At 49.4% G+C, this 287080-nt stretch overlaps 2 protein-coding genes across 7 annotated transcripts; both read right to left on the reverse strand.

Annotated features, from left to right (window-relative positions):
* Positions 1-16808: 16808 nt before the first annotated feature.
* On the reverse strand, positions 16809-166671 carry KSR1 (kinase suppressor of ras 1). Of its 5 annotated transcripts, XM_044248342.1 has the most exons (21): positions 166251-166671; positions 86492-86632; positions 61937-62084; positions 57633-58092; positions 54957-54961; positions 52192-52252; positions 48788-48871; positions 47162-47223; positions 46956-47062; positions 43773-43941; positions 41794-41835; positions 39499-39553; positions 38620-38668; positions 37499-37878; positions 35415-35511; positions 32486-32619; positions 31721-31852; positions 30544-30679; positions 24331-24464; positions 21544-21624; positions 16809-19705 (listed from the first exon to the last, which is right to left on the reverse strand). In XM_044248342.1, the coding sequence occupies exons 1-21, from the start codon at positions 166479-166481 to the stop codon at positions 19627-19629; spliced, it is 2787 nt and encodes a 928-aa protein (XP_044104277.1). In that variant the 5' UTR covers positions 166482-166671; the 3' UTR covers positions 16809-19626. The 5 variants fall into 5 exon arrangements, with proteins under 5 accessions (XP_044104277.1, XP_044104273.1, XP_044104276.1 ...); XM_044248338.1 differs by lacking the exon at positions 21544-21624 and having other exon boundaries at positions 166251-166669; XM_044248341.1 differs by lacking the exons at positions 21544-21624; positions 166251-166671 and adding an exon at positions 134192-134280.
* An 82124-nt stretch (positions 166672-248795) lies between these two features.
* Positions 248796-267294, reverse strand: WSB1 (WD repeat and SOCS box containing 1). 2 transcript variants are annotated; one of them, XM_044248343.1, is made up of 9 exons: positions 266973-267294; positions 260002-260170; positions 258896-259164; positions 257405-257536; positions 255078-255178; positions 252633-252805; positions 251994-252107; positions 250474-250581; positions 248796-249993 (listed from the first exon to the last, which is right to left on the reverse strand). In XM_044248343.1, the coding sequence occupies exons 1-9, from the start codon at positions 267010-267012 to the stop codon at positions 249834-249836; spliced, it is 1266 nt and encodes a 421-aa protein (XP_044104278.1). In that variant the 5' UTR covers positions 267013-267294; the 3' UTR covers positions 248796-249833. The 2 variants fall into 2 exon arrangements, with proteins under 2 accessions (XP_044104278.1, XP_044104279.1); XM_044248344.1 differs by lacking the exons at positions 248796-249993; positions 250474-250581; positions 251994-252107; positions 252633-252805 and adding an exon at positions 253587-254205.
* Positions 267295-287080: the final 19786 nt, after the last annotated feature.

Genomic DNA, 287080 nt, shown 5'->3' on the forward strand with positions numbered 1-287080 from the left:
CCTCTGCCCTGCTCGTTGCTCTCTCTCTCTCTCCCTCTCTCAAATAAATAAATTTAAAAATCAAAAAAAAAAAAAAAAAGAAAAAGAATACTTACTTAACTAAAACAGATGACCAAATAAACACACTGTAGGGCCCCGCCCACAAGCCTGCATGAGCAAGGGGCCCTGTGGTCAGAGCCTCTTACGCTAATAATGGTGGGTCCACCACTGAACCCAGAGTTTGTCAGGGGAAGGTGGAACTCCGTTGAAGAAGCACAGACGGGCACTTCCTTTACAAGCATTTACTGAGCTCCCGCGGCACGTCCAGCAGCGCCCTTGGCTCTGGGGGCCATAAACCAAGAGGACATCGTGCCTTCCCTCCAGTGGCTCGCAAGTCATCAGGGTTGGTGGGGATGCAAGTTATGAAATGCACTAACGGGCTATAAAGGAAGTGAATTCAGTGTTCAGTGGGGGCCCAGCAGCTGAGCGAGTCTGGGCAGGTTACTGGAACTTCGTGAGCCTCGGTTTCCTCGTCTGTAAGATGGAGCTTATCACAGGCCTTATTTCAGTAGTTTGTTGTGAGGGCTAAGGGATCTAGAGCTTGGAAGGCACTGAGGTCCACGCCGGGCCGGGCACGGAGCAGCCATGCCCCGGATTAGATCTGTTTGTTTGCAATTCCTACTTGCGGGTCGGAGGCCATGTGGCTCCTGGGCTGAGTCTTGAAGGAGTGGTGATGTCCCTTCCCTGGACGGCGGGGATAAGGAGTGAAAAAAAGCCTGCCTCAAGCCTGGCCTGCCACAACCTTGGAGTCAAGCACATTCAAAGTCACTCAGTGGGGAACCCATGTGAGCAGCCATGTAGCCCCAGATGTACAAAAGGTAGTGTCCTATCTGTTAGCCAGACACACCGTTGTCTCTGCCTTTAGTCCTTGGGTGACTAGCCTGGGACTAGTCTTCCCAATTTCCTCTAAATGAACTTATATGCATTTATTTTAAAAGCAAGCTTCGGGGCACCTGGGTGGCTCAGTGGGTTAAGCCTCTGCTTTCAGCTCAAGTTGTGATCCAAGGGTCCAGGGATCGAACCCTGCGGCGGGCTCTCTGCTCAGCCAGGAGCCTGCTTCCTCCTCCCTCTCTGCCTGCTTCTCTGCCTACTTGTGATCTCTCTCTCCCTCTGTCAAATAATTTAAAAAATTTAAAAAAAAAAAAGCAAACTTCAGGGGCGCCTGGGTGGCTCAAACAGTTAAGCGTCTGCCTTCAGCTCAGGTCATCATCCCGGGGTCCTGGGATTGAGCCCCACATTGGGCTCCCTGCTCAACGGGGAGTCTGCTTCCCCCTCTCTCTCTGCCCTTCACCCCTGCCACGCTTTCTCTCTCCCAAATAAATAAAATATTTTTAAAAAATTAATTTAAAAAATAAATAAAAGCAAACTTCATGTCATCACCATAAATGAAAACCAGCACCATCTCTACAAATAAAAACTCTTGGTGGGCAAAATGGGTGAAGGTGGTCATGCAAATTTGGGGGTGGGGGGACGGACACGTTCAAATTCAAACCACTGCAGTTAACAAATACCCCAAACATCGTAAGTTCTATAAAAATAACTTTTTTTTTTCATTAATTCCTGGCACTATAATACTTTCCTACTTTTTTTGGCTATACACTCTGCTTCTTTGTGTGAAGATTTGACGCATTTTCCATAAAAGAAGTAGAAAGGTCATTCTCTCTTTCCAATAACCTGCTTCTTGAACTCAACTGTGTATGCACCCTGGGGACCAGGCAACGTGGGACACATTCCTTTGGGATGTACTTCTGGCCCTGAATCTTTGTATCTGGACCCAGGTGAATTGGTACAATGGGTGGAAAGAGGGTTTCAGAAGCCATTCCTAAACTGGGACGGCTGGGAATAACTGAATTATCCATGGAAATGGCTGTGAACCACATAAATATATCCCACTAAACCTAGAAGAAACATATGCCCAGCTCAACAACTCTCTTAGTCGGATCCCCAAAGCACATACGGCCTTAATACTACCTAACTCAAGAAGCCATATGACAGAGAGGACGTCTGGGGGAAGGAGACAGTAGTGTTCATCAGTTCATTCATGGGGCACTTGGCTGGCCCAGTCGGTTGGGCCAAAGGTGTCTGCCTTCAGCCAAGGTCATGATCTCAGGGGTCCTGGGATCGAACCCCCTGTCAGGTTCTCTGCTCAGTGGGAAGTCTGCTTCTCCCTTCGCCTTTCCCTCTGCCCCTTTCCTCCTCCCCCTCCCCTTGCTTGTATTCTTTTACTCTCTCAAATAAATAAAATCCTAAGAAATACAAAAACCAGTTCATTTAATACATCTTAGCTCTTCCAGATATTATGAACACCTGTGGAAAGTCATTCCCTTATGCAGTGAAGCATCCTGAAGTTCAAGCTTCTTGGTGACCCCTGGGTTCTGTTCCTAAACCTGCAGGGAAGACAGATGATAGCCAGGCTGGTAGCCTTGCCACAAGGGGATGAAACCAGCATTGGCTATAGCTCCTGGCCCCAGCCAGCCCTTTCCCTTCCCGGCTCCCTCTGCCTCCTTCCTTCCCTGCTCTGCTTTTAGGAGCTAAGCCCCTCTTCACAGACCAGGAACACTCCCCAGGAAAGGGAGCAGTGTCTATGGGCACCAGCATGCTGTCTGCCTGGCAGGGGGCCGAGGAGTTTACATGGTCGCTTCTGCTCCAGCTGGCAGGCCTGGCCCTGCTGAATCATCGAGGAATCTACGAATCGAAGAAGTGCCTCACTCCACACATGTCACAAGCAGCCAAACCCGGATAGAAACCAGGTCAGCCTGGCTCATAGGTCTGGGTGCCGCCCCCATGTGCCCCCGCAACCCCTCCCTCCATTTTGGGGCCGGGTGAGGAGATGGCCTGAGCAGCCAGCCCCCAGCTGCTGACCCACTGAACCTTGATGTCCCTCCCCCTCGGGGCTGCTTCATCTAGTGGGTGACCTACGGCTGCAGGACATGACACAGAAACTTAGTAGCTACAGACAATGACAACATTTATCTGGCCCATAAAGCTGAACTCCAGCAGGGCTGGGTGGGGAGAGCTCAGCTCTGCCCAAGAGTGGGAGTGAAGTTGTGTCTGTCAATAACCTAGCCCCAGAGCGCCATTTCCACCACATTCTACAGGTCGGGGCAACAACCCTTGAGTCCCACCCAGGTTCAGGGAGTGGGGAGATGGCAAGCAGCAAGATTCTGGAAAAGCTTGGGGGCCAGAAATGTTTAGAAGATATAATAACAGCCACAGTCCATAAATGAGGGCTGGGCCCCTCCTGGGCCCTGGGGTACAGGGAGGACTAGAGAGGCACAGAGGAGGGAGCGTTCAGATGATTTTTAAGGAAACACTTGTATAGTGTTGATTATGTGCTAAGCATTATGTTGGATACCTCACATTTAATCCTCCATCAGCTTTATGAAGTAGGCGCAATTAGTGAGGTCTGTTCTATGTGGGAAGAAATGAAGGCATAGAGAGGTGAAGCAACTTGCCCAAGGTCACACAGCTAAAAAGTATCACAGCTGGGATTCAGCCTGGGCAGTGCAGCAATGAAGCCTGGGCCGCTAACCGCTTTCCACCCTGCCTCACTTTTCAGATGCCTTTTCCTAGGATGGGCTTTCCTTCATGGGATCCAGCATCTGTTGTAGGGACACGGGCCCATGTGGCTCTGCATTTTATGCCCCCAAAGGTGAGGGAGCTCTAGAACCTATCTACTGGTTTCATTTTTTAAGATTTGAGAGAGAGAGAGCAAGCAAGTGTAGGAGTGGGGAGAGGGAGAGAATCTCAAACAGACCCCCTGCTGAGCATGAAGCCCAACACAGGGCTAAACCCAGGACCCCGAGATCATGAGCCACGCCAAAATTGAGTTGTCCCACCCAATGGACTGAGCCACTCGGGTGCCTCTCCTGGTTTCATTTTTGATCAGGATTTTTTGCACCCGGGCAGTAAGAAGCCCAGAGCATGAGCTGCCGCCGCTTTGGGTCCTGTTGGCACCCTCTCTCCCCGGGCTTATTCCAGAGGGGCGGCAGGGAATGGGGGTGTGGAGACTGCTCTGCTGAACAGGAAGGAACAATGGATCCATTCTCTTTTGTATCTGGGGACACAGAACGTAATGTGGAATGAAGTGGTATTTCCCATGCACTGGAACATCATTTATAGGGGGACCCCAGGTGTCGAAGCAAGAGCCAGACACTTTTGAGAATCAGTCAGACTTGCCTTCAAATATGAGCTTCCTCCTTTGCTGGTTGGGTGACCCTGAGCAGGAGTGTGCCTCCTCAGTGGCCCTCAGTTACTCCTGTGGATGGGGGTAATGCTTGATTCGTAAACTTTGCCTGCTATGGAAGGAGAGGACACGTGCCACATGACAGGAACCCAGTGATGTTCTCTAGCTTTGCCCCAGCCTCCTGATGTGTGTCCAGACCTGCACCCCGCACCGCAAATCTCTGACCCCAAATCTTTACCTCTCTTGTTCCTCGATACTCTATTTCTAGTAATATGGCCCCACGTGATTTTATTTTTGGCAGCCCTGTCACTCAAGGGTTCTCACCAACTAAAATCCTACAGTTCTTTCCAGATGTAACAGCCCTCAGCCTCCCCCAGCAACCATTGTATTGCACCGAGGTGCAGACAGTGATGCTGGTATAGGGCAAATAGGGCAGACTCCAGAAATAGGGCAAACTCCAGGCTCCTTCCTTCATGACTCAGGCTTTTCTTCTACAGTCATGGAAGGCTCATCCAATCCACCCAACAAAGGAGGGACGCGGTAAGATTCAGAAGCCAGGCCCCTTACACTGACCAACCTCCTCCCTGTGCCCAGGGGGTGTTGGCCCAGCCACATACTCGAGGGGGAAGGATAGCAGACATTCAGTTCTTACTTTGGTGAGAAGGGGAACGAGTTTATGTGGGTATACTCCTCCAACGCTGCTCTGCCTCCCGGCCTCGAAATTTAGTGAAACGACTGACAATCTTTTTATTTTTTATTTAAAGATGGGATGGCGGTGGGAGAAGGAAACCCGAGCGCGCCCTGGGCCAGCCCCGTACACAAACGTCGAAGCCATCTGACCTGCTGCTGGTGTCCACTTGGACTAGAGAGGAGCCCTGTCTGGGGTGGATGCGGGAGGCTCCCCTGCTGATGGACAGGCCTGGTGTTCTGGGAAGTGGGGGTGCAGAACCGACAGATGAGGGGCAGCCACTGCACTGAGCATTCACTGGGAGCCAAGAACCTCAAGGGCTTCATTTACTGGGTCTTCCCAGTAAGTACGACAGGTGGCAATGATGAGGGAGTAGGAGGCTGGCTGAGAACGGAGCAGGGGCTGGCGCCTTGCACCCCCTCTCCACCCATTCCCCTTGGTATATGTGTGGCATTCCACAGGCATCCCTGACTGCCCTAAAAGAAGAGCAAATGGTTATCTTGCAGAGATCACAGTCCTGCAAGGCAGGAGTCTCTCTTGGTTTACAAATGTCCTTGAGATTTACAACAAAGAAGTTACCTTATCAATAGCCCAATTTCCAAAGACACATAACTCAGTTCCTCAAGCCCTAACGTCACCCTCCCCTCCATAAAAAAACGAAGGAGACGGAGGTAGAAGGAAAAGTAAATAAAGTTAAATTTCTTTCAAAACCTAAATCTCACTAACAAGGACGCTTGATAGCAGGAATGTCACATTCCACCAGGAGACTCCCAATTGTCTTTATGTTAGTGCCTCATTAGAGGGAAAGTGGCCTTGGCTTGATAGTAACCAGGCCTTCAATATCCTGACAGTCTTCTTTGCCCCAATAGCCTTTTCTGAACACCCCTTTGTCCTCACCTACCCAACTCCTGTGTATATAACCAGACACTGCTCACAGGCCCGGGGCAGCCGCATCTCTGCCTGCCCACGGGTCCTGTCCCCGTGCTCTAATGAACCACCTTTTTGCACCAGAGACGTCTTAAGAATTCTTTCTTTAGCCGTCGGCTCCAAACCTCACCCCACTGAACCTCACCTAGGTTCGAGAACTTCATCATTTTGGCAAGCCAGCCAGGAGATTTGTGAGTCTTTACATTTGGACTCTGAGCTTCGGTGCAAAATTGGTGAGTACTTTCTCTCCTTTTCCTTTACTCTCATTTCAGGGCTTTTCAAGGAGTATGGTCTTATTGGAACACTTGCATGTCAATTGCTCAGGCTGTAATCCTCTAGCCCGTGGCTACTCTACGGGGAGGAGAGCGTCTGCCTTTTGGCTGTAAGTTAGTACCCTGGCCGGAATGGCAATAAGACCCAGAAACCTGATGGCCTCTCTTTATTCCTGTTCTTGTATAAAGTTGTCTCTCTTGGGCACGGGACAGCCATTTAAGTCACCAGGACGGCTGCCAATCTTAAGACTCCCGTGTGAGGTTTCCTCCTGATTGATCTAATGTGATCCCCTCCACATCCCTGGTCTAGCCACTTCTGGCCACGAGACCTCCACTGGGAGCCGGCCGAAACCAGTACCCGATTGAATTAAAACGCAACCGGGGACCGTTTCCTAGGGAAGTTGGCTGCAGGGACCACATGTGTTGGAATGTCGCATAGACCATGATGGATTTCAGTCTTTACTGCTTCTTGTCAGTGTCTTCTACAGACTGCCTAAAGCTACGAAATTGGGTAATTTCCCCTTGCCAAACTTTTCTAGTATTTCCGTGGGTTAAAATGGCAAAACAGTATGCAGTCTTCAGGACAGACGATGGCATGGCATGGCACAGCGTTTTGGTCCATTCACCAGGCACCCATCAGCAGCCTAGGATGCGATGGGGAAGTGGAGGGACGCCGGCAACCCCTCCAGGGCCTTTAATAGCAGGAATGCCTTCTCAGGGAAGGCAAAACAGTGATCAATAGCGATTTTGTTGAGGGACGCCTCCGGTCGCTTTTGACACACAGGAACCTCTGACATATCCTGCGTGGGACGCTACCCAGGAGTCAGAGGGGATTGGTAATGGACCTTCTTTACATTTCCGGGAGCATGGCCTCAGTAGGCTTCTTTAGTTCCCAAGGACTCTACCTTGGGGTGCCTTTTAACCCACTGGAAATAATTTGGATTGCAAAACTTAGGAAAGGACTGAGCTCCTGTAACACTGCATGGCCTCAGTGGATCTATCAGTTATATCTCCTCTGCAGGAAACAGGGCAAATGGACCTAGGATACCTTCACCGCTCATACCTAGGCCTTCATTGCTCTGCACCAGGACCCCAGACTAAGGGGCTTTTGCGGAATGTGTTTGTCCAAATGAGTCAGTTAGTAAACCCAGGTTGTTGGGCATCCTTAGCAAAAGGGGACTCTGACTGTCTCTCTGTTTCTCCTAATAGATTGGGGGCTTCTCCCTCACTCACTTCCCATGTTAATGGCTATAACTGGAGCCAACTGGGGTTGGTCTAACTCGAGACAGAGACCGTAAGGAATATTCCCAAGCAGCTGCCGAAACTCTCTTTGTTTCGGGGAAGTTTCCCTGTGTTCTCTGGCCTGACTTGGACTGCTTAACCCCTCCCCCCCTTGCTGGTGGGCAAGCTTGGCGTCTGCTCCTTTGTTGGGGTTTATGAGCTCTAAAACCGGGAATCTTTTCTCTGCCTCCTGGCAGCACTTTGTTTCCTCTGTTTCCCCCTTATCGTGTTTCTGTACCAATGTGTGTGCAGCCTGCATGACTAGCCTCTAGATCATGCACCACGGCTCCTTCTCTCTTCACTGTCAAGGAGCAAGAAGAGCAGCCCCTGGACCTAACGCACCCCCACTCCAGATCTTCCCACGCATGTCTCAGGTAAACATTCAAAGTGGAGTGGGCCCAGGTGGAACATGAATCACTATTGGAACTAAGTTAAGTTTGTTGGTTTAATTAAGATAAGATGTGTCTTTGAAGTTACAGCAGTAAATGTGAAGCTTTTATTCTATCAAAGTTTATTGAAGGTCAAATAAGCTTGTGTTATTTATTAAAATTTGTTAGCAAAGAAATGACTAAACTAAGTTCTAATGGGTAATTGCTGAAGTAGCTTTCAAAGTCTTTGGTAACCTGAAAGTTTAAAGTTTTGGTTGGATGACAAATGGAACTAAATTGTGGACATCTAGGTCTTAAAGAATAAAATGCTAAGTCATTAATTACTGGATGTAGGTTTGTGCTTTTGACTTCTTAACTGCAAAGAAACTAAGAGTATTTAAACCTGTTGGTAAACGTGTTTTGCACTTAACTGTTTCATAAATTTGACATCTGAAGATTTCTGTTCTAACAGTTCACAATTGGTTAATACTTAGTCTTCACTAGAGATTAAGGGGTTTCTAAGAGTACAAAATTCTGCTTAGTGTAACTAAGACTGATGGAAATAAAGGAAACTCTGTAGGAAAGTAGATGATATGTAAAAAAGATTTAAAGAAGGGACATCTTCAGAAAAGGAATTTTAGCTATGGTCAGGATGGACTAAGATTGAAATGAATGGGTTTTAAAGGTACATTGGTACCAGACTGAAATTGTCTCTGTTCAAAAGGACAAAGTTTTCTTAGATTAATTGATCTGTTAAGAGAATGTAAATGGCTCTTTGCCAGCCCAGAAAACCCAGTTTCTATGTTTTGTTTTATCACGTGTTTAATATCCCTAATTATATTTAGGCATGTGCTTTAAAACTTTATAAGATTTTAGCAAATGTTGACAAGATTTAAGTTGTAAATCTCTTTAACTCAGGCTTTTCCTTGGTATGCGAAGTTGCTCATGAAGTACTATTGAACCAATGATAAACCTTGGGATACATTTGGGAAAATGCTCTAATTATTCTAGAGATTCTATGCATTTCCTAAAGTTTTAATGTTGTAAGAGATCATCGCTTGATATTGTAATTATGGAAGTGTTATGTGTCACAGAAGTAACCTGATTTCCTTGCCAGCTAAATTGTAAACTCTTGTCTCATCAGCTCTAACCATATCCATTCCGAGTTTTGTCATTTGTAATTGTTTTAATTCTCTTGTAAAATGAGTTTTATCTTCAAGGAGATTCATATAAAGGACTTTCAAGACAAATAGATATTTGATATACTTGAAAACCCTAAAACTGAAATGGGTAAGAATTTCCAAAACTAACTAAAGGTGCATTCACCAGATTTAGTAACATGGGACTAAATGAACTACAAGATTATAGTGTTGTGTCTCTTAATGTTTTGTCTTGTTTTAGACATTGCTGGTTCTCTAATGTTTGCTCTTCCAGACTAGGGATACTTTTTCTTAAGTTATCTGTAACTCACAGAGATGTAAAAGTGCTCAAGGCATTCAACTTTTCTCTCTATCTGAACCCTCTGAAACCAAAAGATCTCAGTAAGTATTCTTTCTTCCATGGCAATCAGTCATTTGCATAAGTTCAATAAGAATCTGTTCTCTTTGTAACAGGACAGCATTGGAAACTGGTTATTTTACCAAGGCTTTGACTGGAATGTCATAGTTGAGAAAGACATGCATAGACTCAGATATGACCAGACAGCTTTAAGGAACTAAGGTTGACTTTCTGAAACCTGGAGCCATAAAGCCCCTTGGGACTGTTGACCTGATACCTTGCTTACAGAGTTCCCAGCAGCCTCACCAGGTGAGTAAAGAATGTCACTCCTTGGTAGGTGCAGAGTCTCATGAAGAGGCATATGCCCAAATCGACAGGTATTGCAGGCATGCCTGATGGCAAGTACGTGGCTTGGCTTCTGGCCTGGAGAGGCTACTAGAAGTTCAACCTAGAGATTCCTTATAAGAAGTTCCAGCAAAGCAGATTCTAAAAGATCTATATGATCACACTCAACTGTTCTTGCTGAGCTTATGTAAATAATGGGCCAAGTTTGTTAAAACTGGACTTGTTTCACAAGTGATTTAGTCCTGATTTGGCTATCTCTGTGAATGAGGTTTTTATTTTAGAGAGAAAAATTCTGTTTTAGTAACACACCTTTATGGATGTTAAATTCTAGATTTGATTGTCTTTAAATGTTTACCTAAGCTAAACAATTTGAGGTAAACTTCAGAGAAGTTACACAATAGCTTCTTTAGTCGATCTTATTATTTTGTGGGTGTATTAGCAAGACCCCACGGCACATGATTAAACAACTGGAAATGGGATTGATTCCCCTATAATTGTATAACTTAACTAACACCTTGTTTGTGGCTGGGATAATGAAATTGCCTAAAAGCCAGCCTATCGCACTCCATAGGATTAACTATGGACTTGTGGAGATAATGGATGACCCCACTTTCTTTATGAGTGGATTGGTTGATGCATGGGGAACTCCCCTTATCTCTTGACAAGTTTTCTCACTTGCCAGTGATCCTCTGTAATCAGGATATTGTTAAGGCTGGACCACTCAAAGGTTTTCTTATTGGTTTCATCCCTTAGTCATATTTATCCTAGAGGCCACCTCTGTTGAGGTGCAATTGTAAACAGATGCTTTAGCGAAACCTAGAACAGCCCTCATGAAAGAGCCTCAAAGCTCACTATGGGACAATCCCTGACTGTAATGAGTTCACATCAGGTCCAGATTTGTCTTAGAAGCCAAAGGCCACCAATGGATGATGGAGGCCGACTTATTAAATACTGGGCTATACTATCTGATATGCCAGAAATAATACTTAAAACTTGTCAAAGTTTAAACCTAGTTACCTGTATGCCTGAACCTGACCACTGTACTTTTTCTCTATAGAGCAAAAATGTTCAGAGGTTATTGATCTTGCTTACTCTATCTGGCCAGATTTAAGATGTCCCTGTTAAAAATATGAATGACAGTTTACTGATGACAATAGTTTTCATAGAAAAAAAAATAAGAAAAGCTAGGTATACTGTAGTGTTCACTAGCACTTTTCAATTGCCAAAGCCTAAGAATAAACATTAACATTGACTCCAAATATGCCTTCCTGGTACTACATGCCCATGGAGCAATTTGGAAGGAAAGGGGATTGCTATCAAGCCATAACTCCCCAATCAAATATGAGCCTAAGTTACAGAACCCTCCTTATCGCTATACTAAGGATGGTATATATCAAATCTGGGATACATATCTGTGGCTTACACCCACGATTGGACGGCTCAGTCAGAAGGCAGTTTTATGCTGGGAACAAAGAAATCATACGAGTGATACTTGGGCAAAGAACGTACGATATCTGGGATGGCTATCACTAGAAATGTGTTCCCAAGTAATAGTGCTCCAGGCTACTGACTGGTTTGCTACCGACTGGGCAAGGCGACCTGGCATTAGATGGCCAGCTCCAAATGGAACCCAGTGGATATGTGGAACCAACCTGTGGCCCTGGCTTCCTCCAGGGTGGATAGGTCGCTGTACTTTAGGATTTGCCTGGATTCATGGGCGCATTACTAAAACCATTACAACCCTAGCTAATCTCCCCAACTTGAAACAAAGATGGATGCGATCTGTTTTTAAATGGTATGATCACTTAGCATCCATTTTTGTTCCATCTGTGGGACTAGAGGATGTCATGTGGCATGTAGAAGCCCTTAATAAATATACTACAAAGGCACTCAATGATTCACTAAACAGCATCTCCCTACTTAATACCGAAGTTTCACAAATACGCAAGGCAGTCCTACAGAACAGGATGGCCTTAGATGTCCTGACAGCAGCACAGGGTGCCACATGTGCAATTATCAAGACAGAATGTTGTGTGTACATCCCAGACTATCACAAAAATGTCACAGGACTAATAAAAGATATGAATACTCAAATTAAGGCCCTACAAGATCCTCCTCTCTCTCTCAGTGAATGGTTAAGTTCCTGGTTTGAAGGAGGACTATGGCCAACAATTAGGAATCTCCTTTTCGGGCTTCTCATTCTTATCGCCTTATTAACCTTAATATGTTGCTTTGTTCAGTGTTTCTCTACTTGGTGCCGAGACTCCATTGCTGCAATGACTTCACCACGGCAGATGATCCTTACCACGCGCAAAGACACTCCTTCACTGTCAGGGCTGGATTCAGCTGCCTCCGCCTTTCGTAACTCCCCTATACATTCCTCCACTGATCAATGTTGACCCGAGTAGGTAGGGACAGCTCTACGCCCCTATTCAGCAGGAAGAAGTTACAGAAGATGAGACTTTCCACCTTCAACCACCTTAAAGATTTAAGGGTCAAAATTGTTCAGGGGGGAATGATGAGGGAGTAGGAGGCTGGCTGAGAACGGAGCAGGGGCTGGCGCCTTGCACCCCCTCTCCACCCATTCCCCTTGGTAATATGTGTGGCATTCCACAGGCATCCCTGACTGCCCTAAAAGAAGAGCAAATGGTTATCTTGCAGAGATCACAGTCCTGCAAGGCAGGAGTCTCTCTTGGTTTACAATGTCCTTGAGATTTACAATAAAGAAGTTACCTTATCAATAGCCCAATTTCCAAAGACACATAACTCAGTTCCTCAAGCCCTAACGTCACCCTCCCCTCCATAAAAAAACGAAGGAGACGGAGGTAGAAGGAAAAGTAAATAAAGTTAAATTTCTTTCAAAACCTAAATCTCACTAACAAGGACGCTTGATAGCAGGAATGTCACATTCCACCAGGAGACTCCCAATTGTCTTTATGTTAGTGCCTCATTAGAGGGAAAGTGGCCTTGGCTTGATAGTAACCAGGCCTTCAATATCCTGACAGTCTTCTTTGCCCCAATAGCCTTTTCTGAACACCCCTTTGTCCTCACCTACCCAACTCCTGTGTATATAACCAGACACTCCTCACAGGCCCAGGGCAGCCGCATCTCTGCCTGCCCACGGGTCCTGTCCCCGTGCTCTAATGAACCACCTTTTTGCACCAGAGACGTCTTAAGAATTCTTTCTTTAGCCGTCGGCTCCAAACCTCACCCCACTGAACCTCACCTAGGTTCGAGAACTTCATCAGCAAGATCCTATGTTCTCTACCCTCAAGGGTACCGACGTTCCAGGAGGTGCGGATACGCGTGCTGGGTCCCACAGCCAACAGTGGGGTGGGGGGAGTGGAGTCCTGCGCAGCGTCCCCAGATGTCCAGTCTCCCTTTCCCAGAGCGCTAGAAGCCCGAGTTCTAGCTGGGCACGGGGCCCCAATGAAAGACTGCAACCTGCCACCTAAATGCCCTTTGCCCCGCAAATTACCCTTCACTATCTGTCTCTGGCCTCATCTGTAAGCCTGAGATGCTACTAGTTACCTTCCAGGTAGAGCAGGAGGAAGATTAAAGGAGTTAGTCATGTGCGGTGGTCAGAACAGAGCCTGGTGCCTAACACCTGCTCAGGGACAGCTGTGGACGGGCACCATGGACTTTTGGACCAGAGGGACAATAGAGGCTTTGTGTGTGGTCACGGGACTACCTTCACCAAGCCCCTCCCATTCCTGTTTCTCCAGGAGAAACAGAGAGGGCCTGGCTTTTCCTTCCCAGAATTAATCCACACAGGAGACCTTGTTCCCACTGAAAGCTTCCATTCTAAGGGCCAGAACACAAAGGATCTTTCAAGATTACTCCTCTTCTGATGGCCGGTGATAATAATGGCCCCCAAAACTCACACTTCCTGGTATCCATGTGGCTCCCAATGTGACTCTGCTCTTCCTCCCATCAAGAGATGGAGTCACGGGGTGCCTGGGTGGCTCCGTCCGTGGGGCGTCTGCCTTCAACCCAGGTCATGGTCCCAGAGTCCTGGGATCGAGTCCCGCATCGGGCACCCTGCTCAGCGGGGAGTCTGCTTCTCCCTCTGCCCCTACCCCTTGCTGTGCTCTCACTCTCTCTTTCAAAATAAGGAAGTAAAATCTTAAAAAAAAAAAAAAAAAGCGATGGAGTCTCCCTTCCTGCTCCTTGCTGTAGCTAGAAGAACGCAGAAATGACATTGGGCAATTTCTAGGGTTGGGCCTTAAGGTACCATACAGTTAAACAGCTAAAATGATAATGTCAGGCTCCCACCAACGACCCTGGGGTCTTGGGGAGGGGGGCTGTGGTTTACGGTGAGTCAGAGCACGTCCCCAGAGCCCACTGTGTGTAGCAGCAGGGAAAAGGCTGAGCGTGTGGCATTTCCCCACGCTGGGCATTGTGGCGTTCCCCGGTCCTCTGCCCCACCTGCCTCCTGCCAGCAGCCAGAGCTGGGCCAGACCATGCAAATGTGTGTCTGCAAACTGGTTTCATCTGTCCTATGTACAGAATTTAAAAAAAAAAAAAAAAAAGAAAAAGAAAAAAAGCAAGCCAACTTTTGGCTTTTTCACATAAAAGTCTGACTTCTAGCTCCTCTTAAAGATAAACACATGAGAAGAATGACAAGCAGAAAGGAAGGTCTGGCAACACTGGGCTCTCTCGTTCCCAGGAGGCAACAAGTCCGCAGAGCTGGGAAGCCACTGTCGCAAAAAGCACACTCTCTGGTTCCCCACAACCCTCACCACCCTCCCGAGAGCAAGCATGAACAAGCATAATTCCAGGTGGGCCTCGGCCCCAGGCCACATTCTCCTCCTCAGGCAGGCTGCTCTCCTCTGTCATAGGCTGCCTGCCATGCCCTCTTTTCTCCTGTAAACCCCTACTTGGCCCTTAGAGCACGTTTTAGCTACTCTCCTCAACCACTGCTTTCAACTGGCCCCTTGGGACTTCTGGCACAGGACAGGATTCCCTTTTGGGGTCACGCACGCTTTCTGAGAGTCTCGCTGAAGACACAAATCTCCTGTCCAAATTTTGAGATAGGCACTCCGAAAGACTGGATTATACTTGCATTCTTTTCCGGGTAGCAGTAGGGAGTGGGAAAGAGAGCTCATTCTTCCAATTACAAAGTCTCCTCCAAGGATACAACTTAAAACTCAATTCCCAAGGACCCGGAGGCACTGTCACCTTCTGTCATTCTGGCAGCTGGCGGAACCCTTCTGCCCTCCTCCATACACGAGCCTCTAGTGCCAGCCAGCGCTGCCCCTAACCCCCACTATGTCCCAGGGAAGTCCTCGCTCTCCTGTGCCCAAACCCAGAACCCCTCGAGGCCTGCTTGACTGGAATAGCATCCAAAAATCCGCTTTCAGGGTACAAAGGTAAATAATGTTAAATACTGAACGATGTGCCAAAGAGCCCGTGTGCAAATGCTCCCTCCCCCTTTCTCAGTCAACTAGGGCTCTTAAAGGGACTCCCACCAGAGCCTCACTGCCCTGGCTAACCTCTACCCTCACCCCTCCGAGGCCCTGGGGAAACAGATTTCCGTTGCTTTTATTTTGCACTTCATCAAAAAATAAAAACGGCCTATCAAGAAAGAAAAAAGAAACCTAGCAGCTGGACGTCTTCTCAAAAATCACTAAGGAAAGCATGCTGGGTATGGCAGTTATAAAAAAAGCACCCTCCCCAAGTCTCCGTAACTGGGGATCCTCCCTCAGTTTTACCACTAAGTCCTCAAGAATGAGGTCACATTTTTAATGTTCCTAGTCTGCACCCTTACATTCATTTCCTCAGCAAGGTGTGTTGCTGGGCAACGTCCCTCTGCCTATGCAAAGCTCACCCCGGATGCTCCTGAGCTTGACCCTCCCCTGATCTTCAGCCACAGACTCACCTTTTCGGTGACTGACTCCACCAGCAGGAAAGCAGACATTTGGGGAGTTAACCGAGACGCTCACCTCTCCCTCACATCCAATCAAAGCTCAGGTCACCAACCCTTTGCTTCTAGTTGGGCCCCGCTCCAGTCCCTCCTAGGTATCTAAGACATAAATGTAATTAGGACCCTCTCCTGCTCAAGAATCTTCCATGGCTCCCCAGGGCTGCTGTGTTTAAGCCTTAACTCCTTGGCTTAGCACCTGCAGGATCCTCTCCGGCCCCAACCTAACTGCCCCCTCCGCCACCAGTTCCATTGTACAACAGCTTGAATACTCATGATTTCCCCAAGCACACCATGTGTTCCCAGACCTCTGAGCCTTTGCATAAGCTGTTCCTCCAGGGGACAATGCCTTGCTCTTGTTTCTTTGCACCAGGTGTATTACTCACCATCCAAGTCAGCTCCAAGGCCACCTCCTCCACAAAGCCTGCCAGGCAGACAGCGAGACCCCTTTGTTGGGCCACTCAGGGGCTCAGAGCTGAAGGCAAGGGCACCACCACCTTTTTACATGTTCCAGTGCTTAGCGCCACCTTCGGAGCACAGATGCTCAGTTCATGTCCAACTGGTCAGTTCCTCAACTTTTGCTGAGGAAGTTCTAGAGTCAAAGCCTTGGGCTGCGTCCTGGACTAACCACCTTCCAGCTGTGTCCTCTTGGGTATTTGAACCTCGCATGCCCCAGTTTCCTTGGCGGAAACACCACAATTCCTGCCTCATGGTGTGCTTGTGACGGATACACTGAGGTGGGGGGACGGTGGATAGAAAGCCCTCCCTGGCTGAGGAGGGCCTTGCGAGTGTCAGCCCCCCTTCTCCTCCATCTGTACCGCCTACTTCAACCTTCAAAGCCCCTCTACAGGACTGGCAAGGAGAAACTCCGAGAAGTAAGAATCAGATAAATGAGCACTCCACTCCCTACCCCGACAGCTTCCACGAGGCGAAGACAACTCTAGCCCAGGTCTGGGTCTGCTCGTGAGCTGTTAGTGCTGGAGCTGGGTGACCGTTCTCTTGTCCAGCTGATGCCATTCTGTCTCCACTCCTCTGTCTGACTTCCAGGTCCACGGACGCCTTCTCTGGAAGGAGCTCCTAGAGGGGGTCCGATTCCCTAGCCCCATTCCTGTTCTCTCAGGCCATCCATCCAAGCAGCTCCCCAGGCACATCTGGAACTGACCCAAGGAGACACAAGCCCCAGACACCTTGGTACAATTTTATTCACCAACTCCAGACACCCAGGCTAGGCCTGGCACAAAGGATATGTTCTTGCCAGTGGCAAAAAAACGGATACAGCGCGTTCATTAATACTAACCATTTTAATTTAAATTAATAGCATTTCTGGAAGACAAATGCAGTTGATAGAAAATATAAAAAACTTTTACTGTACAAATTTTACATCACATTCAAAAAAGCCAGTGTGTGCCTGTGGCCACGGAAGACGCTGGTTTTACACACACACACACACGAATGAAATCCGGGCTAACACTGTAGCATCACACGAGCTCCCGAAACGGCTTCACATTTATGTCTCCACCCGACCCCCCTCATCAACACGGAACAATAGCAATGCAGGCTTACAGGGCACATGGCTGCTCCCTGTGATGACAAGGAGAATGCCATTAGAGGACAGGATTCCAGCGCTCTGCACTGATCTGGTGACACAGAGAGGTCAACGTTGCTACACTGCCCACAACCAACGGGGAACTTGCTAGGACTGAAGACCTCGAGTTGGATGGAGAGCCAGCGGCTGTGGCTCTGGGGGTTAAAGGCAGCAGGGACACCAAAACCTAGGAGGGTTTTGGAGGGTGTGCCTGGGACTGGAGGTGTGCTGCGAAGGACCAAAGCTTGGGCTCCGTTCTCAGACCCCAGTGGGGACCTCTACAGCCCCCAGAGCGCTCGCTGGGGAGGCTGTCCCAGCTTCTGCCATCCCCTTCACAGTCGGCTGTGAGCACTGAATTCACAGTATCTGGCCGTCCTTCATGTGTTTCCATGGCAGATAGGAGAGCACACAGAAGGGCAAGCATGTCTTCCCAACCTCAATTCACAGTCACTTTGAGAGGGAGTAGGGGACCAAGTTTCTCTTAAATGGCAGGCAGCACAGAGGCTAAGCCAAGAGCTGGCCAGCTGTCCAGGGTCCTGAAGATGAAGGGGCTGTCCTCCACACCTTCAGCTCCCCTTCAGGGTTCTTGGCAGTGTTAGTTCCTTAAGGGCAGGGACTGTCCCTGCTCCCATCACAGCGTCCCCTGCACTTGGGCAAGACACCGTCGGTGTTCGATGAAAGCTTCTTGAACTGACCTGCAGGTGTGACACTCATCGGGGAGGCCAAGGGATGAGGGTTGCAAGCAGCCCCAAGGATGGAAGACCCATCAGGAGCTGAATCCACCTGGCTCACAGCTTGCCCATACCCTCACTGGGAAGGGTTAAGGAGCTCAGGTCTGGGGTAATGGGCAGTGGGAGCCTGGATACCTCGCCCTGGATACCTCGCCCTGCTGCACAGCTGTGCTCTCCAGGCGTGGGTCAGCCGAGGGGTGTTGGACCTGGAGTCAGGAAGGCAGCCCCACCACTTCTTGTCAGAGGCCTGCTTCGTATGACCTTCTGGCCAGACTCCAGGGAAGGCTCTGAAGACTGGGAGCTCTGCTAGGTGGATCTAAATGAAAGGGATAGGAGGGCCACCTCCTCCCCCTTCCCCATCTTGGCTCAGAGCATGGACACAGGGTCTGGGTCTGAATCCAACTACATCTCCACCCTCATCACCCTTGGTCAGTTCTGGTTTGAGGCCTACCAGGGCGTAACACCCACTGAAGGCTTCTTTGTCATCTGGAACTGTTCTCTTTAGGTGACAGCTTCTAATGAAGATAGGCAGAATATGTTCATTTCACGGACTTTCCCCAGTCAAGCCCCTCCTTCTGGTGCAAAATACACAGGCAGATGTCCTGACTCGGTTCAGGGGAGGCTCTGAGGACTGGTGGACTGGGTAGGTCTGCATGAACAGTGTGGAGGGGCACAGGCCTCCCGTCTTAGCTAAGGCCTCAGAATAAGGACAGTAGAAGAGTCAGGAGTGGCTCCAGGCCTTCAACAGGACTGGAGGAGAAGGGGTGGGCAATTCCAGAACCTTGGCATGACTAATGGGGCTTCTGAAGAGCCAGGTCCCCCTGTGGCTGGGAGGGTGAGCTCAGGAACCCGCTGCCTGCCACTTCTCCCTCCGGCTCCCCTTTTTGTTCTCCTGGGTGCAAGCCCTCATGGTACACGCAGCTGTGGGGCTGGGTCGTAGCTCTGGGGTCAAATCTCAGCCAGGACTGGGATGTGTCTAAAAATCTGAAGCCCTGAGTACCATCTCCTTGGGGTCTTCCTAGAAGCTGTGTGAGAGAAAGTTGTCTACAGGTGCTGGAAATCCTGGCCAGCAGCCCCTGGATCAATCCAGACATTATTTGGGTTTAATCTGTCTTGACTTCTCCAGCAGGGACAGGCTGGATAATTGGGGTCAAAAGGGAACCCAAGCCCTCTGGGAACTCCTGACCCTCAAAATCCCACTTGGTTCCTAGCCAGGGTTTCCTCTGCCAGAAGAAAAAGGGACAGTGTCCCTTTGTTAGGATAGGGGGAGAACCCTACAGAGGGACATTCTGGGGTTTGAGGCCAAAGCAGAGTCCAGGTCAAACCTTGTGGTCCCCATCCGATCCCAAGAACAGCCACAAGAATGGTGCTTTTCTTCCTTTTTCCTCACCGCCGCCATGGTCCTCCAGAGGGGAAGGCCATTCCCACCATCCCGGCCAGAGGTGCCAGTGTGCCTCTGCGGCCACCGTTTATTATTACCTATTGTGAAGCATCGAGTTCACGCCCCAGAAACATCCATGTAAACTTTTGCTGCCTGTCGGGGCAAGTCTGGTTGGCGGTGATATATCACTTGAAGAAGAAACAGCAGGTATGGCTCTAACGCTGGCCGGATGTTTCCCTGGATGGACGGGTCAGAGTCAAGGACTCACACTCCTGGTCTGCACCACTCAGGAGGGTGGACTGATGTTTCGAAGAGTGTTTTCGTTTGTGGCATGGTGGTTGTTTGGATGCTTTAGAAACACATTTAAGAAGAAAAGAAATCGGCAGAAAAACCGCACGGCTGGCTACATCTTTGGATTACTGGACTCCAGGACACCCAAGCCAAACCTTTCAAACCGGGGTACAACTTTGCTGCTGTTAATGCTGCAAAGAGGAACAAAAACATGGGTTACGGCCCCACTGGCCTTGATCGGAAGTAGGATAATGTTAGCCAAGGAGCGGGCCTGTTTCACAAGCTCCACAGAGGAACTGCCCCCAGCGAGAAGCAAGGCTTAGCAGAGCTGCTCCTGGTCAGGCGCGGTCTTGGGGCTGACTTGGTCACATACCCTCCCGGGGGGCAGGGGCTTCTCAGTCTCGGAGTGCCTGGCACCCGGCCTGCTGTCACTGCCATGGCCTCGACTGAGCTACTGTCTCACATGTGGCCCAGGAGAGCTCTGCTCCGAGAGCAACTGGGGGAAAAAAAGAAACCGGACCCCAAGTACCAAGAGAGCGGCCTCACACAATCCTTTCAGAAATGGTCCCCAAACATTGGGGGGCAATGTAGAAATGCAGACTCCTAGAGCCTACCTCCAGGGACCTGGACTCAGTTTGGGGAACCCCAGGAACCCGCAACTGGGAAGCAGCCCAGTGCCGCGTGTAGCCTCTCAGCCACCCTCTGGATGAACGCTCACTTGGGGTCTGGTACTTTCTGTCTGTGGGGATCGGCAGCAGAAACTTTGCTCTCATCAGTGCAACTGTTTGGCGACAGGCCCCCTTTGTTTTTAGGACCACTTTCCGGAGGGCACTGCTGGGGACAAAGCCCTTCCCAGCCAGTGACTTTCACAGCAATGGGACCCAAAGCCCCCAGATGGGACTGGCCTTGGGCAGCTCTGAAATCATCCCACTCCTTGCTGGACAAGACCTTGCAGGTTAACAGCCAAGCATAAGCCCTCCCCTGCATTGTGGACCCAGTCAGGCCCCGGGGTCGGGGGCAGCGGTCAGGGGCAGTCGACCTCACGGAGGTGTTAGTGGGGAGACAGGACCGCCCAAACACACCGGCGCCACCCCACAGAGGCAGAGTTAGAGGATGAAGTCCCAGACAGGGGAGGCAGCTCTGCTGGGCGGGGTGCAGGGGCTGTTAGGGGGTCTTCGTGGATGGCAGTTATTCTGACACATGGGCCATGGAGAGGGGGAGGAGGCTGGTTTTAAAAAACAAACAAAGCAAAAGAAGAAGTCTCGGGAGAGAGGCCTGGAGCGGCAGAGATCGCATCCCCTGGGTTAGTGTGCGCACGTCAGTTGGCGCTTGAGCGGAAGTCACGGTGCCGAGTGTCGATTAGGAGAAGGAAAGCCCCAGGTGCATGCAAGGCAGCCAGGCCTACAACCTACGGGGAGAGAGAGAAGAGAGGAGAACAGAGTCAGAACCCGAGCCCACGGAGCAGCAGAGGCCTGGCCAGGGCAGAGGGCAGGGAGCCCACTTTCCCTGCAGAGAGGGAGAGAAAGGCGTCCCCACTCCATCCCAGGCTTGGCAGCGCAGAGGGCTCAGAAGGGACCCGGCGCAGAGCGCCTGTCCCATGCTCCCCAGGACAGTCAGAGGATGTTTAGACAGAGGTTGGCCAATGGACCCATGGCCCCTCAGCCTTTGACTATCAAACCAGACTTCCTGAAAGTTCATTCCTTCTGCTTACTGTGTTCCCCTCTTTAAGCTCTGGCTGAAGGGTGCCCTGGCCTTGGACCAAGTCTCCCGAGTTCTCTTCCACCCTGGGATAAGCCGACATCCGCCACAGTGGGTGGACAGAGGTCCTGCCATGTGCGGTGGGCCTCCTCTCAGCCCTGTGAGACACACACAAACCTGTAGGACCCTTATGGGCGGCCATTTTGCCTACAGGAAGATCACTTTGGCTTAGGGGAACAGAACAGAGGAAACTGGGGAAGCCGGATGCAGACAGAGAACAGGAAGCGGGGTGCACACAGGCAGAGAATGAGCGGAATAACGGAAGACACACTATTCCTCCAGAGCAGGACAGGAGTTCTGAAAGTCCAGGCGACCGTCACGCCCTTTCCCGTAGTAGCGGCTCCGCCAGCGACTGGGGGTGCCCGGCGACCGTGTGGCCAAGTGCGGGCAGAGCGCCGTCCCGCGGGTGACGGAGTTGGGCGCCGGAAGCAGACAGGTGGAGGGAGACGATGGAGTGGGGAGAGGACAGCACAGGCCGGCATGTCCACCCCCCCCCCAAAATAAAAAAGCAACAAGACAGATGGGAAAGAAAAGAGAAAATGAGAATTCGAGGCGGGACGTGTTGAAGTAGAAATCATGAACAGGAAGGAAGCGGTGAGAGGCTCATTCAGGAAGGCTGGCATTTTCCCCTTTAGCAGCTAACACAGATGGCTGTGGGCAGGGGACACCACCCAGCTGTGGCTTTGTCTCCCACCTGTGAAATGAGAAGCTGGGGCTCTCCAGTCTTTAGGGAATCTGGAATCATCTCCTGAATGCCAGACCCACCCAGTGCAGCCTTCTCTTCTGTGGATGACCAAACTCAGGCCCAGGATGTTAAACAAGCTTCCCTGAGTCCAGGGGAACCCCACTCTCCTCGTCTCTACCAGGATAGCTCCTGCTGGAAAGCCAGTTCCAATGCCCCTTCTTCTGGAGAACCCTTCCTCAAGCTCCCTAGGTGGGCAGAGAGGGCACTGAGTGTGGCTGAGCGTCCCACTAGGGCTGTTCTTTGGCAAAACACTTAGCATGTTGGCGTCATTCCCTCATCTATTCACTGATTATACTGCAAGCTCCCGGCTGGCCGAGGCCTGGCCTGGGCCTTCTGTCTCCCCCAGGGGTGTGGCAGGTACTCAGCAATGGCTGGGTAGTACCCACACCTCCAGTGGCAACATTCTGTTGCCCCCCATTTGCACTAGACTCTGACCCATCTTCAGAGCAAAATATGGACACTAACGTGGCATTCTAAGAGAAAGGGTTCCCAACCTCAAACTGTCATTGCTCTAGGCCGTCCCTGCACATGGCCTACATCAGCGGTTTACCACATTTCTTCAGTGAGTTCTCTTACCGGCATCCCCTGGTCGGGTGACTCATGCTGGGCTCCCCCCCTTGCCTATAGCTTCAAACCCAGTTTCATTTGTTTTCAAGATGGGCCAGCCAACCATACCTAAGCCAAATCCAGCCACAAAAAGATGGATCGTTTTAAAGGTTAAAAACAAAACAAAACAGAAAAAACCAAGAACATATGATGGAGATCATATGAGCCACAAGCTAAAATATTTACTAACTGGCCCTTTCTAGACTAGGATGGATGCTGTTGCCACCACACACCTGGGCAGCAGGTAGGAAATCCAGGAGCAGCTTCTCCAGGGGTCAGTGATGGGATGGCAGGTGCTCCAGCAGCCACCTTGGGGGTGTGGACAGGCTCCTGCCCCTGCAACTAGCAAGAGCAGCTCCACTTTTTCTGGTTTATATACTGGGAGTCTGGGGCAGATCGCACTTTTAGAAAGTGCCCTTTGCCTTAAAAAAGCTTAAAACCATTCCTATCGTTCAGGGGTCCTTTCACATATGGACTGCTCAACAGGTTTCTGCACAATACACAAACTAAGAATGGTTTTTGCCTTTCTAAATGGATTGGGGGGATCAAAAGAAGATTTCATAATATGTGTAAGCTGCATGAGAGACCCCTGGGTGGCTCAGTCGGTTAAGCGCCTGCCTTCAGCTCAGGTCATGACCACAGGGCTCCGGAACTGAGTGCCAGTGGGGAGTCTGCTCAGTGGGGTATCTGCTTCTCCCTCTCCCTCTGCTGCTCCCCCTGCTTGTGTGCTCCCTCTCTCAGGCAAATGAAATAAAAATCTTTAAAAAAGAAAGTTGCATGAAATTCCAGTTGCTGCATCCATAAATAAAGCTTTCTTAGCACCCAGCCAGCCCCCTGGTTTATGCACTGTCCCTGGTTACTCCTGCATTAAATGGCAGAGCTGAGTCCTTGCCATAGAGACCATGCTCAGGACTGTGGCGGTGCTGCTGGGCACACTACAAATCCTAGGGATGGGAGCTATGGCTCCAATTTCCCTTCATGCCTGCAAAGTTTAACACACTCTCCACGCTACGAGGTCACCCCCCGATCTGGCCCCAGACTACTTTTTAAAGCTGTGGAGACTGAGGCCTAGAACAACGGACTTCCTCGGATTCCCACAAAGGGTCTGCGGCAGGGTAGAGGCCCACTTCTGAGGGTCAGGCAGAGCCAGAGCCAGAGGGACAGAGAGAAAGGGGAATGAGGCGAATGGTCAGGAGGAGCACATGCCACCTGGTACCAAGGGGTACCAAGGACTGTGTGATTAAACAGAAGGAGGGTGGCCTTCCCTCCTCAAAGTGGCACAGAAACGCGGGCCACATGGTCCCCAACCCAGGTGGCTGGTCTGGGGGGTTCCAAAGCCATCTCGAGTCTACACCCTTTTAAGTCAGAGCAGCTCTGCTGATGTTGGTGTTGCTCTAATACCCACACTGCTCTGGCCTCCAACAGGGGCTGTGTCTGGCCCCTTCTGAGGCAGATTCCTCTCGTCCAGGCCTGTCTGGGCCCAGCATCAGCACTGCTCTGGTAACAGGGATATGCAGGTTTTCACAGAAAAGGACTAGAGACGTTTGTGTCTCAAAAGGAGTCTCTGAAATAAACAAGATCCTAGTATCACTTGGGCAAGGGGGCGATCTGGTTTGTGTATTCCCCAGATCTAAGTCTTAGACAGAGTGGACGGTGCCCTTTAAGATACCAGGAGAGGCTGCGAAGGCCCACCGAGGGGCTACTTACTCAGCAGACTTCCAGAAGTGGCCGGGGTGGGAGAGCCGCCGGTTCAACTTGGGCAGCTTCTCCAGCATGTCCATGAGCAGGGGGAAGCTGGGCCTCTCCTGTAGGTCGAAAGCCCAGCAGGCAGACAGGATCTCCTGTGAACATAGCCGGCAGGGGTGGGGGGTGAGAGCTGGCGGGGAGGGAGGGAGGAGGGCGCAGCTCGGGCACTCTGCAGAGGGTCCCTTCGATGCTCTTAAGCCCCCCGCCTCCATGTGGTGGTCCCCCAACATCCTGCCCATGTTAAGAAGATTGGCCATGAATCTCAGAAGAGCTCTCAAGCTTTCCAGTGGAAAACAAAGTGCACGAGCTTGTCTCCCCTCTTTCCTTCTTACACCGCCCTGGAATAACAGGATCAAAGCTGAACAAACAGCTAATAGGAAAAGAGATCAGAAATGGGGTTATAGGGGTGCCTAGGTGGCTAGTTGGTCAAGCATCTGACTTCAGCTTAGGTCATGATCCTGGGATCAAGCCCTGCATTGGGCTCTCTGCTCAGCAAGAGCCTGTTTCTCCTTCTCCCTCTGCCTCTCTCCCTCTCTCTCTCTTAAATAAATAAAATCTTAAAAAAAAAAAAAAGAAAAGAAAAGAAAGAAAGAAATGGGGTTGCAGAATTTTCAAACAGAAGGCAGAAGAGGGCGCCTGGGTGGCTCAGTGGGTTAAGCCTCTGCCTTCGGCTCAGGTCATGATCTCAGGGTCCTGGGATCGAGCCCCGCATCGGGCTCTCTGCTCAGCAGGGAGCCTTCTTCCCTCTCTCTCTCTCTCTGCCTGCCTCTCTGCCTACTTGTGATCTCTGTCTGTCAAATAAACAAAATCTTTAAAAAAAAAAAAAAAAAGCAGAAGAAATGCAAGATGCTCAGAATATATGTGGGGTAGAGCTGTGACAGGGGTGGGAGCCTCCGCGATACAGCAATGGAGGCTGGGAGTGGCCAGAAGGATGAGAGCCAGCAGAACACCTGTCCTGACTGCCCCTCAAGGGGCACCAGGGTGGCTCAGGTGGTTAAGTGTCCAATTCTTGATCTCAGCTCAGGTCTTGATCTCAGGGTCATGAGTTCAAGCCCTATGCTAGGTGTGGAGCCTACTTAGGGAAAAAAGAAAAGAGAGAGAGAGTAAAGCTTCTCTCACTTGGGCAGTTTGCTGCCTGCTCTCCGGATCTGAGTGTTTACTGCACACTTTTCAGCCTTTCGGTTCAGGAGAGCCTCGGCAAGAAGACAGGCCTGCCTACACAGCCAGGCAGAAAGTGCTCACCCACGTATGCTCAGGTTTTTGTTCTTGAGGGCAACTACACCCCGTGGGGTTGCCCACCAGGTTAGGAAAACAAGAAAGACCAAAGTACCCTGACCAAAACACCAACTCTGGAGTAAAGTAAGTGTGTGTGTGTGTGTGTGTGTGTGTGTGTGTGTGTAGAAGCATAAAACAAGATCAATAAAAACATACCAACAAACAAGGAAGAGCTTGAGATTAATTATAGAACTCCTGCAATCCAATGCTATACCCCTCAGCTATACCCCCTAATCACAGAGCCTCTGAAACAAAACATTAGGTAGGAATACTGGCAGATAAAATCCAGGAAGCTCCCCAGATTGTGCCCCCGATTTTAGGTAGGAAGAAAAAAACATCAAAGAAGGTAAAAGACACAGAAGCTCACTAAGGACTGAATTCTGTCCAATGGGAGTTTCCACAAGAGAAAACAAAGGAACTATAGGGCAGGAAACTAGGTAATACAGACATAATGAAAGAAAATTTCCCAGAAACTTTTAAGGGAAGCTGGAATCTTCCCTTAAGTGAAGGGACCTCACTGAAAAAAAGACTATCAAACCAGGAAAAATAAACTTATTCTAAGGCATATTTTAATGACATTTCAATGCAACAAGGATAAAGAGAAGATCCTAGATGTTTCCAGAGAGAATAAAATAGGGCATCTACAAAAGATATTTAAGAGAATTTTAAGATTAATATCTGATTTTTCAGCAATGCCCTGGACATGTGCTGTATACTGACAGCACAGCTAAAATTTCATGTTCTTAGGGAAGATTATTGTGAACCTCTTGGTGTGAGAACAAAATCAGGACTTGCTCAGGCGCATATAAGGATTCCAAGACTATCTCCTATGCAACCACTGGGAGGGAGTTCTTTTAGGGTTCTCTCGCATTTTACTGGAAAACAAATAAAGATATGGGGAGACCTGCGATCCATGAAATTCTAGTACTGAGCCAGGGATGGACAAAAAGAAATGGAAGGATGACAGCACTGCAGCAGGCCTAAAATTCCATTATCCAGATCATGAGAAACCAATGGGCCCTAAGAAGAATGGAACAAATTCCATTCCATAAGCAGTACGTAGGAGCCGCAAAACCTCAGGAATACGGCAAAGGTGGTGCTTGTGACCATTCTCAGCAAGAAAAAAAGAAGACAATCAGAAACTACAGGAAAAACCTAAAACTGCACAAGAAAACCATGGTCCATGTGTGAAGCCAACAACATTGTGGTGAGCCTCTGAGTAACGGACAGAATGGAAGAAGAGAGAGAGAGATGCACAAAGAGGAAAATGTCGTGAGCTGCTTAATCAGCGGCTCATGGCAACGAGAATCTATTACAATGGCGCACCCGTATTTCTTTTCTTTTTACTTTCGGCCTCCATCTGCAGACATAGCATGGACAATTCAATGAAACTGACACAGAACCAGTCTTAATAAAAGGACAGAGGGAAAGCCGATGGGAGGCTGAGCAGAGAAGGGGCAGAGGAACAGGGAATGGAAAGCTGCTAGAACAAGCATTGGTCTTTTGGAGCATGACCTGAGGTGGGGGACTGCTGGTTTTCGTTAAGAAGCGTTCTGGGTGCCTGGGTGGCTCAGTGGGTTGAGCCTCTGCCTTTAGCTTGGGTCATGATCCTAGGGTCCTGGGATCGAGCCCCGCATCGGGCTCTTTGCTCAGCGGGGAGCCTGCTCCCCTCCTCTCTCTCTGCCTGCCTCTCTGCCTACTTGTGATTTCTGTCAAGTAAATAAATAAAATCTTAAAAAAAAAAAAAAAAAAGGGCACCTGGATGGCTCAGTGGGTTAAAGCCTCTGCCTTGAGCTCGGGTCATGATCCCAGGGTCCTGGGATCGAGCCCCACATCGGGCTCTCTGCCTGCCTCTCTGCCTACTTGTGATCTCTGTCTGTCAAATGAATAAATAAAATCTTTTTTTTTTTAAGATTTTATTTATTTATTTGACAGAGAGAGATCACAACTAGGCAGAGAGGCAGGCAGAGAGAGAGAGGAGAAAGCAGGCTCCCTGCCAAGCAGAGAGCCCAATGCGGGACTCGATCCCAGGACCCTGAGATCATGACCTGAGCCGAAGGCAGCGGCTTAACCCACTGAGCCACCCAGGCGCCCTGAATAAATAAAATCTTAAAAAAAAAAAAGAAAAAAAGAAGTGTTCTGACCTTTTGACGTCAGCCTAGGCGCACAACTCACTGTGGCTGCCGTGGCCAGAAACTTGGTGGTGAACTTACAGCACTGGCTGGAGGGGCAGAGAAAGGTGCTCTGCAGAGGGCACTCCCTGCTTCTGATTATGATTCAAAAATCACTTTTTATTGCCCCTGACTTATGCCCCCTCTACCCACCAATGGTAACGTGTTTAAAAAAACAAAAAACAAAAAAACCCAGAAAACAAACAAACAAACAAACAAACAAAAAAAAACCCCAAAAAACCAAACAGGAAAGTCAACTTTCATGAACCAGGAGCTGACTGCTGGACCATTTTCTCTTTTCCCCACTTCCCTGCTCCCTAATCTATTCTTAAGGGGCTTCAAAGGACCCGCAACCCCACACTGTAAGAAAACCTTCCAGAACGGAACATGAAAGATAAAATTAATTATGATCTTAGCCCCAACCCAGGCCAATTAAATCCTTCTCTCTGGTCGAGGCCCTGGGGTCCTGATATTTTCAAAAGCTCCCAGGTGGGGGCGCCTGGGTGGCTCAGTGGGTTAAGCCGCTGCCTTCGGCTCAGGTCATGATCTCAGGGTCCTGGGATCGAGTCCCGTATCGGGCTCTCTGCTCAGCGGGGAGCCTGCTTCCTCCTCTCTCTCTGCCTGCCTCTCTGCCTACTTGTGATCTCTCTCTGTCAAATAAATAAATAAAATCTTAAAAAAAAAAGCTCCCAGGTGATGCTGACTTGTGGTCAGTGTTGCACTCTGACTCACTTGCCTCTGATGGGCTCTACGCCTTCCCCATTCTGAAGACCGCACCCACCACTCTGTGCACCAAGACTGCAAGTACGCAGAGAGAGAACGGAGATTGCTACCAGGAAAGCAACTCGCTATTTTTTTCTTTCACATAAAACATACAGGCACATTCTGGTTTATACAAAGGTGTCCTGCATGACTTTATTGTAACAGGTAAAAACTGGAAATAACCTAAATGTCCAACAACAGAGAAGTAGCCATATTAGGGTGTACGCCAGGGCAGACAGGTGTAAAAACAAGACTCTGTTCATGATTTCAGTTAATAAGCACATCAAAACACCACGAGGAAAAAAGGTCATGATTTTTAAAAAATGAGCTACATGTTATGATCCTGATTTTGTCAGATACTTATTTAAAAAAATTAAGGCACTCCTGGGCGGCTCAGCCAGTTAAGCATCCGGCTCTTGATTTTGGCTCTGGTCGTGATCTAGGGGTCCTGGGATTGAGCCCCCGTGTTGGGCTCTGCACTGAGTGGGGAATCTGTTTGGGATTCTCTCTCCCTCTGAATCCCCACCCCACACCTCCAACCCCTTGCCCCATTCACAGTCTTTTCTCTCAAATAAAAATCTTAAAAAAAAAAAAAAAAAAAGACGGGGTACACCTGGGTGGCTCAGTGAGTTAAGCCTCTGCCTTCGGGGATTAAGCCCCGCATTAGGCTCTCTGCTCAGCAGGGAACCTGCTTCCCTCCTCTCTCTGCCTACTTGTAATCTCCCTCTCTCTGTCAAATACATAAACAAAATTCTTTGAAAAAAAGAAAAAGAAGAAGATTAGAAGGTACCAGCTGCTTAAGTTGCAGTCTGAATGACTCAGTAGCCAGGAGCCTGAACCTCTCCTACCTCTAGTCCCCAGGGGTCTGGGGCTATGCCAGGGAAAGGTGGGTCTGCCCGGGAAGGAGTCCAAGAGCATCGGGGAGGCACTCATGACGCACCTGCCCTGTTCAACAGCCCAGAAGAGGTGCTATCAAGTGGCCAAAGAGCCTGATGTTGGTGCTACAGATTAGCCTTTTGGTGTCCCTCTTGGAGAAGCACACTGTACAGAGAGAGTCTGCTTTTCAACCAGACGGCAGGTCCCCCCTTGGAATAAAGCACCCCGGGCACCATGTCCTAAATGAACGTTCCAAAGATTCCCTAACAGCTAGCCACCAGTCAAAGGAGGAAAATATGAAGATCTGGTCAGATCCCGAAGGAAAATCAGGAGCCTTTCTCCCAGGGCCTGTCTCTACTTGCAGACGGTGACTCTGCCAGCACCGTCCCTGGCGTCAGCCTAGTTAGAGCTCAATTGGACCCGCACTGAGGATCCCTCCAGGCAGGCACCCCCAGTGCTAGGCCCCCCAGATACCTCCTGGAGCGTGTTCACATCCGGGCTAGCACCTGATTACCATAGGGATGCTGCCCGTACCGGAAACATCCAGCCCTGGCTTCCTTACACCACTGTGCCGGGGCTGGGACACTTAGAAACTGCCATGCAGAGAAACCATCGGCGGTGTCCAGAAGCAGGAGGTCCGCACCTGTGTTATGATCTGGCTTTTTGACAAATACGCTGCGGAAACTTCGACTGGTTCTTGGGTGTTTGAGAAGAACATTCGGGGCGAGATTCATGTGATGCCACAGGAAACCCCTGTCTGTGTTCCGTGTGGGGAGGATTTGATCATTTTCCTCCATGTAAGGAACATACAGGGCTCTACTATCTTTTCCAACTCAAGAGTCCATTAAAACCAGGACCTTTCTTTCCAGTCCTTTTTTTCCTTTTTTTAAGACAATGGTTTTTCTAAAGAAACATAGTTGGGTAATAAAGGGCACAGGTGTTTTGGCAGGCAAGCAAAGAGGCCCACTTAGGACACTTTTGCCTCCGTGCCCCATTTCTCAGGTGAGTGAATGCAGAAGGGCGCACCTGTCGTGTGCCCCACCCCCCGCCCCAGCCCTTCCTCCCTTTCTGAGAACAGGTGGCTACTCACAGTGACTTCCTTCCCCAGGCTGACGGAGGCCAGGACACGCTTCATACCCTCTCCACTTCCAATCTGCCAGATCAAGGCCTCTGCAGCTTGGTTCTTAAAGGGCCAGTCTCTTGCTTGCAGTTCATACCAAACAGTCCTGCGGGGACCGCCCGGGCAGCGTGAGCAGCTGAACCGCCCAGCCCAGCTCCCGCGCCCAGGACCTCCTGCTGCCACAGTGCCAGGAACCCAGCCAGCACACCCAGGATCCTCCTCCTGCTTTCCCCACCCACCACACTTCCAGAAATACTGCGATGGCAGCCTGGTGGCCTTCCTGTGGCCCAAAGGCCTTGCGGTGGGAAGTGTGAGGCTGGATAGGCTTGGAACAGAGTTCCTGATACAGAGATCTTCAGCAGGGCTCATGCCTACATCCCAGGTCGGGACAGGAAGAGACTACCTCCCACAGGAAGGTACCCTGAGATTCCAGAGTGAGGAAGACAGCCTCTCCAAGCTGCCTTGCCTTTCTTGACTCATCTTGGCCTTCTCCCTCAGCTGCCTACAATCCAAGGCAGGGGCCACTAGCCACATGGGACTACTGAGCAATGGACACGTGGAGAGTGAACCTGAGGGGTGCCGTAGGGGTAACATACTCATCCAAGCCCTAGAAAACTGTGTGGGGGTAAAATAACTGCTTAATCTTTTGTTTTGATGACATGTTGCAATGACATTTTGGATCTAGAGTTAGATGCATGATTTCAACGGAATTCATCCGTTTTTCTTTTTTTAGAGTAGCTGGGAGCAACTTTGAATTCTGTATCTGGCTCACATTGTATTCCTATTCTGTTTTTCTTTTGGTCACCTTTGTGGGGCACTAGAGATGGGCTGGCAGGACCCCCTGGTTCTCCCAGAGGGACAGTGTTGAGCTCTGGTCAGCATCCTCATGGGGCACTGGGTGAGACGGACGCCCAGAAATAACCTTAGTCCTCCCGAAGCAACCTCATAGGAGGCAGCATAATTCTCTGCATTTTACAGCAGAGGAAGAGGTCAAGGATGTGGTCCCTTAGCCAACAAGCAGCAGAACCAGAACTCAGCACACCACCGCCCTGCCTCCTTGCCGCCCCCTTGCCAGCCAGCAGGGCCCCTTCTTTTGGCCACACTTGGCCTCAGAGCCCCAGGATGGGGAAATCAGGGGCCTCCTCACCCAAAGGCATAGACGTCAGCAGCTTTGGAGAACGGTAGTTGGTCCTCGTCCTTCCCGGGGGTCATCTCGCGCACAATCTCCGGGGCCAGGTAGCATAGCCAGTCATGGGACAGCTTCAGCTGGTTCTCACGCCTGGAGGCCAAGAAGCCAGGGCAAGGGCATGGGGCCTTTCAGCCAGCAGCGAAGAGGCTGCACATACCTATGCCCCAGGAGGAGCACCACCCCCCCATGCACATCCCAGAAAACAGTTCACTGATTTGCACCTGCAGAGGCACCTAGAGAAGGGTGATAACCAGCTTCTTCCAGGAAAGCCGGCCAGTAACCAGTATCGGCAGGGAGCAGATTCTCCACCCCAGGAGATAATCAGTCTGCCTGTGTATCTTACAACCTGGCCCAGGGCTCAGTCTCCAGCCAGACTGCCACCCTCCTTCCCAGAGGTCCCCCAGATTCTTGGAGAGAGCTTTTCAACCACCACCCTTCAAGATTTGGAGGACATAAACCCCGATGCTCTTCCTCATCGTGTCTCCCTCCTTGGGGTCGTGAACCCTGGGGACACAGCCTCCTATGGGTGTCAGCCTGAGAATGAAGTACTATGTACAAGGGACCCAAATGTCACCCAAGCCTGATTCTGGACCAGAACTACAGAACAGGACCGCAGTAGAACTCTGCCCCTCTCACCAACAGACAGCAAGAACTGCATGTCGAGGCCTGGCTGGTACAGCCCAGGTCCTCCCTGTCCTGTACGGACACCCGAAGTCAACTCACCGGCCCTCTCGGACCACGCCCGAGATCCCAAACAGCCCAAAGTCTGTGATGACCACTTTGCCGTTGTCATAGAAGACGTTCTTGGATTTGAGATCTTTGTGCACGATGCCCTTGGCGTGGAGATAGCCCATACCCTGGGAGACAGAGAGCTTCAGGTCAGCGGGGCAGGACCCAGGCTGGGCTGGCAGCTGGAGGCCCTTCCCAAGTCAGCTCAAGCCATCTTCAGAACCCTACACGGCAGAATGGTCTCCATGGTACCAATGAGGAAACCAAGCCTCAGAGAGGGGAAGTCACTGGCCCCAGGCCACACAGCAGTTAAGGAGCATGGCTGAGGTTTGGTCCCAGGCTGGCCCACGTCACCATGGTGTCAAACAGACACCGTATACTTGGCTCAGGTGTGAAGTGTAGAGAGGGTGATGGGTGGGGAGCTGGGGGGGATGGCCAGGAAGTGTATAAAATTAGTGACGATAACTGCCCCCCTCGCCCCGTGTTAGGTCATATGGGAATCGAGTGATCTACAGGGTCTCTATCAGGCTTTGTACAACATGCCTCCCCCTCAGGCTAGGCAAGGGCTCAGGGTGGGGAGCAGAGAGGAACTCCCACAAAGGGAGCCCCTGAATACAGGTGGTCCCAGTAACTGTGCTGGGGTAGAGGGAGACCTTGACTACCACCCGTGTCCCCATGTTCCATCTCGGCTCAGGTTCTAGGTCACCGTGTAGCCTTGGACACTGCACTTCTGAACCTGTTTTCTCGTCTACCTAGGGAAAGGACAGGGCTGGGGGACTTGTCTCGATCTGGAGGTGAACACCAGCCAGGTATATGGGATACAGGTGACCTAACACAGGCACCATCTCATTCAAGGTCTAGCTGTCGTCTGACATGAAACCCAAGACTCTCATGTACCCTGATGCCCTTGGGATTGGGGGCGAGAGGCTACTGTGAGAACGGCCATCCCCACCCGCTCAGAAAGAGGCCCATGTAAGGCCACCTCCCAGCCTCCTGACCTCCCACACTGAGGTCACTTCCCACATTACGAAGAGTCCTTTGGTGGCTTTCAAACTCTCTCGGGGTGAGAAGTAAAACAGTAAACAAGAAACCACATTGAAGAAATAAAAAGAATGAACCGTGAGGCGGAATCAGACAGAAATCAGCTGAGGCCAGAGCTCGGTTCGAGGGGGTCTGAAGAGTGTTGGAGATGAATTAACACAAGGCACACGATGGGGACAGTGTGGGGGTCCGCTGTCCCCATGCAGGGGAAGCAGAGAGTTCTAGGAGAGAATGGCTTACTCCTTGCCAATATTCCATCCTGAACGTAAAAAGGTCATTCCTAGAATATCTACCATTTCCCAAACCAAACCAAGGCAAAAGCCTTCCTCAGTGGCCTAAGACCAGCCCCACCCCCCAAACATGGGCTGAACAGGGACCAGCTGTATGATGGAGGACAAGTTGCTGTCCCCCTCTGAGCCTTGTTTGGAAGGGAGCTGCCTCAAAAAGCCAGCTTCAACAGACAAGATGTCAAATGCCCAGGTGTGGATCATGGGCTCCCTGCCCTTCCCACAATTTCCCAGTGTTCCCAGAGTGGCCCCCAAATCACAAGCCCAGCGCAAGTTCAGGACCCTGCTATTGTATTTTGAACCTCAAAACCACGGATGAGTACAAAAGGAAGTGGCTTAGAAGGTTCCAGCGGAAGGGGACAGGTGACCACTTTTCAGCAAGAGGAAAACCAAGTAAGCCAACGAGCCAGCTTCAGGCTCTGCATCTCTAAAGTCTCTGAGTAGCTTTTCTTATCTGCCCCTAGAATCTTCCAGAGAGCTCATCCATCTGACCTCAGCAACAGATACAGACTCCCCAGTGTTCTGACCATAAAGATAGAAGACAGTTTAGGGGAGGAGAACAGAGCAGGGGAGACGGAGGGGAGCAGGGCCCAGCAAGTTTGAGGGAACAGGTGTGACACCCAGCAGCTCCCTCCAACTCCTCTGAAATGTGACTTACTGCACATGAAGGCGTAAATGTGCTATTTTAATTTTGAGGCTTTCAAAGTTTAATTTTTTAATTCAGCCACATGGTTACGTGTCACGTGGAAATCTTGGTTTGCTCATGAAGGTCACTATGACTTTGGGATTTCTTTGGTAAAGACACACACAGGCGCATGCATGCACCAGAAAGAGGGAGGGAGGAAAAGGACAGGACACACACACACACACACACACACACGCCAGGAAGAGAGAGAGAGAAAAAGGAAAGGCAGGGGTGGAGGCAGGGGACAGGGAGTTGGGGGGAGCTGGTCAGAGCAAGCTTTTCAACAGAAAGCAAGCAAGGAGGAGCTCTGACCCAGCAGTAGTCTGGCTTTTATCTAGGCCGGCTTGGTGCTAAAGCCAGCAACTTACAAAGAAGCTTTTCTTTCATTTGTGTTTTGTTTCTTTTAAAAAAAGATGAAAGAAAGAAAAAAGGCTGCCTGAGGGCCAGTCCTCATGCAGCTTGGATCTGGACACTTGAAGGCAGAAAGCCGGGGCCCACCCTTAATCCAGTTCTGGCAGATTCTCCCTGTGTGCCAGGGCCTGGGCCCATTGTGCTCTCAGCAGATGACCCTATTCTCCTCTTGTGCCAATCCAATGGGGGAGGTTACACTGGAATTCCCATCTTACGGGGGGAGGAAGCCAAGGCTCAGGGAGGCTAAATGACCTGTCCAAAGTCACATAACTGGAGGGACCAGGATTCGAACTTAGGCCACGTGTCTTTAAACCCTACTGTGTTCCTCCCTGACCAATCCACCCATCATCACAGACTGGGCGTCCAGCTCCTGGCTTTAAGTGGGTGAGACACGGACCGAGGGAAGGCGCTGGGGTCCCACCTTGAGGCAGCCCAGCTCAGAGTGGAGACAGAGCAGGGGGTGGCCAGGAACCCTGGAGCCAGCTGGATAGTCCTTTACCTTGATGATCTCCTGAGCAATCTGTCTGGTCTTGTTGATGTCCAGAGACGTCTTGGGGTCCCTCACAAATGAGTGCAACGTCCGCCCTTTGCAGAAGCTGTCAAGAGTGGTGGGGTCAGGCTGAGGGGTGGGGCCGGTGCAGCCGAACCCCAGCCTTCGGGGAGCCTGAGAGTAGCCGTGGAGAGAGCTGTGACCCCAGCCACCGGAGGGCTCTCTCTGTCCCCTCGCCCGTGGGCACTGGAATCCTTGTTCTCCACCAAGCCCCCGACACCCATTCCTTCTTGGGCCTGGCCTGAGTGTGCAAAATCACACACACACACACGTGTACCCCGTTCCCTGTGGCTCTGGGCCTGTGCACCCCAGAACGGGAAACCCAGCTCAGCAAGGCTCCTGGCAACCCAGAGCAACCCAGCCTTGGAGGATTTGAGGCAGAAACATGTCCCTCAAACTCGGGGAAGAACCTGGTCTTTTAGGACTATAAGCAGGCAACATTGGGGGCTCTCCATAATGATTCTCATGATCATTTTTACTGTTCTCTGATCACAGAGATTTCATTACAGTAAAGCCCTTGTAGGAGGGGGGTGGGTGGCATCACGGGGGTCAGAGTGATTCCTGGACAATGGGTTCAAGTTTTCGGGCCACTTCTTGCACGGACTCCTAAAGCCCGGGGTGGGCAAGGACCCAGAGAGAACGCATGGCTCACTCCCCTGCTCCCAGAAGAAGTTCATGAAGGCATCTCATGAAGGGGCTAGTTTTAGGCAACCTCTCCAAAGAGACAGGATCCTTGGAGCCTCAGCAACTTTGAGAACCGGCTGAGGGGGTCTGGGATATTGGCTGATGGTTCCTTGTCTGCACTTGAATCCCCTCAGCATATCCTAAAATGTGAATTTTGGGGGCAATGAACGTTTTGCTATTTATTCCCTTTAAGCAGACTCGGGTTCTCACAGCCCCAGGTGGGTGAAGAGAAAACGGACGGATGCATGGACGGACAGAGCTGGGGGCTGGGACCCTGGGTGCTGCCGAGATGATGTAAGCTAAAGCATCACGTTGTTGTGCTTTGGGCTGGCATTCTGTCCCCTGGGTTACGTGGGCGGTACCACCCTGCTCAGGAATCCTAGTGGGTCTGCTTTATGTCTCTGATAAACAGGCAAATGGGAAATTAATTTTTACTTAGTAAATATAGTCTGTTTGAGAGGAGAAAAAAGGTTCTTACAAACCATAGGGTCCAGCCACTGCGAATGTCGTCAGAATATCAACAAGGGGGTTCTTGGCAGATAGAGTCAAGTGATTTCTATTGTCTTCTTGAAACCTCCATGTATATTCCAAAATACCTTCACTAACCTCTTACTTCTGTTCCTGACTGTAAAAGTAAACACCCAGCAACAACTTTTTGAAGGCCACAGGCCAAAATGTTTCAGCCTCACACTCTGGGTGCTGGTGGGGGGGGATGAACAGTCACGCACCCAAGTTGCAGGGTGGGGGAGGGAGGACGGGTGGGCACTTTCTGCAGTAAAACAGCTTAGGTCAGAACATCACATATGTATACTCTCGCCTAGCATGTGCCCTCCCAGAAGGTCACGGACACAGGGAACCAAATACATTCATTACGGCAAAGCGCCCAGCCCAAGGGGATGGGCTAAATAAACTGGGGGTGACCAGGGAATCAGCCAGAGAGAGAACCCAGACCCAGGCCACTCTCAGCGATTCGTGCTGATAGCCTGAAATCAGCCACAGGGAGGGTATTTACACCACAGGAACGGAGAGATACCACAACTAGGGCTGAAACCCTGCTGGCTCCACAGTTACCAGAACACCGCTGGGGTGGCGACGTGCCAGGAAGGCTGGGTGAGCGGAAAAGACCGAGACTGGCCTCAGACCCGCGCTCAGCCTGGGAAAAGCAGCTGCGAGCCCAGGAGACCCCTGCCGTTCTTAGAAAGGAATGGTTTAAAAAATGGGAGTATACACAAACCCTTTTAGTTTAACAACAGGCATGATAATGGGGCTGACAATGCCGCCTGTGCGGGGCGGGCGGGGGAGGGGGGCAGGGGGCGGGGAGGGGGGCGGGGGGGGGGGGGCTCGGTTACCTGGTGATGATGGCCAGGTGGGGCGGGTTCATGCAGGCTCCCATGAAGAGCACGACGTTCTCGTGCCGCGTCTGCCGGTAGTTCATCACCTCCTTCTTGAACAGCTTCAGGTGGTCCTGGTTGTGGCCGTCCATCTCCAGCAGGCGGATGGCCACCTCGCCATGCCAGCGGCCGCGGTGTACCCGGCCCCAGCGGCCCTGCCCGATGGGCTCGCCCAGCTCCACCTGCTCAAAGGGGATGTCCCACTCCTGCAGGTACACGCTGGTCTGGCTGGCCTTGCGTGAGATCGGGCCCCGCCAGGGCCGGCGGGAGCTGGGCAAGTCGTCCACCTCATCCTCGTCATCCTCTGCCTCTGACTTGCCGGCCTCTGGCTCCTCAGCCTAGAAGGAGGGGGAAGGCACAGAGATGGGTGGCGGACCTGGGCTCGGACGACTCGCCCTACCCACGGGCCCGGGAGAGACTCATGGCCGCTGGAGGCCCAGGGTCTGCACTGGCCTGCTGTGGACAGTGGCTGGGTCACTTGGCACCACAGGGTGTTGATGTCGTCACTCACAAAATATGGTGTCTGGCTCAGGTGGGCCCTGAGGCCCTTCTTTCTGAGAGGGCTCCAAGGCCTACGGAGGATACCATCTAATCTCTAGGAAGGAACTTTAATAACCCCCAGGACAGACGAATTTAACCTAGTTATCCTTTGTTTAAACTGAGTGTCTGACTGTCCCCCAGGCAGGAGTAAGTCAGTCAGTCTAAGCCACGCTGCGTGGCTGGGTTAAGACAGCGGTTCTTGGGCCCGGCTAAGCTTTGGGGGCTCTGACATCATACAGATGCCTGGCCGCACCCCAGACAGATGGAACCAGAGCCTCCCACACTAGGCCCCGGGCCTCAGGCTAGGGTTGGGAACCCTGAGACCTGAGAGCTTACTTTAGCTTCAAAGATTAAAAAAAAAGAAGAAGAAGAAGCAGCCTGCTTCATTGTTCCTCATCATTCTTCCCCACTATGCACCTGCCTCAGTGGGTTCCTGAGGTGGTGGCACCCATGGACTCCCTACACCCCTGGGAGTGCTGAGACGCGGCGGAGAGGAGAGAGAAGGCAGGGTCTCCGGGCTGCATGTCACCCTCACTCACCTCCGCTTCGTGATCCTCCAACACGTCTGCTTTGGGCTGGTTGTCAAGCCTAAGAGTCAAACAGTTCGTCAGGGAGAACCCTGAGGGCAGGCCACTCTGCTCTCGGCCGGGCAGGGGGCTCCCGTGGGAGGTCTGACAGAGGGCTCCTGGGCCCGCGTCCTTACTGTGACCCACCTGCCTGTGGGAAAGGCAGTCTGGATGCCGCAGAAATAGACAGGAGGCCAAAGACCAAACCCCGTTTCCCTTCTTTGGCCTCGGCCTTCTTCAGATTAACTGGAGGGTGGTGGGGGATGAGGGGAGGCAGGAACCACCAAGGCCCTTTCAAATCTGATGCCTGGTGCATGGGGTTCTAAACACACAAACACACGGGATCTGAACTTCGCCTTGAGAACCGTCTGTCACCTCCTAGCTGTGTGACTTCATATAATTTCTTAACTTCTCTGTGGGGGCTTTCGCCTTTAAGGACGCCACCTACTTCGATACCTGCCTTCACCAGACAGGACTGGGTGAGGAGATGGGAGTCAAGGGCTCAGCAGAGCTGGACATTGGGATTGGGGCTCCCTAAACAGGAGCTGTTTGTGGTAGGCATCTCTAACTCTGAGTGGCCTTTGCCCACCTCTCCTGGGCCATGAGACTGCCCCAGATTCGAAAATAGCCCTCCCCACACAGACTCCATACGCTGGAGGCTAATAAAACCCTCTGGCCGAGTTCACTGGTCCAGGGAGTGAATAAGCCCACGGAGAACCCCGGCCAGCCGGCTCAACATCCAGAGCAGGCAGTCAGACACACAAAGGCAGGGTGGGAGGTGGCCAGGGGTGCGGGTCTAGCTTTAACAAACCCCCACAGAAGAGAAAGAGGACACAGCATTGCAAGGCCTACCGGGTGCTGTCCGCCGCATCAGGGGATGGGACTGCCTGTGGAAACGCCGAAATGTCTGGAGGAAACAAAAAGCCGATGCAAGGCCTGAGACCCCATTCCCCCGCCCCTTCCCCAGAAGGACACAGCGCAGACGAAGCTGGCCCACCCAGAGGAGTGGCTCCTCCCCGAGCGGCCAGCCCCTCGTGAGGCCACATCCGTGCTCTCCAGGCCATTGCCACTCCTCAAACGGGACACGGAGGCCACCTTCAGAGCACTTGGTTTTGCCCACAGGACTCGGTGCTGGGAAGGGACTCCAAGTAAGTGAAGAGACTGAGATTCTCCAGTGAACCCCATCCCCCTGTGGCCAAACTGACCCCTAGGAGCCAGTGGTAAGACCAAACTCGGTATTATGAACCGGACGTGGGGGGTCTGTTTAGAGGGGGCAACTGGTTGCAAGGGCCCTTGAGAGCAGCATAGCCCAGGGCCGGGCTTGCGGGGGAGCTCAGTAGCGACACCTGGTGCCTGGCTCAGAGACTGGCACTGCTGGTGGGAGCCAGAGGCCACGCCCCCTTGGCTTCTGGGTTTGGGTGGCTGGTGGAGCAGCTCTCAGGGCAGAGGAAGAAATGCACAGTCCACACCTCCTGGGGCCCAAAAATTGGGCAGGTGGGTCTGACCCCAAGTCGCAGGCTTTCCTAGTTTTAGCACTGAAAGGCCCACATCCGGGGAACACCAAACAGAAGGGGAACCAAACCCCTCCCCCAAACCCCTCCCTCCCTTCTCTTTTGTAGGTGCTAGGGGCTCAAGCTATCAGCGGCCTCTCCCTGCCTTCTAGGACAAAGACACCCCTAACTCAGCCACCAACCCCCCACCTCAAGCTCTAAGGCTTTATCTAAGGACACCCCTGAAGATCACTGAATCTCAACATCTTGGGACCTCACAAGACTTAGAGAATCTGATAGAGGCTGTGGGCTTTTCATCTAGGAAATGTACACACAGACTTTTCCTGTGGAGATCCTGGGCCCTGCAGCCTCTGCCAAGACCCTGGCCCCATCCCCAGATACCACTTCATTGTGTCCACAGACACTGGTGGGCATCCTGACCTTTCTACCTTTCCAACACAGCTCAAATATTTCTGCAGAAGAGAAATGGGGGTGGCAGCGGGGAGAACCAACACCCAAGTCTCTGAGGCCTTGTGTGCTTTTGCTTAAACATTAGGAACGTATTTTGCGTTCTGCTCCAAAATATGTCCATGTTTAACGGAGTTAAATTCCCTCTCCTCCCCGCTGACGTATCTTCAGAGGAAGATGGACCCTCCTGGAAGGAAAGCCATGTTTTTTGAGGACTCCCCTGTATGCTGTCCTAGAGCTAGTAACCAGAGAGGCTCTTAGAGGGGCACCAAAACAAAAATGGGTATGACACCAAAGAAGCAGCTCAGAGAGCCTCCTTGGAGCCCCAGGCCCTTGACCCTGCCAGCCTGGCCACATGCCTGGCCAAAGCCATTCAGATAGTCCTATAAGAGCTCCAAATCACTCCCCTAAGAGAGCTGCATTGGGGAACAGAAAATCCTGGACTGACCTAAATACTGTGACTTCAAGACAGGTCTGTTTAACCCAGGAGAAAAACAATTAGCTACAGACTTTGTCTAAACACACCGAGACTTCATTTGGCTAAATTAAGAATTAAGGTTGCTGATTAAGTACACGAACGCTTGTCATCCTCGGCTGGAGAAATAAGTACTAAGCACATAAACTCCTTGGGGGCAGGAAAGGCAGTGCACATAGTGGATGTGCAAAACAATTTTTGTGGAAGAGAATCAAAGAGATTGAAAGTTAAAGTTGCATTTCATCTCATCGCCAGCAGATGGCGCCAGGCAGCAACACTCAGGAAAGTGAGACCTGCAGACTATTCTAAACTGGCTTCCCCTTCTATGATAGCTTCCTTGTCAGGATGTAAGGGGAAACATCCTAACAGATGCTCATAAGGCATCGGCAGAAAGGTCTCTCTCTTCACGCTGCAAACTGGATTTCTGCCACCTCCCCAGCTGTGTGACCCTGGGTAAGTTGCCTGTAGTCTCTGGGCAAGAGGTTGAACAGGACGGATGTCATGGTCCCTCCCAGTAGATCACTACCCCTGTGAAGGGCCCACTCTCAAGGTGACCCATCCTGCTCCCTTTCCCAGCTGTTATATACAGTCAGCTCTCAAATAGGTGTATGTGAGACTCAGGCACTTAGAGGTGCCCTGGGAGAGGGTACCCAGGTGGGCAGGACAGAGGGCTCACAGCATGGGGCAGTTAGTGGGACCATGCAGAGGACTCACCTGGAAAGATAAACTGCTGTCTATGATGAATGAAGTAGGCAGCTTTAAACAGAAGAGGAGGTGAGTCACACACACAGAACAGCAAATGCAGGGGCTTGGCGAGGGGGGCTGGTTATAGGGTAGGGCTGAGCAAGGTGATCCATGCAGGAAGGGGAAAGGGAGCTGGAAGGAAACAGGTGCTGGCGGAGCCTCCAGGAGGGAAGGGGCTGGCCCTGGAGGACTTGCCCATTCCCTTCGCCTCCCAGTCTCATTTCTCTGTAAAGTGTGCGTGAGCCCAGGAGGGCAAGACACAAAGGTGAGGAAATAGTGCTTGTGAAAGCTGGCCAGGCCATGTGCAGAGAAGCGGCCCCCCCTTCGGCCCCACATTCACCTCCAGAGGCGCTGAGCCTTCAGCGACCCGACCTCACCATCCAAAACAGAACAAAAAACCACCTCTCTTCAGGGGGACCGAAGGGGACATGCTGGGGAGTCTGGATTCGGACACAGTTGTCATAGGGTAAAACCAGGGGTAAAGATAGCCTTTCCCCAGGTTTATTCTTCATGATAAACAGAAATGCTCCCCCATGGTACAGGGTAGGTGCACAGTAGGCATCATTCCTTCCCCAGGTTCACCAGGCTGGGCCCCAGGCACAGCCATGACCAGCGAGATCACAGATCCTAGCCAGAGTGAGGGCTCTGGGCACAGGACAATGAGGGCCCAGCCCACGGATGTCAGAGAAAGCTGAGAGGCTCTGGCTGACATCACAAAATGGACCATTTCTGGGGCTGCTGTTTTTCATACAAGGCCTTTCTTTTAGAAAAACCCAAATGAGAAGTTCGGCAAAAGACCCAGTTTCAGAAATTAATGACAGAGCAGAATGCGAAGAGGGAGGTTACTCCAATGGGCTCCAGCTCTGCTGTGGGAAGGGGACGGGTGTGCAGGAGAGTCCCAGCCAGGTGCACGTTAAGGCGAAGGAACAGGTGAAAGAAAAGATTCCTACAAAATCTCAGTCTCCCAGCATCCCCGAAAGAAATCCCTGGAACCCTGGTAAAACGGGTCCAGAGAGGCTGCCTGGCCTCCTGCTAGCCACATGTGGCCCCAGCTGAGGGTTGCCCAGCACAGGAAAAGCTGTGGCTCTGTCCTCTGAGGCCTGGAGCCCCAAGGCCTGACCTGTCCAGGCCCAGAGTAAACTGGAGGGTCCCAGTGGCTGTGCCTGTCTCCTGGCCACCAACCGAAATACCTGGAGGGCTGAGACCAGCTACAAGGAGCTGCCAGGGAAGTCAAGGCCTGGGCTCATCCTGAAATAGGCAAGGGGGCCTTGTTCTGCACTTTGGAGAGGTGGGACACCCCCGGCCTGGCTGAGAGACAGGGGACCCTGGTCCTACAGAGCATGCTGAGACTCTGTGTCCTCATCTGCCCAGTGGGAATAACCTAACCCCAACTTCACTGCGTCTCCTGTTTTATGGGAACAAAAGCTCCCCCTTAAGCAGCTTATTCAGATCAACTGAGCAGGTAAGCAACTGAGCAGGTAAGCAGCCGAGCCCCAGAGTCCCTCTCCCAGGCCTTCTGGGCCTGCCCCAGCTCCCTCTGCTACTACTGGCCATGCTTCCCAAGTGCTCAGAAGCCCTGAGTGAATGATGCCCTGACAAGCCACCCCATACACAGGACGGCAGTACGGGGATTGTGTCAAGAATCAAGGCTTTATGTCAGACAGAGTTGGCTTTGATCCTGGCTCTGTCCCTTCCATGTTATACAGCTCAGGACAAGGCACTCCCCTTGAACCTCAGTGCCCCCATCTATAAAATGGGTGTGATAATGTCATCTACCGCAGAGCTCTCATCAGGTATAAACACGGTACTGTATTTGGGCTTGGCACAGCACTTGGCCACCAGCAAAGGCTCTTACTGGCCGCAGGGTTTCACCTTGAGCCTGCTGGAGCGTGCTGAGAAGGGGCATCCCACCCTATCCTGAAGGCACACAGAAGACCCGGGGGTGGTACCTGGGAAGTTGAACCTGCTGTCCCGTTGGCCCGGAGAGGGGTTGGGGGGCGTGGTGGCACTGGACGGATTGGATGATGTTGGGAAGGGTGCCGGCGAGGAGGGCGTGGAGGACGTGGTGGAGGACGGGTTGCTGCTGGAGTCCAGGTGGTTCATGGCCGGGGGGTGCTCCTGTGGGACCGGAGATGCCAGAAGTGGGCAGGGACCATCACGGCCCCGCCCAGCCTGCCCCTTCCATACCCCAGTGCTTAGACCCCTCCCCTCCCTGCTTGAAAACAGGGAAGTCCGCCCCGGGGCATGTTGACCATTTTATCATCTAATATTCAAGGGGAGGATGGCACAGAAAGGCCCTCACCTCATTGCCCATCCCCAAAGGACTCCTGCTCAGCTTTCTTTAGCTCAAACATACTTTCCTCCCAGAAGCCCTTCTCAAGCCCAGCAGCGACCAAGCTCTTCCTCCGTCTCCCCCTATAGCTAGCACTTTTCCTCAGGGCACTTGAACCTCAGTTGGTCAAGTGCAGCTAGCTTGGGCAGTTTTCTGAAGAACGTCCCCCACCTCCAACTGTGTGTCCTGCAAGGGAAGGGACCACACGTGCTCATCACACCCATGCCTGGCTCTTGGCTGAGCACACAGCAGGGTTTTTTAACAAATTCAGGCTCTGACAAATGTTTAGTGTGTGGTATACAGTGGTATCTAATAAATGCTCCCTCCACTCTTTTGCAGACCTACTGGTTAGGACTGCTCAGGGGTTAGAGCCCTGAGAGAGGGCTATGGGGGGAAACTCTGTGTTAGGTGAGCCTCCGGCCCTGACCCATTTCCCAGACTCAAACTCCCATCCCTCAGGGCAGGGCTGGACTTCCTTGGTCAAGAAAGTTGGGGCCAGGGGCACCTGGCTGGCTTAGCAGAGCCTGTGACTCCTGATCTTAGGGTTGTGAGTTCAAGCCCCAAACTGGGTATAGAGATTACTTAAAAATAAAATCTTTAAAACAAAAAGTTGGGCCCAAATTAGGTTAAATGCTGAGTTCTATAGGCTTCTTTTCTGCAGGCCCTAAAGGCTCTGAGCCTTTAGGAGGGGACCCTGGAACCCACCAAAGCTACACAGTGGGCCTCAGGGTCCAGGGACAGCCCCTGCCACTTGGGGCCACAGGCCGGTGGGGAGGGAGCTGGGTCCCCTGAGCCCTTCCTCTCCCTGCTCACCCTGCAGTGACCCCGCATCCCATCCCTGCTCCTGGGGCTCAGGCCAGCCTGGGCAGGGGGAGTAGCTACGAGGCAGGTTGAATCCTCCCTCCACTCAGCCTCCATGTGAATTGGTTCAAATCAGCCCACCTTTCTGAGCCACAGTGGTTCTGGATAAAATGGGAGGATTGGCAGCTGCCTCACGCTCTATGCTCAATACCATGTCTAATACCAACACGTCCTCGCTGTCCACTGTGTGCTGGACTCCAACACAGACACCAGGGACTGGCAGGACCAGTGGTGAGCAAGAGAGTGAGGCCGCACCTTCCAGAGCCACCCCCCCACTGGGGAGACAGGCCCCCAGCATCATGCAGCTGGGCCTCCAGAAACACCGGGAACAGCGTGGTGCAGCCAGAGACCCTGGTCCTCAACCTGCCTCCTGGCAAGGCCCCCCAGAGGAGTAAGCATGTGAATGCTGAGAAGGGTATTTCAGGCAGAGGGAATGGTAGGCACCAAGGCCCTGAGGTAGGAGTGGGCAGAGGCGCTATGAGCAAGGGCAGCTAGAGTAGAGGCTGGAGAGACAGGCCAGCCCTTGAGATGACTGGGCCAAACACGTAGCCCTCGGCGCGGCGCCTGGAACCTGGTGAGAACTCTATGACCGTTCGCTCGTGCTGTGAGCATGACCATAAATCAGGGTGAGGGAAGGACAACAGCTAGTCAGTGCCCTCGGGGAGGTAAGAGAAGGCACCATCCAGAACTATGTCTGGTCAGGGCTGGCCACGTGCGTGTAGGACGGGCCTCCTGGAGGAGGAGGGGCCCCGAGTGGATTCTGAAGAACTGACCAGGGCTGAGCAAGAGGGTACATGGGGGGGGGATGGTGAAAATGGGGGTACATCTGTGGTTGCCCGGTAGAACACAATGCTGGCTGGGTGGGAGTGGGGGATGGGGGTGCCCCTAGCATACCTGCTGAGGAAGTGTATCTCTATCTGTGACAGGCTGGACAACAATGCTAGTCCTGACAAGCAAGTTCAAGAACGTCCCTCCATTAGCCCTCCGACACCCTGTCAACAAAAGCCTGATTATCCCCACTTTACACACCAGGAGCTGAGGCTCAGAGAGGTGAAGGAACTCACCCAAGGTCCCAGAGGCAAGAAAGGGGACTAGTTGGGATGGGAGCTCAGCTGTGGTCCTACACCTCTCCACCCCACCTTTTTTCCTGGTGGGAATGCCACCATCCGGGGCAATGCAATGACAGGTGGAGAGAGGCTGAGAGAGGACACGGGCAGGCCCATAAGCGCAGACAGCTCTGGAAGGCCTCCCCTGTCGGGCAGTAAGACGTGCAGCAGCCCTCCAGGTTGCACCTTCTGGGTCCCTGGTGGTAATGAGCTGGGCCACTTGCCTCTCTCTTCTCCCTGCCCCAACCTCTACCCAGCCTGGCCCATGCCACAGAGAAGCCAGCAGCATGCCCCTCCGTAGTGAGGCAAGGGCGTGCTAAGCCCTGGTCTGGGCCTGGGGGGAGGCCACTGGCTGCGCGGTCACCAGAGGCTGTGATCCGAGGCCACCACAAGCACAGGCACCCTGCACACCTGTGCCTGGGGGCTGCAACAGGCCTCTTAGACTCTCCTTTCAAAAATCTGTGCGGTGGCAGAGGACCCCTGGTGAGTTCTTGCTTAGGTCCTCACCTAAAACGAAGCTAACAGCAATATGTGATTTTTAGAACTATAGTGAGGATCAAAAGGATCAATGGGAAAAGTTTCCGACTCAGAGTAAGTGCTCAGGAAACATCCGGCTGCACTGGGGAAGGAGGCCACAGGCACGTTAACTATGATTTGGACAAAATGTAACGTCTACAAAAATGACAGGACCCCCAAAGGGCCACCCTCTCTGGCCTTGGGCTGCACGTCCCACTTCTCCGCTGACTGCCGCATTGCAGGAGGAGCCCCAGGGCAGGGGTGGTGGGGGCTTCTCCTGGCACAAGCAGCAGACGGGCAGGTGGCCGCCTGTGTACCTTCTTTGTCAGTGCTTTGGGGAGGGTTCCGAAGTGGGGCTCAGCTGCTCTGTCCACCGGGTTGTTGATGTCCGAGGGGACAGATTCCGTCCTCCGAAGCCTAGGTTCTGTTTCAAAAAGAAAAGGGGTACCCCATCAGCAGGGAGCAGATCACGCTATAGAGAGGTCCACCCGGCCCCAGAGAGCAGAGAAGAGCGAACACTCACGTGGGAGGAAGGATATTCTACAGGCAGGGGCTTCCTTTGTACACTTGTTATGACACTTCAATCTGGAAAAGAAGGCGGCAGGGTCAGTGCACGGAGGGCCACTGGGGTCTCCTGAGGCACACGGGGGAGGCTCCAGGCACTCTGGGCAGCACTCACTCGCGACTGCCTCGATCTCCACGCATTCCTCAACAAACATTAGCCCCAAAGTCTGGAATATTCCACACCGATCGTCCTAGCAGCTGCCGTCTGTTGAGCGGGACATGTTTCCGTGGCTGTCTGCCTAACTTCACAGCAAAGCAGTTTTAATTGTACCTGTTTTATCTTGCTGGGGGTCACACGTCTATTTTCTCTTCTCTAAAGAAAAGGACACCCTCCACTCACATTCAGAAAACTGGAGACAAAACCCTGAACTTACAAGAAAGATGAATCAGAAGTAGAGTGTCTATGACCGAGGGATCCCAGGGGTACAAGGAGCGGCCCTTCCCGCTGTATTCCAACACGGGACACATGGTCTGAGGGTCAGCACGAGCCCAAATGGAAAGACCTGGGCCCTCCCTTTGGTCCTATCTTCTGCACCCTGTCTTGGGGTCCTTGACAATCAAATGGGTTGACACGGGGGCCTTACAACTCTCATACCATGATCGTCGGAGAGCATGGGGCTCAGGGGTCATTCTATGCTCTCCATGTGAAATGCATTGCTCGAAAGGGAGCGGGAGGTTCCCCAATTTAAATACCAGGAGCCACAACAGATCTAGACTGCTGGAAAGCTCTGGCATCTCCCTGGTGGTCTGGGGAACTGTCAGGAAAACACAATTTATCCAAAAACATGCACAAGACTGTCACCTCTGGTCTGGTGGGAGCCTAAAAGCTTTTCCTACACACACTAGCTCAGAATCTGGCAGCCTCATAGAGAAAGGACCTGGAATCACCTCCCCAGTTGTGAAAATGAGGCCCAGGAAAGAGCAAGCAGCTTGCCCCAGGTCACAAAACAATGGAGGGGCAGCGATCTGGGAGCAGAAACTCCAGGTCCACCCTCTGTGAGCAACAGAGGATGCTCTGCCCCCACACTGTTCCCTTTCTCGTCCTTCTGCCCCACCAGAAAGCACCATGGCACAAAACAACAAAGCTGCATTTGTAGAGAAGCAACATTCTCCCTGAACTCTCCTCTTCTGTGAATACCAAGAGCCATCTCTGTTCTCACCTCTGCCTGGCCCTTCTCCCCATCTCTGTGCTAACATATGAGGCTGAACTTCAGAACTCTGTATAATTTCCAGAACGGTCCTCCCATTCCTCTCGGACTCTGTACAAGGCACAACACCTAGAACACTCTTTCTTCCTTGGTCTCCCTGGTAAACTTCTACCCATCCCTCAAAGCCCACCTCTAATTTCCTCTTTTTCAGGGAGTGCCTGACTCGATGATGCTTCCTTCATCTCCCTAGAGAGGGCTGTGCAGACCATGGCATGCCAAATGGGATGATAAATAGTAGCCTCAAGAACTCTCAAAAGGGTTCCCATGAACTCTGACTTAACCTAAGGCCAAGGTGAATCACAGAGTAGGACTCCTACTAAAGTACACATTTGGTATTCACTCGCCTCTCCCGTCCCTTCCACCCCTCCATGCATCACCTGCAGTGCTTGCATTTCACTCCAAACATCATGCTCTTCTGGCACACGTGGCAGACCTGGGACAGCCAAGATTTGGTGGAGAACCTGTGGGAGGTGGACACAGGAAAACGCTCGTGTGGCTGGGAGACCAGAGCCTGGACAGGGGAGGGCCTCTGGGAAACCGGGCAACTAGGTCCCATCCTAGAGCCACTGGTGCCCTCTCCCAGGGCAGGGGAGGGACACCCAGGCCCACTGCCTGCCTCCGGGCATTCCGAGTTCCCAGCCACAATGTCATCCTTGCCAAAATCCCCAAGTCAGTGTGGTCACGGATGCCAGCCCTCTGGCAGCCGCCATCGAGATTACAAGTGCGCATACCGAGCGATTCCTGTCATAGGAATCGATCCAACGGACACTCCCACGGGTGGCAAATGAGGTACAGACACGGTTACCCCCTGCTGTGTGTCTGCAGCAGCAAAAGACTGCGAGCAGCCCGTGGTATTGAGATGTGCCGGTGGCTGACGATGCAAAGTACCGTTCAACTACACCACTGGACACCGTGAGGCCAGAGAATAAAATAAGATGGCTCATTCTGTGCAAATACGGGACAATCTCCAAGTTACATTATCAGGGGGAAAAGTACAACAAGACTCCTTTTATATGAAGTTCAAATACAGGACAAAGTAACCAATGAGGACAGAAGTGAACAGGATCCCCTGGGTGGTAGTGCTATGCTCCCAGAGGGCCCGAAGATCAATTTTTTGGAGGGCTGGAATGTTCTGGAGCTTCATCTGGGTGGAACACATGGGTGTATCCACATGTGAAAATGCCCTTGTGCCCTCAGCTCTAAGTAACGATGCCTCCCTCTTTACAAGAAAAGAAGCAAAGGATAGAACAGTGTGTATAATACATCCCCGTATTTGCTTGGATAGAAATAACTCAAGAAACTGCCAAGACCTGCCTACAGGGGGACCCAGAGGGCTGGGGCAGCAGCCGGAAGGGACCACACAGACACCCTCTATACCTCCTGAATTCTGAACATCTTTCAATCCAAACTAAATCAAAATTTTTTAAAAATTAAAAAAAAAAACAAAACCACAAAAGATAGATTGGAAGGAAGGACAGGGGTTGAGTGGGTGGTGTCCGGCAGAGAGAGTCTAAGGCAGTCCACAGGGTGGGGAGGCCAAAGGGCAGAAAGAACTCCCATTTTTTGGAAGGAACAGATCTTGGAAAGCAGAATCTATCATAGTAACAACAGAACAAATAGCAACAGTGTTTGGGGGAGGGTTTGTAATGTGTCCATCAGCATGAGCTCACTCGATGCTTACAAGCCCCAGAGATTTAGGCAGGTCTGAGATTCCTAGTCCAGAGGCAAGGGAACCAGAGAGGTTAGGTGACTCTCCTGAGGTCACACAGCTGGGATGCTGCATAGGGGGTCCGGACCCCGGATCCCTGAACTCAGAGCTGCACAGCTTCTTGCAGAGACCACTGGGGCAAAGCACAGGGAAAGAGCATGGGCTTTGGGGTCAGACTGCTCTGCTGTGAACCCGACCAGCTCCTCCTGGCTGTTGGATGCCTCAGAGCCTCTACAAACAAGGCCCACACGCTCCCCTCGCAGAGACCTGGGGAGCTCATGTGTGCGAATGTGTAGTGCACACGAGCGCGGTCTGTACCCATCCAACACAGGTGTCCAGGGACGAGGACACCAGCACCGATGTTGCCAGCGTGCCTTGCAAGGAGCCCTAATCCTGTCTCTCTGGGATCCATAGCACTCTCTGGGCTTTCATCTCCTCGTGCAAATGGTGGGGATAAGGGGAGCAGTGCTGAGGTGTCTGACACAACCCCCCCTTGGAAATCTTGAAAACCGGGCAAAACAGAAGTCAGATCTGGGCCTGAGAAGGGCCAGCCAGGGGTGCGGGGTGTGGAATAAAAGCATTCCCAGACCAGGGAAGGACCATGATTAGACGAAAACGCTAGGCCTTCCTATTGAGAGAGAGAGAGAAGCCTGGAACCTGGCTTTAAAAAACCCAGCAGGTGTAGCCCAGGACCTGGGTGGGGCAAGGCAGGGAAGCCTGGCCAACACTGGACAAGAGGGGTGCTGCTACCCTGCTTGGGGGCAGCCTCTGGACCTCGCTGCTGCAGGGGAAGGGAGCAATGGTCTGGGGAGCGCACGGGGACGAGCGGCCACGGCCCCCCAGCCTCTGTGAAACCAGATGCACCCGAGACCGAACAAACAGTGGCCGGCCCATCCTGGTGTCCCTCACACACTGGATCTGGGGCTGGAGTCTGTGCTCACACACCAGCACGCCCCAGGGCCCGAGCAGCAGGTGAAGCTCGGCTGTGCCGCACTCCTTTTCATCCTCAGCACTGGACTGCGAGGAAGTCTCATTTGCAGAGGGGAAAATGGGAGTCTCCCGAGACTAGGATTCCTGTCTGCAGCCGGGCAAGCCCGGGCTTCCCGTCCTGTGCCCAGCAGCCCTCTTGTGCCCTAGGACGATCCCACTGGGGGTGCTGCATACGGAGGGAGGCCCCTGGACCTTCCTGTGAAGGGCCGGTCCCCACAGTGGTGTCACAGCCTCTCTTTCAGGAGACTCCAGGGGATGGGGATCAGCCCTGACCAGGCTGCTGAAGGGCCTGGGTGCTGGCCAGAGGACTCAACCACGATCTTCCCAGCAGCGTGACCTCAGGCAAATTCCTCAAGTCCTCAGAGCCCCAGCTGGGTCTCCACCTCTGGGCGAGAATTCCAGGCCAGCCTCCCAGGCTCCCTGCTGCTGCAGCTCACCGCTCAGGGCGGGAGACCAAAGGCCACGGCAAGTCGGCAAGTCGCAAAGGCTCCAGACATTGGTGCCCTGTTGTGTTCCCAGTGGCCTCTAGCAGGGATGGCCAGGACACAGGACATTCTGCCGGCTGTCTAGCGTGACAGACCTGCTGTTTGGTTCATACCAGCCTCACAGGTGCTGAGGCCCAGCCTTGGGGTTGGTCCATGTCACGGGCCCATGTCAGCCTATGTCAACACGCACCAGCCACCAGAGTCCCCAGAAGCTGCTGGAAATACAGACTGCCAAGCTGAGAACTTTAGGGATGGGCCATGAGAGTCATGGGCCCAGGTGGTCTCCCGCGGGACCTGCAGGAAGCTCCTAGCTCCTTTTCCCTTAGACTTCCATGGTGTTTCTCCCAAGACCCGTGTTTTCCCTCAGCAGGGAGGGGCAAGGAGGGTCCAGCAAGCCCACACAGCCACTGGTGATGGGCGGGGGCTCCAGGTGGCTGCAGGACTGTGCTCACAGAGGTGATGGACAGATCAGAGACAAAGAGCTCTGAGAACAGGGATCAGGACAGACGCCCCCCCCACCCCGCAATGAAGAGCGACCCCTCAGTGCGGGCCCCGGCCCATGCAGGCCCCCTTCCCACCCCAGCCTCGCTGGACCTACCTGTGAGTCACCGACAGCCCGATATCCCTTCGTACCATCTGTGGGGATCCGTGTGGGAGATCTGCAGGGAAAGAGGCCAGTTCAGGCAGGCTGAGGAGGCCTGTGTCTGTGGCCTTCTAGGTCCCAGATCACAGGCTGTGTGGGGGACAAGACCTACTGATCAGTAGATAAAGGTGTCCCTGAATAGGGACAGGCCAGGAGGACCAACGGGGCGGCCCAGTTACCCTCATGCCTCGCCCTGCTTCTCCTGGTAACGTCACTGTCTGGTCTCCGCACATGGTACGGAGACCATCCCTGTGTGGCTTCTAGCTGTTGGGGGGAGGCAGCCTTGAGAGGCAGGAGGCAAAGCAATGGTGAGGACCATTGTCCTCACCAATGTCCACCTCCTGTACTCCTGCACGGATGCATCCACAGGTCACAGGCTTGTGAGGCGTTAATGTGGGTCTCTTATTTAGTGGTTCAGATTTCTCTGGCCCTTGGCAGCAGGGGGTTTGAGGCTGGTTAGCCCACCCCATACCTTTACAGCTGCAAGCACCTTGAGAACTTTGCTCTGAGCACCTCCAGTGCCAGGTCTCACCAGGCAGAGATCAAGGTCAAGGTAAAGTTTTCCCACACCCCTACCTGGGCCTGTCCCACTGGCTTCTGGAGGGGTCACACTCACGCCACGAGCTTTGGGGTAAGCATCCTGTCTGTCTTCCTGGAGGGCACCCTAGGCTCTCCCTGCCCTAATCCTGGGTTCCCCATAAAAACAGCACCCTCCAGGGTGCCTGGATGGCTCAGTGGGTTAAGCCTCTGCCTTCAGCTTGGGTTGTGATCTCGGGGTCCTGGGATCGAGCCCCGCATCGGTTCTCTGCTCAGCAGTGAGCCTGCTTCCCCCTCTCTCTCTGCCTGCTGCTCTGCCTACTTGTGATCTCTCTCCCGAATAAATAAATAAAATCTTTTTAAAAAAGACAAAACAGCACCCTCAGTGCTTGGGCCTTACAGGTCAGTTAGGGGAAGAGTGGCTGGGGGCAACCCCTCCATCTACCAGCAGCCCCCATGTCCCACTACCTCCTGCCTGGCCTCCCCACCCTCCTCCATCCTGCTTCTGCCCTGACTCAGCACTGCCTAGCTCCCCCTGGAGGAGGAGGGGTTCTCAAGGGAGTTCTGATGGGCTTCAGGGATTCTGAGAAATCCTCTGGATTGCTAAGTTTCATGGGCTTTTCCCTGGAAGGAAGGTTTAAACTTTTATCCAGTTATCGAAAGGAACATAACCCAGAAAAATCAGGAACTTGGTGCCTGAGGGATCTGTGGCTGTCTCGGCTCCTTGGAGTCAGCAACAACCCCGTCCCCCACTCTGTACCTGTCCCCATATTCTGGCCAGGCATACACTTGGAGCTCATTAAGTGCTGGGTCCCTTAATGCCAAGGACCCTATACCTGAGCACATAGAGAAGGGCCAGCTGGAGGTGCTGACTCCTCCCCTACCAAGGGAGTCTGATCAGGACCAAAGTGCCCCCTGCTACCCGGTGAGGACTCAGAAACCCACCAGCACACCACCCTAGCTCTCTCTGGCACATCTGACCTGGGGCTGACCTGTCCCAGTTCCCTCCTGGGACTCACGTCACTGTGAGCAGCCAAGGTCAGCAAAGCACATGGTCCAGAAGGGCACAGGCCGCCGGTCTAAGAGAACTGGACTATGGAAGAATAAGATTTCAACCATATATACCACCTGCAGTTGACCTGTAATGTCTGCAGTGACCGTAGGATTGGGGGAGGGAAATAACACATGGGCCAGACACCAAGTATCCTGGATCTAGAGGAAATCCTCACCCTGAAGACCTCATCTTGCCACTAAGAAAGTAGTCCCACTGCTGTGGTCCCTGCTATTACAGGGAGGTGGCCAGGACGGGCTGTCCTAGGGATGCGGGCGCTGGATTCTCCCCCGAGGCTCTAAGGAGGGCCCTGAGGTTTGTGCCTGTGTCCCAGGGAAGGGGCCGTGCAGCCTCCCTCCTTGCTCACCCTATGCCCCTGTGGGGGGCCGGCAGCCAACTTCATTTCGGCAGAGCTCCGGACTCCTATCCTGTCCCCACCGCCCCCCACCCGCCACCAACAGCTCGGTCACTGCGCTTAGCCAGCTCAGGATCGGGCAAAAATAAATGGCTCTTTCACCCAGGCCCAAACCAGACATCTCTGTATTTGCACAGAGACGATCCAAAGCAGACCCCAGAGCCATGGTCTTTGCCCTCTGCTCTGACTCAAGAGAGAGAAGGCCCACAGTGCAGCCCAGTGCAAGACCTGCGTCCAGCCTGGAGGTGGTCGGGTGGAGAAAGGCACCCCCCCCATCTCTTGGGGCCTCGTGTAGAGTCAAGCCACATTCCTGTCTCCAGGTTGCCTCTCCCCTGAGACGAGGGGTCCCAAGACATCAGCTAATATACACCTACACCAGACCGATGGCCACGTGCCTCTGTGTGACCACAAAAGCCCAGCACACAAGGCTCCCTGCCAGAGGTCACCTGTGGGGATGGCCAGGGACAGAGAGAGCCTGAGTGGGAACTGTCCACGGCCCATGACGCTCTCCAGGCCCCTGGTTCATAGACAGAGGCTCCTGGCTGGGCGGAGGCCACCTGTCCTAGAGCTATTTCCTGAGGCGATCCCAGCACTTCCGCTTCTAGACGGTGGAAAGGCTGGAGTGGGCTGAGGGTCAAGGAAATCCACCCATGACGGGGACGGCGACATAAACACGATTTCTGGGTGGCAGAAGGGATGAAAATGAATCACTCTTACCAAACCTGCAGGAGACAAAAAAGAGAGAAAGTGGCATGACATCACTGTGCTGTCTCAGCGTGTTCCCCAGAACCGTCCCCCCTGGGAGGGAGCAGGCAACATGCTCAGGTAAGGGCTTCAAGCCCCTGGTGCATGGGGCCAGGCCGGCTGAGTGACTGTAAGAACGGTTCCTCAATGGAAAGGGCTAGATGTTCCTGCCAGGGGCACTGGAACTACCCCTGTGCTGCGTGCATCCTATGTCAGCTTGTCCAAGCCTCACCAGCCATGCCGACTGGTAGGGTTCACTCTGCTTCGCCACTGAGCAAACAGCCTCACAGTCTCCCGAGGTCACATGCCCACAAGCGGGGACACCCTGCCCAGAGACCTGCGGGGAGGGGGTGAGGTGCTCAGGGTCCAGGCAGGAGAAGGGGATGTGGCTGGAGAAGGAGGATGAGGAGAACAGTTCTGAGAACAGTGAGGGGTTCCTCAAGAAGGGCCAGGTGGGGACATGCCCCAAGCAAGCCTCCCCAGGGGGTGCTGCTATCCCAGCGACAAAGAAAACGAGGGGAGCCCCAGACCACTTGGTCTGCCCTCTGGGCTCACAGAGAACAGCAAGGTAGACCAAGTGTCCGTGTCTAAGTGGCTAGCCTAAGTGGCTCTGTGTGGACCCGACTCGGAATCCCAGGGTGAGGCCCAGCTCACCAGATGTGGGGTCACTTGCCTGAGTCTCTGTTCTCTGCCCAGAGCCCAGAATGAGACCACAGCCCTTCTGACGCTCTTCTCAGGGGAACACGAGAAACAGACACACTGGCTTTACTCACTGAGATGCCCTCTGATGACCTATGTCCATGTGTCCTCATAGTAGTTACACTGTGCTCTCTGGGACAGGAGGACCCAGAAGGGGAGGAAGCCTGCAGCCCCTTCTGGAGGGTCGGCGGAGACGACCAGGCCCCAGCAGGACAGGCTGATGAGGAGGGGCACGGCACGTCACAGCACAGATTTCTCTCCTTGGGTGACGTATACTTAAAAACACAGAGATGTCCAGCGCCCATCCCACAGGGGACCCAGGACAGCCTGTACTGGGACATGGGGAGCAAGCCTACTCAAGACCAGAAAAGGAGAGCCCATGTCAGGAGAAAAGCCAAGTCCCCGACCCTCAGAGGTACAAGAAGGTAGGAGGCACCCAGAGAGGACTCCCTGCTTCTCCTCTGCCCTGTCCACGAAAGTACACTGGTGAGTGCAATTCTTATAAAAGCAAAACCAACAGTGACCTGAAGGTCTGTCAGGAGGGGAGGAGATAGTTAAACTACAGATGCAATGAGATGAAGAAGTTAAAAAAATGAGGTAGTTTGAATAATTATAGGTATATATAAAATTGATAATCCGGTTGGCTCTGCAAGGGGAATGGGGTGACTGAGGAAAAGCGGTGGGGAAACTGCACACTGTCGGCCCCTCCAAGCTACAAGGGCTGTGAAGCTTCTGCCATCTTGGACCATGTCACCATTAGTACCAGTTTAAGTACCTAGGTTAAGAATGTTTTTTATGGGAGCACCTGAGTGACTCAGTGGGTTAAAGCCTCTGCCTTTAGCTCGGGTCATGATTCTGGGGTCCTGGGATCGAGCCCCACATTAGGCTCTTTGCTTAGTGGGGAGCCTGCTCTCTCTCTCTCTCTCTCTGCCTGCCTCTTTGCCTACTTGTGATCTCTGTCTGTCAAATAAATAAAATCTTAAAAAAAAAAAAAAAGAATTTTTTTAATGTAAAAGAGTAAGATATTTTAAGATGTAAAGTCATGAAGTTCTTAGATATCAAGGTAAGTGGAAAAAAAGCCACCCAGGTTGGGGCACCTGGGTGGCTCAGTTGGTTGGGCGTCCAACTCTTGGTTTCAGCTCAGGTTGTGATTTCAGGGTCGTGAGATCGAGCCCCGCGTCAGACTGTGCTCAGTGGGGAGTCTGCTGGGGATTTCTCTCTCCCACTCCCTTTGGCCGTTCCCTAGCTTGTGTTTGTGTGCCATCTCTCTCTCTCAAATAAATGAATAAATCTTCAGAGGAAAAGAGACAGGTTCCAGAACAGAGTACACGATATCTGATAATCATCCGATGTTCCAGCCAGATATTCTAGTTCTCCCTATCTGGGTACACGGGAGAAGGACATTTCTTGGTTCCTTTGTTTGGGTGGAGCCGTGCATGGTGAATGGAACTTGCAGGAAAGAGCATGTGATTACCAGCGTGTAACATCTGAAATTCTTTTTTCCTCTGCGGAATGTTCCAGACAATGTTCCATAAAGTGGCTGTTCTGTCAGCCTGGGACCTGGAGTGAGGCCCACCCACAGTGGATAAGTTGCATGAGCAAGAAATCAATCTTTGTTGTTTTAAGACCCAGAGAGCGAGGGGTATTTGCTGCAGCCTAACCCAGTCTATCCTGACTGATGCATGGTACCATTCCGTGTGTGGGTGTGCGAGCGCGTGCACAGAAAGAACCTAGCTGGCAGGATTCAGCCCAAACTGCTAAAGAAGCCTGGAGTGTGGTCTGAGACACCAAGGCACTATTCACTTCGCACCCTTCTAGGCTGACTGATTTTTTTTGTTTTTTGTTTTCGTCCTTTGAAAATAAAGCCCGCACTCCCTTTATGATGAGAAAACCGTGGACAGAACTTCCGTGGAGCAGCACACTGAGCACCAACCTGGCGGGAACACTCACCTCATCGGGGAGACCTCGTCGATGCGGTTCCCCAGCTGAGACTCGTGGGACTTGCTCCGGGTGAGTGTGGGGAAGCTGGGCAGCAGCTGAAAGACCTTGCGGCTGGGCGGCGGCGGCGTCCGCGGCGGCTTCAGTTTGGTGTGCCTTCGCAGCTGGGGTGTGGTCGGGGGCGTGATGAAGCTGTGCAGGGCCCGGGGGGTCAGCCGGCCGCTGGTGTGCAGGAGGACACAGGTGTCCAAGAGGCCCTCGCAGGAGCCCGGGACTGGGGAGTCCGAGGTGGGCAAAGCGGACACAGACACGGAGCGTGGGCCCTGGGCGCTGCCGCCCATTCTGCCCGGCGGGGCGCCCCCTGGCGGCCAGGGCAGGCCGGCTGGTAAGACGGTGTCCGCAGAAGGCCCTGAGCCGCTTTCCCGCCGCGCATCCAATGAACTCCAGCCTGAGTCCTCTTTGTGCTCCCCTCCTGTGGGCCAAGAAGTCGAGTCACGGAGGGTCAGAGCTAGAGGGACTTACTAGCTAGCGGTGAGGTGGCCAGGGCCCCAAGACGGTAACACCTTGCCCAGGGCTGCCACGGCCTGATCACGGCAGGCTTCCACTCCCAGCCTTTATACGGGCCTCTCGTGCACACACATCACCTCCCATGTCATCTGTGGCTCTGAGGCCACGGGCTCAGATACTACTGTCTCCATTTTATAGGAGACAGAATGGCTCATCCAGAGTTCTCACTGGCAGGTCTGCGGGGAGGAAGCCGGGGAACCCAACCCCAACACGGGTGACCTCAGAGAGGGAAGTAGTAACTGATCTTGAAGAGGCAGGAAGGGGAAGCTGGGGTGCTCAAAGGGGATAACTCCGTATCAAGAAAATTCAAACACCGGGAAAGGGGGCGTAGTAACCTTTCCCGTAGCCCCAGGAATTTGCTAGGAAACAGATCCAGTTCGAAGACAATCAACGGCCAATTCCTTCAGAGAGGAGCCCGGGACTTTTGGCTGCCCACACAGTGGACCCCTGAGACCTTGAGGCTCTGGGCAGTTCCAACTCAACAGCTTAGTCTGTCCATTCATTCGAGCTTATGCTGGAGGCCGGGTGTCAGGCCATGAAAAAAGACATCCACTGTGCTCAAAAGTGCAAAGAAGGGGACAGCAGTGTGCTGAGACAGAGATGCCCAGGTCCTGAGGGAGCACAGAGGAGGGGGACTCTAACTAGCCTGGAGGTCGGGGGCTTCCTAGAGGAGGCAGCACTTGGCCTGCACTGCCTGGAGAAGGTGAAGCAGGGACACGAGGCAGAGGGAATAGCACGTGCAAAGGCACGGAGCACACGGCGGCTTCTGGTGACTACGATGAGTTCCTCGTGCCTGGAGAGGTCAGGACGAGCCAGAGGGATGCAAGAGGCCGCCTCAGGAGGTCTTGGAGGCCTCACAAAGGACTTTAGGTTGAAGCTTATAAAGGATGGGGAGATACCAAAGGTCAGGGGGCAGGGAGAAAGCAGCCCATCTATAGGGACCCCTTGGTGCGAAAGGAAAAGACACCTTCTTCCTTATTTCACCAGTGAGGGGAAAGTACGCGAAGGTAGGTGTTGACTCAAGACAAAATGGACTTCTGCAGTGGAGTTATTCCACGTCATGCTTTCTCCCGTCTCACTCAGTCTTCCCAGCACATCAGGGAGGCCAGGAACGCTGACAAGGTCAGGCGGCTAAGCACGAGTGGGACGGGAACAGCGCCCTTGGTCCCGACCGCGGCACTAGGCCTCCTTCCTCAAGGCTGTCCATCCTGAACAGCCCACAAATACAGCCCAGCCTGCCGACCTACAGAGCTCTCTGTCATCAGAGAGCCCAGCCCAGACAGCCAATTATCAGGGACGGTGGAGAGACAATGGCCTTCACAATGCTCAGGGGCTCTGCACTTGTCCTCCCTCCTCGAGGACCCTTCTCCCTTTCTCACTGCCTCAGACTTTCTCCTCAGGAATCAGCTCCACGGAGGGAGTGACTCAGTCCATGTGTTCCTTGTGTTTGCTCTTGTAGAATCTGCAGCCACAACTGTGACTTAGAGACTGGCCTCCCGGAGGCTCTGGCCTGGCTCTCGCGGAGGGCACGAAAGAGCGAGTTCCACCTTCTCTGTGCAAGTGTGCCCCCCAAGGAAACGAGTCCCAGGCTCTTCCCATTGCCCATTGGATCTCTGCTGCTCTGAGCTGCCCAGGGACGGCACATGGGTCTTGACGCACATGCTAACACCAGTTGACCGGCAGTGGCTCTCGAGAAAGACGGAGTTCCTCAGGAGGAAGGGCTGGGTCGTGACGAGAGACGCGTGCTATGGACGAGGGACATGGAACATCAGCAGAGATCATCATCTTTGTTCACCAGCCATCGGTGAACCATTCCTCACTTGCCTTTCTGAAGGCCAGGGGCCACAAAAGGCAAACGTGTTCAACATTTTCCATGACCCCGCAAGCCCAATTCTGAAAAGAGCTCTAATGTATGTCAGGTTCTGGTCGAAGCACCTGACCTTCGTTCCTTTCATCCTCACAACAACACGATGAGAGAATGCTGTTATGACCTCCACTGTACAGATGAGGAAACTGAGGCACAGTGGGGGTTAAGTCACAGACCAAGGTCCCGTGAGAGTGGTGGGCCCAGGCACATGGATTCCGTGGTCCATCTTTAACCACCACTAGACTGCCCTCACCAAGGCCTGTTAGTTGCAATAAAGACTTTGACCACGTGATCTAAGAGGCAAGGCGATGGCAGTACCCAGCTGGTCCCCAGAAGGCCCCCGCTGGGCAGACTCATTTGGGTGGAGTGTAGCCAGGACCCTCTTGTGGACACAGGGTCCACAAGCTAAGACCAGATGAGAGGGATGTGGAAAAGACCCTGTCTTCCCCCCAGAGGCCTCCTCCAGGGCAGAGCAGAAAAGCTCCCTCTGAGGAAGAAACCCAGCTCTGGGGACGCGCCCGGTGTGGGACCCCACGCCTCTGATGCTTTAGCCACAAGAGGCGCTCCTCAACACCACTGAGAACGGTGTTGCCATACACGGGCCAAGTGCTTGGCTTCATAAATTAGTGCTTAGTGAGTTGGTGATCCCCCTAGCATGGCACCCAGAGTGGGCCGTCACCTTCCCAACACAAACAGGTCACCACCCTTCCGAGTGCTGGCTCCTTCACCGTTCTTTTACCGCTCAGGCTTAAGGAGGGAAGGCCGACAAGTTGCCCACCCTGGTCCCAGCTTGGGTGGCAAGTACTTCTGAATTTCCCCAATGTAAAAACAAGCTAGTCGCCCACAGAGACTGGGGCTGGAACCCCAGCTCTGTCACCCAGTGCTGTGTGTCCTCGGTGAAGCCCTTTCCCGAATCTGCGCTCAGTCCCCTCTGTAAAATGTGGGCATGAGATTGCGGACTAGGTCCCTCAAATGTTTATTCTTGGGCCCCGGCTGGGAGGCCTGGCTTGTCAAGGTCTTCGGAACCGAGTGGAGCTCTCCACACTGGGTTCTGCATTCAGAGGAGAACTTGGGCCAATGGGGTCCAGGAAAAAAAAAGAAAAATCAAGCCCAATCCTCTCTGGGGGGAAAAAAAATCAAACAGAATATAAAGTTTAATAGCTTCCTTAAGCCTCAGGCAGCCAGAAATAAGACAGGTGGCTCAGATCATTAAAAAATGGGACTAATTCCTTTCATCAGGCTCACTGTAAAGTCTTCTCCGTGTGGTGGGAACCTGAAATCATGACATTTAAAGTTTCCAAGGCAAGATTTAAAAAGCCTGGAAATAATTCCCAAGGAACTCCTTGTAAAGCCAGGATGACATACTTTGCCTGGGGCAGCCATGTACACACTCACAGCTGAAACATCACACAATTTCTCTCATGGTACTTCTGCCTTCTGAGCACACAACCAGCAGCCAGTGGAGACAGGAGAAGGCAGAGAGCAGGTTGGGGGTGAGGTGAGCCCAAGTGGGGAGGGGGCTAGAATGCAGGGAGCCGAGGGAGGGTTCAGAGCGCCACATATGTGCTCAAAAGAGGGGAAATCACACAGGACCCACCCAGTGGAATGGGCTAAGGTCTCTGATGATAGTAAACGCTTCCCTGGGTCCTTCCTAGCCAGAGCAGTCGAGAGGCAATGCCTCTATCTCAGATCAGACCAATCACACACACTCTGGCCTTTCCAAGCTGCCCCAGAAACCTGGGGTCACACTCGCCCCTCCCCCGTCAGTGGCCCCAGGGAATCAGGACAGGCCTGGAAAGGGCAGGCTGGTGTTCCAAACCGGGTGGAGGGACAGGGAGCTGACGGGGCTGGTCTCCACACTGGGGAGGCCGGTCCTACCTACCCAGACCTGTCACTTTCCGCAGGCAGGCAAGGGCGTACTGCAGACGGCCACACTCCTCGGCACTGGCCCCGTAGCGCCGAAGCGTCTCCTTCACCTTGACCTCGTTCATGTCCAGCAGGGCATCCAGCGTGAGCTCGCTGAGGATCTCCTGAGGGAGCACAGAAGAGACAGACGGAGAGCTGGTGAGCACTCAGGCCGGCCCTGGGGCCCTCCTCAGCCTCTCTGTGGCCTGGGCTGGGCTCCCCCGCTGAGTGGCAGGGACCAGGTGCTGGCAGGCCGGCCTGCAGACCAGAAGCCACCACTTGCGAGGACATAGGCAGCCAGCTCTCGCCCCCACCCCCAGCACTCCAAGAGACAGCAGCTGAGCTTGGACGCTGGAGCTCCAGGGCTGGGGTGGGGGAAGGACAGAAAAAACAGCCAAGTTACCATGAGGGCACGTTGCCTGCTTGTTTCTTTTTATGCCTCCGCACAGAAAAATGACGGATCATGACAACTTTTGAGAATGACAAACTTCAGATAAAGACGGCCCTTTGAAATTCTGCTGTATCTGAATTAGACAAGACAGATTCCAAATAAAACTGGCTTAAGGAGAGAAGGATTAAAAAGAATGAACCTGGGACGCCTGGGTGGCTCAGTTGGTTAAGCAGCTCCCTTCGGCTCAGGTCATGATCCCAGCGTCCTGGGATCGAGTCCCACATCGGGCTCCTTGCTCGGCAGGGAGCCTGCTTCTCCCTCTGCCTCTGCCTGCCATTCTGTCTGCCTGTGTTCGCTCTCTCCCTCTCTCTCTCTGATAAATAAAATCTTTAAAAAGAAAAAAAAGAATGAACCTTCACCAAGCACCGTCCAGGACCTTGCAACCTCGCCTTATTTAATACCCAGTCAAAACCTTTCCAGGGTTCAAAGCAGCAGAGAGGAAGGGAGAGACGGACGTGTGACAAGGACTCTATGTGACTCCAAGGATGGAGGCGCCACATGAGAAAGGACGCAGGGGGCCTCCAGGACAGAGTGGCCCCTGGCTGACCTGTAAGGGAAAGGGAGCCTCAGACCTACAGGCAGAAGGGACTGGCTTCTGCCAACAACCTGAACGCACCTAGATGCAGCTTCTTTTCCAAAGCTTCCAGATAAAAGGCCAGCCTTGCTGATACCTTAAATTCTTGGGCCCGATGAGACCCTATGCTGGGAAGCTAGCTGAGCCAGCCTGAGTCCCTCTATCCCCTTCTCCTCCTACAGAACTATGAGCTAAGAAATGGGGATGTTTTAAGCTACTGTGTTTGTGGTTATTAGTTATACAGCAACAGAAAACTAATACAGAGAGAGAATATTTGAATCAAGGCCTGACTTCAAAGCTTGTGCTCTTTCTTCTCTCATCAAGGAGGAAGGAAACCCTTCCAGCTCTGACCACTCTGACACATGTGAGATACCCAGGCTGGAGCAGACACACGGAAAGATGGCATGCGTCTCTGTCCTCCAGTGACTGACATTAAAACAAACAAACAAACAAACAAAAAAACCCAAGTCATTGCAAAGCAATAAAATATGGCTTAGTGCCATAAAGAAAGTTCCAAGAGCTACCTGATAGTTGGCAGGGAAGGGAGGGTGGGATTGGGGATTAGGATCTTTCTTCTTTTTCAGCCCCTTTCTAGATTTTCTAGATATTCTAGGTCAGGGAAGGCCACACATCCCACCTCAAATGATTCACATAAAGCTTCTAGTTTTTCAGAATCTAAGCTCATTTTCACTGATGTCAGCAAGCAGTGTGATTTTCTTCTACAAGAGGTATTGTCCATTCATGCTGCTATAAATCATAAACTCGGGCATCGACACTGAAGCTGACGGAAGATACTGGCTGTCCTTAAGAGCAATAGTCTGGGGGGGTTTGCAATGCTGGTGGTGGGGGCCCCCCACTGGGGCCTGGGGTCTGGCCATATTTCACACCCCTGCCCCGCGTCTTGTCTGTATATTCTTCAATCTCCAGGACCGTGGACAAGAATCTCCTAGCTGTTTAGAGCATTCACATATAAATTTGGAAAAACAGATATGAAATATGCACCAAACAGCTTATCATTGACTGGACAAGCCCTTGGTTGTCAGAAATTCTTCCAGATGATAAAACAAGAACATTACAGGAAACCGCTGGTAACAGCACAGACAGGAGGCTGGTCAGATAAACGTCCCCAGCAAGCAGCTTTGTTTAATCCATGTGGTTCCCTTTATTGGCCTCTGAGGCACTCTTCATCAAAATGCAGTTTTCACATCTTTTCCCTTCCCTCTACTGTGAAAACCAATTTGGTGATATTGTCCCGAACCAATGGCAGTGATGTTGACCTTTACACACCTGCAGAAAACGACCCACCATTCCACCCTGGAGTGTCCTCTATGCTCACCAAAAGGTGTATCCCCCCACCCCCACCCCTGTGATGACTCAGCAGTTCTCCAGAACAGAGATTCAGAAACAAGCCTAGAAACCCAATCCCCAATCTAATTATCATGCAAATAGGGATTTTCTTCCTTCCAGTCGGTCTTTCTATTCCTCTCCTCCCCACCCACACCAAGTTTCCATTTCTCAAACATAATAAGTTAGTTTATTATGACAAACCACCTGCCAAGACAACATGCCCAGTGCCCCGCATGCTCTCTCAGGTCAACACAATTCAGCCAAGGATGGGTGGTGAGGCGCACCTGCCGGGGTCCCAGAGACCTCAGGCAGGACAATCTAAAGGAACTCCAATCCCACCTGTGTGGGATCCCAAGCTCCTTCAATTATCCACCCCCACCCCCACCCACCACCGCCACTGCCATTCCTCAACCTGTCAAAGGCTTGGGAAGCCAACAGCTACCCTGAGGGGAAACAATTTTTTTCAAAGTAAGTTAAAGGAATTAATTTCTATCTGCTTTCTGGAAAAAAAGTAAAACCCCAACTACACTATGAAATGGAAATTCTTTGTTCTTTATTGAAGTAAAGTAACCCCCTAGGAAAGAGAAAGAATACGTTCAAATCCATTCCCTTAAAAAAAAAAGGTGGGGGGGAAGAAAAAAGGTACTACCTTCAAGCTTCGAATTAGTGAAAAGTTTCTCCCACTGCCGGGAGGCTTCACGGATCAGCCCACGGCACAGGAAGGAGGCAGCAGAGGCCACCTTCCTTCTCCTCTGCTCTCCTTATGCTCCATTTTCAAACCAGGGGTCAGCAAAGACAAAACTGGGGGGCAGGTAGGGGGACTGGGACAGAAGAGCCAATCCAGGGTCCCACTTACAATTGAAGCTGCTCCTCCCTCTCCCAGGACAGGCCTAGCTCTCGAGGTGTGAACAGCACATGTCCATCTATGAAATGAGAGTGCTAGCACACAGTCATGGTCATCATTTCTGACTGCTCCTTCCACCCCCCAAACCCTCCCCCCACCACTACAGGGTTGGATCACTGCAGTGGGGAGAAGGACCACTCCACTCTACCTAAAAGCTGCAGCCAAAAAAGCTGTATCTACAGGTCAGCCCATTACCCGGAGGAGTAGGGTTTCAAATACATAAGCCTCAAGGTGGGGCCCTGGGAAGCCGTGAGACCAGTGAGGATGGGGCCCTCCCATCTGTCTTTTATTAGAGACAAAAGTAGTAAAGACACTTCTTTACTGGACAAGAAAGCCAACAGCAGCCAGGACAATGCTAATCAGAAAACCACCCTCTGCCTTCCCTCAGTGTTGGGATCTGAGGGGAGGCAATGGGAGGGTTGCCAGATCTCACCAGAAGGAAATCTGGGGGCGCCTGGGTGGCTCAGTGGATTAGGTGTCTGGCTCTTGATTTTGGCTCAGGTCTTGATCTCAGGGGTTGTGAGTCCAAGCCCTGCGTTGGGCTCAGGGCTGGGTGTGGAGCTGGTTTAAGACTCTCCCTCCCTCGCCCCTCCCCGTCACTGCTCTCTCCCCATCTTGAGAGAAAAGAAATTGAAAATAATGGGGAAAAAAAAATCTGGATCTTTACCTTAAAATAGCTAATTTGGGGCACCCGGGTGGCTCAGTCAGTTAAACATCAGACTTTAGCTCAGGTCATGATCTTGGGGTCCTAGGATCGAGCCCCACATTGGGCTCTCTGCTCAGCGGTGAGTCTCCCTCTCCCTCTCCCCTTGCTCACGTTCAATCTCTCTCAAATAAATAAGTAAATCAAATCTTAAAATAAATAAACAAAATAGCTGATTTTCAAATGGTAGCAACCAATGCAAAGCTGTGCAGACGAACGACCACACCCCTAAGTCCCATGGAGCCCCGAGCCAGGAGACCCTATGAGAAGAACGGGCACCTTCCCAGGTTCTGTCTGATTAGCAACTTCTAAAGCTTCATTTCTGGAGGCAAATGGAGAAGGAAGGCAGCCCTGTGGCAGATGCCCTGGGCACCACAGCTGGGGTGGCCTGGCCTTCTCAGTGAGGTGTAGCATGCCAGCCCTGGGACCCCACCATGAAAACAAACTGTCTGGGCTTTTCAATGCCTACAAGTGATCTCGGACCTGAAGCTAGTTCAGTCAAGGTGGGGAAGTGTCTGCGAGGTAGAGTTTGCAAGCATGCTGGAACCAGGGGAACCCGTATACAAAGAAAAGGCAGTTCCCCTCTCCCCCCAGCTCTTAGCAGGACCTCCAGCTAGATGACGGTCCGGCTAGGTGAGTGGCTGGGCAGGCCTGCTATTTCCTCCAGCCTTGGCCCTATGCAGCTCAGCACCCCCGACCTCACACACGGATGTCATCTGCCACCCACAGTGACAGGCCCGGCTGAGGTCAAGTTAGAAAGTTCTTTCAGACCACGTGCAACTTCTCCGGAGCATCTTCCACATGGAAAGCACATTAGGGAATGAGCCCCACCAGCTGCTGTGGGTAACCTCACACGCCCGCCGACGAGCAGGCAGGCGAAGCTGCTCTGAAGTCCCCCCTCAAGCCCAAGAAGCCCCATGGTCCCAGGAGGGCCTCCCGAGAGGGGGTGAAGACTGAGAGTCCATATTGCTTCGAGGAGAATTCCTACCCCGCCCATCCCAGCTTCTGTCAAAAAAGAAACCGTGAACTAGAAACCAAGAAGGGGAGACAGGGCTGCCCAGGCAGTGCAGGGGACCCCAAGCGCCGGTTCCAGCAAGGTTCTGGTTCACACGTGAACACAGTAGTGGGGTGGCAAGAACCAGGGACAGAGCCAAGAACACTGGCTCCCGGCCAGTTCCTTCAGGTCCTAGTTTATGTCCTCCAGTAGGTGACAGGCGGCTATTCTTCCTGATGACCTTTAGACGGGAGGGTTGGTGGAGGGCTGAGGTCACTCCCGGTCTATGGTGATTCACCTGCCGGTTCTGTTCTCTAGAGCAGGAATCCAGGATGGGTCGGGCCAAACACAACTATACCCTCCCCTCAGCAACTGGCTGCAGGTCACGTCAGGGGCCAGGCTAAGGATCAGATGGCATCCTGGGACTTACCAGCAGCCACGGGGCTGCCTGGCATCTATACTTAGAAACCTGTGCCGGTGGACACGGAGAGCCATCCACACTCGCCATGGTCAGTCAGGAAGGGGGATGCCAGGGGCTCCAACACCTGTGTGTGGGCCATGTACAAAAACCCGGGCAGCTCCAGGCAGAATTCCAGTGAAGGCTGGGGTTAAAGGAAGGCCAAGAGGCAAACCCACACCTTGTGTTTCTAGTTAGCCTTCTGGTCCCAGAGCGTGGGATGGATCCGTGCTTCCAGCTCTCCAGGTCCGTTTGCAGAATCCAGATTTCTTGGGTGCAGGCTGTCCCCTGACCCCCAACTTCCATGGCTGCGGGTTAATGAGAGGGCCGGAATCATTTACCATAGATGCTCCCCTGGGACTGGTCACACCAGAGAGGCCAGAGGTGGACCCCCAGAGCCCTATGGATGGGGACACAGACCGCTACACTCCTCTGAGGCCAGTGGGGGCAGCTGGGGAAAGAGGGGAAGAGCAAGGTTGCTGTTCTGGCAGCACAGGTGGGGAGCCTACATGCCTACAGCTGGGAAGGCAACACCTGCCAGATGTTCCTCCCTGCCCTCTGTCCATGGCTGGGGCTGAGGGGGAGGAACAGTGAGACTTGGGAGACAAAGTTGGAAATTCTGGGAAGCACAGGGGGGGTTGAAGCAGCGAGGGCCTGGATTGGGCAGCCTTCCAGGGTTTCCATGGCAATCAACAGACAACTTTGTCCACAGGGTACTGGCTCGGTCTATAACCAGTCCTGGGCCCAGTCTCCTCCTATCTCGGTGCTGGGAAATGAGACATACCCACTCCCCGGAGAAGCCAGCCACATTGTGGAAGGCTTCTCTCCACTACCTCCAGCCGGACAACATAGTAAAGGAAGGGCCAGACCTGCTCACTGGAACCCCCATGACCTTGGGCCAGTCCCTACCCCTCTCTTGGGGTCTGGTCTCATCATTTGTAAAATGAGTGGGTTTGGCTGAATTAGACTGGTGGGGGTCGACCCTGGCTACACTCTGGTATCACTGGCGGGGTTGGGGGACGGGGGGTTGGGGAAGGGATGCTTTTCAAAAGGATCCTGATGCTTACATTTCACCTCAGACCAATCAAATCAGGATTGCTCAGGTGGGGACCATGAGAAGAGACAGGCTGCAGGGCCTTAAGTCTGGCTAAAGTAGCCCACGGCAGAAGGTATCTGAGAATGCCCAGAAGGCAGGTCTGGCCGGGGGGGGGGGGAGGACTGGGCCCTGGGGTGGACAGCTGCCTGTCTCCTCATGAGGCCCACACTCCTTCAACCCAACCCCAGCCTAGCCCAAGCTCCCAGATGTCCCAGGAGAGGTCTGTGCCTGCCTGCCTGCCTCCCCCCATAAGACCGGGTGGGGGCTTGGAGAATGGGGAGCCAGGCTGGAATCCTCAGGGAATGGCTATCTCTGGCCTATGCATTTATACGTCTGGGCTTAAAGGCCTCAGAAAGCTGGGGCAGCGATGGGGTAAGGTGTGGAAGAGGAGGGATGCAAGTCAAAGGAGAGGAGCCAAGGAGGACGGGGAAAAGGGCAAGTGATGAGCATTTACTATGCATCTCCTAGGGGCCAGGTGCTCTACTAGATGAGTTACAGAAGGCAACACTCACAGTCCTCCTAACATCCTGAGGTGGGTGATAAGGTTCAGAGAGGGCAGGTAACTTGCCCGAGACCACACAGCCTGACTGGGAAGACTGAGGCCTGGCCACCTCTTCCTATTCCCAGCCAACTGGCCCTGTCTGAGCTGATGCCCTCTGATTCACTCTATCAAGTGAGCTCTTTTGCCCAGGGCAGAGTGCACTCGGCATCACAGGTCACGGCCGGTTTGCCCGGCTCCATACCCACCCCTACCCCTGTGCAGAGCTTAGTCGACCTCTGGCTGTGGGGTTAAAAGGACCTGCTGGTGGCCTCCCAGGGTCTTCTCTCCCCTCCCCCACTCCCTTCCAAGGCCCTACGTTTTCCTCGTGCCCTCTGGAGGACACCCGTGCTTCCTAACGCCACCTGGGACAGGATTTCCAGTTTCTGGGGGCGTAGGCTATCACCCCAGGGGCCAGCCCCACCTTCCCGGAGAGCCTGTCTTATGTCTCCCGTGAGCCCCAACGTACCTAGAACGGGGATTGGCAAGCTTTTCCTGAACAGAGAGGGAAAGATCTTCAGCCTTGCAGGCCATATGGTCTCTGTCAGAACCATCCAACCTTGCCGTTAGATCCCCAAACAGCCAGGGACAAGATGTCAACAAATGGGTGAGGCCACATTCCAGTAAAACTATGGACGCTGAAACTTGAACGTCTTATCATTCTCAGGTGTCGCCCAACAGTCCTCTTCGCTTTTTTCCTAGCACTTTAAAATATGAAAACTGTACAAAAACCAGTGGTGGGCCGGACTTGGCCCATGGGGTACAGTGTGGCAACCCCAGATCCCAGGGGGTCATCCAGCCACTCAACACACACACATCAACTCTGCGGGGTCCCATCAACTCGTGGCCCTGTGCCTCAATGCTCCTTCCTTCCTGCCGCGCTCTGTGCCAACAGGTCTTCTCCCCGTCCGGGCCCCCAACACACAGTGTGCAGAAGGGGACACAGAGGAGAGGCCCCCAGGGAGGTCCCCACCTGCCATTCAGGCCACCTGCATTTTGTCACCTTCCTCTGTGTCACTGACACACATTCCCAAAACTGCTCCTCCTGGTTGTGGTTTGAAAACAGCCAGACGCATCCCACATTAAAAAAAAACCATCCCTTCCCCAACACACACACACACGCACACGCACACGCACCCGCTTCGGGGCTGCATGCTTACCCCTCCGCACGCGCTACTCCCAAAACGGAGACAGGAGACCCGTGGGCTTCTCCAAGGCCAGGTCTCTACACCCAGGATGTTTGCTGATTATGAGGGAAAAAAAGCCCTATTGTCCACTAGACTCCAGAGTAAACCTCAAGTCAGAAATGGAATACTCTAAAACAAATAAACAAAAATAAGCACATTCAAAGGTAAGATTGGGGTCAGAGTGGGGCAGGGGGACAGCTTGCCAGCAGCCAGAGGGCTCCACGAACGCTGGGGTGACGCTTGACTTCTGGGGAACTGGCAAACAGGAAAGTCCCTTCCTGCACAAGTAGGGCAGGAGGCGGGGTGGGGGGTACAACTTCCCCAGAGCAGCAGGCCCTCCCTGCCATCCCCAGTTGACACAGCTGGTGAGAGCTGGACGAGCAGGGGGCAACGAGGATGCGAGTCAGGCCAGCAGCTGTGTGGCGAGAGGCTAATGAGTAAGGAGGGGTATATGAGGGACCCTTCCCACAGGGACACCTCAGAGCGGGAGGGGGAGCTCTAACTGCCCAGGGACAATGGCCCTACACTGGGACTGTAACTGGCAAACTGGGATGCCTGCTAATCCCACACAGAGGGTGCAAGGGAGCAGGGTCTGGTTTGAGATAGATCTCCCATGGGAGACCCCAGCTCTCCTAGGGCAAAGGCACAGACAGGGGCTCCTGGGCACCGCCATACCTGTGGCCATCTTTACTCTTGGCTGGTAGGAGCCCCCTGCGGCTCTCCAGATCCAAACACACCATTAAAAAGAGGGTTCCCAGACAGATCTACAGTTTCTTACTTCCTCCTCCATACCCACAAGCAGGAGCTGAATTCAGCCACCGAGGACCCCCACACCAGAGAGTGCCCAGGCCTGGTATGTGCCTGGCCCCACCTTGGGGCCAAGAGCCAAATCACAGACCCCTCCACCAGAACGGCACACGCTAGTGTCCAGTTATGCTGTCTGTCCTTTGGGGTTGGTTGTCTGTCTGTCTGGGTAGGGGATATGCCGAGCCACACAAAGGGCGCCCAGGCCAGAGACCCGAGAACCAGGCCATTCCACCTGAAAACAGGGGCCGCATTGTTTTCACGCCACTCCCAAGGGCATCCACGCAGGAGACCGAGATCTTTCAGGCGATCTCTGTAGTTTTCCAGAAACCCTGTAAACAACTCCTGCCCCACAGCAAGAATGGGCCTCAAAGTAGGGGAACCCAGTGGAGCCCAAGAGGACGGACAAGACTTGAGCCAAGGAGGGCCTCCCTGGTGCCGTCAAGGTATGAGGGCATGAAAGGGGCTAATGGATACTCATGAGGTTGGATACTCAGATGGAATGGAAGGATAAATCCTTCCCCTGCCACGGTCAAAGGGCAGGGTTTAAAAGGGACCTTAGAAACAGGTTAGTCCAACACTTGCTTTATAGAGGAGAAAATAGAGGACCACAGAGGTGAGGAGACCTGGCTGAGTCACCTTGAACAACAGCACCAAGACCAGGGCCCAGATTTCCCAACACCCCTGCCAGTGACTGGCACCAGGCTATCCCGGGCCTCTGAGAGAGCTCACTGTTGTTCATTATGGGCGTTCCCCGCCCAGATATAAAGGTTTCATTCCTGCCAGAGTCTCCAAGCTGCTCTACGAGGTAAGCCAAGGGTATGGACTACCCTGAAATCTGCCCTGAGAATCACCTCCAAAGTTGCTAGCCTGAGGGACACCAAGCCAGGTGCCTGCCTTGTGGACCCAGAGCCCTAAGGAACCCAGAAGCAACAGGCTTCCGGGGCTCATGGCCTCACCCAGAGCCCGGCAGGTCTCTTATGTCTTGGTGGCTTAAAAGATAGCAAGTGGGCAGAAACTCTCAATTCCGTCTTCTTGTCCACCCCAACCCATGCCCACCGATGACAGTTCACCCTTTCCTTCTTTTTGTTAAGCAGCAGCAAACCCTATGTCACCAGCTACACCCAAACAAACACCCAAGTCCTGCAACGTGGCCTAAGACCTGCCCTGGGCCGAGGCACGCTGATTCTTACTCAGCTTCTCTACGTGCTTCCTCTTCCCACAAACAGTCTAGTCATAAAAATAACCACTACTGCTCCTGTCACTGCTCGTGTAGTGGGCCTGCGCACAGCTGCTTGGTAGCTAAGGAAAGGGAGGCCAGGGAGTACCGGAGCCCGGAGGGGACCCCGACCCACGTAACTCCATGCTAGCACTCACAGCCTTGACACACTTTGGCCTCCTTGGCCTGGGTGACCAGAAGCCCTGACAGGCAAGGCTGGGGCTACCTAAACAAGTCTCATTTCTTAAGCTCCCTACAGAAGGAGCAGGCTCAGAACAAGGCTGTATCCTGTTCAAACCCAAAGCATGAACAAGCCAAAAGTCGTTCATTCACTGGAAGAATGGGGAAGATCTGTTCCAGTAAGATCCTGATGGTTCTCCAGCCTGTACCACAAGAGACTCAGGGAATGAAACAATGAAATGGAAATCATAATCTAGATCTCTCCAGACACGTTCTACAGACAATGAGCAATGCAAGAACTCGGGGCCCAGCCTGAACGTACTGGTTCTGGGGACTTGCAGAAGGGCCACCGGATCCCGGACCCCAGCACCTACCTTGCAACCCTCCAGCCTGTGCTGGTCCAGGCTTCCTGTTTCCTGCAGGACCACAGATGGTGGGGTCCCCGTGCCCCTTGCAGCCTTGGCCATCACCCAGCTCCACAGGCAATGCATGGTGAGGGGCCCAAGCCCAGGGTCCCCGGCAGCCGCAGCCCCGGGTGTGGTGTCTCAGAGAAGGACAAGGCAGGGAGAGGAGTTTCTGTTCTCATGACTGTAGTGAACAGTCACTGTAGCCAAAAATAGTTTGTGCCTGGGAGCTGGGGAGTCAGCACATACCTCCCGGAGCAGGTGCTGGTTGTTGAGACACTCAGGCTCTAGTGGGCCTCACTGCAGGGTCCTAGACCCGGGGACCCAGACAACCAGGATACCCGGAATATCAGACCACGGACAGAGAAGTGTTCTCTGCCTCGCTGCTCACCTCCAGAAAGTCTGACCTCAGTCAACAAGGAACATGACCATAGCTCCCCTCCCAGTGAATCATCATCTGGGGAAACCCCACCCCCCACATGAACTCCAATTACCCCCAACCCTCCTGGAGCTCTCAGACATTTGGGGCTGGCTGGTTTGGATGCCCTAGATGGCATCCAAGACAACCATGAAAAATGAGGCTCGGCTGTCAAAGCTCTTAGAAGGATATGCTGGGAACAGTGAACTTGACTCGATGCACATGAAAAAGAAAAATGTAAAAGAAGTTAAGGGGCTGCCTATCAGTGGCTGGTGGAGTCATGTACGGGGTGGGGGGGGTGGATTTTGTTGTCTTTCCTGAGCTATTTTTTAAATTTTCAAATGTTCTTGCAATGAACATTTGTAATTACTAGATTTAGTAATTTCTTTAAATTAGAATTTCTAATATCTAGAATTTCTAGTAATTTCTAGATTTAGAAAATATTGCTTCAAAATAAAATCTTGAAAAAGGAGAAATGTTCAGGGATCACAGAAGGAATGTATCACGTGGTTCTATCTACGAGAATTTAAAATGTGTGTGTGTATTTTGTGACCCCTGCTTTGGAGCCGGGTATGAATCCTGGCCACGACATGTACCATCTAGGTGACCTTAGGTAAGTGACATCATCAGTTTCTCTAGTTCAGTCGCATATTGGGCATACAAGCATTGCCTCCTGCTATAGGACTAAATATTCGTACCCCCACCTCAAAACCTAATCCCCAGGGTGATGGTATGAGGGGGCAGGGCCTTTGGGAAGTGATCAGGTTATCAGGCTGGAGCCCTCAGGACAGGATCAGTGCCCTTCTATAAAGGAGACCCCAGAGAGTTGCCTGGCCTCTCCCACCATATGAAGACAAAGCAGAAAGACCACAGTCTCTGAATCAGGAAGTAGGTTCTCACCAGACATTGAACCTGCCGGCACCCTGGTCTTGGACTTCCCAGCCTCCAGAACTATGAGAAACAAACTTCTGTTGCCTATAAGCTCCCAGTAAGCCCCCAGTCTATGGTATTTTGTTAAGAGTGGCCCAGGTGGACTAAGATGAGACACTCCATGTAAAGCTCATAGCTCAGCCCCAGGCAGGATGGGAACACTCACTAAAGAATTAACAGTACAGGGGCGCATGGCTGGCTCAGTCAGTGGAGAGTGTGACCCTGCGACTCAGGGTTGTGGGTTCAAGCCCCATGCTGGGTATAGGGATTACTTAAAAATAAAACAATCTTAAAAAAAAAATTTAGAGCATAAATTCATGAATAAACTTCATTTTTAAAAAGGAAGAAAAAAAAAGCCAACAACAAAGGCTGACTCGAAGGAAATGCACTTAAATGTTTATAGCATTTCCTCAGAGTAGTAAGATGATGGTGTAAACCATCAAAAGGTGGAATTATCATTTTAATTTCTATACTTTATACATTTTGAAAGTGAACATCCAGGTAAATTACTGGATATTGGGAAAAAAAGAAAAGTAAAAAGCCAAGAAGCAATGATTGGCTCTGTGAAGGATTACAGGTAACTCATTTCTTTTGCTTCTCTACATTTTCTAATCTAACATAAATCTTAGTTTCACAGTGAAGAAAATGAGAAGTGTCATTAAAAACAAAAAACGAGGGGCTAGGCTCACCGATTACATTCTAGAAATGAGATCTCTGCTGCTCCCCTCAACCTGAGGTGTAGGCCTCATGCACCATCTCGAGCCTGAGGCCCTGGGTCTCCTGCAGACACAGGAGTCCTGCTCACTGAAGGAAACAGGGCACAGCGGCCACCCCTGTGACTCTCACGGGAAAGCCAGGTGACCCAGCCCCACGGAGAGCCCCTGGTGATGGCAGGGACCCCAGCAGCTGCGGTAGAACCAACCACTCTTGTCATCTGGGTGTGTGAGTGTTAATACACGTCTTTTGCCGTCCACAGAGCTGTCCTTCCTCCAGGAATCCATTTCCAGAGCGCAGGTCTATCCTTCAGGTCCCCGCCTTCTCTGCCATGCTGCTCAAGGGCTGAGCTGTGACCCAGTGTGGGCCAACAGGTGTGTTCCATCTTCCTAGCCTTGTGCTTGGCTCTGGTAACATGGGACCAAAGGTAGGCCATGCAGAGCCTTTCCAGCTCCAGTCCTGGGGCAGAAGCTCTCCACCGACAAGCACCACCATGATGCAGGAAGAGAGTGAGGCTTCGCTGCTGGTGGCCTTGGTGCCTGCCACGTGGTGTGGGTCTGGCCGAGAAGTACACTCTAACAGCATCATGTGAGCTTCCGCATCCAGACCTCGCTGAACCTCTATTACTTAAGCTGACAAAGTCTTTGGTGGAAGCCAGTCAGCACTGGAACTTGCTACAGAAACATTCTAACTAAGAGGAGAATATAATAGCTTGTACTAGGTAAGTAATTACTACGTACCCTGGGACCATCTATTTAACCCCCCGCAAATCCAGCTCATCGACAGACAGCCACGGTGAATACTAACTCTGTGCCAGGCACTTTATTCCAGGCTAGGAATACAATAGCAAATGAAAATAGGTAGTTCTGTTCTTTAGGGAGATTACATCCTAATAGGAAACACAGAATAGGAAACATAAACTAAAATATGTAACTGAAATTTATGAATAAATGCTAAAAGGAGAGAGCATGTGGAGACATGGCGGGGGGGGGGCATCTAATTTTAGACAGGGTGGCCTCTCTGAAGATCACACTTCTAAAGATCCTAGCCATGAGAATATAGAAATTTCCAGGCAAAGGAAACAGAACATACCAAGGCCCTGAACTATGACAGGAAACCTGACGTGTTCGAACGCAAGGCAAAGAGTAAGGAGGGGCAGGAGATGGTGTGGAAGAAGGAGGCAGACGCCAAACACTTCAGGGCCTTACAGGTACCAGTGAAGGCGTTTGGATTTTATGTTGAGGGCAAGACACTGAATGAAGGACTGTACTCAGAAAAGCGAGATGATCAGATTTGGGTTTTAAGAAAAATCACTCCTTGGGACGCCTGGGTGGCTCAGTTGGTTGAGCAGCTGCCTTCGGCTCAGGTCATGATCCCGGCGTCCTGGGATCGAGTCCCACATCGGGCTCCTTGTTCAGCGGGGAGCCTGCTTCTCCCTCTGCCTCTAGCCTGCCACTCTGTCTGCCTGTGCTTACTCTCTCTCTCTCTCTCTCTAACAAATAAATAAAATCTTAAAAAAAAAAAAAAAGAAAAATCACTCCTGGCTTAGAAAAAGGAGATGAAATGAAAGCGAGGGCAAGGGTAGATAGAGAGAGTGATGCAGGTACCACTGCAAAGTCTGTGTCGTAGCTAGGCCTAGGGTGGCAGGGGGCATAGTAAAAAAAAAAGAGACCTAAGTGGGTTTGGGATAAATATTTGGAAATAGAGCCAGCAGGCTTTGCGAGTTAATCCAACGTGCAAGTAAGGAAGCAGAAGGAATGCGAAGGGACTGCTTAGCTTCTAGCTAGACAACCGACAGACAAGTAAACAAGCTGAGAGGTAAGAGACTTGTCCGTGAACAAGTAGCCGAGTCAAGTTTCTGTCTGCCTCCCAACACCAGGTTCGGGGCTGCCTATTTCGAATTTGCTACCTCCCCAAAAGCATACGGATGAGAACCAAGCCACCAAAATGCCTATGTTGATTTTCTTTTAAAAGAACGGTAGTGAGAGAAGGGGCTTTTGTTTACAATAATTAAAACAGGGTGGTGTTGACGCAAGAATTTCCCAGGGATCTATCTAGGCTGGTTAGGTGTGTTCTAGAGCAATCTTGCCTTTAAGGCCAGTCCCGGAGGAAGGGACACCCGATAGAAACTGACAGCCCAGGAGCTGGGTGGCCCCAGAGGTAGCTCAGGCATCCCACCGCAGGGCTACAGGCACACAGCTAGACCAAGTCAGTCCCTCACCGAACACAGTGGAGCCAGCTCAGGAACCCTGACCTCAGTCGCCTTCAGCAGCCCCCAGACACCATCCCCCAGAAGCTCCCACAACTCAACCTTCACAAGCCCAGACAAGAACACTCCTGAGATCCCTCAGCCCAAGGGACCAAAACTCTTTGGATGATCTGATCTGAAGTCATTCATTCAACAAGACACCTTCAATGTGCCAGGCGGCATAGACAGAGCAGCAAAGGAAACAGCCAGATTCCTGCCCGAATAGCACAAGATCCCCGGTCTAGTCCATTTTCACTGGGCTTGGCAGCCCAGAAATCCAGAGGATTGAGGAGATGGGCTCACCATTCATAAATGCCAACCAGTATGGGGGGCTAACCAGAACAGTCATGCTCTGGTTTTTTTCAGGTTTCTAAAAACCAGGGGCGACCTCACACTTAAAGCTTAAAACAGAGCATTTTGGCTCAGATTCAGAAAATAAACCACTTCATCAACTGGAGAGAGGGATGGATGTATGCCAGCTCAGTAAGGACGGGAACTCGGGCCCAATACCTAGAACAGGGCCTGGCACCTAACAGGAGCTAAGTATAAACTGAATGAGTGCATGGGTGGGTGGATAGGAGACAACACAGGAAGGCCCTCAGCTCTGTATCAGGCCCCATCTCAGCCCTTCCTCCTTTGGGGCCCGTCAGCCTGCTTCTATGGTGGCTATTTGTAGCTGTGTACATCCCACCACCTGATAAGCCCGCAGGGAAGACTGTATTTTGTGCATCAATTAATCTCCAGTGGTAATTAATCAGAGTAAGTGATCAATGGATATAGAATGAGTGGGTATTACGGAAAAGGTGGAGGAAGAGAGGAAGAAAAGAAGGTCAGAGGGAGGGAGGAAGGAAGGGGGAGGGGGAGAAGGAGAGAGACAGAAAGAGATCAAGTTATTTTCTTGTTGAAGATTTTATTTATTTTTTTTTTTTGCCAGAGAAAGAGAGAAAGCACAACCAGGGGGAGTGGCAGACAGAGGCAGAGGGAGAAGCAGGCTCCCCACTGAGCAGGGAGCCTGATGTGGGGGCTCGATCCCAGGACCCTGGGATCACGACCTGAGCTAAAGGCAGATGCTTAACCAACTGAGCCACCCAGGCATCCTGAAAGAGTTCAATTCAATCATACAATGGCACACAGTAACCCCAGGCCTGGCTAATCTAAGTAAGAAGCTGAGTCAAGGAAGGGAGACTGGCTTTAGAATCCTGACCCAGCTATCATCTCACTGTATGACCCTGACAGGTCCCTCGACTTCTCTGAACCTCAGTTTGCTCAGACACAGAATGGGGACGGGGGTCTCTCCCACCCCCTCCCCCGGGTATAAGGATTAAATAGGACAGTAAGTGCACAAAATGCCACCTTCCTTCCATATCCCACCTCCATCTCTTGTTCTGACTGGTTGGGTGACATGGGCACAGCAGCCCTCCCCCCGAGGCCTCCATCTCCCCATCCCGCTGGGCTGGTCCTGATGCCTCAAATCCCTAGTGGCAAGCAGCCCCAGGCTGCTGAGGCCAACACGCTGGCCTGGGTCTCCCCACACAGCCCAGAGAGAGTGTATGCTGCATTCAGAGGCGGCTCCCAGCTGCCAAGAGCAAGGCCGTTGCATAGTGCGGCCTCTGGCTCCCCGGGGAGAGGGTGGGGATGACCGAAAGACTGACAGCAGGATTCGTGTGCTTTAAAGCTGAACCCAGGAGCCAAACACCAGCTCACTTTCCTGGTTTATTCTTCCACAGCCTTTGGCTTCACATAGCCCACCCATCGGGGCCCACATAGGGCCACGGTCACTCCCAGCCAGTGGGAAACCAAGATGGCGGCAGACCCCAGGCCAGGGAGCTCGCTTCCCATCCCCAAGAGAAGGCCTGATTTCAAACATGAGAGTAGTAGAAGAGAAGGGATAGAGAAACTTGCCGTGTCAGGGCTTTAACAAAAGCCCCTTACTGGACTCGCCTGCATCTTCAGTTCAGAAAATGCCACCAGTAAGAGCTTCCTCAAGGGAGTCCATGGCCTCTGGCTTGGGCCCTGGGGTCCTGGCCTCTGCAGCGCTCACCTCTCATGGTTAGGATGGATCCCAGCCAGTGCTCACCACTTCCTCTAGCAACTTCCAACAGGGAAATTGCTGAACCAAAAAAAAAAAAAAAAAAAAAGGCTTCATGCCAGCAGGCTCTGAAATCATTTCCCCCCCTGAGCTACAGCCAGAACACGAAGCTGTGATGTTTAGCCTGTGGAAGGTCTGGCAGGGGAGGGTGAAAAGAGTCACAGTGTGTGACTCTAGGTGTCTGGGGAGGGTGGAGGCACCCTGCTCTGAATCACTCTCATGCTCTCGGTGCTAGGCCTGAGAGCCCCTCCTCTATGCCGTGCCCCAGGTTCCCACACCAGCAAGGGCTCACCTTTCACTGTCCTCATGATGAAACCAGCCTTCTCACCAGCAGGGGGTTTAGTGTCCCTAAAACAATTCTAGTGTTCTCTTGCTCCCTCTCACACACACAAATAGGCATGGCGCTGGTCTCCAGATAAATGCCCCTACACGAAGGTTTCCACGAAGGGACCATCTGCTCGCCGGTCTCTTCCCAGGGCAAGCCCTTTGCAAACACTTCCTGGGAGGCCCAAAGAGCGCTCCCAGTCCTCAGGGGCTCTGCTGGTACCACTCCTGCCCTCTTGCCCTTCCTAGCTCAGCCTAGTTCCCAGCTCTGAGGGGAACCCTCCCCTGATGCTGGTCCTTCTCCAGCCTCCCAGGGTGGGTTTGCCAGCCTCCTCTCCCAGACCCCAGACTGCCTTCCATCAGGGCGCTTGATATTAGCTATCGGCAAGTCTCACGGTAGCCTGTGAGCTCCTGCGGTGGGGGGAGTGTCTCTAGCACCTTGGCTGTGAGTATGGGGTCCCTCCAGCGCGGGCTCCAGATCAGCGCTGTCCGACACAGTGAGGGTCGTATGTCTCTTTAAGCGAAAATTCATTACAATAAAACAAAAGCTAAATTTTGGCTTCCCTGTTGCACTCATCATATTCAAGTTCTCCATGGTCACACACAGTTGGTGGCTACCACGTTAAGTAAGGCAGTAAAGAAACCTGCTATTGTCCCAAAAGTTCTACTGGACAGTGTCGCTCTAGAGGAAGATCTAGTGTACGTGGGGTCCGCATAGGAAGGTGTCTCCTGAGCTTCTGGTCGCCAAAGGAGTTAGAATCAAAGATCACATATGTCAGAAGCACCCACTGTGGGCTCTGGAGCAGCAGGGGGCTGAGATCTAACTCATAAAGGAAAGGAGGGGAGGAGAGGCCCTGCCTCCACACCAGAAACTAGGAAGGGCCACTACCAGCCTGGGGCCACATCTGCATCCAGCCCCCTCTTCATGCAGCAGAAAGGCACTATTTGCCGGGGGGAGGGCAAGACACGCAGAGAACACAGAGACTGAAGGGACAGCTCCCACCATCACGGGCCCTTTAACATGGATGGCTCAGCAAAAGAAACTGCCAGACTTCATGATTCAGACCTCTTCTCCTAAAAACCAACCAACCAAAAAAAAAAAAAGGAAAGGCCACATAACAGGACGCTGTTTTAAAGTCCCCATCTCCATCCCCAGCTGGAGATGGACGCTTGTGGACGCAGGCCGAAGCTTTCTGCGTGCGCCTCTACGTGCGCCCATGGGCACCTCTCACCCAGTCACTGCTAGGCTGGCTCGAGGAAATCTTCCCTCTTAACGATTCTACTATCAAAGAGGAATGAGATGGATTTGTATGACTCACGCAGAGATGAGATTCAGACTGAGAAAATACTGTAAGAGCCCATTTTAGCAACTATCAAAAATAAAAAGGAAACAAATTTGTATGTAAATAAGAACAATGTGCTATCCTGGATTGGCTCCTAGAACTGAAGGAAGCTTCTAACGGAAAAACTGGTGAAATCCAAAGAGAGTCTGGAATTTAGTCAATGGTGATGTACCAACACTGTGTTCGTAGTTTTGACAAATACACGCTGCAGGAACGTATAATGATAATGATGGCGGGAATCTGGTAAAGGCCATATATGGGAATTCTGTACAATCATACAATCACTGCAATTTTTCCCTAAATCTCAAACTATTACAAAATAAAACATTTATTTAAGAAAATAAGCAATGTTCAGATGACATTCAGAAGTTAAAGTATTCTGGGACACCTGGGTGGCTCAGTCGCTAAGCATCTGCCTTTGGCTCAGGTCATGATTCCAGGGTCCTGGGTTCGAGCCCCACATCAGGCTCCCTGCTCGGCAGGAAGCCTGCTTCTCCCTCTTCCACTCCCCCTGCTTGTGTTCCCTCACTTGCCATGTTTCTGAATAAATAAGAATCTTAAAAAAAAAAAAAAATTTTAAAGGGTTTTATCTCTGAGGTCACTTTTTTTTTTTGGCAAATCGTGGGATTTTATGGTGTTTGGAGCTTCAGTTTCTTGAGTTCTGCACCTATCTTTGGTGAGTGGAAGTTTTAGAACCAATTCTAGCTACAAGCACACAAGACCCATCAGCGTCTAGGGTGAGCAGGGGAGGGAAGGTGTCAGAGTTCAAACTGTCTGAGTGGAAAATAAGACCCACACCCCCCCGGCCCACCATGAGGCCTATGCCGGGATGCTGCTCTAACTCCGGGTCCCCATTACTGTGCACCCCCCACCCCCCACACGTACAAGGCGAGACTCCAGCAGCAGAGCCAAGGCGAGGCAGCCCCTGCCCCAATGAGCAGAGGCTAGGATTACTAATGAGAACAGCCTTCCTTTCCCACCTTCAGCATACTCTGGCCTGGGCCTAAGAACCAACCTTAGATCTGAGGGGAAGAAATAGAATGAGATAGAGAAAAGGGGTCTGGAGGGCTTAGGGAAGATATACAGATACCTGCCCAATGGCTCCTTGTGATTCTTAAAACCCAAGCAGAAAGCTGCTGGCCCATGCCCTAGTACTCTCAGGCAGCCTGACCCACCCTCTTCCTGCTCCCACCCCCTCGGCCTCAGTTCCTCCAATCTCTGGGTAAGGATGCCCATGAGTGAGCTCTGGAGCCGGCAAGGGCGCGGGAGGCAGACCGGGGCCCAGCATTTGTCCTCCTCCTGCCCTTCTTAGGCCTTGAACGGACTCCCACTGCCTCTTGACTCAGAACACTGCCTCCAGCCAGCCCCTGCTCTCCCCGCCTTCCTTGACTCCCCCCTGCTTTTCGCTCCCCCGATGGCTGTCTCGAGCTACCTGTGCACAAGCCTCCAGCATCCTCTGTGGGGCTGACTCTCACTCAGGAATTAACAGCAGCTGAGGATGAAAGGTGAGGAAAGTGCCAGAATTTTCTCTCCTCCAACCTGCTGAACACCACTGTGCCTCTAAGCACTTGACCCCACAAGCCCTTCAGAGTGCAAGAGGCATGTAGGTCCCGGTGCAGCCTGTAACCAGACTACAGAGGCCTCGCAGAGGAAGGCCAGTTGGGCTCCCAGAACCACAACCCCTTAATGAGTGAAGCATGTGAATATGGTCAGAAGAGGAGTGCCAAAGAGACCCAAGGATTCCCAAGGGCACCAACTTCCCCAGGGTTCTTCCCGGAGGCTGAGTTGTGGGTAGCTGGGCAGAGCTGGGAAGGTGGATCTTTGGGGCTATGATTCTAGAGTGGCTTCTCTTGCAGGGTATGAAAAGCCAGACCTAGGAGTAACCTGTGTCACCACCCACTCAGAACCAAACCCTCAACTCCTGGGACACCCACCATGTAACCGTGAGATTCACCCTTTCTGCCTCTTGACGGTCACATTGAGCCCAACACTCGCTGGGTTGTTACGGAGCTTGTATTCCAGTGGGAGACAGCAGACAGACCACAAACAACAACTAAGTCAGATATACTCCAAAAAGTGGCTGGTGTCATTGAGAAAAATCAGTCAAGATGCACTGGTAGAAAACGAAGGGTAGGAGTGACCTTTAGATCAGGTTATCAGGGAAGACTGCTCGGAGGAGGGGACAATGGACTTGCTGCTACAGGGACGTCCACAGGACAAACCAAGGAGAAAGCACTCCAAGAAGAGGAAAAGGGAGTGCAAAGGTCAGACCAAAGGGATCAAAGAGGAGGGTGAGAAAGATAAGGTCAGAGAGGCCAGCAGAGGCCCAAGTGGGTGAGGAATCTGGCATTTATTCAGAAAGAAATGGGAAGCACTGGAAAATGACATGATCTATATTATGTTTCTTCGTGGGCACTCTGGCTGCTGTGTGGAAGTGGAATGGAGTGAATAAAAGTAGGGAGACAGTTAAGAGGCTGCTGCAGGAGTCCAGGCAAGAGAGGTGCTGGCACTGGGGAAGGAGAGAGGGGGGCAGGTCTGCAGATCTGGGGGGGTAGAGCCCACAAGGCTCGCTAAAGCCTCGCACATGTGAGGGAGGGCAAGGGAAGACTCAGGGACGGCCTCTTGGGCTGTGGCCTGAGCAGCTCCATGGGTGACACTACCATTCTCTGAGGTGGGCAGAGGTGGGAAGAAAACAGGTCTCTGAATGGAAAGGGGAGAACAAGAGCTCTGCCTGAAACATAGTTGTTTTGAGCCGCCTCATGGTCTCCAGGTCACCAGGGAGGTCACTGGGCAGCTGAAGACGCTCTTGCTCTCTTGCCCTGACCTGGTCATTCCCACCGAAATGTCTGCTCAGACACTACCCCAGTCCCCGAGGCTGGGTAGCAGCCTGGTTCCCAAACCACATGAGGCACCTGGGCTCTCCCGCCTGCCTGACGCCTCCCTACAGACAAGCCTGCCCCTCATTCAGTGCCGGCTCTGATGCACTCATGACCTCATGACTCAAACGCCACCTCACTCAGTGTCTGCTATGCCCCTGGGCCTGCCTGGAAGACCCCTGTGCCAGCTGCCCCCCACAGGGCTCTGCAGGGGCTAAAACGCCCCTGCAGCCAGCTTCCCTGGGACCAGCCTCTGCACTGGGCACACCTGGCTCCTCTCCCAGACGGACGTGGCTACAACGGGGTGTCTGGCACACTCCAGATCTCGGCAGCCCCAAGAAAAATGTCATGAGCAGCTAAGCCATCTGCCAGAGGTGGCTCGGGCTCTAGAAAGGAAGTGAGAATGTAATGTGGAGTCCACCAGTCCCGTCTGAACCTCGCGAGCATCCCTGTTACCAGCTCCGGACCATCCCAGAGCCCTTCAGCTTCTCCAAACCTGCGGTCTCTGCCTGTCAAGTTAGGGACGACGCCGGTGAGATGCCTGGCAAGTCACTACCTCTACGGGGCCCCGGCACCCTTCACGGTGTTATAGACGCGGTGTGAGGAGAAGCTGCTTCCCATCTCTGCGACTGGAGGCGGGAAGGGGTCAAAGCTGGGCTTGGCTGGGGGGCAGGGGCGACCGTTCAACGCTCTCCAGCTCCCAAGTCCATGACTTTCAACACATCACCACGGACAACCATTCCATGTTGTTGAGATTTCCTTCCTGGGCAGCAGGAAGCTGTGAGACCGGAGGGCCTCAATGTGTGCGTTTCAATGTTAAAAAAAAAAAGTCCTAGGACACTCCATGTCACAGAGGAGCTGCCCTCAACCTTCACAAAAACCAGCTCCTTCCTGCCAACTTTGGTGTTTTTTGTTTGTTTTTTTTTTTAAAGATTTTATTTATTTGACAGAGAGAGAAAGAGGGAACACAAGCAGGGGTAGTGGGAGAGGAAGAAGCAGGCCTCCCACTGATCAGGGAGCCCGACACAGGGCTCGATCCCAGGACCCTGGGATCATGACCTGAGCCCAAAGCAGATGCTTAACCCCTGAGCCACCCAGGTGTCCCTTCCTGCCAGTTTTGTAACTGTGGGCGTGCACCAGGTCAGGTCAGACACGTGTGACATGTTAAGAGCCCTCCTGGGTCCCCTCATTCACCCCCATGCACTCCCACTCCTCCTCCCCATGACAGGACCTTTCACGATCACGCCACTTCCTGTCCAGGAAATCTCTCCCAGGGAAAATTCCTAAATATACAAAGAACGGCAGAAATCATATTAACCCTGTGTCATAGATAATAGCCAAGGATGGGATGAACCTCCCTGCCTGACACACCACATCCCCTACACAACAATCAAACATTACACAGCTACTTTAAAAGGGGGGAAGTTATTAAGTGTGAAGCTACAAAGAAAACATGCTGGCTAGCAATAGCATATGATAAGAGCAAAACAAAACTGTTTATTCAGGATAGTTTGAACCAGTGTTGCCCAAGAGAAATACAATGCAAGCCACACACTTCCATTTTTGAGTCGCCACATTTTAAAAAGTGAGTGTATTTCACGAAATTAATTTTAACATTTTATTTAGCTTAACAGACCCCAATTATATATATTCAATGTATACAAAACATGAAAAGTTATTCGTGTTACTTTTCTTTTATATGAAGTCTTCAGAATTCAGCACCTCTTTGGACTTCTAGCCTTGAAATGATGGCACATCTCAATGTGGATTTGCCATGTTCCAGGGACAGAGTAGCCACGTTGACTCGTTAACTACCTTACAGCACAGGTCTGACCCATTAGAAATTTTTAGAAGACTTAACTATTAGCGGGGGGAAGAAAACCAGAAGGAAATACCAAAATCTTAATGATTGTGGACTTTTGCTGAGTCGTGGGAATGTATATGTGACTTTTTTTTTCCTCCTCTGTTTTCCAAGGTGTGTCTAAATAATTAATCCCTATTGCTTTTAAAATAATAGCAAGAACCAGCAACTTTTTAATTTTATAATCAAAGGCGTTTGAAAGATCTGGCTGGGTGAACTGCACCTGCTAGGCACTAATCTACTGATGCCTCACGGTAGGGGCGGGGGGGAGGGCCCTGTGCCCCTGACACTTGGCATAGGATATGCTCTCCAGGCTCACTGGCTGATCAGTCACTTGGTTGAGGTGGGGAGGGGTGGGTAGGCCAGCTGGATGGGAAGAGGGAACTGAGTGGCGAAAATAGTACATTACAGCAGATACAAGAGAAAACTAAACTCGGGCTCTTGTTCCCAAATCCCAAAGCGGCTCACTTGCTATCTGCATGACTTCAGACAAGTCACATACCCGATCTATGCTTTAATTTCCTCAAGTATGAAGCAGCAACAAGAGAGTCATTCTTTCACGGGGTTTTGCGAGAATTAAGTGAGATTATCTAGACAAAGTGTTGATAGCACGGTGCCTGTCACACAGCCAACGTTTCCACGGGGTGTTCTTAGGGGGAAATCAATGAACCATCAGTGTGGTCAGGCTGTCCAGCTCGTTCGGCAGTGGCCCTGGGACACAGGCTAAGAGCCACACTTGCCTTGGGTCCCTCCCATGGCCGCTGTCTTCCCAGTCACACTCCCACAGGAGCCAGTCCGTGGTCCCCCATGCCCGACAACCCCCCACCCAATCATTCCCCCTCTCCAGACCCCAGCTCCACAACCCGCTTACCTGCACTACCTCTGGCCTCACATTGAAGGTGCAGAGCCAGTCACTGAAGCGAGGGTAGCTGTTGAGCTCCGAGGTCCTCTCACTGGGAGCCACGCTGAGCTTACACTGTTGCTGCTTGCAAATGTAGCGGACCAGCTTCGCCTGTGGGAGCCCAGGAAAGAGGAAGCCATTTTGTATGGGGTTCATACATGCACTCTACACCCCAAGCATTATGCACAAGAGCCTGTAGGGTGCCCCCCACCACCATCATTCAAACACCAGTGAAGTAGGAAACGGAGGGAGGAGAGAAGGGTCCAAGAAAGCCAGCAGAAGACCTGGAGAGCCCCCGAAGACCCTCTCCTCCCTCCAGAGCTGGCTGACACGGCCTCACGCCCAGGACCATGATCCTTAAGGACAATGGGCAACACTGGTCAGGAGAAAGAATGGGGTAGAGACCAAAGAAGGGCTTCCTGAGGGCGCCTGGGTGGCTCAGTAGGTTAAGAGTCTGCCTTCAACTCAGGTCATGATCCCAGGGTCCTGGGATCAAGCCCCACATAAAGCTTCCTGCTCAATGGAAAGCACTAAGCTTCTCTCTCTCCTTCTCCTTCTGCCTGATGCTCCCCTGCTTACACTCTCTCTCGCTCGCTATCTCTCTCTCTTGGTCCGATAAATAAAAATCTCTACTGAAAAAAAGAAGGGCTTCCTGCCCTGGGAGGGTTGGAGGATGGGTAAGAACGTGAGGCTATGGAAGATGTGGGGGTCTGGGGAGAATGAGTCACCTCCCACTTAGAAGGCTTCCAGCCTAGAATCAGGCTGCCTGGGCTGGGATCCAGGGGCTCAGGCACCCCCTAGCCCTATGACCCTGGGCGAGTTACTAAACCCCCATGCCCAAAAAAGCCTCAGTTTCCTTGTCCAGAAAATGGGATAACAACAGAAAATGGGATAATGTTATCCCATTTTCTGAACGAGGAAATGAAGCGCTCGGAGCACACACCTGCTGGCATGCGGCATAACAGGCCGCAGTCCTCCACCTGGGCTCACCAGTAGGCTCTCAGGAAGCACACCCTGATATGTATGCAAATTTCAGATGTACGAGTCTGTGCATTTTCCAAGGGAAAAGGGTCCACAGTTTTCAAAAGCCTCTCAAAAGGCTAAAACCTCAAGAAGATAAGGGTTTCTTTTAAAGATTTTATTCATTTGACAGAGAAAGAGAGAGCACAAGCAGAGGGAGCAGCAGGCAGAGGGAGAGGGAGAAGCAGGCTCCCTGCTGAGCAGGGACTCCCAGGACCCTGGGATCATGACCTGAGCCGAAGGCAGACACTTAACCAACTGAGCCACCCAGGTGTCCCAAGAGGTTAAGTTTAAGTAAGGACAGCCTGGTTTTGGTCAGCCTGGTGCTCTCTCTGACAAATCCTGGGCTCCAACCAGGTGCCCGTGCACAATACTGATGAATGCAGAGGTGGGTGGGATGTGTGGGGGAGCCCCCCTCCAACCTTGCTCATGGCCCGGGACTGATTAAAAGGAGGATGAGCAGAACAGATAGCAATGAGCTCACAGCCCCAAGAGGAGAACCAGGGAGCTGCCAGGCTCGGCTGAGACCAGGGACCCAGGGACGCCATGAGGGCTCTTGTCACATTGACAAGACTCTAGTGACCTCCTCCTGGTGACTTTCAAACTTCCCCTGAAGGTGTGCACAACCTTCCAAAGTCCTGTTGGACCCTGCCGAGAGGAGCCACTTCCCAGTCTCCTAAAGGGTTTTCATTTTTATTTTTTTTTTAAAGATTTTATTTATTTCACAGAGAGAGAGATCACAAGTAGGCAGAGAGGCAGGCAGAGAGAGAGAGAGGAGGAAGCAGGCTCCCCACTGAGCAGAGAGCCGGATGCGGGACTCGATCCCAGGACCCTGAGATCATGACCTGAGCCGAAGGCAGCGGCTTAACCCACTGAGCCACCCAGGCGCCCCAAGGATTTTCATTTTTAATGCATTCCTTTCTTCCTCATCTGCAAATATCTCAGTATATTTCTCTAAAGGATTCTTTTTGTTCCTCACAATACTAAAAAGTAGTAATAATTAGGGATATAATATTTCAAATATCTAGAAAGGCTCCCAAATTCCTAGCAGGAGCACTTGACCATGTGGGGACCACAGACCCCTCCAGCAGTCTAGAGAGGTCCTCAGTCCCTTTCTAAGAATAATGCTTCAAATGAAACACTTAGCATTACAAAGGAAATTGATTTTATTTAAATACAGTTCTCAAAATAATATTTAGAATGGTGACAGAGTACTAAGAGCCCATCTTTATTTCTTCCTTTAAAGATTTACTTATTTATTTGAGGGAGGGAGAGAGAGAGAGAGTACGCCACACATGCGCATGCACCAGTGGAGGAGGGGCAGAGGGAGAGGGCCCGGGGTAAACTCCTCACTGAGCGCAGAGCCTGATGTGGGGCTCGAACCCAGGACCCTGAGATCATGACCTGAAGCAAAATCAAGAGCTGGATGCCTAACCAACTAAGCCACCCAGGGGCCCCTCAAAGCCCTTCTTTATTACCCCATGAAACAACAGCTGACCATGGGTTTTATAACTGACAGCTTTGAAGCTGTGACAAGCGCAAACTACTTTTTTAGATATCATCACAACTGTAAGGTAATATGCAAACAGCTGTGCTTTTTGCTGGAGACCAAGCGACACATATGTCCTCGTGGCCTACATCCAAACTGAGTAACATTAAATTCCAGTTAAGGAAAGTGACATTAAAGATTCCTTTTGTTCCACTCCAAATTCATGGACCACCTGATTTCCATCCACAGACCCCAGGCAAAGAATCCCTGTGGGGCGCCTGGATGGCTCAGTCAGTTAAGTGTCTGCCTTTGGCTCAGGTCATGATCCTAGGGTCCTGGAACCCAGGCCCATATGGGGCTCCCTTGTTAGCTGGGAATCTGCTTTTCCCTCTGCTCTCTCTCTTACATAAATAAAATCTTAAAAAAAAAAAAAAATCCTTGTGAGGAGTGAATAGAGACCCACACTGACAACAAAACCATTGCTTCTCCACGAGCCTTTCTGAAATTTCCCTAGAAACTTTGGTCCTGGGCTCACAGGCTGCTAGCCTGAAGGGTGCCAGGCCCTCGTGTGGTCCTGAGCCCCGTTAAATCCTGCCACCTTCTGCTCAGTGGAAAGCAGGCACAATTTGCCAGAGAAGGAACACCGAGTCAGAACAAAGATAATTCCACTCAATTCCCAGTTTTGATAATTAGAGAAACCTCCATGGAGGCAAAGCCCAGCCTTCTTGGACCACATGCCTCGCAGATACCCCAAGATGACGTTGCTAATCAAACATTCTTTGCACCTCTCAGTGTTGCTGCTAATGGAACAGTCTTGGCAGAGGCTGGCAACCCTGGGTTGCCACAGAAGGGCATCCGCTGTGCCATCGTGGAACTAAGTCTTCGGGAACATCTTTAGAGCGCAGGTGAAAAAACAAGATGTGAGTGCCGTGTTTATGCTCTAGGATAAAGCAAAGGCACTTGTGTCCCTTGTCCAGACTCCCCCATCCAATGATCCATCCCTCCCAGGGTGACCACAGGCCAGTTCCAAAATCAATGGCCCCAACCTTCCTTCCCAGGTTCTTCACCACTCCACTCTACCCCTGACCCACCCTGCCCTGGACTGTACACTCACCTGCAAGTGACTTCTCAAAGACTTCTAGTACCTTCCTACCCCCGGAGCCTCTGCTCCAACTGCCTGCAGTAGCTTCAAGGCCCCTCCTCCTCTGGCCACAGACCAGGTCTCTGGCAAGACCCCCAGCCCCAGACCTACTCACAACCCCTGCCTCCCATTGCGTACGCGGGGTCTACACCATGCCAGCAGCCCGTATCACAGTGGCTTCATTATTCACTCTTCTGACCCAGTCACCCCCGACAGATTCAAGTTCCCAGGGCAGCAGACAGAGTACCACGCTTCGGAGTTGAACCACACTGGGGTTCAAGTGTAGGTTCTGCCACTTAACAGTTATGTGACCTCGGGGAAGTCGGCTCGTTTTTCTGAGTCGTGGTTCTCTCCTCTGTCCAACAAGTGTGGTGACATGGAGCCCGTGGTCTGTTGGGGGGATTGAACTATGGTACAGAAAACCCCACAGCTACATTAAGTCCCCAGATGAGTACCCATCGGGGCAGGGACTGTGTCCACCTCATTCACGACTGTCCCCACATGCCTATTACGGCACACAACACAGGCTCACAACAGCCCGAGGAAAGAAGGAGGCAAGGACACAGCCGAGTTGAAGAGCTCATAGCCTGCTCTTTCCCTCTCCAACCTCGGCTTCAAAGAGACAGGGCCAAGCATCAAATAACCGGATGGAGTCACAGAGGTCAGGATGCAGGCAGCGGCAGGGAAGGCCGCCCACCACTGGCGTGAGAACGGAGGACCAGACCCCCAGGAGCCAATTAAGAACGCGTCCACTCTATAGATGACTTTGACTGTCACAGGTCAACATCAAGACTGGCCAGCCCAGGGGCGCCTGGGTGGCTCAGTGGGTTAAAGCCTCTGCTTTCGGCTCAGGTCATGATCTCAGGATCCTGGGATCAAGCCCTGCATCAGGCTCTCTGCTCAGCAGGGAGCCTGCTTCCCCCTCTCTTATCTGCCTGCCTCTCTACCTACTTGTGATCTCTGCCTGTCAAATAAATAAATAAATATATTTTTTAAAAAAAAGACTGGCCAGCCCAGCCTTAGCAATGAGCCAGGGTTGGGCTTTCTCGAATTCAGTCCCCTCCCACACATCTGGCCCCTTTTGTCCTCAAAGCACTCTGCCCAGAAGGCTCTTCCCCAAGACCTCTTAAGCTCAACTTAGAACTCCACTCCTGCAAAGAGCCCTGCTCCTCAGCCCCTCCCTCCTCCCCCACCAGAGCACACATCCAAGTTCTAATATTTAACTTGTCTGTTTCCCTCCTTAGACTGCCCTCTCCACGAGATCAGGTGCCTGATCTGTGTTCTGGGCTCCACTAGGAACCAGCAGAGCTCCTGGGGCACAAGGTTTGCCCCATAAAACCTCTTGCTGGATGAATGGACACATGAACACAATGGATACATCTCACAGATCTGACGGGCACGCAAATCGACCAGAATGATCGCAGAAACCAAGGCCAACAGCACAAACAGCAGCTCAGGAGTCTGAGAGTCTCAAAGAGCAAGGCAAGTTCCCCAGAAGAGGGACAAGTGGCTTCTTTTCTTGAAGGCTGCTAGAGATCCCCGCAAGATAGCACACAGCAGCCCCCCAGGAAGGATGATGCTGAACTTGAAGGGACTCCTTCCTACATCCAGTTAGCCAAGAAGACACCCAGGGGTGCATGGTGACCCACTTGCCAGCAGGTCTGATGTCCTGGCAGCTGGTTCCCCACCCCTCCTCCCCGAGCTCGTAAAGAAAACCACACCTACACGTTTGGTTTCTGCAAAGTCGCCAAGCTATTCTCATTCACAAAGGATTCACCCCAGGTGCAGCAGCTTCCAGCTGCGCAAGACAAGCCCGCCTCACTTTTTTGGAAAGCTGGTCACAGTCGCAGAAGCACCCGGGGGCTTCTTTGCCAGACAAACCACAGTGGGGGGCCTGTCAGCCCAGGGGCCAACAAGGGGACCGTTCAGGGACAGTGTCATTTTTTTCTTAACCACAAAACCACAAGATATAAACTTTCCGGAATAGAAAAGCACCTGGGGTTTCAGCGAAGGGACCAGTAGTAAGAGGAAACAGTCATTGGCTCTCTGGCTACCACAGAGGACAGTCTCACACCCTAACCCCAATATGTTTTTGCTACACTGAATGTGTGTCCCACTCCTATCCTGACATTCAGCCTGGCTTTGCAGCTGGTAGGTAGTACCAGCCACAAGGGTACACAGGAGGTGCTCACTAAGTGCTCCCCGACCCTGATCAAAGACCTTGGGAAATCCCCCTTCGTTCAGCTTCAACCTCACCACCTATGAAAAGGGTATCATTTCATACAAATGGGGGCCAAGAGAGTCACTACTACTTGGAATAAGAAAAAAAAAAAAAAAAAGACAGGTCCTACAACATTACTGTTGGGTTACTCCAACCATATCTAAGAGGCGGCACTCCGCCTCAGGACAGATGGTCCTGGCCTCTCAGCCCCTTGTCACCACACTCCCTCTGCGAGTGGACACAAATCTAGCCGGTCGGTCTTCATTTCACCACCTGTAAAATGGGACTGACGTACTTCAAGAGGCTATTGTGGAGATTTAAAGGAGAAAACAGGGAGGTAAATGTTCAGCAAAGCGCCTAGAAGGAGAGCCTGCACTCAGTGGGGTGCCCTCACCAAGCCATGCCTTCTGGTTCTCTTAAAACCTCTCTGGGCAACAGGGCAGTATGGGTGGGACTGTACCCATTTCAGAGACTGGGGGGTTAAAGAAGACCCTGATGGCTGGCACTGGTCCTCAGGACAATGCTGGTGGAACCCAGAGATCGGGCACATTCATTTAAAGGCATGAGGGGCAGGACCTGGCTCCCATGTTGACTCCAGCTCACATGCGCCTTGCCTCTCCTCGGAGGGCTCACAGGTTCACATGACAGCACCAGAGAGCATGGCTGGAGCGCAGCGTCATCAGCTCGGGGGCCCACCTGGCATACTGATCAAAGGCAAATATAACAGAATCTGCCCCCTGTAGCTGCTCTAGCATGACTCTCACACAGATCTCCCAAACGGAGGTTGCCGTAAGCATGGCTTCGCGGTGGGATTGGGGTGGTGGGGAGGCTGTCAGATATCCCCGGAGAGCAGACACCTGTCAGAGCTCCCAAAGCACAGGAGAGAGAAACTTCCACAGAACAGGAAGCCGCTCCCAGAACTCAAGGGGAATCTGAGAGGCCTTCCACGTCGGCTCTGCCGACATCCAACATGCCTCTGTGTAGGCGTCCACAGCTCCCAAGTCCACCCTCCAGAGAGAGAGCATCCCAGCTGTCGTAGGCAACCCTGAGACATGCACTCTGCTACAGCCAGAGTCCTGACATCCTTTGGAAGCAGTCACAGCGGGGTGGGCTACTAGCGCCTTTACCACTGGTGAAATGGGCATCCCAGCAGAAAACTTTTGCAGGCTCCCACCGGGCAGTGGGATGAAGGCCAGCCATTGGGTCTGACCGGCTGGGTGGTGCGGTGGTCATGTCCGGGCAGACACCCTACCCAGACTCACACACACGCCCATGCCTCCTGTGTACCACCGGCACCTGTGCTCCAACCAATCGAGGGCCATGCCTCCCGTTGTTAACGGTTCCATCACCTGGAGAGGGAGGCACAGCCTGAGCAGCCAGGCAGATGGAAGGTCCAGCCGTGGTATTCTCACTCACCAGTGGGGTGGCCATGACTAGTTACCCCATCTTAGTCTCCTCACCTATAGACTGGAGGGAACAGCGCATGCTCCACAGCTCTGCTGAAAACTCAACGGTGGGATTTACCTGTGCAAGGTGTTCAGGCCGACAGCTAGAACACACGAAGGGCTCACTACCTAGGGTGCTCTTAGCATCCATGGCTTTGCAGACAACTGGCTCTGCGAAATAAAAGTCAGCCACCCCCAACCCTACAGCACCCGGGATGGGGAGGTCCTCATTTGGTTGACCCCCAATCTGTGATCCAGGCTATGGAAGCAGCCAGATGCAAGACATCTGTAACCCTAACCTGACCTCAGGCATTGACCCCTGGAGCAGATGTCTGCCCTTCTCAGTGTCACCGGTTTTCAGGGGTCAAGCAGGGCAGACGGTTCAGTCTATGGGAACAGATGTGAAAGGCTGAAAGGTAAATTGGACACATGAATCCCGGGCACAGACGGGGATGGTCGCCAGATTCCGACAAACGGCAACGGGCTCTCTCAATTATGAATGTCCTGTCACTATTCAGTTATCAGCCTTTGAGTTAGAATGACCTCTTTCTTCTATTTAAGTAGTAATTTATCATTTTCTCTCCCTGGATCCTCAACGAAAATCCCAGGAGGTGGGAATTGCAGTAGACCTGTGAACACACGGGACTCATGTCCCAACCTTCATGTAACCCCAAAGCTGGCAACATCCCTCTCAGCCTCTATCATTCTCCCCCAAAACACAGTCCGGCATAAATGAAGACACCACAGACCTTTCTGGACTGTTGGTGGAAGCACTGTGTGCTCGACATCAAGTCCAAAACAACAGAGCCGTGTCGCGATGAGGATGCTGGGCAGCCTGCTTGGCTCACTCACTAAGGGACGCCCGCCCTCCCCGCAAGCATCAGTGTGCGGTTCTAAGGCCAGCCTCATCTCACCGGCAAGTACAGCCCATTGCTTAAGGTCACTCACAAAGTGTCAAACCACAAATGCTAAACCCAGAAGCCTTGCAGGTATATTTCACTATTCCCATCTTACAGATGAGGAACTGGGGTACCGAGAGCTTTGTAACTTTCCTGAATCCTGTGGTTAGGGAAGGTATTCAGACCTCGACCCAGCGCTGTACCCATCATCTCCCCAAACAATGACTCCCACCACCCACCTCACAGTCCTGGCCAGCAGAAGCGAGATGCCAGTGGGCATCTACCTAATGTCTACCTCTCCTGTGGTCAGAAGCCCCAAATCCAGCACTGCCCAGCCCACTGTAGGCATCAAATCTTCTGAATAAAAGGCCCAGACTTCCCCACTCTCCAAATGTGTCCACTCACCCAAGTGAGCCACCACCTCCAATCCTAACTTGCAAAACCTATCTTCTGAGCTACACCCCATCCCTGGCTCCAAACCAGCTCTGAATTCATCCAAACTAGCTACCACCCTACCCAGTACCTAGAGCCACCCCTTTCAAAGCTATCCCAGCATCTTTGCAGAGTAATACAAGAGGCACCTGAATGGCCACTTTGGACCAGCCTCTAGCTCACCAACACCTATGGGACCCTGACTCCCTCCTCCAGGTGGGCAACACCGTGCTCTTTAAAAAGATGCTGACAGCAGGTTTTGCTAGTGCCCAGCCCCCGTCCACCCTGTCCCAAACTCCAAGGAGTTGCTAAAGTTCTTGAGACTTACTCCAATCTTCCCTAGATAGTTCCTGAAACAGCCACTCCTTCCCAGGCATCTCTGGCCCTGCCCAGGCATCTCTGGCCCTGCCCAGGCCTTGGGGCTGTTCCTCTCACTTTTCCCACCCCTTCCCCAAAGCCGGAGTGCACTTCTGGGGACTTCCTGCCAGCCCAGCCAGCAAAGCCGTCTGCTCTGGCTGCCACGGCCAACGTGTTGCAAAATGATTTCTGAGAACCTAAGGAAGCCTCTGGAGGTCGTGACGCAGCTGCCAGCTCCACACATGGGCACAGGCCGACCACAGCCCACAGTTCCAAGAGCACCAGAGGCAGCCCTGGGTCCCCTACACTGCTGAGCCCCCCAGAGCCCTCAAGGGGACCCAGAAGGGCTGTTTTTGGCAAGCAAAGGGCCCAGGAAACAAGACTGCCAAGCCAGCAGGGCCAGGAGAAGAGCAAGTGACCTCAATCCCCAGGCTGGGTGTTCTGCAACCAGTCGTCCTGTACCCAGCTCTGTCCTGCGCCCCATGCTCTCCCGGGGAGGCTGACAGCCATGTGCATTCGTGCGGAGACAATCTCCCCGTCAAGCCTCCCACTAGCAACCCTGCCCTGACGTCAAACTCAGAGTCGGGGAACTTCAAATACAAACAAACAAGTCTGCCCCAGACCACAAGTGGAGCCATTTCCCAAGGAGGCCAAAGAGGACGTGGCCACAGCTGGGAACTTAGGGCTCCCTGCCCTCCCTTGACTCCCCTGGAGCCGCGGACTCCGAGGCCTGACAAGAGGCTGCAGATGGGAGCCTCGGGCCCAGGCTGAGACCAAATGGGCTCCATCTCCGGCATCGGTGACAGATGTGAGTGCCTGCCTGGGGCTGGTGACCCCATCCAGAAGCATGTCCGATCAGCAGCCCCCCTTAGATAACAGCACCGGCTGTTACTGCCCCGGCACTAGGTATGAGTATGCAGGGAAGGGAGAGCCAGCTGTGATCAGGAGGCATACACAAAGCTTTCTGGGAAAGAGAGAGCTGGAGCTGGGCCACGGATGGCTCCAGACGGGGCTTTGCTAGGCAACACCCCCTCTTCCATCGCAGGCTCCGCAGCGGTCATGACACTTGACGGGGAAGATCTGGAAGAGGAAGGCAGTTCCCTGACCTCAATATCCTCAGACAGTCTCCACCTGAGAAGCCATGGGTGAGTCAAAAGCATGTGCTCTTCGGAAAGCAACTTTTAACTTGGCAAGCTGCTGGAGCAAGTGTCTCGGGGTTACCTTTCCCGTTTTGCTTCATGCCCCAGTTTAATCCTAGAAGCTCCCAGGACTCTGTGTTTCTGAACCAACAGTCCTAGGCAGGGATTGTGGGACAAACTGGACTAAATCATGAGAAAGCAAAACACCTGCTTCATCCCCTAACTGCCCTGGGTCTCAGGTGATTGCAAGAAGGAAGGGAAGGAGAACTTCTCCATCTATAATCCTATAATCCTACCTATAATATAATATAACCTCTATCTATAATCACGCGACAAGCGGTCAGGAGATGTGTTCCCAAGGCCAGCACCACAATACAGTCCTAAGCCACCGAGGGCAAGGCGACAGACTTACCCGTGAACAGGCCTCACGGGAGAGTTGTGGGAGGCAAAGCAGGCCATCCCCAACACAGTCTCAATGCTTGGTGGGAAATCCAGGGGAGGGCAGACACAGGTGCTATCCACAAACCAGATTCCAAAATGACACCACCTTTGTCTCCGTTCACTCACTCACTCCATCTGCCTGCCTGAAGCTCACCAGGCCCAGAGCATGGCTTGGTCTGTAACCCGTCAAGTGCAAAAGGTTAATCCCAGAGATGTCCTGACATTAGAAATACTGGAGAGGACATAGGTGCGAATTACTAAATGGAAGCCTAGAAAAAAAAAGCAGAGGGCACAACCTAATGCAAAGGTGAAATCCAGCTAATGGGACCACCCCCTTAACTATCCTAAAAACCTCGTCTCCCGGAAGCTTCTAGAAGGATGGGATGGGAGAGGAGGAGGCACTTCAAATTCTGATCTGAGAGCACCTTGTGTGTAGGATACTGTGCCGTATGCCAGGGATACAAAAGGTTTTCTTTTCCAGGAGCAGGACTGTTTGCCTAGCAACCACAGACAAGGAGAAAGGGCTACAGAGGGAGCAGGGGTCAAGAGCAAGTGAATGCCACAACTGTCAATCAGCTGATAGAGGTCAACTGATGTGATAGCAAACGCCCCCAAATGATGACGGCCTCTGCCTCGGCGTTGCCCATGACCTACCTAATGCCCATTCCTGACTTGCTCCTCACTCCCAGGCTGATTTTGTTTTGTCACCGTGCCCAGTGATAAACTGGTCTGAGTCAGTGTTTGTCTACGCCGACTTCACACCACACTAACACGAGGCCCAGCCTAGACTCCCATGGGATAGGTGGGGGGGGGGTCCCCAGCATGGCGGTGGTGTAGCTGTGTGTGTGACAGTTCCGGTCAGTGGGACGCAAAGCCCCATCCACTGGACTGCTGGGAAGGGTCTGCTTTCCTCAGAAGGGTGGCAAGCTCTGGGGCTGTCCACCACCTCCTTCCTGCTTTAAAGATCTGATTGCCCAGAATGATCCAGAGAATCAGAGACAGCAGCCCTGTTCAGCTGCTGTCAACACATAAGCCATTTAACCCCCAACTTCTCACTACAGAAGAAACCTAACGGCCTATTTGTTGAAGTCACATTTTCTGTTACTTGCAAAGGAGAGCGGTCCTTTCTGCTAACGCTAATTATGCCCACGCTATCTCAAACCTCTTTCTAAAGCTTTTATTTAATTTAATGTTTCTAAGCCAAAGGCTTCCCGTTGGCTTTCAGAAAACCTGCAAAAGGAAAAAGTATCCCTTCAGTCTTCTTGGGACCACATGCTATCCAGAGGCATCCCTCCAAAAGTCCTTCCAAATTTCAAAGAGCGGCTATGTTTTCATGAAGTCCAATTTGCCTGTTTCTTTTTTTTTTCTTTTTCGGTTTGTGCTTTTCATTTCCTAAGCAATTTTTGCCAAGCCCACATTCACAAAGATGCCCCCCCCACCCCGCCCCATGCTCTGTTAAGTTTTACAGCTTAATCTTTGTTTAGGTTGGTCTATGATCTATAAAATTGGAAGTCATTTTTGTATTCCAAGACTGTTTTTACCATAAGCCTGGACTGATTTTTAAATTGGATATTCCTACACGCCAGGCACAGTGCTCTGCGCTTTAAGTGTATTGTCTCATCCACAGTCATGTGAGACCTCTGACTGGGACTATGATAGGGGCTTCTTGGACCCACCAGCCAGGGACAGCTGATGTCACACGGAGCATGTCACCTCTGCCACAACAGAGGTTTAAGTACTTGCTGTGGGATCCCAAGGAGACTGGATCTAATTGTGGGGTGTGCTGCTACAGTCCTGGGAAGGCAGCGACAGGCTGGGGTGAGCTGTGAGGTATGGCACATAGGATAAGGGACAGAGAAGGCACTTCGGGTGGGGGCACATTGTGAACAAAACCAGAGTAATGACAAGTTTGTTTTGTTTTTGTTTTGTTTTGTTTGAGAGAGAGAGAGAGTGGGGGCGGGAGAGAGAATTCTAAGCGGGCTCCACGTCCAGTGCCAAGCCTGATGGCAGGGCTCAAACTCATGACCCTGAGACCATGACCTGAACCCAAATCAAGAGTCAGATGCTTAACCAAATGAACCACCCAGGCGCCCGTGGCAGAACTTATATATATATATGGCCAATAGCCAAAGAGTAGAGAGGATGGGAAAGGGCAGGAGAACAAAGTCACCCAGGGGTCAGGGCCCACACATGCAGATCCAGGAAGGTTCTGGAAGGTCCCGGAAGGTCACAATGAAGCATCTACTCTCGGTCTCACAGCATGGAGAGGAAAGCAAAGGAAAACACCTGATCAGATTTGCATTTTTGAACCATCATCATTCTGGAAACCATGTGGAGGATAGATTGAAATGCGTGTGGAGAAACCAGAGAGGCAGGAAAATCAATTAAAAAGCCACCGCCATTCAGCAAGTGATGAGAACAAAAGGTAATTTCATTAGTGACAACGTGGGTGTAGAGGAAGGAGCAAATTCTAGAGATGTTTTATTAGCAGTTTGACTATAAAGACAAGACTTCCCTGATTGCTTGTCCAGGGAACGTTTGGCATGCCAACACCGTGGAATGCAGGAAACTGAAGAGCTGACCGGCTCGGCGAAGCCACCTCAGGCCGCACGCAGCTCCCACCCCAGCTATCTCCCCACTCCTGAGCTCTGTCCCTTCACCTTCTCCCAGGCAGAGGGAAACCCTGGACCTGCTGAGAACAAGAGCCCACCCCTCTGACAGTTCATCTCCAGCTTCCCTGCAGCCCCCCGGGGTGGGTCAGACAGGGTCTAGGGAGGGGCGGCACTCGCCAGGGCAGCCAGACCCAGGAGGAGCCTTCACCAGCCAGTTTAGGGCTGCTGGCGCTGTCTGGCCCCCTCCAACCTGTCTGCGCAGGAAACATGCCACCCTATTAAGGAGAGAGGGCCCAGCAGATCATGGGGATTAGCGTCAGACAGATCCAAGTTCAAATCTCACCCCCACGCTAAGCTAAGGGACCTACCAGTTCAGGGACCATGAGCAACTGATACAATGTCTCTGAGCCTTTATTTCCTGTTGTAAATGAGGCGGTGGGATTGGAGATGCCAGGGGGTGGGGGGGGGGAGGCTCAAAACATGGCTGTAAAGACAAAAACGGTATAGTATCTGCCAGCAGCTGACGTGCTGTAAGTGACCGGCAATTATTTGTCTCCATCTTCTCCACAACCTCGATTGTGGGAAAGGCTGGGCTCTGACAGCTGACAGGCAGACAGGGGCAGGGCGTGGGGGGAACCTGGAAAGGCCAACGTCCCATTGCAGGTGTCAATTCCTGAACTACTGACGCATCTGCGGTCTCCCCATTGAGCAAGGAGAACGAGCAGCTACAGAACCAAATAGTTCCGACCGTGAGGTAGTCTCCTCCTACCCCCACCCCCGGAGGCTGATGTTAAGTCAATAGATTAAAACCGAGCACTTCTCAAACAGTCAGTTTTGCCAAAGTCACTCCTCAGATGACTCAGAAGGAGGGGAGTCGGGGGGCAGGTGGGAGCGGAGCTGGACCACGCCACCCATACCTTTTTATCATAAGGGATCTGGGATGGTCATTCAACTACCTACGACATTCCTCATTATGACATCTTCATCGCTCTCGTTTTATCTGGGCAGAGGAAGTTAAAACAGAGTTTGGGATGGAACTGCCATGGGGCTGAGGTGACGTCAGCTCTGGGAGACGAGAGCCGCCAAAGACGACCCTCTCCAACAAACAACAGCCAAAGACGACCGATTTCTCCCCTGAGCCCTGCACACCGCAGCAGACACAGCGCTGACTGGGCTCATGTCATGCACAAGCTCACTAGCAGAGAGTGAGAAAGGGCTCAGATAACAGAAAGTCACTATGGAGTCATCTCAGGAACGTGAGCCAGAGACAGTATGAGGGATGGTCAAGGGCTTGGGGCTTAGAGCCTGGCAGACCTGAGTTCAAATTCCACCTCCACCTGCTGTCCAGTTGCCTCAACAAGGGCAGTTTAAGTGAACTTTGCTACGTCTCAGTTCTCTTATCAGTAAAATGTGGGGAGTCACAGTACTACCTTCCTGGGAGGGAAATGTAAAGCAGTTAGCCCTAGGCCTGGTGGACGGTAACACTCACCTCCTATCATCTTTATCATAAAAATTCCAGTACTTGGGGAGCACCTGGGTGGCTCAGTAGGTTAAGTGTCTGCCTCCTGGGGTCTTGGGATCGAGCCGGACGTCAGGCTCTCTGCTCAGAGGGACACCGGCTTCACCCTCTCCTTCTGCCTCTCCCCCTGCTCATGTGCACGCTCACTCTCTCTCTCCCAAATAAATAAATAAAATCTTTTTTAAAAATTCCAGTATCTTGCTATCTTTGAAGGCTGTAAAATTCTGACATATTTATTGCTTTAAGAATCTTAAACATGTTCCTGAATGAGTCCATTTACATGGCAAATCCCAAGCTACTCCCATGTGTGCCCTGAAAGGGGCAGATGAAGACAAGCCCAGGTGAGGCTAGAATACACTCAGGACAGAGGACGGCCTTCCTGACTCTCACTTGATTTCCAAGGAGGTCAAGGGCAGGTCAACATACAAGCCAGAATGTGCTATGTAAACCCCTGCAAGCAGACTGAGCAGAAGAGCAAGGTAAACCAGAACGCTATTAAGACACACATAACCCTGGGATACCTGGGTGGCTCAGTGGGTTAAGCGTCTGCTTTTGGCTCAAATCATGACCCTGAGGTCCCATTGGCAGTTCAGTGGTAAAATTCTCGCCTGCCATGACCCTGAGGTCCTGGAATCGAGTCACACAATGGGCTCCCTGCCCAGAATGGAGTCTGCTTCTCCCTCTGCTGCATGCTCTCTCTCTCTGTCAGATAAATCAATAAAATCTTAAAAAAAAAAAAAAAATGCACATAACCAGGGGCACCTGGCTGGCTTAGTTGGTGGAGCATGCAACTTTTTTTTTTTTTTTTTTGAGATTTTATTTATTTATTTGACAGAGAGAGAGAGAGATCACAAGTAGGCTGAGGCAGGCAGAGAGAGAGAGAGAGGAGGAAGCAGGCTCCCCGCTAAGCAGAGAGCCCGATGCGGGGCTCGATCCCAGGACCCTGAGATCATGACCTGAGCCGAAGGCAGCGGCTTAACCCACTGAGCCACCCAGGTGCCCCTGGAGCGTGCAACTTCTGATTGTGGGGTCATGGGTTCAAGTCCCACACTGGGTGCAGAGATTACTCTTAAAAATTCCATAATTAAGTATCTTAAAAAAGAAAAGAGAGAGAGAGAGAGAGAGATGCATACAAGCTGAGGAAGCAAGCTGAGGAGAGCATGGGAGGGGTGGGCAGAGCAGCCACCGGGCCTGGCACACAGGCTGTTATCAGGAGATGTCCTCTGACACCGCTCAGAGACAACGACAAGCAAGAATGCACACACGCGTACCCACCACCCTGGACAAGCTCCAGCTGAACAGAGGGAGGACCTACTTCCAAAGAAACAGAGCGGGCTTGCTGCCGAACTCCTCAAAATCAACTGACCACGATGTAGTAAAAAAATCAGATGGTAACACTGACAAGGTGCTTACTGGGACCCGGGTACCACCTTAAGGACTTCATATATATTAAGTCACTGACGCCTTGTAACAAACCTGAGAGAGGCCCTAATGCTTTCCCCATTTCACAGAGGGGTAAACTGAGGCCAAGGAGCAGTCCCAAGTCACAAGGCTACTGAGTGGCAGAATGAAAATCTGAGCCCAGGCAGTTTACTTGCTTGCTGAGTCCGTGCTCTAAGCACAGACTAGATCACCTCCTTGATCGACAGGTGTCTGGGGCACCTACTGTGAGCCAGGCCAGGGCTGGGAGGATCCTCATTTATCAGTAAGGACTCAGAGGTTCAAGAACCAACCACTTAAACCCAGGTGGACCTAAAGCCCCAGGCCACCCCTTCTGACTCCATGGACTATTTCATCTTATTATAGGCCAACCCCACACCAAACCCTACCCACTGTGCCCCACCAGCATCAGGCAGACATATTACATAGAGCACCAACCCAGGCGAGGCTCTGCCACCTGGCCAGTAGGAGGCCAGAAACTTCTAGAAGGCCTGGAGGACCAGCAGAGCCTGGAAGAGCACCCAGTCCTTCCCTCCTCGGGCGTGTGCAATCCACATCCTCCTCCTTCCTACCTGTCCAGAGGAGACAGATCAAGAACCTCCTGCTGGCTCCTGGACTGGGAGAGCTCCGCTAAGAGCTCTGCAGATGAGCCATCTGACAGCACAGCTCGAAGCACAGAGATACACACCAGCTCTTGCACAAGACCCGATTTCGCTCACATGCAGACCTGAGAGCAAGTGGTGAGCTCTGCAGGCACGGGCACAGTGCAGCCCCACAGAGCAGAGGCTTGGGCAGTCCACATCTTGGCCCCACTCCCCATGGGGGACAGCACCTGCCTCATATCCCAAAGGAGGTCGGCTCTCCCACGACGCCTGCCCCAAATACTTGAATTCACCCTCCAGATGGGGGTGAGCTGGCCTATGCAGAGAAAACTCCAGGCAAACCCCAAAGGATTCTGGATCTCCTCCTGGTCACTGGTCTTTGCAGTTGGGCCTGACTTGAGGACACCACGCCAACCAGGAGGGGCTGTTGGCAGGACTGGCCCCTTCTTGAGATAGCTGAAATATCTTTCAAACACAAAATCCTACAGTGTTCTAAGATGAGAAAGGCCTTGAAGATCATCTCCTACAGCGAGGAAACGAAGGCCCAGTGCAAGGCAGTGACATAGTCACGGAGAAAGTCAAAAGGCAGGTGCCAGGACAGAGGCCCTCTGGTCTCCTGGCTCCTGTCCAGTGCTCCTCCCTTGCTGCTGGAAGGCAGAGGGCACGGGTTCCACCTGCTGCTGGAGCAAGAAGCTTAGCTGGGCCTCTGATGCCCTATTTTTACTTGGCAAATGATGGACTATTTAAAGAAGTTTCTAAGTGCTAACTGATTTCACTGAAGGAGGTGTTATTATTCCCACGTGGGGATGAAAGTATGCCACAGAGATACAGTAACTGTCAGGTGGGGTGTGAACCCAGGCCGTGGTCCTCCACGGCCCCAACCCTGGACTTCGGAGACACGTCACCTTTGTAACTGCGTCAGGGGTCCCGAGGCATGCCCTGAGCAGCTCTTCAGAGAAGCGGGGCTCAAGATCATTCCAGAACTGCTCCTATCCCAGCAGCTTCCTAAGACTCACCCAGGACAGATATGCCACACAAGATCCAAGTCTGGGACCAGCTGGAAAATGGACCCAGGTGTTCACTATAAACTCCCATGGGGACCTGGGAGTTTACTATGGGGGAGAGCAGCCAGGCCAGGCCTGAGGCCTACGGCCCCTCCAAAAGCTAGGCCTTCCCTTCCCTGCATTCCTGTGCACCCCCAGGCCTCGGTGGGCAGGAGGGGGCTGGCTGGCTAGGCGACACCAAGTCCTGACACCCACAGGCCATGATGCTGCTTTCCTGTGTGGCCTCCTTGAGGCTCAAGTACTCGAGTTTTCCTCCTGAAAAGGAAGCCATTTCTCAATACGTTGCTACACACGGATACTGAGAAACACAAACCGAGAGGCACATGGGGCACTGGCCACAAAGGGAGGAGAGTGAGGGGAAGGGCTTGTGAAGGGCTGGTGAAGGGCTGGTACAGGCCTGTCCCCCCTGCCAGGTGGCTAAAGCAGCAACGAGGCACCCTGTTCACGAGGGGGGGGATACAGTGGGAACAACTCACAGACCCACCAACAGAAGCAGGGCCTGAGAAGGCGATGGGAAAACCACTTACAATAGTATAAAACTGCTGAACAGTTTTACAGAAACACGGGGAAGTTTCCTTGGGTGATTCTCCTGCCTGACAGGCGGTTAACAACCCGTGCCTCCGGAAACTGCAGCTCCCAGAAAACATGGCGGAGATGTCAGCCACGGGCCTGCCGAGTCTGGGCGGGAAGGCCGCAGGTAATCACTTCCTTACTTCTACTCTTCCGTCCTCCAAATGTTCTAGAAGTACTACACACGGATGGTGTAAAAGGATTTGTGAGAATATTACCTTGCAAACTGTCAAAAGAGGGAAACGGAAGCTGATGGGGAGAAAAGTCTGGGTGGGCAGCCGACTGCCGGCGTTCCACTTGACGCAGGGCCCTCCGGGGGCCGCCATGCCCGTCCTCCCCTGGAAAGCCCTGACACGTTATCAGATGACAGGTTATCAGTTTCAGAAAGCAAAGAGGAAGAAAGGAAGAAACCAAGACGGCATTAGATTGATTTTGCTGACTTTTTTTTTTTTTTTTTTTAAGATTTTTTTAAGTCCTCTCTACACCCAACATGGGGCTCAAACTCACAACCCCGAGATCAAGAGTCACATGCTCTGGGGCGCCTCGGTGGTTCAGTCGGTTGAGCGTCTGCCTTTGGCTCAGGTCATGATTCCACGGTCCTGGGATCGAGTCCTGCATCAGGCTCCCTGCTCGGTGGGATGTCTATTCTCCCCCCTGCCGTCACTCTATTCTTGTGCTCCCTCTCAATCTCACTCTCAAATAAATAAATACTTTTAAAAAAAAAAAAGAAAAAGAGTCACATGCTCTACTGACAGAGCCAGCAGCCCCCTTTTTTAGTTTTTAAGAACTGTGTGTATCCATCCACCCAACCATTTAAGAATATCGAGTACATGCTAGTTACCTAGCATTGCACCAGGCCCCCCAAGTAGTACAGAAATGAGTAAGACCCATTTCCCCATCCTCAAGAAGGGACCAAAGGTATCTAGTCGGGGCCAAAGATACCAAGTTACAATACAAAGGGGTATTTGACAAGTTGTTTTAAGATACAAGCTGCTATGAGAATTCCAAGTTGAAAATAAAAATAACTTCCAAGGGTGCCTGGGTGGCACAGCCGGCCGAGCGTCTGACTCTTGGTTTCCACTCAGGTCATGATCTCAGGGTCGGGGGATGGGAGTCCTGCATCAGGCTCTGCACTCAGCTTGGGATGCTCTCTCCCTCTGCCCCTCCAAGTTGTGCACGCTCTCTCTCTCTCATAAATAAATAAATAATCATCTTTTTAAAAAAAAAAAAAAAAGAAAAAGAAGTTCCAGTTTCAGAGCAATAGCAGGGAGCAGGAAAGGGGTCGTGAAAAAAGTGGGCTTTGAACTGGGTCTCGAAGAACGAGGAGCAGCCCGTGACAGGGTCAGTAAAACAGGCTAAGCAAACATACACGTGCATCTGAAAGGAAAGTTACAGGCCCGCGCCACTGTAACAAACCCTTCCACCTTAATCATAAGCCGGCAAATGCAAAAGGAAAGCAAATACCGCAGAGCCACTCCAAAGGGTCCCGGGGTGTCGGCTGCGGTGGGAGCTGGGAGCGCTGAGCAGCCCTGCCAGCCTTCCTGGGGGGTCTCTGAGAACCAGGCAGCAGCCTTCATCAGAGACACACCCGCTTTGTGCCTGTGTTTCCACTTCTAGGAATATATCCCACAGAAACAATTAAGCATGCGCCTAGGGCTATTCACAGAAGTGTAACTTAAAATAGCCAACCATGGGGAAGTGGGTAACTACACTTCGGTGTATTTAGATAGCAGAAAGCGGCAGCAGCTAAAATACAAATTCCATTTTCTTTTTTTTTTTTTTTTAAAGATTTTATTTATTTATTTGACAGAGAGAGATCACAAGTAGGCAGAGAGGCAGGCAGAGAGAGAGAGGAGGAAGCAGGCTCCCTGCTGAGCAGAGAGCCCGATGCGGGACTCGATCCCAGGACCCCGAGATCATGACCTGAGCCGAAGGCAGCGGCTTAACCCACTGAGCCACCCAGGCGCCCACAAATTCCATTTTCAAAGAATATTTAATGACACAGGCAATGCCCAGAATATGACAGCAAGGTAACGACTCAAGAAACTACATTTACAATATAATCCCAATTGATCCTTAAGCAATTTTTAAAGCATGATTTTTCTTTTTTCAGCTTCACTGAGGTCAAGGTACGGTTTATAGCAAAATAAGCACATCAACATGTAAACGCTGGAAGTAAAGAATCTTATTTTGAGGCTTTTTGTGTTTTCTCTAAGAACATGTGTTCTCCTTATAAACACATGGGCGGGATTTCAGTGGGAGAAGGGGACACAGCAGACGGAAAGCAGAAGGCAGAAGAACAGGTGAGTCCAGAGAGGAGACAGGGCCACACATTAGGATCCAACAGAGGGGGACTCAAATCCTGGACCCATTCTTATCTAGCTGTGTGTCCTTTATTTAACAAATAACTGAAACACTCTGGGGCTTCAGGTCCCTTCAAAGACGAACTGTGTTCACTTACACTGAGGACCTACTTGACACACTGGCGGCCGGGGGTGGGGAGGGTCGCCCCCATCAGCTCCCTCTCACAAGTCAACAAAGTCAGATCCCTCTTTAGGGACCAAACAAAATTCATTCTGGATGCACATGGGTGAGGTAGGAATTTATAAAACACACCGCTGATATAATAAGAGAATTTGCAGAGAACAAACAGTTTCCCGTTAGACCGGTGTATAATGCATCTCAATTCCAGAAAGATGACACTCTGAAAAGGTATCTGGCCTAAAAATCTAGAAAAGATGAAAATTTCTTCTGAAGATGGTGATGACCAGGATTAGGCTGTTGGTCACAGTCCAAGACATTAATGTTGTTCTCATGCATCTTGTGTGGTCTGACTTGTGTCCAAAATGAGGAAATGGACCAGAGATGAGCTTCCAGTTCCAAAGCAGTCCTGGATGGGGTAGGGGTGAGGACCCACCCTCCGCAGAACAGTTCTGCATCAGACAGCACGGCTCTCATTCTCCCTGGAACCTGCCTCTAGCTCTCCAGTCTTACCTTTCTGAAGAGAATTTAGGCAATTTTTTAGGTGCACCTGGGTGGCTCAGTGGGCTAAAGCCTCTGCCTTCAGCTCAGGTCATGATCCTAGGATCCTGGAATGGAGCCCCGCATAGGATAGGGCTCTCTGCTCAGCAGGGAGCCTGCTTCCCCCCTCTCTCTCTGCCTGCCTCTCTGCCTACTTGTGATCTCTGTCTGTCGAATGAATAAATAAAACCTTAAAAAAAAAAAAAAAAGAATTTAGTCAAAATTCCGAACAGCAAGTTCCACCAGCCTCCCTGGGGTGTGTCCTTGGCCACAACTGCACTATCACCTTTCAGATGGAGAAGGTGCCAGCAACGCTGGTCAGCTGCCTTAAGAGTAAGCAGATGCACTCTGGGAAAGTTTAAGGTTTGGAAAGAATCCTTGGAGGGAAATGGAAGCTCCATGACCAAACTGTAAGCCATGGAGAGCCCCAAACCCTTCCTAAATACCAACCCCAACAAGATAAGCCTTCAGAAAAGGAAACCGAAGAGGCTCAAATCACTCCCCAATTAAATATAATCACAGCAGCCAATCCTTTACATGGTGCCTAACAAGTGCCAGGCACAGTTCTGGGCACTTACCCTGTGGTAACTCAGTTATCCTTGCCACAGAAGAAGAAACATGCATGGAGAGGTTAGGTGACCCAAGGTCAGGGCCAGAACTAGCTCCTGATCCACGTCAAAAGAGGGTGCCCCTGCCTTAATGGAGACACAGCACAGTCATGTACAGGACACGTGCCTGGCAAACGAAAGTAGTCTGGATTTCAGTATCTCTCAGCCCCTTGTGCAGTCCACAGCCTGCTTGACGGTACACTGCCCCATCCAAAGTAACAAGTGGATACAGTCTGCTATTAAATAAATGGCCTACAAATTAACAAAAGCCAAGATTACTGAAGCACTGATTTAGGTGACTAAGAGAACTCAATTCTATGTATCAAGGACGACCAGATTTTCAGGAATGATGGAAAATGCCCTGACATTTACAACTTCACAGGTCAAGACTTTTTTAAACACATCCCATCCTTCTCTGCCACTTAGGAAAGCAAGCACCAAATACAACTAAACCTTGCCTGAACTCCACCATCGCGCCCCTCCAGGACCTCGCAGCCTCCTGCCTTTTGCTGACACCCCGCCTGTGCCTCCTAATCCTGGGGGAATGGGTCTTCTCTGCTTCTTTAATTGCTACTGGAGAAAACTAAATATACAGGTGGGTTGAATTTCCTCAGAGTTGTGGAGTTGAACCTCCTTCCTGTGGCTTAGCAGTATTCTTTCATTTGCTTCTACCTAACTGCTCATTCTTTCCCAGCTCCAGGTCTCCCCGCCAGAGGAGCCCCCATGCAGAGATGGTCTGGCCTGAAGCTCCCTCAGCGTGCCTCTCCTTGCCCCTTGGAACTCATCACCTCCCTTGGTCACCTCCTTCCTTCTGAAGGCAGTGAGGTTTAGAGAAGTCGGGCCAAGCTGTTCCGCAGCCTCTAAACCCTCACTCAAGTCTTTTCAGATCTTAAGAAAACACCTTCCCTCCAGCGTCCACCTTCCCTCCTCTTCCTTCAGGCCCAAAGGTCTCAGTCTCTCCACTTCACTGGGACTGCTCCTGTAGAAGCCTGTAGACTTAATCTTCTTATTTCCACGTTCATCTGCTTGACCTCACTAGGGCAGGTGGCACAGAGATCCTCTCTTCCTGGCTTCCCGTTGTCCTTCTATTTCTGATGGCACAGGCCCTTCCTCCCCAGGAACCCCACCACCACCTGCATATTGATGCCTCCTTAATCAGAAACTCTGGGCCCCACCTCTCCCTCAAACTCCAGACCCATCCATTCAACTCCCAAAGGGATGGCTTGCTGCATGGCCCAGAGGCACCTCAAACTCAGCAGGTCCGAGCCAACCTCATTCTCTCTTGCCTTTTCATCACCTAGTTGTCTCCCACTCTTTCTAACAGAATGCTTTTAGTTGGCCCATTTCCATCCTCTCTTGTAGGTAGGTGTACTGTGTGACTAACATCAGGTCAATGACATGTCAATGTAAGAATCCTATGGCAATCTGAAAAAGAATATTTAAAGAACATCCTTGCCCCAGTCCCTCATTCATTCCACTGCCTGGAAAGATTATGTGATAGCTGGACCTCTAGCAGCTATCTTGGAACATGAGGACGAGTGATAGCTGGAGCTCTAGAAGCTACCTTGGAACATGAGGATGAGGAATGACAGAGCGGGTGAACCGGAAGGAATATACTTCCCTATGTCTTTGTAAATCCGCTACAGCAACCCAGGGCTCCCTACCCCCAGACCTCTTTTATGTGTAAGAAAAATTAACTTGTTTGAACCACTGTTATTTTCCTTTGCTGATGTCACTGGCCTCCATGTCCATCCCTCTGCCAGCATGCACATGCCCCTGAATACTCTGAATTAGCTAGAGCAGACACAGAGGAATAGACTCAGCCTAAGCTCCTCTCCCCAGAAGGCTGCCTAGCTGCCATGTGGGGGATGGGCCACCCTGCAAAAGGGAGGCAGGCAGGGGGAGTCCTCTGCATCCACATCCCCGCAAGCCTCCCCAGAAACCAACATGAACACAGAAGAGCTCAGTTTGTGAGCTACTGGACCCATCACGAGCCCTCCTTGTTTTCCCCAGAGTCCTCCCTCCCAGCTGCTGGAAAGAAACCTTGCATCTCGGGTGACTTGTGAGTATCTCCTGATAAAGGAAAGTCCCAGACAGAGAGAGGGGCCAACTTGTTTATTTCCAAATAACCAGCCAGGGATTCCAGCTGCGACACTTAACTGGATCTGCCCACAGCAAAAGGGCACTGGGCAGGAGGGCCCAGGGAGGGAGGGCCGGAGAGGAGCCACAGTTGTTATTTTAGGTAAGCCAGTCTTCCCAAGATTGAGTACACAGCCCCTTCCCAGGCTTGTTTTTCCCGACTCTGCCTGGCCGTGCGTTTTTCATCTGGACTTGATTCAGATACAGAAGGGTAAATGCCTTGACCCACTTAACCCCAGGGCTCAGAAGAACGATGGAACGCTCCTGGATAGGTACCCACCCTCCTACCCCACCAACGCTTCCTTGGATGCCTGCCCTGTCCAGGTACAGGTTTATAACCACGGCTAGACCCCCAGGAGGCTCACAGCCCACAAAGTAAGTAAGAGCAATGCTACGTGGAAGGATACAATGTCAACAATATACGAGATAAAGGGAGCAGGGAGGACAGGAAGACTAAACACAAGCTGGGAGCTGCTGGCCAGCTTTCCCGGACAATGTGACGCTGAGCCCCGGTCTCTCTACCAGCATGGGTGACAAGCGGACAATTTATTGTCAACATGATGCCAAACAACTGCTCTCCGTTCCCATAACCAGGAGCACGAGGTGTTATGAGGCAGCAGTCAGCGCTGGGGGGGAAGCCGGAGTCCCATGGTGGAGACCTGGTTCTACCCCAGTCTGCCCCTACCAATGCAGCCTTGGCCAGCTCATCGTCCTTCTTGTGGGTAAACCTGAGGGAGGGACAAGGGGCTGGAATGGTCTTTTCAGCTCTAGCACACTCACAGACGTTCCGGCCCCTGTGTATAGGCTCACGAGGAGAGATAATAGGGATGGGGTGCCTGGGACCCACCCCAGAGGTATGAAGTCAACTAGGCAAATATCAGTATGTTTTAAAACATCCCAGGTGGGACACCTGGGTAGCTCTGTGGGTGAAGCATCTGACTCTTGATTTTGATTCTGGTCATGATCTCTGGGTTGTGAGATCAAGCCCCCATGTCAGACTCCACACTGAGCGCAGTCTGCCTGGGTTTCCCTCTCTCTTTCCCTCTGCCCTCCTCCCCGCCTAAAATAAATGGAAATCTTTAAAAAAATAATAATAATAATTAAATAAAATAAAAACTGCCCAGGTGATGTGCAGACACAGTTAAGAACCACTGTTCTGGGCGGTGGCAGTCACTGGGCCCAAAACACTGGGAATCCCATTTCACAAGACTGACTTGTCCGTGAACTTCCCAAGTCACACAGCCAACAGGCCAACAGCACCTCCGCACCAGCTCCCTTCTCACGGGGATGTAATGATTTAAGGCCCAGTTCTCCAAGAGCCCAGTTAGGCAGACAGGCAAATGGAAAACATCCCATTGTCTCCAAGGCTCACCTTCTCTCTACCTGCTCTCAGCCAGCTGGACGTCCCCTCGTGGGGGGGGGGGGGGTCCTCACCCTCTCCTTCTGTCTGCTGGGGAAACAGGCAACCACAGGCTGAAGGCGGCATCTCCTGCCGTCCACGGCTCGGAGGGTCACCTCCCTGTCCCGGAGCCCCTGGAGGAAAACAGCAGGAGCTGGAGGCGGCCGGGCCGGGGGCCTGGGAAACTCGGGCAAGCACAGCCTGGCCTCCTGCCTGTGAGTCAGCCACGCAGAGGCCTCCTGCAGACAAAAGGGGCAGAAGAACAAAGCTCCACTGTGCCCGCTCTGCATGGAGGAGCCTGCTGGCCGAGACAAGGCTGAGACAAGGAGACTTCGGGGCCAACGGGGGTGTTATTAGCATTTTATTTACTTATTTATTTACCTTCATTTTATTTAACAAACACTTGGTGGGCATAGCCCTCAGCATGTGCCAGGCTCAGTCTGAACAAAGCCCTTCCAAATATTAATTTGTTCCGTTTCCGGGCAGCAAACTTGCCAAAGTGCCTGCTCTGGGAGGGGAGAAACATAACCCTCCCTCCTGCGGAGGCGCCCGAACCTCTGCCCAGCTGGTGGAAAGCTCCAGAAACCACCCAGATCTAGGACTGCAACCCAAATAGGATGGGCATCTGGTCTTGATAAGGTAGGAAGAACCTGGGAGTCGAACTCCATGTGCTACAATGAAACTAGGCAAGGTCCGGAACTTCCCAGAAGCTTGTCTCCACGTATGCAACACGAGGACAGTGCCGCCCACCTCAGAGTAGCACCGGGGTGACATGGAATAATTAGGTACAGGGAGCTCCACAGAGCGCCTGACATAGCCTATGGGTTCATCCCCTTCCCCATCGCCCCACTCCTGAGACCTCCCTCTACGCAGTATCTGGTGGCAGCCCTGAGAGATTGCACCACCTCTGGGGCCCAGGTTCAAATCCTGTGCCATGGGCTTCCCTGCAGTGCTGGCTCAGGCTCCCCTCTCTGCGGCACCCACCCCCAACCCATGTCCAGGGTTTTCACGTAAAGCTCAGGAGCCCTTCTGCTCTTTCATTTGGTCTAACCGTCCCCCAAATCCCCACACAACAATCTGGCCGCACAAGGTGCTCACACTGCCAACCCCGCAGAGCGGGGTCCTCCGTTCTGGCCAAAGTCGGGTGCCCGAGAGTAGGCCGTACACTGAGGGGACATCCCACTCCAGGGCAGCCGGAGTCCTGTGGCTTTCAGCATGGCACAGAATATAGCCAGCACCATCTGGTTGCTTGTTCCTGGCATCAAACCTTCCTTGGCCAGTAAAGTCAGAGCGAGAACCGTGCCAACGCCCCAGAAGCACCAAAGGCTGAGGGTGAAGCAGCTGTAAAATGGGTACAGTGAAGAGCGTTGCTGAACTAAACAAACTCGAGGGGATTTCCCGGCCTCCTGCCTCTGGAAGCCAACCCCAACAGGGCCCCACATTTGAGCCACGGACAGGCCGGGACCTGTGTCTGGAGCGTGGGCAACCAAAGCCCAGAGACAGGCAGAGGCTCCCAAATCTCCTGCTGTGGAGTCCCTGGGGGCTTGTTAAGGGTGGGGGCCATCCAGGCAATTTACTATTTTGCTTAGTCCAAAGCCTCATTTCCCATCAGCAGGACTGCCCCCTGCACGGGAACCACAGCCAAGCTTTCCATCTCCTGACCAAAAGCCACTGTTTGTGTAGGCCTCTGGTCGGCTGTTACCCTGCCCACCAGCAGCAGCAGCAGCAGCCTGCAAGGCCCCGAAGGGAGTTCTGCAGCCTGACGCTTCAGGGTCAAGCCAGGCAGGGGCTAAGGCCAGCCTTGCCACCTCGGGGCAGCATGACCTCGATGGGATCACCCAACGTCTGAGCCATAATATCTGGATGCAGGGTTACCAATACATGTGTCCTAGCACAGCGGCCAGCCAGGGCAGGCACCGGCAAATGTCTGCTCCCTTAACGGCTCTCTGTGGTCTCTGGCCACTGAAGCCACAACTGAGGGGTGTGGAACCTTCCCGGCAATAATGAGACCGTGTCCTTGGTCCCGGGCCAGGGGCCTGAAATACCTTCTCTCCCGTCTGAACATCACAGCCTTAAGCCCTCCCCACTCTTGCCAACGGATGCCCGTGCCCACTTCACTTTTCACAGGACTTGTCGGCAGAGAATGTCAGTGATTGACCCAGATGTCCGCCTCCCTCGACACACCGTAAGGGCCCCGCGTACAGCTCCCAGCACAGGGCCTGGTAGACAGTGGGTTCTCGGAAGGCAGATGGATAGGTGGATGGATTGCAAACACCAGGATGACTAGAAACTACTTCTATACTATTCCAGGTAACATCTACGCTTCCCAGAGAAAGCAATTTCAAAGCAATTAGTAATTTCAAATTCAAACCCTCAGCCTTTTCTTCTCACTTTAAGAATATTAAAGTCCATGCCAAATTTCACAAGGACAGCCTCTCCACCCAGCATGAAATGCTTTAGAAACAAAAAATGAAATGCCTCACCTTGCGTCTAAGCTAATCCATTCAAGCTGTCCACACCTGAAGAACCTTGCTGGGCAGGCCCCTCCCTGCAAGGCCCTTCCCTGTGCAAAGCCTTTGTTATGGCACACAGCAGGTCCTCAGTCAGGACTGAATGATACACAGCTTGAATCATCTGACTCCTTTAGCCTACAAGGGTCCCTCCGCAGTAATTACACGCCTGCCTGCACCCGGCTGCATCTGAAGTCATTCCAGACCCCCAATCTTCTATTCACAACCCCAGCTTACAACATCCCCAGTAACAGAACCCGGGGACAACCACAACCCACTCAGTGCCATAGCTGGACAAAAGCAGCTTCTACAATATGGACGGGGGCCAAGGGAAAGGTTCCCGACAACCACTCAGGAAAGCAAGTCAGTCTGAATCCTCCGTGTTCTCTCCCTAAAAACCCACCCAAGAGAACGCTGGGCAGAACAGCACACAGAAAGCTGTACTTAACACAACGGGAACTGTTCATGGTGCCATGAAAACGGAGGGAACAAAGCAGAAAGCACAGGGTGGCCCCACCTTTTAAAGTTCTGTCCCAGGCACCTGAATAGCTCAGTTGGTTAAGCGACTGCCTTCGGCTCAGGTCATGACCCTGGAGTCCCAGAATCAAGCTCAGCATCAGGCTCCCTGTTCAGGGGGGAGTCTGCTTCTCCTTTCCCTCTGCCCCTCCCACGTTTGTGCTCCCTCTGTCAAATAAATAAACAAAATCTTTTAAAAAATAAACAAAAATAAAATTCTTTTTCTCTCTCCACACACACAGGTACCTGTGTTTTTTTTGTTTGTTTGTTTTGTAAGTTACATGTGTTTTAAGAGTGATTTTAAAATTCTCTTTATGTTTTTACACTTCTCCAATTCTCCACGAGGAACACATACCTGGTTTTATAATCAGATATAAAATTACTGGAGGGAAGAAGAAAAAGAAACTCCACTCTGCACTGTCACAGGAAGGGAGCAAGGACAAAGACACACTAATATATCTCTTCTTGGTTCCCTAGTGTTGTCCAAACAATGGATTTATCACTCTCATCAGGTAAATAGAGCTCAGACTGCTGTCCGTCCAAATACTTTCCCAGGTGGCCTGATCCCACACTGCACATGCTCCTTCTTTAATAACCACGACAATATCAATAATAGTTTTTATTGTGCACTTACTATGTGCTAGGCTACCATCCCATTTTTTAACTCGTTCAAATTTACTTCTTTAAATGACGTCCAAGCTATTAATACTTATCCTCCTTTTACAGATAAGGAAATAGACCCAGAGGGACTGGGGCACTTGTCCAAAGTCATGCAGCCACATCTTCTTGATTTTCTCCTTTGTTTATTGCCTGAATGTGATAGGTCTCTCAATCAACGGGGGAGAAAATAGGTTTTACAGTTGCTGCGCTTATAAGATGGGGTTTTACATTCTGAGGGACAGCTGAGGCAAGGAGGAAGTTATCTGAGTGGTGATGGGAAAATCCACCTGAAGTGAGCCACCAAAAAATTATTATCTAGGGCGCCTGGGTGGCTCAGTGGGTTAAGCTGCTGTCTTCGGCTCAGGTCATGATCTCAGGGTCCTGGGATCGAGTCCCGCATCGGGCTCTCTGCTCAGCAGGGAGCCTGCTTCCTCCTCTCTCTCTCTGCCTGCCTCTCTGCCTACTTGTGATCTCTCTCTGTCAAATAAATAAATAAAATCTTTAAAAAAAAAAAAATTATTATCTAGTCTCACCCTGCTGGGAGCACAGGACTGCAACTGCCCTTGGTTTGTTTTTGTTTTTGTTTTGAAGTATAATCATTCATTCTCTTATCTGGGAGGCCAGAAGAAAGCAAAGGCCAAAACAGTCTCCAAAAGGAAGATTCAAGCTAACCTGCCCTCCCAGCTCTCCCCAGAGCCAAGGCCTCCATGCCCATGTGCTTACTGTCACACTGGACACCCGGGGTCTCCCATCCACAGAATGTAGAAAGCAGACAGTCTGACAGTGAGAAGAACTATGGCATCTAGAGGCGAGTGCACGGAGACCACAAGATGTGACAGCAATGACGGAACAAGCAGGAGAAGCCACAAAGCAGCCCCAAAAGTCAAAAAAGCAGACTTGTCTCAGGCCAAGCAGCCCCACAGACCATACCCCATCGGGACTGGGGCTCCCCAGCCATGGTGCAAAATCCGATGCCATTAGATTGTATCCGATGCCATTAGACTGTTTCAAAAAACCATGTCTGCGCCTACTGGCGCCATGTAAAATGACTGACATACATTCTGGTGCTCACAAGAGTAAGTGTGTTACCAAGGAAATGGACTTTCTGTAACGTGCATTCGTTCCCTATGCTATCCAGCATGTAGTGGCCCCTGCTGTTAGCGGCCTTCCCCCATCCATTCTCCCCTCTTCTGGAACCTCGGGGACCCTTGATTTTGTAGAAAGCGCGTAGCTCCCGGGCTCCCTTGCTGCCGGTGGTTGCCCCGTGACCCAGTTCTAGCCACTGAAACGTGAAGGGAAGCCTACTCCTGAGAAGCTTCTGAGAAGCTCATTTTCCTCATTCAAATGGGTAAGAGTCAGTTGGCAAAAAGCAGCTTCCAGCCTCTCTCTCTCTCGCCTTCTTCCTGCCGGGAATGCAGCTGTGAAGTCCAGGGCTGCAGCAGGCACCTTGAGCCTGAGGGAAAAGTTTATACGCCAAGGATGGTACAGCAAAGAGACACAAGGAGTCAACAAGAAGCCCTAGGACTGCCTGACCTGGGGCTTCTTGTTTCATGAGAAAACCAACCCCCCTACTTATTTAACCCAATGTCATCTGGATTTTCCAATCACGGATCCAAGAGAACCCTGACACATTCATACAGACTGTAACTCCAGGATGATCAAAATGACTCCTAACTATCTTACTGTGTTCCTCCAGGTGCCCTGCAAAGTATCTTGGCATCTTTGGGGTATCTCAATAAACCAGAGGCTGGCCCCCGGTGATTTACCAGGAGATTTGCCTAGCTGCTGCAAGTGGCAAGTGGCCATTCATTAGTATTGTGTCTATGCTAAGCTGACTCGCTTTTGCAACTTGGAATTTTGCTAGGAAACAAAAAGCGCTTTATGGCAAAGGCGTCAGTGCCACAATGGGACCTTTCTGCTTTGATTATGAAAACACATTAAGCGCTTAGCTGCACCGCAAGCAGTGGCTGGGAGACTCGGTTGAGGCCTGGGCCTTCCTGACCATTCTGCACTGGGGATGCTGGAGGAGAGCCAACACCACTCAGGAGGAAACGCGGTGGGCAGACACCGAAGCTTCGAGGGGCTGGGCATTCAGGCCCACCTGGAGGACTGTGACGGACAGGCTGCACCCAACACTGTTCATCTGCCCTCCTGAGCAATCTGCCACATGATACGCGGTCCACCTGCAGAGCTACCCAGGCACCAAACACAGGCCTTACCTTGTGGGAACTCCCCCAAGGCCTGGAAAGGTGATGTGGCCCCGCTAGGTGCTCAGAGGCAACCCAAGGAGTACAGAGGCAGGCCAGTAGCCAAGATTTCCACCTGCTGAGCCAAGCCAACCCTCCCCTGCTGACCGGGGCTGATGTCAAGAAGAAATAAGAGGACACGGTTACACCACCAGGTACATCCCACAGAAAGTAGGAGGACAGGAGTGCGCGTGTGTGCACACACGCAGGTGTGTCGCAAAGGTCTGTCCTACAGTGATCACAGCAGGAGTCTGGGTAACATTCCCAAACTGTAAACAAACCAAATGTCCATCAACAGGAGAACAGAAACTGTGCCGATCGCTTGCCGGAATAGTACGCTGCAGGGAAAATGAGTAACAGCCACAAGCACCAAAAATGCCTACATTTCACAAACACAACACCAAACCTAAAAAGCAAAATACTACAGAACACCTACAGTCTGATTCTCCCTATAGAAAATCCAAAAAAACAGAGGCACCTGGATGGCTCAGTGGGTTAAAGCCTCTGCCTTCAGCTCAGGTCATGATCTCATACCTGGGATCTCAGATCCTGGGATCGAGCCCCGCATCGGGCTCTCTACTCAGCAGGGAGCCTGCTTCCCTCTCCCTCTCTGCCTGCCTCTCTGCCTACTTGTGATCTCTGTCATAAATAAATAAAATCTTTAACAAAGAAAAATCATAAGAAAAATACATTTACGGTACTGTACCATAAAAAAATCCCCGTATCGGGGTACCTGGGTGGCTCAGTGGGTTAAAGCCTCTGCCTTCGGCTTGGGTCATGATCCCAGGGTCCTGGGATCAAGACCCACATCAGGCTCTCTGCTCCGCAGGGAGCCTGCTTTCTCCTCTCTCTCTGCCTGCCTCTCTGCCTACTTGTGACCTCTGTCTGTCAAATAAATAAAAAAAATCTTAAAAAAAAATTATTAAAAAAAAAAAAGAAAATCCAAAAAACAGGACAACCTAAAGGACGGTGCTTAGTATGGTACTTAGGATGGTAAAATAATCGTTTTTCAGAAGTAGGGCAGTGACGACTGTAAAAGGCGCCCCTGCCCTGGGTGGCTCAGTCGTTAGGCATCTACCTCCAGCTTAGGTCATGATTCCAGGGTCCTGGGATCGAGCCCCACATCCAGCTCCCTGCTCAGCGGGAAGTCTGCTTCTCCCTCTCCCACTCCCCCTGCTTGTGTTCCCTCTATGTCTCTCTTTCTCTCTCTGTCAAATAAATAAATAAAATCTTTTTTTTTTTTTTTTTTAAGTCAGGCCAATGTTACTTTGGGGAATAAGGGGAAGGGATTGTGATCAGGGAGACCTCTGGGGTGCTGGGAAGGTTCCAGTTCTCAATCTGAAAGCAGTTCTAAGGGTGCTCACTCTGTGGTCATTCACTGAGCTGCACTGTTACGTTTTGGGGACTTCTTTGACTCTATTTTATAATAGAAACAGTTAAAAATAAAAAACGAAGAAGAATGATGTCTGGATAACAAACCCAGCCCACTGTGGGTACTCAACACATCTGAACTGAACTTGAATCTCCTGCGACATTATTACCACCCCCACCCCAACCAGGGTGCCCCCCACCCTTCTCTTCAGAGGGGTGGGGGGGTGCTCACATTTGTGTTCAGCCAGAAACTGGCCGAGGTAACGCATTACATTCTTCCTTAGATGCTTCTAGTACATTCGTCTCTATCTCCACAACCAGAGCAACTGTAAGCTCCCGGGAGGAAGGAAATAGTTTGGGACATACACATTTACTCCACAGATTAGTGACGAAGACCTGAAATAGGAGAAGCTCAGAAAGCACTAGAAAGGACGCCGAAAAGAGGTGGATGTTTTGCTGAGCCATCTGAGCAAAAAGCTAAGGGCCCAGTGCATGGCCAGGACGTCTGGAGTCTAGCCCGCTCCCAGCCCTGAGGGTGGGCCCAAGCTAACCGAACACACATAAGACAGCAAGAGGCTGCACAGAGCCACTTTATTGTTTTATGCCAGAAAACTGATGTCTCAGGTTCTGCTCTCCTACAAAGGCTGTATGACTCTGTATATTCCCCCTGGTGAGTGGGTTTACACTTAAGCAGGTGTCTGCTTGGTGCGCTTGTCCTTACCTGACACCTAGCTTGAAAACTGCCATGTTCGGGGGCACTGAAGGGGAAAAACACACACACGCACACACACAAAAAAACCCTGGAAGCTTGCAGCTAGCCACAGTGATGGAAGGCACAGGTTAATGGCTGGGGTGCCCTGTCCCCTGGGCAACCTCGCTTGGCTATTGCCAAAGCTCACTTGGGACCTGTCCCCTTTCCTAAGCTTTCGTGGTTGACCAAAGCTGCCCTTAAAAGCACACAATCTTTCTATAGAGATGCCTCAACCAAGCCACAGTCAATTCTTCCCAGCCCAGCACTCCACCAGGGTCCTGCAGGAAACCGCCCGACCGTCCAACAGGTCCCTCATGAGTAGAACCTGACAGATTGGGACAGCAGGTTGCTGTCCTTCCATTCTGAGCTCTAGTCCCCAAGTGCCCACCGATGCCCTCACCCATTCATGGGTGTTAAAAAACCTCTTCCCAGTGGACTAAAGGCAGCCCGCACACACGCACACACTCTCACCCCCAGGTGAGCAAAGTTACTCCCAGGGGCTCACTTCACCAGCTTGGAATCCCCAGACTGAGAGGGAAGCAAAAGCAGAGACGCCTCCTGGCTCTAAGCCATCATGATGGTGTCTACACCCAACAGTCAGCTCCCTACAGGTGGCTGGTGATTTAGCAACGGCAACTGTCCAGCCCGCCAGCTGCCCCCACAACACGCTTTTCGTCCACCTCCTCCCAGACAACCATTCCGCAAGAGCTACACATCCTGTAAAATCTCTATCCCACTCTCCCAACTTCTTCCCCAAGAACGGGAACACCAAAGAATCTGATAGCAAGGGTTTCCTTGGGAGTTTCTAGATTGTTGTTCCAAGGGCTGTGTGCACAGGTATGCTCACCCCACCTTCTGAGAACCTGTCTTCTACGATGGGACGATGGCCGTCCAACCCACTGCCAGCAGAGCTGTGAGGACGGGGGACAGGAAGGCACTCCAGGATCTGCTAAGATGCCACGGGGTTTCTGGAGAGGAGCAGCGGCCAGTACGGAGATAATGCCGGGGCCCCGAAGCGGGCCTGGGAGGCGGCAGGATGCTCAGAGGATGAAAACTCCTCCACTGCTGAGAACTGAGCCAGGAAGTGGTATTTGTACACTTTAAAAAGGAGCTAGACAAGCAGTCCCCTGACAGCCTTCAGCTCAGACCATAGCCCAGCCTGAATGTTCGGGAAAAGCGAAGCGACTAAGCACTGCTAAGCACAAGCCAGGCATACACAGTCTCCTTTAAACCCTTCTGAGCAACCTACTTCGCAGACCAGGCCACCAAGACTTGGGGGGCACGGCACGTTTTTACCTGGCTTACCCCAATCTCAGTCCACTCAGCTCTTCAGTGTTAGGGCTCCGATTTCTCCATCTCTGGTGTTCTTTTTTTTTTTTTTTTTAAAGATTTCATTAATTTATTTGTTAGAGAAAGTGAGTGAGCACAAGCAGGGGGAGCAGCAGGCAGAGAGAGAGGAGGAAGCAGGCTCCCCTCTGAGCAGGGAGCCCGACGCAGGACTCATCCCAGGACCCTGGGATCATGACCTGAGCCAAAGGCAGACGCTTAACCAACTTGAGCCACCTGGGCACCCCTCTAGCTTTGGTGTTCTTTCCAATTCCTTTGTGTCTGCAAAATGGCCATCGAATGATACGAATGATCCCTCATGGTAGTACCACATGCTTCATCAAGCCCTCCTACAGGCTCTCAACCCTTACCTCTCTTCAGGGTGTGTTTTCTCATGACAACATTCCCCTTCTACGGATGAGGAAACGGAGGCTCGGGGAGGCAAAGGTGAATGAGGTCACTGAGACCCAGGCGAGCACAGGTAGAGGACAAGCCCTGCCACCTCCACTGTCTAGTCAGGGACGGTGGCTCCCAGGTCCGTTCCCGGCTTGGCTGCCATGACTCACCGCCCTCAGAAGGACACATGGAAGCCCTTCAGTGGAAAAAAAGAAAACCACGGTGTTATCTCAGGTCAGGGCAGAGCAAGCAGTGAGGAAGTGGCCCAGGTGAATCTGGGTGGAGACAGGGATCAGTCAGTGCCCTGGACACTTGGGGTGGGGGTGGGGAGGGGCGCTGTACCTCAAGCTCCGAAGGATTATACAGTGACATCCCAACCCACAACTACCTGTAAACTAAATCCCCCCCCGCCCTGACCCTCGTCCCTGGAGCCCAAGGCCTTCCCAACACATACCTAATAAAGGGCTCTGGCCTCTTCACCCAATATTAATCCAATGATTGGGGGGGTGCCCAGGTGGGTTTCACTTCTCCCCTCTCCCAGCCAAGTCAGCCCCTCATGGGGCAGGACAGCAGCTGCAGCCTACACTCTACGACAGAGCTGCCCAGCCAAAGTATCATGTTAGCACCCACAGATCTTTATTATTCTCTAGTGGCCACGTTATAAGAAGAAACAGAAGATACCAATTGCAATGATATCTGTTTCACCAATCATCTCCCCCAAATCACTTCAAAGTGTAATTTAAAAAAAACATACAAAATATTAAAAAGGAAGGAGATCTTTTACATTCTTTGGTTCCCAATGTCTTCTAAATCTGCATGCATTTCTACCCAGGATGGACCAGCCACATTTTTAAGGGCTCAAGAGCCACATGTGGTGAATGGCAGCCATTCAGGAAAGAGCAGAATGAACATTTCCACCATTACATGAAGTTCCACTGGGCAGTGTCGCTGTCCCCGTTCACTGAATCCTGGGAGTTTCTGACTCTGGCGGGTGGGGAGTGGCATGGGTGAGGCTCCCCTTTCTGAATTACCAAGGGGGCTGATTTCTCTGACAGCTCCGGCTGACAGGAAATACCTGTTTGCGGGCCCTGAAAAAGTTTTCCCCTCCTTCCTCCTGGGGCTTGGGCCCAGCTGGGGGGTTTCCATGACACCTGCAGAACCCAAAGCCTGCAGCACCACCATCCCCCAGGGAGCTGAACCTACACCCAGACCACATCGGAGAAAAACCCAGCTTCGGGGAACCCCTTACCCTTCCCTCCCTCCCTCCCTCCCCTCACCAAGAGATAAAAGCTGACCCCCACAGCAAGGCTCTGGTCAGCCTCTCAGCTAAGGAAAACCCTGAAGAACACCAAGTTACCAATGTAAAGGGTAAAGTTCAACTTCAGGGGCTGGCAGCTGCTTCCAGAAAAATACAATCAAAAGAGAAATTATGGGGGCGCCTGGGTGGCTCCCCCATAATGGGTGGTTAAAGCCTCTGCCTTCGGCTTGGGTCATGATCCCAGGGTCCTGGGATGGAGCAGCACGTTGGGCTCTCTGCTCCGCGGGGAGCCTGCTTCCTCCTCTCTCTCTGCCTGCCTCTCTGCCTACTTGTGATATCTCTCAAATAAATAAACAAAATATTTTTTTAAAAAAGAGAGAAATTATGTCCAACCCCACAAACGGGTTGGAAAAATCTGGCTAGATGCATACAACCAAGTATCAGGCAGCCAGTAAAAGCTCTACAGTAAACGTGCACAGCTTTTCTAATAAAGAGTATGATTTGAGGGCACCTGGGTGGCTTTAACAATTAAGTGTCCAACTCCTGATCTCAGCTCAGGTCTTGATCACAGGGTTGTGAGTTCAAATCCCAGGCTGGGCTCCACACTGGTAATGGAGCCTACTTAAAAAAAAAAAAAAAAAAAGAGTATGCTTTGTTCAACAACCACACAATGCTAGAACATTTACCTATACTACATCTGTTTTTATTATTATAAAGTCAGAAGTCATAATAGTCTTTTTCCCATGTTTCACAAGGGACAGAGCAAGGCTCCCCAGAGACCAATGAACTTCCCCAAGATGGCCCGGCCAGCAAGGGTCAAGGCCAACCCAAGCCAAAACCCCCAGACCCCAGACTTCAAATCTACTACTCCTCTACCAACTTCCGGTGTGTTATATTTGGGGTGGCGGGGAAAGGGGGATAGCATTGTCCACGTATGTGTCTGCGCCCTCCTTACTGGATGCGTATCTGCTTGCAGATGAGGGCAGAGAGGAGGCATGGAGATAATCGAAGCTTAAGTTAGGTACGGGGCAGTCAGCCAATTTTTTTAAACATCATCAGACTGTTTAAGCAATGCATCATTTTTTAAAGGTGGCTATCTTCCGGGAAGAGAAAAAAATGAGAGGAAATACCAAGAAAACCAAGCATACAAAAAGCTGTCCCCAAGGTCTGGAGTCCCACACCCCCTGCAGCCTCGGGGCTAAGACTTAAACTATGTTTTGCTTGGTGCTTCCAGGGACAGCGAGGACACTATGGTTACAGCGAAAAGAACTGGGGAAAAGCCCGGCTGATGGCAACCTGTTGGTCACGCCACGACCTGGCCCAAAACGAGGAAAAAAGCAATAAAAAAAATACGCACAGCTGCCATGTTTATGGTCTACTGGCGCGGCTGAAAGCACTCTGTCCATACCAAACACACCGGCTCATTCGAACAGCACTGTATCACTACAGAGGCAGGTACTGGGATCACTCCCATTCTGCTAATCAGGCAACTGAGTCATAGGCAGATCAGTCACTCACTCAAGATCACACAGCTAGGGCATGGCAAGGCTGGGATTCATGCCCAGGCTGTCTGGCTTCTCAGCACGGCTCTTGGCCTCTATGCCAGGCTACCTGTCATAACAATACCAAACCCCTGTGGTCCGAATCTGAATGAATCACCCAGCAGAGGTGGACACCACTGGCACCTTCTGGAATGAAGACCCAATCCCTCCTTCATTAGTGAAGGCAGCTCTAGGGGAAAGGAGCAGACTTACAGGAAGCACTCCAAGCACCCTGAGGATTTAAACAGCCCCAGACCCACTGACCAGTATTCCCAGCTCAGACCTGTTCCCAGCCAGCAGGTGCCCGTTCGGTGGCACAGTCAAAGCCGTTCTAAGGCTCCCACCCTGTCCCCTTTGGTAAGAGTTCCTCTGAAGCCGTGAACAGAGCGGCAAGAGAGCCCATACGTCGTTCCTCCCTTTCTGACTTGTGCGGGCATCCGTCCCTGGCTTTACAGGACCACTCTGGGGGAAGGCAGATTGGGCAGGCCCTCCTGATTAGGTCCCTTCGCTTGGTGGAAACACTGAGGCACCTGGGAGCGTGAGTCAAGCTGACTTTGTTCTGTGAGGCTGGGAGGGGCGCTGGCTCTGCACCAGGAGAAGCCTGCTCCTGACACCACGTGATCATTGCCCAAGCCTCCGAGGGAGAGAAGCACCCCCAGTGAGCCTCTGGAGCAGTTCCCATGCACTGACACCCTCTCCAAGGCCACGGGTGCCGTTCAGGTAAGGCAGCACCGGCTTGGGCAACGCCAGGGGGCCAGAGGTCCTCTCCGGGGCCCGCTGCTGCGGGACACCCCACCCTGCAGTAGCCTATTTCAGAGAGACCCTGGGGTTGAGGTGCTTTGTGCACTTCTGAACCCCAGAGAAAGTGAGAAACACCCAGCCCATGCCCCACCCCTGAAAGCAGGCCCTGCGGGGCCTCGGGACACCTCCCCCCCCAGAGCCCTCCAGGCCCTCCAGCTGCACACCATCTGGCACTTTCTACACTGTCCCCCCACCCAGCTCACTAGACAAACAATACCCTTCCAGACGCTGCAAGAAGCCCTAGGCAGGTAAAGACGGACTTTGCCCTTGGGTCATTCCCAGGCCAGGAACAGAGAGATCCTTCCCTAGGTTGGGTGAGCATCCCGGCCAGGAACATAGAGATCCTTCCCTAGGTTGGGTGAGCATCCCGGCCAGGAACTCACAGATGGTTGGCAATGACACCTGACCTCTTTAGATCTCAGAGAGGTCTGGATGAGCCTGACGGATCTTCTAAGCTCCCATTTCTTCTGCGAAGCAACTCACCAGCATCCTTAACCCTCTCACGGGCTGCACACATCTTCAGACTGTGCAATCTTCCAATACTGGGTACTTGGGCCTTTGTCCACAGTATCCAGATAGACAGAAAACACACACCACCAGTCTAATCCAAATCCTAGCTTCTTCTTGTTCTATCGAGAATACACCAGTCAGCATTGGAGAGACTGTGCCATAACAAATCACCCTGAAATCTCAGCAGTGTAAATGACAAAGGTTGGCCCTCATTCACACTGTATGGGTACAAGAGCTGACCCAGAGCTCTGCCGTGGTCCTCCTTATTCCAGGACGTGGGTTGCTGTTGCCTCTACTATCCAGGAGCTCTGACGGTTGCCACAGTAAGGAGGAAACAATGCAGTAAATTGTACCTAAGCTCTTAAAAGTTTCCACTTTGCCACGTCAGGTTCCTTTCTGCTCATGTGTTACTGGCCGACACAAGTCCCATCTCCACCCAGTTCTGCGAAGGCAGCAGGTGCAATCCTACCTCGTGGTCAGTGGGAGGACCAGAAGTAGATGGTGAACTGTAGCAATGGCCGCAGGCAGGGCTCAAGCAGAAATTAATGCTGTCAGTGTGGCTCAGTCTGCTGAGCCGCTGCCTTTGGCTCAGGTCATAATCCTAGGGTCCCTGGGATTGAGCCCTGCCTTGGGCTCCCTGCTCAGCGGGAGCCTGCTTTTCCCTCTCCCCCTGCCTGCTGCTCCCCCTGCTCCCCTCTCCCTCTCCTTCTCTCTGACAAATCAATTAGTTAATTAAAAAAAAAGAAGTTAATGATATCAAACTGGGTGAAAGGCTGAATACTGCTGTTTCTAACTCTCTTGAGATCCGTTTCCCAACCTCCCGCTATTGATGTTTGGTCTGGACCCTTCTGTGTTTACGGGGCTGGCCTGGGCACTGCAGGTGTTCAGCGGCATTCCTGGCCTCTCCGCACAAGAGGACAGGGGCAAACCCGAACTGTGGCAACCAACGAACTTCCCCGGAAGATGGGATGGACCCATCTTTTAGAAGAAAGCATAATTTCTCCTCCCTCCAGATATCCTACTCAGAACTACCTCAAGAAACAGTTTCTCTCATTCGCGATACAGGAATAACCATCGATACCCACCTCAAAGGGTCGGTGTGAGGATGAAACCAGTGAATGCTTGTGAAGTGATCCGCACGGGGCCTGGCACCCCAGGGAGGGTGATGCTGGTCCATGTAATATGGACTCAATGTTAAGGTCCCCACCAGAGCTGTGCTGGCAGTGCAGGCCCACAGAAGACACGGGAAGGGCCAGGCACAGATCTCTCCCTGAGACAGCAGCACAGCCCCTCACTCAGTCCAAGGTCACCGCTGCCCCCGCCCCTCACCTCCATTTCAAGGCTGGGCGGCAGGGCATTCTTGCCATTGGCTCTCCAGCCCCAAAGGCCTAGAGCCAGACATCTCTGTCACCATCATGCTGACTGACAGTCGGGTAGAATGTGCAGTTGCTCCAGTGAGGGCAAGCAATGGATGATAAATGAGCGTCTGCCCAGAAGAAGGCCCTGACCTGTGACATTGGCAGGTTGCCAGCTACTATGATCATCTGTGAGATGGTCCTCCTCCCAAGGCTGGGGGCCAGCCAGCCCCTCCTAGCATCTACACCCCAGCCCCCATGAGTCAAGCAGCCCTTTTCCCCAGGGCTGGAGAGCAGGGGAGGGGGAGCAGAGGGTGCAGCTGACTTTAAATCAGCAAAAGGAAAAGTGAAGGAACGTGAAGGTAAAATGTCAGAGCCTAAGACATTAAGTTTCCACTGATGCCTTACTTGGGTCACAGGCTCTCAGAATCGGCAGAGAGGCCTTTCAACGACTGCCACCTTGTCTCACAGGACCTCTTCCAAGGGCCAGCCCTGGGACAGTCCCGGCCACACTGGAAGGCTCTGATGGGCACACGGTTCTCCCATGTTGGAGCAACAGCCCCAAATCAGCAGACCAGGCTTGGAATTCCAACTCTGCCATTTACTTGCTGTCAGCTTTGACAAGCTCCTGAGCCTTGCTCATCTTTAGGGCCCTCACCTACCACGGTGGGGTCTGTGCCCTGCACTAAGGCGCCAGCCAGGCCAGGAGGCAGGCATGGTGGTGGGAATCCAGCCCATAACCCGGACCCCTGGACTACTCCAACCCCACGGATACCCTTTAGGAATCTGCATGAAATTTGCATGCATAATCACATACACCTGTCAGAATAGCTCAAATCAGCAACCAAGAAACAACAGGTGTTGACGAGGATGTGGAGAGAAAAAGAGTCCTGGGGCACTGTTGGTGGGAATGCAAGCTGCTGCAGCCACTCTGGAAAAGAGCATGGAGGTTCTTCAAAAAGTTAAAAATAGAGCTGCCCTATGACCCAGCAATCACACTACCGGGTATTTACCCAATAAATACAAAAACACTAATGCTCCCCTATGTTTATAGCAGTATTATCTACAATAGTCAAGACAGGAAAGAAGCCCAAGTGTCCACCAACTGATGAATGGATAAAGAACGCATGGTAGATATATACACTGGAATATTATTCAGCCATTAAAAAGGATGAAATCTTGCCATTTTCACTGACATGGCTGAAGCTAGAGTAGAATGCCAGGTGAAATAAGTCCGTCAAAGACACACGCCGTACAATTTCATTCATTTGTGAAATTAAAGAACAAAAGAGCAAAGGGGGAAAAAAAGAGCGGGGGACAAACCAAGAAACACAGTTACTAGAGGAGAGTGGGGGAATGGGGAAAATAGGCGATGGGGACAGGTGATGGGGATTAAGGAGCACACCTGTTGTGATGAGCATACCTGTTGTATGGAAGCATCAAATCACTATACTGTATACCTGAAACTAGTATGATGCTGTATGTTAACTAACTGAAATTAAAATAAAAACTTAAAAAAAAAAAGAGAGAGAGAGAGAGATCTGCAGGCCCTGGCCACAGCAGCCCAGCCAATCCTCAGTGCCTCCACCTCCAAATAAGGAGAATCATCCCAGATCTCTGTAAGGTCATTATGAGGACTGACGGCAATGCATGCAAGTGTTCAGTGGTGGCTGGCACGCGGGACAGGCTCGGTGATCGCTGCGATGATAATTATGATAAATCCCAATGATAATGACGACTTAATTTATAACCTTGGCCAATGTCCTGCCGCCAAAGCAACTAGAACAAACTAAATGCTGCCTTGTGGGGCTGCCACGAGGACTGAAGGAGATAATGTAGGAGAGCAGCACAGAACAGGAAGGGGCTACTAAGTCCCAACAGTTATTATTACAGACTTGCACAGCCTTTGGTCTAAATTCTGCATCCCAGGGGCGTGGGATCCCTAAATTCTGCATCCCTGGGTGGCTCAGTCGTTAGGCATCTGCCATCAGCTCAGGTCATGCTCCCAGGGTCCTGGGATTGAGCCCCACATTGTGCTCCCTGCTCAGCGGGAAGCCTGCTTCTCCCTCTCCCACTCCCCCTGCTTGTGTTCCCTCTCAGTCTTTCTCTGTCAAATATATAAATTTTAAAAAAAAATAAATTTAAAAAAATCTGCATCCTGGAGTCTCACCCAAGCATGATCTCCTGGTGAGGCTGTGTCCAGGATGCAGCGGTGACACTCATCAAGGGGCTGGTGCCAGGCCTGGCGGGGTCAGAGGGTTGAGGCGGCACACACACAGCAAAGGACTTCAGCCCCTCTGAGCTCCCCTCTCCCCTTCCGGACTCCCCAGGCTGTGTGGACTTCTGCCAAACCATCAAATCCCCTTTGCCCCTCCTTCCAAGCAGAAAGCCTTGCCAGATGCCTTCAACATCACGTTTCAGGGGACTCCTCTGCTTTGGGGGAGCTGATGAATTTACCCCAAAGCCACACAGCAGTCAGTATCCCATCCAGTCCCTACTTCTGAATCTTGGCCCCAGGCTAAGCGCCTACCTGAGCCAGACCAGTCTTTACTCCGGGGGTTCCTGAAAGAAGGCTTCACAGATGCTTTGCCAAATACTTCGCTGAGAAGTCTGGGTCCCACCTCCCTCCCCTTAGCATTCCTGGAAACTTAACCCTCCTGACCTTGGTACCACTATCCCTCTCACCCAGGTTGCTCCCAGAAGTCCTCCAGAAACTGAATGAACTCGGACCAGACATTTCTTCCGCAACCACACTATTTTTTTTAAATGCCGCATGGGTCCCTCTGCTCCGTCGTGAACACCCCCAGTGTTCACAGTTTCCCCAGGACCCAATAGCGGATTTTAAGTTCCTGTGCCAGGCCCCACACCACAGATTCTGGATGGGTTTCAGGCCTCAAAGTCCTCCACAGCTGATTCTAATGGTGAGCTAGAGAGGGGACCCGCAACCTAGCCCAGGACCCGCTCGCTGGTGTGGATGGAGATCACCTTGGGGCACACAGAGGCCCGGCGGGGCAGAGGCCAAGCAGGCCTCTGTCCCCATCAAAGGTCCCCAGGCAATTCTGGGAATGACTCAAGTTTGGGAGCCCTGGAAAACAGGACCTCAGACACAGTTTTTTAAAAAAAGGGATACGGCCAAGGGGCACCTGGGTGGCTCAGTGGGTTAAAGCCTCTGCCTTTGGTTCAGGTCATGATCCCAGGGTCCTGAGATCGAGCCCCGCACTGGGCTCTCTGCTCAGCAGGGAGCCTGCTTCCTCCTCTCTCTCTGCCTGCCTCTCTGCCTACTTGTGATCTCTGTCAAATAAATAAATAAAATCTTTAAAAAATAATAATTAAAAAAAAAGGGGGGATATGACCAATGGTGCTTTTTCCTTGGAAACTCCTGGGCTGCTTCCCTCAGGTTAAAATGACCCAAACAGGATTGTCCCACAAGTAGAGTCGGTCAAGAGGCACCTGTAAGGGCCAAGTACCACGGCTGCCAAGAAAACAACATGCAAACGCTTGCACGCAAACACACATGCATGCACACGTTCCTAGGACACCTGTACATACATGTACCCACACGTACGCGTACCCACATGTACACACTCTCCCCAGTTTTGTGACAACACCAGTTCAAACCTGCCGGCCCATACCAGAAAGAAAAGTGTGGTGCGTGCCGGCACGAGCGGGCCGACGCTTCCCAGAAGGAAGTCTTTCTCTCTCGGGCACCTGCTGAGCCTCCCGCAGCTGAGCAGTTTCACGAACAGTGGTTTTCTCGTGGGAAGATGCCACCACTACTAAGATTTATTGTTGTTTCTTAAATCTACTCACTTCTAAAAAAATGAACATAACTGCTACAAAGGGGACACTCATATGTGCCACAAAGAGATTTCCAGAAAAACAAGAATAACTAAAACAAAACAATATTAAACCTGGCGGACCCTGTTCTCGGCGGAACTCGGGGACCCTGAGGCCCATTTCTTCCTGGTCCTGTGCTCCTTGCTTCTTCAAAAGGGAGATGGCTTCAGACCCTCTTCTCAAGGCCACTGAAGGGCTTCTCATGGGACTTAAGGTAACTAATGCCACATCTGGGCATCCCCTAAAATGGTCTGGGGTGCCCACCCTGCCTTTTGTCCCCAGCTGAGTCTTCCAGAAAGGACGGCAATATGGAGAAGTGAAAGATACCGGGACTGCTCGCCCTGTGATGCAAAGAGGTCAAATCCCACCGAAGGCCACAGCAGCCCAACCCCCTATACTGACTACTCAACTGACCCCAGCTTCAGAGTCAGCCCAGAGGCTGGCCAGCCCCTCACTTTCATGCAGATGGGTAGGGGTGGAGAAGGATTATGAAGCAGGCCCATGACCAGCTCAGAGGTATGGCCGCTGTCCCCCATGTCGAAATGAAGGGGCAACTGAGAGTACCATGAGCCCACCAGCCCACCACAGTGAACAGCTCCTCGTCCCCCTCTCCCAGCATTCCCTTCTCCTGCACCAGAGGGAGGAAAAGACCACTTACTGCTGGCCCCAGAGAAAATACCAGAACGGCAAAGATCTGACACTTCCTGTTTACATAACAATGAAAACAAATATGGGCTTTTAAAACTATCAGGACAGAAGCAGAACTTACAGGGTAGGTCTGGGGTGCTCAAGCATCCTCACCCCAAGAGGGATGGCAGGGTTTGCCTTCCAGCAGATTCACCAGCACCCCCCCGCCACCCAGAGAGCTGCTTCCCCCACCTCTACACCACTAGCTCCTCCAACACATTTTTCATCCACCCTCAGCTGTAAAGACTAAGAGGAGGAAAACGCCCCTACTTTTGGCTGGGGGCTGGGAATACCGAGGGCCGTGATCTCATTGCAAAAAGCATGAAGGACTTAATCATTAACCTGAGGTCCCCAGGCCTTGCTTGCTGGTTACCATGGCATCCAGGAAGTCCCAATCTGCATTCCTGCTTTCAGGCCGGGTCCACCTCAGCCCCAGCACAGGCCCAGCAGGACAGGCCCTGCTGGACAGGCCCTTGCAGTGCCAGGGCCTCCCTTGGGCCAGGGGTGTGAGGAGAGGGGACCAGGAAGTCTGGCTGGGACAAATTTCAAAAACTTACAATCAGCTGCAAGGCTGGACAAAACAGAGAAAAGAGGGCAGCAAATTATTTGTTTTTTTCTACTCAACTCATGGGTTTTAAAGTTTCTAATTCCAAGCGAAACTAGGGTTTCGTTATACTAGCTCGTCTTTTGGGTACGCCCTCCTCCCCCCTGCCTATCTTATTAAACATAACTAGAGAGAAACAGAAGATGCGTCATGGCTGTCTCTTTCTGGTCACATTTGGGTGGTTGGAGATAAGACAGTCCCTCCGGCAAACATTAACCACCACCCGCGGGCCTCAATCTCTTACCAGAATAAGGCCGCAGTTACTGAAGGAGAGACAGGCCTACCAGCCTGGGAGCTTGGCCAAAGTGGATTCAAACTGCCAAGAATGACCACTGGTCTGAGAGGTCCCAACAAGCCAAAGCCTGGGGGTCCTCATGGGGCAGCAGCAGGTCCTAGAAGGTTCCAGAAACATTTACTATCTGTTCACACAGGACCCAGACATTAAATTAGGCTTCCAGGCAATGGCATCCCATCCCCAAAAGGATGCATTTTCCAAACTGTTTCCTCCGAGCTCCCAGGGGCAACATTGGGTGGCAAAGTTTATAGCCATAACGGGAAAATAGAATCTCACAAAACATAACCCAAAAAAACCCCAAAACGTGATTTTAAGCTTTGAAGAGAATGTCTGTGCCTGATCGGAGATAGATTAGCTCCAAGAAAACTGAAACCACTACGGACCCGCCATCGACTCAGGTTCCGTCCAAGGTACTGCAGGACTGATGAACCAAGGAACTCTCGGTAAGAACTGGCTCTGGTATTCTGAAATTGCACTGATTAAAACACCCACACTTGGTAGTCATGTGTCACCTGGTAGACACAGTCTTACCGGTCACCGTTCAGAAAATGTCAGGGCTGGAGGGGGCATTAGAAATGATCACCCAGGGGCGCCTGGGTGGCTCAGTGGGTTAAAGCCTCTGCCTTCAGCTCAGGTCGTGATCTCAGGGTCCTGGGGGTCCTGGGATCGAGCCCCGCGTCAGGCTCTCTGCTCAGCAGGGAGCCTGCCCCCCCCAACCTCTCTGCCTGCCTCCTCTCTGCCTACTTGTGATCTCTGTCTGTCAAATAAATAAATAAAATCTTAAAAAAAAAAAAAAAAAATGATCACCGAGCCTGTCTCATTACCCACCTCCACCTCCACCCCTGTGGCCGGAGGAGGGGGGCTGTGTCCCAGGGAGACGCAGGAAATAGGTCAAAGTCATCATCCAGGCAGACGTGAGGACCCAAGTCCTGGAACCCACGGTCCAGGCTGTCGGCTGCACCTCACCTCGTCTGTGTTGAGGGGGCCGCTGTGGTCTCCTCTTGAATTAACACACAGCCACACCAGGGCAAATGCACAGATAAACTGCTTTTCTGCCCAGACACCAGATCGGGCCAAGGGAGTGAGAGATCAGGAATAAAGACCTGAGCAGGGTGGGGGTGGGGGGGTGGGGAGTGGGGGTAGGGGGGGAGGTAAGGAAGGGGGAGTTGCTCCTGAAACACCCCTGATCCCCCAAAGACACTCCTTCTCAAAAACCTTCAAGCTCCTTCCCTGCGAAGACCAAGCTTCTCCAAAACCAGGCTCAGTTTTTCCAACCGCTTTCTCCACCCAGCGGATACAGGAGACAGCTAGAAAACAACCCAGGCCTCGGGCTCTGGGCAGACCTCACAGCTGCTCCGCACACCTGAGGCCTCCAGTCAGAGGAAGCCCTCCCTCCCTTCACTCGGGTTCCACACCACCCCCCAACCGCCTGGATGGACTGCACCCACCTTGAACCTGTGCTGCCCGGGAGCCCCTTCCCCGTGTCTCTCCGGCCGCAGACTCAGAGTCAGAGCAGGATCACCTGGGGCACCTGCTCCTGGGCTGGGCCAAGGGACACTGCCAGGGCCGCCTCCCAGGCTCAGGGAGCCACCCAGCGGGCCACACTGAGTCAGAGGCCAGGGTCCAAAATCGGCTTCCTGGAGGACTCGGAAGGGACGCGCCCAAGAGCGCTCTAGGAGGAGCTCCCTTTACCAGGACATCTACACAGAGGGGGCTGCCCCCCCCCCGCCCCGAGATGGATCTCCATCGGGGAAGATCGGGGGTGGGGTGGGGGGAGGAACAGCTCCTTAAGAGCCATTTTACGTTGTTGGGTTTTAAAAAATGCAAATGCCAGAAATCTCCTTCCTGTTCTTTATTGCTTTTCAATGTAAATTAAAAGACCTGTTCCTTCACGTCTCTGGAATCCAAAATATCAGTCCCTCGACTGGTCTCCACAGAAACATTAACCTGTGGAGTCACGGCAGGCTGGCGTGGCAACAAACCCGGGTCTGATTAAGGCCCTGACCAGGCCCAGGACCCCAGGCAGGTGAAAGCCAACCTTTTCACTTGCCTTCCATACCTGGGATGGCTGCATTCTCACTCGGAGGTGGGGCTTCCGAATTACTGCCACCTGCCGACGCCTTCCCGCCTTCCCTTCCTCACTTACGACAGATCCCCGTGCTCAATGAACCTCCTAAAACACACCCCGGCACATACCCACCTCCCCAGGAAGAATCCTGTATGTTCCCTGCCCAAAACCCCACGGCAATTTCACTCTTGGATTTCCAGTCTTTGTTTAAAGAGCCTTAAAAAAAAAAAAAAAAAAAAAAAACCAACTCTACTTGTTCCTGGAAGCTTGTTGTACTTCTTTCCCTGGCTGTCCAACAGGGGAAGTGGAAGAGGAGCCCGGTTTCTAGTTCACAGGGACCGGTGAGCATTTCCAGGCCTCTGCTCTGTCTCTTTCCGGCCAGCGAGTCATCCAGCCAGCCACTCACACCACAGAATAGGAACCTCGAGGACCCTAAATTAAAGGCAGTAAACAGCCAAACCTCCTGGCTGAAGCAGGGGCGGTTTTGCTTTGTGATTTTTCCAGCAGCAGGCACAAGCCTTTGACCCAGCCACCAAATATAACCAGCACAACTTGGAATGCTCGGCAGATCGCATTATTCCCCCATTCAGCGGCCCTCCCTCTCCACCCTACCCCGTAATTACAGAGAGTCTGGGGTTGGGGTTTTTTATGATGCTGCTTTTTACGCGTGTGACAACCCAGAAGGGTTATTTAAATCTGAGCTGGAGGGGGGAGATCAGTATTGTTAAAAGGGCAAAATGAAGAACACATTTCCCTGGGTCTTGGGTAATTCAAGGTCATTTGCAATAAACAAGACTGAAAACTGAATTATCTGAATCAAAAGTACCATGGGGCTCCACCACCTTGCAGGGTCTAACAAACCCTAGGCACGGAACAAAGCTGACTATTAATGTCTCTTAGAAAATCTACCACACTAAGAAATACAAGTGCATGACTTCCTGTCTGACTCAGGTATTTTACCACTTTTCTTGGGTCCCCGAATGCACCCCACCCCCCGGTTCTGAAAAGTGCACATTGATGGTCACGGACGAGGACTCTAAAGAAAGACGTGCTCCAGTCCTGCCCTCACCAACCATTACTGGCTGTGTGATCTTGGGCACAGCGCTTAATTCCCCAGAGCCTCGTTCCTGCTTTATAAAACAGGAGGAAAGGAGAGGAGGAAGGAGATCAGAGCTCTCACATGCACCACACGGTAAACGTTTAGCGAATGCCAAGCTTAATCAGAATAACGATGAAGGAACACACATTGCTTTGGGAAAGGTCAGTGAGGCCCCCCAGTCAGTGCTTTCTATGAAGCAGCATCTCCAAAGCAAGGTAATCCCACTTCCCTCCCTACATGGTGTACGTTTTCCAGCTAAGACAAAAAGCAGGGCTGGAATGCCAGCTACCAAGCTGATTTGATGAGCACCCAGCATGGACCAGGAATTTAATCATATATTTGCAAGTCTTCATCATCCTGCCAAGGCCAGTCGTGTTAGTTCCATTTCGCAGGTGGGGAGCTCAGTCTGGAAACACGGCCCACCCCCTTGAGTCTCCATGACCATGCGGCAGGTCAGGATCGGGGTCCAGTGCTTGAAGGGGGCAAGCACTGAAGTACAGTGCCTCCACTTCTGGGCCTCTGTCTAGCTCCTACCCTCGCCCTGCAATAGCGTGTTGTGTGAGTATATTACTCACAGAATGTTCCAGAGCTGAGATACCGTGGGGCTTGCCTCTTCCAATCCCTTGATTTAGGAGTGTTAGAAATTCAGCCCAAGATGGGGGGAAGGGGCCTGTCCAAGGTCACAGGATGGTCCAGAGGGTGTGCTGGTATTTGGCCACAGGTCTATGGACTCTGGAGAAGGATCTTGCCCTTGGAGGCCCCTGCAGCTCCCAGAGGAGAGGGCTCAGCACTGGGAAGAGGCAGGTGTACCTCTGAACAGCTCTCAAAGCCATGCAAAGGGGGCCTAAGGAGACCCCTCTCTCCCCAGACTGCCGGAAAAGCAAATCAGGTCCATGTGCGCTAGGCTGGCTGCCTTGAGCTTGGTTCACCCCTAAACCACGAGCTTGAGATCATCAGTATGTAAAACTATCTTCCTAGATGCTTCAAGAATTTCTGTTGTGAGGTCACCTGCTCCTAGCTGTGGCCCGCACCCTCCCGCTCCCACCTCTCCCAATGGGCAACTCATCTGCCTGTCGGTACAGTCTGCCTGCCATCAGGTGGCTGACCCCTGTAAATAATTAAAGGGTGATCCCATCACCTCAGGGAGGCCTACTGAGAGGGAGGCATGGCTAACAGCCTCACACCTGCTAAGTCAACAGATGGTGAGCAGCGTGTATCGGGAACAGAGCCCACAGAGCCAGCCTGCCCAGGGGCCAAACGAGGCAGGAGCCGGGAACCTCCGTTCTCGCAGGCTAGCTTTAAGAGCATCACAGCCTGCACCCAGAGCCCAGCTTTCCTGCAAAAAAAGACCTGTGCAACCCTGGGCAAATCCATCCTTAGCTCTAGGATGGCCTCTTTCTTCTTAATTTACAGGAAAATGCCCATTAGAAAGCAAAATGACCCAAAGGACTCATCTTTCACGGGCAGGGAAGAACTCCTTAGTGTAAGAAATGCCCACTTCCCCTCCATGCCCCACAAGCTGAACCCTGAGAGCAGCGTGGGAGGCACTGGTGAGAGATGGAGTGCTCTCTGGGTCTGTGCCCATCTGTATGCAGAGGTACGGACACACACACATAAGCTTTTAGAAATACACAAATGAACCATATATCTATCATTCTGCCTCAGATTTTTTTTTTACACTTAACAGATCATGAAAATAATTCCAAGACAGTCCATAGATCTCTCTTGTCTGTTTCACAGTCACAGAGTACTCTCCTCATGCTGGACACTTAGGGGTCTCTAACCTTTTGCTTCTATGGACAAAGCTACAATGAACATATGCCCGTGTGTATGCAGGCATGGTTTGTGTCACATGTCAGATTCCCAGGCAGTGGCTTGCTGAATCCTAAGCAATATACAGTTTCAGTTTTAATAAGAACTGTCCAAGTACCCAGCACAAAGGTGGTACCAACTAGTACAACTCGATTTCGCCTAAGAGTTGCGAAGTGCGTCCGAGAGCACTTCCACACGATTCACTAGCAGGGGAAAAACAAGGACTGCTCTGCCTGAAATGTTCGGAAACCACCTAAAAGACAGTAGTAACTGCTAACATTTATATAGCATTATAGCATAAACTACGTGCTTAACACTATAAAGGATGATCTCATTTCGTGCTTCAACAGCCCCATTTCACAGAGCCGGAAACTGAGGTCCAGTAGTTTTTATAAGGTCCCTCCAGTGCACTGACAAAGGGTAAAGCCTGGATAGACCCAGGCGGCCTGACTCAGGAGCCCACACACTCGCTGAGCGCTTTCTGGCCTTCTGCGCACACAGGTTCAGGCAGACTCCCAAATCCAAAAATGCTGGCCTCTCCAAAACAACCCTGACAAGCTTCTAGGTCATCACCTTTCTGCCCAGACTGTTGAACCCAAGGACCGAGGTCACTTTGAAAAGGTGCCTGCGCCTCCCCTTCCCCCTGAGAACTCCACCACTTCCCAGCCCCTTGCCCTTCCAGATCCGGACGCTGTCATCTCCATTGTTGCCTGCTGGTGACCTCCTGGGCAGGTCTGTCCTCCCCATGTCACAGCCACAAACCCTGAAGGAGGAAGTAAAGAGACCAGCGGCAGAAGATCCGCTCAAAAGGAGAAAGAAGAAGCAAGAAGAACCGCCAAGACCCAGACGCCGCCCATTCACTGGCCTCCGTCCTCAGCGCACACCACCCCACAATTTCTATGCCAAGGGCTGTTCTAATTCATCTCTCTCTCTCTTTTTATTTTTTTAAAAAGAGGTAGGGGTGAGAAGAGGGGGAGAGAGAGAGAGAACCTTAAACAGGTTCCACGCCCAGCACAGAGCCTGACGCCGGGCTCCATCTCATGAGCTGAGATCATGCCCTGAGCAGAAATCAAGAGTTGGATGCTCAACCGACTGAGTCCCCCAGGTGCCCCAGGACTGCTCACATTAAGAACCAGAGAGAAAGGAGAGAACAGCCAGAACTTTTGCACACAGGAATGCAAGAATCAGCCAGCTTCCTGTGGATTTGAGTTCAAAGGGGGTCAGTATGGGGATGAAGAAAGACAAAAGGAAGGACAAAAAGGAAAAGAGGACATGAGGAAGAGGCAGATAAAGCAGGAAAGGAAACATGAGGAGGAGCAGTTCAAAAACACACTGGCCTGGGCTGGAGCACCCGATCCAGCCCCCCTGCCTCATTCCTGTCTGCAGAACGATGAAGAAAAGCAGAAGAGCAGACCCAGGCCCCTCGCTGGAACATTGCATAATCGAAAGAAAAGGAACTTTTCTGCCTGGAGGGAAGCCTGCAGCTGTGTTCCCATCCATGCTTCTCCCCAGCAACTGCAGCACACACCCAACTGGAGATTCCACTCCCTAAGACCTGGCCCTGAGGGGCGCTGGGGGAAAGGGCAGCACAGGACAGGCAACGCTCGTTCTAGGTGAGTGGCCCAGAACATCCATGCACGAGGACCCCAGAACCATGCAGGGCTTCCTGCCAGAGCAATTCCATGTTTGTTCTAGAATTGACTGGCAGGTCAGGGAGGCTGATGCAATAAGGCCTCTTACAGCATATTTTAACTAATGGCGGTTCCTGGAAGCCAGAAAAATGACTGCAGCATTGTTGGCAATGACAAAAGAGTGGAAACACCCTGATTATGCAGCAAGATGGGATTGTTAACATATATATATATATATATGTATATATATATATATATAATGGCACATCCGTAGAGAGGAAATGTTACGTGGGTTTTAAGAACAAGACTGGGGCGCCTGGGTGGCTCAGTGGGTTAAAGCCTCTGCCTTCAGCTCAGGTCATGATCCCAGGGTCCTGGGATCGAGCCCCGCATTGGGCTCTCTGCTCAGCGGGGAGCCTGCTTCCCTTCCTCTCTCTCTACCTGCCTCTCTCTCTCTGTCAAATAAATAAATAAAAATCTTAAAAAAAAAAAAAGAAGAAGAAGAAGAAGAAGACGACCACTAGCTCTGCGTGTCCTGATGTAAGCAGATCTCCAGGTCGAACAGGAGCAGAAGGAAGTACAGAAAAGCACAAACGGCACGTGCTCGCGAGTCAACAGCATGAGGAACACAGTGAAGGGGATGATTCCTGCCTAAGGTGCTGGGAATCCTCTTACTTCTCAATCTGACTTGTAAGTACACAGGTGTTCAGTTTATCAAACTGCACATACGTTTTATACATGCTTTTGAGTACACGATATTCCACAAATAAAAAATTTTAAGGATGGGTGCATATGCACAGAAAATCTCTAAAACATCAAAGTAAATGCCTCCAATAAAGGAACTGGGGGCCAGAGGAGGGGGTGCAGTGTGAGTGAGGTCTGCTTTGACCCTATATCCTTTTATAACTCTCAGTATCTTTTACCACATGCACGAATTGCCGATCTTAAAAAAAAAAAAAAAAAAAAAAAAAGCACAGTCCCTGGCAATCCTCCAGGGTGTTTTGGCATCATAGATCGGGAAAGTACCCAGGGGGCCAGTTTCCCCATTTTGCAGCTGAAGAAGCTGCAGCCCAGAGGATCTGAGTGGCCCATCTGTGGTCACACAGCAAGTGAGTAGCAGACAGGAAGAGAAGCCAAGCCTCCAGGTGCAGGCCAGCGTTCTCCACCTTTGACTCTCTCAACCAGGGAAGCCCGGGCTGCTCAAAGCCAAGGACCACCTGCCTGGCCTGGTCAAACCCTCCTGCAGCCCTTCCTCCACCCTGGTCACAGCTGGGACAGGGAGAATGGAGTGGGGGTCTCCTTAAGTCCCCATGGTGGGAGTCAAACACACAGTCAAGGTTGGAGCCCCCATGTCTGGAGCCTCCCTGCCCCACATCCCCTGGGCTGCTGCCTCCAGCCTGTGGGCACCAGGAGCGTACCTCACAGAAGGACAGATAAGACAGGCAGGCGGGTTCCAGGGCTCCCATTCTGACCCTCCAGGCACGGTCCGCTGCGTGGCCGGCCACTCCTGCGTCCTCGGTACGCATCCTCCGGGCTAACCGCTGCCTGGCAAACCACCACCCAGCACACCCACGGGACGAGTTCCACATTCTGGCTGCTCTGCAGTCATAACCACATTTGGGGGAAGAAAGCACTTACCCTAGTGTCTCCATGCCAGCGGCCAGGCTCCAACACCTACCTGCTCGACAGCCTTAGATCCCAGACCCAGACCAGTGGCTAGGCACCAGGAGCCAAACCAGACCCGGGTTGGAAACCACCACCCGCGTCGGTGTGTTTACGTGGAAGAAAATCCTCAAGGGCTGTGCAGGAGCATCATAAAACCTCAGAGCTACAGGGAGTCTAAGAAAACTGGACGCTTTCTTAAACTGCGCCGGTTTCATTTCTTGGAAGCCAGAAACAACTCAATCCAGATTTTAATACTTCCTTATTTAATAGATGCTAAGGAACCCGAGTTCATGTGTTCTTTTCAACACACAGCATCCCAGCGTGAGCCGGGCACACTGGGAGCATGGAAGGTAAAGACAACAGCTAGTACATGGAGAACGTTTACCAGATGGCTGAATTTAACCCACGAAGCACCTCGAAGCCTCACGGTGGTCCTACGGAGAAAGTCGGCTGGTATCCCATTTTACAGAGGAGGAAGTCAAGGCTTTGGGGGCAACCTGTCCAAAGTTACAGGGCAAGTGGCAAACAGAGTGTTCTGGCCCATTGAGCAAGACACAGCCCCATCCACAGGAACTTGCCCTCTAGCAAGGGTCTAGACTTCCTCTAAATCTACTCTGCCCGCAAGGGGCCAATCCGGCCTATGACTTCCCACTCCTTCCCACACCCTGAAGGGCGGAGCATTTCCCCAGGAGTCTCAAATCAAGAGCCCAGGATTCACCCAGGATCTTGTCCTCTCTGCTGCGGCTCCAGACCAAGGGCCCTGGTGACCTCCATGCTGACGCCAAGCCAGGATGACAGCCTAGGTGAAAAGGCCTTGTGTCCCAGGGGACCTGGCACCCTTACCCCCCTGATAGAGAGCCATCTCTGCAATGGCCCAAGGGAGCAGCAGACCCTCTCTCACTTCCCTTCCTGTGAAAGCCAAGTCAGTCCCTCTGGCAGACAGGGACGAGGCCGCAGGGCTAGGGAGGTGGGCTGGGCATGGGGAGAGGTTCTGATCGAGGCCCGGCCACTAGCCCTCCTGAACCTCTCTGGGATGTCTCCACATCTGTAAAAGTGGGGATAAATCCTTAAGTCGCACAGGGAGGGGAGTGCTGGTCCAGGGCCCCAGTCACATAAACTCCTCCAAAGATCTTGAGAATGAGAGACTTTTTTTTTTTAAAGATGTGAGGTAAGTTCCTGGTGCCCTACCACAGCCATCCACCACACACAGCTCCCATGATACCCACCCTCTGCCTAGGCTTGGAATATTCTCAGTGCCCTTCTGACTGGGAAGGCTCAAGGCTCAGTCAAGAACCACCTCCTCAGGAAAAAAAAAAAAAAAACAAACCACACCTCCTCGGAGAAATCACCTTTGACCTCCAACCCCCTCACACTCACAGCTACCCCACGTACCTTCGGGTGCCTCCCCATCTCGCTGGACAGGAACTGGGAACCTCCTGGTTGAGGTGATATCTTTCTCTATACCACTAATTCATGCTACTGCCGTATGGCATACATTAGGTACTCAGTAAATGTTTGCCAAATAAATGAAAGTGTTAGTGGCGTTATTACCACCCTCTGAAAGTTGTGAACAGGATATAAACCTCCTGGGGGGGCGGCTCCCCACAGCCCCCCCCCACATTGAGACTGACCCAGACCATCAGAACACCCACACTTCCCTGAGCCATCTGCTTCCTGGCAAATGTTTCTCATACCCAAACACGAACTTCCCTCCAAGAAGCTAAGTCCACCTGATCTGTACCAGGCACTGAGAGGACAAAGGGAAATAGGATCCCTGACACTCCCCCAGCTAGTTCTCAATTCAGGAATTCTAGTTCAGAGGGCACCCCCCCCAACCCTGCAAAAGGAAAAGAGAACTTCCCTTATCTCCTTCTCTCAGAAGCCTATTTGTAGGGACATAGGTATTATTTTATGTACATGATACAGTAGGCACAACAGTATGTGTGCATAATTTATAGGTGAAAATACCCACGCTGGGAACACATGCTCAAAATGTCTTTCCTGATAGGTTTTCAAGAGCAAGTCTGGAGGTCAGAGGGGTGGCTAGGCGCCAACACACTGAGGAAAGGGCAGGAGAGAAGTTTCCAGCATTCACAGGGCAGGGGGCCACAAAGGAACAAAGACAAGGGAAGTCTCAAAAAAAAAAAAAAAAAAAAAAAAAAAACCAAGATGCTCAGGGCCCAGGGCCCAGCACAGCACATTCCCCATTGGGGAGATAGGTCAGGAAAGAGAAAGGAAACAGATGAGAGAGGCCATCCACTGAGACAAGGGGGAATTCCAGGCATTCCAGGGAGAGGAAGCCTGAAGGCCTGAAACAGCAGCGAGGCCCAGGGGAGGTCACAGTTCCATGTGGCTACTCTCTGAGATTCAAAGGATGAGGAGGAGCCGCCAGAGAAGAGCTTGGCTCCACTAGACTCCCTGGGCTGGCAGGCAAGGTGTGATACTGGAGAAATGCGGCTCTGTCTGTCCTGCAGGCACGAGGAGTGACTCCCAACCAAACGCTAAGGAGCTACGACCGCCTTCCGCTTGTCCAACCACTTATCAACAAAAGGTCACCCGGTCTGGTACTATTTCGAGAGTTTGTTAGAGTTGCGGTAAAACCTGGAGCTCAGACAGCAGCAAGCAAAGGGCCACCAAAGCTTCTGGCCTCAGGAGAATGACAGATCTGCCTGGGCACAGGCGAAGACCTTTCAGGTCCAGCCCCACAAACCCTTGTGGCAGATAGCCTGTCCCCAAGGGTCAGGGCCAGTCTCTGGGAGCAGCCAGAGCCAGCGCAAGTCGTGGGGAGATGGGGGCAGACACAGCTGGAGGGAGGCAGGCAGGCCAGCATCTGCAGCCTTTGGGTTTTACTGAGGACCCCAAGAATCAGAGCCACTTAGGGGCACCTGGGTGGCTCTGTCCCAGGCTCAGGCCCTGCACTGGGATCTGCGCTCAGCGTGGAGTTTGCTTGTCCCTCTCCCTCTGCTCCTCCTCCTTCTTGTGCTGGCTCTCTGCCTGTCTGTCTGTCTGTCTCTCTCCATTCCTAAAATAAAATCTTGTAAAAAAAAAAAAAGACTCAAAGCCACTCTTTCTGAATGGAGTAAGAGGACAAGGAGACACCAGATTGCAACTCTGACAGCCAAGCTCCCTTCTTTCTCATGTCAGTCAGGAGAGCCAGACTTGGGAAGCCGGTCCCACTTTCTTCTCCACAACCTCCTCCCTGGAAAATCAGGGTCTGAGGGGAAGGTTTCCCTAGAAGTGGACTCTGATGTGGAGGCGGGCCTGAAGAAGCAGTCCACACCAGTGAGGTAAGCAGGCTTGGGCAGAGGGGCAGCTGGGCTAGAACCCACATGGAACTCTGAGCTGGGACAGCCCCTTGAGGAGTCCCAAACGGAGGCAAGGGGTCAGCCTCGGTACCCCATCGAAAGAGAGGAACCTTCCTTTAGCTGAGGGCCAGTCCCGGGAGGGACGCAGCTGTTAGCTGTCCGCAGCCATCACTGCCACCAGCTGGGATGGGGGCGTAAACTCTGAAAGGGGTTTGGGCAGCACACCACAGCCTTTCCAAAGCGCCTCAGGCTTTTAAATGGTTCCTCAACCAGAGTTTCGTCTAGAAGCTCGGTCGAATAATCTCAGAATGAAACGGCACAGAGAGTCACAGAGGAAAAGCACTTGCCTGTTATTTCTATGTCACTCGTAAGTGAGCTGATAGGATCTAACGTTCTCTTTCCTGGGCTTAGATAATTTTTAAGAACACATAATTTCACGTCAAAGAACCCGTAATGGGTCGCTCTGTGAATTTTCCATTTTATCCCTCCTCATTCTCAAGCTCCTAGTTCACACATTTGAAAAAAAAAATCTATTTTTTGATCTGTCAACTCAAGCCACATCATATGAGCGAGCAGATATTCACATTAAGGTGGGGACAAGATCTGGGTAATCATATGGTTAAAACATTACAATAGGCAGGGGTGCCTGTGGCTCAGTGGGTTAAACCTCTGCCTACAGCTCAGGTCATGATCTCGGGGTCCTAGAATCAAGCCCTGCACTGGGCTCTCTGCTCAGCATGGAGGCTGCTTCCCCCCCCAACCCCCGCCTGCCTCTCTACCTACTTGTGATTGCTCTCTGTCAAATAGAAACAAATCTTTTTAAAAAATAAATAAATAAATAAATAAAACATTACAATAGGCATAAAAAATAAAACATGAGAAATGTTTGTCACATTTTAAAACTCAGCCAAAATATTTTTACATTTATAACACGACCTTTTTTCCTAATTCATGAGAAATGCATATTTATGGAAGAAAAACTAGGAAAGAAAAGCACCAAGAAGAAAGTAAGTTAACTATTATTCTCCAACTTAGGGACAAGCCACCCACCACTAACAAGCACTATGCATGACCTTCTCTTTTTCCTCCACGTATTTCATTTTTAATAATTAAATGAAGTCATCCCATTTAGTAACCCATTTTTTTCTATTAACGGTATATTAAGAACACTTTAATAAGTAGTAACATTTTTGGCAAGTTTCTGGCATTTTTTTTAAAAGATTTATTTGACAGAGAGACATAGTGAAAGAGGGAACACAAGCAGGGGGAGGGGGAGCCCGAAGCCAGGCTCGATCCCAGGATCCCGGGATCATGACTCGAGCCAAAGGCAGACGCCCATGACTGAGCCACCCAGGCACCCCAGTTTCTGGCATTTTTAAAGGCCAACAGATCTATACGCACTATGGGGTAAGCTATGTAACATCCCAAGGTTGTATGTTTAGGGTACTGGATATTTAGGTTACTCACAATCTTTGTCAGTATAAATAACACTGCAATTAACATCTTTGGGGCCAATTTCTTTTTAAATCCTCATTGGTCAACCCAAATTCCCAGTGCCTACACACACAGAACTATATTGAACTTACATGCTGAAAACCTAAGCAAAGGAGCTCCTTATATCTGTAGGACAGAGTCACAGACTTAGTCTCCAAAGCCTGGGACGTGCCCAGAACCATCCCGGGAGACACAGAAGAGCACGTGCACACACATACATACACACACACACATCTAAGATAAGGTTCTCACCCAGACCCACTGGAGGCTTGACTGGGGTCATAATGACGCCAATTTTCCAAAACCAGAAGATTACTCAATGGGTCCCCTGGGGTTCCGACAGTCAAACCGCACCAGGCATTGGCCATTTGACCACTGACTTTCTTCTTTCTTCTATTCATCTGAATTTTACTGAAGAGTCCACTCTGTTGAGGTACGAAGGATCAATGATGACTAAAACAGATATAAATCCCTCCCTTTCTAGAGCTCTCATTCTAGTGAGGAAAGAGACAGTACACACAAGTAACACCACAGGGCACATATGGGTGGCAGAACGCTTGGCGGGTGGGGGGGGGGTCCGAAGCCCAAGGGGGTGAGACAACAGGGAGGCTGGGCTTGCATCCAGAGAAAGTCAGAGAAGACCACACTCATTCAGGAGGGGCAGCAGGCCTTGTGGGTACCTGGAGGAAGAACATCCCAAGAGGGGCTAAGGCTCCAAAGTGGGATGCCTGATGTCTTCAAGAAACAGGAAGGAGGCCAATGGGGTTGGGGCAGAATGGAAAGGAGGAGAAACCCTCGTCTTAACTTTGGCTTTTACGCCAAGTGGACTGGGAGTCACTGAACAGATCTTGGCCGCGAGCTGACGTGAGCTGACTTACATTTTTAAAGGAACTCTTCCACATTAGCTATCTCTCTCAGCTTCATCAAGATCCTTTTTTTTTTTTTTTTGAGGATTTTATTTAATTATTTGACAGAGGGAAACACGGTGAAAGGGAACATGAACAAACGTGGGGGGTGGGAGAGGGAGAAGCAGGCCTCCTGGCAAGCAGAGAGCCTGATGTGGGACTTGATCCTAGGATGCCGGGATCATGACCTGAGCCAAAGGCAGACACTTAACGACTGGGCCACCCAGGCGCCCCCTGAGATCCTCTTTACATTCCGACTTACCCACACACAGGCACGCGTGGGCACACACACACCAAAGAATTCTCCGGATTCCTCTCCACGATGCCCACCACCCTCATTGGCAGGGGCAGCTGTCCTGCAGAGAAAAGCCTTGAGAGTGGGGGGGGAACCACCTCTGAAGGGAAGCCTGGACCTCGATCAAAGTGTCTGCTACCCCCAAGCAGCCAATGGTGCTTGATGGGGTAGGAGGGGCCTGGAGTCTGAGCAGGGAGAGCAGGGAGAGGGCCAGGGAGGCTCCCAGTGGCCTGTATGTCACCTCACTGGGAGCACACCTTCCTTACCTTGCTGCACCTGCCTCAGAAGAACAAAAAGAAGAGCAGAGACAAGGCAGCAGGGTGAGGGGGAAAGGTGGGCTCAGATTCAGTGCTGTACCTACAACCCACACACCTGTCCATTCTAATTTCATTTGCTGGCACCGAGCCTGGGGGATGCACGCAGGGTCTCCTCATTGGTACAGGACCGGGGAACTCACACAGGTTTGAGGGTGGCCCTCCAGGATGAGAGAAGGACACGGGCTGAGTGCCTGCAATGCCCCGAGTCTTATGGCACAAGTCCTATTCTCAACATCCCAATGATGATCCCATAAAGTAGTGATGACTGTCCTCACCTCCCAGGTTAGGAACTGGTCTCCCTGAAGCTGAGCGGGCCTATCCAGGCTCAGAGTGACACAGCTAGGACGAAGGCCTGGCTCCCCACCCCTCACCCCCACCTGCGGTGAATAAGCTTCATACCCACTCCACCAGCAGAGCCCTGGGACTGGGGCGGAGAACCATGGGGGAGGTCCTCGGCCTTCACTCTGCAGCCACAGGTGGAGTAAGAATCCATACCTGGGATGTGGGGAGTGTCCCTAGAAGTCCAGCTCTCCTGAACCTTGCGTGGGACAATAGTAACAGGAAGGGCAAAGAATGATAATTCGTGTTCATCAAGTGCTTACTGTGGCAAAGCTCTGCTCTACGTGATTCCCACATTTACGCATTTAAGCCTCACAGCAGCCCAAACCATACCATGATTGCCCCCATTGTACAGATGGGGAAACTGACACCCAAAGAAGTAACAGCTTCACCAAGATTAGGAGCAGGCAGAGGCACAGGCACAATTCAAACCCAGGCTGTCTGGGTCTGATTCCAGAGGCTGTTTTCCCAACTTCTACACTGGAGGGCATTCTGCATTGATGCACATTATTATTATTATTATTATTTTGAGGCACATTATTTCTTTGGGAATGTGGTAGAAATTAATCTAGCACAGATTATAATACATCCTCATTTAATTACTCAGCACTTAAACGGTGTGCCAAGTGCTGTACTAGGCCCTCAAACTCCTGGATGAAGAGGTCACACACAGTCTTTGTCCTTAAAGACAAAGGAAATCCTTCCTGTATCGCACAAGGGCTCTAATCACACTTCTTACAGAAGGCTGTCCTGGAAGCATGCGGTATGCCGAGTGGAAGGGCCGCCAAGGGGAAAGGCAATGGCATTCTGGGAGGTGCAGACAGAGACTGGAAGCGGGAGGCAGAGTGGGGTCCACTGGTGACACCTGTCCCTGTGGAGCCAAAGTATGCAGTGATATAGAAAATGCAAAGGTGTGGGCTCTGCTGTCAGCCAGATCCTAACGCACTTCTCCCCTTTTTCCCCATCCATCTGGCACCAGGAGGCTAACCCACCTCTCTGGGCCTCAGTTCCCTCCCGTGCAATGGTGGTGAGAACTCACCAGGCTCCCAGGGCAGCTGGAAAGACTGGTGGGGTGTGGCATTCTGGGTCCCAGGCAAGAACCCAGAATCAAGAGCATTCAATCAGTGTTTGCTTTTGTCCTAAACGTCATCCTCACCCCCTCCATCCACCATCCAAACACACAGAGCACTTTACTCAGACTGTGGGCAGTAAGCACTGTTAAGTGGTTGTCCAACATTTCCAAATACAAGAGTCTCTCTGAGCCAACCACCAGCTTCCCGGCACCACGTCCCACAGGCAAGGTCTACCGCGTGAGTGTCTGGCTCCTAGAGACAGAGCCCACAGCAGCATTTCTCCTTTCTGGAACAGCCCCTCACACCGATGGCCTCACAGTCACAAGAACAGGGACGCTGCCTGGGGACCCCCAGCATGGCTCAGGCCGGGCAGCCAAAACCCAGGAAGCCTTCTCAGTGCCAGGCAGGCTCTGCTCCCATAGGACGGGTGGCGGCTCTGGAAACTTCTCTGCTTCTCAGCCGAATCCAGGACCGGCTCAACAAAGGCTTGAACAGCCTGGGGAAAAGCTTGAGGACCAAGCCTCATTTTATTCCTGCAGGTTTGAGCTCTGCTCTGCTTTGCTCATATGGCTAGCCTCGCATCCCGGGGCACTGAGAAGGGAAGGTGTATGAGCCAAGTGGGACCAGGGGGCTCAGGTCAGGTCTGCCACCGTGTCTGAGCCCAAGCTCACACCTCAAGGGTGCCAGGACCCAGAACATTCACGACCCTAATAAATGAGTGAATGAAAACAGCAACGATAATAAAGGAATTCTTCCTAGAGCAGATCCCCCCCACACAATGCATTTCTCTTCTAGATTTTTCCACAGGCAGATATATGTTTATGGATTTACATAACTACAAATGCTGCACACATGCAATTCTGCATTCTGTATATTTCCACTTAATGTGCTAGTCGCCACCCCGTCTTCCTAAGAACAGCTGTACATGTAATGACCCATTGCGTGCCCTACTGAGGTATGTCTAACTATCACCTCAGTGCAACACATTGGTTTTGCTGGGTTTTTGTTGGTTTTTTTTTTTTTTTGTATTACAGATAATGCACATAACCTCATGAATGTTTCATTTGTTTTCCACAGAGTAACTGCCTTAGAATAAACTCCCTTGGAGGGATGTCTATTGTCCTGGTGTTACCGAAAAGCAGCACGATCCACTCTCCTGGGGGCTCTGTGGAGGCTTGTGGGATGAACACAGGCGGCCGCCACTTGACCACCCTCATGGTCAGAAACTGGACCCGCTTCCCAGTACCCTTCCGGAAGGTCAGCAACAGAGCTCTGGGGAACAGGCTTAGTGCGTATACTATACCCAAATTCCATTTTGTAGTAAAAAATAAGGGCTAGTTTCAAAATCCCTAGAGGATTCTACATGACAGACGTCAGGCCGCTAAAGGGCCATCTGTGGTTCTGGCACCCCTCATGGCCTTCCGTTCTCATCCCTCCTTCCTCCTTGCTGCCGGGGTCCCGGGCTCCCACCGAGCACGGCACCTCACTGAGAGTCGCCCAACTCACTCTCCTGGGCCTCTGCCCTGGCACTCAGCTTCCAGAGCTCTTTCCCAGCTGTAGTATCTCTCTCTACCCTTCTGAGGTCTTTATTCAAATATAACCTTCTCTACAAAGCCATCCTGACCTGTCGCTGAAATTATACCACCCCCTGGGGCACCTGGATGGTCCCATTGGTTAAGCGTCGGACTCATGGTTTCAGGTCATGATCTTGGGGTCGTGGGATCAAGCCCCGAGTTAGGCTTGATCGGACTCTGGCTGGCTTGATCGACTCTGCACGGATTGGCTTATCCCTCTCCCTCAGCTCCTCCCCTCCATGCTCGCTCTAAGTAAATAAAATCTCAAAAAGGGGAAAAGAATTACACCACCCCTTGCCCCTGGCATTCTTCCCTGCCCTGTTTCCACAGCACAATCACAATTTCCCAATCTATTTTACGTACTACCTTACCATCTTCCAACACCAAAACCAAAGTTCTACAAAGCTGATGCTTGGTCCATTTTGTTCACTGTTATTCCAAATTTAGAACAGTGCCACAGTGGGAGAACCACCCACTAATTAAATGCTTGTTGAAAAAACAAATATAAAAAGATTCTTACTCTGCGGCCCAGCATCCTACATTCTACCACTCTTCTCACTTTCTAGGAGGAACAATCCTATTACAATCCCCATTTTACAGATGAGGAAACTCTTGCTCAGACAGGTTATTCATCTTGCCCAAAGATGCACAGCTAGCCAGGCAGGGAGTAGAGCTTGAACCTGGACCATCAAGTGCCCAGAATCTGGGCTTGGACCTAAAAGAAGCTGCTCACACTCCTGGCCTTTTATCTAAATACAGGAGCAGCTCCATATGGGCCAGCAGAGCTTTCTAGAACAAGACAAAGAATCCTCCTCTGGGGACACCTGGCTGGCTCAGTCGGTAGAGCATGCGAGTCTTGATCTTGGGGTCATGAGCTCGAACACCATGTCAGGGACAGAATTTACTTTAAAAAAAAAAAGGAGAGAGAGCGAATCCACCCTGTTATCAAAATGGGGAAGAGGAGGCAGGAGTGCCCAGCCCAGACAGTGGACCCCAGGAGCCCACTCCCTCTCCACTTCCTCAGGAGAACAGCAAGTGTGACTTTCAGAACGCAAGGCCAGCCTAGTCTGGCAGCCACAGGGTGATGAAGGCCAGTTAGCTGTGACAAGTAGGAGTGGGGCTTTTGACGAGCAGGGTGCTAAGAAAACAGATCGATCCTTCTAGACCAGGAAACTGCTTAAACCCAAACAGGGCCTGAGAGGAAGTTTAGCTTAAGCTGTAAGATGCCCGAGACAAGGTCTGTCATCTGAGGCCACCTAAGTCTCTTTCTAAGAATGGTCAGAAGCCCCCTCTGGTTTAGGGACCAAAGGTGGGGAAGGATACAAACAAACCCCGTTCCACTAGTCACGTGGCAAATCGCAGCCCACGTGGCTGGACACTCACAGGTATGGGGACGAGATGATATCTTTGGTCTTTGGTTTCTTTTTATTTATTTATTTTTTTTTTAAACTACTTCCTAAACCTCTCAAAATTGTCAAAGATGCCGTTGCAAGACTGGCCCAGGGCTTTGTCTCTGCTGCTCACCTCTCTTTGTAAACCACCAGACCAACCACACACAAAAAGTTTCCTGTCCCCTGAAGAGACAAGTTTCCATTCGCTGATGGATTCTTCCTCACCCTGTTCTGTCCCCTGGGCCAGGTTGCGTCAGGGCCGCCAAAGGGAATCTCCCTGGGTACTTACCTTCTTTTTTTTTTTTTTTTTTTTTTTTAAAAGATTTTATTTATTTATCAGAGAGGGAGGGCGAGAGAGTGAGCACAAGCAGACAGAGAGGCAGGCAGAGGCAGAGGGAGAAGCAGGCTCCCTGCCGAGCAAGGAGCCCAATGCGGGACTCTCATGACCCGAGCCGAAGGCAGCTGCTTAACCAACTGAGCCACCCAGGCGTCCCAGGTACTTATCTTCTTTCTCCTAAAATTCACCACCAGCATGAGATACAACTGTGCCTGCTCCAGACCCAAGTGAAACCACTATGTCACCTTTCTAACACGAATGCTTTGAAACAAAAGTCAAGTTCTTTGAGATGGAGTCAGATAAGAGCCTTAGCTCTGAACCAGCTCTCTCCCCAGCCTCCCCCACACAAGGATGCCCCCCCCCCCAGGAGCCATCCACCTCCCACTGGGCCTTCTTTCTGTGGCAAATGGTCACCTGCTAATCTGGACTCCCAACACTTAGGTCATCTGGACTTCCTTTTCAAACAGGTGTGGGAAAGGAGAGATTTTTCAAACCTTTTTCCACCTAGCATTAGTTCTTCCAAAACACCTAGCATTACCAAAGCCTTCTGTCCTCTCCGCTCAGACACTACCCAAGGCCAAGCAGATTTCTGAGGGGTGCGGAGAAATGAATAGGAATGTGAACTCAGACAATTCTAGATTTCAACCCCAGCTCCACCAATTACGGTGTGACTTGGGGCCTTATTTCCTAGTCCACAAAATGGGCTAGTAAGGTTATCATCACTGCAGAGTTAACCAAGAGAACGTCTGTAAAAAGCCTGATTTGTTAAAGTCATGCAAGTCTACCTCTGGTTAGCTATCACGGAGGGAGGAGGACACAGGGAGCCCAAGATACCATATTCCTAAGATCTGGCCTTCCCTTCCCATTTGACAATAAACTCACAGACTAGAAACCCAAGGGGCTGGTTAATGCTGACCCCCAACTCAATGCTATCAGAACACCCTATAGCTTTCGAGTCATCTAAAACAAAACGGCAGCCAACAGCTTCCACAGGCCCAGTTCCTCGAACTGCCACCGGGTCCACCAGGCAGCCTGGGCTGCCCTGAGGCTGAGTGTCTCCGACCATCTGTTCAGACCTCACTGCCCCCGCCACCTGGATCTCTTTGCTCTACCCTAAGGGAAGAAAACCTTAAAAAGCAGTGTCCTCTAGTCTATATTCCCAAAAAGTCTCACAAGTCAGAGTCCCTGGTCTGGGCAGGATGGGGCCGGGCAGAGCTTTCAGCAAGAAGGGGGTTTCCCATATCTATTTCTCAGCCTCGTTTCCCATAAGTGGCACCTAGATACTCATACCTGGTATCAGCAGCCCCACTTCTTCCACAACTGAGTTGGCAACCTCAGTTCTCAGGGCCCCTCCCCTGCAAGAGGCCCAGGGCCCCCACCCCACCCCCCAACAACTCGGCAGGCTGTGGCTGCCAGGCCTTACAGGAGAGAACGGAGTTTCAGTGAGCACGGTGAAGGCTGATGGCACAGAGCACAGCTTGGTTCAAATCAAGAAACACTTCCCAAGTCCCTGCACACCTCAGGATGTACAGATGAGTCACTGTGCAGCCCAACCGGCTTTCATTCACACCCTCACCAGCACCTTCTAGCGGTTTACTCATCTACAAACTCATCTGTGAAGCCGACTTACTTACTTACTCTGATATCCCAGAACCGGCCCTGGCACGTAACTGGGGGGCGACACCCACCCGTTGAGTTAGTACAGGACTTCTTTACCAAGGCCCAACTCTAGAGAAATGGTCCCAAACTCTTGCTTACATCCCTGACTGCAGGACGCATCACTCATAGCCAACCAGGGTCCTCATGGGCCACCACATCCCATGGACCTCTCTAGGCACCCTGGCCCCGTTTCCCATCTTTGAAAACACTAGGCTCATTTCTGCCTCAGGGCTCTTGCACAAGTTGGTCCCTCCCCATGGAATACTTCACCCAGGTTTTCACAAGGCTGCTGCTTTCTCATCTGCCAAGCCTCGGCTCAAAACGTCACCTCTGGGAAGGTGGCCTTTTCTGGCCACCCAAGTTAAAGCAGTAACCTTCTCTCCACCCCTATCACTCTCACCAACTTCCAGGCTCCTTTCTCCCAGGCCCCCTTCCCTGTTTGCTGGCTTTGATCTTTTTCTTTGCCCTGAAGGAAACCGCTCCGTTCTTGCTGCTTCTTTTTAGGGCCTAAAACAGTGCCTGGCATGTAGGAGATGCTCAACAGTCACTGAATGAATCAGCAGAAGAGAGCAATAAACAGCAAATTCAGGATGGGGAAAGAGTTCCACAACTTAAATACCTTACAATTTTACTTGTCAACTATACCTGGGTTGTTTTGTTTTGTTTTAAATAAAAGACAGAAAGGGGAGGGGGATGATTTAACAAGGCCAAAAATTAAAAGTAAGGAAAAAGTGGGGGAGAAGAACAGAAGCCAAGAAGATTGAAAAAAAGAAAAAGAAAAAAACAATATATTTACCCAGGAGCACGATTTTTAAGAGAGTTAGCATTCAAAAAGCATAAAATGGAGAAGAGTTTAGCAACTCCCATCATGAAAAAGACCCATGCTCTTTGACCCAATAATTCCATTCCTGGGAATTATCCCAAGGAAATGAATTCAGAACTGGAACAAAAATAAAGAGGCGCCTGTACAAAGATGATTACAGTCACATTGTTTATAATAGCAGAAATCTGGAAACAACCGAAATGTCCAATAATAGGGGAAATGCTTTGGCAAATTACGGCATGTCCGCTGGATGGAATATCATGCAGCAATTAAAACGACGGAAAGGAGGAGAGAGAATCATGGAAAAGTGTTTTAGAACAGTGCTGAGAGGAGTTTAAAAAGTATTGAGTCCAGGGGCCCCTGGATGGCTCAGTCAGTTAAGCGTCTGCCTTTGGCTCAGGTCATGATCCCGAGGTCCTGGGACTGAATCCCACTCGATCGAGTCGGGGTCCCTGCTCTGCGGGGAGTCTGCTTCTCCCTCGTCCTCTGCCCCTCGTTCCCTCTGTCAAATAAATTAAAAGGAAAGTACTGAATCCCTTCTAAGTACCAGGCACTATCCAACACACCTTCCTTACTTATCCCAGCAACACTTCACACAAGTCTGAAAGAAACCTATTCCTATTTCCCTTTAACTAACAAGGAAACAGAGGTTCAGAAAGCTAAAGAACTTGCCCCAATCATAGAGGAAGCAAGGAGCAGAGTCCCGACATGTATGTGACTTTCTGCCCCCAGAGCTCATGCCTACCCTGAGATGCTCATTGTACCACTCAATGTCCTCCTTAGTGTTCAAGACCTTCTTTTTCTGATGATGCTTGTGTTTGGGAGGCCAATTCAGATCAGAAGCAGCTAGCAAAAAGTGTCAGGGTACCTGAGAAAGGCCTGGGAGTATATAGCAAGAGGCAAAGAAAACAACATGTCAAAGGAAACTACCTTTGTTGGGGGCAAGAAAACACAGAGGAAAGAAGTCAGAGGGTGATCAGGAAGACCAGACATCAGAAAGGACTGAGCAGAACCAGGAGACATGGAGCCTGAAGGGCAAGAAAGCTGGGAGCTCCTGGAAACTGGGTCTGCCCATCCTCACCCACTGCCCTTCCCGGGCCTGCACTCAGTGGTGCTCAATAAATGTGGGCTAAAAATACACACATCTCATGGTATGTGAATAAAGCAAGAGAAAAGGAGGAGGAGAGGAGAAGAGCCAGGAAGATGGGTGGACTGGAAATGGGGACTGCCCCAGTGAGACTGTGGGCTCCGGTGGCCCACAGCAGGGCGGTGGGACTAAGGAAGCCAATATACCAGTCCTGGACTTCACTGTCTGAGAACAGGTATCAAGGGCAGGTGGGAGATTTGGCTTAGCTGGTTGCATGGCCTCCCAGCACCGTGTGGGCTGCCAGAAGCCAGGGAACGCTTCCGGAGGAAATGGAGATGGTCATGTCATAGGAAAAAATGTATCTAGACTCTGCCCACCCGCTGAGATACATACTGCTCTGCTCGGAGGCAGAGGGCTGAACTAGAAGACTTCACCAGGTCACTCTGCTTCTTTAAGGCTGACCACCCAGCACCACCACTCCCCAAAACCAGGCTTACTCAGAGGGCAAACACCACAGATGACCCAAGACTGGCTAGAGCTGGTTATTACCGAAAAAGGGGGAATCGCTATGAGGGGGTTCATCCTATCATTCTCTCTACTTTTGTAAATGTTGAACACTTCCCTATTCGAGTTGTCAAAACACATGAACTCAAACCCAGGCATTTTATCTAAAACTCACCAGGACCCTGCCCAGGCTTTGGGGCTGCCCTCTGGATCCCAAACAAAGGCCACCAAAGTCTTAAAAAATTATTCTATCCCAACAGATTTTTCAGGGGGAAGAGAAAGGAATTTGCAACTGCAAGGCAGACAGGATAAGCAGGTCAGTAAGACTGTCCAGGTTTAAGTCACAGCTTGGTCACTCCTCGGCTGTGTGCCTCCAGGCAAAACACTTCACCTCACTGCACCTCAGTTTCTTCCTCTGCAAAATGGGGATAACAATACGATCTTCCTCACAAGGTTGCTGGGGGGCGTAAACGGCACCCCAAACTCCCAAGAGTGGGGCCAGGCATGGAGTAAGCTCGCAGTACAAGTCAGCTGTTGTGATATCCCCATTCTGTAACTCGGATAGTCATTTCAGAAACCATGCATCCATGTGATCAGTAATCTGGAGAAAAGGAACAAGGGTGACACTAGCCCTCTAGTTCTAGACCTCAGGCAGTGGCATGAGAGCGGCATGGCCAGCCGCCCCGGAGTGGGCCCCGGCAGACCCAAGCCTCCATCAGCCAAAAGGCTAGAAAGAGCTCTTCCTTTCAAAAAGCCAGCACAAGAAACAGGAAGCTGCTTCCTTTCCTTTCCATTCTGAGCCAGCATTTCCTTTTTTGTTTTAAAAAGCATTCCTTGTCTGCAGCCCAGCCCTTCCCCTGCCCTCAGCAGCCCCAGGCTCAAACACACCCACAGTTATCTGCATTTCTCTTGGATAGTTTTCTGCCCACCAGCAAGGTCATGAGGTTCCTGGTAGACCCTGAGTGAGCAGTGCCCTTGACACCAGGCTATCTGGCATGTGGGGGCAAGAGCAGGAGCAAGGACTCCAGACACCCAAATCTCTCTGGACCTGCTTTCCTCACCTAGTTGAGAGGATTAAGAGAAACAGGTCTTTAAGTGCTAGTATGGCGCCCATAACACACTCTGTCTCCCTTTGGAAAGCACCTCCCTTGACAAAGGCAACCCCACAGAGCTTGGTAAGTCTAGGGAGTCACCAACCTCTCCTTAACCCGTCTGATATAAACTGGAATCTCAAAGGGGGACCCCAGCAACATAAAAACATAAAGCTAAGCTGACACTTTCTTGCCTCTTTCCCTGTTCATGGCTTAAGGAAGTATTTCCCCAACGATGTTCAGTGGAATCAAGAGCCCTGGATAAATAATAAGTTTGGGAATACTTGCTGCAGAACTTCTCAGGGCCTTTAAAACACAGGAATCTCCAGGAGGGAAGGGGCTGATGTGGCGCATTCTCAACCACAAGAAGGCCTCTTTCACAGATACAGTATGGGAAAAACTGCACTAAGCCCTTTCAGGGGCCCCAAATGGGGGTTGGGGGGGTGGCTCTCAAGATAATGCCCAATGACGGAGAACACTCAACTTTATAAACATGCCTGTAACTTTTTTTCCCAGCCAACAAAAACTCTGAATGCCCCATGAATAAGCTGGTCCTGCTTATCCATGCCCAAACCAAACCCAAACTAACTGGCTAACCAGGGACTCAAAATCTCCAGGTGTCATGCTGAAGAAAGCCCTGCCACTCTATATGCAGTTTATCTCACCAGGAAAGCAGAACCCTCATCAATGTTACAGACTGGAGTCTGTAGTGCATTCTGTGCAAAAAGTTACTCTTCCTAACAATAGCTGGTCTTTCCATGGACTGCAGTGTGCTTTCTTTCCCAATCTTTTTTTTTTTTTTTTTAATTTTAAACACAAGTCTTAATTCATTCTTGCAATTATTCTGTGGGTGGAAAAATGAAAAGGGGGAGAAAAATGGCAAGCAAACAGGATACTTTAGCTCCATTATTTTGAAAGGCAATCTGCCCAGTTAAAACACACGGCTGCCCACCAAGGCCAGAATGGCAGAGAACGAGAGAAGCATATAAATATATAGGTTTTATAAGCAGTCGCAGCTCGAACTGAGGCCTTTTCAATGCAGATGAGAAACAGTCATGCCGAGGAACAAATGACATAGCGTTTCTGATCCCAGCATCTGTCCCCAGTGTACCTCTCTGTAGCTCTACCTGGGGTCTGGGATAGGGCAGAAGGCTAAGATGGACACAAAGGCATTGGATCAAAAGGTTGTATCTTCCAGAAGTGTCAGCAAGTAACTTACAATGTCACCTTGACATTAAAACCAACAACAATGTATCATGGCAGATAATGCAACATCTGCACCTATTTAATACAGTGCAGGCCCTACAGGAGTAAAAGTTCATGCACCCAAGTCCCAGGGGACCTTTCAATGGAAGGATGAGAAGCCCCTAAAAGTAGAGTCAGGTCAAAGAGAGCCCCTTCTGACTGTGCCAGCCCATTGGCCAGACTGGTTTTCAAAAGAGGGCACACCTACAGGATACCCAAAGCTGCTCCCCAAGGATCTCTCCACTGCCCAGGGTCCCCAAGATACTGAGATCGGGGCTGGGAAGACAAACCCAATTGCTTGCTTTTTGCAGGAAACCCCTGGAGGCAGAGGACCCGGCAGCATAGGAGGATGAGAAAGCAGCTGCTGCCCTCTGTCTAGATGGCCCCTGCGGTCTGACCCCCATCCCAGTGCTCAGTCCCTCCTCCACCCTTTTTTTTTTTTTTTTAAAGATTTTATTTATTTATTTGACAGAGAGAGATCACAAGTAGGCAGAGAAGCAGGCAGAGAGAGAGAGAGGAGGAAGCAGGCTCCCTGCTGAGCAGAGAGCCCGATGTGGGACTCGATCCCAGGATCCCGAGATCATGACCTGAGCTGAAGGCAGCGGCTTAACCCACTGAGCCACCCAGGTGCCCCCTCTTCCACCCTTTAACAAGGTTAATTCTCTCACAGGGATTCCTGCGGAGTCACTTTCCCCCTCAGGCCTTCAGTCACCTACCTCGCCTGCATGACGACAGGGGCCGGACTAGACAGAAAGCCCAAGATCCTTTGAAACCCTCTTGCCAAGATACCCCAAAGAGCTAGCTGATCAATATCTGTGGTTGGTAAGGAAAATGAAGCTCCAGTTCAATGAGGTGCCTTTCGTGAGTTCCCGGGGATAAAGACCTCATCACACGGAAGCGGTCCCAGTCCCTGGACACTGAAAGACTTGACACCCAGCACCCACTCTTGCTGTCTTAGGTCAAGGAACATTCCCTCTTCTAACTGGCCAGCCCAAGTCCCCGCCCAGCTTTGCTGCAGGCAACCACAAAACCAGAATCCACAGTCCATGACAAGTACCCCATAGCCTCAGCCACGGAACAAAACTAGAAGCCATAATTCCTGCCACAGAACCCAGTACATCAGTGTCAAGGACCCAGTCCTTCCTGTCTCCTGGTTATGGTCCTTGCTCTCAAAGTGGATGCCGATGCAAGGAGAAAAGAGGTAAATGCATAAAGGCCGATATTTTATAAATCCTGGTATTCATGTTGGGGGAAGGGGCGAAATATTGTGCCCCAGAGATTTTATTTTATTTATTTTTATTTGAGGGAGGGAGAGCATGAGAGAGAGAGGAAGAGAATGCATGTATGCACAAGCAGGGGGCAGGAGCAGAGGGAGACACAGACTCTGCTGGGCAGGGAGCTCCTTACAGGCCTCGATCGCAGGACCCCCGGGATCATGACCTGAGCCGAAGGCAGACACTTAACCAACAGAGCCACCCACGCGTCCCCTATGCCCTAAAGATTTTATTTTATTTTATTTTTAAAGATTTTATTTATTTATTTGACAGAGAGAAATCACAAGTAGATGGAGAGGCAGGCAGAGAGAGAGAGAGAGAGGGAAGCAGGCTCCCCGCTGAGCAGAGAGCCCGATGCGGGACTCGATCCCAGGACCCTGAGATCATGACCTGAGCTGAAGGCAGAGGCTTTAACCCACTGAGCCACCCAGGCGCCCCTGCCCTAAAGATTTTAAAGACTAGGATCAGGATTACATGTGTTCCTGTACTTTGAGCAGCAAATTCTACTTCTGGGAAGAGACTCTCTGTAGCACGATTTACACTACCAAGACTTCAAAACAGCCTGAATGGCCAACACCAGGAGGGCTGGTTAGATGAATTGATGGTATAACCACACCATGTAGCCACCGAGAGAGATGATGTGTATCTGCATGTTGATGCAGAGAAAGAATACTGCATTATAAAGCAATGCACATGGGGCACCTGGATGGCTCAGTTGGTTAAGTCTGCCCTTGGCTCAGGTCATGATCCCAGAGTCCTGGGATCAAGCCCCGAGGCAGGCTCCCTGCTAGGCAGGAGGCCTGCTTCTCCTTCACCCACTCCCCACTGCTTGTGTTCCCTCTCTCGCTGTGTCTCTCTCTGTCATATAAATAAATAAAATCTTAAAAACAAAAACAAATAAAGCAATGCACATGGTATACTCCACAAATACATACGTGTATGTCTGTATGCAAATGAAGACAGAAACACTGGAAGAATATACAGCAAAATGTTAATAAGAATTAACCAGATTGGGGCACCTGGGTGGCTCAGTGGGTTAAAGCCTCTGCCTTCTTCAGGTCATGGTCCCACAGTCCTGGAATTGAGCCCCACATCGGGCTCTCTGCTCAGCAGGGAGCCTGCTTCCCCCCCCCCCCCCCCGCCCGCCTACTTTGTGATCTCTGTGTCAAATAAATAAAACCTTTAAAAAAAAAAAAAAAAAAAAAGAATTAACCAGATCTGAGAGGTGGCATTCTGGGTGTTTTTATTTTTCTTTTGTTCATCCGTATTTTCTTTTTTTTTACACCAAACACAGACCATTATGTGTATTTCTAAAATATTTCTGTAAAAAGGAGAAAGCTAAAGAATATGCCGTGCATCTGAGGGATCGCTCAGAAAGTATAACGCAGGTATCCATTAAAAAAATTATGAGCAAGCTGATCTCCAGGCAGCTTCTCATTTCTCAGCGACACCAGCAGCACAGGGCTCCTTGCATCACAGACCTGTCTTTGAACTAGAGGGAAGCAGCCCCAAGCCCAGCTCAGAGGCTGCACAGCCTGCGGCAGCCACCAATAAACCGAGTCACTGGGAACGGAGCCACCCAGCAAACGCCCCTGGAAATGCCCGTGTTACTGGCCTCTTCCTGGGGCTCAGGAGCCACGATTCTGAACAGAATGGCCAGCATGACCGCTGGAGGCAGTTGCAAGGTTCAGAATGTGGGTTCTGAGGACAAGGTAACCCAGGTCTGGTCCAGGTCTGGTCCATCTACTCACTCAGGCCTCTGAGCCCCCGATGAGACGAAACCCTCCTACGGCAATATATGCCGAGGGCCTGGAGGAGTGCTCGACCCAGAACAGGTGATCAAGACTGTTTCTGTTCCATGTCTACCCTCACTGAGCAGGCAGACCCATTCCCATATCCCCAAAGGTACTCGTATGGCTTTCTCTTCCCTGAATATGAGGGAAGATTCTGATCCATCTCTTCTGAAAAGACACAGACCATCTAAAAAGCACAGCTTAGAGAGACATGGTCGCAGGTGTTGCTACATCTCCCCATGACTGCGGGCACTGCCACCAAGGACCAGGCCCTCTGCAGTGCCTCTTCAGACTGCAGCCAGCAGGCAGGGCCAGAATCTTTGTGGTGGGGAATGCAGCTCCCCAGAATGTGGGGCTGGCCCAGAAGGGAAGGAGGCCTTCCCATTATCATCCCCAGGCAGCAAGCCAGCAGCCTCCTGGCGCTCACTCCTGGCCTCCTGAACCTGGGCTACAGACGTGGTGAGGCCTTCCTCCAGCACCACCCAGCCCTCCCCAGCCTTGGCAAACGGTAGCACCCTCTCCAGGCCACTGCTGCGAAACGCCGGGGGCGAGTTCCACCAGGGGAAAAGATGAAAGGAGATACCAAAGGTGACAGCGTCCCATCTCTGCACCCCTCCAGCAGGAGGCTGCTACTCTGGCAATGGAGCAGGAGAGAAATGGCCCACTCCAGAGCAACAGCTGGTAGGGGAAAGGGAAACCTGCTTTTGCTCGAAGTTCTGCAGGGGACGTGACCTAGGACACTAGGACTCTGCGAATAAGTCCCATGACAACAGAAGGCTAGCCTGGCCGACTATTTGGTCATATCCCCGATTCCTAAGCAGTCAGCAAGCCATGTTACTTGGAGGCACTATGGTTCATCTGCCTGGCTCCCCACTGGATTCCAAGTGTCCCCCAAAGACCAGGAGAGCAACCTCCCTACCACTGAATTCTTCCCAGGGTGGCTGCCCCTAGCTCAGCAGGCAAACCAGTAATAACTGAAGGTGTGTCAAGTTTATGCAAGGCCCAAAGGCCTGATCTGTGAGGACGAACAGCATCCCCTCTCCTTTCCGGAAGTTTGGGGTGGGGTGGGGGGACCATGGGGAGAGCTCGGGTACTCCACACAGCAGGTTTCTGACCTCTGGGTCACCCATAATCAAGGTAGGTGAAAGGCAAGCCCCACTGACCTTCTGAGTAGCAGCCCCCTTCCCTGGGGGGCCTCCTGGCTCCTGGGCAATTCCTCAGGGAAGGGGCCCCAATGCAGACTATACCCACCATACCTCCCCACTGTTGCCTTCCCAGCAGGCCCATGGGCAAGATCCTTCGGGAACTCCTTTCTCCAAGTCACTTGCATTAGAGGGGTTTCTCTCTAAAAGAGCCTAAGGTAGGGAGACTTGGTATGCCATGGCCTCTTCTGGAAAGTGCTAGCAGGGAGGCAGAAAAGGGCAAAGTTACCATGCCCCTAAATGTGAATCTTCATGAGGCACTGTTATCTCTGCAGAGCCCAGCAGAGACTTAGCCCAGGAAGGATGAATACATGAGGGAATGAACTGGCATGGGGGTTCCAGGCCCAGATGTGAGGCCAGCCAGGTGTCCCGCTGTGAGCACATCTGGGAACAAGAACATTCTACCCCTCCTCCATGGAGTTCTCCGACGCCCTGGGAGGGTCTGATGGAGACAGGGCCCCACCTTCCGCTAAGATGAAGAGGCCTCACGGCACTGGTTACAAGTTCTGACTCTGAGTGCAGATTTTGTCTCCCCTTCCTCCCCACCTAGAGAGAAACAACTGTGTGGTGAAGGTTGGTGGATTTCTAGGAAATACCAGGAGGCTGAGAAGGACCCAGCAGCATCGGCTGGCAGGTAGGAGGCAAACATTAAGCCCCGGCTCCTTCCACTCTTTTGAATCCCAAACAGGACGGCTACGCTAAATCTCGGACACCAGCAGGTGCGCCCAAGTCCAAGACTTCCAGCGGCCTCCCACGTGCTGTTTCTGCCAGCAAATACTTCCTCAATGAAGGCCAGAGTGGGCTGGGGTTCCTTTCTCCATTCTGGGAAAAGTCGGATAAGCCAAGCCCTCTGGTCAGCCCCTTTCTTTAAAAGCCAGGAATCCAACGTTGCAAGCACGGTCTCTGGGGGCCCTGGCCTGGCATATGATGAGAGAGGAGCCCACAGAACAGAAAAGAAAGCCAGAGCAGACATTACCACTGCCCTGCCTACCTCACTACACACTGGTGGTGTCTCCCAGCCTGGGTCAGCCATCTCCAGGAAACAAGAGCCAGCTCTGTCGAAGTACCTTCCCCTGAAGGAGGTGTGGGTTATGAATGTCACTGGACTCCTCCCAGGGAAAGGTGATAGGCAGAATCTTTTGGTAGTAAGACACGGACTTACAGCTCGCAACACTGCAGGTTTCTGCCGTCTCATCCCCATTTTACAGATGGGAAAGCTTGAGGTTCAGAAGTCATGGGACTTGCCCAAGGTCACACAGTGAGTCCCCAGATCTGAAACCAAAGCTGTCCACCACACTGTCCCTATCAGCAGAACTCTATGACTAATACACTTCTCCCCTATTTTATCACTTTGATAGATCTATTAGAACTATTAGAACTATTTTTAAATGGGGACATGTTAACAAATTTTGATTCAACCCAACTGAGCGCCTTCATGAAACCACCAAATTTAGAGCCGCGAGAGCCTGAAAAGATCCACTCCAGCCTCACTGTTCAGGTTAGGAGGCTAAGGCCTCCAGGGTGAAGAGATTCATTCAAACTAGCTGGAGGCAGCCCCAGGGAACCAGTTTCTGAGATCTAAATTCCCATCCCGAAAAACAAAGCAGATCCTCCCTTTTGAGGGAATGGGACGGACCCAAACCAACATCACAATGGAAAGAACAGGGACCTGCGTATTCCCCTTTGGGACTTTGGATGGGTTTCTGGCTACCAGAGCCCACCCTCCAATAAACCCTTGGGAGGGAAACAACTGAATAAACATGGCCCAGAGACCTAAAGAGTGGGACGCTTTGGGGTGTCCTGATGCCATACCCTTGCCAAAACAAATGACTCTGGAAGTCAGGGCACCCAGTGGGCAAGGCACTGTTTCCAGAGAATGAACAGGAACTGGTTCTCCTGTATCCACTCTGTGAACCAGGAGCTTCTCTGAGTGACATGGGGACAATCCCAGAGAGGCCCACACAGAGAACTTTCTCTCGTCTCAGTAACACAGCAGTCCAACCAGACACATGCTGCGGGACAACGATCCCTCCTCCCACAACTAAGCCACACAGGCCCCCTATTGTGTCAGTTTAAAAACTGAACTTTGCTGGGCAAACACATTCGGCTGTGTTCAAGAAACCAGTTTCTCTCACCACTTGGGAAACAGCAGCATGCATGCAAGAAGGGACAGCTGGGGGGGTGGGGGGTGTTGTTGGTTGGTTTGTTTTTTAAGCAAAGCCCTGGTCATCACTGCTATAGCAACTAGAACAAAAAGGAGACTAGCCAGCACCGATTAGATAGATGCTTCCAATGTTCCTGGTTTTGTAGCTCTTAAGAAAACAGAACTGCAGGAGAGAAGTCATTTTGGATCAAACAGGGATTCTGGCTTCTGGTGTGCTCAAATCACGGGCTGGCCCTCTGACAGCTGGCGAAGGCAATCAGCAATTGGGGGGGGGGGAGTGAGAAACTAAGGTTCTAATAAAACAAAACATCCCCAGATCTGCAGAAGGCCAGATGTGCCAGTGCAAGGTGGAAAGAAGATGGGATAGCAATTAAGTGGTGCCTGGCATTTCGCAGCCTTCCCAGTCTCTGGACAAAAGCTAGTTGGGAATGCACTAGTTTCCCTCTATTGTGTATGGGGGAGGGTGAGACTCGCCCACCCCACCCCTTCTGAGAACCCAACCACCCTGCTGACTGGTTCTTCCAAACCCTTTTAATACTGCACTTCCCGGCTATAATTTGAGGGAGGAGGGCCCGCAGATCTGATTTCTTCTTTACACCGGAGACCGGCTCCTCCAAAACCCCTTAAATAGTGTCATCTTCCCACCAAAGGCGTCGTGCCCCAGCACAGTCCTCCCTAAAACAAAATCCAGTGTGTGAGGAGGAGTGGGGGAGTCGCTGGGTAATTATATTTCGAGCAGTGAAATGCTGTGGCTGTGCGAAAGGAAAGCACCAAATGCCTGAACGGTAAAAATGCAGTTTCAGCAAACACGTTGCTGAAAAGCGGCAGACAAAAATCCTGGGAGGAGAGGAAAGCAAGGAACAAGCCGGAGTCTGGGGCGTGAGAGGAAGACACACAGGGAGAGAGAGAGAGAGAGAGAGAGAGAGGGAGAGAATGGCGGGCGTATGGTCACACTTTAGGGGGACCCCCCACGCCTCGTCACCCCGGCCCACGGCTGCTCGTCACAGTCACACAGAGAAAAGTCCAGGGTGTGACTCAGTGGGAGAATGAGTCCTGCAGCCCCGCAAAATGGAAATGGGGTGGGGGCAGAGATGGGGAAGCACGGGATGCCCGCGGGCAGCCCACCCCGCCCACGGGCGCCTCCAGCCTCCACCCCAGTTCCCACCCCGCCCCTCCCCCTCCAAATCCCGCCCAAGGTGAGGAGCTGGTCCTGGGTCCCCAAGCCGCCGCATCAGCGAGTGGAGGAAGGAGAGGAAGCCTCAAAGGGGCGACCCGAGCTCCAAGATGCATCTGGGAACGAGTGCACATGGGCAGCGAGGGAGGTGCTGGGGGCCACTTCCCGGGCGCGCGGCCCCCTTACCTCCAGAGTCCGGATCTCCTGCTGGGTGAGGTCGTTGGACACCGCGCACTTGGTACGCAGCCCGCGCAGGCTGCCGATGGAGATGTCGATGAGCTTCTGGAGCTGCCCGCACTGCTGCAGCGCCCGGCTGGCTGCGGCTCCGGGGCCCCCGTCCGCCGCCGCCGCGTCCCCCCCGCCGCGGCCCTCCTTCTTCTCCCCCATCGCCGCCGCGCGCAGCGCTGCTCTATCCATGCCTCGGCATCGGGGCCGCGGGGTGGCCGAGGCGGAGAGCCCGGGGGGCGCGGGCGCCTCGGGAGGGAATCCGCGACCGGGGAGGGCTGGACCAGGAGCGCCGCTCGGCGCAGCCGGATCCCGGACGCTGGGACGACCGGCCGCAGAACACGCTGCTCTCGCCGACAGAGCCGCGGCGGCAAAGCGAAAGCCGCGGCGACCCGACGGCTGCGGCTCCCGAAGCTTTTAAGTGGCCGCGGGGGCCGGGTCAGGGGAGCTGGGCATGCTGGGACTTGTAGTCCGCGCCGCGCACCTGCCGCCCGGCCCGCGCCCTCGGGGCCCGGATCCGCTTCCCGAGCCCTGAGCCCCGCACCCTGTGGTCCAGACTTTCCCCCTCCGCTACGGGCTCCGGCTGTGCGAGACCGCCCCGCCTCTGCGCCCCGGGAGTGGCTGCAGCAGCCAGCTCCTCCCCCCGGGCTCCCAGAGCCGGGGGAAGCCTAGTGTCCCCGCCCTCCCCGCCTCTCCCCACCGCACTCCCGCCTCCAGCCTGGGGGCTTCCCACGACCCCCGGATGGGGCGGGGCAGGGGCCGGAGGGTCCGCTTCCTGCAATTCTGCAGCCGCTGCTGAACCCTTGGAAGATGGGGACAGTGGAGGTTCCAGGATTTCTATGTGGGCTTTAGGAGCCGCCATCTAGTGGGAAGGGGCCTAAAGTACTCGTCCTCCGGCTGGTTCACAGAGCACTGGACTCTCAATTGTCTACACCAGCCGGAATGCTCAGACCTGGAGAAGGACAGCAAGGGCTTTCTTCCGGAGCCTATTTTCCCACCAAAATAAGTATCCCATCCCTCCGCCACCCCAACCCAGCAGTCGAGTCCAGAGGCCTGGGGTGGCACATGGTCATGGGCTTGGTGCGCTCTAGAGCAGATGCCCTGGGTTCAAATTCACACTCTACCTAGCTGTGTGACTTGGGCAAATTGAGCTCACCTCTGAGTGTCTGACTTTCCCCATCAGTAAAAATGGGTTGATTCTAGTACCTATCTCATGGGGTTCCTATAAAGAATGAGTTATGTATGGACCTGAACTGATTACTGACACATATATCACTGGATAAATGATGGTATTTGCTACAAGTGAACCTCAGATCTCCTAAACTGAACTTTAAAACTTCTTAAAAACAGGGGCCCAGACCTTGTCTGTGGACACAGGCACAGTGTCTGACTATGCCTTCTAACTCAGCATTCAAGCTGCAACCCATCTCCCCACTCTCCCTCCAACCCCCACCCCCGACCTCCTGCCGCGTTCACATGTGCCCTTGGTTAAACTGAAAAGCCAAGACTCTAATCAAAAGCACACAATTCCATACTTCCAACATCTGCTATCCAGAAGGAATATCTCTAAATTTTCTCCTGTAAATGCCTTGGCTGCAGAAGTGGCTGGCTAATTTATCTTCGTATCCTCTTTCCCAGAGCCAAATACAGCGCCTGGCCCACAGCAGGAGCTCCATGAAGTTGTGCAACCCATTTCACGAATTCTTCAGGCAGATCCTATACTGAGTTTCTCCAATCTTTCAGGCCAGCCCTGGCCTGGGCACTTTCTCTCTGTGTCTGTCTTGTCTGTCTCCCCCTCTTTTTTGAAGAATGAGAATTGAACAGGAGGTAGGGGCACAGCATTGTATTCCTGCTTGAACTCCACACATAGGACCAGGGGGCATTTTATATTAAACCTTCCTTTAATGTCATTTGAAATTTCAAAACTAAAATACAAAACTATGACAACTTTAAAATGTGCTTTTGTAAACTCACCCATCCGCTGAGAATTTTCTGAAACATAAGAGGCTTCCTTCCTAACTCTTGACCCTTTCCACTCCTCACTTAATTTAAAACAGGATTCCCTGTTCTGTATCTATGAAGCCCCCCACGCTGACTGTCACCTTAGCCCGGTCCACGGTCGTTGCAGAAGAGTCGTAACTTTCCTGAAAGGGAACTGTGTCCCTGTTGTTCTCTACCTGAGTGTGAATCAGAATCTCCTGGAAGGCTTGGTAACATGCAGTCATGGACCCCACCCTTATGGTTTCTCATTGAGTGCCTTGAGGATGGGGCTGGAGAATGTGTGTATTTTGTTTTGTTTTTTAAAGATTTTTTTTATTTATTTATTTGCCAGAGAGAGAGAGAGAGAACAAGGGAGCACAAGCAGGGGGAGTAACAGGCAGAGGGAGTGATAGAAGCAGACTGCCTGCTGAGCAGGGAACCCGATGCCAGACTTGATCCCAGGACCCTGGAATCAGGACCTGAGCCAAAGGCAGACGCTTAACCGACTGAGCCGCCCAGGCACCCCCAGAATTTGCACTTCCAGCAAGTCCTCAGGTGCTGCTGCTGCTGCTGCCTCCACAGGTCAGGGAGCCTGAACTTTGAGAAGCGTTGGTGTGTAGGAAGGTCAGTGGGCCCAAAGAACTATCTCCAGGGACCATCCATAGCGTGTCCCAGCTGATGAAGAATCTGTTTGCTCAGCAGCGAGAGCTGCCAGGCTTGAGTGACAGGCTCGCTCTAACTCAATTCACAAGCAGTTTCCTGGTAAGTGCCTATTTATGCTATAATGGCCACGGGGGCCTGGTTGGCACATTTCCTGCCAGGGCCACTTCAGGTAGGAAGCCAGATCCTGAGGAGAGTAACTGCCGGGCAGTGGTGTTGGGGCTGGAGACTGGACAAGCCCCAGCTCTGGTTGCTGTCCCACCAGGCTCCAAATGCCTGGGCCCCCTTCTGTGGACACGGCCTTCCTTCTGTTCTGCTGAAACCAGTCAGTCAGCCACTGGCTTCCTACCCCCTCCATCTCAGAGGCATGGAGGCCCCCTCTCAAGCGGGTTTCGGGATCCCCCCAGCCACATGCTTACAGAACAACCTCTTAGAGATGCAGAAAGCACGGCTTTAAAAATAATCCTTCCCTACGACCCTGCAATTGCACTCCTGGGTATTTACCCCAAAGATACAGATGTCGTGAAAAGAAGGGCCATCTGTACCCCAATGTTTATAGCAGCAATGGCCACAGTCGCCAAACTATGGAAAGAACCAAGATGCCCTTCAACGGATGAATGGATAAGGAAGATGTGGTCCATATACACTATGGAGTATTATGCCTCCATCAGAAAGGATGAATACCCAACTCTTGTAGCAACATGGACGGGACTGGAAGAGATTATGCTGAGTGAAATAAGTCAAGCAGAGAGTGTCAATTATCATATGGTTTCACTTATTTGTGGAGCATAACAAATAGCATGGAGGACAAGGGGCGTTAGAGAGGAGTAGGGAATTTGGGTAAATTGGAAGGGGAGGTGAACCATGAGAGACTATGGACTCTGAAAAACAGTCTGAGGGGTTTGAAGTGGCGGGGGGGTGGGAGGTTGGGGTACCAGGTGGTGGGTATTATAGAGGGCACGGCTTGCATGGAGCACTGGGTGTGGTGAAAAAATAATGAATACTGTTTTTCTGAAAATAAATAAATTGGAAAAAAAAAGATACATTCATGAAAACATTACCTAGATTGAGATAAAGAATATTCTATGATCCTAAAAAAAAAATAATAATAATAATCCTTCCATTCATCCCTTTAACATTCAGTAAGTACTCCTCAAGTGTTTACTTAAGTGGCCGGCCCTCTTCTAGGCTCAGGGAAGGTAGCGAACAAAACAAAAATCCTTACCCTCCGGGAATTTGTATTCAGGCCAGAGAAGACAGACAAGAAAGAAAGAAGTGTAATGAATGCCCAGGGTGGCAGATGGTAACAGGTTCTGGAGCACAGCAGAAAGCAGGGAGAGGGACGGAGAGTGTGGCCTTCAGCACCTTCCCTGGAGCTGTTTCGGGGAGTGCAGTTCTCAGTCCTGGCTCAGAATGGCTCTCTGACCCCCGGCAAGCCCTCTCTAATCTCAGAGTCTTTCTCCTCATTTGCAAGATGGAGATTACGTGTTGTGAGGGTGAACAGAGAGAATTCTGCAAAGCCATGGTCACCAATAAGGGTCGGACATATTTATTTTTATTTATTGGTTAAATGATTACTATGGGCAGCACGGTTCCAAGCACCTTAGTTAACTCACTTAACTAATGTTAGTTACTTTCCCTTCCTCCCGAGTGAGACTCTCCTGGTTCAATGAATTCATTCATTATGCGGTGATTCTTAGGTTCAACTTCATCTCCAGGTTCTTGAGCCTTTTTCTGTGGCATCCTCAGTACAGAGAGTTCTTGCCTTCCTCTCCCCCTCCCCTCTGCCTCAGGCACCTGCTTTACCTGCACACTAGGTCTTCGAAGCTTGCAAAACCCTGTGTGTGTTCTAACACCATGGCAGTCATGTGGGCAAGTTCACGCTTAGACCCAGCAGGCATGAGAGGAGCACCTGCCATGTTCCGGGCTCTGGGATAGGCCAAGCAAAGGAAACCAAGTCCTTATTCCTGTGCAACAAACCTGAGAGTGGATACTGGAAGTTCACAAGTCAAAAAATATATTACCAGAATAAATTCGAAGAAGGATAAGTGGTGTGAAGTGGGGGGAGCTAAGATCTAAATAAGGAGAAGGAGCAAGCCATGCGGAGCTCCAGGAAGGGGGCATTCTAGGCAATGGGAACATCATGTGCAAATGGCCTGAGGCAGGAACAACTTGGCACGCTCTGGGAACAGAATGAAGGCCAGTGTGGCTACAGCACAAGCAAAGAATAGGGGATGGAGAGGATGGGGAGTAGGGACTGTTGGGAAGAGGCCGATAAAGTAGGACTTGGGCAGGAAGTTTGGATTCTTCTCTTTGTTACTCCTAATGTGGTCCAAGATTCCTGCATCACCTGGGAACTTGTTAGAAATGCAAGGTCTCCAGCCTCATCCCAGAGCAGCTGAATCACAGCCTGGATTTTAGCAAGACCACCATTTATTTGACCTGAGTGAGCGTATGTTCAAGTTTTAGAAGCATAGCTCTCTAAGTATGTGCAAAGAAAGCCACATTCCTAGCAATTTTAAGGGTTTTAAAACATCTCTCCGACCCCATGAAGGGTGGATGTGAGAGAAGCAGGGGTCCACAGCAGTGGCACTGGTTTTGAGACTGTTGCAGGGGTTCAGGTGAGGTCCCAGGAGCAGAATGAAGCCTTGGAGTGCGAGAAGGATACGGAAGAAATAGACGGGATGCCCGACAACCCAAGGGTTGGATGTGGAAAGGAGGAAAGAAACACTTTGGGCCATCTTGGCCACTGACGCCCCCCCACCAAGACACTGGGGGGGCACTGTCAGAGGAGCCTTACCCTGCTGTCAGGGGTGGCCACACCCATTCGCCCCATTCCCACCTCCAAGCCCAGTGGTCTCAGGACTGACAGGTAGGTGTCAGATTTCTCTTAGAACCTACGGGTTGGGTGAGCCTGGTGATGGGTATTAAGGAGGGCACATATTGCATGAAGCACTGGGTGTGATGCATAAATAATAAATCTTGGGAACACTGAAAAAATAAAATAAAGTTTAAATATCTAAAAAAAGAAAAAAAAAAAGAACCTAGTACAGGAGAAGCTTTGTTTTCATGGATTTTACCCTCAGTCAAACTATCCAGGAAATGCACGGAGTAACCCTGGAGAGATGGACTCTGTTATCTGTTCCCGGTGCTCATTCATTCATTCTTTCATGCATTCACCAAAGATTCACTGAGCCAATATGCAATGTGCTACACCTTGTGCTAGCCTCTGGGTGCAGAACAGTAAGTGATACATCACTTTATAGTTTATAAATAGACTCTCTTTTGAAAGGAAAGCTCACAGTCACCTGTGCTGAGCTTCCTAAGGCCCGTGCCATCTTGCTCGCCATCTAAAAAACCCCACGGGGGTCCCCGTTGACCTCAAGGTGAAGTATGAATTCCTGAAACAAGGCCCACAAGGTCCTTCATTCCCAGGGCCCACTGCCCTGTCCAAGTTCATGGGCCCCTCAAAGCTTTTTTTGCATCAATGTCCCAATTTTAAGAATCTGGTGACAATAAAAAGTGTCTCTCTAGGAGAGAAGAATACACGCATGCTCGCAATTGTGAAACAACGTCCTGGGGTTTGTGGGGCCCCCTTAAGGGTATCCGTGAACTTGAGGGCTGTAGATAAGCTTAGAAGCCCTGCTTAGCGGTTGCTCCTCACTGCCTTTACTCAACAATCGTGGGCACACGAGGGAATGTCATGTCACTGTGACCTTGCTCAGCTCTCGCTTCTGCCTGCAGTCCTTCCTCTCCAACCCCCATGTGCATTTCCACTGATCCTAGAGAGGGAGCTCACATGCCCCCTACCCCTCTCCCACAACAGAATCGATCTTTCTAACTTCCAAATGCCCACAGAACTTTGCACACACCACGTATTTTTTGGTTCTTCCCCTGCCCGTTTCCCTGGACTGGATAATGAGCCTTTTTTGGACTCAGACAGATTCTGTATGACCTGGAGAGAAGTTGTGCTCCCTGAGCAACCTCCCTGAGCTTGTGCTCCCCTGTCTATAAAAATGAGTCTAAGGGCGCCTGGGTGGCTCAGTGGGTTAAGCCGCTGCCTTCGGCTCAGGTCATGATCTCAGGGTCCTGGGATCGAGTCCCGCATCGGGCTCTCTGCTCAGCAGGGAGCCTGCTTCCCTCTCTCTCTCTGCCTGCCTCTCCATCTACTTGTGATTTCTCTCTGTCAAATAAATACATAAAATCTTTAAAAAAAAAAAATGAGTCTAATAATCTCTCCCTCCAGCACAGGATGTAGCAAGCACTGGGTGTTTTAGACAACCCACAAATCACTGAACTCTACCTCTGAAACTAGTAATACACTCTATGTTAAGTAACGGAATTTAAATTAAAAAATAATAATAATTTCTCCCTGCAGGGTGGCGCAGAGAGATAAAGGAGAGAGAGAGGTCCGCCACGCCACAGTGCTTACATGTGATTGAATAAATGAACGATGGATTGCATTTTATTTTCTTTAAAGGTTGTATTTATTTATTTGAGAGAGAGAAGGAGCGCAAGCAGGAGCAGAGGGAGAGAGGGAGGGAGAAGCAGGCTCCCTATTGAGCCTGGAACCCTACCCAGGACCCCAGGAGCATGAGCCACCCAAGAGCCCCTCCACTTTCCAATCCTCGCCCTTTGGAGCCACCAGAGCTTGCTTCAAATCCTGGGGACTCTCGTACCAGTCTTCCACAGGCTCCGACTACGTCACCGTGGTCTCCAGCTTCCCCCCACCGCCATGCTTCATCCGGCTTCCCACCGGCTCCCATTGTCACCGTCACCCACTATCCCCTGCACTTGGCCTTCCTGCCCTCCTTAACCCACAGAGGGTCTTTGCTCCACCATGACGGTTGGTCCCCAGCAAGCCCCCGTCAGTGAACTCTGCCCCCTCTTCCCGCCAGAGGAACCTGGCTAACGAAGTCCCAGCCCTCATAAAACCCAGCCCTCCACAGGCCTCCAGGCCCATGCCAGAGCAGCGGAACTATGTTGGAGAAAAACATAGCTCTGCTGACGGGCTGCTCTTTAAATTCGTGACCACAAACCTCAAATTGGCACTTCTCAGGCCTGGCAAGCCTACCAACCTTTCCTAGAAAGTTCATTTTTCCATTCTCAGAGATGGCTATATCTTTTTTTTTTTTTCCTTAAATATTTTATTTATTTATTTGTCAGAGAGAGAGAGAGAAAGAGCACAATCAGGGGGAGGGGCAGGCAGAGGGAGAAGCAGGCTCCCTGCTGAGCAAGGAGCCAGATGCAGGGCTAGATCTGAGACCCTGAGGTCATGACCTGAGTCGAAGGTAGATGCTTAACCCACTGAACCACCCAGGAGTCCCGGAGATGGCTATTTCATGCTTTCTTCTACCAATTACCTTGTACTCGTCAGTGTTCTTGACTCATCCTTCAGTGAGAAACTAGAGGCCATCAGACCAAATCTACAGCCCTCCTGCCCTGTGCTTGCGTGTGCTCCCCACCCACTCTCCTGAGACCACAGAAGAGGTGCCCTGGGATCCATCCCCTCCAGCAGGCTCGAGGCTTCCACTCCAGCAAGTATCCTGCTTTTCCTGCATTTTCATTTTCTCCTTTTCTGTCCTGTTATTCTCATTTGCAAACAAACATGTTCTGTTATCCCCCTTCAGGAAAGAAAGAATGAAAGAAAGAAAGTGGAAGGAAGGAAGGGAGGGAGGGAGGGAGGGAGTGGTAGAAGGGAAGGGAAGGGAGGAAGGAAAGAAAGAGAGGGAGGGAGGGAGGAAGGAAGGAAGGAAGGCAGACAGACGGATGGCCCCTGGGTGGCTCAATGGGTTAAGGCCTCTGCCTTCCGCTCAGGTCATGATCCCAGGGTCCTGGGATGGAGCCCCGCATCGGGCTCTCTGCTCAGCGGGAAGCCTGTTTCCTCCTCCTCCTCTCTCTCTCTGCCTGCCTCTCTGCCTGCTTGTGATCTCTGTCTATCAAATAAATAAAATAAATTTTAAAAAATCTTTGAAAGAAAGAAAAGAGAAGAGAAGAAGAAAGAAAGAGAAGGAAGGAAGGAGAGAGGGAGGGAAGGAGGAAGGAAGACAGGCAAGCAGAACTCTGTTGTAGCTAGAGTCCTGGTAAGAAGCAAAATTTCACTCAGATAGTTCAATTAACCTCAAAGAAGGGGCCACTTACAATGGGAATGGACCAAACGAGGATGCTGGATAGGGCTGGCAACACCTAGCATAGAAAGGCCGGGGGAAGAAATAGTGCTCTCTACACCATGCAGGAGGGACAGCTGGGAAGGACTTGCAACCACAGGGGACAGGGATCCTTCTGGAGACAAGGCCCCCAGACAGTGAGGGAGAAGAGAGGAACACCTTCCTTCCAGACTTTTCAGCTCTTCTGCCTTTGCCTTCTCTTGGCTGAACCCTCTTGGGAACATTCTAGCAGGACCATCTAGGTGATACAGTACAAAAGGGTCCCTCCCAGAGCCCAGAGTAGGACACGGATGGGCAGAGAACAGATCTTGGATGGGAGACCGGACAGCACCCCTTGCTTTTACCCCAAATGCCCTTCCAGCTTCTGCCGTTTCTCTGCTAACTTTCGTAGCAGAACTTCTTAAAAGAGCTGTCTACCCTCAATTTCTTTACTTCTCATGCTTTCTCCAACCTACTGGTCTAGTTTGGTCTCATCATACAGGCTGCCAACCTTTCCACCGAAGTTCCTCGTTTCATGGTCGCCAGTGGTGGCCGTGATCCCAGATGAGAGACAGCCACACGAGCGGTGGTCACCTCACCATCCTGAGACAGTTTTCTTGGCTTCTGTGCCCCCTCAGACCTCTGCTCTCCTTCCTGCCTCTCTGGGAGCTGATGCTTGGTCTTCCTTGCCATCTCCACCTCCTCTTCATCAGCTTGCTCTGGAGCTCCATCCAGGACCTGTGAGGACCGTCACCTTCATGCTCGTTCTCCGGTTGAGCAGGTGCATGGAGGCTTCTTACCCTTCAGCTCTCAGCTCACATGCCACCTCTCCCCAGAGGCTCCCCGTGGCCACACTCCCCAGAGCAGCCACTCCCGTCCTTGGAGCTGGGTCATGCTGCCCTGTTTGTTTCCTTCCTCGGCCTTGTAGCTATTTGCCAACCTGCTGGTCTTATAGATTTGCTTCCTTCTTTATGTAGGGACTTGGTAGCTGTCAGTGGCGCCCATTCCTACATCCCTAGTATTTAACACCAGTGCAAAGTACAGTGCTAAAATAACAGTTGTTGCATGAATGATCAGGAACTTTGCCAATGTCACATAACAAGATAAAGCCAATAATTTAAGAACGCTGTTTTGCTTTTGCAAGGCTGAATTTCCTGAGAGGCACTTAAATATCTTATTGGATCCTTTGAAAGCAATTCCCTTTCCTGTTCAATTTATACTCACATCTATTATACGTATATGTGGAAATAAGCAGAGAATCTGACAATACAGATTAGGAAGTAGATGGGGCTCTGTGTTAGTGTTACATAGCTCCATAAAGTAAAGACTCAGAAAGATATCATCTCTTGGCCCCATCTGGTTAATGGTCAAGGCCCAAGTCAAGGGTCAGCACTGTGGAATGAGGCCAGACCTGGATTTAAATTCCATCTGCAGGGCGCCTGCATGGTTCAGTTGGTCAAGCATCTGCCTTCAGCTCGGGTCATGATCCCAGGGTCCTGGGATTGAGTCCCATGTCGTCAGGCTCCCTGCTCAGCAGGAGAGCTGGCTTCTCCCTCTCCCTCTGGCCCTCCCCATCCCCGTGTTCTCTCTCTCTCTCTCTCTCTCATTTTGCTCTCTCTCTCTCTCAATAAATTAAATCTTTTTAAAAATTTCATGTTAACCTTCATTCATAAACTTACCCAAGTCACTTTACCTCTCTGAGCCTCTAGGTTCTCCTGTATAACTGCCTGGTTAGGGCTGTCACAAGGATTAAGTGAACGGTGCTTGAAAAGCCCTCAGCCCCTGAGCCTGGCAGTGGAAGCATACTGTATTAGTTCCAATCATTTCCACAGCTCTGATACAATTTTCCAATTTCAGAAGCCTCCCACTGATCACAGCCTGCAAAAGGGAGCGATGAACGGGAATCAGGGTGGTGAGGGCTGGCACCTGTTTCTGGCACGTTGTTTGAAAGGTGGCAGGAAATGGCTAGAAAAGAAAGATAAGGTAATGTCCCCACCAGGGTCAAAGAACTGAAAGGTTATGGTGTCCCCCTTCCCATGAATAGGAATCAAAAATAAGACCACAAAAATTAAAAAAAAAAATCAAAATAAGACCGCAAAACACAAAATCTGCCTGTATGCTAAAGTGCAAATGACTTTTTTTTCTCCTTAGATTTTCTAATTGCAAAATTCTAGATAAATTTATGGAAGCCGAGCTCTTCATTTTCCAGTGGCCTTGCTGTGTTGCCTGCCCTCAGGTAATCCAGCACATATCCAACACCAGGTTCAACATTTCCTAGGGTCTGGCTGCCCAGAAATGCTTCTACACCTATAATGTAACAGCTGTGATGTAACTAATGATAATGATAGTGTGTTGCCTTTTTTATTGTCCCACTGTTTTGTTTTGTTTTGTTTTTTAAGATTTTATTTATTTATTTGACAGACAGAGATCACAAGCAGGCAGAGAGGCAGGCAGAGAAAGAGGGGGAGGAAGCAGGCTCCCTGCGGAGCAGAGAGCCCGATGCGGGGCTCGATCCCAGGACCCTGGGATCATGACCTGAGCTGAAGGCAGAGGCTTTAACCCACTGAGCCACCCAGGCGCCCCAGTTTGTTTTTTTTTTTCTCCTAAGATTTTATTTATTTATTTGACAGAGAGAGAGATCACAAGTAGGCAGAGAGGCAGGCAGAGAGAGAGAGAGGGAAGCAGGCTTCCTGCTGAGCAGAGAGCACAATGCGGGGCTCAATTCCAGGACCCTGAGATCATGACCTGAGCCAAAGGCAGAGGCTTAACCCACTGAGCCACCCAGGTGCTCCAGTCCCTTTGTTTTTGAAATTCATCAGAGTCTTTTCCCCTAGATTACTTTGCTTGAACTCCACATCTTCGGGAAGTGGTTGGTACTGCTTGGGTTTAAACCCAGAGAAATTGATTGTTGGGGGGTTGGCCCCACATTCACAGGATAACCAAAATGTAGCCGAGGCCCCTGGACCTACCAGATCACAAGCCAAATGATTTGAATTACTCTTCGCCTAGCGATCACCCACTCATCTTTTACTCATGTTTTACTTTGCTTGATATTACAAGCAAACTCACAATGCAAGACTCCAGACCTAGGTTCCGCCTCTTCCTAGAAGGCCTCCCTCCCCTCCCAGCTGGCCTGGCTCCCTCTTCCAAATGTCCAACATACCATGCTGGGTCCCAGCATCACAGGACACCCCACCTCAAAACACTGTGTGTCCTTTCCTGCCTCCTGCCCTTGACCATGAGTAATCCGAGGGAAGGGATCTTTGCTGGTTGCAAGAGCGCTCCAAAAAGTTTGTGGCTCATCACTGAACCGAATGAACCTATTTAATGAGTATAAAGATGTTTCTCAAGCTGGATTTCATCTGCTGGGAAGACTTGTTTTACAAGAAATTAAGGAGGCACTAACCTAGTCCTAGGCAGAAGACAGACTTGGAAAGGTTCCCTCCTGCCACCTCCAGCTCCTCATAAACACAACTGTGTCCCTGAAATACCATCACTGGAGAAGAGTCTGTTGTTTTGGACTGATATTCTTATTCCCCCGATGGGACTACAGAGAGCTTGGTGGGTGGATAAGTGCCTGAAGGGAAGGGGGCTGCTGAAAGATACTAGTTCCTATAATTATTTACATACCTGCCAATCATCCCCACTCTATGCAGGCTGAAATGCATCAGACCTGTGTCCATTTCCTGTGGCCTGGGGATCCGAGGGGACTCTCAAGTTCAGGGGCATAAAACAAGGTCACGTCTCTGGTTAATAGCACACTTATAAGGACTTGAAACACTCATCCTCCTTATTCACAGTCTTCACCCAGGCCCTGTCCCTGAGGGTGTCTAGGCCTCCCCTTCGGGAGCTAAACCTGTTCACACAAAGCTCCCACATCTGTGATGGGCCTCAGCCAGCCCCAGGTGCCAGGTGCCAGGTGCCAGGGGAACCTTGTTGAGACAGGCTCCAATCCTCCTTGACTTTAAGTCCTCTCTTGCAAAATAGGGCCCCCTCCTAGCCGTGGAGTTGACTTCCCCCTCGAGATTTCTGCATTCTTAGGAGAGATGCAGCCAAAGCCATAGCCTGATGCCCTGTGTGTCCCTCGGAGTAGAACGAGAGAACACGGACTACATCTCCAGGACTGTGGGCCTTTTCTCCATTCGTTCGTTCAACTCATTCATTCCCTCCTCACCAGGTCTATCTTAAGGATTTAGCAGCCTCCACTCTCAGCATGGGGTAGGGGCCGCTGTCGGGAAAGAACAGATGTGGTCCCTTCCTTCATGGAGATAACGTTCCTGTGGGGGAAGACAGGCAATAAGCCAGTATGCAACAGAGCAACCAAGACACACTCAGACAGCTAGTGAGTGAGAAGGGCTTTGGACAAAAGAATGCATGATGATTTGGTAGATTTACGTGGGAGTAAATTCAGAGTGTCATATAGTAGGTGACGTTTTATCTGAGCAGTGCAAGTCACGGGGACCACCATGTGCAGATTCGTGGGGCAGAGGGCAGCTCACGCAAAGCCCCCAGGAGAGGAACCGGCTGGGTACCAGGGGATTTCTCTGAGTCCAGAAGCTAGGGCGTTGCTGGAGACTGGATTTTCCTCGAGTGAGGGGGGACAGGATTGCAGGAGGGCTGTGGGCAAGTATGAGAAGTTCTCCCATAACTTGCTCCCCACAGAGGCCAGGGTTCTTGAAACAGGAAAGCAGAGTTCTTAGGGCAAGAACAGAAGGCAGGGAGCGGTGGGAAACTTACGGTGAGAAAGGAGATAGTCACTTTGAGAGACTGGATATTCTAATGGACCCTGGCCAGGCCACCATGAGAACAGAACTCTGCCCCACAACCTGCAGCCATCAGCCCAGGAAGCCGAGCCACAGCCCTTGCAGCGATCAGGCCCAAACAGCCAGGAATTGATCAATAACGGCCAGTATGGCCGCCTGGGTGGCTCGGTCGGTTAAGCATCTGCCTTCGGCTCAGGTCATGATGCCAGAATCCCAGGATCAAGCCCCACATCGGGCTACTTGCTCAGAAGGGAGTCTGCTTCTCCCTCTGCCCCTTCCCCTGCTTGTACTTACACTCTGTATCTCTCTTGCAAAAATAAATAAATAAAATATTAAAAAACAAAAACAAAAACAAAAAAACCCTGCCAGATTCCCTAATTTTCACCCCATTGGTCCCCATTTAGGACCAACCAGCAAAAACCAAATAGACATCCCTAACCAATCATGTGGGATGCCCTGCATCTATCAGCTCCCTCCGGCTTCCCCGCCAAGAGCCTCCCATCAGGGCGCACCTGACGCCTCCCTTTTTCCCCGGTAAAGCATTGCCATGTCTGGCCACCCTTGGGGCTCTGCCAAACATGTGGGCTGACTCCCTATGGAAAGCTCTGACGATGTTTGTCTGTTCTTCGTTCATTCCTGAATTTTGGACAAGGAGCGGCAGGAGTCATGAAGAGAAAGGGACAATCTGAGGTTGACCTTGGAGATGAAGCAGGCTGACCTTGCTGAGGGATTAGAAGCGGGTGAGGGCTCCTGGGAAGGAAAGAGGGGACTCAAGGATACTTACTGAGTGGATGGGGCATCGTTTACTGAGCTGAAGGCTGAAGGGGGAGCAGGAGAGTGAGGCTGCCTACAAGTCAAAAGTCGGGTTTTGATGAGTTTGAGATGCCTATTAGATGTTGGTGTCTAGGAGGCACTTACAGCTAAGCCTGTGGTCAGAAGGGATCAAGCAAGAGAGAAGATGTGGGAAGGGCTCCTGGGAACATAGCTTTCATAGCCAGGAGCATGGATGAAATCAAGGGGAGAGAGGAAGAGACTGGAAAGCAGGACTGAGCCTCAGAGACTCCTAGTCAGAGGTGGGTGGAGGACGGGAGTCCACAGAGACTGCAGGGAAACTTCCGCACCAAAGGGAACCCCGCACTCTTCGGCAGGTCACTGGGGCTCTGGGCTACCTGCCACCGCCTTCCTCTGTGGCCTCATCTCATCCCACCATCCTCCTTTGGACCAGCATATTCCCCCAGATGCGTCTCACTGTACATCCTATGTCCTCTCCAGGACTTCAAAAGTGATGTAGATTCATGACCAATATCTCAAATACAAGGGTGACACATGACCCAGAAAGTAAGAGCTGTCTGGAGTCCATCCCGCATTAATACACTTCTGGGCTACATCCTTCCAGGTGTGTTTTCTGTGCATGCATTAGTGCCTGCTCTCTCACATACACATGCCCCCAAATTCTCCCCTGCCACCAAAACAGGGAAATGCCTGCTTTAAAACTTGCTTTTTCTTCTTATTAAAAAAAAAAAAAAAAAAAGATTTATTTATTTATTTATTTTAGGCGTGGGGGGAATGCTCAAGCAGACTCCCCGCTGAGCAGGGAGCCCGATGCAGTGCTCCACCTCATGACCCTGAGATTACGAGATCATGACCTGTGCCAAAATCAAGAGTCAGATACCTAACTGACTGAATCACTCAGGCACCCCTAAAACTTGCTTTTTCTTTTTAATACATCATGGACTCTTCCCATGTCAGTAGGTAGGTGCTTCATTCTTCAAAACAGATGTTCAGACTTCATTGAATGGATTGATCACACTGTAACCATTCCCCATTGACGAAGCCTCCCGTCCTATCTTTTTTACATTTACAAAGTGGCATGGCTCTAATCTGTACATTCTGTGCAAACTCATGCCCTTGGACAATTAAATTCCCGAAGGTAGGATTGTGAGGTCAAAAGAGGTGAATGCTGTTAATTCAATAGATACTACCAAACTGCTCTCCAAAGACCTCACAGCAATTTTTGTTAATAAATAGGAATTCCACATTCTTGCCAAGACTGGGTATTACTGATCATTTTAACTTGTTCAATTCTGATAGAACGATTATATTGTATTACTGTTAATGTGCATTTCTTAGGATATAAAGAAGGTTTCTCATAGTTTTTCCTATTCTTTGCCCATTTTTCTGTGGGTGCTTTTTCTTTTTGATTTGTAAACCTTCTTGGTGTACTGAAAGAATCAGCCTCCTGTCATATGTAGGTGTTACAAATAATCTGTATTGATTTTTTTGTTTTGTTTTTCTTTATTTTTGCTTTATACAGGTTTAGAATTTTATGTGATGGTATGCGGTTAACTTTTTTTTTTTTTTTTCAGATTTTGTGTGTCGTGCTTTGGAGGCCCTCAATGTTCTGAAGCTATTTTCTATAACCTGCCTTTTTTCTAGAACTTCATAGGTTTTATTTTCTTACATGTAAACATCTTTGAACCATCTGGAATTATTTGGGTGCTGAGAGACAGAGACCTAGTTTCTCTTCGTAAATATTTATCGAATGAATGAATCAATGGGACAGACATTCTGCAGCCCTGAGTAAAGTTGATGGCCTCCTAAGTGTTTCGATTAGAGGCTTAATAAGGTTATTCATTCAACCAATGTTTCTAACCATGCGCCCATGTGGAGGAATGCGCGTGACTCTTCCCATCAGCAGAGGAAACAGACAGTAGCCTGATAGCACAATGGATATAAAACTTACAAAGGAGACATGCGCTCTAGGAGAGCATGTGATGAAGGGAGCTGCCCTAGCCTGGGAGGTCAAGGAAGGTATCTCTGGTTAGAGAAGCTTCTCGGACAGGACACTCTTGGGATCGGCACCCATGGGAGAGTGAAGGCAGCAGGACTGGGCAGAGGGAGAAAACCATGTTGCAGCCACAACAAAGTCTCAGAGGATCCCAGGGAGCTCTGGGGGTAGAGACGGCACATCAGGGGAGCTCTGAATGAAGACAAGGGGTCCGGGTCTTCCTTACGTGTCCCTCCTCTCCTCCAATGCACTAGGCAGTGGACGAAGGCTGTCCCCACACAGCTCATGGAGAGACCCCTCTATGAGAGTCAGCCTCCAGCCCTCCCAGCATCTGGGAGAATGAGGGCACCCACCCTGAAGAGGACTTCTGGGTGACACCCCACAGCACTCACCCCAGAAGTCCTCCCTGAGAAGTGGGGGTGACCCTTAGTTACTGATGGATGAGTAGGAATTCACCAGGCACAGAGAATGGGGGTTTCCTCCAGCACAGTGCCATGCCACGGAAGCGGGGAGACCGATTAGGGGAGCTAGTGGGTGAATAGGTTCATGTAACACATTCAAATCTGGATGTGCACATACCAAAAAAAAAAAATGTAAAGGAAGACAGAAAGGCCCCCCGCCCTCAGAGCCCGCTACTATTAACGTTTTAACATATTTCTTTTCTTTCTTCTCTGCATATTTTATTAAAACGCAAGGATTTTATGGCGGATGTGATTTGCTTTTCGGCTTTTTTTCCTACGAAGTTTCTCCTCTGTTTTTACTGTTTCTAATCACAAAACCAGTACCTGCCAATTACACACAAGTCAGAAAGCACAGATTTTGAAAAGAAAACTAAGAATATCCACATTCTCTCCTCCCCATTGTTGCTATCATCCAGACCCTTTGTTATGCGTATCTGTAGCCTGCGCTGTCTTAAAGAATGAGTCTCTAACCCATCACTCATCTGTCTCCTTTGAGATCCCAGGGCTGGAGTCAGGAGCTGTGGGCTCAGTCTCTGGTCAGACATTTATAGTTATATGGTCCACTCCACTTCCCCTCCACTCCCCAGTGGTAAAGTGTGCCTAAGGGCTAAAATTTCCAGCATAGCTTAACTATAATCTGGAAGGGTGGTGGCCAGCAGGCCCCAGGACTGAAGGGCCAGGTTGGGGTGGGGTGGGGGAGAAGGACCAGAAAAGAGGCCTGCCACAATCAAAGGAAGGTTTTGCCAAGCATCCTCTAGCATGGAAAGGGGCAAGGCTCCAGGGCTATTTTCACTACCTAGAGTTTCCCACAGCTCCTAGCAGTTCCCTCAGTGTCCCAGGCCCTCTCGACCCAGCCCAATCCTCAGGCTGCATCTCTTCCCTTCTCCTGACCCAGCTTGGTTCACGCTTACAGATCCTTCAGAACTCAGCTCTGGGGACACCTCTTCCTGGGAGCCCTCCTGCTTGAGGAATGAGACTCTTCCTCTGGCCTCAGAACCTCACACACCTCACAGCACATACCACAGGACACTTTGGGCACCTGTTTTGTGGTCTCCCAACCTAGGCTTCCCCCTAAAGTCTGAGCTCCTTGAGGGCTGGGTTGGAGGGGGAACCGCGGGGACTCCCGAGGGGGAGTCCAGGGGAGACAGAAAAAGCAGAGTTTGTGCGGCACTGTCGTGCTCTCTGCTTGCTGACTGCAAAGAAATGGACAATTCTTTACCAGGCTGGAAATGACAAGCAAAACCGCTAAGTGCCACTTCCAGGAAAGAGCCCCCACCTCCCAGCACAGTGCAGTCCTTGAACCACTCACTGTAGTCTAGAATTAGGATCAAAAGCCTTAGGGTGGTTTTTAGGCTCTGCGTGCTCTGGCCCTTGCCCACTCCCTGGTCTTAAGCTTCTCTGCTGAGTGCCCTGCTTCCTTCAGGCCCTCTGGCCCTCTGTCTTATCCTAGAAGGCACAACACTCCTTCCCTTCTGGCTGTCTCATGACACTGTTTCCACTGCAGGAACTCCCACCTCCTTCAACTCCACAGCCAATTCCTTCACTGAAGAACCCCACCTATTCTGAGGAGCTCAGCACAAATGGCACCTCTTACAGGAAACCCTTTTGGATATGCCAAGCAAGGTCAAAGTCCTTTCTGAAAGCCCTATGTGTTTCTCCTTCTAGCACCCACTACAGATGCTTTTAAATGACTCTGTCACTTAATATCTAAGTCCCCTGCTGGACTGTAAGCTCTGTGGAGGTAAGGGTGTATCTGTCTTGTTCAGCACCAGCCCCCCAGCATCTAGTCCAGAGTCTGGCACAGAAGGAAGGGAGAGGGAAGAAGGGAGGGATTGAGGGAGGGAGGGAATGAGGAAGGAAGGAAGAAAGGAAGGAAGGAAGGGAGGGAGGGAAGAGCAAGGAGGGAGGGAGAAAGGAAGAAAGAAGGAAAGTCCCCAAGAAACATAGCATTCTTACTAATAGAAAGATGATGGAACATGAAACATGATTAATTAAGTTAGGCACATAAATAGAGGCCCATATGTCAAGGTTCTATTTGTTCTGTGACAGTGTAAAACGTGCACATTTTCGTCAAGATGGAAACAACAAACAAACACAAAACCACATGCACCATCTCCTGGTGAGACCTTCAGCTATTTCAATGGCCTGAGCCCCTCTCTGAATTCAGTTTAGGTGGGAGGAGCAGATGGTCCCCTAACTATGGACCAACTTGGTCTGGGTCCAGGAAGTTGAGACCCAGAAGCCAAGCTAAAGGTCTGCAACCAAAGGCAAGATCAGATGTAGACTGGTTATCTCCTCCTACTGGACTTGGTGGCTGACTTGTTTCATCCTCAGACCCTGGGAGGTAGCAACTGTCATCCTCGTTTTACAGATGAGAAAACTGAGCTTCTAATGGTCTGAGGAATCTGGTTGATATCACACAGTTCTGGAGATGCCTGGCTGGCTCAGTCCATGGAGTGAGTGGCTTGATCTTGGGGTTGTGAGTTCGACCCCCACGTTGGGCAGGCAGCCTACTCAAAAAAATAAATAAATAAATAAAAATTAATAAATAATGTAAAAAAAAAAAGGTCACACAGTTCTGTCAGATCCACCTGACTCCAGCAACCATGCTCTTTTGTCCCTGAAGCTTCTCTGACCAAGAGGCAGAGGCACTGGCAGCAGCTGTGGGCATAGTAACTATTGGGTTATAACTATAGGCTTCCATGGACAACATCTGCTAGTTTGTACTACAGCCCTCCTCCTTACCCTCTTTCCAGCCGGAAGCTCGTTCTGTGAGGGGACAGTGAGCTGGCCCTGCCCTTTCTTCGCCCAGCTCCCAAAGGGAGGCAGATCCCATCCCGCATTCAGAGTTACTGGCTCTGCCAGGGGCACAGGATCAGGCAGGGGCAATCAGAGGTGTTCCCGGGACTTGGGATCTGGACCTATTGGGAAGGAGAGTCTTTTCCATGGAGGTGCTAAGTAAGTAGGAAACAGAATTGGGGCTGCCCTGGGACATATTTCTTGTCACATGAAGGTCAGCCGAGGACTCAAACCAACAGAGGGAGGGAAGCAGAAAAGAGACATGAGGCAGAGAATGCCCTCAAGACCTTGTTGGAGCTCTGGATCCAGCCGTGCCCACACGTGCCCTTGGACTTGCCACCTTACGTTCTTTTTGTCCTGAGCAGGTGCAAGCTGGAGCAAAGTTAGGCACACCAGGAGGGAGAAGATAAGAGGGTGAACCAGGAGCACAGCAAGGCCTGGAACTATCCACGCAGGACAGAAGAGTCTTCCAACCCAATTTGGTGCCGTCCTTATCACCCACCCACCAGCCTGCCACCAGCCTGACTTTGTACCCATTGTGTACTGCTCTCATCTCGGGCCTGCCATCTGCAGAGGGATTTATTAATTTGCAAAACCAGAGACTGCTTGTTCCCGGGAAACTTGAGAGAAATGGGAAATTTTCCAGTGAAATCAATACAAAGAGAGCTTTTGCCGTCTGGAGAGGGAGGAGGGACTCCGCCTTTACTGAGTACCGTGTGTGTGTGTGTGTGTGTGTGTGTGTCCTCACCTGTTTCAATGCAGGCTCCTGAACTGAAAGGTTGGTGATTCTATGTATGATACTCAATGCATGTCACTCACTCAAGTAGGAGATATTTTTGGAATGAATGAAACATTTATTCCAGTTAACCCTCGCAAGAGTCCAATGAGAAGAAAGTTCAAAACAAGGAAAGTGATTCTCAGAGAGGCTCAGCAAATGCCCCAGAGCCCCAGGGCTGGGAAGACGCCAGGACAGAATTCAAGACACATCTTATTTGCATCCTTTCCCTGCCCTAGAAGCCATCCTGTCTGTAGGATATGACCACTTGGGGTCACCAGGAAAAATTTTTTTAAAGATTTTATTTATTTATTGGACAGAGAGATCACAAGTAGGCAGAGAGGCAGGCAGAGAGAGAGGAAGAAGCAGGCTCCCTGCTGAGCAGAGAGCCCGATGTGGGGCTCGATCCCAGGACCCTGGGATCACGACCTGAGCCGAAGGCAGTGGCTTTAACCCACTGAGCCACCCAGGCACCCCTGAAATATTTTCTTAATGGGAAAAAAAATACTAACTTCAAAGCTTTCTTGTCCTCTGTGTTGGGGGAGGAATAGTTTTAAAATAGCTTTGGGGGCACAGGCCCCTCTTGGTTTGGGAGAAACACTTCCATGGTCCTTGGCTGACCACGGGTTAGACCCAATCTTATTTTGGAATGGACCAAAAAAGGCTGCCTAGAATGCGCACAGATGGGAATTTGTATCACCAATGTTATCTTTAGGGACCAGATCCCCAACCCTGCTTGGCATACAGACATGGACTGTACTGCTTTGAAAATTGTATGTCTACGGGGAGAAGAGGGCACAGTGTATATGTGCGTGTGAGTGTGTGAGCATGTGGGTGTGGCATGCACGTGGTGCAAGCAGCGTGTGTGTGTGTGTGTGTGTGTGTGTGTGTGTGTGTGTGTGTTGTCTGAGTTTTGTGTCCAGGAGCATCCCCAGAGGATCAGGTCTCTATCTGCATGCAGGGTGCTGCAGGCCTGTCTTTATTTCCTGTTGACGACGAAGCCTTCAGGACTGGGTGGAGAGTGCTGAGCACCCCTCGACGATTGTGCTGAGCCCCCTGGTGTCATTCCAGAAGGGGAAGGAAACCCTCGGGTTTGGTCATGTATGGTTGCAGATGCTGGCTTCTCCTAGCTTGTCACGGGCTAAAGCAGCCGGGCAGCCCCTCAACCTGTCGCCCTAGAAAAGGGTGTAGAGAACAGAGCTCCGGGCCAGAGAGGCAGCAGGTTCGACCGCTCTAACTGGGGAGGAGGAAAAAGGGCAGATGCCCGGGAGGGGGAAGGAGGCTACCAGTGTGGCTGGGACTGGGACTCGGTCACGGCTTCTCCTGGATGCAGTCATTGTCAGCATCTGGGTTTCCGTGGTTTCTCCAGTCTTGCAGTTGCCTCCGGCTCTCGTCATGCCTCCAGGAATGCTGGGTTGACCGCTGCAACCTAGTCGTTGCCTGGAACATGAAAGGGCAACCAGTGCCCAGGCTTGGCACAGACCCCCGAGGGAGCTGTTCGCCTTCCCCGCACTGCCTCCTTCTTGTGGCCTGTGGGGCAGCGTAGCGCCATTTCCCGTGGACACTAGAAGCCAAGTGAGAGAGGCCCCGTGTGGAGGAGAAAGTGATGCTAGGGAGCTAGGTGGCGGTGTAGTCACAAGCCTCAGGCATCGATGGCCAGGGACCAGGCAGAAATAACTCCCCTTTCTCCCTACGGGGCAGGCAAACAAACATTGAAAGCTGAAGCCTAGATCCCATCACATAAAGCCACAGATGAGCCACTCATAGACTAGTTAGTATATTGATCAGGACTCCTTGGGCTGCGAGGGACCTGATTCGCATTACCCTTAGACAAAAAAGAAACGTATTGGCTCAAGTAACCAATAAATTCAACCTTGAAAATTCAAAGGATTTAGGCATGGTGGGCTCTAATGGTGTGATGGGACCCTGTGTGCCTTTCTTTCTCACGTCCACTTGCTTCTGCTTGACTTCACTCCCCAACAGGGTCTTAGGAGTGGGAAGATGACCCCAGTAGCTCCAGGCTTACACGGCCTGAGAAACTGCACTTCCAGAGAGGACTCTGTTTTAGAGTCCGTGAGAAAATTTTCAAAAGGTAGGGATGCCTGGGTGGCTCAGTGTGTTAAGTGGCTGCCTTCGGCTCATGATCCCAGCATCCTGGGATCCAGTCCCACATCAGACTCCTTGCTCAGCAGGGAGCCTACTTCTCCCTCTGCCTCTGCCTGCCTGTGCATGCGCGCTCTCTCTCTCTCTGACAAATAAATAAATAAATCTTAAAAAAATTTTTTTTCAAAAGGTGTAACTCAGAGTGTTTAATAGCGGCGGGGTGGGGGGAGGTATGTGTGTGTCCCCAATGACAATGAGCACAGCTAGGGCATAGAGCTTGGTTCCTGGATGCACTCTGAGCAAAATGGAATTAGAACTCCACAGAGAAATGGAAGATCCCAAGGCTGAGCCTGGGAAAGTACAAGAGGAACCTAAAATATCTTACTGAACCAGAAGGCAAGGAGGCACTGAAGAATGATGGGGACTTGTCAAAAGGCCACAGACACTGGCTGGAAGGAGCTCTCACAATCCAAATCTGGGGAAAAACAGCATCAGAATAAATAATGAGAGCAAGAGATTATAACCCATTGGATAAAATAAGAAGAAATTAATCCATTCGGATATAAATAAGTAAGTACACTTGAGTGCTTAGGGAGAAATGGGATATTTACATTGTTACAAAATACTTGTTAGTTAGGAAGAAGGAAAGTGTAATTCACAGCGGAGAAGACCGGCTGACACCACCTTAATCAAGTGAGGAAGTGAACATCCCCAGTAATGGGACAAATCAGAATCACGCCACCTGATAGGGTGCCACAGGAGAAGAACAGCTGCCCTTAAGTAACATTCCCACTGGAGATGCATCATCTAGTCCGACCCTAAAGACACACTCGGTAAACCCTCATTGAGATAACATTCTACAAAACAATTCGCCAGTAATCTCACAGGGATCAAGGTCGTGACAGTCGAGGGAAGACTGAGGAACTGCTCCAGGCTGAAGGAGACCAAAGAGACAGGATCAGAAATTTCCATGTGTGCTTCAGTAAAACGGCCAAACTACACAGTGGAAAGCAGAGGTGTTAGCATGGGGCTCATCTGCTGAGCACAGGAAGACTCGCCCCCCTCTCTTTCACACCCTGGACACTAATGGCAGGATACCTATAACTCTCCCTAACTTGGCGGTCGGTGGAGAGAGGTATGGGGTGTAGATAAGCAGAGGGTCATAGGCATTTTTAACACCTGAACGCATCACTTGTTTTCTTTTTTTCATTTTTTTTTTAAAGATTTTATTTATTTATTTGACAGAGAGAAATCACAAGTAGATGGAGAGGCAGGCAGAGAGAGAGAGAGAGAGAGGGAAGCAGGCTCCCCGCTGAGCAGAGAGCCCGATGCGGGACTCGATCCCAGGACCCTGAGATCATGACCTGAGCCGAAGGCAGCGGCTTAACCCACTGAGCCACCCAGGCGCCCCATCTTTTTTTCATTTTTTAAAAGATTTTATTTATTTATTTGAGAGACGGGGAGAGAGAGCCAGAGAGAAAGCATGAGCGGAGTGGAGGGGCAGAAGGAGAGGGAGAAGCAGCCTCCCTGCTGAGCAGGAAGCTGGATGCGGGGCTCACTCCCAGGATGCTGGGATCATAACCTGAGCCGAAGGTCATGATCCGCTTAATCAACTGAGCCACCCAGGCGCCCCACTTGTTTTCTCTTGACAGCAGACTTACTTCCCAATTACATAGGAAATTGCATTCACCTGAATTGTCATGTCAAGGCCATGTACTCCCTGTTCGCATGAGTGGAGGACAGTGGGATTAAGTGACATGAAGGAGCTTGTTTGATTTAAGGCAACCAACAGAAGGATAAATGTGGGCCTTGAAGTCTCAAGCACACATGCTCCAGGATGGAAAATGGCAGTCACTGAGCGGGGTAAATGAAGGTGAGTGGACAGACCAACCCTGCGTGGCCCTTTAAATGCTAAGACTGGAGCCATCTCAGTGTCTGACTTAGCTGGGAACCCATCCCAGCTGGCCTCTTGTTGCTTCCTCTCATCCCCCTCTTAATCCTGAATCACTCACCCCTGTGGCCTACTCGCCAGCTTCCACTGATGACGTCATCCTCTCCAGATGATGTCACTCGCCTCCACCAGACCCAGGCTTCTCCTCCCAGCAGTGCATGTCCAACCTGACTCAGGCTGCAGGGTTCCCCTCCCAGCACCGATCCCTGAGAAGACGTCCGATATCTAATCATGGAAACCCCAAAGCTGTGGAGGATTCTCCAATGCAGGTGCCAGGGGCAATCTTTTTCCTAAATCTGATATTTGTGATTTTGAGCAGGAGTCACAAAGCCCTTTGGGAATCCGATAAAAGCTATGGACCCTTTGCCCAGACAAAAGCACATTCACATCAGAATATAAGGGGTTCTCCCTGCATCTCCTGAAACCCATCCCCAGGAACTAGATTTGCATCTGCTTTCAGTAGAACAGCGTCTTATTTTTCAGAACCTTTGTTATATTCCTTGAAACATTCCAATGATCTGATGTTTTTCAACCCTAGGATGATCGGGGGTGTTTTTCCCCTTAATTACAGAGGAGTTTGTGTTGGGAGAAGACAGAGATAGTGGTAAATAAAGCTTAGGACTTGTCTGGGAGAATGAAGATGAAAAGAATAGCTCAAGTCTCGTGTTTTGCCAGAAGGAGAAGGAACACGGCGTCCTCACGCTCGAGGCTTGCTCTAAACTTAGCCGGCTCCCGTGGTTCCAAAGTTGGCAAAATGAGCTCCCACCAGCCTAATAAACACGCCGTGCTGCAGTGACTCACTGAGACAGCAGCTCTGCGGGACGGAGCTGCTTAGTGACACAAGGGATGGCTGTGGCCTGGGACTCCCAACCCAGCAGGACGTCCAGTGTAGGGCGAGGATGGCCTGGGCACCAGCTGCTCAGAAGAGCCAGAGAAGCTTGCCCGTGACAGATCCCAGCTTTCCATCATATGGAGGAGAAAAATGAAGGTCTGGGGGGCTGGGGAGCAAGAGAAGACCTGGCTGGGGTGCACAGTAAGGAAGGGAGCCATCATCTTAGGGAGTTCATCTGATTGTATGTCACACCCATCAGAGCATGGAACAAGGCAAACTAAGAAGATGGCATTCTTAGATGCCAAGGGATTTCCTGGTGACCTCAGTCATCAAATTAATTAATAGAAGGTGGCTTCCAGAAGGAGAGACAGGCAGTGCTCCCCTGCCTGCCCAGTCCTGCTGTGGTCAAGCCAACCTGGTCAGGTCATGTTGGAGGCCTGAGGTCAGCTCAAGGTGCTGCACTCCCGGACAGGATGGGCAGTTTCCAGGAGGTGAATGGACCGGGGTTCACCACTGGATGGGAACACCGAGACAGACGGACATAGTCGCTATTTCCAAAGATGCAGTGAGCTATCCAGTGTGCTGGGCTCCCTCCTCAGAAGTATAATAACACAGCCACAGGCTCAGTGCGGTGGGAAGGGGCCTCTTGGGGCCAGAGGACTGCGGAGGGGTCCTTGCAGAGGTCAGAAGAGGGTTCACCTGAACAGCAAGTAGAAGGTGCATCTGGGAAGGGGAGCAGCGAAAGGGGTCATTTACCAGCAGGTCTGAGAGGCCATGGGAGGCTGTGACAGAGGGCCCAGACCAGGGAGGCGAGGGATAAGCTGGGGGACTGGGGCTAGAATGGTGCGGGGTATTGACCCTGCATAAGACCGGGAGATGTAAGCTTGCTCTGGGTGGGGAATGGCCTCCTGGCATGTAGGGAGGTCAGACGACCCAATGAGATGGGCTCTGCTGGGCATCATAGCAGAGGCAGAAGTCACATTCCATGATACCCTCAGGAGAGAACCAAGGCTAGTGGAAAGAGCTGACAGAAATCAGCCCAATATGACGAAGGGCTTCTTCCAGCCCCAGTCCCAGCTACTGAGCAATGAAACGGGAGGTAGTGAGCTCCTTGGTATTGGAAGGCTTCAAGCAGCTCGCTTGGTGCAGAGAGTAGAGACCAGATTCAAGTATCGACATCCCTTCCAACCTGAACAGTCTTCGCGGCTTGGATTCCTCCAGAAGCCTTGTTGAGGAAGAAGAGCAGAAACTCATTTCTTCTTTCCCCAAGTGGGAAAGGGGAAGCTGAGACTGAACACTGCATCCAAGGTCACACAGAGAGGCAGCAGGACTGGGAATGAAACCCTGATCTGCTCCTTTCCAAGCCCCAGACTTTCCCATCTGGTTTCCCAACTGGTGTCCCAGCCTGCGCTATTTTGGGTTGGCTCCCCTGCCAGGACAGAGGGCGCCCATGGGACCAGCACAGCATGGATCGCGACTCCCCCAGAGAAGCTGGTAAACGAGCACCCGAGGGCATGTTCTCTCTGTCCAGGTTAGAATGGGGGATAAAAACGTGTTCGACACTTACCCAGCTGGCTCTGCCCCTGTGCCATCAGGAGGGAAATATAACTGTGCAGTGTGGGACTCTGACTCTGGCTCTCTTGGCAAAGAAAATCACATTGACTTCATTGGGAGGTGGAGGGTTTATGTCAAGAATCACAGGTGAACCTTGTCCTCCAGGCCACCAGGGGGACCCAGTTTGCCTTGCTTGGGTCTTTGTTTCCCAAGTAAAATCTTTAGAACACTAGTTCTTCCAGAACCAACCCATTGTTTATAATAGCTTTGTAGAGATATAACATATATACCATACATTCCACACATTTAAAGTGTACAATTCAGGACGTCTGGTTGGCTCAGTTGGTTAGGCGTCTGCCTTCGGCTTGGGTTATGGTCCTGGGATTGAGCCCCAAGTCTGGCTTCCTGCTGGATGGGGAGTCTGCTTCTCCCTCTCCCACTGACCCTCCCCTCTGCTCATGCTCTCTCTCTCTCAAATAAATAAAATCTTAAAAAAACACATAAAGTGTACGATTCAGTGGTTTTCAGTGTATTCAGAGAGTTGTGAAACCATCACCACAATTGATTCTAGAACATTTTCATCATTTCCAGAAGAAACTCTGCCTTTCGGGTATCACCCTCAAACTCCTCACTTCCCTCAGCCCTAGGCAACCACTGATCTACTTTCCATCCCTATACACTGGTCTATTCTGGGCATTTCATAAACACGGAAGCATACAATTTGTGCTATTTTTGTGTCTGGCTCCTTCATAGCATAGTGTTTGCGAAGTTCAGCCATGTAGGTAGCATGTCTCAGTGCTTCATTCCTTCTTCTGGCTGAAGAGTATTCCATTGTGTGGATGTGCCACATTTTGATTATGTATTCATTAGCTGATGGACATTATTCCTTATCCATAGTTGATGGACAGTTGATGGACATTTATTTCCACCTTTGGCTATCATGACTGAGGAAAGATTTTATATTCAAATAAACCAGGGGAATGATGCCAGCTCTGTCTCCCTCCTGGAGATCCACTATGTCCCTTAGCAAATTAAAGGCTCTGAGAAGTCCTGAAATAAAGACCACTATTTACCTTTCCTTGACCTACTGCTTCCCAGTCTTCTCTCACTTCTCTACTCAGAGAAATCCCAGGGATTTTTGCATCAGGTGTATACTTGGGGAAACAGTGACCTGACCGAAGAGAAGCTGCCAGCGGAGGTGGGAGGGGCGTCTCAAATGAAAGGAAGTTGGCTATGAAAAGTTTTTCAGCCCCTTCCTGCAGCTGCAGCTGGATGCACTGAAAATGCCATGAATTTGAGAAATCCAGCAGATTGGGAGACTTTCCAAGCCTACGGCCAGTCCGTTCATTTGTTTCTTTGGTCATCAAACATACATAGTTTAAGCACCTATGGGGCTAGAGCAGAGGCTTTCAAACATGACAACCCTGGGAAGGAATATTTTACTTCGTGACCCAGTTTTACACACACGCATACAACCAGAAGTGTATGAAGCGACGCTTAGCCTTTACTGTGTGCAATGTCTTCTGTGAGTGACTATTCTATGCTACTTGATTCCAAAATTATATAATAGTCCTGGCCCACTCAAATGATTTCCTAATTCATTCATGGATCATAATCTACAGTATAAAAGACACTAAGGTGACAAACCCAGAAGAAATATTTACAAAACCTATATGATAAAGAGCTGCAAATATAAAGCAAATGTATAGCTCTGTTGGGGGGGTGGCGCCTGGGTGGCTCAGTCAGTTAAGCGTCTGATTCTTGATTTCAGCTCAGGTCATGATATCAGGCTCTGTGCTCAGTGTGGAGTCTGCTTGAGATTCTCTCTCTCTCTCTCTCTCCCTCTGTCCCTCCTCTCGCTTGTGCTCGCGGACTCCCTCTCCCTCTCTCTCAAATATTTTTAAAGAATAAGATCTGCTAAGACTTAAAGAAAAGAAACCCCTCCCCCCAAAAAAGAGAAGAGGAAAAGAAAAAAGCGCAAGAGCAAGAACTCAATTAAAAAAAAAAAAAAAAGGACCCGGGGTGTCTGGCTGGCTCAGTTGGTAGACTACGCAACTCTGGATCTCGAGCCCCAGGCTGGGTGTAGAGATTGCTTAAAAATAAAATCTTTTTTAAAAAAAAATGGGCAGAAGGGGCACCTGGGTGGCTCAGGTCAGGATCTCGGGGTCTTGGGATCGAGTCCCGCATCGGGTTCTCTGCTCAGCAGGGAGCCTGCTTCCTCCTCTCTCTCTCTGCCTGCCTCTCTGCCTACTCGTGATCTCTGTCTGTCAAATAAGTAAATAAAAATCTTTAAAAAAAAAAAAAAACGGGCAGAAGATTTTAACAAGCACACCCAAAAGGAGACATAAGAACAGCCAGAGCACACTAGAGAAGACAGTGAGCGCGAGCGGTCGTCAGGAGACAACGAAAATGATAATGCAAATGTCCACAGACGGATGAATGGATAAACCGGTCGTAGGACATTCATACGAAGGAATCCTGCTCAGCAATGAGAGAATGACATGTTAACACATGCAGTAGGAGATGTAGATCCCACAAACATCAGTCTGAATGTAGTAAGTCAAACACCGAAGATTACAGACGGCATCATTTCGTTTAATATAAAACTCTGGAGAAGACAAAGCCATAGTGACAAGGTGCAAATTCATGGCATCCCAGGGCTGGGAAAGGGACTGCAAAGGGACCCCAGGGACCTTCCAGGTAACAGCAATGTGGGTATAACTGTACTCAATCCCCCACATTCATCAAGCTCTACCCCAAGAATGAGTGACTTTTATTAAATATAAATTAAACTTCAATAAAACTACTTGTCAAATCTTGAAGACAGGGGCACCTGAGTGGCTCATTCTGTTGAGTGTCTGATTCTTGAATTCAGCTCAGGTGGTGAGCTCAGGGTCGTGCAACTGAGCCCCTCATTTGGCTCCGTTCTGGGTGTGGAGGCTGAGGTAGGAGTCTCTCCCTCTGCCCTGCCCCCCTTCTCCCTCTCTATAAATAAATAAATTTAAAAAAACACACTGAAGATGGATTCTATAGGGGAGATTTGGAAGGGGAGGGAGATGGAGAGGCAGACAAGGGCTCAGTGATGGATCTACAAAGGCTGAGAGGTGTGCCCTGCTCCCGAGAGCTACAGGAAGCCACCTGGAGCCACGTGGCGTTTCAAGCAGATGTGTCATGATCAGATTTGTGTTTAAAACAGTCTCTCTGGCCACGCTGTGGAGAAAGGCTCTGGTGAGAGGAAATGAGGGCCAGAACTGCGAAGTGTGTGGCCGCAGCAGCAGGGAATCGTTTAGGTGGTAGAGGAGGCTCTGGAGACAGATTAGAAGGATTTGGAGAGGGGCTGGGCAGCAACGGGGGACAGTTGAATGCATCAGGAATTTCTGCCTTAGCAATCAGGGGAATGGCAGTGCCTTCGGAAGGCAATCGGAGTAGGGGAGGAAGAGGATGAGAGGGGCTGTGACATCTTTCATCTGAGGGGCTGTGAGTCCCCCTGAGGAAGTGGTGGGAAGTCAGGGCATTTCAGGACCCAGGGGCTCGGAAGGGTGGCATTTGCTGAATATAGTCCTGGAGTCCTGGTGAAGCCTTGGGAGGGCAGGAGAGGCTGGGGGAGGGTGGAAGGATGGAAAGTAGAAGCCCCACCTGGGAGAACACCTGTGTTGAAGAGGGAATGGGAAGAACTGAAGAGAATGTGGCCTGAGATCAGAGGAAGACAGAGGGTGTGTTGGACAGTGGTCAGAAAGGTCAGAGGCCACAGAGCAGACAGTCACGGTCACGGTCATAGGGGACGAAGGCAGAGATCACGGACGGGAGAGCGGGGGGCAGGAACTCCCTTGCAAGAGCGAAATGGTAAATAAGATGACAGCAGGGTGTGTAGAGTTTTTTGGAAAAGTGTGTCTGAGAGAAGGGTGGACGAGAAAGTGGGAGCTACAGCGGGAGGCGGGCAGCAGGCCGGGTGAGGAGTCCTGGCTCGAGTCTCTTGATGCAGGCTTCCCTCCCGAACCTTCTTGCTGCTTGGAGCAGACACAGCTTCTTTTTGGCAACCGTCTGGCCCTTACTCGGCTTGGATTAACAGCAGATTCGAGTTTCCTTGCCGACTCATTTCCCACCCTTCAGGGAGCCTGGCAGGCCGCCCAGGCTCCTTCCCTGCCCCCTCCTTCCAGCCAAGAGTGAGCTGCAGGAGGTACGCCCTGGCTCATCAAGGGAGAGCCCAGGAAGCAGGGTGAGACCTTGAAGGCAGCTCAGTTGGTCCCCCCATCTTGGGGGAGGAGTAAAACTGGACCCGGAGAAGGGCCTCTGTTTTGCCCAAGGCCGCAGAGCTGTCCCCACACCCCTGCACAGACCCCCAGTGGCAGACATGGGAAAGTCTGGGTGGGGAGGTGGTGCCCAGCCAGTCTTGAGGCCCCAGGGATCACCCCTGCACCCAGCAGGAACTCTGCTCCCCGCCGGCCCCCACCCCGGCCGGAAGAACCTGGAAGAAAAGGGGGAGATAAGAAAATGACTCTCCAGTGACTGGCTGGCCAGTTAGCCTGGATTGCTTGCGTGGGGAGGGGCGGTGCCCAGCCCTGGGCCTCTGCCAGGCTCCCTGAAGGGTGGGAAATGAGTTGGCCTGGAAATTGGAATCTACCGTTATCCCAGACGTGAGTAAGGGCAAGACGGTTGCCAAAAAGAGGCTGTGTCTACTCCAAGAAGCAAGAAGATTCGGGAGGGAAGCCTGCATCGAGAGACCAGAGCCAGGACTCCTCACCCTGCCTGCTGCTGTCTGATTCTGTGACCTTGAACAACCTGCTTCACCACTCAGGGCTTGCAAATTCCACCCATCGCCTCTGGCAGACACAGGTTCATTCATTTAATCATTCATGCTCACTCATTCATTCATTCATTCACCCAACAAGCATTTCTTCACATCTGCTCCCTTGGACGGAGAACTAAGCTTTGGAGTGAGAGAGCTGAATTCAAATCTCCATGGCCACTGGCTAGTCAGGTGACTTTGAGCAAGTCATTTACTCTCTGTGTGCTTTCCTCGTCTGCAAAATGGGGGTAACAATATCCACCTCAAGGAATCCCGCTGTTTTCCCATCTCCTGACCAGTCAAGTACGATCTTCACACTTATCTCTTCAAGTTCAAAATGAGGGAGTTAATACATGAAGTGGACATAAAGATAGGAAAAGAAAAAAAAAAAAAAGGAATGCCTACCTCACAAGGCAGATAAAAAGATTAAGTTACTCTGGACAAAAAAGAATCTTTAATAGGGGCTCCTGGGTGGCTCAGTGGTTAAGCATCTGACTTTAGCTCAGGTCATGGTCTCAGAGTCCTGGGATGGAGCCCCATGTCAGGCTCCTGGCTCAGGGGAGAGTCAGCTTCTTCCTCACCCTCTGCCCCTCCCCCCGGCTTGTGCTCTCTTGGTCTCTTTCTCTCTGAAATAAATAGATCTTAAAAAAATAAATAAATAAATTGTAGTTACTGGTATTCTAGTTCCTGTCATTGTGTTTTTGTGTTACTGTGATTGCATTATTGCTTTATTGACATGAACAACGATAGATAACGCAACAACATCATTATACGTAAAGTGCTTAACAGGCTTGCTGAGGGAGCAGTTACTCAAAAAGTGGTTGTTATTCATGCCTTTATCTCAGTGACGCTGTCATGATGTGTCCAGTCTGCGTCCCCTAGTAGGAGCTTGATGCATGTGAGTTTCACCCCACTGGCAGAGACCTCAGAGCATCCTGACCCTGGTAGAGGGTTCAAGGTCACCTAGGGAGGACTTAGTCACCCCGGAATACCCTGAGCAGGGTGGGTGTGTGAATCCCAGGGTCCCGTGTGAATCCCAAGGTCCCGTGGTGGTCTCCACCCCGGGACAGCTTGGGAGCCAGATCTGTCTCACAGCTAATGCTGGAGGAGACAGATATTTCCAGCAGACCTTGCGTCTGGTCCAGACCAGCTGCTGTCCCCTCACCTCCACTCCCTATTTCTCAGCCCAGGAGCGAGCCAGACTGCGCTGTCCCTGCCCAACATTTACATTCCCAGCTATTTATAAGGCAGGCTTAGCGCAGCCGTGGTGGGGTGGAATGGGCACAGGGGAGTCTGGCCTCCCACCACGTGGGCAGCCCCAGAGGCCCTGGCCCCGATCAGAACATTTCGTTTCCCAAACCCTCTCTTTAGCTTTCTTTCTCCTCCTCTGGCTCTGGTCCAGCTTCTGTGGCTTGGATAAGATGGCTCAATGAGAGAACGCTTCACTTATCCCTGCAACTGACTCTGTTTGAGAGTCACCTGGGCCTTGGGGTCCTGGTCTGTTCGTGGCCTCAAGGGGAGCTATGCTTCCTTTCAGAACCTCCCCAGCACCATGGAGGAAGGTAGCCCTGACTGCTTGCTGTGAGGTGGAGGAGGAGATGAGAAGCAAAGTCCAGTAGCTAGAGGGAGGGAAGGGGGGTGGGGGCGTTGAGAGGTGGGACGGATGAGGGAGAGGTGGAGGACACCATGCTGTCTGCAGCACCAAGAAGGCGGCCAGAGGACCAGAAGCCACTGCATTGTTGGGAAGGGGCAAGAGTCCCAGATCTGCTACTTCCTAGCTGTGTGCCCTTGGACAAGTTACTTAACCCCTCCAAGTCTACATTTCTTACCCTGTCCAATACAAAGGGAATGCCACGGCAGAGTCCATATCAGGGCTGAGGGATGGTTGAAGGAGATCCCACAGCACAGTACCTGGCATGCAATCACTGTGTCTCTCTCCCTTTTACCTCCCTCCTAACCCGAACCCCGGATCACCCCCAGCCTGGAAAAATTGGAATCCACTGCTCTTCATACTTTTCCCAGGGTTTGCCCTTGAGAAGGGATCAACCAGAGGAAGAGAGCCTTGGCTTCGGGTCTAGCTGACGGGGGGGCTCCCCACCTACATTGCCTGGTTTGGAGCTGGCCTGTTAGTCAAGGGTAGCATCGCTTCCAGCCTGAACCTGAGTGACCACAGAAACTAAGGCCTGTGGGGATGAGGGCTGGATGGGGCAGAGCGTGGCTGCATGAAACCGTAGAGGCTCACAGAGGAACATGTGTTCTCAGCTGAGAGACTTTGTGTGTGGGGAGGGGGCACGCGCGAATGCAGGTACGTGTGGTGGTGATGGTAGACGGGACAGGTGTGTGTTTATGTGTATGTGTGGAAGTTAGGGAAGGGGTACTGGATTTAAAATTTACTCCAAATCACTCTGAGTCTCCTCAGGGACCCCACTAGGCTGTGAGCTTTGGGAGGAGGGGACCGTAGGTAGCCCGTTCGGTGTGGTCTCTGCAGAATCCATCACACCTCCTAGAATGCTCATGAATGAGTGGTTGGATGGATGAATGAATGATGTGAGTGGATGGCTTTCAGCAAGAGCCTGCCAGATCTGGGCACTGGAATAAGACTGAGAAGTCGTTGGTCTGTTGTCCCCACTCCTCCCCACCACTGGCCAAGCCCCAGCGGGGGATGGTAGAGGCAGCTGGTCTAGGGCAAGGAGCTTCCCAGCTCTGCTACCTACAAGCTGGGTGACCTTGGCTCATTGACCTTTTCTGAGCTTCATGATCCCTGAGACAGTCTGGGCAGGGAGGTTTTTTCCCAGTTAAATAAGTTAGATGGGTCAAAGGGCAGTACTCACTGCATGGGCATTTCCTTATAGAGGCAGGGGTGGGTGGGCAGAGACATATCGCCCCACCCTAGCACCCTGCCCTGCTTTCTCTTCCTGCCGCAATGTAATGCCGGCTCCCCAAGAAGGGCCAAGGGAGCAGCTGCCTGCTGGCCCGCTTCCAGGCCCAGAGCAGAACCGAGTGCTGCCCCTGTGCCTGTCATCCCGCAGCAGCCACTCGCTTTCTCCGAGCCTTCCCATTCCCACTCATCCCCGCAGCAGCCACTTGCTTTCTCCGGGCCTTCACATTCCCACTCACCATCCCCCACTCTCACCCTCCGTCCCTTCCCTTCCTCCTTCACTGCCTTCCCTGCCTGTCTTTGTGTTCCTTCCAGACACCGTTCCAGCCCACTGGAGAAGAATAGAACAGAAACCTCCTCTCTGTAGCCCTTCTACTGTCGCCAATGCTCACAGCCCCCTCCTCTTACCCCTCCCCCCACCCCTCCCAACCTCCCAAGCCTGTCTCCACCCCCAGCTCACAAGGCTCAGCTTGTGATGGGAACAGAGCTTTTCCCTGGAGTGAAAATACCAGTGTTGCAGAAAGCAGAGCTCAGGGAGCTGGCCCAACCTCCGAGCTATGCCTCTCAGGTGGGAGCTCACTCTTTCTGGGATTTGGGTGCCTTTCCCCACAAACACGTTCCTGCTCCCCCATCTCTAGGCTCTGTGCCACTCAGGCTGAGATGTCAGGGATGCCAACAGTGTCTTCTCGGCAGGGTCCTGGGCTCAGGGACCTGCTACCTCCTCTCTCCAGAAAATACCTCATGGGGCAGCCCTCTGGGGTCACCCCTACCTCCGGGTAGGAAGAAGCCGTAACCAACAGTCTCATCTAATAAGCGCTTACTACATGTCAGGCACGGTAGTTGGAACTTTATGTGAAGTATCTCATTTAATCTTGACCACAAGCTTTTGAGGTCAATCCCATTGTTTCCCCCATTTTATAGGTGAGGAAACTGGAGCCACCTGCCCAAGGTCACATAGTGTTAGGGGCAGGATGGGAACACAGATACCTCTAAATTCAAAGCTGATGTATTTGGCTCACCATCCTTTCTTTTTTTTTTTTTTAATTTTTTCAATTTATTTATTTTCAGAAAAACAGTATTCATTATTTTTTCACCACACCCAGTGCTCCATGCAATCCGTGCCCTCTATAATACCCACCACCTGGTACCCCAACCTCCCACACCCCCGCCACTTCAAACCCCTCCTATTTTTTTTCAGAGTCCATAGTCTCTCGTGATTCACCTCCCCTTCCAATTTACCACAACTCCCTTCTCCTCTCTAACACCCCTTGTCCTCCATGATATTTGTTATGCTCCACAAATAAGTGAAATCATATGATAATTGACTCTCTCTGCTTGACTTATTTCACTCAGCATAATCTCTTCCAGTCCCGTCCATCACCATCCTTTCTTAAGACAGAAAATGTGCAAACAAACAAACAAACAAAAAGACAATGAATAAAATCCTCTTCTTAATTCCGATAGATTTTGCGCAAAGGGAAAGTCCGAGACTCTGGAAGTCCCCACCACTGTCACCTGAAGTTCTAAGATTCTCAGTTGGTGAGCGGAAGACAGATCCGAATCATCAAAAGTACATGTAGGGGCTGGAATGGGTTAGGTCTGGGTTTGATAACATTTTTTTTTTTAAAGATTTTATTTATTTATTTGACAGAGAGAGATCACAAGCAGGCAGAGAGGCAGGCAGAGAGAGAGGAGGAAGCAGGCTCCCTGCTGAGCAGAGAGCCTGATGCGGGCCTCGATTTCAGGACCCTGAGATCATGACCTGAGCCGAAGGCAGCAGCTTAACCCACTGAGCCACCCAGGCACCCTAGGTCTGGGTTTGAATCTTAGTTCTTCAGTTTGCTGCCTGGGCGGCGGTATTACCTTTCCGTGAGTTGGTTTGGAGAGTTTTTCTTCTGGGATAATCAAATTAAGATCTTACCAAACAGACCCTCCCACAGAAAACAACTCTTGACAACACACACACACCCCTCCAGGCCCCAGAAAGTGAATAAAATTAAGTAGACTCTGGAGCAGAAGGGAAAGACAAGGAGGACATCACCCATTTTTTTTTTTTTTTTATCTCTGATCTTGAGAGCAGGCCACAGTTAGCATCCCACGGATAGAAAACCTGTAGTCATCCTGGCCTAAGGAACCAGAGGACAAATTCAGATCAACCACAGCCCCTGGGAAGTAGAGGGAGCAACCCAGAGAGAAGAGACACAAAGAGAGGGAGCCCCAGCCCCAGATCCTGTGGATAAGCATGGTTTGATCTCTGGTTGACCCCTAAACCATGTACGCACGGAAGCAACTTGAGCAGAGGGGAAATTTAAACAACAACAAAAACCAAACCCAAAACCGAACTGAGATTTGGGCTGCCATCCAAGAGCAGAATTTGAGGCTAATTGCCCAATAAAACAAAAATTCAACATATTTGGAGAATATTACGGAACCCAGAGTCCTCACAACATAACAGGCACAACGTCCAGGATATATAGCTCTGTTCCTCTAGAGTTATATTCGCAGACCTCAATGGAATTAAAGTAGGAACCAGAGAGATAGCTGGAAAATTCCAAAGTATTTGAAGATGAGACAACAGACTCCTAAATAACACATAAGTCAAAGAGGAAGCGTTGGGAGAAATTTTTAAATATTTTGAAAATGGCAATTATTGGGGTGCCTGGGTGGCTCAGTTGGTTAAACATTTGCCTTCGGCTCAGGTCATAATCCTGGGGTCCTGGGATCGAGTCCCACACAGGGCTCCCTGCCTAGCAAGGAGATCTGCTTCTCCTTCTCCCTCTCTGTGCCCTCTCTTTGTTTCTGTCCTTATACAATGTTGTCTATCTTGTGCATGGGATCCTGGACAAGGGACAGCAACCTAAGTTATCAGGATGGCTGCCAATGTTTTGTTTTGTTTTGTTTTTTAAAGATTCCATTCATGGGGCGCCTGGGTGGCTCAGTGGTTAAGCCGCTGCCTTCGGCTCAGATCATGATCTCAGGGTCCTGGGATCGAGCCCCGCATCAGGCTCTCTGCTCAGTAGGGAGCCTGCTTCTTCCTCTCTCTCTGCCTGCCTCTCTGCCTGCTTGTGCTCTCTCTGTCAAATAAATAAATAAAATCTTAAAAAAAAAAAAAAGATTCCATTCATTATTTGACAGACAGCAAGAGAGGGAACACAAGCAGGGGAGTGGGAGAGGGAGAAGCAGACTCTCTGCTGAGCAGGGGGCTGGACGTGGGACTCAATCTCTGGACCCCAGGATCATAACCTGAGCCTAAGGCAGACGCTTGACCCACCTGGCCACTGAGGTACCCCTGATAGCGACTTTAATTTGAGGGACACCTCTGGTCGTTTTTGACACCCAGAACCTCTGACATAACCTTCGTGGGATGCCACCCAGGAGTCAGAGAGGATTTTTGGTAATGGACCTTGTCTTCAGTTCCCAAGGACCATGGGAGACCCCAAGGATTCTCCCTTGGGATGCCTTTTACCTCTGGGAACAATTCCAATTGCAAAATTTAAGAAAGGCCCTCCATAGGATCTATCAGTGAGATCTCTTTTGCTGGAAACAGGGCAAGCTGACAGAGGTACCCTAGGTCCACCCAGGCCTCCGGGGCTCTTAAATCAGGACCCGGATCTAAGGGCCTCTTGCAGAATGTGTTTGGTCTGTAACCAGACCAGTAGTTCCCCTCCTGACATATTAGAAGATAATTATCTAAATAGGCCTTCTGCAAATAAAGCCAGATTGCTGGAGGATACAGAGGCCATCCCTGATGAAGGGGACAGGACTCTTTCACTGCTCCTTCTAATATGTGTAGGGTTTCTCTGTCGTTTCCCAGCTTAATGGCTACCATTGGAGCCAACTGTGTGGTTAGGCTACCTCGAGACAGGGTCTTTAAGGAATATTCCTAAGAAGCTGCCAAAACTGCCTTTGTTTGGGGGGAAATTCCCTGTCTTCTCCAGCCTGACAATGGGGAACAAATAATCTGTTTGCAGGTTGTAATTTTATTTTATCTACATTTCCTTCTGCCTTTGTTTCCCACATCAGTTGAGAAAAAGGGCTTTGAAGTCCAGCAGCTCTGGGTTAGATCCTGGCCCTGTTGCAGCAAAGGGTGACTCTGGCTGGTGGGGAGTTTCTCCCTGATGGTTTTTCAACCTTCTCAGCAGTCTTCTCTAGTCCCAGGGAGTTTGCTACTCCTTCCAGCAACCCTTTCCCCTAGTGTGTGTGTGCGTGGGGGGGGGTCTCCTTGATGGGATAATCTCTTCTTCGGTTTCTCTTCATTCCTGAGGTTTTTATCACACAGAATAGACTGAGTGCCTTACCCTCCTGACGCCTTCCACGGCTTAAAGACAGTATTGATCTTTGGGGCACCTGGGTGGCTCAGTCGGTTAAGTGTCTGCCTTCGGCTCAGGTCATAATCTTGGGGTCATGGTCTCAAACCCCACTTCCAGCTCCCTGCTCCACAGGGAGTCTGTTTCTCCCTCTTTCTCTGCCACTCCCCAGCTTGTGCTCTCTCAAAATCAATCAATCAATCAATCAATAAAATCTTTTTAATATTTTATTTAAATACAGTGTTTATCTTCACTCCGTCTTCGCCCCGCAGCCCCATCTTCTCTTCGGGCCAAGGACCCTAGCCAACTCCTAAAATTTGCTGACTGCTTCTATGTACAAATCCAGGCTCAGAGAGGGGAGGTAATCTGCCACGTTTGCACAGCTAAGAAGCCAACCTCTGCTTGTCTAGCTCTTTCTGTGGTTCCATGCTACCAGCACCCCTTTGTCAGCGCTCTCTCTACCCCCACACTCATTTCCTAGGACTGCCATAACAAACTGCCACAAATCCTGTGTCTTAAGACAACAGAAAGTTATTCTCTCATGGGTTCAGAGGCTAGACATCCAAAATCAAGGTGTCAGCAGGGCCCCGTTCTCTCTGCAAGTCCTGGGGGAGGATCCTACCTTGGCTCTTCCTACCTTCTGGGGATTGTTGGCAATCCTTGGCAATCCTTGGGTTGTGGTTACATCTCTCCAGTCTCTGTCCGCATTTTCACATGGCCCTCTCCCTGTGTGTCTTCCCTCTGTGCATGCCTCTGTGGCCAAATTTCCCTCTTCTTGTGAGGGGACCAGCTGCTGGATGGAGGGTCCATCCTAATCCAATAAATCAGCCCAAATCTGATCTCCAAGTGAAGTCACACTCACAGATACCAGGGGTCACAACTCGGACCTATCTTTTGGGGAGACACAGTTCAACGTACAACACCCCCCAGATCTAATGACTTACAAGAAATACATATTTCAGGGAGCCTAAGCGGCTCACTCATTAAATGCCTACCTTCAGCTCAGGCCATGATCCCGGAGTCTTGGGATTGAGCCCCGCATCGGGCTCGCTGCTCAGCAGGAAGCCTGCTTCTCCCTCTCCCACTCCCCCTGCTTGTGTTCTGTCTCTTGCTCTCTCTCTCTCTGTCAAATAAATAAATAAATAAATCTTAAAAATAAATAAATAACTAAATATTTGGTCATTCAGCTGACTCAGATCTATTTCTTGGATACATTTGGTCTTGACGGGTCCTGAAAATGCTCCAGAACTGTGAAGGTGACATGGTTGACTTGTTATTAATGAAGGTGACTTTTGGACCCACTGAGGGTGGAACTGGTGAGCATGAGGACTGACGCTGGGATTAAAGAAAGGGTCAGAACCTTTAGCCCTACCCCCACCTGACTTCTGGGGAGGTTGAATCAGCCAATGGCCAATGACTTAGTCAATACGACTACATCATGAAGCCTCCATAAAAACCCCAAAGGACAGCTTGTGGGTCCTTTTCCTTCTTTTCAGAAAGCTAGGGGAACCAGACCACTTTACTGTGCCATGGACCAGGGGCCCCAAGCTCCATGAGGACAGAAGCTCCTCTGATCAGGACTTTGCCCCAGGCATCATCTCTCTATCTAGTATCTTTTTATCATATCCTTTAGTGAACCCAAAAATGCAGTTAGGTGTTTCCCTGAGTTCCGTGAGCCCCTCTGAGCAAATGAGTCTGCAGCACACGGAACAGCCTGGGGCTTGTGATTGGTGTCTAAAGAGGTGGGGGAAGAAGTCGTATTGGATTGAGTCCTCGATCTGTGGGATCTGATGTCATCTCTGGTACACAAAGTCTGGTACACAGTGTCCAAATTGCTTGGTGCTGTGTGTGGGGACCTCACTCCCAGACACACGTTAAAATCGGGGTCAAAGAACTCTAAAAGAGGGGCGCCTGGGTGGCTCAGTGGGGTAAGCCTCTGCCTTCAGCTCAGGTCATGATCTCAGGGTCCTGGGATCGAGCCCCGCATCGGGCTCTCTGCTCAGCAGGGAGCCTGCTTCCTCTTCTCTCTCTCTCTGCCTGCCTCTCTGCCTACTTGTGATCTCTGTCTGTCAAATAAATAAAATCTTTAAAAAAAAAAAAGAACTCTAAAAGAAACCCCCATGCCGAATGTGGTAGACATTAATTCAGCAGGTGGAGACTGAGCAGTCACTGTGTGTGGGGAGGAGATGCCCATTCTCTGGGTGTGATGGGGAAGTGCCAGGGCCCCGTGGAGAAGGTCCGGCTGCCCGACACACAGGGACAGAGGCCCAGACAGGAGTCGGTGTGTGGCTCGGTCACCAGACTGTCTTGTGTTCTTCCTGTCTGCTCTGTCTGCCCTCCAGCCAGCAGGAGAGACGGCAGGGCAGACAGGGGAGGGAACCCAGGAGAGAGGCCAGCAGCTTCCAGACCCCTCCTGGCCACCGGCCGTCAACCCTGGGCTGGTCGCTGCATGGCTCTGCGAGACTCTGGGTCCCGGCTGCCGCCAAAGTGACCTCACCTATCAAGCAGTAACTCAGTCTAGGGCTGATGGGTCCTTGGCAAGGGCTGGACAGACTAGAAGGCAGAGGAATTTTTCTTTTTCTTTTTCTTCTTCTTCTTTTTTTTTTTTGGCAGAGGAATTTTTCTTAAAAGAAAAGAGCTAGAGTAAGACTCCAGGGGCAAAGTGCAGCATTTGCATTTACAGAACCACCGACCAAAGCGCCGTTTGTGGCCAGAACAGCCTCAGTGCCTTATGATTGAAAAGAAAGGTCTCTGTGCAGGGACCCTGGGCTGCCTCCTGTGTCTACGGCGATCCCTGGGGGTGGGATGTAGAAAGAGCTACTGGCAACCAGGCAGGCCAGGATTAAGTGTGGCCTTGGGTGTTGCTTCACCTCTGGGTGCCTTAGGCCTCCCTCTGGTGAGGAGAGGGTACCCAACATGTATCATCAGCCTCTGTGGCTCCTCCTCCCCCTTCTCATAGCAACCCCCCTTGACTGTCGCTTAAAAGGCTTAGCCATACCCTGCTCGTGGTCTGTGAGGCCTAGGAAGGCCCCAAACCTTATTTAGATGGTACGTTAGGGTGAGGCCTGGAGCATCTGGTGGGAGCCTCAACCCCTGAGACATGGCCTCCTCTGTTGGAGCGAGAAGTTTGGGAACAGCCCCGTGACCTGAGTGCCTCATAGGGTGAATGGCTTGGCTTTTGCAAGAGCTCCTGGAAAAGGGGTTTTTGCTCTCCTGCTGGCCTTAGAGCTCTGGGGAGAAAACCTGCTGCTATACAGAGGCTGTGAGAAGGACCCAGGGCCGCTGGGGCAGCAATTTGGTGCCACCCTCCAGGAGGGGAGAGCCGAGACACTGAGCAGTGTGGCTGGGGAGACATCAGTGCTTCTAGAATCCAGCCATACCCAAACCCGAATCTACCCACTCTGGCCTTTCCTTCACATACCCAGTACATTTCCTACATTGTTCAAGCCTATTTGAGTTGGGTCTTGTGTCACTTGGAACAAAAGTGCTCTAATCAACCCAGATAATATTACTCATTTCAGCGGGTTATTGTAGGACACAACAGAATTACATCTGTAGGTTACGAGCTTTTCTGAGGCCCAGCATTTTTTTTTTAAAGATTTATTTACTTATTTGAGAGAGAGAGAGGCAAGGGAATGGCAGAAGGAGAGAATCTCAAGCAGATGCCCCACAGAGCTTGGAGCCCAACATCTCACAACCATGAGATCACGACCTGAACTGAAATCAAGAGTCGGTTGCTCAATTGACTGAGTCAGCCGGTGCCCCAGGACCAGCACTGTTTTATCCACATATGTGCTCTTAGTAGCTGACCCACAGTGGGTGCTCAAATGTTTGTGGAATGACTAAATGTGTTTAAGTACTCCTAAAACTTGTAAGATTTTTTTTTTTTAAGATTTATTTATTGACAGAAAGAGAGAGAATGGCAGGGAGAGGGAGAAGCAGGCTTCCTGTGCAAATAGGGAGCCCGATGCAGGGCTTGATCCCAGGACCCTGGGATCATGACCTGAGTTGAAGGCAGATGCTTAACCGAATGAGCCACCCAGGTGCCCCCAACTTATAAAATTCTTAATGAATGTTAGTTTACATTATGATCTCAGCAAAGTCAATCTTACCTTTTCTTGTTCCCTATTGCTCTTCTTCTAAATTTGGATAGTGAGTCAATCCCCTCCCGGGCTCCCCCAATTCCCTAAATAATGAAGTTAGCAGTATCTGTTGATATAAACTGCCTAGTACATTCCAGGGCTGGGCAGTAGAGGTCCAGTGATGAGCAAGAATGACCCAAAGAGTTACACCCGCTGAGTTCCGTGGCTATAGGATATGAGATCTGAGCATGGGGATGAATATCAGGGCCTGACTTAGAGGATTAGACAGGCCTCCTCTGAGGAAGTGTTGGCTCAGTCCCAAAGCTGAGGAGGAAGTAGCGTGGGGACTGGGGAGCGTGGGTGGCAGAGTCTTCAAGGAAGAGGAAACAGCCTGCACAAGAGCAAAGACACTGAGAGGAGTATGCTTGGCGGCGCTGAGGAGGCTGGAGGAGGAGGTGGCCCTCCCAAGCTGGGCTGAAGACTTCGGATACAGGCTTGGAGCAGAGGGAGACACTGAAGGCGGGGGGTCTAAGCTGGGGCACAGGTTGCCCCGACTTGTGTTGCTAGAACACTCTCTGGGGCTGACATGGGAAGGGTGGGGCTATAGACCAAGCATTTGTGTCCCTTCCCCGAAATCCACATGATGGAATCCTAACCCCCAAGGTGATAGTATCAGGAGGTAGGACCTTAGCACAGTGATGAGGTCCTGAGGCCTCTGGGATTCGTGCCTTTGCCCCTTTCACCACCGAGAATGAGAGTAAATGCAAGAGAGGGTGGCCCTCCACGAACTAGGACCATAGTATTTTGTTAGAAAAACCTGTGTGGATTTGAGACAGATGGGTTGAGGGGGCAGGACCCCAGACATGCAGTCCTGGAGGAGATGCTGGTGGCCTGAACCCAAAGGAGCGCTCTGAGGGCTCCAAGGGAGAAGACTTGCCTCTCCCAGACTCTGGACTTTCCAGGGGTCCGTTGGCTGGTGGTGGTATCACCCAACCACTGTGTCCACATGGCCTTACCTTCTCCCTATGGATCCCTAATCTGTGACTCTCTTATATGGACACCTGCTGTTAGATCTAGGGCCCCCCTGAATAATCCAGAATGATCCCCACTGTAGATGCTCAATTACATCTGCCAAGACCCTTTTCCCAAATCAGGTCCCATTCACAGGTTCTAGGGCTTAGGATGCAGATGTATCTTTGGTGGGGGGAAGGGGACACCATTTAACTCTTACCTTCCCTTTCAGCATTTTCCCAAGGAAAAACAGTGAAGATGTCAATGACTTTTAAATTATTTTTATAACAGCTTTATTGAGATCTAATTCACAGTACCATATATGTCAACATGTTAAAGTCCACAGTTCAATGGATTTTAGTCTACTTGCAGAGTTGTGCAGTCATCACCACAACTTTAGAACATTCTTCTCATCCCCCAAAATGGTTTTTAGTACCCATGAGCTGTCACCATCACTCCCACCATCTCCCACAGCCCTGGGGAACCACCGTTCTGTTTTCCATCTCTATCCATTTGCTGACTCTGGACACTTCATATACATGGGAGCATATGTGTTCTTTTGTCACTGGTTTCTTCCACTGAAGTTTATTTATTTATTTATTTATTTTTAAGATTTTATTTATTTATTTGACAGAGAGAAATCACAAGTAGATGGAGAGGCAGGCAGAGAGAGAGAGAGAGAGAGAGAGTGGGAAGCAGGCTCCCTGCTGAACAGAGAGCCCGATGCGGGGCTCGATCCCAGGACCCTGAGATCATGACCTGAGCTGAAGGCAGCGGCTTAACCCACTGAGCCACCCAGGCTCCCCTCTTCCACTGAAGTTTAATATTTGCAAGGTTCGCCCACGTGGTAGCATGTTTCAGTATTTCCTAAGAACAAATAATATTCCACTGTATGGATATACCCCGTCTTGCTTGTCCGTTCATCAGTTGATGGACATTTGAGTTGTTTCTATCTTTTGGCTCTTACAAACAACGTTGCTGTAAACAGTCATGTACAAGTTTCTGGATGGCCATATGTTTCCATTTCTCTTGGGGGGATACCTAGCATCAAATGGTAACCTTGTGTTTCACTTTTTGAGGAAGTGCCATATCTTTGGCCAATGTGGGCACCTTTTCTAGCCCCGCTGGAAGTATAGGAGGGCTGCGATTTCTTCATACCCTTAGCAACACCTCTTATTGTCCATTTTTTCCATTAAAGCCATCCTAGTGGGTGTGAAGTAGTATCTCATCATGGTTTTGATTTGCATTTCCCTGATGACTAATGGTGTCCAGCATCTTTTCTGTGCTTCTTGGCCCTTCGTATAGCTTCCTTGGAGACATGGCAGTTCAGATCCATTTCCCATTTTTTAGTTGGGTTATTTGTATTTTGATTATTGAGTTCTGAGTGTTTTTGTTTTTGTTTTTGTTTTTTAAGATTTCATCTGTTTATTAGAGAGAGAGAAAAACACGTGCATAAGAGAGCATGGTTGGGGGAAGGGGCAGAGAGAGAGGCAGACTCTCTGCTGAGCAGGGAGCCCACATAGGACTTGATCCCAGGACCCAGAGATTGTGACCTATGCAGAAGGCAAACACTTAACTGACTGAGCCACTCGGGCACCCCTAGAGTTCTTTATATATTCTAGATACAAATCATTCAGATAAATGATCTGCAAATATAAACCATAAAAGACTCTTAACCTCAGGAAGCAAACAGAGGGTTGAGTGGGGGATGGGTGGCTGGGTGATGGACACAAGGGTATGTGTTGTGGTGAGTGCTGGGTGTTGTGTAAGACTGATGAATCACAGACCCGTACCCCCGAAACAAATAATACATGTTAATTAAAAAAATAATTTGCAAATATTTTCTTCTGTTTTGTGTTGTCTTTGCTGTCTTGATAGTGTCCTTTGAAAAACAAGTTTTTGATTGTGATAATATCGAGTTTACCCACTGTTTCCTTTGTGCTTTTGTAGTCACATCTAACCAATGACAAACCCAAAGTCATACATATTTACCCTGTTTTCTTCTATGAGTTTTACAATTTTACTTCTTACATTTCTTTCTTTTTAGAGTAAGCTTTATGCACAACCTGGGGCTTGAACTCATGAGATAAAGAGTCACATGCCCTTCCCCCTGAGGCAGCCAGGGGCCCTTATTCCATTATTTGTTATGCCTGCTCATTGCTCTGAGTATGATACCTGAAAAGGGCCCACGGGGGACCAGCTACGTAAGCTGTGGTCTTGAGAAGGGCCTGTGTGGTCTTCAAAGAAGAGCTTCCACATGCCTTCCTTCCCCCTTCCCATCATCTTTCCGGGTGGTCCACACCTCAGGGTGCTGTCATCTGAGGGTGGAGTGCTCCTCAGGCAAGGGAGTCCTCTGACACACCTGCGGGGCCTGTTACAGATCTGCAGGGGTGGACATGAGCTAGAGATCCGAACTATAGGGAGATAGCTGAGGAGCTGGTTCCCCAAGTTCCCAAACTCAGGGAGCTGGACCACACTGCCAGTGAGATGGAACGTGTGATCAAAACAAAAGAATCTACCCACCAGAACATCGGGACACAGACAGACAGATAACGCCAAGCATTCCGGAGAATGTGGAGCAACCGGAACTCTCTCACGCTGCTGATGGACTGGAATGGTCACGGCTACTCTGGAAAGTGACAAGTCTTGACGAAAATAGACTAAATGCCTCACCTACAACTCAGCGATTCCCACCTAGATAGATGTGGTGTGTACATGCTCCCTAAGACGTGTACAAGAATGCTCAGGAAAACTCTAATCTGGGGACACCTGGGTGGCTCAGGCGGTCAAATGGCCGACTCTTCGTGCTTGGCTCAGGTCACGATCTTGGGGTTGTGAGGTCCATGCTGGGTGTGAGGCCTGTTTAAGATTCTCTCTCTCCTTCTGCCCCTCAAAGAAAGCACTAGTCTGAATAACTCAAACCTGAAACAACCCACATGTCCATCACCAGTGAAATGAATAAATCAATTGTGGCATATTAAATCATGAAACTTTATATAGCAATGAGGACGAATAAACTACAACTTGAATACATTTCATAAACACAGCATTAAATAAAAGAAGTCAGAGTCAAAGAGCATATGTTATATTGTCATATTTGTATTAGTTAAAAGGTGGAAAATTCATGGTGACAAGAGCCAGAATAATGGCCAACCCTGGGGAGAGTAGTGACTAGAAGTGAGGTTATTTATGTTTTCTTTCTTGATCTGGGTGCTGCTTACATGGGTGTGTTCACTTTGAAAATTCACCCAAATGATTGTCTTTTTTTGGCATATATGTTAGGTCATAAAATTTACAAAAACAATACCAGCAACAACAACAAAACCCAGAAGGAGCAGAAGCTGGGTGTGACATGGTGGCCAGGAATGGGGTGGGGTGACTGTCACATACAGTCAGCCTGGCCCCAGGGTTCCTCTTTTTTAGATGTTGTTGGTTTTTCTAAAAAAAAATTTTTTAGTAAGTTTTTTCTTTTTTTCCAAAGTAAGCTCTATGTCCAACGTGGGGCTCAAACTCACGAGGCTGAAATCAAGAGTCACGTGCTCTTCTGAGTGAGCGAGCCAGATGCCCCAGAGTGCCTCCTATGTGTGATGGACACATCCCAGCAGACAGGGCTGGGGGCTTACAGTGGCCAGAACCCTGCCGAGCAAATGTGTGGGAGGCGAAGAATAAATCCTACTTTCTCTCCCGCCTTTCCTCCTTCCCTCATTTATTCTTTCTTCTATTACAGTTTCAGGACCCATTTATCAAGTACCCACGTTAGCCGAGCAGAGCCCTAAGTACACAAAGCTAAGTAATTTACAATCCCTGTCCTCAAGGAGCTAGCTCATGGTCCGGTGGGGGAAGCAGTTCCAAAAAGAAATCAGTGCAACCCAGAGGGAACTGATAGGTGTCCATCCAGAGAGCGTGGCCAGATTAGGCTGTTTGAGGATCAGAACAGGGAACTCTAAGTGGAGGTGATGCAGGACGGGGACCTTTAGCAGGTGCCAATGGGGCAGATTACAGAGGCCAGATGTCCTGGTTGAGAGCACAGCCGCCTGGCTCTCCTCCTCTTAGAATTAAGTAGAGAGGATTAGGAGGTGAATATGAAAAGTGGGGAGGGGGTCAGGTTAAGAATCAAAGGGCAGGGGCCTGGAGATGACTCCATGCTTTTGGATGATAGGGACTACTCTGCTCTTAACTGCTGGCTAGATAGGAATCCAAGAGGATCCTAGTAGCAAGGGCTCAGACGATTTTCCAAGGAGTCAGTGTCTTGCAATCTAGCCTGTGAAATGCACAGGTGGCCTGCTCAGGGGTCCAGGCAAACAAAGCAAATATGCAAATCTGGCAGGGTGTGAGGCGATAGGGAACGGTAGGGTCTGCAAACATTGACTCTTCTGACCTGCCCATAGGTATTCAGATTTTGCTGTGCTCAAAACGTGGTGTGGGCCCAACAGAACAATCTGGTCCCTGAGTCCCATCTAGCACTTGGCTGCCAGTCTGCAGCCTCTGGACAAACTTCCCTCCAAGGTGTCTCCAGATACAATGAGTGATTTCTGTAATTTAGTGTGGGTGAAGAGGACCTTGCTCAAGATCTGTGGTCACATGAGGTGAAGTGTCCTCTGAGTTCCTTCCTTTCCTGACAGGATCTCTCAGCGGACAGGGCTGCCCCGTGAGCTTTTTCACAGCTTTCTGTGACTCTCAGGGGTAGAACCTGGAGAGATTGGTTTTTCACAGTGGAAAAATACTGGCAATCCTAAGAGATCTTGATCTGGGTTCTGGAAAATCCCAGAGGCCAAGAGCCCTGGAGGCACAGATGTCCCATGACCAGGACAGGGAGACTTTTAGAGTGTGCAAGACGAGGAACTTTCTCTGGGAAGACCTACTATGTGCCAAGTATTGGGCTGGACCTTACGCTCGGGGCATTCACATAACAGTATCTTAGGATATTTATTTTTCTTTTTTTTATCGAGGGGAAAACCAAGGGGCAGAGAAGCTAAGTGACTTACCTAAGGTCTCACCAAGGCCAGTGTCAGAGCCACTGTAGCTGGAACTCTGAGCAACTGGAGAATGCTCTAAGACAACCATATCCTTGAGAATGAGCCCGGATCTGGTCCTAGATTCAGAGACGGGAGGTGATTCATTTAACGCCACACAGCTGGTAAGCAGTCTATTAGCCGTTATTCATGCTCCATTTATTCTTTCAAAAATTGTTGTTGGGGGGCGCCTGGGTGGCTCAGTGGGTTAAGCCGCTGCCTTCGGCTCAGGTCATGATCTCAGGGTCCTGGGATCGAGTCCCGCATCGGGCTCTCTGCTCAGCGGGGAGCCTGCTTCCCTCTCTCTCTCTGCCTGCCTCTCCATCTACTTGTAATTTCTCTCTGTCAAATAAATAAATAAAATCTTAAAAAAAAAATTGTTGTTGGGGTACCCTGGTGGCTCAGTCAGCAACTGACTCTTGACTTCAGCTCAGGTTTTGATCTCAGGGTCATGAGTTCAAGCCCCGCATTGGGCTCCATGCTGGGCATGAAGCCTACTTAAAAAAAAAAAAAATGTTCTTGAGAATCTGCTATTTATTCAGGTACTTTCTGAGCACCTGCCAGCCACTGCTCTAGGCTCTCTGGACACAACAGTGTACAAAACAGATGACAGTCTCAGTCCTCATCCAGCTGACGTTCCAAAGGGGGATATAGACAGTGAAGAGATAAACAACTAAGTCAGGTAATAGATGGGGACATGTGGAGTAGAGTGGGAAGAACACAAATCAGGCAAGACAGCGGGGGCACATAGGCGGTGTGATGGTTGCTGGGTTAAATAGGGGAGGAGAGGCAAGACCCCACTGAGAAGGTGACACCTAAAGAAGTGAGACCTGGCTGCTTCCGAGGGAAGTGTCCCAAGATGAAGGGGACAGCAGAGGTGCTAAGGTAGAGGGGATTTGACATGTGGCAGAGACCAGTGTGGCTGGAGCTGGGGGGTGAGGGGCCGTGGGGACAGGTGAGGTCAGCAAGGGCCTGAAGGTGGGGAAGCTGGAGGTCAGATGGGTCTTGCAGGCCACTCTGGAGACTGGCTTTTACACTGAGTCAGTGGGAGCTATTGCAGGTGTCTGAGCAAAGGAGTGACATGAACTTACCTGCCTTTTTTTTTTTTGGAGAATCTTTTGAAGGTTTTTAAATTTTTATTTATTTGTCAGAAAGAGAGAGTGCACAAACTGGGGGAGAGGCAGAGGGAAAAGTAGGTTCCCTGCCGAGCAGGACTTAATCCCTGGACCCCGAGATCATGACCTGTAACCTGAGTTGAAGGCAGATGCCTAACTGACTGAGTCACCCTGGCATCCCGACCTTACCTGCTTTTAACAAGGTTGCTCCGGCTGTGTAGGGAGACAGACTCTAGGGGGCGGGAGCAGGGCAACTGGTCAGGAGGCAATCACAGTGATCCGGCAGGAGAGAATGGGGCACAGCCCAGGGACAGCAGAGGTGGTGAGAAGTAGGAAGACCCCACATCTGTTTGAAAGTAGAGCCAGCAGGATTTGCTGGTGGATGGGACATGGCAAATGAGACAAAGGGAAGAGGAATGATGATATCCGAGTTCTGGACTGAGTTACTGGAAGGATGGAGTTGCCTCTTCTGAGATGGGAAAAAAGGAGAAGTTCTGGGGAAATCCAGAAGTTGGGGGATGCCGCTTGGGTTTCCAAGTGGGGATGCTGAGGCAGCATATTGCTGGGACTCTGGAGAACAGTCAGGAGGTGGAAGGCTGTCCATGAACTTGAAGAGCTCTCCAACTAGTTGGGAAGGCAGGGTACCCTGGGCTCTCTTGATTCCAGTGGCACAGTGGCGCCCCTCGTGGTAGCCAGCTTCTCAGAGAACCCCAAGGCCCCCCACTTCGTGGTGTTCACACTCTTAAAATGGCCTCTCTCACACAGGATGGGGCTGAGTGACAATAAGTAAGAGACTGCAGAAATGGTAGTTCATGATGATCATGGCTTCTGCCTTGATTTCTCTTGGGTCCCCTGCCCTGGGAGCCATACACTGACACATCATGAGGTCACTCAAGCAGCCCAATGGAGAGGTCCACGTGGCAAGGAGACGAGGGCTCCAGGGGACCACCTGGAGAGCGACCCATCTCGGAAGTCGGTCCTCCAGCCCTGGCCAAGCCTCCAGCTGACTACAGGCCTGGCTGACACCTTGACTGTAACCTCCTGAGAGACCAAGCCAGCATCACCCAGCAGACTCACTGCCACATTCCCAACCCACAGAAACTGTGTGACATAACACATTTACACTGTTTTAACATGCTAGGTTTGGGAGTGATTTGTTACATAGCACTAGATGATTAATACTTTTTTTTTTTTTTTTAATGCCCAGGAAGGCCAGGCAGGTCCTACTATAGCTTATATATTATCTCTTATTTGCTGACTGACCCTGATGGGCGGGACAGCTGCCCAGCCTGCCACAGCTCTGACTTCTTGAAATCTTCCTGCAGCTTCTCAGACTCTGCTGAGGGGGAGGGGGGACGGGCAGCACCTCCACATAGAATGGCAGCGTAATGTCAAGGTCAGAGTCAAGAACAAGGGTGAGTCGCAGGCCACTCTCATGGGTTCCAGCTTGCCCTCACTCCCCCACCTTATATCCATCTGCCCTTCCCAGAGGCCTGTCCTGCCTCGACATGAAGATGACGGTTTTATAGAGACTGTTTGCACAATTAACTACATACTATCTGAGACCCCAACAAATCCCTTTAGAGGAAGTGGTTTTGCTCCTCTGATATGAGTCTGTGAGCCTCGGAGGGTGCAGACCTCAGGCATGATCAGGTTTGGGGAAGATGGGCACGGAGGTCCAGGTGGCACTTGTTCCCAGTCTGGTCGTGATGTCTGGCCTGAACCCTGCCCAGGAGAAGCACCAGGTCTCGCTTCCCCAGTGCAGAGTGTCAGACATCAGAGTCTACTGCTAATGGCTTTCCAGACCTGGGTCTGCAACTCCCAGTCAGCAGTTTACTGGCTCCATGACCTTAAGGCACTTCAACAGCTGACTTCCATTCCCTCGGCTGTCACGTGGGGGTTTCACACTGATCTAAGGGGAACCACTGACATTGGATAAGCGGGGTGAGTCCTTGGCACTTAGGGGCCATTCATTAAGTAGTGGTGATGATTATGATGGGACCTCATGGCTCCAGGCTGGTTAACTGGGGCTTGGAAGGGTAAACTCCAACTCTTTCGATGTCCCTCTGATTCCTTTTCATGAAATTAAGTGACTAATATTTACTCTGACCACCCTTCCGGGCTGTTAGGAGAACACAAATAGGAGTTCTTGCATGTAAATGTCTTAAGTGATCCTACCACAAAGGAGGGGTCTCCAATGATGAAAGTTGGATGGGTGGTTTTCAGTACCTTCCACTTCTTTGTGAAGAACCATCCTTCATACTTCCCAAGCCTTGAATTCATTGGTGTGGTCAGAGGAAGTGAGGGCCAGAACTGGGAGGTGCAGAGTTTGGCAGAGAAATTTTCAGAAGAGTGGGAAGTTTAGGAAGGGAAGGCTTGATCTAGCTGCGATCTCTGTTTATGCATCTGTCTATTTACATAGGTTGGTTTTAATCCATCTACATTTCTAGTGACTTAGTAAACATTTATATTGTGCTCCAGTGTTCAGTTCTCCCTGAAGCCCTGCAAAGCTGCTGTCATTGTCCTCAATAGTTAGAAAACTATGACTCCGAGACTTCTAAATGTCACAAAACAAGCCAATGGGGGAAACAGGGGGCAGGGGTTCTAATGGGAAGAGGCCAGAGCCACCACCTCCCACCACACCACCTCCCACCACTGCTGGCGTGCTAGCAGTCAAGATGGGGCTCAGGAGTGGAAACACTTAACTGGTTTGGAGAGCGACAGCTAAGATGTCACCTTCAGCATTCATGATTTGCAATGTTCTTCCACATCTAGGAAAGGCTACAGGACTTGGCCAGCTGGAGTTGGAGAATCCCCTTCCCACTTTTCTCATTTTAAAAGGGAATCGACTGGGACTGGGAAAGTAAAGCAAGTTGCCCAAGATCACACTGGACCCTTTCAACATTCAACATTCTTTTGAAGAATGATGTCATCTCTCTCCAAGAGGGCAAAGCCTGGCCCCTGGGCTGAAGCAAGCAGGAGAGAATGGATGCTCTTTAAGCTTTTAATATGTGCTAGGCCTTGTGAACAAATTTGCAACAACTCTGAGTAGTAAATATTTTCATTCTCAGTTTATAGCTGGAGAAACTGAGTTTCAGAGAAGTAAGAGGACTTGTTGAGGAATTTGGTGGAGGTGGGATTTGAACCCAGATCTGGGAACTCCAGACTCTTCAAGGCTGCCTCCACTACAGTTTACTGTCTCATCAAGGGCAGCCAGGCCACCAACGAAGTAGAAGGGCAAGGTTAAGTCAGAGCAATCCTGCCCCTCAGGAAGAAATGTAGACCAGCCAGGAATAATTCATGGCAAACTCCATTCCCCATAAGCTTCTTCTTCTTTTTTTTTTTTTAAAGATTTTATTTGTTTATTTGACAGACAGAGATCACAAGTAGACAGAGAGGCAGGCAGAGAGAGAGAGAGGGAAGCAGGCTCCCTGCTGAGCAGAAAGCCCGATGCGGGACTCGATCCCAGGACCCTGAGATCATGACCTGAGCCGAAGGCAGCGGCCTAACCCACTGAGCCACCCAGGTGCCCTCCCCACAAGCTTCTATTCCCAAGGCGTCATGGTGACAGAACCAGGACTGGGTGGTCTCAGAGATACCCTCTGCTTCATTATTTCTTTTCCTTCCTTCCCTCCCTCTCTTGCTTCTTTCTTTCCTTTCTCTCCCCTTCCTTTCTTTCCCCTTCCTTCCTTCCTTTTTTTTCCTTCCTCTTCTTTTTAAGTATGCTCCATGCCCAACATGGGGCTTGAACTCACACCCCTGAGATCAAGAGTTGCATGCTCTACCAACTAAGCCAGCCAGGCACCAGCTCTGCTTCACTATTTCTGCTTCAAAGCAGCAACCTTGAAGTCCATCCAGCCCAAGCTCTCATCGGACAGTGATCCCATTATGTTATCCCCCAGAGAGGTAGTTCAACCCCTGTTGAACACTTCCAAAGTCAGCAAGTCCACTCCCCACTAAGGCAGCCCTGACAGGGCTACCCTTCCGAGCTGTGTTGGCCCAAGCCGTCCAAATCCCATCAATCTATTGACAGAAATATGGCCGCGTATAACAATAATCAGCTTTCTCTGGCTCTGCCCCCAACAGTTCCTGCAGACATTCCTGGGAATGGTGCTCTGCTCTGGGAGGTATGCTTCCCAGAACTAAACCACCCACATTAAAAATGTTGACTTTAAAAAAAAAACAAATCCTCAGTGTCCACAGGAGGTATGAAGCCAAACTGTCAAGAAGGCACCATCGACAAACAGTGCTGATGTTCCTTCTGGCACGTTCACGAAAGTGTCCACTCCTTTACGCAGTGCTCCTGGGACTCAGGTGTGAGCACCAAGGATCGTCTCCCCTGAATCACCCTCTTCTCCTCCCCCTGTCCTCGAATCTCTTTTATCCTCTTCAACTTTCTTTCCTTAGGATGACTTCTTCCCAAGGAGCCTTCTATCCCTTGTGCAAATAGACACTCAAGAATCTTCCCTCAGGTCCTCCAGACCTGCCCTAATAGGTCTAAATCCTAAAGTAAAATCAGCCTCAGCAATAATAATAGCTAACAATCATTCATTCAACACTTGTTTACTGGGCTCCTACTTTGTACCAGGTAATGCTCTAGGTGCTAAAGATACAGCAGTGCACAAAAAAAGACAATGGAGGAGTCCCTGCTTCCTGGAGCCCACGTTCTGGAAGGATGTGCTTATAAGGCCCCAAGCACTGCTACAGGCACCTTCCATGTATGAACTCACTTAATTCCGCAAGAACACTGGTGAGGAAACTGAGGCACAAGAGGTAATAGCAATAACCACCACTTAATGAGTCCTTTCACTATGTCACATACTGGGCCCGGCAGGTCACAAATGGCATGAAAGGAAGGGGACAGCTGTGAGGTAGGATGGGTGTGGTGTGAGCCCCAGCTCATGGTGTGGCCTTCGCAAGGCTCCTTCTGTGTCTCCTAAAGGAAGGCGTCCTTGGATGGTTCTGGTTCTTGTGAAGTAACCTGAAATGCCTGGTTTGGAGTGAGGTTCCCTGCCTTTGTGTTACCTGGAGGAAAACCAGAAGGGAGCGGACAGGTCAGTGTGCAGAGGAGCTGGGGAACGGGTCGCGGTGGGCGGCACTTGGTGACAGGGTCACTCAGCGCGGGGAATGGGAGCTCCATCCAAAAGAGCAGACTCCACTTGCTTCCCAGGGGGAAGCCAAGCTGCCCTCAGCTTCTGCTGGTTTCAGGGGCGGCCATGTTTCAGGGCCCACAAATAATCAGGATCTGGAGCAGACTCCTAACTTTGTCCTGGAAACACCAGTACATGGCATGGGGACATCAAGGAAGATAAAAGTAACACCTGCGGGTCTGGGGGAAACCCAGGAGCCTGGCGGGGGTGGGGGGAGGCCATGGCCGGCTGCACCACTTTGCCCAAGGCACACCCCTGTCCCAGGTCTGTTTACCCACCCATGACCGTTAGCGTCTGGCTCCCGATAGCCAGGCCGGTGGTGAGGAAGAGCAGGGTCAGAGGCCTACCCCGACCCCTCCCTCCGCGCGAAGACTCAAGCAGCCATGCTGTTGGCTACAGGGTCGAGGCGGCGGGGGCCCGGGAAACGCGGCTCACAGACGCCGCGGAAGGCGCTGCGGGCTCTGGCACCCCCTGCAGGCCGAAAAGGGCCGCGTGGCGCCCGCGCCCCGAGCGGGCCGGAGAGGGCGGGCCACGCTGCGCGCAGGCTTCTGTCACCGCGGAGAACGGATATGAGTCACCACTCTTCGGGGCCGAAGGAGCGGCCGGGGCGAGTGCGGAGTCGCGGCCACAGGAACCTAGGACAATGGCGGGAAGTGAGAGGAATGTGAACCTTGCCACTAAGGCGCTGCCCCTCAGCAACCCAGGCCGCGCGGAGGGGCGTAGCCGGCGCAGGCGCAGGCGCAGAGGGGAGGGGCGGGGCCTGGGGGGCGGGGCGGGGCCTGGTGGGGGACGGGGCGGGGCCTGGTGGGGGACGGGGCGGGGCCTGGCGGGAGGATATGGCTGGGCCTCCCAAAGCCCTGCGCCGCCCTTCTAGCGCCCCTAGCCCGACCCCTCGACGGCTCCGCATTGCCTTCTGCACAGTGCTCAGACTTGACAGAACGTCAGAAAAATCCCAGGGGTTTCTTAAAACTCATGGGTCCCGGCACCACTCCAGACATGTCAGAGCTGGGGCAACAGGAATGTGCATATTTAACAAACTCCCACTGGGTGCTGCTGAGGCAGAGGTCCTGGGAGCACCCCTTGAACCTAGCAGCATGGTAGACCAAAGTCCCAGCTACTTAGCTGGTCTACTGTGATGGGGTTGCTCCAGCCTCATCTCTCCCTGCTTCCTACCCACTCCACGCAGGTTCTAGCAAGACTCTACTACTTAGGGGTGCCTGGGTGGCTCAGTGGGTTAAAGCCTCTGCCTTTGGCTCGGGTCATGATCTGGCTCTCTGCTTGGCAGGGAGCCTGCTTCCTCCTCTCTCTCTGCCTTCCTCTCTGCCTACTTGTGATCTCTGTCTGTCAAATAAATAGATAAAAATCTTAAAAAAAAAAAAAAAAAGACTCGACTACTTAGATTTTGCTTACATTTTCTTTCCCCTGTGTGTTTGCACAGGCTGTTTCCTGTGCCTGGAGCACCTTCTCCTCACTCCACTGCTGCCCTAACAGGCTAACTTCCACCACCCTTTAAAATCTTCATGGTGAAAAAAAAAAATCTTCATGGTGTGCATCAAAGGGTACAATCAACAGAAAAAGCAACGCACATAATAGGAGTAGATATTTTGAAATCATATATCTGATAAGAGGTTAATATCCAGAATATGTAAAGAACTCCTACAACTCAGCAACAAAAACCACACACAGCATGATTTAAAAATGGGAAAAGAACTTGAATAGGCATTTCTCAAAAGAAGATCTATGGGGCGCCTGGGTGGCTCAGTGGGTTAAGCCGCTACCTTCAGCTCGGGTCATGATCTCAGGGTCCTGGGATCGAGTCCTGCATCGAGCTCTCTGCTCAGCAGGGAGCCTGCTTCCCTTCCTCTCTCTCTCCTGCCTCTCTGCTTACTTGTGATCTCTCTCTGTCAAATGAATAAATAAAATCTTAAAAAAAAAAGATCTATGAATGGCCAATAAGCACAAAAATATGCTTATTGTCATGAATCATTAAGGAAATACAAATCAAAACCAAAATGAGATACCCCTTCACCCATTAGGATGGTTACTGTCTAAAAAGCAAAAACAAAAGCTGGGGCACCTGGCTGATTTGATTGGAGGAGTGGAAAACTCTTGATCTCAGCCTCACATTGGGTGTAGAGATTGCTTAAATAAATAGATATTAAAAAGAACAAAAATAACAAGTGTTGGTAAGGATGTGGAGAAATCAGAACTGTTGTGCACAATTGGTAGGAATGTAAAATGGGTTGGCTGCCTTCAAAAACAGTATGGTCATTCCCCAAAAAATTAAAAATAGAATTACCATATGATCTAACAATATTGTAGAAAGAACTGAAAGCAGAAACTCAAAGAGATCCTTGCACACCCATGTTCATAGCACCATTTTTCACAATAGCCAAAATGTGGAAGCAAATGTCCCCAGTGTCCATCACGAGATGAATGGATAACAAAATGTGGGATATCTGTACACCAGAATATTATTCAGCCTTAAAAAGGAAGGAAATTCTGATCTGGGTTCCAACATGGATGAACCTTGAAAACACTGTGCGAAAAATCTGTCACCAAAGGACAAATATGATACATTTCCACTTACATGAGGTACCTAGAGTAGTAAATTACATACAGACCTATGTAAATAGACAGATGCATAAGCGGATATGGAGATCGCAGCTAGATCAAACATAGAGACAGAAGCGTTGCCAGGGTTGGAGCAGGGAAGGGGGGCATGGGAGTTATTACTCCTACCTCCAGGAAAACATTGGCCTGTGGAGGTTTGGGCATTTGTTTGTTTCTTTTAGTTCACACATTTATTGTTCTAATGGACTGTGGGCTGCTTTTGGCTCAGGGGTGGCTGGGGATGATAGTCAAAGAAAGGATGAGTGGATGTGTAAGTGGGTGGATGGATGAAGTCATAGATGTACGAGCAGATGGATGATGTCCGCAGAGTGTAAATGGGCCCCAGCAGTAACCTGGGTCTTTTGCAGTCAAGTAGCAGGCGGTCCTGAGAGGCTCTGCCCACTGACCTGGTGTGGCCTGGTGAACAGCTCAGTGTGGTTTTCCAAGTCTGGACATGAGTTTCCAGCATGAGCAGGAGGCCAAGGATACTGAACACATCCTTCAGCAAATGTCCTGGTGAAACTGCACGAGTCTGGAGACCGGAATTTTTTTCCCAGCTCTGAACTCATTCTGGGACTGTGGACCCTGGGCCTCTATTTCCCATCTATAAAGTAGGGAAGGGACAAGGGGGTAAGATTTGCCTGGCTCTAAATCTTCATCTCTTTGTTTTTCTTTAATCAATTTTAATTGAAGTTAAGGATGAAATATGTTCAATAAAAAGGTACCAAAAATACTATGACAGACACCCATGTACTTGTCTACACAGATTTAATGAATATTAATGTCACGCCATATTTGCTCCTTCTTTCTTTTTTTCTTTGCAGTTTCCATATTTCTTTAAAAAATACAAACAGAAGGGGCGCCTGGGTGGCTCAGTGGGTTAAGCCGCTGCCTTCGGCTCAGGTCATGATCTCAGGGTCCTGGGATCGAGCCCCGCATCGGACTCTCTGCTCAGCAGGGAGCCTGCTTCCTCCTCTCTCGCTGCCTGCCTCTCTGCCTGCTTGTGATCTCTCTCTGTCAAATAAATAAATAAATAATCTTAAAAAAAAAACACAAACAGAAAAAAAACTCTGATACATCTAAAGCTCTCTTCCCCTGTTTAGATAACCACTATACTCAGGTTACCGTAGATCCTTCTTGTCTACCCATATATACTTTTACTGCATGGCTATATGTCAAAATGTACAATATTATATTAATAGTACATGTATACATAAATACACAAAAGTAATGTATATAATACATATAATAGATATACTAGCAATATGTATTTACAAATAATAAGATACTATGTAAATGCCTGAAATTCAACCATGTTGATATATTCTGATATTTTGATCCCTTCTTTTAAAATACTATTATATAGTTTTAAATTTTATGGATAAACCTCAGTTTATTTACCCATTCTCTTACCGATAGACTGTTCGCTGTTTCCCCTTTTGTTATTATGCATAGCACTGTGAGGAAGATTCTTGAACAAGTCCCTCATGCAAACCTGTGAGGAGGTTTCTAGGCAAATAGTTGCTTATCGTCAGCTCTCAAAGTTCCTCTGAAACACTTGGGACCATATTGTTTCCAATTTTAGAATGGTTCTGATCTTAAAAATGTAATATGCTAAATGATTCTATTTCTTCTTGAAAAGACAGAACTAGAGTGGATAGAAAACAGATCAATGGCTGCCAGGCATAGGAGTGTTTGAATGGAGGGTGTGATTATAAAGGGGAGAAATAAGGGTTATTGGGAATTGTTCTGTATCCTGATTCTGATGGTAGTTACACAAATCTATACACGTGTTAAAATTCTTAGAACTAGGGACACCTGGGTGGCTCAGTCAGTTAAGTGTCTGCCTTCAGTTTAGGTCGTGATCCCAAGACCCTGGGATAAGTCCCGAATCCGGCTCCTTGCTTAGCGGGACGCCTGCTTCTTCCTCTGCCTGCCATTCCAGGCTTGCGCTCTCGCTCTCTAATAAATAAATAAATGAAATATTTAAAAAATGAGAATAAAATAAAAATCTTAGAACTATACAAAAAGGAAAGAAAAATCAAAATTTAAAAATGTCCAAAATAATTTAAATTCTAAAATGTCCAAAATATAAAAATATTTAGGGGTGCCTGGGTGGCCCAATGGGTTAAGCCTCTGCCTTCGGCTCAAGTCATGATCTCAGGGTCCTGGGATAGAGTCCCGAATCAGGCTCTCTGCTCAGCAGGGAACCTGCTTCCCCCTCTCTCTCTGCCTGCCTCTCTGCTTACTTGTGATCTCTGTCTGTCAAATGAATAAATAAAAATCTTTAAAATAAAAAAATATTTAAATGTAATGTGGTGGATATGCCACATAGTACCTAAAACTCCCAGTGGGGCACCCATAATCAAACAATAATATTTCTTCAGCAAAATATATGAACAATCACATTAAATAGGGCTAAGACTATAGACAACTTGGGGTGCCCCAGGTGGCTCAGTCGGTTGAGCATCTGACTCTTGATTTCAGCTCAGGTCATGATCTCAGTGTCCTAGGGTCAAACCCCCCATTGGCTTTCGCTCTCAGTGTGGCATATGCTTGGGATTCTCTCTGTCTCTTTCCCTCTGCCCCTCCCCCCACTCACCCTCGCACGCGCGCGCGCACTCTCTCTCTAAAATAAATAAATAAAACTTTTTTTAAAAAGACTATAAATAACTCAAAGCAATTCAGTTTTTTTTCTTTTTTCATTGTGGTAAAATACACAAAACAAAATTTACCATCTTAATCGTTTTTAAGTGCATCGTATGGTTCATAGTATGAAATACAATGAATCACATTATTGTGCAACTATTGCCATCATCCACCCACAGAACGCTTTTTGTCTTATGAAACTGAAATTCTGTACCTATTAAACCATAGTTCCCCATTCTGCCCTTCTAGACCCTGGAAAACACTGCTTTGTCTTTATGATTTTGATCATCCTAAGTACTTCACATAAATGGAATTATACAGTATTTGTTTCTTTGCGATTGGCTTATTTCACTTAGTACAGTATGCTCAAGTTTCATCCATGTTGTAGCACGTGTCAGCATTTCCTTCATTTTTAAAAAATTTTTTTAAAAAGACTATTTATTTGGGAGAGAGTGCAAGAGAGGGAGAGGGGGAAGCGGACTCCCCACTGAGCAGGAAGCCAGAGACAGGGTTAAATCCTAGGACCTGGAGATCATGACCTGAGCCGAAGGCAGATGCTTAACCGACTGAGCCACCCAGGCACCCCCAGAATTTCCTTTTTAAAGGCTGAATAATATTCCATTGCATGTGTAAAGACCACATTTTGCTTATCCATTCATCTGTGGACACTTGGGTTGTTTCCATGTTTTAGCTATTGTGAATAATGCTGTCATGTATATGGGGATATAAATATCTCTTTGAGACCCTGCTTCCAATTCTAGATCAGGTTTTGTCCTAAACTGCACTTAAGGCAAACAAACTTAAGGGTGAAAAAAACTTGCAGTTTTCAGAGTTTTTTGAATTTGGGAATTGCAGATAAGGAACTGTAGGCTTCCACCAATTTATATTCCCACCAGAAATGTATGAGTTCTCCTTTTCCCCTGTCTTCATCAATATGGTATGATCAGGCTTTTTAACTCTGGCCAATCTGATCAGCCTGAAACGAGGTCTCATTATTGGTATTTGAATTCTCACAATTACTAGTGCAGTTGAGCATTTTTGTATGTTTATGACCATTTGGTAGTTTGTACGTTTCTAGGAATTTTTCCATTTCTTCCAGATTGCCCAGTTTGTTGTCATATGATTTTTCATAATATTCTCTTCCAGTTGTAACGTCTGTGGTGTGGGTTGTGATCTCTCCTCTTTCATTCGTGATTTTACTTATGGGGATCCTTTCTCTTCTCTTTTTGATAAGTCTGGCTAGTGATTTATCAATTTTATTAACTCTTTCAAAGAATCAGCTCTTAGTTTTGTTGATCTGTTCTGGATTTTTTTGTTTCTTTATTTTTTATTTCTGTTCTTATCTTTATTATTTCACTTCTTCTGCTGGCTTTAGGCCATATTTGCTGTTCTTTTTTCAGCTCCTCTAGATGTAAGGTAAGGGTTGTGTATCTGAGCCTTCTCTTGCTTCTTGAGGTAGGCCTGTATTAATAGATACTTCCTTCTTAGGTCCAACTTTACTGCGTACCAAAGGTTTTGGACAATTGTGTTTTCATTTTCATTTGTTTTCATGTACTTTTAAATTTCTTCTTTAATTTCCTGGTTAATCTTTAGTAGGATGTTCTTTAATCTCTGTATTTGTGGTCTTTCCAAATTTTTTCTTGTGGTTGACTTCAAGTTTCATAGTGTTGTCTGAAAATATGCATGGTATGATCTCAATCTTTTCATGCTTGTTGAGGACTGATTTTTCCTTTAAAGATTTTATTTATTGGGTCTCCTGGGTGGCTCATTTGTTTGAGTGTCTGCCTTAGGCTCGGGTCATGATCCCAGGGTCCTGGGATTGAGTCCCACATCGGGTTTCCTGCTCATTGGGGAGCCTGCTTCTCCCTCTCCTGCTTCCCCTGCTTGTGCTCTCTCCCTCTGTCAAATAAACAAAATCTTTTAAAAAAATAATAAAATCTTAAATTTTAAATTAAAAATATCCGAGTAGAATCTCACAGAGAGATCTGATGTTATATTTTGCTTGTTTTCCCACTGTTCTGCTAGCATGATCCATTGGTCTCTTCTCTTCCCCCTGATCTGTAGTAACACCACCTCTGTCATGACCCAAGTTCCTATCAATATGTGATCCACCTCTGGGTCTCCCACCCAGTTCCATGCTCTTTGTCTACCTTTGCTAATAATCAATCTCTCTACGTGGCAGGACAACCTCTCTCTCCTTATTCTCCCACTAGAGTATCCCAACTCTTTTACAAAAACTAAAAGAAAATGTGTCCATTTCTATAGAAAAAAAATGCTGGATTTTAATTATTATTGTCCATGGGTCACAGTTCTGGTAGTAAGGAGTAAGGAAAACTTAAAAAAAAATTTTTTTCCTCAGAAGAAAGAAGGCAGTCACACCCTACCCATTCCGAGGTTACTTTCCAGCAACCTCCCATGTCTAGAAAACAAGCAGAGGGCACAAGAGGTCTCTGAGAAGCTATAGACACCCCAGAGTCTCTGCACGAAATCACATGCTGTCACAGGAGAACCTCTCGGCCTCCCTCAGCGCCTGCTCCCTTTTACCCTAGTCACTGTTCTAAGAAACTTGATTATCTGGTTTCCCAGCCTACTGCAAAGTAAAAGCTTCCGCTTAGAAGAGGAGAGGCCAGAAGAAAGCATGCTAATGACTAAGAATGACAAAGAAAAGTCCAGATCCTCAAAAATAGGTGAGGGAATATCAGAGGGCAGCAAAGTGCAGCCCCTCACTTCTGCCTTGGAGGCACTGCTGTGCATTTAGTTATAGAAAGAAAGAAAGAATGAAAGAGAAAGGAGGAAGGAAGGAAGGAAGAAAGGAGAGAAAAAAGGCAGCTTTGCTCCTCAGGATCCATCATTCAGGAGTCACCTTTACCTGTGGCTTCTAGGTTGTTCTGGCTGTGGCCATTTCCGTCAGAGGTGAGAAGTGAAAGTGGAGAAGGTCAAGTGCAGCATCTCTTCATAGGCCAGGGTGGGGTGAGATGCACCCACCACCACCTGCAGTCCTGGCCCACTTAGGAGAGGTTGACCTGGTGCCCTCTGCCAGCTGCACAGGAACTAGGGGACGGAGTCCTCTGCTGAGGAAGCAGGTCATAGAAGGCTTTGACTTGCATCCTGAGTGAGGAACAGGACTCCATTTGTGGCTTTGAGCCTGGCAATGGCTTGATCTGATTTGTGAAAGACCCCTCCAACTGCCATGTGGAGAAAGCTGAGGGGACTGAGGGTGGGGTCAAGGGCCAAAGTCTGGAACTCTGTTTGGATGACCCTCCCTTGTTCCGTTTCCATGACATTTCTCACACGTTGGCACTTACCCTTTGTGTCCCGTCTTCCAGCCTAGTGTGCCCGCCTCACCGGGCTCGGAGCAGGGGCTCAGCTCCATCCGTTTCCAGCCCATTAGAGGCACCTGAGTAACACCTGGAGCCTCAGGGGTCAGCGTCAGCCAGGATTCTTTTTTTTTTTTTTTTTTAATTTATTTATTTGACAGAGCGAGAGAGAGATCACAAGTACGCAGAGAGGCAGGCAGAGAGAGAGGGGGAAGCAGGCTCCCTGCTGAGCAGAGAGCCCGATGCGGGGCTCGATCCCAGGACCCTGAGATCATGACCTAAGCCGAAGGCAGAGGGCTAACCCACTGAGCCACCCAGGTGCCCCCAGCTGGGCTTCTTTGACTGCAAGCAGCACAGACCAGCTCTGGCTGGCAAAAGGACGGGGAAGGGAAGGGAAAGGAAAGGAAGGCAAGAGAAAGAGACTCGGAAGGAGCCCAGAACCCACAGGAAGCCTGGAGCATGAGGCTCAGAAGAAGTAGAGGACGCAGAAGAGAAAGTCCTTTGCAGCTGGGTTCTGCTGCCTCTCTGGACCTTGTATCCAGGTCCTGGGAGGGGCTCCCTGGAGGGACTTGGGTGGCGTGATTAGGCCCAGGTTTCACAAAGAGGCAGAACTGAGGTGGAGAAAACCTTGAGATACCCCTGTGGCTTCCAAGAGCAGAGGGCCAATTGCCCTGACTCGTGGTCTCAGCCAGGCCTCTCTCGAGGGGCAGATCGAGGGGAAGGAAACCAGAGAGCCGTTGGGGGAAATGAGGGCTGGATGGTCGAGAGCCAGCGAATGTCCACTACAATGTCCTGGGGCGAGTGAAGCACGGAGCCGTGACTGGTGGCCTGAGGCCCATGAAGAAGCAGCATCTTCCTCGCAGTCATGTAACGCGATGACTGGCATGAAGTAGGTGCTCACCTAACGCTTACCCAGTGACTGAGGGACGGACTGACCAGCTGTGGAAGCCCAAAAGCTAGCAGCGTCTCCTGAAACATCACTTTCATGAATAAAAGAGGATGGAACAGCAGCAGTCTCAATGAAAAGATTGCCAAAGAGAAAAAAAAATGTCTCTGGGGAGAACTTGTAGCCCTGCTCCTTCTAGCCTTTTCCACAGGCCCTGCCAATCTAGCTCTGAGCAGGATTAACGTTTATTTAAAGCAATTGGCCTCATGCAGCCTGGCTGATTGCGTTGGACGCAGGAGAGAGATTGGGCAGAAGGGGGTGGGCTGGCCTCCAAACCCTCCCAGAAGCCAGGGATTTGGCCCTGATGGGCATCCAGGAGTGGGCCCGGGCAGCCTCACGGGATGAGCCATGCTGTGTGTGATATGAAGCCAGTGGCAATCCACAAGACCAGGCACCAAGAAGTGTCATCATCCAGTTCTTGGGGGTGGGGGGAGTTTGGCCATGGAGCAGGCCTGGAGGTCCACAGCAGACCGGGGAGCGGGGGAGGTTTCTGAATGTGCTCCTGGACCTGGAACCTCACAGAAGTGCCCAGGGGCTCCCGCAACTGGAGCAGAAACACGTTTCCAGGTTTTTCGTGGAAGCTTCTGTCTGAATACAGCATTCTTCTTATAATAACAAGAAAAAAATGTGACCCAGGACACACCCGCTTTACACAGCATGTGGGAAGGACACTTGTTAGTTATGTGACGTTATTTTTTTTTTTTTAAGATTTATTTGTTTGAGAGAGAAAGAGGAAGAGAGAACAGGGGAGGGGCAAAGGGAGAGAGAAGCTCAAGCAGACTCCCCACGGAGTGCAGAGCTAGACGCAGGGCTCCATCTCACAACCCTGAGATCATGACTCCAGCTGAAATGAAGAGTCAGACACTCAAAGGACTGAGCCACCCAGGGGCCTCAGTTATGTGGCATTATTAAGCCTTAGTTTCCTCATCCGTTAAAGGAAGATAACATCGAGGGATTGTGCTGAGGTTAAATGGGCCCATGCTTGTGGCTAGGCATTATTTTGGCATACTCATTAATGCTCATTTTTCTCTCTGTACGTTCCATTCCCTTTCCCTCATTCAGGAGGTTCTGAGGCTTGGAGCAGAGGGAAGAGGAAGAGGAAGGAAGCAGAAGTCATCTACAGCTCTTTTAAGTGTCAAATATACTTCAATCAATAGCAAAAAAAAAAATTCTTTTAAGATTTTATTTATTTATTTGATGGAGAGATCACAAGGTGGCAGAGAGGCAGGCAGAGAGAGAGGAAGGGAAGCAAGCTCCCCGCCAAGCAGAGAGCCCGATGTGGGGCTCGATCCCAGAACCCCGAGATCATGACCTAAGCCAAAAGCAGAGGCTTAACCCACTGAGCCACCCAGGCCCCCCAAATTTTTAAAATAAAAAATGTTTAAAAAATGAAGCTCTTTGAAGAGCCTAAGCCCTCAGGAGAACTGAGATGGTTTCTGTAGGTGATAAAGGGGTAAAAGAAAAGGGTTCAAGACATCTTGGCCAGAAGCAGCGGAGAGAGGAGACCATCCCCCTACCTCTAGAACCAGAAGCAGGGTCTCCTGGGCAAGAGATCTGTGGGCCCCAGAGAAGCTCTAAGTGTGTGGGGGGGCAGCAGAAGCCTAGGGAGAATGGGTTGGGGATGCATCTAAGCCGGGACGGTGACCATGACAAACAGGGAAACATCGGACCTATGGGGTCCCTGTGGCCCATGCAAGGACAGCCTCAGATGTGACTTGGGGAGAGTTGAATGAGGACCACAACGCCATGCTCCTACCCCACAGCATTGCATCAAGACCTCAGAACTACGACATTAACTCCTGCAAGAGGTTATATATATTTTCCCACCAACCTGATGTGAAAAGGGACTAGAAGTCAAAAATGAGGCACCGTTACAAAAACCAAACAAAGTTCTATTTCTTGCTTTTTGGAGGTGTCTGGGCACAGCGAGAAGATCCCAGGCCTCAGCGGATGGAAGGCCTGAATCCAGAGGAGGAGGGGCTGCACACGCACCGTCTGTCCCTCCTGGCCTTTCCTGGGAGGTTCCATATACCATGTGGCATCCTCCTCAGGCCCCAGCTGCTCTGTGGTGACATCCAGCCTTAGATTCTTCTGGAGGCTGGAGCCACATTCTCTGACCTCTGTAAAACATCATGAGGCTGTTTACTTCATCCTTGGGGTCGGTTAGACTCTGGTAGGTGCTGGAAAGGATGGTCCAGGCTGGTTTTATAAGGCTCCCCATGCACCCCTCCTCACCAGCCCTCAAGTGGGCCACGAGGCTTGATCCCAAGACCTGGCAAGACAGCCACAGACATCTGCAAAGTGACAAAAGGAGAGGAGAAGCCTAAGAAGAAAACAGCACTCACACATGAAAATGCCTGAAAATGTTTTGCAGACACATTCTTCTTCTCTGGGGTGAGGTTCAAGGCCAACAGAGCCTGGAGCCTGGGGCTCCCAGAGGTGACTCAAGCGGCCAGAGCAGATAAGCACAGTTACTTCCTCCCTGGTGTGTGTGTATGTCTGGGTGTGTATTTTGTGTGTGTACGTATGCACGTATGTGAGTGAGTATTGGGGTGTTTGTGTGTGTGTGTGTGTGTGTGTCCATCCCAGGATAGGGCCTCTCCCTAGAACTCTGGAGCCGGTAGGACATTTAGTGATCCCCTAAGCCCGGCCACTCCTTTCCAAGGATGCGGAGCCTGAGGCCCGAGGGACACAGCCTACCTGAGGTCACACCATTCTCCAGAGAGAAAGGAGGAGATGGCCCAGGATTCTGAAGTGGTCTTACCTGCACCCCAATACTGGCCCCTCTTGCTTGGTGGAGGTCACGGCCACTAGAGGAAGAGAGAATCTTCAAATGAGATGATGAGAGAGAATCTCAAACAGACTCTGCGCTGAGCACGGAGCCTGATTCGGGGCTCGATCCCAGGACCCCGAGATCATGACAAGAGCCGAACCCAAGTCTGGCGCTTGCTTGACCAACTGTGCTATCCAGGCGCCCCTCAAAGGGGCATTTTTAACCTGTAGTTCACAGATGAGGAAACTGGACCCAGATGTGTTCTGCTTCCCATGGCCAGTGCCCCTGCTATTTATGAAACATGATTGACATTTCTGAGCACGTACTATGTGCCAGACACTTTTCTAAACACTCACGTGGGTTAGCTCATTCTGTCCTAACAGCGGCAGGTGCTATGATCATCAGGTTATAAACAAGGTCTCTAACGCCCAGGGTTTAAATAATTCACCAAGATTAAAACAACAAGAAAAGGAAGGGAGGAGTCAGAAATCCAACCCTCCATGAGGGAGGGAAGTGAGACAGGGAAGGGAGGGGCGCCATTGATGTCGTGGTAATAAGCAGAGTGAGTGCTGGGGTTCATCCCCTCCAGGGACAGAGGCACACACACGTTGGGATTTAGCAGAGGAGTGAGAACAGCCCTCCTTGGTTGAAGGTCTCACCTGTGGTACCGGCATATCCTTGGCACTTCGGAGCTGCACCCCCCGCCCCCTCTTCCCCGGTGTGGGCTTTGCATCCAAGGAATGTCCCGAGGCAGAGATGCGAGAAGTCACCTTCATAATGTATTGTCATCATCAGCAGTTGACTCCAGGTGGCCCAGGGCAAACAGGCATGGCAGCATCCACTACCTGGAATTAGGTCGAACAAATGGATGGTCAACAAATGCTCATTTCTTCCCTACTGGCTACAGGTACTTTCTTTGGTTTGTGTCTGTGTGTGTTTACCCAGACATTCCTAAAAATCAATAAAATCCATTTCATTAAGTGTCTGTCAACATGAGATTTGCCTTTGCATCATCATGAAATTTCCATATTAAAGAAACTCACAGGTCAGGGCACATGGGTGGCTCAGTCATTAGGCAACTGCCTTCAGCTCAGGTCATGTCCTGTCCTGGGGTCCTGGGATCAAGCCCTGTGTTGGGCTCCCTGCTCAGCAGGAAGACTGCTTCTTCCTCTCTCACTTCCTCTGCTTGTGTTCCCTGTCTCCCTTTCTCTCTCTCTCTCTGTCAAATACATAAATAAAATCTTTTTAAAAAATTCACAGGTTAAAAAACTTGCTTTATCGGGTCACTCACTACCCAATTATTAAACACCACATTGTGAAGATACTAAGTGCCTATGAATTTTTTGCTTAAAATGGTTAATTATATGTTATGTGAATTTCACTTGAATTAAAAAATGATCTCACAGTCATGTCCATAAGGAGTAGAGAGAAGTCAAAAGCAGGTGTCAGGTGAGCCACACAGGAAGCAGGAAGGTGACCTTCCCTGCCCAGTCCTGCCAGAGAGATCCCCAGGGTCAACCGCAAACTAAGAGAACAATGAAGTGGTATTTTTTGTCTTTCAAACTGGGACATGTTTTCACAAATAGTACTCCAATTTGGCAGGAGTATAGTGAAAAGGGCATTCTCAACACTTCTGGTGGGATAAAAATGAGCCTAGACATTCTGGAGGTAGGCTTGCCATTTTGTAATATAAGAATTAAATTGTTCAGGTCTTTTTAATTTTTTAAAGATTATTTATTTATTTGAGAAAGAGAGAGCACACAAGCAGGGAAGCAGCAAAGAGAGAGGGAGAAGCAGGCTCTCTGCTGAGCAGGGAGCCTGATGCGGGGGCTGGATTCCAGGACCCTGAGATCATGACCTGACCAGAAGGCAGATGCTTAACTGACTGAGCTTCCCAGGCACCCCTGTTCAGGCCTTTATAAATAAAACATTTCCTATCCAGTTTTCACGTGCAGATGTTTTACCCAAGACTATGTCTTCAGCTGGACCTCAAAGAAGAAGGTGAATATTTCCTAAGATCATGATCAGTGGTCTAAATATTATTTTATTTTATTTATTTTGTTTTGTTAAGATTTTATTTATTTGTCAGAGAGAAAGCCCAAGCAGGGGCAGCAGCAGGCAGAGGGAGAAGCAGGCTCCCCACTGAGTAAGGAGCCCCATGTGGGACTCCAACCCAGGACCCTGGGATCATGACCTGAGCTGAAGGCAGACACCTAACCAGCTGAGCCACCCAGGAGACCCTAATTTTTTTTTTTTTTTAAAGAGAAAGTCTATACCTTTTCACTTAGTATAGACTAAGACCATGTCTATACCCTTTGACTTAGGTTCCTGGCCAGAGACAGGCCCAAACATTTAGTCTATAACTGAGGTGGTATTTCAAATCAGTGAGGGAATATTCTCATTAAAGACAAAGGTTATAATGGCATTGGGGCAGTTTTCTAACTATTTGGAAAAAAAATAAGTTTAGATCTTTATCTCATACTTTTTTTTTTTTTTTTAAAGATTTTACTTATTTATTTGGAAGAGAGTGAGAAAGCACAAGTGGGTGAGATGGGCAAAGGGACCAGCAGACTCCCCACTGGGCAAGGAGCCAGACCAGGGGCTCCATGGGACCCTGGGATCATGACCTGAGGCAAATCTGACACTTAACCCGAGTTAGCCACCCAGGTGCCCCGACCTCATACCTTTCTTTTTTTTTTTTTTTAAAGATTTTATTTATTTATTTGACAGAGAGAAATCACAAGTAGGCAGAGAGGCAGGCAGAGAGAGAGGGGGGGGAAGCAGGCTCCCTGCTGAGCAGAGAGCCCGATGCGGGACTCGATCCCAGGACTCTGAGATCATGACCTGAGCCGAAGGCAGTGGCTTAACCCACTGAGCCACCCAGGCGCCCCGACCTCATACCTTTCAAAGGGGATTAAAAACATGAAGAAGTAGAGGGAGGAGGAGGAGGGGTTTGAATAAAACTGAGGAGGGGGGAATTACGGAAATTTGTCTGGTACTCAGATGGGAACAGTCCTACAAGCAAAAAGGAAAGGCAAAAAGAATACAAGAAAACATCAAAAGGTCAGACCACATAAAAATGTAAAGCTGGAGTGTTTAAAAATCTTCAAAAACAGAAACAGGTAACTTCTAAGCTTGGAATAATACTTGCCACGCATGGGAGAGACGTGATATTTTGAAGTGCTTCTAAAAATCAAGGAGGGGAGAAAAATTAAAAATAGTTAAGCGGACAAAAGATAGGAATAGGCAACTCACAAAAGGGGAAGGGTAGCTGTTTGCATCTATTTTTAAAATGCGGCAGTCACGTGGTTGTGCAGCCAGGGGAAGAGGAACAGAGCCCAGGCTTTGGGCAGAGAAGGCGTTCCCTGCTTCCCGAGGTGCGGGTGCGGGGGGCAATGTCCCGTGGCCTTCCCCCAATCTGGGCCAGGCCTCCAGAAAGCCGGCATCCGGGGTGCCCGAGCTCACCGTTCCCAGGGGCGGGAGAAACCATTCCCTCCCTCGTGGAGGCTTCCCCCCGGGCCAAGACCCGGGCCTCGGGGAGATAGAGAGTGCTCTTCCCGCTTTCCCCGGACCGACTCGGGCCCCAGGGCGCGGGCCCGCACTCGGGGGGTGGGGTCGGGCGTGCGCCCCCAGGGCCGCCTCCCGCGCCCTCCACCGCGCTCCCGGCCACCGGGGGGCAGTGCTGCTCAGGACACGGCCGGCCGCGGCCCGCGCGGGGAGCCCACAAAGGCCCCTTTCTTCTCCGCGCGGAGATGAGTCACGGCGCAGGCAAATGTCAGAAACGGCCTCGGATCCCGTGCGACTGCAGATCCCGGGCGCGGGGCGCGGGGCGGCGGCGGCGGGCGTCAGAGTCACGCTGTTGTCCCGCTCCCCGTGCATCGGGCTCCTCCCCGGGCTTGGCGCGCGGCGCCGCGAAACTGGGTCAGGCCCGTGGCCTAGTTTGTGTTTAGCAAGGGCGGCCACTGGCAGGAGGTGAGTGGGCAGGGCATCTCCATTTCCTCCCTGGCTCATTCATGGGACAGATATCTGAAGAGCCCCTACTAAGTGCCAGGCAGGTCAGGGGACTGACCGGCAGTTGCTAGTGAACTTCTGCAGCCGGGTCATGTGAGTTCACAGGGGGTCATCTCAGGACCCTGGAGGCTGGGCTTGCCTGGGCAGGTCCCCAGATCCCTAGGCTCGCTGTCCCTTAGCCAAGTTCAGCTGCTCAAATTGGAATGTCTCATCCTGGCGTTGGATTCCCCTGGGATCTAACCCGGCCACCTGCCACCTCTCTGACCGCTCCACCGGATGTCCCCACACATGTCCCGGAGCCCCCGCCACCCACCCCACCCCCCGCCACCACCCCATTTCTGTCCATCTGGGCCTGGGCTTGTATTCCAGCCCGAAGTGGCCTTCTGCCTCCCACACCTACCCAAGCCCACCTCTGCTTCTGATCTTCCCTATGCCCTGGGATCCCGCCCTGGGATGTCCCAGCACAGCATTTCCTTTTCTCTTTTAAAAAAAAGAAAAAAAATCAGGGATGCCTGGGTGGCTCAGTCTGTTAAGCCTCTGCCACCGGCTGAGGTCCTGATCCCAGGGTCCTCGGAGCAAGCCCTGCCTGGGGCTGTCTGCGGGAGGGGGTTGGGGGGTGGAGTCAGGTTCGTGTCCTCTGCCCCTTCCCCAACCATGCTTGCGCGCGCGCTCTCTCTCTCTCTCTCTCTCTCTCAAATAAATAAAATCTTTAAAAAAAAATTCTAATGAAAAAAAAAAAAACAAAAAAAATTCTAATGAGTAAATTTGAAAATCCGGTTGGTCTTATTAAGTGATTCATGAATCGGGCAGCACCCCATCTGGCAAGTAGAGGGGAGCTCTGAGCGGTTGTACAGAATGGAAGGATTTTATAGGAAGGAGGGTGGTGCAAGAATGTTATTAGCCAAAAAAAAAAAAAAGGATTGTTCCAGGCAAGGGCTCTTTCCCTAAGAGGGAAGCCCAGGGGGGTTTATCAGCGGCTGACTTCATCTTCCTTTAGAGATCTGGCCACCCCTGTGGCAGACTCCTTGACGGGCAGGAAAATTCCTGACTGACTGGTTAGGACTGCATTTCTCAGGAAGGTTGAAACTGCAATTAGATTCCCATGCTAAGCCCATTTGGCGACTCAGCCTAAGTGACACCATTTTGGGCCTGTAGCTTTTTATTTTTTTTAAGACTCTCTCCAGATTTTTCACTTTTTGCTCCTAAAGAGAACACTTTGGTCACCTGGTCCCAAAATGCAAGCCGCTGGACCTCAAGGAAGCTAGAGGCAACCTGTACAGACCAGGTCTCTTCAGCAGGAGGCTGGAGGCAGGGTGGGGGGAGGGGTTGCCACTGGAGATGGCAGGGGAGACCCAGAAAGGAGGGACCTCTCTGGAGGAGGAGGAAACATCGGGGAAGGAAGAAGCTGTGGGGAAGGAAGAAGCTGTGGGCCGGAGGAGCACAGAGATCTTCTGTGCCAGGAGGGAGGTCAGCAAGAGTCAAATGGAGGAGGGGCTGAGTCCAGAAGAAGGAAGCTGTTCCTCTGCTTCTCTTTTTCCTTCCTCTTTCCTCAAGCCCCCACTTCAGGTTGGGTCTGACACTGCTGCCTCTGGGTCTCTCTTATGCTGAGTTTTGCTGATGGTGCCCCTGGGCTCATCCACCCCCTCCATATCCTCCCCCCCCACCCCCCCACGCTGTGGGTGGACACACTGAGGTTAGAAGGGTTAAATAACTTGCCAGGAAACCCTGTGGGGGAAGGGGGGGAGGTCGGGGAATGGTTATCTTCAGGTCCCAAGCTCCCCACTCCAGAGGCCAGAACAAGTAGGAAGCAGGTGCTCTGTGCCTTTGCCGAATGACGTGTTCATAGGTTTGAAAGTGTCCATTTGTACCTAGCTTTTTTTTAAATTATCTTTTTAATGTTTGCTGTAGAATTTTCCAGCAATACAGCAGTGTCTAAAATAGAAACCAAACCAAAGTCTAGTTCTCCCCCCAGTTCACATCTCACTGTTAACATCTTGGTATATAAATCTTTCCAAGCTTTTCCAACAGTAAACAAACTAACAGGCAAACAAATAAATCTAATTGAGCTTAGCAGTCTAGAACTTGCTCTGTTCTCTTCCTGTAGCTTCATCTCTCTCTTATGAAGCCTCCTGATATTCCCCCACCCCAGGGCAAATCTGGCCCTCTCAGATGGAAAATCAGGTAGTTTCCTGGTTGTATCTTTCCAGGTACACATCCTTGGTGCACTGTGGGAACAGCTCCAGGAAGTAACTTTCTAAAAGTGGACTTGTGAGACAAAGGAAATTCATGTGTCTGTTAGTCTCTTTAAAAGCTCGTGGTTGCAAGGGACTGACAGGTGCAGGCCAGGCTGTAGGGAGCTGAGCAATTCCAGATGTCAGCCTCCAGGGATCCCTCCCACGCCACCTGCTTCCTCATTCTCTGCCGTGTCCCTCACCCCAGCCAGGAAGCAGCGTGGTGTAAAGCTTTTGCCTTCGCACACCAGTCCCTGGGGTCCTTCTGTCACCCCTGACCCCCACCCCACCTCACAACCTCCTTATTTGCCATCAAACACCTCCACGACCCTAGGGCTGTCAGCACCCACAAACGTCCCACCAGGGGTGTCACCATTCAGCATTGGACTCCCAAAGCCTTCCCTTGGCAGCCTAGCAGCTCTGCCCACTAGCTTTGGTAACAAACCCCCTTTCTCCTCCTTTTAAGACAGTGACAAAGACACAGAAACTGTTTGTCTCCAAAAGCAAATCAGGCCATCTCCACTGCCACAGAGCTGGGCCTAGATCTGCTTGTAGTATGTCTGCTTATTGACTTGATCCGGGGGCTGGGGTCCACTCTGGGGCTGTCAGGGGAGTCATATGGGTCAGCCGAGCAGGAGGGTTTCATGGAACTGGTCTACACACTTGGCATCAAGCCAGGCACTGCGGGTGCCCAGCCAACCTTAAGGAAACATTTTTACATTGGGCAGCAGAAATACAGTAACCTTCCCCATGTAAATGTAAAAACCTCTTGACTCGGGCTGGCTTCACACACCTGCATGAGTCCTCTGTCCTCTCCATACCCTTATATTTCATCCACCCATCATGAGCTTTTCCTTCATTCATGCACTGGGTTGGGGCTGTGAACCTCCAGAGAAGCAGCAGCTGCCTGTTTTACAAGCTGGGCGCCAAACTGTTTTTTTGATAATACCTGGTGCTGGCAAGGCTGTGGGGAAACCATTCTACCTGCCCATGCTGCTGCCTGCATGTCAGGAAAGCAATCAGGCAGAGTGCACATACAAGCTCTAACTTTTGACCCACTAGCCCATCTTTGGCAATTAAAAAAGCTTCCTTCTTTGGGGTGCTATTTTTATTTATTTATTTTTTAACATTTTATTTATTTGAGAGACAGAGTGAGAGAGAGAGAGCGCGATTTGTGGGGGAGGCTAGAGGAAGAGGGAGAAGCAGACTCCCCTCCCAGCCAGAGCCCCACATGGAGGTCAATCCCAGGACCCGTAGATCATGACCTCAGCCAAAGTCAGAGGCTTAACCCACTGAGCCACCCAGGTGTCCCTGAGGAGCTATTTTTAATAGGAGAAAAGAGGGAGCAACTTTCAATGTCTAACCAGAAGCAGCTTGTAGATGGAAAGCTCCTTGGATCCGGGGCCTTTTTTTCTGGTGGCCCCACTACTGGTTCCACCAAAAACCTCCGCCCGCCCCGGGCTACGGCCTCCCCAGCCCCAGCAGGCTGTCTGCCTTCCCCTCCAGTGGGCTGCCAGGCTCCTGTCTTAGGGGCTCAATCCCATCCAGTTCTCTCCCTCCCTGTCCATCCCTTCCCATCATCTGCCTGCTCACCAGGAGGCCCAGAATAGGGTGTGGCTGTTTTTAAGGGCTTTGGCATTTATTTCCAAAACAACAAAATGAAACACTTAAACAATGGCTGATAGGCCAAAAAAAAAAAAAATCTCTGGTTTTGCCTCAAAATTGTTTGGAGAAGGGGATAATGGTAAATACCCAAGGCTCCTGTTGCTATGGAGATGGGCTCCCTTAGGCCTCATCACAACAGCTCCCTGCTTTGGGTGAGGCCCTAAGTGCTAAATGCTAAGTGGTTCTAGGGCTTCATCTCCTTTCATCCTGATAACCCTGGAGTTTAGGTACTAGGATGATGTCTAATTTCACAGGTGAGGAAGAGAAGGTTCTGGAGGTCAAGGAACTTGTTCAACGTCACACAGCTAGGGTAGACCAAAGATTTCAAGCCAAGTGTTTCTTGACTCTGAACCCAATGGTCTTGTAAGCATATTACCCGACCCAACCTTGGCCTTGTCTGAGGATGTGTCTATGGCCTCTCGGTATTTATTTAGTGCTAAGAAAGCAGGCCGAAGTGACCCACTTTCCCGGAAAAGTTCCAGCAAGGCACTCCACCTCTCTCTCCCATCCTCTTCCTCCTGCCCTCTTTTTTTTTTTTTTAAATATTATTTATTTATTTGTCAGAGAGAGAGAGTACACAAAGCAGGCTGAGTGGCAGGCAGAGGCAGAGACAGAAGCAGGCTCCCTGCTGAGCAAGGAGCCCGATGTGGGACTCAATCCCACAGACGCTGGGATCATGACCTGAGCCAAAGGCAGCCGTTTAACCAACTGAGCCACCCAGGCATCCCTCTCTCCCGCCCTCTTTTCCTCCTCCTCATTTGCAAAAGGAAGGGACCAGAGATCCCCTAATGTTGCTTCTGGGAGGAGAAGAGCAGCTTATTGTACTTCTCCATGTTGCTTGACTTCAAAAAGTCTTCAGCGTTTATCTTTAAAAACAGTAAAATCATGAAGACAGTCCTTTAAACATCCACGTGGAGAGTTGCGTTTACTGAGCACATATTTACGGTTAGATCCTACTTTGCTCTGCCTGCCAGGAAGCTCCAGGTTGAACTCTGTGCGCAGACTGAGCAACTGTTTTGTCATCCTGACTCCCGACTTCACCCTTAACTACACGGGGATTGGCTTTTTGGCAAATTAAGGCTCTAGACCTCCGTTTCCTCATTTATAAAATGGGGATAACAATGAAGCACTCTGCTTCATAGGGTTGCTGGCAGGAGGAGATTATACAGGTGAAAGGCTTAAGGCAGTGGTTCCATCCTAGTGTGTTAGCCCTTTTTCAGTTTACTATAGTAGATTTTCATTGCCTGCATTTTCATTGTCAAACTGTTTCTTAGGAAGGGCTCACAGATGTTTTCCTATTTCACTTGCACCATCTTACCTCACCCTTCATGCAGCGTCTGTCCCCGATCTGTCCCTGGTGTCTTCTACTCTTGAGGTTATCTGTAACATCCCACTGACCTTTTAAAATTCTGCGTAAATTCCACTTTGTAGTTCATCAAATCCTAGATGCCACTGATTATAATCTGTACCATGAGGGTGTACCACTTAAGTAAGAAAAAAATTTAGGGGTGCTTGGGTGACTCTGTTGAGTGTCTGCCTTCGGCTTGGGTCGTGATCCCAGGGTCCTGGGATCAAGCCCCGAATCAGGCTCCTTGCTCAGTGGGGAATCTGCTTCTCTCTCTGTCTGCTGCTCCCCCTGCTTGCGCTCTCTCTGACAAATAAGTAAATAAAATCTTAAGAAAAAAAAAAATTTAAAGACACCATCGATTCTAAAATATATCCCAGATTCAGAGTTGTTCAAATGTGGAGGTATAAAAGTATAGCTTTTAACCTAGGAACATATTAAGGATGTTCTGATCTTTTATTTCTGACTTGGGCCCTTGCTGGCTATGAACGTCCCCCTTCCTTCGATGGCATCTGTAGTGGGGGCTGGGATCAGTCTCCTCGCCCTGGTGCAGTGGCCCTCCAGTGGCTAGTATTCTTGCTGGGTCAGCTCCAGGCAAGGGAGTCTAACCTTGTTTGTGCAGCTGCGGTAAGGGGCTTGGGTTTCCCCTGGACTTGGCAGCTTGTGACCACCCCTTGATGTTGATCTTTCACACCAATGGCTGTGACATCAGCTGACTTTCTCATCTCCAGTGATGAGACCGGCTCTGCCACTTCCTGTTTCTGCCTGTGAGTTTGATTGTTCACGTAGGTAATAAAAATGATTTAAGTTCCTAAGGGGAACAGTGTGGAGGAGGAAACTGACCCACGTCCAGTGCCATTTCCTCCATGCTCTGGGCAAAGGACAGAGCTCAACAGTCATTCTCTGGTCTTTGTGGGTTTCTGTCTCCAAATTAAATTTGGAGTCAATCCTTCTAGGCTCATTTTTTCTGTGATTCGGTGAAAAGCAGGGTATGTTGGGGAAAGGTTAAGTCTGACAGCATGCTGACCCCACGGGGGTTGGCAGACACAGGCAGGGACGAGCTTAGGCATTTGTGTTGACTGAATGCCTTACCTAAAGTATTGTGTCCATCCACGGCCGTCATGGAGAGAAATGGGGCCCTGGAGACAGGAATTCAAATCCTGGATGTCATTTATTAGTTGTAGGACCTTGACAAGTATGTTGGTCTCTCTGACCCTCCATAGCTATAAAATGGGAATAATAATAGCGAAGAGCACTTGGCCAGTGTTCAACAAATGCTGGTAATAAATGTTGAACACCTACCACATGCCTGACACTGTGCAGACACAAAATAAAAGCACTACTCGTGGAGAGAGGCATTATTACAGCATTTATAGATACATATGTATTTATCTCAAAGCTCCCAAAGTTATAAGCTGTTAAGCAGCCAAGGCTGCAATCAACCTTGGGCCAGCAGCCTCAGCCTCAACCAGCGCTTCTGCAAAGTCCTCTGGGCAGCAGGCCCTGGGGTAGGAACAGGGCCAACCTGCTCTATGAACACCCTCCTGAGGCCAAATGGGGCCAAGCCTAGGTGCTGAGCAGCATGACCCAGATATTCTGAAGGAGCCGCTCTCTCCACCAAGCACCAGCTGGGTGGGTTCGCTCAGGGTTTTGTTTTTGTTTTTTTTTTTAAAAGATTTTATTTATTTATTTGACAGAGAGAGATCACAAGAAGGCAGAGAGGCAGGCAGAGAGAGAGGAGGAAGCAGGCTCCCTGCTGAGCAGAGAGCCCGATGCGGGACTCGATCCCAGGACTCTGAGATCATGACCTGAGCCGAAAGCAGCGGCTTAACCCACTGAGCCACCCAGGCGCCCTCGCTCAGGGTTTCTTATCCAAACTCCCCCACACAGGGGTACTTCCATGCTTGCAGACCAGGGCTAGTCTTTCTCGTCTCTCTGTGGTTCCAATGATCAGTCACTGGGACCCAAAGCCTGGCCATGGGCAGAGCCCTTAGGAGGCCACAGAACCCCTCGCACCAACACCTAAGGGGCAGTAACAAGTAACAGGGCATATTTGAGAAGGCCAAGGAAATGATGTAGAAATTAAGACTGATGGATTCAAGGAAAGGGGGCAAGAGTGCTTTGGGCTGGGGCAGCGTATCTGCTACCATGAAAAAGAGGCCACCTATGTAATGGGTCATAAACTCAAGTATCTTCAAGAACTGGAATGGCATAAAATTCAGTAAACAAGTGAAAACAGGCTCACGCCACAGGAGATGGTGGACACAACCCGCTCTGGGGCTCCAGACCTTTCTAACACACGCACACAGGAATATTTGTGACTTCTCTCCTAAGCTCAACTGGTATCACGCAAGCTTGAAACCTGCCATTCCTGCCAAATGACCTCAGGGGCCTTAGAGGTGGGGAGACATTTGGGGATTAGAGAGATGGATACCTCTGCGTGCTCGCAGAAGAGACCCCTATGGAAGAAGGGCTACGGAGGTATTCCTGCTGGTCCTACAAAACGCTTTAACTGAGCTCTCTTCCACAATTAAGGATTGAATGATGGTATGAGACAGACAGAAAAATAGGACTTACTGGGGGATGGTTCCCATTCTGCCTTAGAGCTGATTAAGCTGAGTTCTAACTTGGGTCTTTATGGTTCTTTTTTTGAAAAAGATTTTATTCATGTATTTGAAGAGAGAGCAAGCACAAGCAGAGGGGAGGGGCAGCAGCAGATTCACCCATAAGCAAGAAGCTCGATGAGGGACTTGATCCCAGGGCCCTGGTATCATGAGCGGAGCCAAAGGCAGAAGCTTAACCATCCAGACACCCTGGTTTCCCTTTTCTATCAGCCTCATCCCTGGCTATTTTATTACCAGTCTCATTAGCCTTCTCAGCTTGCTTTTAATATTCATCATCCTTCCTTTCCTGCAAGAATATCTCATTATTAAACAGCAGCTGGGAAACACACACACAAACCACTTACTGGAGTCACCACTTCATCTGTCTTCGTTGCAAGTCATTGTAACTCTATTTCCTGACCTATACTAGAGGTTTTTTTCCCTATGGTTCACACTTTATTTTCAGAATAGATTTTTTAAACAGTCATTACTGCTTCTGCTTCATTTAAAATAAAACCAAAAAATGATCACTGTCCTCACTGTATTACACAAAGTCTAGGGGTTATTTTCAGACCAGGAAAGTGACTCCCTGCTAGGTATTACAGGTAGAGAAAGTTCCTAGATTTCTATCACCTCTAAAAGAGAAACCACAAGGGTAATCATAGTTGTTGTCTTCAATGGGGAAAGTGCCACTTAATAAAAATTGAATGAAATTGTTCTTCCTTTCCCAATCCCAGCCTTAACGTTTTTTCCAGACTCTGGAAACCTGTATTAAACCTATGTAAAACACCAAACCACAACCACACAATGCTACCCAACTACCTATAATATAAATTTATACCTTATTCAAACCAGATATTTTGCTTTTAGCTACAAGCAAGCTTTACAGAGCAAAAAAGGTCAGGATGAAATAAATTATCTACTAATCTTTATTCCTCCCAAACACCTTACCATAAATACAAACTAAGGTTATGATGACCTTTTCTCCAGGTTGCACCTTTTTTTCCAGGTTGCACTTTATTGCTAACAACTCTTACTTCAAAGGGGATTTAAAAACAAAACAAAACAAACCAGTATACTCCAAATCGATGCTTTACCAGATTTTGAAACTGACATCCAAAATACTGGCAATTTAACTCTACTTGTGCTTTATAATCTAAACATTCTATAGTTAAAATGCACTCTTGGGCCCGAACCTGGTCAGAATTATTTGGATAAAAGATCACCCACAAACCTCCACTTGATTGACCTGAGATGGTTGGATTCACCTCTGGTTTCTGGTTTGTGAGACGATGCTGGCTTCTCATACTTGGGACTTTCTCATCCCTGGGCAGGCTGGCGGACAGCCAAGTCCCCTGCACCCATCCGCCACGGACTCAACTGACAAGCATGCTACAGGCAGTCCAGCCTTTTTTGGTCTTGCTGCCTTGAGGGCAGCGAAAACCAGCTGAACCCAACTTCACTCTGTCACAAGTAGGCAGGGGATTTCAAGGATCATAAAGTTAAGGTGTGCTAACCTAAGATCAAGTTACAGGTCTTAAAGTCATCTGAAGTCATTTAAATTATCTGAAATTGTGAAAGACAACTTGGCTGCTGAGTGTGAAGCATCCTGTGTGGCCCTAAAATAGGAAATCTGATCTGAACATAAACGATCTCTTGCCAGTTCTCCAAATGGCATGCTTCTGGCAAATTAGAGAAAGCAGTATCATTTTGGTAACATCCCATAGCTAGAATCTGACCTGACCACATCTCTCCTATTCTCCCTTGGTCACCCAGCTCTAAAATAGTATCATCCTGTTATATCTCTACTTGAGCAGGTTTCCACTTGACTTACATTCTGCAATCTTCCTTTCACCTTGGCACTATGATTTTCACATGAAAAGGTAGCAAGCAATTTGGCCTTCTCAGAGAACGCTTCTTCCAAAAATGCAATTTTTACCTGATTAGGTATGTTGGCTGGAGAGTATATCATTTCATGGTATAAATAGTAAGTAATGCTATCTTATTATTTTCAAATTATAAAGATGGATTACAAAGTAATGTGCAAGAAAGAAAAATCACAACAGGTTTAAAGATGGTTTTGTGCTACTTTTTGTATAATGGGATTCTCAAGAAGTAATGGGCACATTTTCTATTGGCTTTCAAATTTGTAACTTGCACCCTTCACAGAGCCAACTCCAAGAACTTCCAGATGATTTTCAGTGGCAACAACCAAATCTTCACGAGCACACGACTAATTAAAGTTTTGCTAATCTTGCCTCCTCCAAAGGTCCACATCACTAGACTTTCCTTTGGCTACTTTAAATAGACTTACACTAAGCCTGTTGCTTCCCCTAAAAGATTTTATTTTTCTTTTGCTCAACAGTTATTTCCCCTTGTTCCAGAGCTTTTCTGTGCTTTTATTGATTTTTAAGAGACGAAAACACCATCTTTAATGAACCCACCTACACAGAAACCAGGGAACGCTCCCTGCCTTGCAAGGTCTCAGTGGGAAAAGAACTTGGTCCCTTGCAAAAACCATCTTATAAAAACAAAAGGCTTCAAAGCACCAGTGGCTAAACCCATTGAGTAGAAAGGAGTCTGGGGAGTGGGGGTGGGAGGAGAAAGCTGGAGGCAGGAGTTCGCCTGGAAGCAGGATGGCAGCCAGGCCCGAAGGGAGCTGCCCCCTTCTTAAGCAGAACCCCTAGCTACCTGGGTAGACCACAGGAGACCTCAGTGCCTGGGGTGGCCAGTGGAACTCCTGGGGCTGGCTCCTTGGCACAGCACTGCAGAGGGGATTTTCTGTGCTTCTGAAGTATTAATAACTACAACAGTTCTCCCAGAACAAATCACCATAAAAGTGGCTGCATTCATGAAGCATTAACTCTTAATCACTAGTACTCGTGCAATTCATTACCCTTCTTGCTTAATTTGCCTCAGTCTTACATTGGAGACACACAAAAGTACGGAACTTTTCAACATACTTAAGAAATGTTTACAAGGGGCGCCTGGGTGGCTCAGTGGGTTAAAGCCTCTGCTTTCGGCTCAGGTCATGATCCCAGGTCATTGGATAGAGCCCTGCATCGGATTCTCTGCTCAGCCGGAGACCTGCTTCCTCCTCTCTCTCTGCCTGCCTCTCTGCCTATTTGTGATCTCTGTCAAATAAACAAATAAAATCTTTAAAAAAAAAAAAAAAAAGAAATGTTTACAAGAGTGGGTTGTTTTTTTTTTTTAACAAGTCTTTAATTAAAAAAACTCAAAAATATATAATCAAGCATTTTACATAATGCATACATTCTTAATATCTGCAGGTAAGATAAATAACAGAAGGCAAAAGCAGATACACTGGATTGCTTCTCTTTGGCAAATCACCAATATTACCCCCTGCAGAAACATGATACATGTAAAAAAACATAAAAAAAAAATAAAAAAGCAAAACCATGGTTTTTAAATTGTCCCTTAGTACAAATAACAAAATATTTACCAATAATACAGTAGATGAATTTTCAAATTGACTAAAATTGGTAATACTTTATATCACGGGGTTAAAGTAGCAAGCTGCTTTCCAAAATTAAGGCCCGCAGCAATGGTTATATAGTTATTGGGGGGGGGACGACAATGCGGGACGGACGGACACACACACACACACACACACACACACCCTTTTCCTAGTTATACCTGGCTGTTTTTATTTAATAATGTCACATTCAAATTCTACCTCTCGGATGTCATTCCTAAAGAAAATAAGATCCTTTCCCTGTGGGTTTTACCTGCAGATCAGATGCCTGACTCCTCCCACCTGCAACCAAATTTGCATTTTTAAAAATCAGGAACCAGCTTTCTTCAGCCAGTATTTACCATCTAACTCAGTGGCCCAGAATAAAAAAAATTCCTTCCATTTTATAGTGAAGCTAGGTATTACAGCTCTACTGAAGCAGTATATACATGTTGGAACTAAAAATTAAAAAAGCAGAAGTGTCCATTCAACACATAGCAGCTTTTATCTAAATATATACATGTATGTATATGGTTTCACAGTTAAATTTTAGAAAAAAAAATTTACATTTGATATGTCCGGAAACAGTTCTCCTATAGTCTATAAATAATATTTTAATATGCTCAAATGATCAAAATGCACAAGAATGTATCAAATTAAATAAGTTCTAAACCTTGAAAAACAGATACTTGAAGTCAGTCAAGCTTGAGGTTTGTGTCAAGTATGCTCTGTCAGACCCTAGGATGAGGGAAGACAGAGCCCTCTAGAGACGATAGGAGAGAAACTCCAAAACTTTGGAAGGAATTGGTAGCTCCTGGACCTCTTGGGTGGGCATCACTCTCCGGATCGACATGCGACACAAATGCTGAAGGCTAGGGACTTGCCTCGGAGTAGCCCAGAAATAGACACTTCCATCATGTGTCCTAAACAGAAAACAACAAAAAACATAACAAACTCAGTCACCTTCATACACATATTTCAGCATCCTATAGCTCAAACAACTAACATCCGAGGCTGTGTATGACAGTCACAAACTACACACTAAAACCTAATTAAGGAAGACAAACCAATGATCTTCTTTATGACAACATAACAATATTGTAAGAAACCCTTATGGAAGACTTAGTGATAATAGAAACTGGCTGCTTTGACTAAAAGCCGCCTCAGGGTACCTGGCTGGCCCAGTCGGTTAAGCATTGGACTTTGGCTTGGGTCATGATCTCAGGAGCCTGGGATGGAGTCCCCCATCTGGCTCCCTGCTGTGCAGGGACCCTGTTTCTCCCTCTGCCTGTCCCTTCTGCCCTTCCTCCCTCTCTCCCTGTCAAATAAATAAATGAAATCTGAAAAATAAAAGCCACCTTAAATTAAACTGCCTCTTAAAGAAAATAGAAAAATCAATTTACCCAGCAGCTAAAACACTGCCATCAGTAGAAAAGGCACAGCAAAGACCATTGCTCAAAGGTGCAACTTGAACTGGATAATCCTCATCAATTCTCCAGAACCTCACCATTCTAGAAAGGAAATAAATTATCCATTGAGTATCTAGCAGAAAAGGTAAAAGCAACATCAATACTTCAGACAAAAAAATGCCACTCTGAGTCATAAAATACATACCACACAGATACACACAGTCACTGCAGCAAGCAATTACTCTAACTAATTACTCTAACTTGTTTTATGAAGTATTTTCTAGCCTATACCAATTAGTAATTTGGATCAACTCACACTTAAGAGACTATAATGCATGGCTGCCTTCCCTTCCCAGTGTTCAGATCCATAATGGTCGCAAGCAGAATCCTTCTCCTTATCCTCAATATCTGAGAATTTGCACAGCCAAATGAAATTGCTTTGGCAAACAAGGATGTTAACATTATGTAACAACAATACAAAATGAAAAGACTAATTTATGAAAATACTGCAATTAACAACATGTCTGTGAATCAAGATCGGCCAATCTTATTTTTCCAAAAGGCAAAAAGGGTTTTACTCTCTTCCTAACACATTTAAAAAACCTTTTCAGGGGCATTTGGGTGGCTCAGTGGGTTAAGCCTCTGCCTTCGGCTCAGGTCATGATCCCAGGGTCCTGGGATCAAGCCCTGCATCAGGCTCTCTGCTCAGGAGGGAGCCTGCTCCCCACCCCCCAACTTGTGATCTCTGTCAAATAAATAAATAAATAAATATCTTAAACAAACAAACAAACGGAGGGCGTGCGCCTCCGACTTTTCGGGCAGCTGGGGCACCCAAGGATGGGGCTAACCTTTTCAGATAGGTAGGAGTCTAGAAACAGCAGAGACTGGATATTCAAAATCTGAACAGAGAAACCGTGATTGCTGGCAGAAACAAAAAACAAAAACAAACAAAAAAAACAAACAAAACAACACTTTCTCTGTTCTGGAAAGACAACAGTGACTCACTTTCTGAATTAATGTGACCAAATTAATTAATGCTGTACACCATACACATTGTATAATAAAAGCATGAGCAAAAGGAATGGTGCTACCTAGGTTCTGCTTCATACCAATAAGTAGTACACCTCACTCATGGGACATTTCATCTTGTAGCCTCAAAAGCAGTGGACACAAGTCACTCTGCTTTTACCATTTATTTCACTTTGAAAATGTCATTCTGCTCAACCTTTACAAGATATTACTGAAAAAAAGAGCCAGTTTGCCTACACTAGCTAACACACAAGAAACACAGGGAAAGGCATGGATTATCTTTAGTTTGTACAACTCCTCTTCTTCAGGCCAAAATTCTTTACAACACACATCTCTCAAAGTCTTGTCTGGAGAAACAGACACTAAAACCCACACTGCAGAAAGATTTTTTTTTTTAAGCCTTGAAAATGTTTCCAGTAAGTAGAAAGATGAAAGTAAATCTTTAGAAGACAGTAAACAGGTCAAACTATAATTCACACACTTACTTATCATCAGCAAGGCTTGCAACATGCAGTCCATCATGACTAAAAGACACAGATCGTACCCATCGGTCATTTGCTCCTCCAGCAAATATTGGAGTAGGTGGGGGAAACAGGTGCCTGAGGTCAAATACATGTTTTCAGTGAAAATGAGAGTCACTTCAAGAAGCAAAACTACCCCTGTACAAAATATATGTCTCTGAATAACGTTTGAAGAGGCCTTAAAGACCACAGCTGAGGAGACTGAGCAGAGCTGATACAAATTAAATGAAAGGAACCTTAAAAGAATTACTAATCTTCTTTTCACAATGTGGTTTAAGACACTAAGATTAACTCCGTCATTTTCAACTGTTTTTCAAAAACCTTGACATGAAACTCTAAATATAATTATCACTTCTACAGAGTCAGATACTGTCCAATGACAATAACATGATCTGTATCAAGAGAGCCAAATTTGTTTTTAGAGTTTTTATCTAAAGCTCTTATTATTCAAGGACTTAAATAATACTGAAATTTAAAACTATTGACAGACTACAATTTTAAGTCTCACATGTTAGTGATTCCAATCATTCATGTAGTTTCTTAAAAGTTATACTAACAGCCAGAGATGAACCACAGACAACAACTAATTCATGCTGTACCCACCCAAATTCCATCACAATGTGTCCAGTATGTGGATCCCAGATATATACTCGAGTATCATAAGATGCAGTAGCCAGTAATGCTCCATCAGGAGAAAAGTCACAAGCTACAACATCATGGTGGTGTCCTTCTAGCTTCCGTATCATGGTATATTTATCCATATTCCAAAGGAAAACCTGCAATAAAAAGGCAAATGTTATAGCTTCATTCAGACACACAGAGGACAAAATGGCACAACTTAATCTAAAATAACTAAATTTAATTAACATTATATTAAACATCATAAATTATGAATTAAAAGAATATGTATGCTCAGTGTCATAGCCAGATTAAAAAATCAGTCTTTAAGTTAATTAAAGTAGACATGCAAATTCTATTTCAAATGTTTCTGTTAAATGTTAATTTAAAAATAAGCCTAAACATAAAAAAGGCAATGCAATTTTTAACCACAAAGTTATACTGAAATCCATTTATTCCAAAAACTAATTAACTAAAATATATACAGAAATAAATAGGGTTAAGTACTACAAACCCCCTTCTTTTTTTTTCCAGAAACTACCAAATTTTTAAAAAATATACAGACAGAAAACGTAATGTTAACAAATTGTTACTCCATTGGCATCTCCCTTTGAGATAATCACTTGTTTACAATAGGCTTGGGTCACCAACGTGAGCCTAGGAAGAGAAACAGATACTGCAAGCAAAGAGAATTTTCACAGCCAAATGAAATTTCTTTGGCAAACATCAAGGATGTTAAACCACATTACAAAATGAAAAGACTAACTTATGAAAATATTACAATTAACAATATGTCTGTGAATCAAATTTGCCAATCTTATTTCCCAAACAGACCACAATCATTAGTCATTTTAAATTTAAAACATTTAAATTACTTTAGTACAAGTTTACACATAGTTTTTGATTCTATAAGATCAATACTCAAACTGTGCAGAATAGTTCTGAATAGGATTTAAATGTTTACTTCAGTCTAGTTGTATTAAATACAAGCTTGGAGGTTTACAACAATTCTAATAAGACAATCTCTCCTCTTGGAATAAAGCAATCCTTTTTGCTACTTTTTTTTCTGCACAGACACAATATTTTTACTTCCAAAGAAAAATAATACAAATTTTAAGTTGATCCAAAGAAAAACACAAATTTTAAGTTGGATCAAAGTCTTACTGTATCTCTAACATCTCAAAGAATTCCAAAAAATAGCACAGAGAAACCATTTGAAAGCCAATTACATTACATTAAATTGGTTTCACATGTCAGACTCCCAATTCCACGAGACTGGAAGATCAATTTACTTGGAGTCAGTGGGTTTCACTGCGGGGGAAATCACTTTAAAAAAGAAAAAAAGAAAGAAAGAAAAGCAGAAAGTGGACATCGACCAGCACCTGTGTACGTACAGTACACCTTGCAGCCGAATGCAAGGTTACTTCATCCTATGGTAAAGGTCGCCCCCAGCCCGGTAGCCAGAGATGCCACTCTTTCTGCCCAGCTAACACCATTGTGCGCCTGTGTGCGAGTGGTGCCAGCATAACCTCAATCACACCAATATTGCTGCCACCACCTGTGACAGGGAAAGCAAGAAGCATATGGAAAACACACAGCCTAAAATAGCAATGTCAATATCCAGCTTTGTTCTATGATTTTTAAAGAACTGAATACTTTTTTCCTAAACTTCTAACATTTCCAACTATTATTTTAACATACTTCTTGACTAAATAAAATGCATTTAAAACCAGCCTCCCACCCCCAGTAATTCAGAGTGTATTCTGAATACCCCACAGATTTGGACTCCACCATTTTTCATAAACATCTAAAGCTAGTAAGATCTCTTTAACTACACTAAGAGCTGGCAGACAACTAAGAGTTCATTAAAAAGCATAACCCTCTCAAGAGTCACTTTATACTTAATCTGTCCACAGGTATGCTATGCCAGACAGACCTTGTCAATTTCATATATAATTCACTCTACATATACATGAATGCTATTTTTATTATTAGATTTTTAAGTTACTTTTTTTCAGTTAAATGTCCAGGACCAGCTGGGAATCAAAACTTTTTAAACAGCAAACTGGACAAAAAAAATAGAACAACAGAGAAGAATTAGCGGGAATGTCTTAACATTTGGACTAGATCTCTTCTATAGCACATAAACTTTACTACAGCACATAAACTTTCCCAGATCTTCGAAAAAGTAAATTTGACATACCCCTTACTTTATGAATATTATCGCTGACTAAAAGCAATCCAATTTCTCACTCCACAATCAATAACTATATTTAATTTCCCTCATGCAAATTCTCCATCATGAAATAAAATACTTAAGATATTCATGACACCGAGCACAGACTTAACAGATTACTTAGATTTAAAATGATTATGCACACATCATTACAATCCAGTTCACAATGAATGTACAAGAACTTTGATACATACTGCTTTACTGGCTCCCACTGAACACAGCATAGAAGAGTCAGGAGAGAACGCACAGCTGTACACCCAGTTCTGATGGCCCCTCAATACTTTCATCATGTTTCCTGAACAAAAAGAAATGCCTGTGTTAACCTTAGAGTTCACTTCAAATGAGCATTTCAAAAATGGAAGAATCACAGATCACAAAATTCTATAGCAGCAGTGACTTATCTGTAACTAGGGTTGGATATAAACCAATTGCTTATTTTGTAAAAGTTCTATTGGAACACAATCATGCCCATCTGTTTATGTTGTGCTACAGTGGCAGAGATAACTAAGGCAGGGACAGCATGGTCCACGAGCCTAAAACAGTTACCATCTGGCTCTTTAGGGAGAAGTCTGCTAACCCTTCACCTATAGAAGATAGAATTCTTTTAGTCTAATACATTTATTCTACAAATGAAAGAACTGGAACAATTCAAGGCTGAGAACTGAGGAACAACTTCAAAATGCCTTTCATCCTCCCTTTCTGATAACCTACATTCCATTCCAAAGCCCCTGTGCATTATATCTAAAGCACACAATTATGTCTACAGATATTTTAATTCTTAATTTTACAAATACTTACTGAATGCCTACTATGTCAGGCACTGAGGAGACAGCCATGAATAAGACTAAGTCCCAACTCTCTTGAGTTTGTATTTTACTGAATTTGTATTTTTTTTTGGAGGGGTGGGAAGGGGAGAGAGGGAGAGAGAATCCCAAGCAGGCTCCATGCCCCAGCACGGAGCCCAATGGATGGCTCAATCTCACAACCCTGAGGTTCATGACCTGAGTTGAAATCAAGAGTTAGATGCTTAACCAACTGAGCCACCCCAGGCGCCCCTGAGTCTGTATTCTTAAAACATATGCACACAACTAAAAATGTGTTGAGGGGCACCTGGGTGGCTCAGCGGGTTAAAGCCTCTGCCTTCGGCTCGGGTCATGATCCCAGGTTCTGGGATCAAGCCCCGAATCCGGCTCTCTGCTCAGCAGGGAGCCTGCTTCCTCCTCTCTCTCTCTGCCTGCTTCTCTACCTACTCGTGATCTGTCTCAAATAAATAAATAAAATCTTTAAAAAAAAAATGTGTTGAGAAAGCAAGCAGCATTTGATATACAAAAGAAAATAAAAATTTAACCACCAAACTATTTTAACTGTTGGGATCTCTCCACCCCTCAACAGCCAAAAAATCAGAGAACACTAAGATGCAAAGGAGGTCTGGTCACGGTTTGGTAAGATAAGCATATTATTTTATCAGGCAATGGTTATAGCCCATCAGCTGGAACAAGTCTCCAAACCCCATACTTTTGTTTCCTACTACCTTCAGTTTAAGCCAGCAATACTTCTAAGCAAGACTTTAACCTTGAGCCTGAGGCTCTTAGAGCACTATCAGATCTTAAATATAAGGTGTTAGCTAAACTGTAAACTTTCTCATTAGCGGCTAAGAAGCAGAGAGATGCTCATCTCTGGTCCTCTTAAATGAGGCAGACTGTCCAAACTTTCTAAGCACTGCAATTAACAAAGCTTCAGATAAAACCTGAGTACTTAACACTAACATACCTTTTATTTATCTTTTTATTTACAGATTTTTATTTGTCAGAGAGAGAGAGGGAGAGAGAGAGAGTGTGTGTGCACAAGCAGGGGGAGCAGCACATGGAGGGAGAAGCAGGCTTCCTGATGAATAGGGAACCCAATATGGGACTTGATCCCAGGAACCTGGGGATCATGACCTGAAACGAAGGCAGCCGCCTAACTGAGCCACACAGGGGTCCCTAACATACCTTTCATTATATTGGATAGCAAGTCTTTCAGTAATTATTTACTTAACCTATCCAACTTATTATTATGCTTATAAGCTTTTAGTTATAAATCCTGGTATATAAATGTCTTGATCTAAATTTTATTAGATTACTAAATTATATATAACTTCGAGACCTACTTAAATTTTTGCTAAGCAAATGAAGTTAACCACCTTCCCTAAGATGAAGGAAATAAACGCAGACCAATTCATTTATAAAAACCTAAAACTGACCCATATTTTGTCCTCATATAGCTGATACAGATCTGTGTGGTTAGTTTCTGAGTAATATAAGATTGTTTAGAGTAACTGCTGGTTCCTGTTCTGGGTCACATTTATGGTTGCCTTTGATCTGCACAAGGGAAGGGACCAAACCAGTTAAAAGATAAGAGCAAACTTTGATCATAGGCCACTTTTAAACTCAAACACCCCAAATGATCGACACTTCTTGGCATCTCTCATTAATGATGTTAAGAAACTCATTCTGTTTCACAGCTTGTAAAAAAGACATACCATCATCTTTCAGGTCCCACACTCTCAGAGTTTTGTCTCTTGAAGCTGATACTAGGATCAAGCTCCCATCTGGAGCAAAAGTTAAATCTCTGACCACTTCAGTATGATCTACCAAGTTAAGGAGGAGTTTTCCTAAATCCAATGGAAGAGGGAAAAAAGACAATGTTAATTTTTATCAGCTTCTCTTTAAAATAGGGTTCTTCACCATAAAAAATTATATATACATGTAGAAATATTTGTTACCTCCTTAGTCTCCCAAGCATAAAGTGACTTAATAGTGCTTTTACTATCACCTTTTTTTAAAAAATTTATTTATTTGACAGAGAGAGATCACAAGTAGACAGAGAGGCACGCAGAGAGAGAGAGAGGGAAGCAGGCTCCCTGCGGAGCAGAGAGCCCAACGTGGGACTTGATCCCAGGACCTCGAGATCATGACCTGAGCTGAAGGCAGCGGCTTAACCCACTGAGCCACCCAGGCGCCCCTACTATCACCTTTAAAGATTCTCTATTTACACAGTTGTAAAATGGATTATTTCCAGGATAACAAAACCTAAATTTATTAGATCAGCTTAGAGAGAATTCCTGAAATGCAAGTAAGTTAGTTTACCATCAGGAAAACCCACATCATCATTTTTAAATCTTTGTAGAGTATGGTTTTAATATAAAACCAAATTTTCCCTTTTCTTTTCCTTGGCCTTGGATTACTAAAACTGTCCAACTCCCGAAAGATTCATGTTACCTCGCAACAACCTAAATTTTCAATAATAATCAGTGAAAAAATATGCTTTATGCATCTAATATTGAGAGTTTTGTTTTTTATGAAAATCTGTGTGCATTCCTTCAATTTTTTCAAGAATCCAATCAAATTTACTGACTCACTGTCCTCATTCAATAGTAGCATCACTTGCGGTGTTCTACTGTACCTAGTTTTCCCGCTCATTTTAAAAAATGTCTTCAAATTTGTAAGTACATACCATCAGCCAGAGAACTGTGTTAGTCAGTGAATATCAAGTTCACTTTTAATTGCCCAAAGAATTTACCTTCTGAACCTATCTGGTTAAACTTTAAATACAATGTCACTAAAACTTCCAAAGGTTAGACAATTTTAAAACCAGATTTGCATTGAAAGCCTCCAAGCTATGAACTGAAAAAGTATGTAATGAAAAGAAAACACCCTGCCATCCGAGTCATAAACTAAATTATTAATTTATAAATTAAATTAAGGATTAAAAATTAAAATTAATGTTTATTCCTTAAACATGACCTTCTTACTGTAATATTCTCTGAAGAGTGACCAAGCAGTGAGAACTCTATTCATAAAATAAAACCATGAACAGAAGATGCTATGTAGGCCAATCATAAGGACACATTCATAGCATCAATTCTTGCTTTTCAGCAAGTTAATATCTCAAATCTTATCTTCTAGTGCCTATGAGAGATGCCCTGTATCACAAAATAATCAGGTTTGCTTTTCAAACTATGGCCCTGTACCTGTATATACATCCCATATTTTGATACGCCCATTGTTTAATCCTGTGGCAAGGAGCAGCTGATCCTGTCCAAATCTGAATCGATGCCATTCTATATTGACACAGCGACTCTGTTTTTCTGGAACCGAAGATCCAAAAGCAAGACTCCAGACTATGTCACCACAGTCTATAATATGTTCGCGAGGTTTATTTTTCTGACCACCATCGCTATTTTGTCTTGACAATCTCAAACCGCTTGAATTGGTGATATTCTTGGTGCCATGCAAGAGACTGAGGGGAAAAAAGGTCAGATTGACATCTAGTTATTATGAACTCTGGACTCCTGCAGATACTAAATGATAAATATTTGTTAAAATAACCTCAATTATTACCATAATGATACAGAATAACAAAAGAATTCTATGGATGGGAAGGAGATATTTGCAATTAGCTATGAGGGTATGACCAAATAAATTCAAACTTAAAGACATCTTCAGTTGCTGAGAGATTAAGTTTAACATTAAGCAATGTATAATTTCTTTGTGTCAAAATTTTCATCAGAACCACTATAATCAACTAGGACTCCTTTAGCTAACCTAAAGTAAGTGTAACAAGCAAAAAACAAAACAAAAAACCTGATTAACTTAAGATATTTATATAAAGGTCAACTAGACACAAAAAGGGTGAGATTAAATTTAATATATATATTTTTTAAAACTTTCAACAAATAAACAAATCCAAACAGAGGAATTTTAAGTACATAAAAATAATTAATTACATGATCAGCATACTGCTGTTATCTAATAAAATGTGAAATTCAAAAAGTGTCACATAACAAAAGGTCATCCTCCCTTGCATAAGGCAAAATAGACACTACCAAGAAACCAGTAATCTGCTTTTTAATACAAAGACACAAAAGCATCTAAGAAAGTAGTCCATAACATAAAAGACCAAACAATTCTTCCCACAAATTTTCCAATAAATATATTCAGCTTATGATTAAGATACATTTACAATACCCTACACTACAAAGAAAAACTTAAATATCACAATCTTTCTATTACTCCACACAGATTAACAGTAAATTCTACAAAGACATACAATATACAAATTAGAAGAGAGTCTTACAAGTTCTTAAGGCACTGGGACCAGGGAACAAGCTTTACTGTACGATGTCCTTGTGACCAAGCAAAGTACGAACCATCTGGAGCAAAAGCAACAGTCCAATTTTCACGACCACATTTCTTGTCAAAGGGAGCTGCTGGAGCTAGAAGTTCACCTATAGTACGTGATCTCACTAAAAGAAGAAAAGATACACAGGACGTCACATATAACCAATAATGAAACTGAGACTTCCTCAATATTAATTTGGGACTCTCAACTTCATTGAGTTTCGATGCAGACAAGGTCTAAGGAGTTCTGATTTCTACCCTTAATGATAACAACTATCTTCAAGTTTTGATAAAATGGTTTTCCAACATCTTCCCACCCAAGAGCTTGTTTAGAAAGCTTCAATTAAAAAACCTGGTTAAGGGGCACCAGGGTGGCTCAGTGGGTTAAAGCCTCTGCCTTCCGCTCAGGTCACGGCTGGGATCAAGCCCTGCATGGGGCTCTCTGCTCAGCAGGGAGCCTGCTTCCTCTTCTCTTTCTCTCTGCCTGCTTGTAATCTCTGTCAAATAAATAAATAAAATCTTAAAAAAAAAAAAAAAAAAAAAAAAAAAGAAAGCCCTGGTTAAGGTACTGTAATATCAGGGTTAGCAATTACTCAACTACTGACTTTTGCACTGCCTTATGTTTTCATCAAATTACTGACATTTAAAATGCAACAGGCCAAACTCACTTTGTAAGGAAAGTATCTTCCAATAAGTTTGTAATTTTCAAAAACCACAAACCACTATAAAATATAATAGTTTATCATTATTCAAAGGAAAGCAATATTAAGTGGTCTATTTAAACATGATACTCTTTTTTTTTTTTTTTTAAGGCTTTTTAAAGTTACCTCCAAACCCAATGAGGGGCCTGAAGTCACAACCCCAAGACCAAGAGTCTCATGCTCCACTAACTGAGACAGCCAGGCGCCCCAACATGAATATTTTTTCAGGCCCAGGTCACAAAAAGAGTCACAAAATTCCTAGAACTAGAAAGGACTTAATGGCTATTTAGTACAATCTCCCAATTGCTGCTTTAAAATGTATTACATTTGTGATCCTCAAACATCTTAATAGTGGGCCATAAACTGACCAAAAATGGAAGGAATTCTTTTGTTTTTTAAGGACAGAGAATAAACAATCTCATGCTTTTAATTTAATTAAGACTACTTAAATTTAGGGGCACCTGGGTGGCTCAGTCAGTTAAGCGGCTGCCTTTGACTCAGGTCATGATCCCAGGGTCCTGGAAGAGTCCATCCAGGTGCCCGGCTCCATGGAAATCTGCTTTTCCCTCTCCCTCTTCAGCTCCCCCTGCTTGTGCTCTCTCGCTCATGTGCTTAATCTCAAATAAATAAATAAAATCTTGAAAGAAAATAAAGGGTACCTATATTTATCATTCGTAACAAAAACTGGCACATTTCCAGAGTACAGAGACTTTTCGTTCGCATTTAACAAGAAGTGTATCAACAAGCTCTTACTACACATTTGTGTATGCAAACTTGGCCAGAATTTCCTCAACTTGGGTAAAGAACCTTTATCAGTCACTGTATCACCACTGCTCTCTTGGGCTGGTCTTTTTTTTTTTTAAGATTTTATTTATTTGACAGGCAGAGATCACAAGTAGGCAGAGAGGCAGGGAGAGAGAGAGAGGAGGAAGCAGGCTCCCTGCTGAGCAGAAAGTCCGATGTGGGGCTCCATCCCAGGACTCTGGGATCATGACCTGAGCAGAAGGCAGAGGCCTTAACCCATTGAGCCACCCAGGCGCCCCTTGGGTTGGTCTTGATTTCAAATTTTGCTACTCTTCCTTTTCAGGTATAAATTAGTATCTCTTTAGTTTCCCTACTTTCTATTCAGTGATTAGTTCTCTGGCCAACTATTTTTAGGTTTTGGGTTTAAACTTCCCAACAACTAAACTACATATATCCTATGTATTGCAGTTCAAATAAGAACCACTTACGCTCTTATTGCTAGATCAGATATATAAATACACCAGCCCCCCATGTACTAGTTCAGGTGACACTTCAAGTCTCAATGTGTGCTCTGTCAACAGCCAGTGGAGCACCTGGCATATGACAGGTGATCAGTAAATATTTACTGAGTGAATATAAAAGCACATGTATAAGTTCCCATTCTTAAATGATTTCAACATTTCCTTGTCCAAGTTTTTGATACATTAACAAACAAGCTATGGTTTAAAAAGTAAAACAGAGCACTCTGGGTGGCTCAGTGGGTTAAGCCTCTGCCTTCAGCTCAGGTCATGATCTCAGGGTCCTGCCCTACATCGGGCTCTCTGTTCATCGGGGAGCCTACTTCCCCCTCTTTCTCTGCCTGCCCCTCTGCTTACTTGTGATCTCTCTCTGTCAAATAAATAAATAAAAAATAAAAATAAAGATAAAAAGTAAAGCAGGGGTGCCTGGCTAGCTGAGTCAGCAGAACATGTGACTGCTGATCTCGGGGTTGTGGGTCTGAACCCCATATTGAGTGTAGAGTACTCAAAAATAATAAAATCCAAAAATATATATATAAAAAGTAAAACAAAATTGAGACCTATTTTTTCTATGATATTCAGAAATATGAATACCTAATAAGGCTTACTGTGTTTTTGTGGAGCTGACATCATCAAAAATTTTCCTTCTGATGACTCAAAAATCTTCCTCCTAGGGTGCCTGGGTGGCTCAGTCAGTTGAGTGTCTACCTACCTTTGGCTCCAGTCATGACCCCAGGGTCCTGGGATGGATCCCCGCGTTGGGCTCTCTGCTCAGCGAGGAGTCTGCTTTCCCTCTGTGCTCTCTCTCAAATAAATAAAATTCGTAACAAAAAAATAAATCTTCCTCCCTGCCTTTGGGCTCTCCCTTTCTCTTTGTGCTCTCTCTAAAATAAATAAAATCCGTAACAAAAAAATAAATCTTCCTCCTTGCCACTCGACCCACTCAGTCCTGGTTCTGACCTAAGAGAATAAGCTTAATCCTGCCTCACATGACAGTCATATACTGAAGAAAGCCATGACATCAGCAAGTAAATCTTTTCATTTATAAATAAATAAACTGCCATAGGCCTTTCAATCACTCCTTAGATTACATGGTTTCAAGTCCATTCCCCACTTTTGCCTACAACACTTCTCTGGAGAAACTCCGGTTGGTAATCGTCTTCATAAAAGTGGCACCCTGAACTAAACACAACACCTCAGGTGTGGTTTGATCAAAGGAGCAGAACCCCCACCTACTTCCCACCCCAAGTGTATCCATAAACCATAAGGTGACATTATTTTCACCAGCAGTTACATGACTTTAACATAAAATCCACAAACCAGTGACCCTTATATGCCTGCAGAATGATTTCCTTTCTTTCCTTTTTTTTTTTTGAAATATACAAATGATTTTTTTAAACTTCTTTTTTTTTTTAAGCTTTTATTTATTTGACAGAGATCACAAGTAGGCAGAGAGAGAGGGGAAAGCAAGCTCCCTGCTGAGCAGAGAGCCTGATGCGGGGGCTTGATCCCAGGACCCTGAGATCATGGCCTGAACCGAAGGCAGAGGCTTACTTAACCCACTGAGCCACCCAGGCACCTCTACAAATGATTTTTTTGAAAGGGCTTGCTGTTCCTTATATTGCTTTTCCTTATAGTCCTCCAAGGCCACACACATAGATGGTTAATCTCACCATGGTAGTTCATGTGCCTGATTCCTGAATTTGCAACCCCTGCCTAAATTTTTTTTTTTTTTTAAATATAACTTGGGTTTCTGTTTAATCTTATCTTTTGAAGGAAAAAGAAAGTTTGGGAGTCAGGGAAACAAGTTTTAAAATTCAACTGGAAAAAAAATTTTTTTCAACCAAAAAACCCAAGCATCATCTTCAAGAGAAAACCCCTAGTTAAACTTGATGAGTAGTATATTCTTATAATTTCTATCTCAAAAAAATATAAGACTGGCCCTTGTATTCAACTTTAAAAACATCTGGTTAATTAGACTAGAACACACCACTCCTTTAGGAAGCAAGATTAGCTTTCCCACAAAAGACTCTTTTTTTTACTCTGTACTTTAGCACTCTATTTTTCTTTTACCTTGACCACACTCACAAAACTCCTCTGGTATAAAGGTGGAAATTTACAACCAGAAATTGTTTCAAATAACAAAGACCATGAACTAGTAAGCTAATTTATTCTTAAACACACAGACATTCAAGAAATGGGGTCATTATTTTAAAACTACCAAGTAAGGGGTATCTGGGTGGCTCAGTGGGTTAAAGCCTCTGCCTTCAGCTCAGGTCCCAGAGCCCTGGGATTGAGCCCTGCATCTGGCTCTCTGCTCAGCAGGGAGCCAGCTTCCTCCTCTCTCTGCCTGCTTCTCTGTCTGCTTCTCTGCCTACTTGGGATCTCCGTCTGTCAAATAAATAAATAAAATCTAAAAAAAAAAAAAAACAAAACCTACCAAATAAATAACTGCTATACTGTCACAAGTATTAGCAATTAACTTGGTGTTTCCTTGCTTGTTAACAGGCACATAAAGTGATTTCTCCCCCTCCCCCAATGATCTCTGCCATCAAATGATTCAAGCACTCATTCAGATACTTACTGGTACAATATTATCAAGTAGCACAAGGTTATAATGAAGTGCTTTGAAAAAAATTTTTTTAAAGTTAAACCTTTATGACCTGCAGCTGTTTAATGTGAGTATCTTAAGAGATACATGATTTAATGACCTTGTATAAGGGAAAAGCTGCCTGCCATGGGAACTCAGCTATAAAATACAATTATGTGTACAGTAGTAATACACTGAGTTACTGCTGAACCGAATGAACCAGATTTAGCTCCTTCTTCACATTCCTCTCTGCAATTTCATAACCAGAAAGGGAGGATCTGTGGTAGTGCCTTGTGAAAGAGGGCAGCAGCTCCAGGCAGTACTCCCTGTCTCACAAGACTTCTTTAATCAGTCTAGGAATCTTGCCTCTCCTCTTTCAGCACTTGATAAACGGAAGAGCTATAATTAATACTCAAGGAAAAAAAGGCGAAAAGCTAAGTCCTTACTGAAAGTTACAAAGCTACACAGAGATATTACTGTTTAACTCTGTATCCAAATGGTACTTCCAAAGAAAGAAACAAAAAAATGGGCTGGTGGGGGTGGTTTGAAAGCTTAGAAAAGGCCGAGGTTCTTTCAGATATTTGGGACCTGGCTAATAATTTTATACTACAGCCAGCAAATAACACTGAGATGTTACTAAATATGAAAAACGTTAACTAAAAAGGCTATTACTTAGTGTGGCTGGTTCTTCTACCTTATTCAGGTATGCTCAGAAGCTCTACTCAGCCGCTGGAAGGCAGGACTGGAAAGTTTTCAAGATGATTCATCAAGATAAAGTAAAACAGATAAATGAAAGGCAGATCACTTATCTGTGATACTATCGTGGAGCAGAGGAGGAAAAAAGCCCACTGGACTCCATTGGACTAAAGAACTTCTGGGCTCCATGTTCGACTCAGCACCTAGTTACTAGTCTTCAAATACAGTTAAAATAAAAAGTAGGCATGAATTTTCCCTCTGTATTTATTTATTTAAAGATTTAAATTTTAAAGATTTATTTAAACCTTTAAATAAATAAAGGTTTGAGCAGAGAGCCAGATTCAGGACTTTGCCGGGCAGATCCCAGGAACTAAGACCATGGCCTGAGCCAAAGGCAGAGGCTTTAACCCACTGAGCCACCCAGGCGCCCCCTCCCTGTGTATGTAAAACAGTTATTAGAAACTGGGCTAAAGTCCCCTCCTAACCTGCCATTCCTAACCTGCCATTTAACCTTATCCTTAAGAGAACAAAAGTCCAGAATTCTAAGATAGCTGTCTCTAGACATAAAAACTGAACTCACATACAGGATAAAGGGCCTACTGGTTACTTAGCTTCTCCCTCGGTCTAGAAGTACCTCCTCCATATATTTAAAGGCATACATAAAGGAAGAGGAAATGCAAAGGGTCTTTGCTCAGTAACCACTTCCAATTTTCATTTAATTAACACAGTAAGTTTGGCGCTGGTTTTTTTTTGGGGGGGGCGGGGTGCAAAGTCTTTTTTTTTTTTTTTTAACTATAATTTAAGATGTATCACATGACTTGGTAAGCTCAATGTTTACTAAGCCTATCCATCAATGCACAGCACCAACTCCCCCGAAAATTATTCCAGTTATTTTCCCGTTAAGGGCGAATTTAAATGCGAGGTGCTCTCAACGACTTGACGCACAGCCTCCAGGATCTATTGCCCTGACTTCGGTGTGGCAGGGGCTAGCTTCTAGACTAGTTTTTAGACCGCCTTTTCAGAGTGCGCTCTTTACTCCTGTCATTCACCCAACCATTCTGCTCCTCCCTGCTCCTCTGTGTAGAAAAAAGATAATTGAGTCTCCTCCCCTGAGCCGCTGCCTTCCTTAACGCCACGCCGTTTTTAAAAAATGCTGCTAAAAAAAAAAATGCTGCTTTCCCCAGGCCGCTGGCACCTCTTCGGTCGTATTTCTCCTTTAGGAATAGCTAATCTACCTACCTGAGGACCCCTCCCCTTTCATTACACTCAGGGCACCCAAGTTTACTTTTCGCGTCCCCAGACCTGCCCAGCACTGGCCTATCCACTCGACGCCTAGAGAATCCCTGGAGAATGACCCTGCGCGTTCCTCCTTAAAGGAAACTGGGGGCTCCCAGGGGGTGGGTATCCGCCCCCGGCCACACAGTCAGGAGCGCCCTGAACCCGAAGATCCGCCCACTGCCTCCCTCCTAGCCTCGCGCACAGTAGACGCTGCAGCAATGACGACCCCATTTACCCCTCGGCGACACCCACCAGCGGGGCCGCTTCCTTCCTCTATGCTACAGGGCTTGGCTCCGGCTCACCCCTTCTTCGCTTAGACTCTTCCTCGTCCGGGGACTCCCCGCCTCTCCGCAGCCCCGGCACGCTCACCACACCCCTCACCCACAGACCCATTCCTCACCGATCTCTTTCTCGTTGACCCTCGGGGGAAAGCTGGCCATCTATGGGGCACCGTCTGATTCCGGGGGTGCGATGCGGACCCAACGATAGAGAAGGGATCGGCGAGCGCTGAGGGGCGTGACGCGGGCTCGGTCCCTCCCGGACCGGGGGACGGAGGGGAGGGGCGGGGGCGGAAGCGGGAGCCTCTGCCGACTCCCCCGGGAAAGCTCCCGAAGGCCTCGGACCAAACTACGGAGTCAAACACAGACAAAAGACCCCGCTCCCTGCCTCAAGCCTGCGGACCAAGACGCTCGCCACAACTCCGCCGACCGCAAACCAGACACTGGAAACAAAATGGCGGGCGGCGCGGGAGAGATAGCACGGCGGCGCGGGCGGGGTCTCGTGACGCGATCGCCCGAAGCCCCGCCCCCCGACGCTCGGGACGTGACGGCCTGGGCTCGGTGCCCCGCCCCCCGCCGGGTGTGCGCGGGCGTTTCTGCGAGGACTGGACAGGCTGGGGCAGGAAGAGCGAGGACTGAATCCGGGCTGCATCCCCAGCCCACCCGAGGCCGGAACGCAGAGTCCGAGCTGTGCTTCTAGCTCGGTTTTGTTCCTCCCCTCCACGGCCCCCGGAACGATAGCGTGGTCTGTATTTCTAAGTTCAGATGCCTTCGAAAAGGCAAACGGGGAATCATATAATACCTATTAGCCCACCGCTTAAAGATGACGGGGAATTTAAACTGGCTGGACCAAAAAGAACAAAAAAGACATTTCAGATTTTACCCCGATTTGACCACCTCCCCAGCCCTCACGTGCTTGATGCAAAAAATGAGATGAGAATGAACACCGATCGCTGTAACCCCAGCCGTGCGGACGGCGGTCATCCTGACCTGGCCGGCCGGTGTTTGCAAGGGTCGAGGAGACCGGGCGTGCGGGCGGCCCACCCAGCCCGGGGACCTCCCTGCGCTGCCTTGTGCTGGCTGCTCCTGCATCCCAGCGGCCCCACAAGGCTCGGCCCTGCCCCAGCCTCTCCCGAGGCAGACCAGGTCGTTTCGGCTCAGACCGAGGTCTCTGGCAGGCAGCTAACTATTCACACAAGGCTGATGAAAGGGCCTGTGGGCCAGAGCCACGTGGCTTCCCGATCACAGATGACAGACTTGCATTTTAAGGGGCCCTTCTGTGGACTCTAATCCGTGTTCCACTGGAGGACATCTAAGGCTGGGAATTTCAAGTATGTGACAGATACTGCTGGGAGAGGAGTTGCATGAGTCAGACCCTTCTGGGAGTTCTCAAATCACGGCATGTCAGGCATGTCTACTTTTCTTTGAGTGCTAATTATTCCAATAGTGAAATGTTTAGTAGCAGGTTAAAGAAATCAACCCCTCTCTTTTATTTTCAGGCAACAAATTTAAATTTATTGACGGCTTACTGTGTGCCAGGCACAGAGGCTAGTGGCTGAGTATTTAGAATAGAACAATTTTAACGCCGTCTTGTGACTCGTGTATCAGCATTTCTATCGGTCCCTTTTCATTGTTTTAACCAACTGCTAGTACTTCTGTTTACTTATACTATACCTTACAAATTCATAGAAAATACCAGTTCTTGACTGCCTGAAATTCTTTGGTAGCTTTTTTAGACAGTTGTTTAATTACTGGAGTTGTTCCTGCTCTCCAACAAACTTCCTGATCGTTTTCTCAACCAAAGTAAAACAATGTAATGAAAAACAGTTTTACTATTTGTCGTCAATAGTGATAATATCTAATATTTTTTGGATCCATGCTACATGCTAGACACTGTTCCATGTAAGTGCTTTTATGGATTAACTAATTTAATACCCATAACAGTATGAGTAGCATATTAATCATTCACATTTTATACTTAGTAACTTGACAACAGGCACAGAGCTACTTAGAGGCAAAGTGCTAGATTTGAACCCAAACTTGTCTGACTATCCTGCCCTACTTCCAAGCTATCTCATAAATGAAACCAAGCTTGAAAAGCGAATCTGTATCTGGCATCTCATAGCTTTGTTATTTTAATGTCAAATCTGAAGGGCCATCTTATCCCCTGCATATCCGATAATAGTGGAAGATTCTTCAGAGTTCTGTCCTTGACCCACAGCCTTTTTCTTCTTCCACACCAACCCTGGGTTATGGCAGCTTCTTTTTTGGGTTTAACACCCAGCTAAGACCAGACCTACCTGACCTCTCTCTTGAGCTTAAAATGTGCATATTCAGATACTTAGAATAAAGCTCAGCCCTCCAAAACTGAATACATCGTCTTCTCTCCCAAAGTTGCTCTTACTGTCTATATTCCCTATCCTAGTAAATATGTCCACCAACCACCCAACCAGAGGTGGAGGCATTCTTTTATTTTTTTTTTTAAACATTTTTAAAATTTATTTGACACAGAGAGAGACATCACAAGTAGGCAGAGAGGCAGGGGGAAGCAGGCTCCCTGCTGAGCAGAGAACTTGATGCGGGGCTCAGTCCCAGGACCCTGAGATCATGATCTGAGCTGAAGGCAGAGGCTTAACCCACTGAGCCACCCAGGTGCCCCAAGGTGGAGGCATTCAGACTCCTCCACCTCTCCCTCAATCCACCAATTCTGCCCATATTTTCTCAAACTGATCTGGAATCTGTCCTCTCTGTTCCAGCTCAGCTGTCTCTGTCTTAGCTCAAGATTTTTATCTCGTTATGTCATCTCTCTTAACAATCCTTTATAAACCTATCCCTGAGAAACCACCATCAATACCTTGGTGTATTTCCTTCTAGTCTTTTAAAAATTTGACTAGCGCTGTGTCTGTGGGCAAATTATTTAGCCCCCCTATGCCTTAGTCTTCTCATCTATAAAATGGAGATAATAATAATACCTATTTCACAGTTTTGAGAATGAAGTGAATTTATCTGACACAGTGTCAGACACTAAGGGTGAGATACGTGTTAGATACCGTTTTTATATATAGTAAGTAATCCCAGCTAACTGCAAAGCTGAGAGATCAAAATCTCATAAAAAAAAAAATGGATTGGTAAAGAGCCATTAAAATGCCTTAAATATGACCTTAAAAATCAAAATAATAAGTGGAAATTCTGGAAAAGACTCATTTCCAAAACAAAGCTGACCCAACCACTAAAAATCCATTCTCCTAAATCTCATTCTTGAGTTATTTAGAAAGCATTGCTGTTATGCAGTTAACTAGTAAGGCTGATTGACTTGTAATTTTTACTATGTAGATATTATTTCTTTTTGAAATTTTTGAACCAGCATTTAGTATCTTGACATATAATTTAAAAAAATTTTTTTTAGCCTTCCTTGTTCCATTTTCTTACATCTCAGCAAAAAGTTGTATTAACAGTCTGGTATTTTTATTTAGTTAATCATCTTTAAGGGTGTGTTCTTTTCTATACCTCCTTCTTATACTGACAGGTGTATAAGTAGAGAGATGGGGAGTAATAATTATTCTTTTGTTCAAGGAGAATAAACATGTATTTATTTTTTACATGAATATGTAAATAATTAGAATGGCGGAGTAGATCACAATATAAAATTTTGTGTGTTGCCTTTTTTCTTTCCTATATTAATAAAAAAACTTTTCACCAGCGGGGCCTGTCTGTATCAGTCTGTGGAGTTTGCATCTCTTGATCTCAGGGTTGTGAATGCGAGTCCCGTGTCGGGTGTGGATAAATTATAGATAAATTTCCACCCATGTTGGGAGTAAATAAAATCTTCAAAATACAAAACAAGACTTTTCACCACATCATTGTAGGTAAACTTAACATCACTGGGAGGTGAACTTTTCCCCTTCCTCTGCCAGAATACAGCACAGAAAGGCGGCCTTCTTCTGTAATTAACTTTTCATTACTCATAAGGACAGTGTAGGTGTATTTCCCTTCATGTCATGATTGTGTCCAGTTCACTACTGTGAACTGTTTTTGGAGAATACATAGTCTCCTAAGTAGGAATAATTCGAATGGATTCCTGCTATGCACCTACACAGATCTCCAAAGTTACAGGCAAACCTCTTAAACAAAGAAATAAACAATCAACCTCTTAAATTGGGAAGGATTCTTGCAGGATCTCATTTCAGAACCTATATCTTGGTGAGAGGAAATCTAAGTGTCCCCTTCCTATAACTAAAAAGAAGCAATATTTACTGAAAGCAATAACCAAACATGACTAAGATTTAAAAAACAACAACAACAACAACAAAAAAGGAACTAATAAATTGTCCAGCAGGGGCTTCAAGCTGAGCACCACCACCAGGAAAAAAAAAAAAAAGCTAGATATCGAACATTCCCTAGTGTGGTTAAATCTCAAAGATGAAAAAGATTAGCATCGTTTTTTGACTCTATAAGGATCACGACCAAACAAACAAACAAAAGTTAATAGCAGTTTGGAAAGTCAGCGTTGCTTTAAGTAATAGGTGAGTTGCTCATTTGCTTGTGTTTGTTTTTTGGACTTCCCTACTGTATGGTTACTACCATTCTCCCAGGCTAAGCCTAAGAATTCATCCAAGTTTATGCAGTACTTGAGTGCTAGGTTAGGAATTTCACATCATGGGATTTATGGAGTTAAATCTGGGATTCTAGATTGAGAGTATGGAATTTGCTCCGGATTTAGCTAGACAGACATCATTTATACACATACACATGTACATTAATAACAGTAATAGATACCTCTGTAATTGTGGAACATGCTGGAAAAGTGATAGGACCCAGGGGAAAGCCCTGGAGGCAATTCCTTTTGGCTGTGGTAGTCTTGCTGAGGATGAAATGTCTATTGGTGTCCCCAGTTCCACCCGGATATCTTAGTTTTCACTTTTCTTCCTGATTGCACATTTTTTGTGGGCTGTTCTACAGTGTGGTATGAGCAGAATACTAGCACCAGGTTTTCAAAGATGAGTAATTTGATCTTAGTTGACAGCTTTACACAGAATGGCTCAGAGGTGTGGAAAAGGTACAACCATCTAGATGTTTCTACATCTGTGTCTGAGCCAGAATGCTCCTGGCAGCTTATAGGAAATGACTGTATTATATTGAAAAGAACAGGCAGGAGGCCCCTGGCTCCAGTGTTCTGTAGGATTCCCTACTCTTGCTGCTGAGCCAACCCAGCTTCATCGGCTTCCACTTCTTACCCCCAAACTCCCAGCGCTTACAAGCAGGCTGTGTCCTTTTAGCTCAGTCCTTGACCTTCAGGAGAAATCTGTATAGAATGGAATATTCCATGCTAGGATGGAGATTTTCCCCATACCAATCATTTTTCTCTTCCTCTGGTAGAGCTTTGCATTTTATTTTTTCTGAATGTTTCTTCCTGTGACCTATAAAGATTATGAGGGGGGAGAAAATTATCCTTCACTAACCACAAAATGCAAGGATTTCTCTTACTTGTCCTCCTCCCTGTTCTTTGATTTCTTATTGGGGAAATTCTTCCTGAGTCTTCCTATCTCCGCCTGGCTTTGGCAGGGAGCCTAATTTTTAGTCAGCTATTTTCTCCTGGCATTGGCTGGAATGTATATGTCTTTTTCCATGGACCCCAGAGTGTCCTGTAGACAGCTCACGGGATATCTCAGCTGGACCTTTGGGCTTCTGCCTGCCAGTCTTGCCCTTGTATAACGAATTTGAATGCTGGGACCTTTCTATTGATGCCTTGACTTGCTGGTTACTAGGTCAGAGTGTTTTTTTAGGCAGAAGAACTTCTGACTTTACTTCCAACACACTGCCTCGTTGCTGTTTTTCTATCTGCCACATTGTTTTACTTTCTGAATTTGTTTTTTTCCTTTCTATAAAATGAATACTCTTGATATAATGGAAAGGTTTCATTTTCTCTATGTGCTTGTAGGTTCCTTAGGGCATGACCTTTCTATATCTTAGAATCATTTTTAGGACTTGGCACATAGTTGATATTCAAGAAATGTTTGTCAAATGGAATCGAGTTATATCTTTCATCTACCTTCCTCATAGATTGAGATTGATTAATAGATTTTTAAAATATTTTATTTATTTTTTTAGTAATCTCCATACCCAAAGTGGGGTTCCAGTCCCACAACCCCAAGATCAAGATTCACATGCACCATGGACTGAGCCAGCCAGATGCCCCCTATTTGAGACTGATTTAGAAAGCAAATGTTCCTATTAGTGACTTTACAAAAATAAAGAGGAATTAAATGGAAAGTTTGACAGTAGGCGAGTTGAAAGGTTGAAGCACTTGTAGAGGGAAACCAGTAAGAAACATATTGTGTGACTTTGCTTATTAGGTTTACTTGGAAAAATGAGTATATTGAAAAGACCATTTCCAACATATAGTTAGGGGTCTTCAAGAGTAAGCCTTTAAACTAATTTTTCAGGGCATTTGGCTGGCTCATTCAGTGGAGCATATGACTCTTGATCTCAGGGTTATGAGTTCAAACCCCATATTGGGTGTAGAGTTAAATAAAACTGGAAAAAAAACCCACAAAAAACAAAACTGGGGCACCTGAGTGGTTCAATCAGTTGACCATCTGACTCAGGTTTTGGCTCAGGTCATGATCTCAGGGTTGTAAGATCCACGTCAGGCTCTCCACTCAGCCGTGGGTCTGTTTGTCCCTCTGCCTTTGCCCTCCCCCCTGCTTGCATGTGTGTGCACTCTCTCTCTCATGTAAATAAATAAATCTTGAAAAAAAAACCCACTAAGTTTTCAGAGGCATAGAATAATTTTCAGATGCTTAGCTGCAGGGAACCTTAGAGATTTTATGGTGTAACTTTATTGTACTGGTGATGAAACTGATGTCCAATTGTATGAATGACTTTCTCACATTCAGACAACTAGGTAGTGGGAAAATGAAGATGAGACATAGTTCTGCCCATAAGAACCCAGCACCTTTTTCTATTGCATTTTAGCTCTTTAAGCAGAATATAGTTATTTGTATGGATGCCATCTCCCCGTCAAGGGTCTTAGGTTAATGGAAGACAGGAATCATATCTTTTTCATCTTACTCTTTATGGAAGATAAAAGTTATAATGTCTGGCAAATGTGGCTACCAAATGGTAGGTACTCAACTCCCTTTGTTGTTGTTGTTGTTGAAGATTTTATTTATTTGAGGGTGGGAGGGAGCACGAGCAGGGTGCAGAGCAGAGGGAGAAGGACCAGCAGGCTTCCTGCTGAGCAGAGAGCAAGATGTGGGGCCAGATCCCAGGACCCTGGGATCATGACCTGAGCTGAAGGCAGGTGCTTAACAGACTGAGCCACGCAGGTGCCCCGTGCATCATGCTTTTTTTTTTTTTTTTTTAAGATATCTTTTTTTTTTTTTTAAAGATTTTATTTATTTATTTGACAGAGAGAAATCACAAGTAGATGGAGAGGCAGGCAGAGAGAGAGAGAGGGAAGCAGGCTCCCTGCTGAGCAGAGAGCCCGATGCGGGACTCGATCCCAGGACCCTGAGATCATGACCTGAGCCGAAGGCAGCGGCTTAACCCACTGAGCCACCCAGGCGCCCCAAGATATCATTTTTTAATTGAGAGAGAGAGACAGAAATAGTGACAGAGTAGTGAGAAAGAGCACAATCGGGGAGGAGAGGGAGAAGCAGGCTTCCCCCTGAGCAGGGAGCACGATGCAGGGCTCCGTCACAGGACCCTGGGAAAGGCAGACGCTTAACCCACCAAGCCACCCAGGTGTCCTGCATCATGCTTTTTAATGTGTAAGTTTGTAGAGGATCTGGGGAGTATTTTGTAATGGGGAAAAAAAGGTTCTGCCTTTCAATTTCATTTGCTGACATATAGTTAAAAGTTAATGGACCCGTATCACATGAGGACCCAGCAAGTGACATATCCCTCTTATTTCTCAATGGTTTATCTGATGCAATCATTGATTTTGGATAAGTCATCTACCATTCATTTCACCCCCAACATGACCTATTACACACATGCACACACGAGAGAGAATTCTAATCATTTTCTTTTTTCTTTTCTTTTCTTTCTTTTTCTTGGGCAAGAAACATAAGGATTGTGGGTAATAAATGGCATTTAGCTGGGGCTCCCTCATATTGATATCTTTTAAGATCTTTAAACTGGTAATTTGTCTGCCTTTGGAGAGATTCTGGTTTTATTTACATGCAATTTGAAAGCACGAAAATTATCTCAGAGTCACAGAGCAAGGAATAGTGGAAGTCCCTGAGTCAGCGACAAAGACAACAGTCAAAATCTCCTGTTGTTGGCCAAGCTTTTGACTTGCTCTCTTAGAAAAAGTGATTTCCAACCAAGAGTGATTTCAAACAAACATCTGTAAAAGGGAGTTAAAGTTAAAGCTTAAGAGACTCAGCCATAAACAAGAACGAGATCTTGCCATTTGCAACAACACGGATAGACCTAGAGAGTATAATGCTAAGTGAAATAAGTCAGAGAAAGACAAATACCATATGATTTCATTTACATGTGGAATCTAAAAACCAAAATAAATAAAAATACAAACAAAAAGCAGAGACAGGCCCATCAACAGAGAGAACACACTGATGGTTGCCAGAAGGGAATGGGGTGGGCGGAAGGATAAAAGGAGAGTAAGAGATAGACTTCCGCTTATGGAATGAATAAGTCAAAGGATGAAAGATACAACATAGGGAATGTAGTCAGTGATATTGTATTGCGTGGTGACTTGTGGTGACCACAGCCCAATATATATATATATTTGTTGAATCACTATGTTGTGCACCTGAAACTAATGTAACATTGTATGTCAGCTATACTTAAATTTAAAAAACAAAGGTCAAGGTAAGTGAGAAGGAATTAAGAGAGTATATAGACCCATAAATGAGCTTGTCTTCAGGCCCATACAATTTCCAGCCCAGGGTTCTAAAAGAACCTACAAATGTGAACATAGAGCCAGAGTAGAAAGTCCTCGATGAGATGTCAAGAATAACAGGTGTTAACTGAATTTGTTGTTGGTTGAGAAATTGCACCCAAAGGGATGGATGAATGGCGTAAAACCAACCTAGAGGACACTCTCTATGCGAGATCAGTCATCTAGTCAGAGGGGATTACAGTCTGGGAAGTACATCATGAGGTCCAGAGAATGGCAGAGTTGAGGGTGAAACACCAGAACTTAATCTCTTTTCCTGACGGTCTGCATGGCTTAGGGTACACATCTTTCTGCTGCAGTCTTCGAAATGCTTTGTGAAGCGCGCCTGGGTGGCTCAGTCAGTTAAATGTCCACCTTTCGCTCAGGTCATGACCTCAGGGTCCTGGAATCGATTCCCACATCAGGCTCCCTGCTCAGTGGGGAGCCTGCTTCTCCTTTTCCCTCTGTCTGCTCCTCCCCCTACTTGTACTAGCTCTCTGTCAAATAAATAAATAAAATCTTTAAAAATGTTTATTCATTTATTATTTGACAGAGAGCACAAGCAGAGGGAGCAGCAGGCAGAGGGAGAGGGAGAAGCAGGTTCCTTGCTGAATGGGGAGCCCGACACAGGGCTCAAGGCTAGGACCCTAGGATCATGACCTGAGCTGAAGGCAGAGATGCCCAATGACTGAGCTACCCAGGTGCCCCAAATAAGTAAAATCTCAAAATAAATTTTTTAAAATTAAAAGAGAAAGAAATGCTTTGTGAATAAAAGAGAAAGTATCTGTGAAATGCTTTATGTCTCTAGAAGGAAAAATTGTGTATGAAGCTAGGGTATTAAACTTTTCACTTAGCTCTCAGGGTTCATTGGATTCGTTAGAAATTTGTGTAGCTGGAATCACCAAACGGTTTGAGGAATAAGCTACAAAGCATGGAGGAAGAAGCAGTTCTAAAATGGAAATAAGTAAACTAGTGAGGTAGCACCTATTCATTGCTTTGAAATAGGACTAGCAAAGTGGCCGAAAATACAATTTGTTTTTCCTCTGCCAACGTAAAACCACTTCCCCAGAACTTTTCCTTAGGCCTTTCTTGTTGTTTTCCTCCAAACCTTGTCTTTTTTCTCTTCTTTGAAACCTCTCATCCATCTACTTCTTTGGTTCAAAGACTACTTACCTACCTGCCTTGACTTAAATTAGCAAAATACTCTCATATTTCTGTGAAACATAGCTCTGAGAGGAGCTGCTTAGATGTGTCCTCTTGTTTCATTAATTTCTTCGGTTTGGATTCACTGAGGGCACGAATATATAGATAGGAGAAGGCAGAGAGATGAGGAGGAGGGAGAAACCTAAGAATATGTTGCCAAGATTTTCTTTTTATTCCAAATGGCTCTTAAAGAAGGAAGAGCTTGTTCTCTTACCCCTTTAAATCTTACTGTTTCATATTCCTCCCTGAACTTGACCTTCCTTTCTACTTATATTGGAATCTCTCCAGAGCTAAATTCTATTGTCTAACTCAAATGATAACCTTTCCTATTTCCTTTCTTCTTGCCTGCCCTAATTCAAATAGGTGGCCTGGATTTTGCTTTTTATTAAAGCTTTTTTGTAACCAATATTTATTTTCATTTATCAAAACACTCCGTACAACTAGGTTAGAGAGACAAATAATGCTTTAAAAAAAAAAAAAAGGCTTATGGCAAAAGCAACAGACTGACTTCTGACATTTACTTCTGTATTTCTTTTTTTTCCTCTTTTTAGAAGATTTTATTTATTTATTTGATAGAGAGAGAGAGAGCACGGGTAGGCTGAGCGGCAGGCATAGGGAGAGGGAGAAGCAGGCTCCCTGCTGAGTGTGGCACTCCATCCTAGGACCCTGGGATCATAACATGAGCCAAAGGCAGCTGCTTAACCAACTAAGCCACCCAGGCACCCCAACTCCGTATTTCTAAGAAGTATGTGTATCTTATTTCATTTGTCACATAGCAGTTTTGATAAGTTAGGCAATTATGAATAGCTTAGAGATGTGAACAAGCTGTTCATCTGATGAAGTTTACTCTTCAAAATTCAGGTATTGAGTTAAGTTGGCCTTCAAAATACAAAATTTATATAAACTTCATCCTGAATGATGAAGTTTTTGGAAGAGCAAACCCAAAGAAGCTGCCGCATTTCCAACTATAACGTCAGTATAATACGGTCAGGATTCAATCACAGAAGCAGAACCCCCCAGGAGCTGTGTGTGTATGTGTATCCTCTATATCATATCTAATCTCTCACAGTTGTGGGGACTGTTTAAACAGTCTCTGTAAAGCCATTGTCTTCATACCTTATCCTGGAGCTTGAAGACTTCAGAGAAGGCAGCCTGGAAGGGAAGATACATATATAGCAGGGAAAAGCAAACGTAAACTAGGATCTACAGGTGTGAGCTAGAACCCAGGAGGACAGAATGAAACCTTGTCACTTCTCACTGCCTTTAAGATCTCACTGATCTTATTGGCATAGGTCCAACAGGAGAAGCTGCCCCCCTTCATCATGTATCTAGCTCAGGAGCTGGAAAAGCTGGGGAAGGATTGGAGGTAGGTGGAGCAGTTGTAGGTTCCTTGGCTTGCGAGTTGTCCGTCCCTTGCTGGAGAGGTAAGCCAGTAGATAAGCAATGATGATGTAGTTTTGGAATATAGGTGAGGTTTGGTGGGGGTGCAATCCGGAGCCAATGACCAAGAAAGAGTTCTTGAGACGTCTTTGATGCAAAATGGGGGAGGGGGGAAAACGGGACAGGATCTGTGGGCAGAGACAGCTGTTGCACCAGGATCTCTGAGGAGTGGTGATTATATCCTGGGGAATTAGGGCAAAGTAAGGGAAAGGGGGGCCTCAAAAGAACTTTTATATGCTAAAGAGGACCAACCTACAAGATAGCCAAGATACCAGAGGCCCTGCCATTGTCAAGTTAAGGTTGTTTTCCTTTCTAGCAAGGCATTAACGAGAAGATAGTTGGGAGTTTCCTGGAGGAGTGTCACAAATATCCCTCACAGGAGTGGGGGGATCGGTGGGAGGCTTGCAGGGTGTCAACTTCTGCTTTGTCTTCAGCTAGGCTTCTGCTCCCTCATCAATGACATGAGCTACAAAACAGCTGCTGCTTCACTTCCAAGCCCCACATCTGTGTGAGAATGTCTCTTGTGCTCCATTTTAGCCTGAAACATATTGGGAGGGAATTCTGGGAAATGTAGTTCAGTATAGCTGAGTTGACGCATACCTTACAAAGCAGTCGCAGTCTGCTCTTTCTCTATTTGGCAGATGTATATATACATAGAGATATTTTAAAGATTTTATTTATTTATTTATTTGAGAGAGAGAGAGCATGAGCTGGGAGAGGAGGAGAGGGAGAAACAAACTCCCCACTGAGCATGGAGCCCCACGTGGGGCTTGATCTCAAAACCCTGAGATCCTGACCTAAGCTGAAACCAGACGCTTAACCAACTGAGCCACCCAGGGACCCTGGTACATATATATTATTTTTCTCCTGCAAATAGTTAAGGATTAAAGTGTCTATCCTAGCCCCTTACCAAAAGAACAGTGGAAAAGTCACCTAACATTTCTGGAGCCCTGTGTACTTTCAGAGGAATTATTTTAAGAGAGAAAAGAATAACAATGTTTAATCTCTGGAAATTACCTAGAAGCCCATCATCAGGGATATTTTGTCAGCTCCTTTTCCTACTGCCCAAATGTAGCTGCTGAATAATCCGGGGTTTCTGAAATTATATTTCCTAGACCATAAAGTAATAGAATATAGCAGAGCTAGGCTTGTAATTCAGAGTTCTTCCATTTCTAATCAACACCTTATTTAAAGAAAACAAGCAAAAGGCTTCCTCATGAATCATTTCTGTAGTCTACTTTATTATCTTACCTCTTGGCACTTACTTGATACCTTTTTTTTTTTTAAGTAGGTAGGCTTAACTTTCTTATCACCACAGTGGAATCTAAAAATTCCTCTTTATATTGTTCAACAAGAAAGAACAATGTATGCTGTTCAGTAGAGGGTCCATTTTTAGTATTAAGGAAAGTGCTCTGATGGAACCAGGTATTTTATGTGTTTAGATGAGCAAACCATTTCCATTTAGTACAGGTCTTTTTTCATGGAGAGTCATATAGGGTTGGACAATACCAAATTTTAACAACAAATAATAAATATAAAACTATATAAATATAAAGTTATAAATATAAACATATATATAAAGTTATATGACTACAAATTATAAATATAAAAAATTATCATTTGTGAGCACCTGGGTGGCTCAGTCAGTTTAAGCATCTGCGAATCAAGTATCTCTTGATTTCAGCTCAGATCATGATCTCAGGGTCATGAGATCGAGCCCCATGTCGGGTTCTATGCTGGACCTGGAGCCTGCTAAGATTCTCTCTCTCTCCCTCTCCCTCTGCCCCCTCCCTCTCTCTCTCTCTTAAAATACATAAATAAATACAATTTATTTATTTATATATTACGTATATAATTATATATAAGAATAAAATATATGTTATATATAGTAAAGTATATAAATAATAAAATCTATATTATATGTATATAATTTTTCCTAAGCTATCCATAGATGAAATTTATCATTCTTTCCACTGTAATGACATGGCATATAAGCAACAGACCTTAAACAAACAAAACAAAACAAACACCCCATCATCACCAAAACGATCTGTTTCTCCCCAGTCATATAAATCTCCACTAAAGGAAAACTTTTCAGAAATAAATGATATCTTTATAAAAATGAGCTTAGCTGTGGGTGCCTAGGTGGCTCAGTGGGTTAAAGCCTCTGCCTTCAGCTCAGATCATGATCCCAGGGTCTTGGGATCCAGCCCTGTCATCTCATCTGGCTCTCTGCTCAGCAGGAAGCCTGCTTTTCCCTCTTTCTCTGCCTGCCTCTCTGCCTACTTGTGATCTCTGTCAAATACATAAAATCTTTTTTTAAAAATGAGCTTAGCTGAAGTTGATTGTATCAACCGAAGAATAAGCAAAATTATCAACTATAGAAAGGAAACCAACCTCATTGGTCAAATGGTGTTCTCTCAGTCCGGTACTTTGTATCAAAACTGGATAACAAAGAATTATAGTAATTGTGTCACCAAGGCAGAGACAGATGTTTAAATTACAGGAAGTTTTAAAAATAGTTTTTAATTGCTTCTGCTGCTGACAAGCCACAGATCTTTTCTCTGGATCCTCGGGTATGCCCCATGCCCCGTTTGACTTGCCTCCAGGTTTGTTTGGGTTTTTGGTTTTGTTTTGTTTTGTGGGAGGGTTGTTATGAAAGGGCTCGACCCCATGGCTAAGTTTCTTAGTGAGTTCATCTTCTCATGTTAATACATTGTCTCAATCATTCAGTGCCTGTGAGATCTGCTTCTGTAGACTGTTCATCTCTGAGTCTTTTCTACTTTTTATAATGAATACCATAGGGTATTGGTCTGTGTTGGGAGCAGGGAGAGATTCCTCCCACCACTTCTTTACTGCATAGCTCTTCTAACTTCAGCAGGAGCTGTCTTAAGAACCAGTGTCTTGGGGCACCTGGGTGGCTTAGTGGGTTGGGCGTCTGCCTTCGGCTCAGGTCATGATCTCAGGGTCCTGGGATCGAGTCCCACATTAGGCTCTCTGCTCAGCAGGGAGCCTGCTTCCCACCACCCCCGCCCCCACCTGCCCCTCTGCCTACTTGTGATCTCTCTCTCTCTGTCAAATAAATAAGTAAAATCTTAAAAACAAAACCAAACCAGTGTTGTCATTTATCCTTATAGGTGCACCTTATGGAGTAGGAGGAACATGAACTGCAGCCTGATACTAGCCTTATAGACTTAAAGAGCTCACCTTTCAAAGGCACCGATTTGCCCCTATTTGTTATGTTGAAAATTAGCAGTGTTTTTGTGATTTTTTTTTCAATTTGCAATGCCTCAAAGAGTGCCGATGAATTTTTAAAAAGCCAAACTTAAGAGCAAATTAGTTGTATTATTAAATAGCAAAGGGTATAATTTTACTGTGAACTAGAGAACATATTACTGATAAAATTTCTGAAGAGCCCACAGATATTGACATATAATCTTAAAAAATATTCAACAGCAGCTTAGCATATCTCTCCAGGACATCTCCAAGGTCAGAGCAGTTTACAGGTGGGGTCTCAGTAGGAAGATGGCAAGGTCACCTTTGGCATGAATGGCCAGAACTGGTCTTCTAGGCTAGCTGGCCTGCCCAGCTTTCTTTAGGCCATAAGAGCCAAAATGGTAATCCCAGGTAGTTGGGGATGGGGAGAAGGAAGAAGAGTGACAAGCACTTATATGGGAAACCTACAAATTCTACCATAGCCAAAATTTCTGTTTATCCCTACTTGGGGTGTGAGCGGGGGGGGGGGGGGGGGGGGGGGGGGGGGGGTAAGGGGATCAGGTTGGGGGAGGGAGGGGAGAAAGACAAAAGAGTAACAAACCTTTTCTGCATATTTATCACTTGTTTCACGGTACTCACTAAAACTCTGTTTAAACTTCTTATCCAGGATGTAGTAAAGCAGCAAATTGTTTTCTTTTTATTATGTGGGACTTGCTTGCTTCGGTCTGCTGTGTTTCCACGTGATACAAGGGACATGCTTCTCTGCTCTGAAGCTTTGGACTTTCTAAACTGACCTTTCTTTTCTTTTCTTTTTTAAAGATTTTATTTATTTATTTGACAGAGAGAGATTACAAGTAGGCAGAGAGGCAGGTAGAGAGAGAAGGAGGAGGAAGCAGGCTCCCTGCTGAGCAGAGAGCCCGATGCGGGACTCGATCCCAGGACCCCGAGATCATGACCTGAGCTGAAGGCAGCGGCTTAACCTACTAAGCCACCCAGGCGCCCCTGACCTTTATTTTCAAATGCAAGATGTGCTGCTGCTTTTTTTTTTTTTTTAAGTCTTTTTTTTTTTTATTTGACAGAGAGAGAGAGACCACAAGTAGGCAGAGAGGCAGGCGGGGAGGGTGGGGAAGCAGCTGAGCAGAGAGCCTGATGCGGGGCTTGATCCCAGGTCCCTGAGATCATGACCTGAGTCTAAGGCAGAGGCTTAACCCACTGAGCCACCCAGGCGCCCCAAGATGTGCTTCTTTAGCTGAGCATGCGGAGCAGGGGCATGCCGTGTAACTGTGTTTAAATATTTACCCTGGTACCTTTAGAACATGGTACCACCTTCTTTAGGGGTTTTGTTAACAGAGGCTTGAAAAATCAGGTGACCCAGCGACTGTTCTTATTCACTGGTGTTCCTTGCCATGATGAACAAAAGTTTCAATGTCTACAGCAAGGAGGAGTCACCAAGGGGAGAAAACTTGGGTGTTGATTTTAAATAAATTATTTGCATTTAGGTAGTTGTAGGAGGTGGCCCCTTTCCCTGCTCCATTATTGTATTATTTACCAAGCAACTGAGTACACCCACTTCCCCCAAGCCAAGAAACTGCTGGCTAGAGTCTGCGTCTGTTGTTACGGTCTTCCCAGTAGACACTCTTAGGAGCTAGAGACAAGCTTAATAACAGCTTTCTTCTATGACCTCTGCTGCCCTGGCATCCCATTAAAAAGGGTATGGATGGTCTTCCAACATCAGCTCATAATGAGGCAAAAAGTGACTCCGAGATAATCCTTACCCCTACCAAAAGACTCAGAAAGTCCCTAAAGGCTAAGACTGAAAAAATAAAGGATGAAGCTACTAACAGCGGTCCCAGCACCCCGTCTCCTGCAACTTTAATGGCCCAGCCTCTCCCATGGAGGGCAGTTTAGGCAGCAAGAGGATATTACTGTACAACGTTGTCTGTGTTAGACTAGTAGGAAGAAAAGTATCAGGTGATCTCTTGGTAGTTACTTCTGAATGGGGAAATCCTTCTTTTTCTTTTTGTTCATTTTATGGCCCTAGTGAATCCTCAAGGTGTAGCCTCAAAGGCAGTTAAAGGCAGATAGGGCTGAAAGGAAAGCTGTCCTCCAGTAGGTTGTCCCAGCTGAGCTGCATTTTGGAGGGTGGGGGGCAGCTTCTGTGTGACCTCAGTTAGAGTCTCAGGAATCTTCTTAGTCCAGTGGAATCTCCTCTGGGTGCTGGACGGGCTCTTTCTCCGCCTTGTGGTTTTAGTTGCAGCAGAATTCAAAATGGCGGGGCAGCTGGGTGGTGCAGTCTTGGTTAAGTTTCTGACTCTTGGTTTCAGCTCAGGTCATGATCTCGGGGTCTTGAGATCAAGACCAACATCGGGCTCCCTGCTTAACAGGGCAGCAGGAGGGTTCTGCTTGTCTCCCTCTCCTCTGCTCTCCCTTCTCTTCTGTCTCTCAAATAAGTAAATAAATCTTAAAAAAAAAATAAAAATAAAAAATTACCAATGGTAAAAAAGAGGAAGCCCCTAGAAGAGCCAACACAAAGGTGGATTCCTAATGTGGGAAGTTGGCTAGTCGTTTCCAGTCTGTTAAATTGTTCAGCATCTGAAACCCCCAGCCCTGAATTTGTGGAAACCGCTGCTGCCAGGCCAACCAGGAGTCACTCAGCATAGAGACTCTGGAAGGGGCCAGAAACACACACCAAAACTCTTAAACTGAAAAAAATGTGCTGAGCCTGGAGACTAAGAACTCTCATTCAGGCCACATTGCCAACTGTGATGTCATTTGACACAGATCTCTAACTAGGAAGAAGAACAATACAGGAAACCTGTCCAAAATGGACTTGATTTCCTATTACCTCAAGATCAAGATGGTTGTCTTACTCCCATGTCTGCTGCCTGGGCTGAGATGGCTAGAGCAGCTAGGGGTTGGGCAGCATAGCCATCTCTCTTGGTGGGCCTAGCTTGGGCTTCCTCCCTACATGGCTGTCTCAGGGGCTTTAAGTTGCTTACAAGGTGGCTGCCTTTCCCCAGAGGGAGCATTTCAAGAGGCCCCAGATGGAAGTGCAAAGCTTCTTATGACCTGTCTGTTCAAGTTTTCAGAATTTCACTTCTGCCCAATTCTACTGTTTCAGAAGCCTCTCCAAGGCCAGCCCAGAATGAAGGGGAGGGGAATTTGACAACACCTCTTGAAGGGGAAGAGGCCTGGTCACATTGTAGAAGAGTGTGGAAGGGGGAGATACTATGTTACCATCTTTGAAAACCCAGTCTGCCCGTGCCTTGGGACTCAAAATTCTCGCACAACTTTCTAGTATGGGTAATCCTAGCATGCTGTATTTCTGTAGGAAAAAAAACTCCTAAATTTTGCTCTTGGTAATTTTATCTGGGTAAGTTGGAAATGTGTGTAGCTTTCCAACCAACAAAATTTCTGCATTTGAGTTTTAGCCACCTTTAAGTGTTACCATGATTTCAAAGAAGCTGTTGATTCTGAAGTAACAGGCTTTGATTGAGTTGAGGTTTTTGGTTTTTTTTTAAGATTTTATTTATTCATTTGATGGAGAGAGACAGCAAGAGAGGGAACACAATCAGGGGGAGGGGGCAGAGGGAGAAACAGTCACCTCGCTGAGCAGGGAGCCTGATGCAGGGCTCGATCCCAGGATGCTGGGATCATGACCTGAGCTGAAGGCAGACACTTAATGACTGAGCCACCCAGGCGTCCCTGAATTGACTTTTAAAATTTTATTCATTTATTTGACACAGAGAGAGAGAGAGAGAGAGAGATCACAAGTATGCAGAGAGGCAGGCAGCGGGGGTGGGGTGGGGGGAGCAGGCTCCCTGCTGAGCAGAGAGCCTGATGCTGGGCTCAATCCCAGGACCCTGAGATCATGACCTGAGCCGAAGGCAGAGGCTTAACCCACTGAGCCACCCAGGTGCCCTGAACTGACTTTTAAAACAAAGCAAACACTGTTTGAATTTTCAATGTGACATGGACATTAGAGTAATAAATCAGTGGTTTTCTACTGATCATTTCTATTCTGGAGAATAAATTCAATGAATATAATAGCCAAATTTTGTAAGAGATGAGGATAGGATAAGTACAGATAAAGGAACCCTCAGAAAAATCTTCCTTTTCTTTCTTTTTTTTCCCCCAGTGAATCCTCTTCTAAGGCTAATTAGAGACAACTTCCAGAGATTCAGTAGGACTTGATGAGTTCAACCTGCATTGTTGAACTTGGAGAAATAAGCACCAAAGAAACCTAAGTCATTATAGCCAATCTCCTTCACACCATCTTTTGGGTTCCAGTCAGTAGAATGGGACTTGCATTTAGAAATAAACCCAATCACTGGTACAAAGTCCATGAATAGGAGTGGGTGGGTGGGGGAGGGAGGGAAGCTCTGCATATGAACACAGATAAAGAAGGTTTAGTTTGGAGGACAGTCATGGTAGTAAAGTCTCCAAGGAGACAGACAATGTGAAACAAGAAGACCCCAGTGTAGGGCATAACAGGGTAGGCATAAGGAGTCCCCAAACAGTGGGGACACCATGAAGTCCCAAGATTCCGCAGCAGTCATCAGATTCCTAACAAAGGTATTGTGGTTATTGGAAAAAAATAAGGTTAACACCAGCTAAATACCAGTTATGGTCTCTTGTTGTCTGAGGTTATGGCTAGTTCTGGGAGCAGAGGTGGAGCTGAGGTGGAGATCAGCTGATTAGATGGGGGGGGGGTTGGTTTCCCAGGAGGCCTGTCCAGAGCAGGAGCTAAGCATATTTGGCCAGAAACAACAACACACTGATGCTCCACGATGCGAGCGCCCCAGAATCATCTAATCGGGTTGTTTAAAAGTCATATTCTGGACTCCACTCTTAGAGACTCTGGGTCTGTATATCTGGGATGCTGCTCAGGATGCTGCATTTTTACAACCGTCCCAAGTGATTCTGTTGGCTCACATTTTGAGACTGACAGGCAGTATGATCCTTTCCACTTGGTTGGAGGCTCAAGGATGATGAGGACAACTGGATTAAGGTTTTAGCCCACCAATGGAACTGGCAGAGTTTGAGAGGACTTAAGAGGGCCTTCAGCATAACGGGGATTCGTGAGTAATTGGTCAGAAATGATCCTATATCCCAAGTTTTGTTCTTATACATCTGCAGAAGTTTCTACCTGCTACGTCAGAGTTTTGGAATGTAACTGGGAACGTGTTCACATCACCTAAAAATGCAGAGCATTTGAGAAGTGGTCCAGCCTGATTTTAAAAGCTACACACTTGAAAATAAAAATGTTTTTCCCCCTCAAGGTAACTCTTGTGGATGGTAGAAAATGAAAAATTTAGATAAGCAAAAATAATATTTTTAAACATCCATAATCCCACTACCAAGAGATAACCACAATTAACCCCTTGGTGTGTACCTTTCCAGCCTTTGCCTAGACAAATATACTCATATATGGGCTTGTTTTTCTTCCCTTTGTTTTGATAAATG

The sequence above is a fragment of the Neovison vison genome, chromosome 5 (genome assembly GCF_020171115.1).
Source record: "Neovison vison isolate M4711 chromosome 5, ASM_NN_V1, whole genome shotgun sequence".
Lineage (NCBI taxonomy): Eukaryota > Metazoa > Chordata > Mammalia > Carnivora > Mustelidae > Neogale > Neogale vison.

Bases quoted from the DNA above. Each gene is read 5' to 3' on its own strand.
- KSR1 (XM_044248342.1), bottom strand. From the start codon at position 166,481: ATGGATAGAGCAGCGCTGCGCGCGGCGGCGATGGGGGAGAAGAAGGAG. The intron at 58,093-61,936 runs GTAGGTAGGACC...CTTGGCCCACAG, and splicing joins GCGGAAAGTGACAGGTCTGG to GAGGGGAGCACAAAGAGGAC. The intron at 21,625-24,330 runs GTAAGTAGCCCC...GGGCACCCCCAG, and splicing joins CACTTCTGGAAGTCTGCTGA to TCGCTGGCGGAGCCGCTACT.
- WSB1 (XM_044248343.1), bottom strand. From the start codon at position 267,012: ATGGCCAGCTTTCCCCCGAGGGTCAACGAGAAAGAGATCG. The intron at 259,165-260,001 runs GTAAGACTCTCT...TTTTCCCCTCAG, and splicing joins TCCCAGTGCCTTAAGAACTT to TCTCTTGCATGGCACCAAGA. The intron at 249,994-250,473 runs GTAAATTGATTT...TTTTCTGTTTAG, and splicing joins GGCAGTGTTTTAGCTGCTGG to GACACATGATGGAAGTGTCT.